The sequence below is a fragment of the Schistocerca gregaria genome, chromosome 3, assembly GCF_023897955.1.
Source record: "Schistocerca gregaria isolate iqSchGreg1 chromosome 3, iqSchGreg1.2, whole genome shotgun sequence".
NCBI lineage: Eukaryota > Metazoa > Arthropoda > Insecta > Orthoptera > Acrididae > Schistocerca > Schistocerca gregaria.
The window spans coordinates 196,752,384-197,021,462 of record NC_064922.1 but is presented as its reverse complement, the minus strand read 5'-3'; the positions used below and the strand labels follow the sequence as shown (position 1 = coordinate 197,021,462).

Here is a 269,079-nt window from a genome sequence, read left to right as displayed (position 1 = left end):
TGCTTTGGGGGAGACACTGTATAAATATTTGAGTGGTTTCAGGTAAATGCTAGATGTTTAATATCAAAGTATCACTTGTAGTTTCACTTGAACCAGTGTTGCATCTTTAATGTATCGAATTTTTAATAGAGTTCAATACAAAGCTCCACAAGTACTGGAAATTTGTTTTTGTCATTCGGAAATCATTTACAAACGAATTTTCATGTAGCCCCCATTTTACTCCAGCACAAAATATGTTTTAGATCAGCACGTGCATTTTCTTTTCTTTGTGTTTAACTCTCGGTTCATTTCTAATGCCACAATAGTGCTACTACAAAATAACAGCCTGAATCACCAGCTTTCACCAATGCTGACACCATACTGGAAAGAGTTCAGCTACATAGAATTTGTTTCGCCCTCTGTGAACTTTAGCTCATAGTGCCACTGCAGAATGCCATGAGCTGTGGCATCATTTCCTGTATGTGAATCCAGCTTTATAGTTGTGTAAAGAAAATATAAATATCGTTTTTTATCATTGTGAAATAGGGGGATATGATAAGTGAGTTGGGAAGGCTACCAATGCAGCGAGGTCTTCTCAAGTAATTTCAGTCAGCAAATTTTTCCTCTGAATGTGAAAATATTTTATTTCCGTCAGTCTACAAAGGGACAAATGATCAACATAAATCAGAGGTCTTATGGAAAGATTTAAATGTTCATTTTTCCAATGTTCTGATAGAGTGGAGTGATAAAGGAATAGTCTGAAGGTAGTTTGACCCTCTAGTAGGCTTTTACGTTGTACACAAACACACATGCACACACACACACACACACACACACACACACACACACACACACACACACACACACACACACACACACACACACACATATATATATATATATATATATATATATATATATATATATATATATATATATATATGCAGGCAGGGTGTCTGTATCTCTTTATTACTTTCATCACTTGTACAATAAATCACAATGATGTACACTCCTGGAAATTGAAATAAGAACACCGTGAATTCATTGTCCCAGGAAGGGGAAACTTTATTGACACATTCCTGGGGTCAGATACATCACATGATCACACTGACAGAACCACAGGCACATAGACACAGGCAACAGAGCATGCACAATGTCGGCAATAGTACAGTGTATATCCACATTTCGCAGCAATGCAGGCTGATATTCTCCCATGGAGACGATCTTAGAGATGCTGGATGTAGTCCTGTGGAACAGCTTGCCATGCCATTTCCACCTGGCGCCTCAGTTGGACCAGCGTTCGTGCTGGACGTGCAGACCGCGTGAGATGACGCTTCATCCACTCCCAAACATGCTCAATGGGGGACAGATCCGGACATCTTGCTGGCCAGGGTAGTTGACTTACACCTTCTAGAACACGTTGGGTGGCACGGGATACATGCGGAGGTGCATTGTCCTGTTGGAACAGCAAGTTCCCTTGCCGGTCTAGGAATGGTAAAACGATGGGTTCGATGACGGTTTGGATGTACCGTGCACTATTCAGTGTCCCCTCGACGATCACCAGAGGTGTACGGCCAGTGTAGGAGATCGCTCCCCACACCATTATGCCAGGTGTTAGCCCTGTGTGCCTCGGTCGTATGCAGTCCTGATTGTGGCGCTCACCTGCACGGCGCCAAACACGCATACGACCATCATTGGCCCCAAGGCAGAAGCGACTCTCATCGCTGAAGACGACACGTCTCCATTCGTCCCTCCATTCACACCTGTCGCGACACCACTGGAGGCGGGCTGCACGATGTTGGGGCGTGAGCGGAAGACGGCCTAACGGTGTGCGGGACCGTAGGCCAGCTTCATGGAGACGGTTGCGAATGGTCCTCGCCGATACCCCAGGAGCAACAGTGTCCCTAATTTGCTGGGAAGTGGCGGTGCGGTCCCCTACAGCACTGTGTAGGATCCTACGGTCTTGGCGTGCATCCGTGCGTCGCTGCGGTCCGGTCCCAGGTCGACGGGCACGTGCACCTTCCGCCGACCACTGGCGACAACATCGATGTACTGTGGAGACCTCACGCCCCACGTGTTGAGCAATTCGGCAGTACGTCCACCCGGCCTCCCGCATGCCCACTATACGCCCTCGCTCAAAGTGCGTCAACTGCACATACGGTTGACGTCCACGCTGTCGCGGCATGCTACCAGTGTTAAAGACTGCGATGGAGCTCTGTATGCCACGGCAAACTGGCTGACACTGACGGCTGCGGTGCGCAATGCTGCGCAGCTAGCGCCATTCGACGGCCAACACCGCGGTTCCTGGTGTGTCCGCTGTGCCGTGCGTGTGATCATTGCTTGTACAGCCCTCTCGCAGTGTCCGGAGCAAGTATGGTGGGTCTGACACACCGGTGTCAATGTGTTCTTTTTTCCATTTCCAGGAGTGTAGAATGAGTGATATAACATTCACCTTGCAAATTAGTTTGAAAATATGATTACATGACGAATATTTGTAAGCTTTTTATTTACTTATTTATCTCTTTTACCACCAATAAATCTGTAAAACTGTTGTGTGTGTCTTTCTGTGCGTCTCCTGGGAACTATAAACCACAATTGAATACCGACATCATAAATATTTCAACTTCATTACTTTAATCAACAGTGTAAATCAAGGAAAAAAATACTCTGGAACGAATACAGAGAGATCTTACAAAAGCAAGGAGAACACCTAAACAAAGCTGCAGTTAACTTGTCCATCACATAGGCACAAAGATAGGCCACAATTTCAACTACTTGTTCAACTGCTTGGCACAAAGATAGGCCACAATTTCAACTACTTGTTCAACTGCTTGCATTGCCACACAGCCCTTCCCCACCCCCAACCCCTCCAGTAGAGCGAAGCTCCTGGAATGAAAGGATACTTGTGCGGAATCATCCTGTCCACTCTCGTGCTAACTAGCGCTGGCATTGGTGAGTACCAGTGCTTGTTGAGTGTAGAAGTGCTTGTCTACATCTGAGCATTTGCAGCAGCTGATTCCACTAACGCTGATGGCAGGGCGACAGTAGAAGCTGGAGTCTGCTTTCGTCGTTCGTCTAAGCCTCGCGCCTCAGTAGTGTGTTTACATTTTGCGGCGTGCACTGCACCTGTAGCGGTTATAAGCTAAGTACTGACAAACTTATTTGTGCTCTGTAATACAGTTATTAAATTTAATAGTTTTCAGCGGTGTTGCGTGCCGTTTGTGACGAAATAACGACTTAATAAACTTTTGTAATCGTTCGCTTGCTGTGTTTTAGAGAATTTTCAGTGTGTTGAAGTTGTTAGTATTTTTCGTGCTTTAGTTTTCAACTGACATTTATTATTCTTTCTAGTGAAATATTTTAGTAAGATTTTCATATAGTGTTTTAACTTCGCTTAATGTTACAGTGGTAGTTTTAATTTTTTGGTTGTAGCTAATAATTTTGTGAAGTTTTGCTGGTAGTGGTATCGGCTGTGTTGTAGTGGTATTAATACAAGCAGCTGCTTTCTTAGTAGGCAGAGAATTTAGAGACCATTATTGTTAGTTCTTAAATAGTTCTACTGGTGTAACTGAACATTGATAAAGTAGACATATAGTTTTTTCCAGTAACTGTAACATTTACCATGAGTGAAAAGTGTGGGCTCTGTCGTAGATTTGTGAGTAGTAGATTACGGTGTGGGATTTGTTCAAAGTATTTTCATTGGGGGGAATTCAGTGGCGAAGCCAGTGCTCATTTTAGGGAGATCCTCTCCTAGGAATGTAGAATCTGTAGTAGAAACAAGTTAATAGAGGAGCAGGAGCGCAAGATCTGTGCCCTTCAGGTGCGGGTTACAATGCGCAAAGGAGGAACAAGATAGGTTGAGGAGGGTGAAGGGTGGTGGGGTATGTGAACTGGCAGTTGGCAAGAAGGTAGCTAGGAAGAGGAGATACTCAGATAGTTTTACTTTGCATACATGCAATAGATACAACCAACTGTCAGAGTTGAGTGGAGAGGAGTCTCGTGTAGCCGTAGATGTAGGTAACTTGCAGCAGTCCTCAGCAATTAGGAGGCCTAAGTTAGTTGCAAAGTCTAGCAGAAAGAAGGTTCTGCTGCTAGGTAGTTCCCACGGTAGAGGTGTGGGCCAGCAGTTGCAGGAAGTGTTGGGGAGTGAGTACCAGGTCACCAGCATTGTGAAGCCTAGTGCAGGGTTGGCTCAGGTGACTGAAAGCATAGGGGAGTTATGTAAGAATTCTACGAAAGAGGATCAGGTAGTGATAGTGGGTGGAGCAGGGAACAGTCTCGATAGGGACGGGGAATATGATGTCAGTGGTGACTTGGTTAAGATAGCTACTCAAACTGATGGTACTAATGTGCATTTAGTGCTACTGTTTCAGCGTCGTGATCGGCCTCACCTTAATGCGGCTGTTAGGCGCGTTAATGTAGGGCTGGGGAGGGCACTGACGGCGGAGGGCATGGATCACATCTCAGTGGTGAAAGTTGGGTCTATCAGTACATGGGGTTTCACTTGGCATGGCCTGCACCTCAATAGGTATGGGAAGGGGAGGCTGGCTAAGCTTATAGGTGACAGTGTAGTGGGTGGTGGTGGTAGTGGTATCACTCATGGAAAAATTCCTATAGTAGTTGGTGTTAGAGCTGCAGCTTTTTTAGATTGAAGTCAGCTGATAGGTATACCTGCTTAAAGGAAGTGCCTCTAACTAAGGGCTCACCTCCAGAGGATGTAATGTTTCCAAGTAGAGAAGGAATTAGCATATTTCATCAAAATATAAGAGGTATTAGAGATAAAGTTAGTGAACTGCTAATAGATGTTAACTCTGAAATTATTGGTATATCAGATCACCACTTAAATAATTTGATAATTCAGAGGCTTCCTTTACCAGGCTACAGATTAGCTGGCTGTTTCTGAAGGAGTTCCCTGTGGGGTGAGGGAGTGGCTCTGTACGTAAAAAAACAGTATTTCATTTGAGTCCATGGACGTATCACGACACTGCACTGAACAGATATTTGAAAGTTGTGTAGCATTAGTTGAATTTAGTGAAACTAAACTTTTAATTGCTGTTGTTTATAGGTCCCATAACTCCGACTTCAGAGCATTTTTTCTTAGGTTAGAGAGGGTTCTTGATTCACTTTGTAGGAAGTACCAGAAAGTAGTTCTATGTGGTGACTTCAATATTAATTTTGTACATGATTGTGCAAGAAAAAGGATGTTGGTAGATCTCCTAAATTCATATGATCTGATGCAAACTGTGTTTTTTCCAACTAGGGTGCAGGGGAACAGTAGCACAGTCATAGACAATATTTTTATTCATTCTTCATTACTAGATGGGCTTTCTGTTAGTAAAAGAGTGAATGGCCTTTCAGACCATGATGCACAAATTTTAACACTAAAAGGTTTTTGTACTCAAACCAATATCATATTTAATTACAAACTACGTAGGAAAGTTAATCCAACAGCAATAGATAGTTTTTCAAAGCTTGTCAAGGAACAAGAGTGGCAAGATGTTTATAGTGCCGATAATATAGATGATAAATACAATGCTTTCCATAAGACATTTCTCATGCTCTTTGAGAGTTGCTTTCCATTAGGACATTCTAAACGGAGTACTAGCAGTAATGGACAGCCCGGTTGGCTGACTAGTGGGATAAGGATATCATGTAGAACAAAGTGGGAATTATATCAAAATGTTAGAAGTAGTCACAATCAAGCAACAGTAAGCCCATTACAAACGGTATTGTAAGGTGCTTAAAAATGTTATTAGCAAGGCAAAATAATGTGGTATGCAAATAGAATAGCTAATTCACAGGATAAAATTAAAGCCATATGGTCAGTTGTGAAGGAAGTGTCTGGTCAGCAGCACAAGGTTGACGATATAAAGTCAGTTTGCAGTAATAATATTTCTGTTACTGATAAACCAGATATATGTACAGTATTTAACAACCATTTTCTGAGCATTGCTGGTGAATTAAATAAAAATTTAGTATCTACAGGAAATTATATAAATTTCTTAGCAAATGCCTTTCCGAGATTGACGTCTGAAATACTCCTCTGTGATACAGACAAGAGGGAGATTGAGACAATAATAAAATCACTGAAGACTAAGGACTCTTATGGTTATGATGGAGTGTCTAGTAGAATATTAAAGTACTGTGCTGCACATGTTAGCCCTGTATTTAGCCATATTTGTAATTTTTCCTTTAGGAATGGTCAGTTTCCTGAGCGATTAAAGTACTCAGTAGTAAAGCCGCTTTATAAAAAGGGATAAAGGGATAATGTAGATAATTTTAGACCTATTTCTATGCCATCAGTGTTTGCAAAAGTTATCGAAAAGGCTGTGAATGTAAGGTTAATTGATCATTTTATATCACAAGATTTGCTATCAAATGTACAGTTCGGCTCATTTCTCTGTGAGGTACTGGATGGGCTAAACAAAAAGCTTCGAACGCTTGGAGTATTTTTTGATTTAAGAAAGGCATTTGACTGTGTTGATCACACAATATTGCTCCAGAAGTTGGACCATTACGGAATAAGGGAGTAGCACACAATTGGTTCACCTCTTACTTCAGCAACAGGCAGCAAAAGGTCATTATTCACAATGTTGATAACGGCTGTGATTGGGATCTGAGTGGGGTACTGTCAAGTGGGGGGGGGTGCCCTAGGGATCAGTGTTGGGGCCGCTCCTGTTCCTTATTTATATAAATGATATGCACTCTAGTATTATGGGTAACTCTAAAATATTTCTGTTTGCTGATGACACTAGCTTGGTAGTAAAGGATGTTGTGTACGACATTGACTCGGTTTCATGTAGAGCAGTGCATGACCTCAGTTCATGGCTTGTAGAAAATAAACTAACGTTAAATCACAGTAAGACTCAGTTTCTACAGGTCCTAACATACAATTCAACAAAACCTGACGTTTTAATCTCATAGAAAGGGCATATGATTAGTGAAACTGAACAGTTCAAATTCCTAGGTGTTCAGGTAGATAGTAAGCTGTCGTGGAAAGCCCACGTTCAGGATCTTGTTCAAAGACTTAAAACTGCCATTTTCACTATTCGAACGGTATCGAAAGTGAGTAATATTTCGACACGTAAATTAGTCTACTTTGCTTATTTTCATTCACTTATGCCGTATGGTGTTATGTTTTGGGGTAGCTCTTCCCATTCTAGAAGGATATTTTCGGCTCAGAAACGGGCGGTTTGGGCAATAAGTGGTGTGAGTTCACGAATCTCTTGTCGACCTATTTTCACGAGTCTGGGTAATTTTGACATTGGCCTCTCAATATGTATATTCCTTAATGTCGTTTCTTGTTACCAACATTAGTTTATTTCCAACAATAAGCAGCTTTCACTCGGTTAATACTCGGCAGAAATCAAACCTCCACTTGGATCGGACTTCCTTAATTCTTGTGCAAAAAGGTGTGCAGTATACTGCTGCATCCATTTTCAATAAGCTGCCACTCGAATTCAAAAATCTTAGCAGTAATCCACGTGCTTTCAAATTGAAACTGAAGAGATTCCTCATGGGTCACTCCTTCTATTCTGTCGAGGAGTTCGTTGAAAAATTAAGATGATTCTCATTTTATTGCTGATAGCGTTTGCTTAAACTTATGGACTGATTTTCTTTCGGGTTCATGAACATTTATTTTTATCTGTTATTACTTTTTATGTTATAAGTTCATGTACTGACACGTTCCATGACCTTGGAGATTTGTTCCTAAATTTGGTCGTACAGAACTTGACATTTAAATAAAATAAATAAGTGAAGCATGGGAGTGTGGTCAATAGAGGAAGGTCTAGGAGCAGTCATTGGCAAATAGAGAGGCTAACAATGTGCAGGATCATCTGTCAGAAGCAGGTATGCTGTTTGGCTTGGTGTTAACTAAGAGTGTCAATCTGTAAGCAACTCCTTCTATAGCTGGAAAGAGGCCAGTGAAAGCAATTGCAAGGGTGGTGAAATTACATCCGTGCAGAGTATGACATGTGTACATTGAGTGAAGTCTTCATGCACAAAAACGAGTGAGTTTGTATGGCGAGACGGCTTTGAATGTCTGAAATTTGCACTGCAGTTCTTGATTTGTAGCACCAATGAGCAAAGATCCATAGGTTGTTTTACTTGTTGCGTAGAAAAAAATCCGTCGAAAGTTTCAGGGTTTCCCTCACACCATTTCTGCTGCTGAAACACTGAGGTATGTTCTGAAAGCAGTCCTCAGCCCGGTTAATAACAGTGGCAATGCTGTCAACCAGGAAGATTTGTGACACATTAATGCTGACTTGAGTGTTCTGTGCCAGCGTTCCACCATGCACGTCGTGCTTTCAGATGGTGGCTGGTGGAACGATGATGAGTGATGTAACATAAAGCAGCTATGTCATTGAACAAAGAAGACTCAAATTGTCGTTTTGATTTGTTGCCATTCCTGTCAGACACCCAAACCTCGAAATCCATGTTGTCAAAAAAGCTTGCGCAACGGGCATAGGCATGGCTTTGACCTAGCGAGCAGACCTATCAATGGCTGTGAGGATATATTTGAGTTCTTTCAGTGGAGGTAGAGGCCCTATGAGGTCTATGTGTACATAAGGAAAACGGTCTGTTAGTTCTCGAAAGAACTGCTTGTTATCATATGAATAGTTGTGTTGGTTCTATAATGTGCCATGTTGTAAATCGCGTCAAAAACCAACATCCTACTATGGAAAGGAACAAAACGACGCAATCAGCTATGCGCAGTGTCAAAGTAGATAAGAAAGGTGTATTCCCATCCTTTGCTTCGAAAGGAACTAATGTAAGTTCTCGTCCGTCTCCTGTGCCGTATGATGATTCTTGCGAAGTCGTCTGCAACTACGTAGTCAACTCCTTGCAGGTGACGGATATCGGAAGTGAATTGTACAGGAATGCTAACTTGCGAAACTGCCAAGGTGAGCAGGAATTGTGAGGGTATTTAAACATCAATGAAACAGGTTTATTGTCTGTGAAGACAGTGAAGTGGAATGCCGCACTTGTGGTCGGAAATGTCAATTGGTTCGTAGATGGTAACAGTCTACAGTCGTAGGCACTCCATGTAGCCTGAGCATCAACTTGAGGGAAAAAATCGATGGGCTACCATTAGCATTTTACCTTCCGTTGTAGCATGACCCTGTAGCCACCTTACTAACGTCTACGGCCACAGCCAGCGGCGCTGAAGGAAGAGGGTGAGCAAGAAGTATTGTGTTTCACAATGACGATTTGCTTTATGAGAAGCAGATAACACTTCAGGTTAGAATTCCTGAAGTGTTGCCAGAAGGTGCTGCTGCGAACGCTGCCGGCACCACCGCTGCTTGTGGTAAGTGGCACCTGTAGAAATCAGTCATGCCTAAGAAATGACGCAATTGCAGATATGTTTTGAGTAGGGGAGCCGATTAAAACAAGTCCACCTTATACTGTAAAGACTTAGTACTGTGGGAGTCACCCAATTTCCAAAAAAGTACACTTCGTGTCTGCAAAGCAAGCACTTGACACTGTTTGTCTATAGTCCATAATCTGAAAACCTCTCAAAGATGTTCCTTAGGTGAATTTCGTGCTGAGCACCTGATACAGAAAAAACTAACACATCTTCGATGTACACAAAGCAGGCTGTGGAGAACCTTGTTGACAAAACGTTGCCATGTTTATGCAGAATTCTTAAGGCTGAATGGGATCCCAACGTATTCAAAGAGCCCAAAAGGCTTGATTGCTGCTGTCTGGTGTCACCGGAATTTGATGATAGGCCTTATGAAAGTTATATCTGCGAGCCTGATAGAGTGGCCATAAAATCATGTAAGTAAGGAATGGTTAGTGATTCGGCATGGTGCGCGCATTCAGGATGTAACAGTCTCCACGCAGACGTCATAAACCGTGTTACTTTCGAACTAGATCTGGGGGAAGCCTCCCAAGAGCTGTTAGAACGTCTGATGACCTCCCCTAGCCAGTAATTCTTCAAACTCAGAAGCGTATTTACCAGGAGCCAACTGATGGGCCTTGTAAGCAGCTAGTGCCTCCTTCATAGTGGGAATATGATGTTTGGTAATATGCTTTACTTAAAATTGTTGCAATGGTTTGTGTTCTGCTGAAAAGCCCGAAGTCCTCTGGTGTGGGATATGGTTGATGGTTGCTGCTGAACTGGAAGTGTTTCATAGTATTATTGTATATCCATGTACAATTTCATTCTTCATGTGAAGTGCAGCCCCCCATATGGAGACAGTGTTATATCATAACAGTAGAGACAGTCCACACTATGTATGGGCTCAGTGAAGTCCTAGATTAGGAAAATCCACTGAAAATTCTGTGAGATTCCTAAATTTACGACTGCACCTCGGTGGCTGAACATAGGAATTCTCGAATTGTTCACTGCCATAAGCCACGATTTGACAGAAGAATTGCTTCTTGATGTTGCAGGGAGCACACTAATGTCTGAATCTGTGTCAGTCAAATAAAAGAGGTTGTTGCACATATACTTGAGGTTCAGCCAATGTGACATTGGAACATTGTGAGGAACAGAGGGCCCATCAGCTGTGTTTGAGACAGGTACATTGCCAACCCAGCCGGAGGGATCACAGGCCAGACGTGATAGACATGGCCCTCATCAAGGGCATAACAACGACACTCAGCGTCGTTGTTGGAAACGATCTGCCCTCAAATCACCAACCTGTTATACTGTATATTGAAGAAACGCTGCAGCACATGGACCAACGTACGATGTTAGACTACAGGCGCGCGAATTGGACATTGTTCAAGGAGATGCTTGACAGTCGAATCCCATCCACCCACGCGATTAACAAGACAGCTCAAATTGATGAGGCTGTCGAAACCTCACTAGAGTCGTCCAAGACGCTATAGCCGACACCATATGAATCCTCACACCATAACAACATAGGCCTACCCTGCCCCAGGAAATCCTGGGCCTTATCTCAATGAGGAGCTTTCTCAGGAAACATTGGCCAGCACTTCAAACAGCACGTGAACAGGCTCCAGGGAATAATCTGGGACAAAATCCAAATATTTAAAACACAACAGTGGAATCAGAAACTCGAAGGGCTGGACACCACGTGACCTGGCGAGAGGCAGTTGGCCCATCACTTCACCAGGGAGAAACTGTACACACCCTCCCTACAAGGGCCCGACGGGCCGACATTTTCTGCAGAAGAAAAAGCGGAACTGATGGCCCTCACACTTGCAGCATCATTCACACCGAACCTGCATCTCCGAGACCCGGCGTTCACATTTGTGACCGACCAGACGGTTACACGCATCTTGCCCAACTATCGCAGAATGATATCCAACAGGCTACACAGCTGAACTCAAATGAGCCATCATGTATATGACAGCTAGGAAGGCTCCAGGTCACGATGGCATTCAAAACCGTGTCCTTTAGTAGTTCATGGATAAAGTAGTAGAATACCTTACACACTTCATGAATGCCATAGTTAAACACCAACACTTCCTCAGCTTTTGGAAGACGACCAAGGTCCTGATGTTCAGGAAGCTGGGGAAAGACCACTCCCTCCCACAAAATTACCGACCCATCAGTCTGCTGAGAGCACTAAGCAAGATCTTTGAGAAGATAATACTTAAACGACTCACTAGGCTCTGTATTACAAATTGAGACCCTGAGGCCGGAGCAATTCGGCTTCAGGAATCACCACTCGACAACACAACAACTCCTCTGTGTCGCTGAATACATAACACATGGATACAACACAAACAAAACAACTGGGGAAGTCTTCCTGTGGCCCAACGGCCTCATACGCAAACTCAGCGATGTAGGGTTCCCCGAAAGGCTTGTACATCTCATACACTCATAATTCACAGACAGGAGTTTCAAAACCGACATGCAAGGCAAACAATCAATACGACATTGTATTCAGGCTGGAGTGCCCCAAGGAAGCATCCTAGGGCCCATACTGTTTAAGCTCTACATTAATGACCATCCAGCTACACGCAACATGATGGTGGCAATCTATGCAGCTGACACTGCCATCCTTGCATAAGATTGGAAACTGTCTAACATTAACTCACGACTACAGACTGCACTCAGAGTGGCAGAGTCTTGTTTGGTGAAATGGCATGTTAGAATAAACGTCGACAAGAGTGAAGCCATTCTGTTCACTAGAAGACCGAAACTACTGGACAAACATCAACACTGCAATCCAATAACACTACATGCACGCCCAATACGTTTCCGTGAGAAGGTCAGATACCTCTATGTCAGGCTGGACTGGAAACTACTCTGGGGGGATGTGATAAACCTTTTGCATTTCCTTTATGTTTTCGTCTTCTTTAAAGAGAGAAGATGAAGCGGTAGCCCATCATAGAACCTATGCCTACCGTCATGTATTTTTTGACTTTCAGTTGTTAAAAAACAGAGGATTTTTTCTGGTACCAAAGGAGGAAGGAAGGATTAGCGCTCAACTAGTGAATAAGTGAGACGTACGACATTTTTAGCGAGTAATTGTAGACCGCCATTTTGGGGTCGCTATGAATAAGTGAGGAGTATGCATTTTATATGTGCGCCGTTTAGAAAAATACAGTATTGTTTTATTAACAGAAAGGTCGTGTGAGTTGTTATTTCAAACAGTACAATAATTAAAAGAACTGAACCCCACCTGTGTACTTTGGAAAATTACGAAGATCCAATAAGCTTAATGGGAACACGGTCAAGACTTTAAAGGTGAACACGGCGACCAAACGTAGCGTTATAAAGCCTGGTAAGCACAAATCTATAGAAGAGAAAGAAACTACTTCGCCCTGAAAAATAATATGAACTAATACGAATTTATTTCCTGGCGTAGCTCAGCTTATTGTGCTTGTCATTCATGCCGATAATTGATCTCATTAATTTTAAAAAGCCACGTATTTCAACATTTTATTATCATCTATTCCATTATTTTATTATATTATAGGGACCACATTCAACACATGACCAACAAACCAAATGCGAAGCTCAAACAACTCTACCATATGCTTAACAGCATACCACACTAAATAGGAGGATGTCCAGGTCCATGTACACCACACTTATTAGACCTCATATGACGTATGCTGCTCCCATCTGGGGATATGCTGCGCCCGCGTATCTTCACTGGGAATATCGCCTAGATACCATCTTGTTAAGGTATTCCAACACAGTGTACAGAAACACGAGACACTCGCATAACTCGTTTATTCTTTCTCTGGGGAACTACGACCACAACTAAAGATGGAAACATAATAGACCAAAGACCCTATTAGCAAAGAACCTATCGTCTACGATCCATAGCACGAGCCCCTGCAACACAGCTACTACTGGCAACAGCAGATGCTCGTCCCGCCGAAAAACAGGCAGCCGCAGGGAAGCCGTACTGTACACAACACGAAAATCAGTCACACACACTCCCTACACTGCGAGCTGATCTACGGCCGATCGCCCACAAATGTAAGACGACCTCGGACTGTTACAAGGATGAAGCCGCTGCAGCAGGCGCAGGAGAATTCACAGGAGCCCAGCTGCAGTGCTCGGACTGACCCATCCACAAGCGCCCACAAGGACAAAGGTAACGATGTACGATAACTCGCACTAACAAAACCTCACCTTTCTTGCACTGTCGCAGCTAGCAAGCCGCTACTGTTCTTAATACCCGTCCTAAACTCGCAGAGGTTTTTTTCCCTTGGCGCTTGCCATGGCACTTTTTTCCCTCTGCCTTTACAAACCGCTACCCTTCTATCGCTTTTGTCTGTATCCTGCTGGACCATGCCAATGAGTAACCCTACCCAGACGTGTGGACAACATCACAGCACACATCCTGTGACTCCTGATTCGAAAACTAACATGTTATACGGAGGTGATGGTAGAACTTTTGGTTTGGTCACCATGTTGGTGTGGGTGTGAAGGGGAACCAGCCTATAAATATGTTGCCAACACAAGGGAGTATGCGTTTTCGTGCAGTGGAGTAATGGCAGCACTCCTTCTTTATTTGGGGGCAGAATTGTTTGCAGCAGTAGGTAGGCACTGTTCAATGTAGCGATCGGTCATGCCTAATTCCAATTGCTCTCCCCATTTGGTTAATTGCACAGATGTATGCTTTTGTGCTCCAACTGTTCAAAGAGTGAATGATACCAACAGGGTTTTGCATTCATAATTTTATACAACATTGTTGGAGAATAGCGATCTTTATTGTCATAAAATTATTTAAAAACAGTCTTGATTGCAACTGATGTTAACTTCTGACTGGCTTTGGCCTTTTAATTATGGGCCATCATCACAGTTTGCACTGTAATAACAATGTAAAAGTACTGTTCACATAGAGAAATCAATGATGTAAAAATATACTCTAAAGCGATGCATCATTACCCACGTAGATTACGGTGATGGCGCAAGACCTGCTATGGAGTTCTCAGAAACTGATGAAGACATCTCCATCAGCCAATGGGGAACGACTTACTTACGTATCGTATAAATACGCCATACATTTGGTTTTATTATGAACACATATAGTAGCTATAGAATTAGCGATCTTATAGTGCTAATTACTTCCTCAGTTAATGAATTCCACTAAATTTTGATGCACTTTATGAGGCTAGACATAGCATAGATCATGCACCAAATATGAATATAAACTCCTTTTTTGATTAGTTAAATTTAAAAGAAAAATATTTAAAAATGAAGACTTAGCTATCAGTATCAGTTACAGTGACTGCGGCCTCCACAGCAGATCAGGCTCCACCGCCGTAATCCAGATGGGTAATGATGCATCGTTTTAGAGTATACTTTTACATCATTGACTTCTCTATATAATACAGCTCTTTTGCATTGTTATTAGGCTACAGTGCAGACTCTGATAATGGCCCGTAATTAAAAGGCCAAAATCGGTCATAAGTTACATCAGCTGTGATCAAGACTTTTTTTAAAGGGTTTTGCACGCTGGATAACGTTACCTCGTCCACTTTTCCAACTGGTAGGTGGAGCGGTGCAAGAAGTGTCGAGAGATCCTCTGAGTTGCTGCTGAAGACCGTAGTGCACTCAGTTGTTCTGTAAGTGAGAGCTCTTGCTACTAAGCAGTGGCGTCCATAGCCATACCCGTTCAATTTGTGGGGGCCCACTTGTCTTCTTGATGATAGAGTATGATAAATTTGATTCGCGATCAGTAATTGAGGATCAAAAGGTGACGAGGTATGGGAAATTGCTGTGCATTTAACTGAAATGGTAACTGACTTGCCCAAATCTCTTTAAAGGTGCCGTCAAAAATCTCAGTTGTGGGAAACAGTGATCGCAGATGATGCCACAAGTAGATGGTGCGTTTCCACAAATAGTTTCATCTTTTAGCACTTGTTGAAAGCGAATGTTTGTCACTTTGCACACTCGGTGAAATACACTTTTTTGATGTGTTTATATTTACGCCCAGGGGACGTGTTGTGTATAACCTCCGACAATAACTATAAATTTTGTAAATTTAATATTCCAACAAATTGTGTGTTGTCGTCTGAAGTGCCATAGCTCTCGAAGGATAGCTCAAGAAGTCGGAACCAATGACCTGGGTGTTGCGGCATGTATAGTGATGTGACGAATTTAGTAGATGGCGCGGAAGGCGCGATGCTGCTTGTTGGCGAAATGTGTGTGAGCTGTATATGAAGTAAAGCGTCTGCCACTACCGGCTGTGGAATAGTCTGAAGGTCTTCTGGAACACACCGCAAGTGTCTTGGAGATGTAGTGTCCACATTGGTAGGCGAAATGATCTTGCTCTTGGTTAACTTATCGTCTTTTATTTCAACATAAACAGATCACACACAAAAAAAAGATATCGTAATTGAAAGTTTTATCCTTACTAACATCATGAATGCGAAAATATGTTACATTTTCCCGACTGACCCACTTAACCGAATTCTACGACATTTAGTATGGATATAGCTTGAACCCTAAGGAATAACATAGCTTTAGAAAGTATGTAGTGCAAGATATTTATTGATGTGAAGAATGTGACATGAATTAGTGAAAAATATTTACTGTTTGAAAAAGCTATTTACACTTTGATTTTCGATCTTTATCACATTTGTGAACATCTGTTTTTTGGTTGGTACGTGCTACATATTACAGTTTAAATTAATTAATACAAATCTTATAAATCTTCATTGTGTTTAATGCATACTCCCACACTACCTGCTGCATAATGTACACATTGTATAATGTATAGCTACTTCAGATGTATAATGAGTAGAGGCACTTTCCTGCCCATGCCCCTCTGTACATAATGCTTGGCAGTGGTGCTGCACACATGCTGGTGCATCATGCATTGGGATAGCTTGGGAGGAGGGGGCGGGGGAGAATGGGGCATACAGCATGAGGTAATACTTACCCGAACAGACACATAAGTAAGGACAGCTGATGTTAGTATACGTACAACAGCTTACTTACTCACTGACATTCACCAAAACTGTGAACAATATATTTCGTGTGAAGCAGCAGCAAAGCACATCGTGAGGAATATAAGAGACCTCTCTGGTGCCATTGTACGCTCTGAGTTTTATGTGTGTAATGTAATGTTGCTTGGTTATTGTGTTTTATGTTTTTTACCTGGAAGTGCAAATATAGTTACTGGCACTAAATGTCTTTTACTCACTATTTTTTATTCAACTGTGTCGACTCTAATAGGTTATGGGCACAGCAGTGCATATGGAATACGTATATATATATGACATAATAGTGAGAAAATATTGGAAAAGTTCCAAGTGGTGCACTTGCTTGAAGTACGAGTTATCCTTACAAGACGAAAGCAACTCTTTCAAGAAAAATATCAAAATTACCATTAAAATGAGCATGTCACAAATTCCACAGATTGAAATTCTTATGGGTCGCTAAAACTATGCGACATGAAAATTTGCAGTAGCAATGTATTTATGTTTGAACGACCTATGGGATGTGGTGGATGGGACAATGAAATCCACAGATCAGAATTATTCAAGTAAGGATAGGAAAGCAAAATCAGTGTTGATATTACTGGTTGGCTCAGTGACTTATGTTCGCATTAAAAACCTGCGACAAATGCAAGAGTGTAGACGAACACGTCAACAAAATAATAGCCATGTCGAACCGATTGAGAAACATTGGGTTTGAGGTCGCTGATGAACGGATCGGACACTACTGTTGGCAGCACTGCCAGAAACGTATGCGCGTATGATTATGGCGCTGGAAAGCTCAGATATACCGGTCACAGGCGACAGTGTTAAAATGAAAATCCTGCAGGATCTAAAGAGTACTTCAAACTGTCATGTGTTGGAGAAGGAAACTGCATCTGTTCTTTATTCAAAAAACAAGAAGAAGAAATCAGTGAGATGCTATAGATTCAAAAGAAAGGGCATATTACATCTCAGTGCAGAGAAAAAGTAAACCGAAGGTCAGACATGCAGCAAAAGAGGTATGTTGCTGATAAACCAGAGAGAGGGGCCAATAATAAATGCAAGGCACTCTCATGTTTCTATTCTTTTGGAGATGTGGGTAATCGTCAACTGGAGTGGATTTTTGACTGAGGTGGATCTGTGCATATTGTTAAAGACAAATCTTTTCTTTATGATGTTAAAGATGAGACTCATATGGCAATATCTACTGCTGATGGCAACAAGCTCCAATGTCACTTGACTGGGAAACTCGACCTACACGTAAGTGTAAATTGTGAATCCGGTATGGTTACAGCACACAATGTTCATTATGTAAAAAACGTTGCGACTGACATACTGTCTATAGGGCAAATTGTCAAGAAGGGAAATTCAGGCATTTTTCACACGCACAGGGCAAGAGTAATCAATGAAAATGGTGAAGTTATAACTACTGCAAGTAACAAAAGGGGTATTTTTAAGTTGGATACCATTGACACTAAACACAGAAATGTTAGTGATTCAGTATACCTAGCAGAAGGTATTTTATGGCACTGCAGTCTTGGACACCTAAATAGGAAGAGCATATCTTTGATAAGGGATATGGGAAAAGGAACACAGAATTATAGTGTATCCAAGGACCCTTGTGAGATATGCATTAAAGAAAGACAAGCGAGGCTACCTTTCAGGATTAGTAAAAGTAAATCTACAGAGGTCTTACAGTTAATCCATACAGATGTATGTGGCCAGATGGAGTGTGAATCCATAGGTGGGAGCTATTATTTTCTTATGTTTATTCAAGATGTACTCATGTTTGTTTTCTTAGTTCCAAAGACCAAGTGCCGGCCCAAGTGGCCGTGCGGTTCTAGGTGCTACAGCCTGGAACTGCGCGATCACTAAGGTCGCAGGTTCGAATCCTGCCTCAGGCATGGATGTGTGTGATATCCTTAGGTTAGTTAGGTTTAAATAGTTCTAAGTTCTACTAAGTTCTAGGAGACTGACGACCTCAGAAGTTAAATCTCATAGTGCTCACAGCCATTTTTTTGAAAGACAAAGTGAGTGACATTTTTGAGGAATATCATAATATGGTCGAAAGGTGAACGGGAAAGAAGATTAAGATCATCAGGTCTAATTATGGGAGAGAATATATTTACCGGAAATTGAAGACATTTCTGACAAAAATGGGAATCAGGCATCAAACTACCAAGAGGTACAGCCCATCTCCAAATAGGGTTGCTGAGAGGGCTAATAGGACCATTGTCAAAAAAGCAAGGAGCATGATAACTGATGCTGGATTATCAAAACATTTTTAGTTAGAGGCGGTGTCAACGACCGTATATTTGAGCAATAGGTCACTTACAAAAGCATTAAGAAATAAAAACTCCTGTGAGATATCGGTAGGAAAGAAATCTGACCTAAGCAATATAAGGGTTTTTGGGTGTGATGCAATGGCGCACATTACAAAGCAGCTAAGAGGAAAATGGGACCCAAAAGCTAAAAAGTACATTTTTGCAGGTTATTATGAGAATTCAAAGGGACACCCATTATTGGATCCATCGAATAAAAGGATAGTTACAAGCAGAGATGCAGTATTCTTTGAAAATAGAAAAGACTCTGAAGAGGGAAAGACTACTAAATTAAGTTAACTGCACATAGTTCTGAGAGTGAAAACTTATATCAAGAAAGAGAAAGTGAAGAACAGGAAGAGCATAATCAATGGCAAATTGAGACTATTTATGATGACAATGAGTCTGAGGATGAACAAAATGAAGAGAACAATGTAAGGCATTCTTCTCACGTAACAAAGCCGAAAGAATATCCTAATTTTGAGATGTATGCAGCCCAATCTTTCAACGATGAGCCAGCAACAGCAGAAGAAGCAATGAGTGGACCAAACTCTCAAGGATTAAAAGAAGCGATGGAGAGGAAACTGGAAAATTTATCTCAGAACGAAACCTTTGAATGGGTAAATATACCCGCAGATAAGAAACCATTACAGGCAAAATGGGTATTCACTTTGAAAAGCCCTGAAAATTCATCACCAATATATAAAGCACGAATTGTAACAAAAGGATATTTGCAAAAACAAGGGGTAGATTACAAAGAAACTTTTTTTACCTGTAGCCAAGTATGCATCATTGAGATATTTTTAGCTTTGGCAGAAAAACTAAATTTAACAATTCATCATATGGCTGTAAAAACAGCATATTTAAATGAGAAATTGGAGAAGGAGATATATGTCATTCCACCAAGAGAAGTCATGAAAATCAGATCTGAAAGGGAAAATATTTGGCGTTTGCGAAACAGTATTTATGGACTTAAACAGAGTGAACATTGCTGGAATCGGTGTCTAAAACATAAAACTCTAATAAATATGAATATGAAGTAGTCTAAGGCAGATTCCAGTATATACTATAAAAGGGGAAGAGACAGGATAATAATAATGGCAATATCGGTGGACGACTTCTTTATCCTGACGCAAAACGAAAAGCAAATGAATCTTTTTAAGAAACAACTGCAAACCAAGTTTAAGGTGCATGATTTGGGAGAAGTTAAACGTTATTTAGGTATGCAGATCACTAAGGATGAAGAGAGACAAGAATTGTGCACTAATCAATCATAATATACAGAAAAAATCTTGAAGAAATTTGGCATGAGTGATTGTAAAACCGTAAATACTTCAATGGAAGTAGGAGTGAAGTTAAATATACATGAGACAGATGTGGAATGTGATAAGAATGTTCCATATTTAGAAGCAGTAGGGAGTCTGTTATATTTCTCTCAAACGACATGACCCAACATTGATAAGAATGTTCCATATTTAGAAGCAGTAGGGAGTCTCTTATATTTCTCTCAAACGACATGATCCAACATTGCATTTGCCACCAATGCAGTGAGCAGATGTTGCAGAGACCCAAAGGAAACGCACTGGCAAGCTCTGAAAAGGATATTCCGATATCTAAGAGTAATATTAACAGAATCTTTCGTCGGTTCTTATAAATGAAAAGCACAAGTTTGCTATTGTTCTACAATATTATTTTTATTGCTAACCGGTTTTCGGCTTACAAGGCCGTCTTCAGACATTTACTGAGTATTATCACCAAAGAAGTTAAATGTTAGCAGACAACATGGAAGTTTCCTATTTGGTGCTAAAGATTTTCCTGTCAACTCCATTGTTTTTATGTACTGTTCAGTTTTTACAATTTCATTGCAAAGTTGTTACTCACTGTATGTTTCTACTTTACCCTAGATGTGTTACTTCTCTTCCAATGTTGTCTGCTAACATTTAACTTCTTTGGTGATAATACTCAGTAAATGACTGAAGATGGCCTTGTAAGCTGAAAACCGGTTAGCAATAAAAATAATATTGTAGAACAAAAGCAAACTGGTGATTTTCATTTATTATCTAAGAGTAACTTCAAACCACAGAGAAGGTAAAGCAAAACTAATAGGCTACAGCGATGCAGACTGGCGAATTGAGTTGGGAGATAGGCACTCCACTATTGGGTCTGCTTTAAATTAATGGAGGGCCTCATTTCATGGTCCTGTGAAAAGCAAAAATCTGTTGCATTGGGTACCATACAGGCCGAGTACATGGAGCTATCTTACACCACACAGGAAGCATTGTCGATAAGGACATTAATATGGGAAATAGAACCCAACTTAATAGTGGAACTTATAACGATCTTCTGTGACAACAAAGGAGCCATTAACGTAGCTAAAATTATGTCACTAGTGCTAGGACAAAACATATTGAACCGTGGACTACCTGCACACAGAGGACATCTTGGCTGACCTTATGACAAAACCCTTGGACAAAGAGAAGTTTGAAAAGATTGTGGGGCTATTTGGTTTACCTTGTGAAGGCAAGCCACAAAATATATGTTCAAAGGGGGCTGTTGGAATTGTGTGAACAATATATTTCGTGTGAGTCGGCGGCAAAGTGCACCGTCTGGAATATAATAGACCTCACTGGTGCTATTCCACACTCTGAGTTTTACGTGTGTATTGTAATGTTGCTTGGTTGTATTTTACCTGGAAGTGCAAACATAGTTACTGGCACTTAATGTCGTTTACTGACTGTTATTTAGTCAACTGTGTCAACTCTAATAAAACAAATCTACTGACATGTGAATGCTGCCCTGGGTAACAGCTATTTTATTAAATGTACAGATGGGAGTTAATAATTCCTGCCCACATCCTTTTACATATTACAGTAATAGAAATTCTTTTCAGGAATAGGAGTTCCCAAGGAGAAACGTTTTTATTTAGTTTTCAAATTCCACTTTGCTGTCTATCAAACATTTCATTTCACTGCCTAAGTTATCAACAACTTAAGTTGCAGCGTTTTGCACTGCTTTTTGTGCTAAAAGCAACCTTAATGTGGAATAATGAACGTCATTTTCCCTTCTAGTATTGTAATCATATGTATCATTATTCGTTTTGAGCTGCAGTGGGTTATTTACAATAAACATTAAGAGGAAATAAAAATACTGTGATGCAGTGGTCAGAATGCCCAACTCCTTACACAGATGTCTACAAGAAGATTGTGAGTAAGCACCACATATTATTCTTACATGGTGCTAAGAGTTGTCAAGCACATTTTCTACAGTGTTTCAGCAAATATTTGTAATTTCGTTTCTGCAGTTGAAGATGGAGTTGGCCCAAATAAATAATAATCAACTAATAACATACAACATCTAGTGTGAACAGAAGTTACTGGTTTGTGTCCCTTTACAAACAAAATGATTTTTAAAGCCAAACTTTAAATGCCCACTCGATAGAGCGGTCTCAGATTAGTCTTGTGCGATATTCGTATCATCTATATGTATTAATAGGGGCAGTAAGAAAGGAAGAGTAACCAGTACTGCAGCAACAACTGAGTAATGCTGCTGCATGATGGTAGCAGACAGCATGAGGCAGTGCAGCACATGAATCACTGCAAGAGCACTGGTTATTCCTCATATTTTACTCTCTGTATTAACAGATATCTATAAAATGAACATCACACTAGACTAATCATGGACAGCATAATAGGATGAGCTCATAAAATTTCGATTTAATATAGTTTTGTTTGTAAAGGGGAATAAACCGACGCTTTCTGTTGACGGTGGGTATCGTATGGATGACACAGCGAGCTGTATTTGTTTGGGTTGACTCCATCCACACACTACAAAAACGAAATGTTGCAAATGTCCGCCAAAACGACAAAGACAGAGTGCCTGACAACTCCAAGGCAGACTCACCCTATATATATACAGCCCAGATATTTTTATGTGTGGTACTTTAATATGTATAGGTATCAGTGTGTTGGTTGTTTTTCTGTGTGTCAAACGGTCTTGCTACAAACATGTCGCATAATTTACTACTTGATGTCCTCTGCCTGGCCTCATCTGCACCACTAAGTGGACTACACCTTTTGATAGAGACCAACCATTTTTCATCCACATTTCATTCTCCAACACTTGACCTCCCGCCCAGAGGAAATTAAACATTAATGGGTTGCTATTGCCACTTGTACTTTGAGACACCAACCACCCTAAAAACATACTACTGTTAACAGCTATGATAATTAGTCTGCAAATGACATAAATGCTAATATAATGTTGTTTATTACACCATCCCCAGTCACCAATAGAAATAATTGTACTTATGTCCATTACGCCCCGTATATACAGTGTGAATTACCTAAACCTTGTACCATAGATAGTGTGGAAATGGAAAGTGCTGTTGATGTGTGGTTTTCACAGAATGGATTGGTAGTCAGGAGCTTGTATTGGTAGCCAATAAACATGTTGTATTGCTTATAAAGTGTATTTTTGTGCAAACATAAACTTTTTTAAATGGGACTATGTCTGCTGCAACAAAATAACTAAAAGTAGGGTTACTTAGAATTTCAGTAGTGTTGATTGCACGATTCTAGTGCGAGTTGTTTACAAGATATCGTATTTTGAAAAGTTCCCACACCAACACTTTCTTTTGCCATTCAACGTGTAGTTGCTAGGTATGATGTTGTTATTTTTGCTTGTGTGTTCCTTGAGTACGTTGTGACTTGCTGCTCAGTTAGTGCGCGACAATTCAAGCAGTAGATCGTGAGTGGATGATGGAATTTATCAATGCAGAAAAAGCCAACATGTTCATGGTGTATGGAGAGTGAGGTAAGCATGCAGTTCATTCTTATACGGTTTCTGTGACAACAGACGTCGACTATCTCGGCATTTATTTATTAACCTCTCTAACCAGTTACAAGACAGTGATAACATGACATGTAGACAGAGTGACTGGAGGAAACAAATGATGACAGGAGATAGGGAAATGAAAGTTCTTGCTGCTGTTGTAGTTGATCAGCACTTTACCTCCTGCAAAAGTGCATGAGGAAGTCGCACGAGCCATGCAGGTGTCCTACACATTCTCCATCGACATAGATTCCATTCTTATTACTTCTCTCTCCATCAACACGGACATGGAAACGATTAGGAGAATCACGTTAACTTCTGTACGCCAGATGCATCATGTATCTTGTTTAGTGATGAAGCCAGATTCCACCGTCGTGAACAGATAAACCTCTGAAACATATACTCTTGGTCTGTTGACAATCTCAATGAAAAGCTTACTAAGACAAATTACATTTCACTGCCAGGCACTATTTAATGAAAATTTGCTGCTCACAGCAATTTTTTAGCAACAATAGGAATAACTATATCTCGGCAAAGAACGAACTGAAACTCATCACACCACCGCTCAACACCACACTCATATCATCTTTCTTTTTCCATTGGCATGGGCAGGTACAGCTATCATTGCATTTGAAAACGAAAATGTATACAGAAAACAGCAGCAACAGGCATTCTTATAAGCTATTATATGCAAGACTTGTCTGCTATCACAAATTAAAAACACGTATTCTATACAGGGCTACAGGTAACCGAGAGTCAGGCGCTGCTTCAATTTACCTTTGCAAGCGGACAACACTTTGATATTCTTTGTATTATGTGGAAGCTTACAGTAAATAATACTTCATAAAACTATTGAGTCTTCGATCGCTAGTAGACATCACTAGCATAAACGGTTGTATCAAAGATATCCGTGTCTTGTGGAATCTTCTACATCTTTGATAGTATTTGCCTCTCTGTGCTACTGTGCGTCATTGTTTTGTTTAGCGCGGGAAATTGATGTGGATTGTGTACTGTACATGATGCGTGATAGGGAAAGAAGCATTTGGGATTCTCACTTTACTAATGGGCATTTTGATATCTGACATTAAAGCAATCCCTTCAAAACTCCTCAGTGCAGTAATTTAATAACGATAAACTAATAGCGACGAAATAATCACTGAAATTTTTATTTGAAGTATGGAAAAACACAAGAAGCGTGTAATAGAAATACGAAGTATATCAGATGACGATGTTGAAACAATTATTAAACCACTGTCTGTAGTCATAGAAGACCCTAAAGGTGATATTAATACGAACGCCATTGAATTTACTGTTGCTGATACTCGTTATCGTGAGACATTGTAGCTTTCGTGACTTTATTTTAGGGGCGAGGATGACACGAAGTAGGAACAACAAGGTAATACCATCACAGATACAGAAAACACCCTCACGGCGACAGTCATCTCGTGTATCAAGAGTCGCACCAATAGTAGAAGAAGATGAAGATGACGAGGAAGATACATTCGTGGATAACGCCACAATTGCTGCTTCTGTCGTCACCGATACGCCGAAGGGAGGTGAATATAACATAGCCAAGTGACTGTTATTGTATTAATCTATCAGCGTTTTGAACATTCCTATTTTTATACACTTCCGACATTGTCAGCGTGGGCGGTCTGTGGTATCGTGAACGCTGAATAATTTATTCGGATAGGTAACCGGTTAGGCAATTCTCTGATGACAGCTTCGGATCTAGATGACAACAGTGAATTGCCGAAACCGGTCATCCATATGAGTAAATGATTTTAGTGATGGTGGTATTTGAAAATTTATTGTGTGTTCACATTCCTATGTTTACATTAGGCCTACTTGTTAAGTTTTCTGACCAACCCCTCTCGTAAATAATACAAAATAATAAGTGGATATTAAAGGAGGTTTCAAAACAACTCATTAGCTCCGAATTAAGTTGCATGCAAGTTCTTCCAATGTGGCTTTTGTTTAGCTTACAACTTCTGTTCTACGACAAAGTGAGTACTGAAATGATTAGTGTATTGCTTTGTTTATATAGTTTCTGTGTGTGTGCTTTGAGAAAAACAACCACTTTGAAAAAAGCCACTGCTTCTCCCATACTACTCAGCTCGATGTTTTCATCTGACATTGGTACTTCCAACAAAGCAGCTGTGTAACTTTATGAAGATCACTATCAGCTGACTATATACTGGCAAAGTAAAGATCCATGTGATTTCGGGATTAAGGGGAATCTGCAGTCTTTAGTCCAAGTAGTCTGATAAATTGCAGCAAGAGTGGCAAGGCAGTTATTCTTTTACTATGTTTTCAAGTATTTGGTGCTCTTCTGTTTCATGCCTGATTGTCACTGGAAACCTTTTCTAGATTTTTGCAGCAAAATATAAAACTCATGTTCTGAACCACAGAGGGAGATTTGCACTATTTTCTTGTTTTGTGCTTCCGTGGAATAAATACTTTTTTCACTTTTGGTACCGTGTCCCAGAAGATTATAGCATAGGAGAGAAGTGAGTGAAAGGATACTAGCAGACCTGTCTGCAGATTGACATGGCAAGAGATATTTGTGAGTGCAAAGTATGCAGAACTGAACTTCCTAACGATGTCTGCATGTTGCTATCAGTTCAGTTTTTCATCCATCTGAATGCCCATTGATCACTGCTGCTGGTACCTGTAAGTTTTTTGTAATCGTATTGACGAACTAGGATCACGTTAACAACTTCAGTTCCTCTTCTTCCTTTGTTGTTATTTCCAAATTCCAAGAAAATTCATTTACGTAGACTTAAACGTAGGAGTCAGGCGTGCAATGACTCTTGTTGTACAACATAGTTATTACCCCAATCTGATCTTGTATCATTTGCTAAAGTGACACACTGTTGTCTATTGTTAAGGTAAGACTCCATCCATGCAAGAGGTCACTTGGTTAAAAGTTTTTTTTAAACCTACAAATGCCTGATTACTGAAAGTTATGATTCCACTCATCTGCTTTGACCAGTGACATTATCAAAATGGCATACACACCTGTTTCAACTGTATACAATATGGCGACTGTAATGCCATGCATACACCTGTAAACAAACGTAACATGTGAAATATTTAATGCCAGCAACAAAATTAAACTAACGGTACAGCTGTGGAAAGTAGGTGGAATTGGGTGGGGTCAAACTAAATATACAACAGTAAGAATAATGATACCATTCCAAACCAAATATTAAGCCAAATATCAAACACAAAAAAAAATTCAACATCCCCCTCAAAAAATGCAAAAACAGAAACCATTAGTATTCTAAATTTTGCTTAATCTGTACAGCTGTTATGGAGCCCTCAGTACCAGGAACCCACACACAAAAACTAGTACCACAAATTTCATTTGGCCTATGTATATCAAACAAAGGTTTTGATATCAGGAACCCACATACAACTAAAAAATCTGGTCTCGCAAATTTCAATTGACATATGTGGCGGCTACAATGAAGCCCACAGTATCAAAAATCAACACACTCAAGTCACAAAAGCCATTATCTAAACTTTCACTTTCCTCATCGATCTAAAATGACATACACAGTACAACAAACCTGCATAACTGCTATCAAAAATGTAACCTAACTATTGATGGTAAACCGATATCCACATCACCACCCAATCGCAATACAAGAAATTTATGAAACACTAACAAGAAAAACCTCAAAATTCATGAAAACCTTGTATCACCACCAATGTCAGTATACACAAACAACTATAAACATAAACAAACATACTATGCGTATTATTCACACAGACTTTGTTGACACTTGGCACGGTAGCTGATGAGAGCATCCGTAAATGGGAAATGCCTTTATGATCACTCCCATCAGCCAGCATGCTGGGTGTCAACTTGATTTGTGCAGGTAATACTACAATAAAAAATAACAAAAATAAAACCAGGTAGAAGTACTTACCAATCAAACCCATTGTCACCTAAATCTAGGCTGGGCAACCCCTTCCTCTCAACATACAGAACCTAAAATACATAACAAAATCATCCTTAATCAGTCAAAATAACTGTAGGAACTTGATCGTACACACCACATATGCCAATTGAGACAAGCAATGGTCTGCTCTTAAATTTCTCTATAATATTATGTACTGACAAATAAAGAAAAATACTATGAAATTGCCAGCCACAAGAAACACACAGAACTAATAATACAAACACAAGCAAGAATCTGTCACCCACAATATGTAAAATCAAAGTAACTCACTGGTGAAACAGTGTAAATTCGTCCAATGACAACCTTACACTCGCAGCTAAAAATGTCAAACAACTCGCTAAGATATCTAACAACAACTTCAATGCATAAACATCCAACACAAGAGAGTTCCACCAAATAGTACAACCTGCCATCTATGATTATGATGTGACTCAAAAACCATTTCGGCTGACATCACACAACACAATTATGTCATGGTGTAACTGCAACTTTTGGTTGATCCAGTGATGCTATAACTGTTCTTCTGTTTATTTTTTTTATGAAGCATTACCTGCCTTCCAAATATTTACTTCAGTTGACTGTTCGTGCTGGTACAGGTTTTCAGTGCACTTGTTAAGACAAGCAGTGTAACCATACTGAGCAGACCTAACTCACCATTCATCAGGTGGTTCGTTTTTCTACATCTGCATAAACACCCTGCAAACTACTATGAAGAACATGGCAGAAGATTCTTACCATAGCACGACATGTTAGTTTCTTCTCATTGCAATCTGTTTTGCAGCATGGAAAGAATGACTGCTTAAATGCCTCTGTGTGCGCTGTAATTAGCCTAATTTTGTCTTCACAGGTACTATGAGAGTGATATATGGCATCTAAAGAATATCTGTAGATTATTCACTTAAAACTGGCACTTGAAATTTTGTAAGTAGGTTTTTACAGAGTAATTTTTCACGAGCTTGCCAATTCAGCGTTTCCAACATTTCTGTGATGCTCTCCCTTGAATTCAACAAACCTTTGAACATTCATGCTGCTCCTCTTCTATGCATTCAATATCGCCCATTAGTTATATTTTCTATAAGTCCCATACTCTTGAGCAGCTTCTAAGATAGGACGCAAAAGTGGTGTAAAAAGTCTCTTTTGTAGACTAACAGCATTTTTTCAGTATCCTGTTAATGAACTCAAGTCTGCCAACTGCCTTACCTATGACTGAGCTTATGTGATCATTTCACGTGTATAAATTCTCACACTCAGATTTTTGTATGAGGCAAGAAATTCTAATTGTGAAGCTTTGATATTGTTGTCATATGGTTCTGTGCTTTTTTATGAAGTGCATAATTTTACATTTCCCTGCATTTATAGTAAGTAGCCAGTATGTGTACCAGTTTGAAATCTTATCAAAATCCGAGTGAGTGTTTCTGCAGTTTTTTTTAAAAGACAGTACTACAGTGTAGATAACTGCATCAGCTGCTAAAAATATTGCCTGCTAGGTCATTAAAATATGACATGGACAGTAATGGTCCCAACAAACACCCTTGAGGTACGCTTGAAGTTTCTTCTGCTTTTGTTGCTGACAATCCACCCATGATAACATGCTACTTCCTGCCTACCAAGAATTTTGTTTTAAAGAGCCAGGGACTGCTGCTGTCTGGTACACACTTGTAGAGCAACAAGTTATGTATTCAGTTGATTCAATGTTTTCTTTGTTGTGTATTTCTTAAATTTCTTGCATGACTTTTTTCTATTTAAAACATGCAATCTCATGGCTTTCTAACTGTAATGTGTTGTCAGACAGTCTGTAGCATAATGTTCATTTCTGCTGAACAGCCAGCATCAAAGCTCATAAGGTGTAGTAATAAGCATTACTGGTGTAGTGAAACAATTGAAAGAGTTAAAAGCAAATAAGTTGCTAGGTCCTGATGTAATCCCAATTCGGTTTTACAAAGAGGACTCTTCAGCATTGGCATCTTACTATGCTTGCGTTTATCACAAATCTCTTGCCCAGTGCAAAGTCCCCAGTGACTGGGAAAAGGTGCAGGTAACTCCTGTATGTAAGAAGGGTAAACGAATAGATTCACGAAGTTACAGACCGATGTCTTTAACATTGATTTGCTGCAAATTCCTTTAACGTACTTCCAGTTTGCATGTAATAAATTTTCTTGAGGTGCAAAAGCTTCTGTTCACACATGAGCACAGTTTGTGAAAGCATTACTCATGTGAAACGCAGCTTGCATTTTTCTCAATGATACCCTGCAGACTGTGGATGAAGAGTAGCAGGCAGAGTCCATATTCCTAGATTTTCATATTCCTAGATTTCCATAATATGTTTGACATGGTACTGCACTGCTGACTGTTAATGAAGACATAAGCATACAGAATAGGTGAGTGGCTTGAAGACTTCTTAAGTAAAAGAACACAGTATGTTGTCCATGATATTTTGAGTGTTCATCAGATAAGGGTATCATCAATAACTTCCCAGGAAGTGTAATAGGACCGTGGCTATTTTGTATATACATAAATGATCTGGTGGACAGGGTAAGCAGCAGTCTGCGGTTGTTTGTCAATGGTGCTGTGGTGTATGGCTAGGTGTAGTCATTGAAGTGACGGTAAGAGGGTACAAAGTGACAGATAAAATTTCTAGTTGTTGTGGTGAATGGAGATAGTTCTAAATGTAGAAAAATGTAAGTTAATGTGGATGAATAGGGGGGGGAAAAGTTAAGTTTGAGTACAGTATTAGCAGTGTGCTGCTTGACACAGTCATGTTGATTGAATACCAAGGCATATCATTGCAAAGCAATATGAAACAGAACATGAATGTGAGCCCCTGTTCAGTAGTGTTTGAGTGTTTGTGATCAGCACCAGGTCGAATTAAGGAAGACATCAAAATGATTAATAGCAAGTCTACTATATTTGTTGCTCGTAGGTTTGAAAAACATGCAAGTATTGCAGAGATGCTTTGGGAACTCGAATGGGAATCTCTGGAGAGAAGGCACATTCTTTCTGAGGAAGATTGTTGAGAAAATTTAAAGAACCGGCATTCGAGGCTGACTGCAGAACGATCCTCCATACATTTCGCGCAAGGAGCTTGAAGATAAGATTAGAGACATTAGGGCTTGTATTGAGGCATATAGATAGTCATATTTCCATTGCTTTGTTTGCCAGTGGAACAGGAAGGGAAATCACTAGTAGCACTACAGCGTGCCCTCTGCCACGCACCATATGGTGGCTTGCAGAGTTTGTATGTAGATGTAGATCCTCTACCAAGCCACAGATTTTGTTTGCTACCCCATGTATTCAAACTTTTGTTAATCAGTGGCAGCAGGAATTGACTCTACCGTGTTTCCTTCTCTTTCAGAGTGACATGTGAAAAGAAGTGGAAGTTGGGTTTTGCATGATGCAAGATGTCTAGGAACTGAAACTGGGGGTAGCAAAGCAAAAGCAGAAATACTGAATTCCATTTTCATATGTTCCTTTACAAAGGAAGATACACAGATGTGCTGCCCCAGTTTACTCTTCACACCACTTAGTCATACAGCTATATTAGTGTCAATGGCTTCGAGAAACAGCAAAATTCACTAAAATTAAACTAGGATTTAAGGCCTGATGGGATTCTTTTCAGATTCCATAGAGAACTTGCAGTTGATTTAGCGTTCATCTTAACCGTAATATACCGTATATTCCTGGGAGGTATATTATGCTTAAGATAGAGGCTACCTCAGCTGCAAGCTCTTGGCAGCACATCTGTGTATCTTCCATTGTAAAGAAACATACAAAAATGGAATTGTGTATTTCTGCTTTAGCTTTGCTATCCCCAGTTTCAGTTCCTGTGACATCGTTGAGTGTATGGACAGTAATTTTGGTCCACTTATAGCTTTTAAATATGACCATAATTGCTCTGGGTTTTATGAGAAATCTTTTGATAAGATTTTCGTGCAGCAGTCGTTAAAGACTACACACATTGGCCTCTTCACAGCCAAACGCTTTTCATTCAGCATCTCTCCTGTGTTTTGTTTCACACCTATTATGCAATAGGCTCTGTTTCCTTAGAAGTTTTTTTCATATTGCCGTATATCATGAAGGGATAATTCTATCATGAACTGTTCTACTAGGTACATATCTGTCAAGTGTATGGTAGCTACTTTTTAAATGGTGGCCACAATATGTCTACGTGTCAGTGCCCAGAGGTAAATGTTTGAGTTCCTCTTTGAAGTTTGGCATGACTGCCTCTATATCTAACTTATTAAATTTCTATAATGTAATTGGATAGATAAAAAAATCTGCTCACCAAGTGGTGGCAGAACATACACGTAAAAGGAGGTTATGATTAGCAAACTTTCAGAGCCAGTGGCTCTTCCATCAGACAGAATGGTTGAAGGGGAAGGGAGAGGGGCAAAGGAAAAGGACTGGAGAAGTCTAGGAAAAGGGGTGGATTTTGGAAAAGTCACCAGAACCACAGATCAGGGGAGACTTACTGGATGGTATGAGAAAGAAAGACTGATTATTGGGGACAACACTGAATAAGATTTGAATTCCTGAGAGCTTGTAAATCTATAAGACAGGGTAATATGCAAGACAGAGATTACTGCTAAAACATCGTGTACAAGTTAATAAGAATGAGAAGCTAAGTGCATTGCACACAGCATAGATGGAAGGGGGACAGCGAAAAATAGATAGGTGAGAAAATGAAAGATGTAGAAAAATCAAGTGGCGTGAAGAAAAAAGTAGTTACTGTGAAGAAATGCTGTGATGGAATAAATTAATGTAAATTAATGCCATATGGGTGGCAAGGACCAAGGACGCGTTGTAGCACTGGTTCCCATCTGTAGAGTTCTGAGAAAATGGTATCTGGAGGAAGAATCCAGATGGCGTTTGTGGTGGAAGAGGCACTGAGATTGCAATAGTCATGTTGTAGAGCATACTCTGCAGCAGGATACTGCGTGTTGCCAGTATATACACTCTGCCTATGCCCATCCGTCCTAACTGGTAATTGGGTGGTAGTCGTGCCAATGTAAAAGGCCAAATAGTGTTAAATAACATCTGGTATATGACATCTGTTGTTCCACAGATGACTCTCCCTTTGATAGTACCCTATGTTTTGCCAGCTACAGGGCAGGTATAGGTGGTGGTAGAAGGATGCCTAGGGCAAATCTTGCAGTGGGGGTGGTCTCAGGAGTAGGAGCCATAGGGTAGGGAGATGGGTGCAGGAGGAGCATAGGGTCTGACAGGAATATTGTGGAGATTGGAAGGGTGATGAAAAACTATTTTAGGTGTGGTGGACAAAATCTCAGACAGAATGGATCTTGTTTCAGGGTACGGTTGTTGGAAGTCATGGCCTTGTCAAAATAATTGATTAATACATTCCAGATCACGATAATACTGAGTGACCAGTGGTGTGCTCCGTAGTTGTTTGTTGGAGGGATCAGCAGTACCACTATTAGATGTGATAGCCCAGGAAATCTGCTTTTGAACTAGCTGATGGGGTAATTATGTCCTGTGAAGGCTGAGATCAGGATCATTGTGTATTGGCGTAAAGAATCTGCATCTAAACAAATACATTTGCCTTGAATGCCAAGGCTGTATGGGAGACAACATTTGACATGAAAAGGATGGCAACTGCCAAATGTAAGTGCTGTTGTTTGTTAGTAGGTTTAATATGGACAGAAGTGTGTAGCTGGCTTTTGATGAGAATGAGATCAACATCAAGGAAAGTGATATAGGATTCGGAATAGGACCATTTGAAATTTAATTCGCAGAAGGTTTTCAGAGATTCCAGGAATTTTAGCAGGTCAGGTTAGTTTAGTTATGTTATGTTCTGTATATCATTTTTACAATTATTTTATCGATATGATGTGGAACAAGGCAGATTACTATATATATATTACTGATACTTTTAGTTCTACACCTGCAACTGCATTTAGAGGTACAAATTTGTTTTTACCAGTTCTGAAACAGAAACTCGCCCATGGAATAGAAGAAATAATTTTAAGCTAGATTTAAAACTTGATCTGCTACTTGCCAGACACTTTATGTTGTGGGCCAAATGATCAAAGGTTTTTGTTGCTGAATAATGTACTCCTTTTTGAGCAACTGACAGCTTCAGTAACGGATAGGAAAGATCATTTTTCCCTCTAGTGTTATACGTATGAACATCATTGTTCTTCGCGAATTGAGATGGATTATTTATAACGAATTTCATTAGCGAATATACCAGGTGTACCAGTATGAAATGAGCGTTTTTTGTGAAAATGAAACACTAATTTTGAATTGAAAAGTAAAAACATTTTATTCAAAGTACTGACCATTGCTTTATATATATTTTGACCATCTTTCTGGCAATTTGAGGACACCACGCCAATAGAAATGTTTGTCTTTGGAAGCAAACCAATCTGACGCCCAATTTTCGACTTCTTCGTAGGAATCAAAGTGTTCCTCAGCCAATGTGTGTCCAATTAATGAAAACAAATGGTAATCAGAAAGGGCCAAGTCTGGTGAATATGGCGGGTGGGGTAGCAGCTCCCAGCCAAGTGTTTTGATTGTATCCTGAACCAGTTTTGCTTTGTGTGCAGGTGCATTGTCATGTAAAACAATTACTTTGCCATGGCTTCTGGCCCATTCTGGTCTTTTTTTGATCAGTGCATAGTTCCAATTAATCATTTGTTGTCTGTAGCGATTAGTATTCACACTTTCATCAGGTTTTGGAAGCTCATGATACACTACACCTTTCTGATCCCACCAAAAACAGAGCATTGTCTTCTTGCTGAATTGATCTGGTTTTGCAGTCGATGTTGATGGTTGTCCCGGATTAACCCATGATTTTTCCAATTTAGGATTCTTAAAATAAATTCATTTTTGACCGCCAGTAAAATTATGCAAAACTGATTTTCTTTCATGTCTTTGAAGCAAAATTTAACAAATGGTTTTTTGGTTTTCCATCTGTCTTTCATTCAATTCATGTGGCACCCATTTTCCACACTTTTGGATCTTTCCCATAGCTTTCAAACGGTCAGAAATTGTTTGTTGTGCAACATTTAGCATTGCTGCCCTTTTCTTCTGACTCAAAGTATCATCTTCATTCAGTATTGCTTTGCAACTCAGTGTCTTCAAACTTTTTTGGTTGTCTTCCACGTTCTTCATGTCTTACATCAAAATCATTATTTCTGAAGCATTGAAACCATCTTTTGCATGTTGCTTCTGATAGAGCATGATCACCATATGCCTCAACAAGCATTCGATGCGACTCTGCAGCACTTTTTTTCAAATGAAAACAAAAAATCAATGCTTTCCACAAATCATCACTTTCTGGTACAAAATTCGACATTGTTAACACGATGAAAACATATGTTGTTGTTTGTTCCATGACTTGATGCATACTAAATATCTTTGACAGATGTCATACCAACCATACAAAAACAAAATTAAGGCTCATTCACAACAAATGTTCCCTATTGACGCATTTGTATCTTAATGCTCATTTCGTACCGGTACACCTGGTATGTACTGTAATGGTGCAGTTATAATACCTAACTCCTTGAATAGGTGCCTACATGATATCCTTGGGTGAACCCCACTGATTATTTTCGCTACTCTCTTTTGTGCAATTAATACTTTATGTTGAAGTGGTGAGTTACTCCATAAAACTATTCCATAAGACATTATTGAGTGGAAATATGCAAAGTACCTTAAGAGGCTGATCTTTTTACTACCAAGAGTAGTGACTATACAAAGAGCGAAAGAAGCTGAACTTAATTGTTCGAGAAACTCAGTAAAATGCTTCTTCTAGTTCAAGTTGTCATCAATGTCAACACCCAAAAATTTGGAGAAGTCTACCCTCTTAGCTGAGCTCTGTTCATGTGCTACTTCAGTTGTCGGTATGACTCTATTTGGTGTACAGAACTGGATATAGTGAGTTTTTTTCATAATTAAGGGATAGTACATTTTCTGAGAACCACTTAATAATTCTTTGAAAGACATCCTTAACAATATCTTCAGATGCTTTTTCTGGAATGGGATTTATTATAATACTTGTGTCATCTGCAAAAAGTGCTAGTTCTGCTTGCTGAACGTTAAGTGAAAGGTCATTCACATGAATAAGGAACAACAGAGGACCCAAAATTGAACCCTGTGGGACCCCCTTTGTGATAACTCCTCATTCACTAGAATTTACCACCCTCCCAACATTATTTGTGTTATTCAACACAACTTTATTCTTTCTGTTGATTCAAACCATCTGTGTGTATAGCCTTCAATTCCATGAAACCTGAGTTTTTCTACGAGTGTTACATGATCCACACAGTCAAATTACTTGGAAAGATCACAAAAAATACCAACTGGTGATAATTTGTTATTTAGGGCTTGTACTATGTGATAGGTAAATGTGTAGATAGCATTATAAGTCGAGTAACCCTTCCGGAATGTGAACTGTGAGATGCTGAGTAAATTAATTTTAACTTAAATGTGAGACTAGTCTTGAATGCATAACTTTTTGAATATTCTAGAAAATGAAATCAGCAATGAGATTGGTCTATAATTAAGTCACTCTTTTCCCCTTTCTTATGAAGAGGTTTGACAACTGCATATGTCAATCAGTCTGGAAAAATTCCCTGTGCCAGTGAAGCATTACATATATCACTAAGGACTCCAGTTATGAAATTAGAACACCACTTCAAAATTCTGTTAGAGACCCCATCAACACCACATGAGCTCTTGTTTTTTGGTATATTTATAATTACCTTAATTTCAGTAGGAGATGTTGGTGCTATTTCTAAAGTCCTGGGAAGTGACATTTTTAACATACTTTTTTTGCTTCTTCAACTGAACCCTTTAACCCTAATTTTGCTGCTCCATTCAGAAAGTTATTGTTAGAAATACTTGCAACTTGTGAATTATTACTCACAACATCATTTAGCTTTATTGCTATGGTATGGGCTGCTCTGTCTCCCATTTGACAATATTCCACATAGTTTTAATCTTATCATCCTCATTATTAATTTCTGTCAGAACACACAAGCTTCTCAACTTCTTAGTGACTTTCCTTAAAATATTACAGTATCTTCCGTAGTAAGCAAGTAATGTTGGATCCTGACTTATTCTGGCCTGTCCATATATTTCCCTCTTCCTCTTACACTATATCTTAATTCCCTTAGTAATCCATGGCTTACTTGACTTTGAAATAGCTTTTTTGGATAATGTTTCAGGAAAGCAGATCTCAAATATTGAGACAAATTTACAATGAAATAAATTGAATTTGGCATCAGCATCATTTTCTGTGTATACTTCATCCCATTCTACCTCTTCTAGGCAGCTGTTAAAAGTCTGTATCCTGTTCGCATCAATAAGCCTCCCTGCCTTGTATGAACCTGCCTGAAGCCTGTAAGGTGCTATATGTGCGATTTTCATTATCTGTGCATCATGATCAGATAGCCCATTAACAACCGTGTACACATTAATTGTTTCTGCCTGAGTACTGTCTATGAAAATGTTATCGATAAGTGACGCACTATCCTGCTGCACACGAGTTCGAAAATTTACAACAGATACCAGATTGAGACAACCAAACAAAGATTCTAGCTCATTTTTCCTATCCATATATTTTAAGAAATCTACATTAAAATCACCACATTGCTTCTTTTGTCTGACAGGTAGCTCAATAATGCCTCTAGATTTTTCATGAATAGCTGAAAGTTACCTTGAGGGGATCTGTAGATTGTTACAATTACTATAGAAGTATATTGCAGTAGCAACTCACAAGAACGTACTTCAAGGATCTGATATATACAAAACCTATTTGTTTCAATATTTTTGACCTTTGGCCAGTTTTTATATAATTAGCAACTCCTTCTTTTTCCATCTTGAGTCTACATGAATAAGATGCGAATCTGTAATCCCTTAAATTTAACTTATCCATCCCTGCGGTTACATTGTGTTCGGAGTGACACAAAACATCTGTACCTTCAGAGTTTACCCCATTTTCTAAGCGTACAAGAAGCTCATCTATCTGTTTCTTCAATCCTCTAATGTTCTGATGAAATACAGAAATTTATTTCTTTGGATACTGCTACAGACATTATGGCACTGTTCTGTTTTAATCTCTTTCAATACTCTCTGTCTGTAACCTGACTCTAATCTAAAAAGTGTGTCCCTCTGTCTCCAGTAATCACAGATATTTTGTCTTGTGTGCATGTGCCCCCCTTCCCCCTTATATTTTCTGCAAGAAGATCAATTAATCTATCCTTCCCCCTCCTTATTCAGGGGCAGGTCATGACTAATGTAACCCCATCTCCCAATTGCATCAACATGCACTGTGCAGATATAAGGTTTAACCTCACCATGTGTCTATATGGCAAAGATGTCATCAATGTATCTAACCAAACAAGGGTCTGAAGACTTATAGATCCCAGTAAAACCCCCTCCAAGTGACCCATGAAAAGATTGGCATAGGAAGGAGCCATCTGGGTTCCCCTGTTCTTATATCTGCCCCTCAAAGGTGAAGTAGTTTATTAAAATGAGTAGGAAGGATCTCATAGGTTTTTAATCAGGTGAGCACTGACTGGGGAAATGTTCAGAAGCAGACAGACCTTGTACGTGGGTGATGCTAGCAAAGAGAGAGGTGGCATCGGTGGTGATAACCAATGTGGATCTAGGAAATGGTTGGTATCGTTGATATAGGAGGGAATTCTTCCTGCTGTGGGTTGCAAGTGCTGATCAACTAAGGCAGATCAACCAGGATGACTGGGTTTGTGAATCTTAGGAAGAAGGTAAAAGGTGGGAGGTGTGTAGTTTGGGTGTAGTGAGAAGGTATATGGATTCAGGTGTTAGTCCTTATGAGGGCTCAGGTTTTTAGGAGAGACTGCAGGTCAGTTTGAATCACAGGGATTAGATCTTGATGGCAGACCCTGCATGTAGAGGTGTCGGACAGCTGGTGTAGACGTTCACTGACAACTCCTTTTGGTCAAGTACCACAATGCTGGATCCTTTTTCTGCTGGGAGGATAATGATGGAGTCATCAACTTTTAGGGAACATAGAGCCTGGATTTCTGCAAAGGATAGTTAGGGTCATGTTGTAGGGGCCTGAGAAAGGATTGTGAAGCAATGCTGGATGTGATTGAAAATTGGGATTGCATTTGAAGCTGTTCAAAGCAGGGTTCAATGTCAGGTTTGCTGTTGGAAATGTTTTGGGATTGGGTTGCAAACTGATATTTACAGTTGATATTATGCATGAAGGAAAGCAGGTCCTTCATCAAAGCAGCATGATAAAATGCATGTTTAGTGCTGAAAGTGAGACCCTCGGATAATACAGATAATTCAGGAGGGGAAAGTGCTTGAGACAAGAGGGTGAGGACACTGTACTGTTGTGACTGGTTCATGTGATTATGGGTTGTTCTTGGTCTTGGAAACAGTGCTGAAGATTGTGGGATGTTAAGGAGGTTGTCTCAGCTTGGTTTGTAGGAGAGAGGTGGTGGTTAGTGGTGTGGCTGTTTAGGGAGCTGCAGAGGGACAGGAAGGGAAATACCACTGTTCGTGTAATTTAGGAGAAGGTGGGATAGTTTTTTGAGGTGAAGTTTGGCATTTTGTTGCAGTTTGAAGCTGGCTTGGTGGATGATACCATCCAAGGAAACATGAGGGGCAGACACCTGCAGGATTTTGTAGGAGAAGAGAAGTCTGGTTGAATGGAGACTGGCTGATGAGGCATATACAGAGGATAGGCAGAATAATGTGAGCAGTGGTAGTAATGGAATGGTTGTTTTTGATCGTCAACAACACATAAGGCAGGTGTCGTGCTGGACTGTGTGTGTTCATTAAGAACTAGACATCAGTTCAGGTTATTTATGAGTAGTGCACACTTCGTATTTGCATTCAGAGGCCAAGGTTGACGTAAAATGAAGACCAGTGTTCCAAAGAGGGCCCGATTAGCTGGAGCAACAGATTAAAAGTTTCAAGAGCAACTGCTTCAGCAGTCATGACAGCCTACACAAAACATGCAAAGACATCATCGTGTAAACGTAATAGTGGACACAAATCAAAACTAAATGAGGGATCATCGTACACTAACACTAATTGTGTCAAAACAACACAAAACTATGGTGGCTAAAGTGACTGCAGAGCTCAGTAGCTATCTTTGAGACCCTGTATCTGTTGACATTGTCTGCCGAGAACTCCACAAAGCGAATATTCATGAAGGAACTGCTATACAGAAACCATCAGTGATGACAACCAATGCAAAGAAGCGTAAAACATGGTGTCAGGAGCATAAATCCTGGATGACTGATGAGTGGAAACACGTCATATGGTCAGACGAGTCAATGTTTCTGTAACTTCCAACATTGACTGGGTTTGCATCTGGAGAACGCCAAAAGAAGCCTACAATCCTAATTGCTTGATTCCACCTGTTAAGTGTGGAGGTGGAAGTGTAATGGTGTGGGCAGCTATATAATGCTATTCTGGTAGTCCCGTCATTACTCTCTAAGTCCGTGTAACAGCCAACAAGTGTGTGAATGTTTCAGGTGATCAAGTGCACCCCATGATTCAAATGTTTTTCCCCAATAATGATGCCATATTTCAGGACAATAATGCACCCATTCACACAGCCAGCACAATACAATCATGGTATGGGGAACATACAGCTGGACTGCGGCATCTTCCCTGGCCAACACAGTCCCCAGACTTTAAACATGATCAAACTCTTGTGGGCAGTATTGGAGCACTGACTCTGGAGCAGATTTCGGCCTCCGTCGCCACTATGATTTTATAAAAAAAACCTCATGTAAATTGGGCCAATACTTCTTGAGGTCATATTGTGGGAACAGAAAGACAAACATTCATTTTATGTATATATGGATGGGATTATTAATGCCAGTATCCACAATCAGGAAAATTTTGCATCAAGATACTTGTGCCCTGAGTTAGCAGCACAGGAGTTAGAAGAGGTTCTGATCGAAGAGTGGCATAAAATTCCTCTGGAGACTATACCATCAGTATTTGCCAATATTTCAAGAAGAATCAGAGCTGTATTATGGGCAAATGGGGGTACAGCCCCTTATTAATACACCATTTCCAAGTAAGTGCAGGTGTCCACACTATTTTGCCTATTCCCCCCCCCCCCCCCCCCCCCCCAGATGAGCTGGGTAAGAGCAAGAAATTGCTGCATTTTAAACTGTAAAATAGCTTTGTGTAGAGTAGGATTACATCCAGAAATAGGGACTTCCAATGTTAAGCCTTTTGGATGAATTCCAAGGGACAAGCAGGTTTCAAGAAACAGAATTTGCAGCCTTAGTTTTGATAGTGCTAAAGCATGTTTTCGAAAAGAATGGGTGTAGTATGTGATGGGATTCATCAACAGAAGTTGAGGACAGTTTGGAGTGTTAGAAATCATGGGAGTCATCAAAAAGATATACAGTGCATGGATAAAAGATTGAAAAATGGAGGAAAAGCAAAGAAAAAATTTAGAAAAAATTGAAAATTTTTTACAAATATTTTGAGATTAGACAGTGGTTAACAATAGGTAATGAGTGGAGAAGAATTTCTCACTAGTAAAGTGTCTATATGATATGAAAAAAAATGATTGAAAAAGAAAATAAAAATCCATTGGGAAAGTCGTAAAAAGAGACAACATTTTGAAAACCGGGTAAAGAGAAAGAGAAATCCGTATGAGAAAATATAAAATAAGTATGTAAACCTTCCTACTATGTTGGCTGCACTTCATACCCCTGTAATCATTGTTGTTACAACTGCCTCATGGTCACTGATACCAGTTTCAATATGAACATCCTCAAAGGGGTAAGAACTACTTGTTCAGCTGGCCGCTGTGGTTGAGCGGTTCTAGGCACTTCAGTCCGGAAGCACGTGGCTGCTCCGGACGCACGTTTGAATCCTGCCTTGGGTGTGGATGTTTGTGATGTCCTTAGGTTAGATAGGTTTAAGTAGTTCTAAGTATAGGGAACTGATGACTTCAGATGTTAAGTCCCATAGTGCTTATAGCCATTTGAACAATTTGATTTTGACTACATATTTGCAATATTTTTTAATATGTTTTTTAGACTAAAAGTAAAACTCAGCTTGCCCTTTTCTGACGTGATATTATGTGAACTGTGGACAAAGGGCAACAGGCAAATTCCATATTCCTAGATTTCTGGGAAGTGTTTAACACAATGCGCTACTGAATAATGTTAATGAAGGGTTTAGGTTCCCAGATCTGTGTGTTGTTCAAAGACTTCCTAAGTAACAGACTTGTTAAGTAATTGTCCTGGACAGCAAGTGTTCATCAGAGGCTGGAGTGTTGTCAGGAGCGCCCCACAGAAGTGTGATGCTCACACAGCAGTGGTATTTTTGATTAAGCTACACACACTCCCAGTTTGTTCTACACTCCTGGAAATTGAAATAAGAACACCGTGAATTCATTGTCCCAGGAAGGGGAAACTTTATTGACACATTCCTGGGGTCAGATACATCACATGATCACACTGACAGAACCACAGGCACATAGACACAGGCAACAGAGCATGCACAATGTCGGCACTAGTACAGTGTATATCCACCTTTTGCAGCAATGCAGGCTGCTATTCTCCCATGGAGACGATCGTAGAGATTCTGGATGTAGTCCTGTGGAACGGCTTGCCATGCCATTTCCACCTGGCGCCTCAGTTGGACCAGCGTTCGTGCTGGACGTGCAGACCGCGTGAGACGACGCTTCATCCAGTCCCAAACATGCTCAATGGGGGACAGATCCGGAGATCTTGCTGGCCAGGGTAGTTGACTTACACCTTCTAGAGCACGTTGGGTGGCACGGGATACATGCGGACGTGCATTGTCCTGTTGGAACAGCAAGTTCCCTTGCCGGTCTAGGAATGGTAGAACGATGGATTCGATGACGGTTTGGATGTACCGTGCACTATTCAGTGTCCCCTCGACGATCACCAGAGGTGTACGGCCAGTGTAGGAGATCGCTCCCCACACCATGATGCCGGGTGTTGGCCCTGTGTGCCTCGGTTGTATGCAGTCCTGATTGTGGCGCTCACCTGCACGGCGCCAAACACGCATACGACCATCATTGGCACCAAGGCAGAAGCGACTCTCATCGCTGAAGACGACACGTCTCCATTCGTCCCTCCATTCACGCCTGTCGCGACACCACTGGAGGCGGACTGCACGATGTTGGGGCGTGAGCGGAAGACGGCCTAACGGTGTGCGGGACCGTAGCCCAGCTTCATGGAGACGGTTGCAAATGGTCCTCGCCGATACCCCAGGAGCAACAGTGTCCCTAATTTGCTGGGAAGTGGCAGTGCGGTCCCCTACGGCTCTGCGTAGGATCCTACGGTCTTGGCGTGCATCCGTGCGTCGCTGCGGTCCGGTCCCTGGTCGACGGGCACGTGCACCTTCCGCCGACCACTGGCGACAAAATCGATGTACTGTGGAGACCTCACGCCCCACGTGTTGAGCAATTCGGCGGTACGTCCACCCGGCCTCCTGCATGCCCACTTTACGCCCTCGCTCAAAGTCCGTCAACTGCACATACGGTTGACGTCCACGCTGTCGTGGCATGCTACCAGTGTTAAAGACTACGATGGAGCTCTGTATGCCACGGCAAACTGGCTGACACTGACGGCGGCGGTGCACAAATGCTGCACAGCTAGCGCCATTCGCTGGCCAACACCGCGATTCCTGGTGTGTCCGCTGTGCCGTGCGTGTGATCATTGCTTGTACAGCCCTCTCGCAGTGTCCGGAGCAAGTATGGTGGGTCTGACACACCGGTGTCAATGTGTTCTTCTTTCCATTTTCAGGAGTGTAAATGGCAAGCACCTCAGGGAGCTCAATATTTGTTTGCTGGATACATGCTTGGTGAACCCCAGTTTCCTGACCCTGCTGCAGTTGAATCACACCAGACTTGTGTAACCGTAAGCCGTGGGTGTGCTTCGGTTATCACATTGCAGTGTTGCTGTGGAACATTGTGTCACAGGGGATGGGGATGTTGATTTAACTGCCCAGATCATGAGGATGGTAAAGTGTGTGTGTGTGTGTGTGTGTGTGTGTGTGTGTGTGTGTGTGTGTGTGTGTGTGTGTGTGTGTTGCGTGCCCATCATGTTGATGGGATGCATGGCTGTTGATGCAGATCAGTCGTTATGTTGATAAAATATTATGTGCTATATTTGTGTCAGTTTGTATGCAGCATTTGGCCTGATCTTGTATCTAGATAACATATGAAAAGAAAATAGTAAAAAAAATAGATTGAAGATTGATAGTGGGCAAACTCCAGGGAACCTGCCACACATCTGTTGTACAAGGGTTATGCAGGCAAGTGGAGCTCTGGGTGGATGCTTACTTCCCTAGCTGCTCGTGGGCTCTCCATGAAGCCTAAATCCCTTTTTTTGTACTCCCAGTGTTCTCTTGGGCAGTATTAACATCCAAACCTCATAGAGACCTCATGTGACTGGTCCACCTTTTTCAGAATTTTTGGTCCCCCTTTGGGGTTTGACATCCCCTTCTAAATTTTCTCTCTGCAGTGTGATCTTTCTATCTTTTCCATCTTTTGCTCAATGCTGCTGTCCTTTAGCACTAAATATCCAATGCGACAGCCAGTCCATTTGGTGGGGTTGTTACCCACCCTTTTTGTTGATCTCCATAATGACACAGGGATCACAATTCTGATACATGAGCTGCTGCCTCCTTGTGTATGCCTAGGAGTGGTTGCTTGTCATTCTGGAGTATTTGAACTCCAGGCAACAGCTACCATGCCAGACGGTCTTTCTTCTGATCCTACAGTCTCCCCTTTATTAACTGCCCACTGGGAGGAGGGCCAGACTTGCTGGAAAATTTTTCCACACTACCTGGGCAGCACCAGCACTGATGAGAGCACTTTCACTGCCACCAAGCTGTTAGTTTTCATGGAAACAATCAAAGACTAGTTTGGCAGCATTAACTCACCGAGTAAGATGCAGTCTGGTTCACCATTGATCAGAACTACTTCTCCCATTCAGTCTGTAACCTTCATGTCTTTGACCATCGTGGTGACATTCCTGTGTCTATTACTCATCAGAGGTCTTTGAATGTGGTTCAGGGAGTAATTTTTCAGAGAGACTTCATCCTCAAAACTGATGAGGAACTCTGGGCCAATCTGCTCCCTCCTGATTTTCATTCACCAGTTCCTCTCCCACTGGATGTGGCAACATTCTCAGCTCTTTTCAGACCCAGGAGAATGGCATTCCACAGGGCTCCGTATTAACTGTCCTTCCTTCTCTTATTGCTATTAATTGACTCATGGTCTCCATCAGACTTGGTTAACCATGCTCTGTATGTGGATGATTTCTGTGTCTGGGCTAGATCCCACTTGATGTTCTCTTTGGGATGACAGCTCCAGGGTGTTATCCAGTGCTCTTCCATGTCAACATACTTGCACAATTTTTAATTTATCCCCCCCCCCCCCCCATGCAGTTCCATTTCTTAGAGCTTTTCGACAACAAGCTTACTTGTTTGTGTTATAACTTCAAGTTGAACAAATATATTTCAAAGAAGACGCAATACCTGAAAGTCACAGATCAAGTAAACAGAGTAAGACGTGTGTACACTTTAACAGTCAAATCATAACTGAGTCTGAGTCTAGCACCCGCTGGCTGGCTGGCTGCTTAGGTGGCGTTGCTGCTGCATGGCTGGCAGACAGCGGCGCATGTAGAGGACACGCGTAACTGTGCGGCGTCACTTTGGAAGATCGACGAGTCATAACAGTTTGCTCTGTATCCACCTTCTGAAGATTGACTGTCTCTGTAAACACAATGTCCTTCACTTCCTTGCCCACAGCTCTTGGGGTGTGGATTGTATGTCTCTTCTCCACTTTTCTCAAGCGTCAATTCTGTCCCATCTGAGCTATAGTTGTCAAGTTTAACACTCAGCTGCCCCTTCGCCACTGCTCCTCTTCTACTTGGACCACCATCCTTGTATCCATTTGGCCACCGGTGCCTTTGCAGTAGCCATGTAGGTAGTGATCTGGTTGGTGTTGGGATTCCTCACCCCCCCCCCCCCTCCCTCCCTCTCCCTTTCAGTTTTGTGGTCCCAGCTCCTGGTTTCTATGCTATCACCACACACTCTTTCCCTTCTTTCCATTCTTGCCCCTCGTATTCTATTCTTTTCATGAGTTTGGGATGTTGCCTGACTGCTGCCTGCTTTTGCGTGTTTTTACCAGTTGGGCACCATCTTCCCACTTTATGCTGTTACCCAAGTACGCTGCTGAACACATCCCCTTGGTTAGTTCCTTGCTTCCAGATTTGGATGGATCTCTTTCGGGGTCCAAAACTCTCCATTGTTCCGATGGTGGTGTGTTGTTTGTTCTGCCCGCTCCTACAGAGGTTTCAGTATGCTATTGTATTTTACACTGACGGTAGTAAATCCACCGATCATGAGGGATATGCCTATCAAGTGTGCGGTGTTTAACGCAGAACTGATTGCCATCTGTGGGGCCCTCTGCTTTATTAAATGGTCCTCTGTCACATGTGTTTTGTTGTGTAAAGACTGTATTGGTGGTCTTCTGGCTGTTGTCCTGTGCTCTTCCTGCCACCCCTTGGTGTCTGCCATTTCACGACCTTCTCACCCATCTTGACCGTGCTGCTTGTTTGGTTGATTTCCTTAGTGTTCCTGACCATGCGGATATCTCAGGTAATGAGCTTGGCTTGCCAACTGTCTGGTTGGATGGGTGGGTGGGGGGTGGATGGGTGTCACGTATCCTCTGCTCTCCTTGGCTCTGCAGGTGGATTTCTGGCTTTATTTCAAATTCCTTTTTGCTCAGTCATGAGCTGACTCTTGGCTAATATACTTCGCATGATCAAAGGGGCTCCAACAACATGGTGTTCTTCCTTCAGCCTCTCTCAGCGAGGATCCGTCATCCTCTGCCGTCTTTGTATTGACCATACCAGGTTGATACAGAGTTTTTTTTACTCCATAATGAACTGCCGATTCCCCCCCCCCCCCCCCTCCCCCCTTTCTCGCACCACTTCCCTTGTAGTTGCGGAACTGCCTCATAGTGATCTATATTTTGCTAGACTGCCTTCACCTTTTATACCTTTGCCAGGTGTTACTGTGAGGTTGGTCCCAGCAGAGGTTCGAGTCGTCCTCCCTCGGGCATGGGTGTGTGTGCTTGTCCTTAGGATAATTTAGGTTTAGTAGTGTGTAAGCTTAGGGACTGATGACTGTAGCAGTTAATCCCATAAGATTTCACTCACATTTTGAACATTTTTGTACCAGGTGTTAGCAGATGATCTTTGCATGATGTCTGTCCTCAGTTTTCTTCAGGAAAATGGATTGTCATCTTGGATTTAAGTGCCTGAATTTCCTTCCAGGCTTGTGAGTCACTCAGTTAGCATGGTGGTTTTTGGAGGCCTTTGGTGTTGCTTCCACAATGGCCAGGTTCCCCCCCCCCCCCCCCCCTCCCCCTGCTTCCCAGCCCCCTCCCCCCAAATTTCTACATTTTTTCAGGTCAATTGTACCAGTTTGTCTCCCCCTTTTCTTGTGTCTTCTTCCCCTGGTGTTGTCACGGTCCTGTTTTTTTTACTCTTCCTGTTGCTCTGACATACTGCTTGCCTCTTTGTTTGCCAGTTTTCCTTTCCCATTGACTGGACTGCTGTTTGTGTTGTTCCTTCCTTAGTTTCTGCCACATTAGATCATGTGACATGATTACCTCATTGTTTTGTCCCTTCTCCCTTCCCCTCCTCTTCACCTCCCCCCCCCCCCCCCCCCAGTCATCCAGCCAACTAATTCCTGCAAAGTCAACCTGGAGCAGCTGCATTTAAACCTACCCATAGCCAGCCAGTGGTGACTGGCCAGCTGAGCAACTTAGCTGCACCCGGTCTTTGTGAGCTTCAGTCTTGGAGTCTGCTTTGTAACTATTTTGCCACTGCCTCTACCACTGCCATGGTTGAGCCACAATCCAAGGACCACTGCCTGACCACCTAGGCCTTGGTGACTAACACACTACCACCACATCTAGAAGGCTGTATCTGCCACTGGAGTTTGCCAGCTGTCTGCTACTGCTCTCCAGTCTTCGGTCCAGAGTTAGACTGGGGGGCAGTGCTACATCCTGATGCATTGGAGAAGACAGCTGCATTACCTCGTATGCGTAGCAGGGCCACATCCTACCATGGCTACCACTGTCAAATCTGCTCTCGATGAAGTGGCTACACCAGTTCAGAGCACCACCGCCGTAGTAGTGTATCTACCCTACACTCTTTGTCTACCGTGTCTGCCACTACTAGTTGGAATATTACAAGCCAGACATGATGGCATACTCAGATGACTATCCAGGTTGAATGAATTAATACAGGACTGTTTATGTTCACTGTTCGTTTCTCTACACCTGCCCACAATGTCACACCCATCTCCCAGGCCATCTACGAACCCATAGTGTCTAGGTGGCAGGGCCATCTTGAGCGCCAGGACAACTGCTGTTCCATCCACTACATTTTGGTGCCCAAAGAGGAACATGTATGCATTTTGCTGCACCGGTAAACATCCATACCACATGATGGTATTTTTTAATTTCTCTAGCGCATAGCACTGACAATGACAAATTACTTCCATAACATAACATAACATCAAGGAGCCCACATTCGTACTTCATAAAGAAACTACAGACAGTGCAGTTAGACTATAGCTCAAATATGTAGTTAGATATGTTCCTTGCTCCAAATTGAAGAGATTCTCAGGTGTGTAGAACATGTCAGAAACTGAAAAAAATAAAAAGTAGATATGTATTTACAAAAAGAGAGGTGTGGACATGCTTATGCTTCTTCTGGAGCTCTTAAGGGAAATGGTCACAGTGGAAGTGGAACAATTAAAAAATATGAAACATTTTTTCATAAAAAATGACAACTGAGAAAAATATAACTGCCTGTTTTCTATGCAGGAATTGGAAAAGACCTTACATGGTTCTAAGGATACATAATGGGACCAGATGATTTATAATTTGTTGTGTCATCCGTGTAAGTGGTTGAAAGAAATGCTCCTTGATTTTTCCAGCTGCATATCATTACTACATCTATAACCAGACTCGTGGAGGAAAACCTCATAAAACCAGAAAATAGTGTATCCACTGGCAGTTACCATAGTGTTGCGCCCAGAAGCTAAGTAGAAAAGGTCCTCGAATTGATTATAAACAACCACCTAATGTTGATGTTGGGAAGAAACTCATTAAATGCTTCCAATGTGGATTCAGAAAATATTGTTCCATTGTAGATAACCTAACTTTGCTGGAGGTAACTTTACAGGAAGCTTTGCTACCAAAGAGCACATTATAGGTATACTAGTGACTAGCTCCAACTTCACCTGGTGGCAGTATGTATCTGTGGCTGGATAACTTGGCTGTTATTGCAGTAATAAATTTTATGCATATGCTTTCCTCATGGATCTCTGTCAGTGAAAACCATATAAAAATTCTGTGACTGATATAAAAAAAGCTTGTGGAGGTACAACATACTCAGCCAGCTTTACAACTGAGGCGCTCTTGGAATTTTTCGTTGCAGAGCAGTCATTTCTGTATTTAAATTAAGAGATGCTCCCAGTCAGTTTTGTGTAAGAAAAGGTGTCTCTCAAAGGAGCAGTTTAAGTTTCACCCTCTATTCCAGCACTGCAAACAGCATAACTGATACAGTGAAGAGTTCAGTGAAGACTTTGTTGTTGTTAATTTACCCACATCCTGTCAACTTTGGTTGTCCCTACAGAGATTGGGGGGCTGGGGGGGGGGGGGGGGGTGGGAGGGACTGGGCACAAAGAACAGGTTTTAAGTTCTAAATTAAAAAAAATTGTGTAAATTGTAATCATATCTGTCAGATTTTTAATGAAACAGAAGTGCATTCTAATGGAAACATTCTCGATTGTAATCGGTCTGTTAGTTTCCTGGGTCTGATGTCTAATCCAAAGCTCATGTGGCTACCACACATGCAGAATGGTAAAGCAAGAACACACATTTGAAAATGTCTCAGTGTTAGGCGTGGGGTGGGGACAGGTCTTGTGTACAATTTCCTAAAGTATTCATCCTTTCCCATAGATCTAATTGTATGCCATTTATAGTTCAACCCCAAATTAAAGTTAAAGATGCTGGTTGCAATATGCCGTGCAGGTATCAGACTGCTGCGAGGCCTTACAAAGTAACATATCTTTAAAGTTAAGTTAATCAGAGAGCCTCCACTGTCAATCATTGTTCACCTCCAGCAGAACAACTATTTCTAAACAACTGCACACAAGCAGTGGTCACTAGGGATTTGGGTAAAACAACTTGTGACAGAGACTGACATAACAGACACAAAGGTTCACTCACAGTGTTGGAGGAAGCATCAGAATTGGGTACAACAATATGAATGAGAAAGAATCTATCAGCTTACATTCCTTGCTATCTTACATGAACATTGTAATCACACCATGGACTATACTGATGGCTCCAAGCAAGAGGAGTTAGTGGCTTTTCCATTGTTTTGTCAGACAACTTCCCAATGGTTTGCCCACCAGGAGGAATTCATTGCGTTTGATGCTGAACTATATGTGATAATGATTGCCCTCAGACAGAAGAAATGTGCTTATACAAAGACATTCCTCATCTGCTGTGCTTACCAGTGTGCCATACAGGCCATCTAGAGAATCTGTTTGGCAGGAAATATTGTCCAGATCATCCAGGGTATCCAGTTTTCTAAGGATACAGACATGTCATTCGGTTGGGCACCAGGGCATATCAGAATTCACTGTAAAAATGTCACAGATGCAGCAGCGAAGCAGGCTTGTGATGAGAATTTAGTAACATCATGCAAGGTTCCGCTGTTTTATGTTACCAAGCAAGGTGGTGCAATGGTTAAGACACTGGACTTGTATTCAGGAAGCTGGTTGTCCAAATACCATTATGGCCATCCAGATTTAGGTTTTCTGTGATTTTTCTGTGGCTGGTTAAGATGAATGCAGTGGAGGTTCCTATGAAATGGGACAATCAATTTCCTTCCCATACTTTCCCAATCCAAGCTTGTACTCATGAAGAGAACAAGGCAAGTACCATCGTCTGATTTCCCAGGAACTTCTTTCTGTGGAAGAGGCATCAAAATAACTGAACATGTAGTGGCTTACCTGTAGATACTCGACCATTTCGGAAAAATTGTCAGTCAAAGTTTTTGAGGTATTTTCGAGATCTTTTATGCATCTTTTAGTGCACAGTATCCTCAGAGGAAGTGGTGGCTCATTGGATAATGCCACATCTTCTTAATTTTATACTCTGTGTGAAACCCGATTACTGTTTTTATTTATTTTTATTTTATTTTTATTGTTTTCATCTATTTACCCATGTCTGTAGAAGATTACTACATGAATGTTTCTTATCAAATTAGGGGACATGAAGGTGTTACATTAATTGCAAAATTGTGGGGCACACGTGTGTGTGTGTGTGTGTGTGTGTGTGTGTGTGTGTGTGTGTGTTACATTGAGGAGCTACAATCTTTTTAAATTCTTATATTCTGATATTTCATTCTTATATTTTATTCATATATTTGTTCTTCGGGAAGATTTGATGCAATCCCATAGATGATGCTAATCATAGAAACATTCGAAACACAGATATTTTAAACGTCTTGAACATCAGATGAAGGCAGCCCACATGAAAGCATCTTTGCCATACTGACATTTCCTTGTATGAATCTCACTTGGGAAAGAAATGCTGTTAATATTGGTGAAGATTTCGCGGGTTGGCAATAGTTTCATAGCAAACTAAGCATAACGGATCACTTTTCTGAAGACTGACTCTTGCAGCTGATTATGAATCAAGAAATACTACAGGAATATCACTGAAAACTATTCCAGATAATTTTCTCATTCTTTTTTTTAAATTCATACATCTGGCATACGATTGGTGGACGAATGACAACCTTACTCAAAATACACAGGAAAACATTCGACTAGCAATCTTGTGCAGCATGGCTATATAAATGAAAAACAAAAATGAAAGTAATAATCGGGTTTCAAACATGGGATGCAAAATTTAGAAACCATGACACAACCACTGTGCCACCGTTTCGTATTAGGATATTGTGTGTTAAAAGACACACAAAGTACTTCAAAAGCTTTTAATGTCGTTATTTTCAGAAACGGTTGAGTGTCTACATATAAGCTGACGTGTATTTGCTTATTTTGACCTCTCTCCCACTGAGCAAAGTTTCTGGGAAATAGGGTTATGTACTTGTAGTGTTCTCTTCATCATCTCTAATGGCTTTGTTGATGGGACACTAAACCCAATCTTCTTACATTCCTGTTTGTTATGTGAATGGCAAGGGCAATCATAAGTATGTACAAAAAGAGAGTGGTTGGAAATTGGTGAAAATAAATTTTTGACACTTAAACCAACCGCTAGACCATGCTGTATTTCCATAAATCCACTCAGACAAGAAGAGTGGGTTTAAAGTGCCATTCAGACCGGCTGACAGTGGTACCAAACAGTACTTCAAATCCCCTAACACTTTGCTGACAGGGCAGTGATAATGATGATCTAATCTCCAATTGCGTCTACTTGATTGACTCCAAATGTTTGATGATTTGATGTGCAAAGCACATTAGTTGAAATATCTTTAGAGTTTTAGTGAATACGAGAAGTTCATCCTTCTTATTTAACTGACTTCGTAAGTTTTTGTTAAGTACTCCAAATGTATTTTAAATTTTACCTTTTGTGCTGTCCAAGCTCTCTTCATTTTCCCACATATGTCTGGTACTTTGTCGATGGTCATTGTGCAGCTTTTCCTTTTCAAAACATTGGTCCTAGGAAAGGTCCAATGAAAATGTTGGAAATCATTGATACTGGACAGACATTGGTCATTTTATATTGAATGCATGTGGAAATTAGTAGTGCAAATAACCCCGTACCAGAAACATTCATATGCATGATTTTAGAGCTTGTCAGAACATAAGTTTTGGTTTCACATTTTGAATAATTCTTAGTATATGTAGTGGTTCAAGCTTTATTTGTACACAGAATTTCTAATTGTTTTTATCTAGGTCTGAGTTTTGCTTACATGCTGCACTAACACACATAAAGAACTGTGCTTACCTATGTATACGTTAGGTGTGAATAGCCGCACTAGTGTCAATTTTCTTGTAATACAAGTGTAGAGTTAACATCTCTGCACTGTGTCTTGGAAAGCTCTTGTGTTATTTTGAATTTCTGTTTGGTGCAACTCATACATAATTTTTTTTTTTTTTTTTGCAAGTTACATGTGATACAGAACTCACGTCTGCAGTGAACTCAACATTATATCGCAATGTTACATTTTTTTTTATTGTGAAATAAAAGTAAAAATTCAAAGAAAATTATTTTAGTTTTACTTATAGAGTTTTTTCTGTACTATGGATATTTTATTTGCCCATGAGTGGAGATTGTGGGAGCTGCCATAGAAAACTAAGTAAGGGGAAGCATTGTGGGAGTTGTAGCAATGGATTCATTGGGAAGGGTGTGGTGGGGAGAATTCTGGATAGATCTTCCCTTGGAATTGAAAAATATGCAACAGGAACAGTTTAATAGAGGAGCAGGAAAGAAAGATCTGTGCTCTTCAGGCACTTTTGAAAGCAGCTATGGGAGAGATAGTAGACGACGAAGGAAGGTAGTGGGAACTAGCAGTTGGTGGGAAGACTAGCAGGAGGAGGATGCCGTCTGACAGTTTTGTTGTATGTACCAATAACAGGTTTCAACTGCCAGAGTTAAGAGGAGAGGAACCTTGAGATGGCATAGGAGTAGGAAATTGGCAGCAGACTCTGCCTGTGAGTAGAAAGGCTAGGAATAACATTAATGTTCTGAAGAAGACAGTAATGCTGCTACATAGCAATCATGGCAGGTGTGTAGGCCCTCAATTTCAGCAAAATTTTTCACAGGACATGGTCACACTTTTTTGGGCTATTTCATGTTGACTCACTACTCCTACCCCCATCTCCCCCCCTCCCCCTCCCCTCCCCCTCTTCCCCTCCCCCTCCCCTCCCTTCCACCCCCCCTCCCCTTACACACACACACACACACACACACACACACACACACACACACACACACACACACACACACGGCCTTGTTTTCTTATCATATGGCAGCCAGAAACTTCAGCATCTTTCCTCAAATGAAGAAACTGTTGCATGGCAGACATTTTCAGAGAGACAAGAAGTTGATTTTTTTACTTAATATGTTTGCTGAACAGCCAAAATGCAGACACCTACAATTGTAGCCCTCACCAAGTCATCCATTTTTGGAAAAAATGTATTACATTAAAAGGTAAATTGTAGAGAAGGACAGACACCAAGTTTCATGGTCACAGCTTGATGTTTTTTGAGGAGATAATTAATACTACGAAGTTGTATAGAGAAATGTTTTGTTTCTGGAGAGATCCTCTGGACAGAAGATTTTCAAAGTTCATGTATGTAGATAAAATGACAGGCTTCTCTTCCACGGCAATGTGAAAGTTGAAGGAAGCTTGTCTCTGAATGCATACTGCTCTTTGATAATGTGAAAGAAGAATCAGTTGTCACATGTTGTCAAGTCTGTGATGTCATCATGCAACAAGGTTGGATAGAGAATGTAGCTCTAACAAAAGCTCCTTAAGTCAAATTTAGGGTACTTTCCATTATAACAGTTATTAGGACTTCTTCCAATTCTATTTGCTTATCAAGTTGGGAAGAATTATTGTAATATGTCTCTGTGTGCACTGTAAGTGGTCTAAACTTGTCTGTGCAATACCTAAAGGAGTAATGTGAATGGAATTGTTGTATATTCCAAGATTCTTCACTTGTAGTTGGTTCTGATTTTGGAATAACCACTAATAAGTGCCATTGCAGTTGTATACTCGAGAGTAAAACTTGCTCTCAGATGTAACTAAAACTGGTTCAGCGAAATTTAGACTTTGAACCTGGTGAAACAAAGCCACTCTGTATAGAAACACTAGAGGTATCTGGAAGTTCTATAGTTTTGGTGGAAAAAATAGTGTAATAAATTGCCTCTAACATGAGATACATAAATAAATTTAACATGTCAACATTTCCAAAAGCATATCATATTCGTTTTGGTTTGTTGTGGCAGCAGTTTTACCAGTCTGACAATTACTTCATTCATTTGGGCATAACTATATTTATTTGTAGTCTATGGTGTATTTGTAGTCTATGGTGGTCCTGTCAGGAGGCCACTTCATATGATTTTACATATTATTTAATGACTGTGGGGCTGTAAACTGCAAAAATGAAAGTCCTCTTCATTGTTGTGCATGCCCAATAACCTCTCTTCTAAATTAATTGTTAGTGGTGATCACAGATTCGGTTTGTTTTGACATGAGAGAGAAAAATCTGGCAGGAGCAGTGCAGAGGTGACGGTAGTAATTAACTACTTCCACATAAGCTGTCTTCAGTTAGAATCATATAGGAGGTGTGTTTAAAAAGTAAGGGGACACTATATTTTTAAGAAAAAATATTTATTTATTCATCAATATTCATGTTGCCCCCTTCAAAGCTATCCCCCTCAGACACAATACACTTGTGCCAACACTTTTTCCAATCCTCGAAGCACTTCTCATAAGCACTTTCGGGTACAGCCTTGAGTACTTCCAGTGATACAGTTTTTATTTTCTCAGTAATTGAAAATCTTCACCCTTTCATAGGTATTTTCAGTTTTGGGAACAGGAAAAAGTCACAGGGGACCAAATCTGGTGAATATGGTTGCTGAGGTAGGATTGTCATGTTGTTTTTGGCAAAAAAATCTCTCACAAACAATGATGAGTGAGCAGGTACGTTGTCATGATGCAGAAGCCATGAATTGTTTTTCCACAATTCCGTACATTTTTTGCGTATACCTTATTGACTGTATGACTTTGAGGCAAAAATTCATGATGCACTGCACCATGGTAATTGCAAAAAACATTAGCAAAACTTTGACATTTGATCGAACTTGGCATACATTTTTCAATATGGGCTCTCCAGGATGCTTCCATTGGGACGATTGAGCTTTGGTTTCATCATAACCATAAACCCATATTTTGTCCCCAGTTATGACCCTTCTGAGCAAATCAGGATCATCATTGATGTCATTCAAGAGCTCCTACATGATGCTCATGTGATGGCTCTTCTGATCAGAATTGAGAAGTTTTGGAACAAACTTTGTTGACACACATCTTATGCCCAAAACATCCGAAAAAATTGCATGACATGAGCCAACTGATACGTCAACACCCTCAGCAACTTTTCATATGGTAATTCGCCGATTTTCCGAAACAATTTTCTTCACAGCTTCAACGTTATCATCTGTTGTTGATATGCTGGAGAATCCAGAGTGAGGTTCATCATTGGCATCTTCTTGGCCATCTTGGAAAAGCTTGTAGCACTTGTAAACTTTTTTTTCACTTAGAGCAGACTCACTGTATGCCACTGTCAAAATTTCAAGCACTTGTTTCTATTTTTCAGACAAATTTTGATGCAAATTCTTAGCTTTATATATATATATATATATATAAAATCGAAATTCACCAAGCACACTAAAACACGTCTAACCTTTCTATTTGTCAAAAACAAATGTAATATGCTGTACAGTTGAAAGTGAAAATATGTGCAGGCCATGTGTACCAACGTAAGGACCAACATAAAGAAAAAAAAGATCGATAATCGAATGTACATTTCCTGTACAATTTGAAAAGTCACCTTACTTTTTGAACAGCCCTCGTATATGTTTCTTATAGGCACAGAATGTATATATGCAAACAGTTCACAGCAGATAAATTCTGTATTCTCATAATGTTATGATAAACTCTTCTTCACAGTCAATCTCCATTTCCGGTAAAAGTAATCATTAGACTTTCTTCTAGTTCAAAGCAGGCAAAAATGAATAAATTCCTCATCGATGATAGCTAACTGTACTGAAATAAGAGCCACTGACTAGCATTTGATGTGAATTCTTATTAAGCTTGATATAAATTCTGAAAATCTCAACAAGCTCATGTCAAACAATATAATGTAAACCTAATTACATTAACATTAATAGAAAATAAAAGATTTTAGCCTTTTACAATTCACAAAATCTACCAGACAATAAGAATGCACTTCTCTGAGGAGCAATGACACAAATCATCTCGTGATCCTTCACTTGTAGGTTGAATGAAAACCTTTAGTTAATGTTATGTATTTGTGGCATAAGAACTGTTTGTCAGTAGATTCTTATAATTGTATTTTATTATCTTATTTATAGCTCTCCTTGGAGATGATAACGTCAAGGGGGAACAAATGTTTGGATTCCAGACACCAAAAAGGAGGAATGCTTTGGCACAGAAAGCTTTGGAATCTGTGCAGACACCAGATCGGGAAGGAATACCTAAGGCACACGGACTCAATGGCCAGTTCCAGACACCAAAAAGAAGAAGTGGTTTGGCATCTGCACAGACACCTGACCAGGAAGGAGTAGCTAAGGCTCGTGGACTCAGTGGCCACGCCACCCCAACTAGTTCTCATACTCGGAGTAAAAACAGAACTCCTCAGCGAAGACTCTCTGTGTGCACGCCACTGAGGAAACTAAGGACACCATCGAGGCAGGTTCAAACTCCTTCAACTCGACTGAGGCAACTTGATGTGGATACAGCAAAGACACCCTATAATTTGCGCAAGAGAATTGGAAAAAGTAAGTGAAATTCTTATTTATACATTATTGCAAAAAATTCTTGATAATCAGTGGTTCATATACACTTCTATTATATCATATTTAGTTGTTAAGTCTATCTAGTATTGCCCCAGTCCAGAAATATCGTAGATCTGGGGCTAATGCACAGAGCAGTGTGAGTTGTAGTGAGGACGTGGGTAGTCCCACGTGACCAATGTTTACATTTAGTGATTTTGCTGTTTCCTCTTCATTTATTGCTCTCACGTCAAATGAAAACAAAGTGGATTTCTGGGAGCTATGAGGTGAATTAAAATACACTGACATAATTTCGAAAGGCTAAAATATATTATTAGGTTCAGATTTTATTTTATTTCCACCTTTCTGACAGTCAAGCATTAATCACCTTGTAGAAAAATGAAGTTATTTTTGTTGGTTTGCTAAAGAAATTTGCCTTTTATTAATCTTTTCCGCTGAGGCAGTCAATTTGTTTAATACAAAGTGTTTAATTCCTTACTGTTGGCTAGTTTCAACTGTTCACTACATTTAAAGTGCACGTTTTCATCTTCTAGCATGTGTGGCATTATGCCGTAATAAAGAACCTAACATGAGATGATATAGTACTGGTAATCCAAGGAAATTTACATCTGAATATGGAGATACGAATGTGCACATCAAACTGAATTATGCATTTTAGTATGGTTCTCAAAATTCTGATGCTATTTAAAAATCAACTCTTTGAGGATGACCATTTAGAAGAATTTTATAATGTTGTTAAAAATTTTACTGGCAAATTTGTGTGATTTATCTTAAAGTGTAACAAGTGCAAAAGAGAAAAAAACATTATATATGAATGCTTAGCTTCTCTTGCAGCTTATTGATCTTGGAGAGCAGTATTATATGTGAAAGCTTTTTTTTATTGTAGCAACACTATGTGTATTAAGTTAAACCATTAACTTTTACTATTTGTGTGTTAATGCTACTTAACAGAGATGTTGCTATTGGCTGACTACATCACATGTCCTATGCTCTGAATATCCACTGTCATCGGCCGGCAAGATAATGTGACATGAGCTATGACTGGCTTACAAAAGCACATCACAGTCTTGATATTCAATGCTTCAGAAAGTAACATGCGGTGTGTGGTGGAATTCGAATTTATACTTTCGTAATACGAAAATATGCTGTGTCCATGTTGGTGCACATCAAATATCTTTCCAAAACATGTTCTCGTTCTCTCTCTCTCTCTCTCTCTCTCTCTCTCTCTCTCTCTCTCTCTTTCTCTTGTTTTGTTTTATAAAGTGCTGGGAAGTTCTACACTGGTGTATAAAGCCATCACCATTCAAAGGATTGATAAGTTTTACAGGTACGAGGAAAAGTATACTGTCACTTAACATGGGAAAGGTGTATTTTCATGTGGGAGTAAGTGTGTTTTTAACTGGGGAAAGATCCAGGAATTTTTTTTCCTTGTCTGCATACACACCTTGAGAAACACTCTCCTAGTGTTCTTCATTGATTTATTAACTTTCATAACCATAGTTGCTATGATATCATGCCGCTGATCCCCATTTCTGTACTGACACTGTCTGTAATGTCTGTCCTGCTCGTAGCTACAAGGTCCAAGGTATTTCCATTGCATGTGGGCTGCTGAACTAGCTGCTCATGTTCAAAAGTACTTCGCAAGTCTGCCTGGCCACCAAACTTCCCAGACATGAATATTAGATTTATGGACAGCCCTGCAGGATTCGTGGTGTCAGTTCCCCTCAGCACTGCTTCAGACATCAGTCAATCCCACGCCACGTCATGTTGCGGCACTTCAGTGTGCTTGCAAGGGGGTTCTACACAATATTAGGCAGGTGTACCAGTTTGTTTGGCTCTTCAGTTTAGTATGCAGGCTGTGTGTACATGATTTGTAAGTGTGTTTGGCTGAAAGTTTGTCGTCTACAGAGCAACAAATAGCACAGTGCCTTAGAATGTGATAAAAGTGAACCATCCACCCTTTTCGTTGGCTGTGTGTTCACTGCCTCTCTTTCATTTTCAGTATAGTCATAAATACGTTTTCCACTCAAGTATTTCCCATGATCCATTACTTGCTGAGCATCCCTAAGGTTTTGAATGATATTCACATTGATAGTCCATGTCTCACTGCATAGTCATAATACATGTCAATACTTGTTGATTGTGAACTTTGTTTCAGACACATCAGACTATTCATTTTGGAAGCAGTATGCTTTACCAAAACAATTATGTGAAACTTTCACTTTTCTGTTTTTTGTTTACTAACCAATGTGTTGTCTCCAATTGGCCTGAATATTGAAACTGGTTCTGTGATTAGTCAGTTTGTACTGTTTTCTTTCTGAGCTTTCATCGTGATCTTTCTCTGGAGTGCACCATGCTGTTGCAGTGCTTTATTGGTAAGTATGCTGTCACCTAGCTGTTTATGTGGCCATTTGCTGCAACTACAACAGCTGTATCTGTAAAGGTCATAGTGGCTTTTTCGGAAGATGAATCAGATAAAGCTGTTTTCAAAAATATGACATTTCCTGTTGCTTATATCTATTACAATGGAAGGAACCATTTGTGTGAACTGAAACCAGATTTAGAGAAACATTTTGACCTGGTTTATTGAATCACTCTCTTTGAAATTCTGAAAGTAGTTAGGATAAAGGCACGGTAAGGTACGTACAACTTCAACAGGAACCATACTGCAGTTGTAGTGGCTGGATGTGAAAGGGAACCAGTAGTGGAGAAGGGTGACAGATAGGGCTGTAGCTTATTCTCAATGCTGTTCAATCAGTACATAGTGCAAGCATTAGAGGAAACCAATGAGAAATTTGGAAAGGAAATCGATGTCCAGGGAGAAGAAATAAAAACATTGAGGTTTGTCAGTGATAACTGTAATTCCAACAGATGGCAATGGATTTAGGAGAGCGGTTAAACAGGATAAAGAGTGTCTCAGAAAGAGGTCATAAGATTTATTTATTTAGTGTATGGCTTCCATCACATGAATTAATTACTTATGAGTAGTCTACAGTACAGATATAAAAAATGCATATAAGACATTTAAGTCATATATAAAGAGAAAAAAAGATATAGACTTACATAAAATATGTACAACCACAAAATACATGAGAACTTAACTACAGCCGAATGTCCATGTCAATGATGTATTCTACCACCTTTTCAGCAGCGTACAATAATTTGGAGTAGTCACCCATGAAGGTTGTCAGTGGGCACTCTTCAACTGTATGTTTTACAGTTTGCCTAGGAGTGCTACAGTCAGTCTAGGGAGAAGCTTTTTTTTTGTCCCATCTGTACAAGGAGTCAGCACATCTGCTACAGTTTGTTCATATTCTATTTAGAGCAGCCCAAATTTTGTGAGACTTGTCAATTATAAGCTGAACTGTAATACAAGTAAAACAAGAGTATTGGAATACAATTGAATTAAAACAGGTGATGCTGAGGGAATTACAAAGGGTGTTCAAAAAGTTTTGCGCAGTTGTCTCTAATTTTTTATTTTTTGCAGCAGGAGAATGATTTTTTTTGAACATACTTGGAACATTTAACTATACATTGAGCCTACTCAACGTAGCCTCCATCAGCTGTGATGCATCTGGCCCAACATTCTTTCCATGATGTAAATGCACTTTGGTAAAATTCTGAGGAATGACTTTTACACCACCGCTTGACACAGGAAATAAGGTCTTTCTCACTATCAAATGTTGTACCATGCAGGTGGACCTTCAGACAACCAAAGAGGTAAAATTTGGACGGAGCCAAGTTGGGACTGTAATTAGGTTCTCCTGTGTCATAAGTGCTGTATGGGGTTTGGCATTGTCATAGTGTAGTCTGATGAGCTGACCCTGAGAAGCTGTGGTGTGTGGGTCTTGATGTCGTGTCGCAGCTTGTCCAATGACAAACAGTAACGCTCCCACTTAATTGTGGGGCCAGATTCCAGAATGTCAATGAAAATGACACCACACTGATCCCAGAAGAAGGAGGCCATCACCTTTTGGCTTGCTGTTCATGAAAGTCTTGGTTTCTTCTTCCGAGGGGAACCCAGATGATGCCACTCCTTGGATTGGATTTTGCTCTGAGGTTCAGACGAAAACAACCATTTTTCATCCTGAGTAATGATGCCGTCAAAATGCTGTTTCCACTCTTCAGTAAAGGTGCCATGAGACCCTCACACGCATTCTTCTTCATCGTTTTCATTTCTCTTGTCAATAATCTAGGCATCCAATGTGCAGATTTTTCTGTACCCTAGTGACTGTATCAGTGATACTTCACTACCCAATGACTAACGAGTCATTTCAGCAAGCTGTTGTGTCGTCATACATCTGTCATTTTGGATGATTTGATCAATGGTTTCCTTATTCACATCACTCACTGCCGTCGATGGTCTACAGCATCGTGTACTGTCCAGTAGAGAGAAATCACCTACTTTAAACCTCTGCAACCACTGCTGGATACTGCTGCGATCCACTGTGTCCTCCCCATGAACAGGGAGCAAATTACTGTGAACCAATGTGGCAGAGTTATCGCCGGTCTTTAAGAGGAACTCCATAACAGACAGTTGTTGCAATCTGACATCTACTTCACGGTCCATTATGGCTCACCTGTAAATAAAAGGAAATACTTTTATATACCAACTTATAGCTAAATGTTCCAAATATGTTCACAAAAAATTTCATTTTCCTCCTGCAAAAAATAATAAAAATTAGAGATGACTGTGCAAAACTTTTTGAATGCCCTTTGTAGATTAGAAAATGAAATAAGAAAGTAACAGATGAATTTTGATATTTGGGCAGCACAATAACTGATGATAGCAGAAGTAGAGAAGGTGTGAAATATAGACTGGCAACAGCAACAATAGCATTTTCGAAAAAGAAATTTTTTTAAATATTTAATTAAAATTTATATGCCAGGAAGACTTTTCTGAGGGTGTTAGTGTGGATTGTAGCATTGTACAGAAGTGAAATGTGGTTGCTGAACATTTCAGACAAGAAGAGAATAGAAGCTTTTGAAACTTGGTGGTGTAAAAGAATACTGTACTGAAGATTTGATGGATACATTGAATAACTAATAAGGAGACAGTAGATTAGATTGGAGGAAAAATAAATTTATGGCACAGCTAGACGGAAAGAAGGGATCGGTTGATAGTACACAACCTGAGGCATCGAGGCATCATCAGTTTGCCACTGGAGGGAAGTTCAGATGGTAAAAACATAGAGACACCAAGGCTTGAATATAGTAAGCAGATTCAAATGGCTGGAAGTAGCAGTAGTTATGTGGATATGAAGAGACTTGCACAGGATGAACTGACATGGAGAGCTGCATCAAACCAGTCTTTGGAATGAAGACTACCATGACAGCAACAACACCATCAACAACAAGAGAAACCAAAGTGTTTGGATGGATGGTGAATGTTGAACACACACAAAAGTAACATCACCTGTATTCCAAGAAAGTTCAACAGAACTGCCAGTATCCTCAGTATAAGTAAGTGATTTATAAGCTAGTTTGAACAGACTTCTAGCTAATGAGTTGTTATCTTCAGGAAATATCATTAATAATTGCAAGGAAATGCATAATGGCTTGAAATGAATTTCCACTTGGTACAATGGAGGGAAGTTTGCTTTAAAAGTAGATAAGTGTAAGATAATGCCTGTAACAGGGAGAGAATCCAGTAATATTTGAGATTAGTGGTAAATTAATGAAGCCCATAACCTATGTTAAATATGTAGGGGAGCTATTGGAAACTAATATGGAATGTGATGAGTGAATCGTATCAACAGTAGTGAAGGTGAATGGGAAACTTAGATTTGTTGGAAAGGTTTTATGAAAGTTCCTTGTATCAGTAAAGGAAGCGGCATACATTATATGCTAATCCAACTAATTCCAGAATACTACTCCAGCATTTGGAAATGTGTGTGAATTTCTAAGGGACGAAACTGCTGAGGTCATCGGTCCCTAAACTTGCACACTGCTTAACCTAACTTAAATTAACTTATGCCTAGGACAACACACACACACACACACACACACACACACACACACACACACACACACACACACAGGATTTAAATGGGATAGCAGCAAACATGAAAGAATACATGGCATAATGTTTACATTCTTCTACCTTTTCTTTTAATTTATTTTCTGGCGCATAGGTTTTGTGCGCCAGTATTTACCTTTGTGCGTGCATAGCATGCCTGTGTAGCGCTACATGTATTGGGCGGCAGTGGCGGTACCTACATTTTTTAGAACTTCCGCTTTCTTTGCACTCGATTCTAAGCCGCAGGCGGTTTTTTGGATTACAAAAACTGGAAAAAAAGTACGGCTTAGATTCAAGTAAATATGGTAATACTGATACAAGGTATCCTCTGTCATAACTGTAAAGTGGCTTATGGAGTATAAACACATATGTTTATTGCAACTGGGTTCACTGCACCACACCATACTGACTGTCCAATTGGTTGATGTCAGCCTACCTGAAACATTTACCTCAGTATTAAAATATATTAATCCATTCTTTGAGCCTCTTGCAAGATTTGTGGGAGATAGATTCTAAGGCTGATAGAGAATGACTAGGTAACACTGTAACTTCAAACTGCTGTTAAGATTAACCTGTGTAAAATAAAAATTCATTTCAGAAGTTCATTAAAATAAAAAAGAAAGAATGAACAGAACTTAATTTGAGAAGATACATTTCTCAGCATTGCTGGTAGAAACGCTAAATATGAACTTTATATAAAGGACAGTACTTATAGCTTTTGGAACACATATATTTCTTTTTGCGGGAGGAGAGAGGTATTATTGTCACTAAGTTAAGGGGTGTTCTGCCTGTTACAGGAACCTCATAACAGATGGGATCCCCCTAACTTCAGGTCTGAGTGACCTGTCACTGCCCCCTCAACCCTCTACGTTCCCTTTCCAAACCCCCTCTCCTTTCCTCCCTTAAGTAAAATCTATTCTGTTTAACTGCACCCATTCACTATCCTTTTTTTGACTTGTGTTACACAGATTAACAGTGGAATGAGGTAAAATGTTCAATCAGTGGCATATTAATATGTGGAACCATATTTGGTCTACATTCTGTGACCATTAGTTGATCTTGATGACTGGTGGAACAACTCCTCTCTCTCCCTCCCTCCCTCCCTCCCTCTCTCTCTCTCTCTCTCTCTCTCTCTCTCTCACTCACTCTCACTCTCTCTCTCACTCTCTCTTTTTCTCTTTCAAAGTCCACTTGAATTTGAACTTCAAGAATTTATATAATTCTCTCATCAGTATAAGGAAAACAACAATAAAGTTTTGACAGTAACATGATCAATAAGCTAGAATTAAAGACATCTGGGTTCTATCTGGGATGTCTTATGACAAGTCATGGCAGTGCGTTTTATAGTTGAAATATAAAAGATTGTTATTCATGCAGTTGCACTATGTCATTTTAAGAACTAGGTAATAATGGTGACTACTAAGATGTCATGTAAATGCAGGTGCTCTGTTTGAGATGCTTAGTCCTGTCACCAACCATGGTATCTGGCAGAGAGGTGGTATTTATTGCATTATAGACAGAATGAGTGAACGGAGCTTTGCCATTATGGGTATACCTTGAGAGAAATCTTTGTCACTGAGAACTATTCGCCAAAACCATGTTGATAAAGTAAACAGAGATGGTGGAATGTCATTAATGAAGATAAGATGATTGGCCTTTTCCCAAGAGAGACAATAGATTTGGAAATAAACAAACTGTTCTGTTGCGATGTACACTACCGTTTGTAAAAAGTGAATCACTCAGGAGCTATGGTCTGGAACGTGCCACGATAAGAGGACATGTGGAACAATAAGTAATTTAAATGGCAAAGTGCATGGAGGCCCAACAGCATCCTCTTTTGTGTGACAGGACATATCAGTGTTACCCAATGCTCAGTCAGCGTGGAGCTGTCGTACAAAGTGGAAACATGTTAACAAGTGCTACTATGCCTAGCCGACATCACGGGGTAGAATATCGACATGTAAGTGTGTTTGAACGGGGCAGAATGATTGGTCTCTGGGAGGTGACTCTTTTGTTTCATGACATTGCAGCTCGTACAAGGCACGATGCTTCAACAATCAGGCATATGTGGAACCAGTGGAGAGGAGAGGAGCTCACACGTTGCTGACAGGATACTGGATAACAAGTGCAACTGTAGCATGAGATGATTGCCACATTATCTGCTTGCTCATGAGAGACGGGACAGCATTGTTCATAGTGTTTGTGCAACGTCTGAGCACTCAGTAGGTGTGGTCATGTCCGCGTTGATAGTTCAGTTTTGTCTTCTGTGGGGTGGACTGGTGGCACGCATGCTATTGCATAGGTTCCCATCGACTATAACCCACCAACGCGGCAAACTGCAATTAGTACATGAATGCCAACACTGACTGCTACTCTGGCATGTTGAGTGGCAAAATATAGTAGCTGTAGCAAGAACAAACATGTTTTAGGAAACACAGTACTTTATAGGAGCTATATGTAAGATACAGGTTATGCATAGCACTGAACACATTGACTGAACAACAGTAATATAGTACAGTACAGAAAAGGCCGAGAACTTGTTTGTGATCGCTTAACTAATACTGTTTCGTTGATGGCTAATAAGAGCGTGCCATGGGGCTGACCAAGGTGATGTCCCATGAGAGGGCTTGGATCAGGATCTGGGACTGTGTTCCATAGCGACATCCCATTGAGGTCAGTGGCTGGTGCCAGAGGACCCAGCCACAGAGGCAGTGGTGGCTGCAGTGTCAGGTGCAGCGAGGGGTGCACTGATGATGGCATTTGAGAAGTGGGGGCGGAGGCAGGAACCCCAGATGGTGATCTTCCAGGCAGTGACCCGCCGCTGCGGTGCGAACTTAACCGTCTGTGACACAGGAGCGGCATTGGTGGTAATGGGGACATGGAAGGCAGTGGTCAAAGTGACTAGATGTTCGCCTGTCTGGAGAGTGGATGATGCATAGGCATTGGCCCCAGTGATGCTCGATGATAGCAGGAACCCAGTTTGGCCGGTGCCAAAACCATGAGCCCAGACATGTGCACCCATCGTGGAGCCGGCAGTGCCAGAGGATGTGGTGTTGGATGCAGCAGGTGAAGCAAGGGCTGTGGTTGGCATCCTTGTAGCAGATCTGCTGAGCTCCTGTTCCACCAGAGTGAAACGGTACAAGTTCAAAAAATGCTCAGAAACAGCTTCACGGGATCTGCCAGATACATACTTCCATATCTGAGTTTTAAATGTCTGAATCATAAAGTCGGTCTCCCTATTAGTTTGAGGGTGAACTGGAGCTGTGAGATGGTAGACATCATTAGCCCAACAAAAAGATGTAAATTTTCAAGAAACAAACAGGGTTTATTTTTGGTAACCACGGTATATGGAAGTTCGTGAATTGAAAAAATCTTAGAAAGGACCAAAATAGTGGCCGATTTGGATGTGGACAGACAATGCGCTTCCCAAGGGAACTTGGAACAGGCATCCACTACAATGAACTAATACTGATTTAAGAAGAGTCCAGCAAAATCAAAGTATAGATACTTCCACAGGTGCTGCGATGTTGGCCAGGGGGAAAAAAGATGCCCGCAGAGCTGCCTGTAGCTGTACATAGTGAGTGCAAGTGGCAAGAAGCCATGTAATGTCGCCATCTATGCCCAGCCAATAGACAAAGCTTTGGTGTGAGAGGTCCCCCAATGGGCGATGCTATTGTGGCACTAGTGGTGGGAAAACCATTGACTGTGTTCTGGTTCTCAGTGTCTGAATAGAAACAAAGCAGCTTGTCTTGATTGAATGCCAAGTCCAGCTTGATTGTAAGGTGAGATAAGGCATTGGTGCTGATGTGTTGCGCCATCAGCCATTAATGGTTCTGATAGTGAAAACAGGAGAGGAAGAGAGCCCTCCACTATAAACAATGTGCTACCTTGTCCGGCATGGAAGCCAAAGGGTTAAAAAGAGCAACCAACAGATTGTGATCCATGATCAAATGGAACTTAAAACCATACAAGAAGTTGTGTAATTTCTTGAGGGCAGTTGCTGGAAGCTTCCTTTTCAATCTGAGAATTCTGTTGCTGAGCAGGAGTTAGAAGCATTAGCAATGAGTTGTTCAGAACAGTCTGCTTATTTGTGCGCCAACATCGCGCCAAGATCATGCTGAGAGGCACCTGTAGCCAGTACAAGATGCTGAAAAGTGGTCAGACCTGCACAGATTGAAGCTTAGACTGAAGCAAAACAAATGCTTGGTCACAAGCTGGGGACAAGAAAAAAGGCACAGCTTTATGCTAAAACGCGTGCAGGGGCTGAGCAACATTGGATGCATCCAGCAAAAACTTATGGTAGTACGCAACTTTACCTAGAAATGCCTGCACTTTCTTAATGGAAGGCAGCCACAGCAAAGGCACAATTATGTCAGGCCTGCAGACTGCAAAACAGGAAACAGCAATCAGAGGTTGCTAAGGTGGTATTCAGTGGAAGAACCCAAAACAATGATATTGCTGACGTAATTGGTGCAGCCATTTTTCTAAAAGATGCTGAAAAATTGTGGGCATACTAGTGATACCAAAAGGCAAGCATTAAGATTGGTATTGGCCGAAAGGTGTATTGACAATGAGAAGGCACCTAGTGATCTCATCCAAGGGGAGCTGGAGATATGCTTCCAACAAATTAATCTTGGAAAAATAGTGGCCACCTGATAATTTTGTGAGGAACTCATCAGAGTGGGAGCAAAGAGCTTGTATCTATTATGGGCTGTGCATTAATCATGACACTGAAGTCGCTGCAGAGGCAAAACTTTCCCATTGGCTTCCAAATGATGATCAGTGGTGTAGCCCATTCACTGGAGGAAATAGGCTGAATGACAGTGAGCGTCATCAAACATTCTAATTCGGCCTTGACAGTGTCGCACAATGCAACAGGCACCTCCTGTGCCCCAAAAGAACAAGGGTTGGCAGGCTTCTTCATGGTAATGTGAACCTGAACACAGGTAGCACAACTGAACCCAGGGGAAAACAGAGAAGAAAACTCAGAGCAGAGGGAAACCCAGTTGTGGGTATGGAACTTGATCTAACACTAACTTTACCTCATTGTCAGTAAAGAGACTGGAACAGTTAAATGCATCTGACCCGAACAAGTCTGCAGAATGGGAATGATCCACAACAAGGAAGGGGAGGAGATAAAAAAAAGATTTGTGAGAGACAGGGGGGAGAACTGAGCTAGGATCGGAATCTGCTGTTAATGGTAGCTAATAAAGTTCTGTGAAATCTGTGTGATGGGAGGAGAGTCCAGGTCCACGTACAGTCATGCATTTACTGAAGTCACTGCAGCTCCTGTGTCCACTTGCATTTTTAGTGGTTTATTGGTTTATTTAACCCACTCAAGCCAATAAACAATTTGTTCAGGGAGACTGCCATTGTAGAGGTGCAGTTTATGTCCATTGGTACTACTGTGTCCGCCACATTTGAAGTGGAGTTACACGCCGATGCAATGTGGCCTTTCTATCAACACTTGTTCCAAACAGCCAAATGCTTAGGGCACGCAGCACGCTCATGTTGGATGAAGCAGTACAGGCAAAACGGAAGGGCGGCATGTGGCTGGTGTTATGATGTGGCCTGTTGCTGGTGTGGCTGTAACTGACGCTGCCTCATGCTATGCTTAGTTGAAGGTTGTACTGCTGCAGTGGCTTTCCCGTCATCCTGAACACTTGTAGCATGCTGAACTGGGGTTGATTGAGTAACTTCAGATACCTCCCCCCACGAAGCAATCTGATCACCTGCAGCCCATGACACTTCAAAGGACTGTGCTATATTCAGCACATCTGTAAGCATCAGATTCTCACATTGAAGTGCTTTTTCGTAGACTTCCCTATCCAGGGTCAGACGAACAATATCACCATGTACCATGTGATCAGCATGGGATTTGTGATAGGTACTAGTGACGAATTTACAGCGATGGCTCAGCCTGCGTAATTCTGCAGCACAGGCTTTGTAGTATTGGTTTGGTAAAATTCTACACCCATTGCAATGACATGCATTCTGTTACAGTAGTAGGTTGGGAGAAGCTTGCACATTTCATCAAATGATAAGCTGGACAGGTCTTGTGAAGGCACAAGTTGCCACAGCAAATGATAAATGTGTGGCGAAGCCAGGAAAGAAAGAAAGTCCTACACAGGTTTGCATCACCCATTTGAAAAACCTGGAAATGTGGCATAACCGTATCTCATAGGAGTCCCAATCTTCAGCCGATTTATTGTATGCAGGAAAGGACAATGGTGGCACAGATGGGAGAGTAACCTGCTGCGAACACACAGAGGCTGCCTGACTGGCAGCAGTGGTGAGAGCCTGCTGTTGTTCCTGCTGGGCTATGATGCACTGGAGTATTTGTTCCATCAAGATGTGTGTCTGGTGACTTAGCACTGACACTAACACACAGAGAAAACAACCCTCACTCGTCGCCAATTTTGCTATAGCAAAACCAAGCACGATTTATTCGACATAGTATGTTATAGGGCAACAAGTAAGATACAGGTTGTGCGTAGCACTGAACAAATTTGCTTGACAACAGTAAAACAGGTTACAGAATTGGCCAGGCACTTATTTGTGATTGCTTAAGTAATACTGTTTCCTTGGCGGCTTACCAGTGTGTGCCAGGGATCCGACTCACCAGGTCGCCACTACAAGTGGGCCTGTGAACTGTACAGACATGCGATCTCTGAGATTGTGCTCTTCATGAGTGAAGGTTTTTAAATGAATCCCACTCAGACTTGTCCTGCAGTGATGGCCACATACACGTCCGATGCCCCTGTGATGAATGCAATTGGACAGACTGTATTGCTGAGTGACATAGCAGACAAATGTCGAGTATGTTGGTTTGGAGCACCATTGCCTTCAATGCGTGATCTTGCCTCCTATGTCTTGAGGACAATCTGAACAGCAGCTGCTACATTAGGGACGTTTTACAGCCGGAGTCACTGCCCCTCCTGCAGGCCATTCCACATGCCAATTTCAGCAGGACAATGCCCGCTCGCATGAGCTGAGGAATGTACAAGCCTTCTTCGAAGAATGACAGGTACCAATGCTTCCCTCGCCTGCCCATTTGCCTGACATGTTGCCCATCGGACATGTCTGGTGTATGGTTGGGCAGCATCTTGTTCGTTCAGGTCCTTCTGCAGCCACATTTGATGCTTTGTGGACATGCCTACATACCGTGTGGCAGAGTTGCCTTTCAGGTGCTCTTTGATTCTATGCCATGTCATCTAGTGGCTCTGATTGCAGGACATTTTGGCACTACTCTGTACTGTATTTCCACAGTCATAGTGCGTGTACAGGTCTGTAATGCTAATAATTGGTATAGCATCCTATCCCTAACTGATGGAGTAAATTTCGTTGTGGTCATGCATCTCAGTCTTGGTGTTTCACTTTTTCCAAATGATAGTTCATAATCTATTGATAGTTTTGTCACCCTGCTGTTTTGTGAGCAAAGAAAAAAAGATCAATACACTTATAAATTATGTAGCATGTAGCAGTGAAATTCTTCTGTTTGTTAATGGTCTTTCACACCATTCTCCCTATTTATGTTGTAGAGATTGTACAAATGACCAAGGATGATGGTAGTGATACTGATATTTCTTCAAGTGAAAGTGAGTACTGCCCCAGTGATGATAATGAAGAAGATATTGCAGAGAATGAGGAAGAAAATAATACATCTGCTGGAGATACTGATTCTGATGATGATCAGAGGTCACATGAGAGTGAACCTGCTAGTCGTAGTGCAGCAAGAAAGGAGAAGAGAATACTGCCACAAAATTCAGGCTTACTGTCAGCTTGTAATGTTAAAGAATCTGATTATGTAAGTATTTATTTGCTACATGAAATTCTCAATCTCTTAAGTGAGCCATGTTAATAAGTGGTTCTTCAAAAATTGCATGCAGGTAAATTTGCCTTTAGAATTTATGGGAACTTTTATGATTATATAAAAAAATTAAATAAAGCCTTTCTAAAAATGTGTTAGTGTAGGCCTTGCATACTGTACTCATAAGAAACAGCTGCTGTCACAATCTGGGCTACTTGTATTGTGCTTTGGAAATTTTCTTCTGAACTGATACATTACTGTGTCTTTAATTTGCTGTCAGCCATGCAGGAATACATATGCCAAAATCTTAACAAAAGGAAGACTTTTTAATTGTATTTTCATCAGTAATAATAGGTGAGAATGTGGCATAGTAATATACACTCCTGGAAATTGAAAAAAGAACACATTGACACCGGTGTGTCAGACCCACCATACTTGCTCCGGACACTGCGAGAGGGCTGTACAAGCAATGATCACACGCACGGCACTGCGGACACACCAGGAACCGCGGTGTTGGCCGTCGAATGGTGCTAGCTGTGCAGCATTTGTGCACCGCCGCCGTCAGTGTCAGCCAGTTTGCCGTGGCATACAGAGCTCCATCGCAGTCTTTAACACTGGTAGCATGCCGCTATAACATTTCAGCTCCTCAACACCAAATTAAAACGTTGCATTAGGAGGTGTCTGCTTCGTGCAAAAGGTCTTGATTTCATATTGACGGCAACAAGTAATTCTTCATTACAGACGTTTATTTACAAACAGAACTGACAGACTTCACAGACTCAACTACTGACTCTCAGAGCTAACCGCACTGCATATCCGAACTGGCAACTGACAACTCCTAGGTGTATTAATATCTTTCCAAATATATATATATATATATATATATATATATATATATATATATATATATATATATAAAACAGAAAGAAACTTCCACATGGGAAAAATATATTAAAAATAAAGATTCCAAGACTTACCAAGCGGGAAAGCGCCGGCAGACAGGCACATGAACAAAACACACAAACACACAAACATTCTGTGTGTGTGTTTGTGTGTTTTGTTCATGTGCCTGTCTGCCGGCGCTTTCCCGCTTGGTAAGTCTTGGAATCTTTATTTTTAATATATATATATATATATATATATATATATATATATATATATATATATATATATATATATATACACACACACCGCCACTTCCCAGCAAATTAGGGACACTGTTGCTCCTGGGGTGGATATACACTGTACTAGTGCCGACATTGTGCATGCTCTGTTGCCTGTGTCTATGTACCTGTGGTTCTGTCAGTGTGATCATGTGATGTATCTGACCCCAGGAATGTGTCAATAAAGTTTCCCTTTCCTGGGACAATGAATTCACGGTGTTCTTATTTCAATTTCCAGGAGTGTATAATGCTTAAAACGAAAAGAAAATTTATTCAAAGTCATTCAAAATTCTAATGTCAAATAATTTATTTGTAACAAATTTTAATCAAACGATATCACCATCAGGTCCAGTATCAACATTTAAGCATTTGTGCATTATAATGAAAACCAGTCTGTGCAGATATTCTTGGTTTGCCAAAAGTAATGTAACGTATGACTGAAACAAATTGCAAATAAAGTATTTGACACATCAGGCTCAGGTTTCATTGTATAAGTGTGTAAAAATAAAATAAATATATAAAGTTATATAAAATAATAATGAGACTATAATTTTAAGCACCTTGTAATGTATTTTCTTCATGGCTTGAAAAGTGTGTATATTTTGGAACACTAGGTTTCTTCTTCAGGAACCATGCATCTTGCCGAGATGGTATGGCTTTCGTGCCTCCACAATACAAATAGTTCCACTAAAGGTGCAATAACAACAGAGGGCTATCTGTAAAGAGGCCAAACTAACCTGTTGTTCCTGAAGAGGGGCAAAGTCTCGTCAGTAGTTGCAGGGAGCAGCACTCTGGGTGCTTGATCTTGCCTTGTAACGTTAGCCAACATAGCCTTGCTATGTAGCTACTGTGAATGGCTGGAAGCAAGGGGAACTTAAAGCTGTTAATTCTCTTTATACGTACGTGGGTGCCAGGTGTATCCAAGTGTAAGATTTGTAATCAGTTAGTATCTCTATTAGTAGGCAAATTGACATAGATGAAAGTGTATTAGGTTTGGGGGGGGGGGGGGGGGTCTTGCCAGACAAGAAGTCACTTGTGAGGAAAAAAGTTATAGAATTGGCCCATCTCCAAGGTAAGATAGTCCCCCATTTGGATCCTCAGGTGGGTACTACTCAGAAGGATGTTGTTATTAGAAAAAACATAACTAGTATCCTATGTGAAAATTAGATCCTTTAATTGTAAATAAAACAGAAAGAAACTTCCACATGGGAAAAATATATTAAAAACAAAGATTCCAAGACTTACCAAGCGGGAAAGCGCCGGCAGACAGGCACATGAACAAAACACACAAACACACACACAGAATTACGAGCTTTCGCAACTGGCAGTTGCTTCGTCAGGAAAGAGGGAAGGAGAGGGAAAAATGAAAGGATGTGGGTTTTAAGGGAGAGGGTAAGGAGTCATTCCAATCCCGGGAGCGGAAAGACTTCCCTTAGGGGAAAAAAAGGACAGGTGTACACTCGCACACACACACACACACACACACATATCCATCCGCACATACACAGACCTGTGTGTATGTGTACACCTGTCCTTTTTTTCCCCTAAGGGAAGTCTTTCCGCTCCCGGGATTGGAATGACTCCTTACCCTCTCCCTTAAAACCCACATCCTTTCATTTTTCCCTCTCCTTCTCTCTTTCCTGACGAAGCAACTGCCAGTTGCGAAAGCTCGTAATTCTGTGTGTGTGTTTGTGTGTTTTGTTCATGTGCCTGTCTGCCGGCGCTTTCCCGCTTGGTAAGTCTTGGAATCTTTGTTTTTAATATATAGATCCCTTAATTGAGTAGACAGACTAGAGATTTTTTTTTTTTTTTGTTAAAGAAAGGGAATGCATAGGTTGAGGTTATAAAATAATGAAAGTCTAATAAATGAATAAGAAACCAGGGATGTGGGTAAGCTATTGTGAACAACATACTGAATCAATTATCATAGTTAAGGTAGATATAAACAAAACACCCACCTCAGTTGTACAAGTTTATGTGCCTAATACCTCTGCAGATGACAGAGAGAGAACAAATATATGATGAGATGAATAGATCTATTCAGATAGTTAAGGAAGATGAAAATTTGATAATGGTAGGAACCATTTGACAGTAGGGAAAGGAAACAAAGAAAAAAAAAAGTTGGAGAGCATGGACTGGGGGAAAGGAATGAAAGTGAAGCTGCCACGTAGAAGAGCACAATTTAAACATTAGTAACGCTAGATTTATTAATCATGAAAGAATATTGTGTACACTGAGACCTAGAGACACAGAAAGGTTTCAAGTAGATTACATAATGGTTGGACAGAGATTTAAAAGCAGATTTCAAACTGCAGAACATTGTTGAGGATTTCAAAGAGAACATTAGACAGTTCAAAGAGAACATTAGACAGTGCTTGACTGAAACTGGAGTAAGGAACACAATAAAAGACAAATGGGTAGCCTTGAGAGATGAAATACTGCAGGCAGCAGAGGATTAAATATACAAAAAGGTAAAGCCATGGGCAGCACATGAGATATTGAATTGGATTTACAAAAGGGGGAAAATATGAAAATGCTGCAAATGAAGTTGGCAAAAGAGAATGCAGAATCTTTTAGTAAGCTGTTCATCCAGCTGAGAGGATTGTCACCTGCAGTTGTAATTGTGACCAGTGATTGTCTTAATTACTTTGTATTATTGAAAGAATATTTAATTCTTGTTTATACTGATATTTCCTCCAAAATTGTGAGATGTTCTTCCTTGTTTCGTGTGTGATATTAGCTCATGGATGTAAATGGTTACTTGGAGGAGTTAATCCTTTATCTGGACTCACTAGAGGAATTCGTGTTAAAGTTTTCCAATTGTTAGTGTCTGTGCTGAGATATCGAGAATCGGAATAGACTTCCCAAGGCTCCTAGCTGCCAGAAAGCTTTCTAAGCTATGGTGGGTTCTCTTTGGAATGGAGAGAATGCACATATTTGCACTCTGTATCCTTTTATCAGGTGTTAACTATGCTGATGTTTCCTTGCTGAATCCACTGTTCTCCTGCTGTGCTGTGCCACACTTATCTTTGGTGACCTCTTAATTTTTTGTTCCAAAACTTTGTACCTCATAATTTCAGTTGATGCATAATGATCAGGAGCTGCCAGTAAGCAGTACCTGCTCTTCCCATCTCTGTTCCGTTGTACTCTACTATTTTTTTCCGTCATAGGTATCTATTTAGTTACTTATCATTCTTCACGTCATCTTTATATCATTACTGAACCTTTTCATGTCACTGTAGTTAGCTTTATAGCATTAGTGAACTTTGGCAGTTGTTTGCTAGAAATTCCCTCAGCCACCCAGTCTTACATACTGCAATTTGCAGTATAATTCCACTTTTACATTGCTGGAATTAATGTTTTCCCATTGTTTGCATTTTTTCATTGCACCTGTCAAATTTCCTATGTTCATAATGTTAATTGGAACCTGTTTTTGGATTAACATAGTCATAATTTTTCCTTCATTTATGCTTAATGAAAGAATGTTAGTGGAGAAAAAAACTGACATAATTGACAGAAAATGTCGCCTTTTAGTAGTGTCTCCAAACAATATATGGTTAACTTTCTTCAACCCGGGCCCCTGTACCCAGTAGATCTGAATTGGTAAAATTCAGAATGGTTTTTGCCACTAGTGTTTTTTCTCCTATTCCCACCAAGTTTTAGTCAGCTTGGGTGGCTGATGGAAGTAACTGTTTTGACAGAAATCAGCAGAAGGCATTCATTTGTTTCTTGCTGTGAACAACTTTAATATTTGATGAAATGTGCTATACAAAAAGTAGTATACTGCCATTATTTTAGCCATATTGGTTCAGTATTAATGCCTCCCTGTGATTATAATAAGCAGAGGACATTCGCTTCCCATTACCTGTAACTAAGAGTTGTTGTTGTTGTTGTTGTTGTGGTCTTCAGTCCTGAGACTCGTTTGATGCAGCTCTCCATGCCATACAGTAAAGCTGCATGCCCTCGGGAAAAATTACGACCGTAGTTTCCCCTTGCTTTCAGCCATTCGCAGTACCAGCACAGCAAGGCCGTTTTGGCTAGTGTTACAAGGCCAGATCAGTCAATCATTCAGACTGTTGCCCCTGCAACTACTGAAAAGGCTCCTGCCCCTCTTCAGGAACCATACGTTTGTCTGGCCTCTCAACAGATACCCCTCCATTGTGGTTGCACCTACGGTACGGTTATCTGTATCGCTGAGGCACGCAAGCCTCCCCACCAATGGCAAAGGTCTGTGGTTCATGGGGGGGAGGGGGGGGGGGAGGTTGTAACTAAGAGTATAGTTTAATTCATGGTTTGTTTATGACTGGCCGAACTGCTGTATGCTAACTAAAGTTGACTACGCTGACTGTACTGACAAACTGTCTTTACAGAAAAAGGCAAGTCAGTTTCAATCAATGTAGCTACTCCAGTCAACCACTGTGGTAAAAGTTGATTGTGTGTACTGTGTAGCATTGTTCGTAGCTTTGTATAGGTGATCAACGTGTTGCATTGCTAGCTGTTTCTTTGAAGTACTTTCTGTCTCAGTTTTAACAAGGTAAATATTATGAAAAGAGATGAGGAAATTCTTTCCATAGAAGTGAAAGTAAAAATTCCCAGAAGAATTGAAGTTCAACACAGAACACATGTTACTTTAACTGAAGGATTTATGGATAGCTCTGTCTGCACTGAACACCATTATAAAAAACAGAGTCTCTGTTTTGGAAAGTGTAAGTAAAAGTGGGCCAAATTGGAAAAAAAAGAAAAAAAAATGCCAGTTACTCTCAATATATGGAGCTAGAATGAATTACGAAAAAATTGGTTTCAGACAGTATGTGCTTCGAATATCCTCACTGACAATGGGATGATGTGCGAAAAGGCATTGAAGGTGGGCAGAATGATGAGAATGGGGGGCTTATCCATATCTAAGTGGTGGATTGGTAGGTTCAAGAGAAGCTGTATAACGTGGTTTGCAAAACTATATGTAGTGAAGGAAACACTGTGAACTGTCTGTGAATGGTAGAGTGTAGATTACAAGAACTTATAAGGCCCTATAAACCAAAGGACATCTTCAGCACAGATGAATGTTGTCTCTCTTTCAACATCATTCCAGACAAAACATTTGTCTTAAAGGTGAAAATTGCCATGGAAAGAAACACGGTAAAGTTTGCCTTACAGTAATGCTAAGCCTGTGTACTTGTAGCTATGAAAAAATTAAAATTTTTGTGACTGGCAAACAAAAAAATACAGGTTGTTTAAAAATGTAACTGCTACAAATAAAGTGTGATTAAAACTGAAACTATGCAAGAAGCAATTGCATAGTATTGATGCAAGAATGGGACCCTATAACAGGAATATTCTCCTGTTTGTAGGCTGTTTTCCTGCACACACAAAATTATGGACTGTGGAGTTAGGCTTCGTGCCACCAAACTGCCAGGCAAATTGCAGCCCTTCAAGGTTATGAATATGCATGCCTTTGAAACATATTACAGAAAAGCCATGGTGCAGTAGGCATTAAATTTTGATCAAAGCTGTAAAAGAGCCATCCTCTTTTAAAGTGTCAATTTTAAATCTTTCCCACTCTATTGTCAAGGCATGACCAGAGGTTAAGGAGTCCATGAACTCCAACTGCTTTTGAAATGTGGGATTCATTCAAACATATGAAGAAAACGAATCGGACATAACAGATGCGAGTGATAATGATTATACTGAAACTTTGCTTACTTTATTGTGGGAAAAGCTGCAGTTTCCAGCATCAAGTGCAAGATTTTGTACTTGGTTAATGACAGTGTTGATACTGTCGAAAATATATCTGTTGAAGATGTGACTGACTTCCAACCACAGGAAGTGATAGTGATAATGATCGTGATCTATTCAGATGTAAATGCAGCAATGAAGATGATAAAAAGTATATTTCTGCTGCAGACACATTCTGCTGTGTTTATGAACCTGAAAGCCATATTGAAAAAAATTCACCAAAATAATTTTAAAACAAACCATAATTTTGGACTTTATTGAACAACAGGAACTACTGTATCTATGTTAAAAATGTCACATTTATGTAAGATATACAAATTAAAAGTAAGTATAGTAAATAAAAGATTTAGTGATGTTTTATAAAATTTGTAGTTAAAATGCTTTAGTGTGGTTGGTAACCCTCCACCACCCCTCCCATAATCTAGGTTATGGTGACACTGATCTGTGGCATAGTCCAAGATCTAGTTAGGTTTGGAAGTGAAAGTTTAGTTGCACCTTGGCAAAACCAATGAATGTGAGTGTGAAATAAAGCTGGAGTGACAGACTGATCTTTAGCACAACTCAATCTCTTTATTCGCACATCATATTTAATGTGCTTTATAATATTTCACACACTTTTTGTGACAAGCTCTTGAATGGTTAGGGTACGATGTTCAGCTGCTGACATGAACTTTCTTAGAATTTTAGCATGACAAATTGCACTAAAAATGACGGTTCATTTAATAAGAAAATTTGCCAAACAGCTGTGCAATCTGAGAAGTTACTTTATTTTATATTCACTGCCATTTGCAGCAATTCAGTATGCCTTCTCTAGGTCCCATATGCATGTCTCAAAGATTATTGATATTGGCATGCTGGTGCCATCTGTTTCTGGATGTTGCAAATTCTTAAATCCTTCCTTCAAAGGAAGGGCCTGAAGATGGCATATTGAATTGCTGAACCTGGTAGTGAAAATAAAATAAAGTAACTTCTCAGATTGCTTGGCTGCTTGGCAGATTTCATTGTTAAATATTTGACCAGCCACAGTCCCATGTCCTCAATTGATCAACAGAGAATAATGATGGTTGTTGTGTAGATCTTTAGTGATTAGTAACACTTAAATGGCATATTTTTGTAGTATGAAAGTATAAATATGAAAATTATTGTGCTGAAGTATCAGGGAACATCACATTGACAGCTAAACAGAGCACCAAAGTCAAAAAACCTTTATTAGATAATAAACTAATCTCTGTCGGTTATTTTGATCCATTTTCTGAAAATATCAGACATAAATTATGAAAATGAAGGAGAGTGGGTTTCTGTACAGAAATTTCACCATTTAAAAAGTAATTTCACATCTTTTACATTTTCCCACATTTTACACCATTTTGAAAGTCCCTTGAAAAGTGTAAAATAGGGTTTCACTGAATTTTGCTGATACTTCTTTGCACCCTCTCAACTGCCGTCAGCAAATAGAGCTTTCTATTCTGACTGTGATGTTATTCATTGTCATCTATACATACTGTGATTTTCATTATATATGTTATTTTGTTGATACTTAGTTTATTTATATTTTTAATATTTTTGGCTTTTTGTCTGCAAATGTTGTAATCAGTATATACTGCAATTTTCAGAAACTTGAGCCAGAGCAATACTTCAGCACTCATTCGAACAAAAAGCACCATACATCAGGCCGGCTTCTCAGTTCTCGACTGAGCCAGGATGTTCTGCAAAAGCTGTTATCTGAAGTGCCTGAGAAACACAGCAAATGTATTGCTAAACTTTGCAAGAATCATCTGAGACTCTTTCCAAATTGGCACTTTGCCCTCAGGTATACCACTGAATGAAATTTCCATACAGCCTGTACTTTATTGCAAAAGACATAATTTGTTCAGCCTGACTGAAAATATTTCATAAGAAGCACATTATTTCCTGTACAGCTTGTTGTATTTTGATATCTTTAGTATTGTACGGTGCCTAAGAAATGAAATAAATCCTTGGTCATTAAAACCGCAACACCATGAACGCGGCTTGCAACAAATGTCAAATTAATAGGTAGTGGTACATGCTGGGTTCTGCAAACGATCAGCATTTCAGTGCAGTCACATAAAATAAGTAGTACCAACTCCAACAAATGCTATTATAAGGAAAGATTATGCTATATGTTTGTAATTCAGAGATCACATTGAAATGTTGATTGTTTGTGAGAAAATCTTGTTGCGCTTGTATTGAAACAGAAATGTCTACTAGCACATGTGTAAATTCAGTAGCAGTGGGGTTGTAATTTACCAAGATGGCAGTTTATGTTTCCATGATAAGGCTGATCATGTTTGTCAGGATTCTGTGACTTGTGCGGATGGAGAATTATAGTGTTACTGAAGGCATACTGAACACCATGCAGCACCTCAGTGAGCTATCAAGACAAGCATCCAGGAGGACAGCCATACTATTCTCTCAGCTGTGCAGGATTGTACTCCAGCGTCATGTACCTTCAGTCATGAAATGGGCTTGATGCAACCGAGACAAGTATCCATCTGGCCAGTGGAAGACACCTAGAGCAACACGAGCTGCCAGCACAGCGACCATTGTTCCAGCTTCCTTTGTCCTGGAAACAGAGATAGGTGCACAGGCAGTATTGTATCCAAGAACATTAGTCATAGGACTGGCAAAACCTCATTCTTTGAGATGAGTCCTGGTTCTATGTACATCGTCATGGTGGACGTATCTATGAGTGAGGACTCTGAGGAGACAGAACTCATCCAAATTGCATTCATAAGCATCATACAAGCCCAGCACTGGTGTTATGAAGTTCCATTGGGTACACAACATGATCACCTCTTGTTCCTGTGGCTAGTAATTTGGACAGCAGCTGTTACATTTCTGATGTGTTAAGGCTGATTTCTGTGCCCTAGCTTTTAGGTTTCCATGACGTTATCCATCAAGAGAGAGTGCAAGATTGCATGTTACCCATTAGGCCTTGCTTTCGTGACATATCTCGGTACAGAGCAGGTTCAACTGTTTCCTGGGCAGCATGTCTCTCATTATTGAAGATATCTTGTCATGGGTTGCTGAGAGACTTGCACTCTGGCATAGAGTTGAAGCATCCAAGCTCAGTTCAACTTTATGCCTATCTGAGCTACAACCATTGTAGCTGCCATAGGGGGCAGCTCTATGTACTTAAGTTTTGCGTCCTTTCTCTCTCAAATTAGCTACAAATGTCATCATTTATTCTTCCAATTGTTCTTTATGTGTAGCATAAAATAAAAAAAGATCATTATTTGCTGTCATTCCTGATAATGTGATTTTAATGACCAACAGTGTACATTATGTTACAAAAATCATCCATTCTTCATTCACTCACACTTCATGTTCCATAAATATCATGTGAAAGAGGTACCTTGGGGGATGGGGAACTAGTCAAATTGTACCATAAGTGGCAGGAGCAGCCATGTTTGTTACGGTTATTCAATAGAGAAAACTGCCAAATTATGAAGAGACAATGACTAGTGAGTATCTTTCTTCGTGAGACAAAATTCCTAGTGTTGCCAATAGAAAGAACTTCACTTAGCTTTCATAACTGTTTTTTTTTTCACATGGAGGGCAGAAGAGTAGGGCAAGAATAATATGAAAAGAGGATTAGGTCACTCAAATCCCATGTTGAATGGGATCCACCACAAGTGTAAGTGACACCCCCTTTCAACCTTCCCCAAAATATCACTTGTTCTTGTGGTAGGTTTACAGCATGTTTCAAGAAACCCAAATGCCTGGCACATCACACAGTGCCTTCAGAAACCCCCACTATCTACTAGTTTCCTGGTACTCTGGAGATGGGAACTAAACCTGCATGTACCCTTGTATCCTGTCACCTAACTATGACTCCCCTTTTCTCTTCACATTGGTAAAATTTTGTCTTCATATATATATATATATATCTCGTTTTTCTGCTCCACTCTTTGTCTTCCAATTTTTCATTGCACTATTCATTCCGTTTCTCATTTCTCTTCCTCTTCATCTGTCATTATTTCTTGCTCTGTATGTCTGTCATCTCTGGACTGAAGTACTTACTGGTACACTATCTGTGACCTTCATCTTTTGGATACCCTCATTCTGGAAAGACGTCAGTTCTTCTCAACTTCAGGTCTGAGTGATATGGCTGGACATATGACAGCACACTGTCTATTCTCATTGTAAATAATCTCCTTTCTTACTATGTAACAATAACCAATATTCTTTCACAGATATCCCTGGATTCTTATGGATGTTATGTGAACAGTTAAATTTTTTTTCTTCAAATTAGGCCTTTTCTACTGACGATATCTTATTATCTTTTACACTTGCAAATAAAGTGCAACGAATTATAATTCATGATAGCTTACTTTGATTAAAATAATTTTGTGATTGATCCTTCAACAAGTTGCACAATAAGCATAGGCTATTATGTGATTGCAGATTTTTTTCAGACTTGCGTACTTGTTCTCAACATAGAGGGAATACAAGAAGGAAGGTTAGACTTTAAAATCCTATCAACAGAGGGAGTACAGGGAACACAGTTGCACTGAATTATATTTACACAGCAGTTCAGTGCAAGAGGTTCGAAGTGAAATAATTCTCTTCAGGAGATGTGTCGTCTATCATGTGACTGTGAACCCTGAAGTTCATATACCGACATAATGTTCTGAGTTGTGTTTTGTGCTTGGTTGCTCTGACTTAGCGGTGCCTCCAGAAAGGAGTAGAGAGGGCCATTTCAGATACCAGATGGAAATATTTATTAGAGGACTATTGCCCTGAATGGGCAGATATTGCAACATGTTTAGAGATCCGTAGAGAGAGAGAGAGAGAGAGAGAAAATAGTGTGCAATCCATACCTCTCAGGACATTTAATAAGAGAGAACCATTTGTATAGTAAAAGTATACAAAAAATCCATTGTAAGAATGAAGAAGGAAAAATAAAACGGCAGATAAAAAATCCAGAACAACTTACCCAAGTACTCGAAGGAGGAGGAAACACATAGAGCAGGACTTCAAAAATTTTTATGCTTCTAAGGGAGATGTGTTCCATGGCCTGCTTCCTTATGTACATTTTGAGAAAGTAGCATCCAGCCACAGTGAAGTAACTGTTTTTGGAAGAAGCTGGCCTTTTGGATGCAGAAAATCATCGCTAGAAATATATAGTTCATGGTTTACTGTTAAAATATAAAAAATTAACAAGTGGAAATTAATGATGGAAAGAGGTGATACTGTAATGATGATTCTGGGTTTTGTAAATACAGCTCTATCAACTTAAAACTTTGTTTTGTTACACAGCATACAGGTACGCTGCGCTGTGATTAAAAAGGACAGAAGAAATGGTAACTGGCATAATTACAGCTCCCATAACAAAACATGCTATACTAATTCTTCTTCATGCATCTCCATTGTTGGGTTTTATAGAAAATTTTATTTGGTCATTGTGAACTGAAGAAAATTGCCAGTTACCGTGAAATCATGGATGGAAACAATTTCGGTAGTCTTAGCAAGCCACTTGCCAACGCAGTTTAACCCTCCTACTCATAAAATAAGCGAGAATAAAGCCATACTTTTCAGTTCAAAAATATGAATTATTTTTGTATCCACTTATTGTGGTTTTTGCAAAATGATAAATTGAGCCTTGGAATAGGAAAACATTATTAAAATACTTTGATACTTATCTAGTTGAGTTGGAGGTGTCAAAGATTGATAGGCATTGCCGCAGAATTCCTGAGGTGAAAATGTTGCAATTTTTCATATTCTTAACTGGCTGTCTTGTTGTGAGGATTGTGTTTCATTAAAAATTCCCAAAATAACTCACTTCTTCATTTATTCACACAAACCAAATAGCACATCTACTGCCTCACACTACTACCAAAGATATTCATGCCACTAATAGTAGTGGTGGTGGTGGTGGTGGTGGTGGTAGTAGTAGTAGTAGTAGTAGTAGTAGTAACAATAATAATAATAATAATAATATAACTTTTTCAAAATTAAACAATCTTATGTATTATTAGAAATGATACGTGATATAGCTCCATAGAGTAATGCAAAACAATCCTCCTGAGTTCAATTAATGATTTAACAATTAAAAATTTTAGGGAAAGCTTGGAACAATTAGACTGGGATGAGGTGTACAAGGAACATGATGCTAATTTAAAATTTAACCTATTTCAAGGTACCTTTGTAAGTATATTTGAGAACAGTTTCCTAAGAAAACAGTGAAATATAATTGTAAGAAACCATGCAAAAAGCCATGGCTCAATAAAGGGATAAAAATATCTTGTAAACAGTAAAGAGAAATGTGTCTTATAGCTAGGAGTCGTAATGATCCCGAAACAGTGAAACGTTATAAAAACTACTGCACTGTATTAAGAAAAGTTATTAAAAAGTCCAGAAGTATGAGATTAGCACATCTGATAATAAAAAGGGAAACAGGGCAACTGAGAGCACAGGAAGACGGTATTTCTATTAAACCCATGAAAAGTTTGTCAAGAAGAAGTCAGAAGCAGAAAACATTTTTAATAATCATTTTTTAAGTGTTGTAGAGTTAATAGGATCCAGCTATTCATTAGAAAATGCAAGACAGTGTGTGGAAGAGGCAGTACCTATTCCATTTGATAAAACTGAAATTCAACCCACATCTCCAACTGAAATTAAAAATTAGGAAAATAATAAATTCACTCAAAAGTGAAAGCTCACATGGAATTGATGGTGTTTCCAACAGAGTACTAAAAACTTGTTCCCAGCAAATAAGTAGGATTCTCAGCCACGAATCTAGTAGCTCACTGAAACAGGGCATTTTTCAAGGTAGACTGAAATACGCTATTGTTAAACCATTGCATAAAAAAGGGGGTAATCTGACGCTAATAACTACCGCCCAAACTCACTTCTGACAGCTTTATCAAAATTCTTGTAAAAATGATGTACTAACAAAATGTCTGTTTGGTTTTCAGAAAGGCTTTTCAACAGAAAATGCTATATATGCATTCACTGATCAAGTATTAAATGCATTTAATAACCAAATGTGAGCCATTGGGATATTTTGTGATCTCTCAAAGGCTTTTGATTGTGTGAATCATGAAATTCTTCTAGACGAGATTAAGTATTGTGGTATTAATGGGACAGTGCACAAATGTGGTATGAATGGGACAGTGCACAAATGTTTAATTGATACTTAACTGAAAAAATGCAGGAGGTTGAAATTAACAGTACAGATAGTCTGCAAAAACCAACAGAGTCCTTTAACTGGAGAGGTATTAAGAACAATGTCCCACAGGGTTCACTCGTGGGTACACAGTTTATACAATTCTGTACAGTAAATGGCATAATACCATTGATAAATATAGACTATAGACAGAAGTCTATTGCTAAGGCAGAATACTCTATTTCTGGGTGTACGCATTGATGAGAAATTGAATTGGAAGAAACATATCGATGCTATGCTGAAATGGTTAGATTCAGCTACTTATGCTGTTAGGGTTATTGCAAATTTTGATGATAATTGTTTCAGTAAATTAGCCTCCTATGTCTATTTTCATTCACTGCTTTCATATGGCATCGTATTTTGCGGCAATTTGTCATTAAGAGAGAAAGTATTCATTGTACAAAAGCGTCTAATCAGAATAAGCCCACCCAAGATCACCTTGCAGATATTTATTTAAGGAATTCAGGATATTCACAGTATCTTCGCAATACATATATTCACTTATGAAATTTGTCATTAATAGCCCACTCCAATTCAAAAATAACAGCAAAGTTCTTAGCTGCAACACTAGAAGAAAGGATGATCTTCACTACTCTGGATTAAATCTCATTTTGGCACAGAAAGGGTTGAATTATGCTGCCACAAAAAGCTTTGGTCATTTGCCAAATAGTATTAAAAGTCTGACAGATGGCCTACCAACATTTAAATGCAAATTAAAAGAATTTCTGAATGACAACTCTTTCTACTCAATAGATGAATTCTTGGATATGAAGTAGTAACAATAACAAAATAAAAAATTAATTATTTTGTGTAAAGAAAACTTATTTTAAAGTGACACATTCCACATGGTTACGAAATGTCATATTCATGATCAATGGAACAAGGATTAATATATGTATGGATACAGTAATCAACTCACTGACCTGCAATTGATGATAATCTGTACAAAGTCATTTAAGCCTGACAGGATGCTAAGCAGAAAATTTATACATGTATTTCATAATTAGTTTTATAAAATATAGTATTTCATAATTAAACATTACATGAGTATTTTCACTGTTAAAATCTTCAAATTTTAATTAGAATTAAATGAATGTTTCATTTGCCAACAGTTGTTTTAATTGTATTTATCCGCACTAATTAATCTATATAAAGTGCACCATCTCATCTTATACTTAAAACTATTAATTAATACATGTTTACTTAATTAACACTAAGACTTGAGCAGATTTCTATTAAAGTATTTTCAAGATAGTCTCAAATGCTATTAAACAATAATTAGTGTAAGTTGAAAATCAAGACATCACTAAAAGTGAACTATATAGTAAAAATTTCCTCATATCTTGTTCTTCACTAGTCAGGACTATCTAATATCACAATAAGTGAATCTCCTTCTAACAGATCACGTCAGGGACAGCTGCGCACTGCTGACACACAGGCAGTCTCACAGCTGCACTGTAGCGTTTGTAATTGCATTCCACTGGCCGAGCACACACAGGCAGAGTTGGCTAAGCAGCTGGTGCATGTGCAGAATGCATGTGATAGTCCCGTCTGGCAGATAGCCTATGCTACTCGCATCTTCCTGTGAACGTAATGAGGGGTGGGCAGGGGGTGATCTTGCCGCATGGGGCAGTGTTGTAACAGCCTGGAATAAGGCTTGTTTCTGTGCCTAACATTTAGTCTCCCAATGCTGGAGATCCTCAGAGGGAACTACCAAATTCTGTTCTTTGAAACTATAATTTTATTAAGGTCCAGTCATTACAATGCTATGATGTACTGAGAGGCAATGAAATTCAACTTTAACAGAAAAGGTTGTGAGTCTTGGTGTTGAATAAAACAAACCACTAACTCTTTTTTTCCTGTACAAGCTCCATAACTTATGTTGGTGTAACTCCGCAATCTTTGGCAGTGGTCAGATTACTTCAAGGCACAGTTATGTATAAATGCTTTTGGCAATGTCTAGTTGCTGAAGTTTGAAAGCTAACTGACAACATGCTTATAACCCCTGAGGATGCTTCTAACATTATGAGACAACATGTTAGTTATAGAAACATACCTTATACTACAGCCTAATGCCTGTAACAGAGAAATTATAGAGATTGTTTTAGGATTTGTAGTGTAGCTGCCTTTATATGCTGTGGCTGAACTGTCTTAGAAATACAGGTATATTGCTGGAGAGTTCCTATGTATCACTGTCATTTTACAAATTATTCACAAATAAGAGCCAATGATGTGAAGAGCAATAAAAAATGCATGCTACTCAGTGTAGAATAATTGATCAGGGATGTTGCAAATTAAGTTGCATAATGTGAATGGAATAATGTGAAGGAATGAATTTATAGTTAAATGTAATATTGTACAGCTTTTTGTTTCATTAATTCTGTCAGCATTTCATGGAATAGATGAACTGTCAATAACACATTTATTTAAATTTAGATGTAATTGTTAATAGAAACTGTAGCTCTAGTTTATGGCAGTTACTTCATGTGTTAATAAATACTTTGATTTCTGTGAGTCCTTAGATATTCTCCTTAATTTACCATTTCTTGCCTCCTTCAAGTAGTCACCTTTGTTATGCTGTAGTTTAAAATTCTATTATTTTGTAATTGTATCTTTCAGGGAAGGCTTCAGTATCCTTCTGTATGGTGTGGGATCCAAAAGGAAGCTCCTGCAGTCTTTTCAGGAAACAGTTATGGATGAGAGTGATGTGCTTGTTGTAAATGGATTTTTCCCAAGTCTTTCAATCAATGAGGTGAGTGTTATCAAATGAAAAGTTAGAAAGTGAATTAAAACTAGAGAATACTGGATCAAAGAAGATGAAATGCCAGATAAAGTGGATCTCGTTGTCATATTTTTCAATTGGAGGGGACAGTTATCTTTTGCGGTTTGTTTTTAGTTGTAACTTTGACGGGCCACTGTTTTCAAAGCAATAGTCTCTTACCAGTCAGATTGGCTTTTTGATGGATTGAAGTGCTTAGTGCACTTGTTTTTTCTTCTTAGTAGGAATATTTTCGGCTATTTTGGATAAAGCCAAATGAAGTTCTTACGACTGTGTCAGTTGTTGTTGTACTTAATGAAAAAGTATTCCATCTCTGTAGATTGAGCCCACTTCATGTATAGGCACAGTGTACCAACAGAAACTGTTGAAAGAGTCTATATTTGTTTTTCACCTTCAGAATACAATACTTGTTCTTTGCTTTGCTTTAAAAGCTGGCCGTTGTTTGCATGAAATACTTCTTGAGCCTAAAACTAAAGTTTGTGAATGTTGTGTTACATTGTTGTCTTTCTTCCTAATCAGAATACTTATATTTATTGGTGGAAAGAAAACAGTTATGCTGTTGAGACAATTGACAAGAAAAATTTATTTTATGAGGCCTTCTTTGAGTTGCTCATCAAATATTAACTTGTGTTTGATTTATACAATGGTCTCACTGAAATTTTTGATATATTGAATCAGAATTCCTACACACACACACACACACACACACACACACACACACACACACACACACACACACAAGCAAAGCAAACCTTATGCACACATTACTGCCAACTCAAGTATCTTGGGCCGGAATGCAGCTAGCAAGTGGGATGCAAACACTAATCTGGAGGTGTGGGGAAGAGGAAGGGCTCATAGTGTACAGGTGAGGAGAGAGAGGAGCGCTGTCTTGTGGAGTGTGGTACTGGACTGCCAACAGGCACAGTGCCAGGAGGTTGTGGCAGGGAGGTGGGGGGAAAAGGAGCAAAGAAGGGAGGAGCAGAGAAAGAAGAGCGAATACACTGACAGAGGGTTGCAAATAGACAGGGTGGGAGATGGGAATGGGAGGAGATGATAGGACAGCACCAATGGAAACTGTTGGTGGATGATGTGTCACCATAGGTTGAGGCCGGGATAAATATGGGAGCGGAGAATGTGCTGTAAGGATAAACTCCCACCTGTGCAGTTCAGAGTAGCTGGTGGTGGAGGGAAGGATCCAGATGGCTCAGGTAGCAAAGCAGCCATTGAAATCAAGTATTTTATGTTAAGCTGCATGTTGTGCCGCAGGTGGTCTACTTTGCTTTTGGCCACTATTTGGCGGTGGGTGAAAGCTTCATGTAAGTGTCTTTTAATTGTGGCTGTCTGCAACTTGACATGTCCTCTTTATGGTAAATAGCAATCTGTCTTTTCCTAAATTGTTGATATTCCTATCTGGAGTTTCCATTGTTTGAAACAGACTTCTGCTTTTTCAGAAATGTATCATTCTAAATCACTTTACTTCAAATTACCAAATGAAGTAGTGTGATTGATAGGACACAGCTAATTTCCTTTCACATATTTATCCTTTCATAGTTTGTTGTAACCTTGTCATCGAAAGGACATTAAAATCTAATAATGCTTGCTTCCACTTAACATGTCAAGCTCTGACGCGTTATTTCAAGCTACTTACTGAGAAAATTGTGATGTGGTTCCTTGCAAACATTATTTAAAAACACTTCTTAAGTAGACACAGCTACTTCTGAACACTCAAAATTATTCTCACGAATACTTTACATTGAGACAGGTTTGAACTGCAGAGTAAATTCCCATATTTATGGGCCCATGAAATCACAAGAAGTGTCAATGTTAGGTGCCATTGCCAGAGTGAAAGAAGCAGGTAGGCATCATTTTCTTACAAGTGGTTGAACAGCTTAGGAAGACTTGCTCCATATTGCAAATTTGTAGTTGTTATCCTACAATGTTGTCACCATTGTCTTCATGGTTGTATTCTTCTTCTGCTGCTGCAGTCCAGAGACTGGCTTGATGAAACCTTCCAGGTTAATGTACACTGAGGTGACAGTCGTGGAATAGTGATATGCTCTTGTACAGATGGTGGTAATATTGTGTACACAAGGTATAAAATGGCAGTGCATTTGTGGAGTTGTTATTTGTACTTGGTGATTCATGCGAAAAGGTTTTTGATGTGATTATGGCTGCACAATGGGAATGACAGACTTTGAACGCAGAATGGGAGTTGGAGCTAGATGCATGGGACATTCTATTTTGGAAATTGTTGGGGTATTCAATATTTCAAGATCCACAGGGTCAAGAGTGTGGCGAGAATACCATATTTCAGGCATTACCTATCATCATGGACAGTGCAGTGATTGATGTCTTTCTCTTAACAACTGTGAGCAGTGGTCCTTGTGTAGAGTTGTCTGCTAACAGGCAAAGAACACTGTGTGAAATACCCACAGAAATCAGTGTGGGACATACGATAAACATATCTGTTAGCACAGTGTGGCAAAATTTGGCATTAATGGGCTTTGATAGTAGATGACTGATGTGAGTGCCTCTGCTAACAGCATGACTTCGGCTGCAGCATCTCTCCAGGGCTCATGACCACATCAGTTGGGGCCCCAGAGGACTGGAAAACCATGGTCCGGTCCGATGGGTCTCGATTTCGATTGTTAATAGCTGATGGTAGGGTTAGAGTGTAGTGCAGACTCCACGAAGCCATGGACCTGGTTTGCCAACAAGGCACTGTGCAAGCTGGCATTGACTTCATAATGGTGTGGGCTGTATTTACATGGAATGGACTGCATTCTCTGGTCCAAATGAAATGATCATTGACTGGAAATGGTTGTGTTCGGCTGCCTGGAGGCAATTTGCAGCCATTCATTGACTTCATGTTGCCAAAAAGTGATGGAATTTTTATAGATGACAATGCACTATGTTACTGGGCCACAATTGTTCATGATTATTTGAAGAATATTCTAGGTGGTTTTAGCAAATGATTTGACCAACCGGATCGCATGACGTAAATCCCAGTGGACATTTACAGGACATAATTGAGAGGTTAGTTTGTGCACAAAATCCTGCACTGGCCACACTTTCGCAGTTATGGATGGCTATAAAGGCTTCATGGCTCAATATCAGTATGGAAAGTCTAGATTGCTATTCGCTTCAAAGGGAAGGTACTGAGTCGCAGGCAGGAACAATGAAAAAGTATGCTAGTCATTGTATTGAGTTCTTCATCATACATGGAAAACTCACAGACATTTACACGAGCAAAAATTTTACGCACACGCGCACGCGCACGCGCACGCGCACGCGCACGCGCACGCGCACACACACGCGCACGCACACACGCGCACACACACACGCGCACACACACACGCGCACACACACACACACACGGGCACTGACATCTCCTGAATTGAGTTGGACATAAGCACCCAGAGAGGACAGTGACCGATAGTGGTATGTTTTTTCTGTGTTTAATGAAGGACTAGCCCAGTAGCTCAATATATCCAATATTCTTTTTCATTGTGCTTGTCCATGACTCAACATCTCTGCTGTGTGGTGAATAATAATCTATCCATTCCATATTATTGCTATTCTATCCAGGATTTTCATTTATTTTTCCATTATTTTCCTTATATAGTTAAGACAGAGACTTAGGAACCAGGTTTTAAATTGTAAGACATTTCCAGGGGCAGATGTGGACTCTGACCACAATCTATTGATTATGAACTGTAGATTACAACTGAAGAAACTGCAAAAAGCTGGGAATTTAAGGAAACGGGACCTGGATAAACTGAAAGAACCAGAGGTTGTACAGAGTTTCAGGGAGAGCATAAGGGAACAGTTGACAGGAATGGGGGAAAGAAATGCAGTAGAAGAAAAATGGGTAGCTTTGAGGAATGAAATAGTGAAGGCAGCAGAGGATCAAGTAGGTAAAAAGACGAGGGCTAGTAGAAAATCATTGGGTAACAGAAGAAATATTGAATTTAATTGATGAAAGGAGAAAATATAAAAATGCAGTAAACGAAACATGCAAAAAGGAATACAAACGTCTCAAAAATGAGATCGATAGGAAGTGCAAAATGGCTAAGCAGAGATGGCTAGAGGACAAATGTAAGGATGTAGAGGCTTATCTCATTAGGGGTAAGATAGATACTGCGTACAGGAAAATTAAAGAGAACTTGGGCGAAAGGAGAACCACTTGCATGAATATCAAGAGCTCAGATGGAAATCCAGTTCTAAGCAAAGAAGGGAAAGCATAAAGGTGGAAAGAGTATATAGAGAGTCGATACAAGGGCAATGTACTTGAGGGCAATATTATGGAAACGGAAGAGGATGTAGATGAAGATAAAATGGGAGATGTGATAGTGTGTGAAGAGTTTGACAGAGCATTGAAAGATTAAGTCGAAACATGGCCCCAGGAGTAGACAACATTCCATTAGAACTACTGACGACCTTGGGAGAGCCAGTCCTGACACAACTCTACCATCTGGTAAGCAAGACATATGAGACAGGCGAAATACCCTCAGACTTCAAGAAGAATATAATAATTCCAATCCCAAAGAAAGTGGGTGTTGACAGATGTGAAAATTATCGAACTATCAGTTTAATAAGTCACAGAAGTAAAATAATAACACGAATTCTTTACAGATGAATGGAAAAACTGGTAGAAGCCGCCCTCGGGGACGATCAGTTTGGATTCCGTAGAAATGTTGGAATACATGAAGCAATACTGACCCTACGGCTTATCTTAGAAGCTAGATTAATAAAAGGCTAACCTACATTTCTAGCATTTGTAGACTTAGAGAAAGCTTTTGACAAAGTTGACTGGAATACTCTCTTTCAAATTCTGATGGTGGCAGGGGTAAAATACAGGGAGTGAAAGGCTATTTACAATTTGTACAGAAATCAGATGGCAGTTAGAAGAGTTGAGGGGCATGAAAGGGAAGCAGTGGTTGGGAAGGGAGTGAGACAGGGGTGTAGCCTTTCCCCAATGTTATTCAATCTGTATATTGAGCAAGCAGTAAAGGAAACAAAAGAAAAAGTTGGAGTAGGTATTAAAATCCATGGAGAAGAAATAAAAACTTTGAGGTTTGGTTCGCCAATGGTATTGTAATTCTGTCAGAGACAGCAAAAGACTTGGAAGAGCAGTTAAACGGAATGGACAGTGTCTTGATAGAAGGATATAAGATGAACATCGGCAAAAGCAAAACGAGGGTAATGGAATGTAGTCGAGGTAACTCGGGTGATGCTGTGGGAATTAGATTAGGAAATGAGACACTTCAAGTAGTAAAGGAGTTTTGCTATTTGGGGAGTAAAATAACTGATGATGGTCAAAGTAGAGAGAATATAATATGTAGACTGGCAATGGCAAGGAAAGCGTTTCTGAAGAAGAAAAAATTGTTAACATTGAGTATTGATTTAAGTTTTCAGGAAGTCGTTTCTGAAAGTACTTGTATGGTGTATAGCCAAGTATGGAAGTGAAACATGGACGATAAATAGTTTGGACAAGAAGAGAATAGAAGCTTTCAGAATGTGGTGCTACAGAAGAATGCTGAAGATTAGATGGGTAAATCACATAACTAATGTTGAGGTATTGAATAGAATTGGGGAGAAGAGGAGTTTGTGGCACAACTTGACTAGAAGAAGGGACCTGTTGATAGGACAAGTTCTGAGGCATCAAGGGATAACCAATTTAGTATTGGAGGGCAGCATGGAGGGTAAAAATCATACAGGGAGACCAAGAGATAAATACACTAAGCAGGTTCAGAAGGATGTAGGCTGCAGTAGGTACTGGGAGATGAAGCAGCTTGCACAGGATAGAGTAGCGTGGAGAGCTGCATCAAATCAGTCTCTGGACTGAAGACCACAATGACAACAACATGGACAAAAACTATCAGTTGTTAGAAATTTTTTATGCAAATCTTCCAGCTAGTAAAGTGATGGACATGTTTTAGCTTGTAATTATCTGGAGCAATTTTAAAAATGAAACTCATTAGATCTTGACATAAATGTTTGGCTTTTTGTGGAGGTAGTAGCTATTGTTATAATTTTGGTCTCTACTGTGGGAAATATGCTCCTGACATTTTTGGCTTACGAAAACTTGAGTTGTGAAATGAATTGTAACGTATATCATTGACACATACAGCCATGTTATATATCTCGATACCATTTTTGGTTCATTTGAACTGTCTGTAGAACTGAAATGATAGGATTCTGCGTGACAGGTACAACAAGACAAGATGACTCTTCATTGCCTTTTGTTTCCGGGTAAAATCTAAAGACATGTCCTATCATCCTGCCAATTCTCCTTGTTAGTATTTTCCACACATCCACCCGATAATTTTGAAACTTTTATTTTTATATTGTTATAAAATAAAATTGAATTCCCACACAGAAACAATAATAAACTCTCCCTAGCTCATTGGCATTCATTTGTCTGTACTGTAGAGCTGCATTATAATATGTACTGGTGTATTGCTGATGTTCTCAGTAATGTTTCCAACCTTACAGCCCTTGGGCATAGGCCTGGTCTGTTTGGAAGCTACACCTCTACCAAGTTGTGAAACGGTGAGTTACAGTGCTGAACTCGAATATGGGGGAATCGGTGTTCAAATAATTGTTCAACCTTACCTAAAGTGTGGAGGCAAATACAGGGATAGTTTCCTAAATCGGCATATGGCTCTTCATTGCTCAGTCCTTTTGCAGCATGTAAACATTCAATTTTTGTTGAGTTGTGCATCATTTGCCTTATTGAGTTCATTCGTTTAATGCATAATAATTTCCCATGCTGCCTTTCCATTTTCTTATGACTTGCTAATGAGTTTTGCTGTATTACTTGGAGTGCATCTTTGAGTCTTGTTTGTAGCTTTTCCCCTGCATTAAAGAAAACTCTTTCGTCTTACCACAGGATGCCATGATTGAAGATGATGGCCACTGTTTCTATCATTTGCACAGTAATAGTTTTTGACCCATTTTAAGTCACAAAGTTGCAGATATCTTATTAAGAAAGAAACCATTCATTCATTCATTCATTCTGTTCCATAGGTCCCAACAAGGAATACTTTCAGTACTTCATCAAAGAAAATATTTTTACATCTATAAATATTGAGTCCTATATATTACTTGTCATACAGTTTTGTAAGAAACACTGCTGCTTGCAGTTTAGCTAATAAAAATTTGCAATTGTTGAATATAGGTAGCCAGATAATTTAGAGAGAGAGAGAGAGAGAGAGAGAGAGAGAGAGAGAGAGAGAGAGAGAGAGAGAGAGAGAAAGGCTAATAAGAATTTTGTTTTGAACTTGTAGGGATTCCAAATTTATTGTTGTGTTAGATGGAAGCTTGTTGAAAATCTTCCCACCAGAGTAAATAATTGCATTCTGATGCCTAGGCAGGGGAGCAAGGTCCACATAAAAATTATTTTTATGTCTTGTATAGTGACTGTTTAAATCACAGTTTAGCTAAACCTGATTTTTATTAACAGCTGCATAAGTGTTATTTTACATTAAATGTGCTGTCCCAGAAGATAAGTCCACAAGACAACAGAGAGTATAAAATATTCAAAATAAGTTACCTCTAATTGCCTTTAAGTCAACACAATAAGAAATTTTTCTAAGTGACTAACACACTGAACTGAGCTTTTGAATTAGGTTATCTATGTGTTAGCTCCATTTTAACTTTTTTCAGCTGAACCCAAGAACTTTAACACAGTGTGTTTCATTTAGTGTATGGCCATCAATGTCTTCTTCTGGTGCGAACACATCGTAAGACTGTAAGATTTCATCTGTACAAGCGGGATGCCATTAATGCCGTAACACGTCAGTTTAAAGGTCAAAAGGTAAACCTCTGTGTCATAGGGGTATGTGGTGAGTGCATCGCTGTTGCAGTCATTGGCAGTTTCCTTTATTGTGGAACTGCTGCTAGTCAGTTGAATAGCTTCTCCGCTAGAGCACTCTGTACCAGTTCTCACACCAAGGAAAAATCCCTAGCAGTACCAGGAATCTAACCTGGGTCCTTCATATGATAGTTAGCCATGCTGACCACTCAATTATGGAGTCAGACAACACTTTAGTTTGCCATCTAGAGAGATTTGTGATCTACGCAATCAAAAACCTTGGCAAGGTCACAGAATATATCTAAAGGATAATTTTTCTTGCTTCGCTCTGCTAGGACTTCATTTGTGAGGTGTTGTTTTTGGTTTCTTTGTGGAGAATCTTTCACGAAAGCCAAACTGCGAATCGGTTAACAAGTACTGCCCACTCAAATCAGTTGACATTCTATCATAAGCCACTTTCTCAAACACTTTTGAAAAGATTCTAATGAGTGATACAGGTCTTGAATTACAGGTGGTTTGCTTATCTTCAGTTTTGTAGTTTCTTCTCTCTGTGTGGATATGTTTAAGAAAGAGCTAAGTTTTCCATTAATACCATCTGCTTTATAAATTTCTCCCCAGCCTTCTTCCAGTAATTTCTATCCAAACACTGTGTTTAAGACACTGTTTATTGTTTTGCAGCACAACTGATAAATATAATTATTGCTAAAATTTGACCATCATGGCCATATAACACACTGAGCATTGGTTTTACAGTTAAATCAGTGCAAGTGGTTGGATGTGGAAACAAGTCATCAGTAGCTGTCGTATTATTTGCTTCAATATTTGCAAGGAATTTTACTGTAGAAAATAATCCAAAGCTGGGCATCAACATGTCTAGGTGGTCTCACTCAGTACTAACTGATACAAAATTGAGTATGAAATCTCCACAGCCTAGTGAGTGCTTCTCCAGTTAAGTCTGCATAACATGCTTAGCACTGTTTCTGTCTGCCAAGAACGAAGTACTTTGATTGAAAAAGTTATAAGATCGGGGTGCAATCTTTCAACCCTATTGTTCCATCTATACATCAAAGAAACAGTGATGGAGAGAAAGGAAGATTCATTGGATTGGAATTAAAACTTCGGATGAAAGGATTTCAGTGATAAGATTCAGTGGTGGTATTGCTATCCTCTGTGAAAGTAAAGAACTACAGGATCTCTTGAATGGAATGAACAGTCTAATGAGTACAGAATGTGTACTGAGAGTGAACCAAAGAGAGACAAAAATATTGAGAAGTAGCAGAAATGATATTAACGACATCAAACTTAACATTGAAATTGGTGACCATGAAGTAGAGAAAGTACAGGAAGTCTTCTACCTTGGAAGCAAAATAGCAAGTGATGGATGATGTAAGGAGGATGTAAAAAAGCAGACCTTTGCAGGCAAAGGGGACACAAAAGAAATATCAAACATGGGCTTTAATTTGAGGATGAAATATCTGAGAATATGCTTGGAGTGCAGCATTGTATGGTTGTCAATTGTGAAATGTGGGAAAAACAAAAAAAGAAGAGAATGGATGTGTTTGAGGTGTGACACTATACAAAGATGCTGAAAACTGCATGGACTGATAAGATAAAGAACAAGAATGTTCTCTGCTGAGTTGACCAAGACTGGAACACATAGAAAACACTAAAAGAAGAAGGGACAGGATGGCAGAACATGTTAAGACATAAGTGAATAATTTCAACAGCACTAGAGAGAGCTGTAAAGGATGAAAACTGTAGGGGCCATCAAAGATTAGAATACAATCAACAAATAATTGAGAACATAGTGTGCTGCTCTGAGATGAAGAGTTTGGCACAAGGGAGGAATTCATGGAGGGCCACATCATATCAGTCAAAAGATTGATTTTTTGGGGGTGGGGGGGTGGAAGCCGATTTACATAGTTTAAGATGTTTTTGCTGCTAAGGATAGCAGTTAATTCTTGGAAAAGATCTAATATATGACTGTGTTGAGTCGCGATGTGTTTGTTACTGTGCTCTTTGCACCATACTACTAAATTTCCAGCAAAAATGGAAAATTTATATACGTAATTTCAATGGGACACCCAGCAAATGAATCTCATCACAATTGAGATTAATTTAATGTGTGTGGCACAGTAAATTAACTGATCTCGCAGCATAGTGCTCAAATGCATCATGCTAATTAAACATTAGTGAAGGTGACTAAAGCAGCAGAAATTATTTCATAAATTTACATTATTGTCATAGAGCTCGAACATTTCCACATAACATGGTTAAATTTGGGCTTAAGATATATCTTGCCAGTGCTCTGTACACTGATGATACTAAAAGGTGGATTAAAGTTATAAAACCTGCAATTTTTTTCCTTGAACGTATCACACAAAAACTGTAAAACTTGTCAGTTCTGGATGTAATCTCCCTGCAGCTGTGCACTTTTTTTCACAATGTTGATGTTATAATTCCGTGGCTGCTGCAAACACTTCTTTAGGAGCCTGATTTGATGACTGAGAAGTTGGTGATGAAATAACGGCACAGCTAGTGAATGTGTGACCATGGAGAGAATCTTTCATTGTTGGAAATAGCCAAGCCAGACCAGATAAGTAGGGAGCATTAGTCACCTCAAAAGTTATTGTCATAAAGAAACTGCAGCGTTGCATTTGCCTGATGCACTGGTGCATTGTCTTGTTGAAAGAGCCTTTTCCAGGTGTTTTTCACACAATGCTGGAAGGAACTTGGTCTTCATTAGATCTTGTAGGATGGGCCTGTGACCATGGTGCCCTGTGGTATGTTATGAGTAAGGATTATGTGATCACTAACCCAGAAGATGGCTGCCATCAGATTTTCAGCAAAGCCACTGACCTGAAATTTTATGGTGACAATGAGTCTGTACTTCCATTGAGATGACAGGCACATTGTTGTATCCATTGTCACAGTCAATGGAAAGGAAGTCTCATTCAACCCATCATCATGTGTCAGCATTGCTCAGCTACATGCTATGTGCACAACCTTCTGGTCCTCTGTCAGCTTCATGCCACCCACCTGGAGGACACTTTTCGCATTTTCAGGCTTTCATGCAGAGCTGTATGCACAGCTCCCATAGAAATATCAACTTGTGCAATGTGTCCTACACTCATTTGGCGATCCTCCAAAACAAGTTTCACCATTTGCCTAGTAATTTTGTGGATATTGTCTTGGGTGGTTGTCATGTGATGTCCTGCCTGTTTTGAACTGTTGCACCCATGAACACACATTAGATACATCCATGACACAATCACCACATGCCGTATTCATATGGTAATGAATTTCTCTCTGTGTCACACTGTGCAAATCGAGGAAACAAATGGTTACATGGTGTTCTTGTAATGAAAAGTTCATCATTCTCACCACCCCGCTAGAGTTGTGTGTGCCGTACAGTGCTGCCATTTCTGTCACACATTCATTATGAGTGTACACAACATGTTTGTATCTGTTTCCAGACCAGAGGGGGGGGGGGGGGGGGGGAGGAGAGCTGAGGTGTTGTAACTTGAATGCACCTCATACAAGCTTGTGTTCCCTCACGTACTATTGTGGTGCACATTCAAAAATCTGTTCATCACAATGTTCATTAACTTACGTACATCTTTTACATAAATAGCCACTCCCATTTCCTTCTTATTAGTTCTACACCAGTGTGCTACTAGCTTGTATCCATCAGGACGAATCTGTTCAGATTGTTGGTATTGATCTCACTGTACTGAGGCAGATTAAAAAACAGTTGTATTGGAGCATATCCAGTTTATGTTGTTAGGATTTGCTGCATATCATGCTCTAGTCAGTGAAAGACTAATATTCTTGTGTCTGATCACTTTGTGAATATAATCACAAAACACTTTTCTGGTGACATGCTAGCCCATTTTTAACGTCTGTTCATCCCTATTTTTAACTGTCTTGGGTAAGATATTAACAGCACATTCAGCTATGGGACCAGATGTGTACAAAATAACATCATCAGTATATTGAAGTGCGGAGCAAATAAATTGAAGGGGATTCATCTAAATCCCACTATGCAATGTATGGAACAGTGAGTTAAAATGCTTCTTGTGGTAGAAATGTAGGTCCAGTTATTTGTTTTTCATTTGTATGTAAACCATTCTCTTTTGTAGATATTTTGAGATTCCAGTAATCTGGTAACCTAATTTGTCCCAATTTTTCACACAGTGTTGGTATTTGAATGTTGCCGTTTGTCGAAAGGATATGGAGAAAAAATACAATCACTTACTTACTTTCTTTGGAGTCAACAAAATATGACAGATAAATTGCATAATGGTCTGTGACACTTGAAAAAGCCAGACTGAGACTTCAATTGCAATTCATTGCATTCCAACCAATATTCCAGACAGTTTTTAATGGATCTTCACGTGTCTTCCATACACATGAAGGCAAGGCACAAAGGCCTATAAGATGCAAAAATTCTAGCATCCTTCTCCGATTTTAATATGGGAATGATCATATGAGTGGTCCATTCCTCCATTAGCTCTTGTTTCATTGAAGATAAATAATGTGTGGCTCAAGGTGAGTTCCTGTGCATTTTATAGTGAATAATGTCAAGCCTAAGTGCAATAACCTGGGAGAGTTTTAAGGCGTTTTCTCATCTGTAACATGTAAATGAATTAGGGAGAGTGTGATTTGCTATGTGCTGCCTGTGGAATTAGGGTTGATAAGAGAGTGTAGCAGAATGTTCCAGCCACAGATGTTTACAATCTGGCAGTATTTCTCTGCAATTTTTTTTGTTGATATTTGCACTTTTTGCCAAGCATCAGTGATGCTAGTATTGTTGTTTGCCGTACTGCAATATTCAAGCTAGGATACTTTCTTGTGATGCTAAAGTACTTCTTTTGATGGCGTTCTCCCTTCTGTTTTCAAGATATTTTAGAAAGTTCTGTTCCTTAGATAATACATTTTGTTGCATCATCATACCAGCAGAAAGGGAATTGTAAAATTATTATCCTATACACACAGAGTGCAGTAATTGTGTATCCATTCTGTGTACTGCATGAGTGAAACGCAGAAGTCACATTAATGCTGAGTATACAGGACAGTCACCGAACAATGGCATTACAAATTAGGCCATAGTTGTAAATGTATTTCACAATATATTGAGAGAAGGATTACTATCCACATGCAAGAGGAATATGCCATGGGTGAGAGAATTATTTCATTCACTGAATACACATTGTGTTCTGGAGATATCAGCGAGGAGGAGAATAATCAGATCTTTGAAATGAAAGGATGTGTTATAAAGAGAACTCTAATAAACTGTTCTGCCTACTATGCTAGCTGCTGATTAATCATGGTTCTGTTTATGTTATAACAACAAGAATTGGAAAATATTTTAAGTTTTTTTTGTCACTTTCTTCTTGGCAGGAAACATACAGTCACACTCTGCTCTCTTCGCTGGAGTTAAGAATTTAAGATTAGAGAAATTTATTTGTGTTATGATTAATTGTTTTTATAACTAGGAAATAAAACTTTTATGTAGTTATACTGGTTGTTTGAAGGACAATAACTAGTTTTACACAATGTTAATGTGTTGCCTATTGCTAGAACACACAGATATGTATATACTGCAACTCCCAGAGTGCCAGAGGGAGAGGGAGAGGGAGTCTATTAGTTTGTAAGCATCTTTGTTTTTTTTTACTGAAACAAGCTAAGTGAGAAATATTTAAGCTTTGTTGCAAAATATTAATATCCCAGCAGAAGGCTGCTTCACCTACACGTTTTTACTTTATTAATTGAAAAAGATTCACCATCTTGAGGACATTCTAGTGTTTGAAACGTTGTACATAAATAAAATTTTTTTGTGTAATGTGCGTATGAGGTTTTCATGACTGGGAACATTATTCATGGCAGTAACAATAATAATTTTCTAGCTTAAGAGTCACTTTATCTGAATAATTTGCAAGAGCAGTTCTTGAGTTCATAAAATGTTGTTTGGATGGAAAGGAAAGATTAGAGTGCCGCATAAGGGGAACATTAATCTTCTGCAATTATGTTCATTCATTCCTTTGTTGTATGCTCTGTCTGCTTGTGTACCCCAGGGCTACTTTAGTGAGTTATTGAAAAACAACTAAGATGTATTACTTCTGTAAATATCTCTCTCTCTCTCTCTCTCTCTCTCTCTCTCTCTCTCTCTCTCTCTCTCCCCCCCTCCTCCCCTCCCCACACACACCCACACCCACACCCTCTCAACTCACGCACTTGCTCTTGCTTTTGTTGTGCACCCATTCTCTGTAATAAATTTAAAAATATGATTAGGCAGATTTGACTGACCTAATTTGAAGCTTTAGCTGATAATCAACATAAATGATCTCTTCAATTTACAGGTTGTCAATATGATAGCTAAAAATATTCTTGAGTTATCAAATGTGCCTGCTGACCTCTATGAATGTTTAGAACTGGTCCAGAGCTGGTACTCTGGCATATACAAGAATTCTTTGTACCTTATTGTGCATAATATTGATGGCGAAATGTTGCGCAATGACAAATGCCAAGATGTTCTGAGTCGTCTAGCTAGCACTCCAAATATATACCTGCTAGCTTCTATAGATCACATAAATGCTCCATTAGGTAAGTTATTTTTTACATCTGATTTGACTGGAAAACATTGTTATAAAGTTTTATATGTGATTGTGGATGCAGCACAATACTGGAAAAAGTTATGATAAATTTGCAGATTTTTGTGGGGGATTAAACATATTATCAAAGAACAGTTATAATAGCATGGCATGGGCAGCATGTAATGATCAAAGGACTGATTGCAGTATCATGATTGCAACAAACACTTATTGCAAGGCAGCTTTCAATTTAATGGTGCTGCTAAGGTGATGTCATACAACTTGTAGATGGTAACTTGTAGCATTATGAGTGGGCATAGGGACAAGAATACATTTTACTTATTAACAATAAAAACTGTGCCATAGTTATTAGCTCCATTTTATTTAATGATGGCTGGATTTCCCTTCCTGTGTCATCCAAAGTGTGTTCATTAAGACCATTTCTGGGCACCTTATTTGTCATTTGATAAGTTAATACATCAAAATAAGTCTGGAGGCATTTTAACTGTATGAAAGTGAGTTATGCTACAGAGAATGATACAATGCTGTGCCACAAACATTATGCGTGTCATAGCTAGAAGAGGATCATTAACTGAATGCAGTGGTGCATGATATTATGATACTACCAATTAAAATATTATGGTGCTCCATCAATAAACCTTAAGTTTCTTTGCTACCCAGGTGGGTCTATGCTAGTTATCAAATGGAAAATTCATTACAAGGGGACAGAATAGCTATCCAGTACTTATCTTTAAGTGGCAAAATTTCAGTAGTACCAATACATGCATTCAAGGTAGGAAGAAAAGTATAGCTATCTTTATAATATTTAGATATTTTTTCTTAGGGATGAAAGAGGACCCATCTGTTGTAAGAACAAAGATCTTCGTCTCCCCCTTGTTGCCACACCAGGTGGGTTTTGTAGGCAGAACTCATCTTCTACTTCCACATAGAAATTTGAATAAATGTGTGAAATAGTGGCATCACAAACTGGAAACAGATAGGTTCTTCACAAGCTAAGGCAGGCAAGTCATGATACGGAAGACTAACACAGTCCAAGTCCGTGCACATGCATGGTGATGACATGTACAAGTATTTCTGAAGAGTAAAACAAACACAGACCTAAGCATCATGCTGCCTGTTGTGGAGGTCACACTGATATCTCTGTAAGACATGGTCATACAGTTGGCTCCAACCATTCTTACATTGGCTGAGGAAGAAGACTTAGATGGTACATGGCTGCAGACTTCATGCCAGGCAGCTTGCAGCATCACTGCCTGACATTGTAGCAATTACACAGATTGATGGTGCAGTTTCCGTACTGATGTACAGTAGGGATACTGAAGTGGGTCCACTGCAACCTGAGGTCTGAGTGATTTTTGTCTCCTCCTTAAACTTTCCCAGTCTATCCCTCTTGCTTCCCTGGGGAGGATGAAACTGGTATGAAAGACAGGTATACTTATTTTCTTCTTTAAATGCATCTATTGTCAGTAATGGAATTTTGCACCCTGAAGGCGAGTACTGACCACCTGTTCTGTCTTACTTTCACTTTTCAGTGGTAGTACTTCATGAGATTCAACAAATGGCCAAGGCAGTTTCTGTAAACTGATTTGAGTTTCTGCTCTGAAAGACACTGTGTTGGTATATTGGCTGGCACAATTCTGCTTAGTGTGATGTCTCTTGTAGTGCGTGGCTTCAGATCACTGTATGTTTTACTCGATGAAATTGTCATTACGTACACTTATTTTTACAGAATCTTGCCGGCATTAGTAAGTTCATGAGGACCAACATCATGCATTATTTCAAACTTTGGTGGTTATTCAAATCATTACTGAGACTGTCATGCTGAGTGTCTAGCAATAAATGACACAATTACCTGTAGCTTTAATCCCATCTATCTTTGCTGTTCTTGCACAGTGACTACCATGTTCTTGATAATAACAGAAAGATTGATCATAACAGAAATACCATAAATACTTTCCTATCCAGTCTTTTTTTTATCATAAGTCATAAATATAAAACATATACCTGACATTTTCTTCATATTTTGTTATAATGCATTATTTTATAGTTTTTTGTTATGACAGAAGCTAGTGTGAGTTGTACTTGAAATTCAGTTTTGGTTTTGCAGTCTGGGATCAAGCAAAGTTGAGCAGCTTTAACTTCACATGGTGGGATGTAACAAATTTCCTTCCATATTTCACGGAAACATCATTTGAATGCTCTGTGATGGTGAAAAATTCTGGGAGCCTGGCATTGTCATCATTAAATAATGTGTTCAAAGCTCTCACAACAAATGCGCGCAGTATCTTCCTGCTCATTGCCCAGCGCCATATCGAAAATAAAGACAACAATAATTTTCGAGGTAAGCCTGAAAACTCAAAACAGTTTGTTAATGTTGTCAAACAGTGGAAAATCCGGGATGGAATACGACAATATGATGAAAAGGAAAGTGGCTACTCAACATATAACAGAGATGTTGAGTCGCAGATAGGCACAATGAAAAGACTGTTACAAATAAGCCTCCGCCAATGAAGCCTTTGTCAAAAATAGACGACACAAGTATGGCTGCAACTGCCAGAGACTGGCTGAAAGCTTATTTACGACAGTCTTTTTCTTGTGCCTATCTACGACTCAGCACTTCTGCTATATGGTGAGTATCAACTTTCCTTTTCATAAGTTTGTTAATGTTGTAATTATTCTGGAACTTATTACTAGAATTTTTGAAAAAGAATGAACACTTCAGTTCTTGACTTGTAAAAACTGAAACTTTATTGATACACCTAACTGTTGTTTCCTCACTTTTCAACTATTGCAACCCTTAGAACATTCTGTTATACTTGAAAAATTTGTAAATTGACCTTCCGAACTGACTATGCGAATGTAGACGAGATGTGGCTCAAATTCAAAGATATAGTAGCAGCAGCAATTGAGAGATTCATACCTCATAAATTGATAAGAGATGGAACGGATCCCCCGTGGTACACAAAAAAGGTCCGAACGCTGTTGCAGAGGCAACGGAAAAAGCATGCGAAGTTCAGAAGAACGCGAAATCCCGAAGATGGGCTAAAATTTACAGACGCGCGAAATTTGGCACGTACTTCGATGCGAGATGCCTTTAATAGGTTCCACAACGAAACATTGTCTCGAAATTTGGTAGAAAATCTGAAGAAATTCTGGTCGTATGTAAAGTACACAAGCGGCAAGACTCAGTCAATACCTTCGCTGCGCAGTGACGATGGTACTGTTATCGACGACTGTGCCGCTAAAGCGGAGTTATTGAACGCAGTTTTCCGAAATTCCTTCACCAGGGATGACGAATGGAATATTCCAGAATTTGAAACACGAACATCTGCTAGCATGAGTTTCTTAGAAGTAGATACCTTAGGGGTTGCGAAGCAACTCAAATCGCTTGATACGGGCAAGTCTTCAGGTCCAGATTGTGTACCGATTAGGTTCCTTTCAGATTACGCTGATACAATAGCTCCCTACTTAGCACTCATATACAACCGCTCGCTCACCGATAGATCTGTACCTACAGATTGGAAAATTGCGCAGGTCGCACCAGTGTTCAAGAAGGGTAGTAGGAGTAATCCATTTAACTACAGACCTATATCATTGACGTCGGTTTGCAGTAGGGTTTTGGAGCATATACTGTATTCAAACATTATGAACCACCTCGAAGGGAACGATCTATTGACACGTAATCAGCATGGCTTCAGAAAACATCGCTCTTGTGCAACGCAGCTAGCTCTTTATTCGCACGAAGTAATGGCCGATATCGACAGGGGATCTCAAGTTGATTCCGTATTTCTAGATTTCCGGAAAGCTTTTGACACCGTTCCTCACAAGCGACTTCTAATCAAGCTGCGGAGCTATGGGGTATCGTCTCAGTTGTGCGACTGGATTCGTGATTTCCTGTCAGGAAGGTCGCAGTTCGTAGTAATAGACGGCAAATCATCGAGTAAAACTGAAGTGATATCAGGTGTTCCCCAGGGAAGCGTCCTGGGACCTCTACTGTTCCTGATGTATATAAATGACCTGGGTGACAATCTGAGCAGTTCTCTTAGACTGTTCGCAGATGATGCTGTAATTTACCGTCTAGTAAGGTCATCCGAAGACCAGTATCAGCTGCAAAGCGATTTAGAAAAGATTGCTGTATGGTGTGTCAGGTGGCAGTTGACGCTAAATAACGAAAAGTGTGAGATGATCCACATGAGTTCCAAAAGAAATCCGTTGGAATTCGATTACTCGATAAATAGTACAATTCTCAAGGCTGTCAATTCAACTAAGTACCTGGGTGTTAAAATTACGAACAACTTCAGTTGGAAGGACCACATAGATAATATTGTCGGGAAGGCGAGCCAAAGGTTGCGTTTCATTGGCAGGACACTTAGCAGATGCAACAAGTCCACTAAAGAGACAGCTTACACTACACTCGTTCGTCCTGTGTTAGAATATTGCTGCGCGGTGTGGGATCCTTACCAGGTGGGATTGACGGAGGACATCGAAAGGGTGCAAAAAAGGGCAGCTCGTTTTGTATTATCGCGTTATAGGGAAGAGAGTGTGGCAGATATGGTAAGCGAGTTGGGATGGAAGTCATTACAGCATAGACGTTTTTCGTCGCGGCGAGACCTTCTTACGAAATTTCAGTCACCAACTTTCTCTTCCGAATGCGAAAATATTTTGTTGAGCCCAACCTACATAGGTAGGAATGATCATCAAAATAAAATAAGAGAAATCAGAGCTCGAACAGAAAGGTTTAGGTGTTCGTTTTTCCCGCTCGCTGTTCGGGAGTGGAATAGTAGAGAGATAGTATGATTGTGGTTCGATGAACCCTCTGCCAAGCACTTAAATGTGAATTGCAGAGTAGTCATATTGATGTAGATGTAGAACTTGTAAAAAATGATCAAGATTTCATACACAGAACTTTGCAGAAACAGAATTTTTAAATAGACAGAATTAGTTAATAATGAAGTAAATAATAACACCAAATAAAAAGTATTTAGATTTACTTTAATAGAATCTTTTTACTCCACTGACAAATATTTCTTTCAAAAATTTAACCCCTAAGGATGTGATAACAAAACTGGCCATTCTTGTGCTTATAGTTGTGTTTTTAGAAAAGTGTTAAAATGTAATGTTGCCATTGTTGAGCACCCTGAAGTTGTCTTGTAATTAGTCAAAAACTCAAGGCATATTTACTGTCAGGCTTACACAACAGTGAAATCCATATACCAAAATAAAAATAGGCCAGTCATGTGTGGTTACTGTCCCATTTCTGAAATTTTAGAGACAGTGGCCTGCAATAGAACAGTGACAGCATAACTTATTAACTGCATCTCAGGTTGCCTTTCATAAAGGGTTCTTTACAGAGTAAACTGCATATGATCTCACATTTGAAGTCGCACGAGAGCCTTAAAAAAATGCTGTCAGGATATTATCCTGTGCTTTGCTAAGGCTATTTATTGTCACGATAATATATTCTATGTGGGAAATTAAAGTGTTTTAGCTTTAATGGTATCCATCTTCTATTGATACAATTTTACTTTTTACTATCAAAGGATAGATGAAAATCTGTAATGTTAGCTGATGAAAAAAGCCTTGTGATCAAGGGTCCAGGCTCATCCCTTAAAGACACAAGCCACACAGCTAAACATTGTCCACAACTGTTTTATAGTAACGAGTTTGTTGTAATCACACAGAAACTTGTATTATGAAATTCCAACTGTCAAAAATTCCCTCTGGCATCGGAACTCAACATTGGTGATCATAGACTAAGTGAAACCCAGTGTAAAATTTGTTGGGGATGCTGTTGGATAACAAATTAAAATGGAGTCAAGTTAACAAATTGAAGTCTAAATCACCATACTTGGTTCTGCATGTTTTGCAATTAAAGTGTCTATGGTCTTGTTGATTTGAACATCATGTTGCTGGCTTATTTTGCATGTTTTCACTTCATGTTGTCTTAGAGAATTATCTTCGGAGCAATGCACCTAGTATAAATAGTCTTTTTTCTTCTTCTTAGGATTCCTTTCTTCCGCAGTCACAGTGATGCAAGTGATATAAATTATATAGCATCTTTTGCAGCTGTAATAAAAGTCTTATTTAGACTATATGTGTTTCTCTTTATTTCAAAGTGTTTTCGGTGGTCACTTTAACAATTTGGATTTTCTTAGAAATCTGTTTGTCTAGATGTTCTCATGCTTTACATTGCTAATATAAGACAATGTTAAATTACAATTACTACTCACAATTTTATGCTTCTTACTTCAGACTTAATGTTATTCCATTTACAGGTGCTCAATTTTTAGAACATTGCAGTTCACTGGCAGTGAATACTGGGTGGTTATAATTAAACTTTCCCTATTTAAAACACAGGAACTAATTACCATACAAGTACCAACCTTGATAGCATTAATGTCAAGGACACGGCAAAAAAAATAATGCAGAATCAATTCAATTAAACACTTTTAATGGTCTGATATAGTACATCATACCATTACGTACTGGTATCATTACTGCTACAAAAAGGGCTCAATATGATGCCTATCAGTGTCCAGAAGAGTCCGAAAGCACAGGATTGCATTCTTCACAGCAGAATAAAGCATGTCCGTAGGATTGCTGGTTATCTCTCTTGATATGCTGCACTTCAGATCAGCGTACATGTCGATGTTTTCCTGGTAAACCCTGTCCTGCAGGTAACCTCACAACCAGAAATGACAGGGAATGAGATCAGGTGACCTCAGTGGCCAATTTGATCATTTCCAAATGTTTTTTGGAGATGCAGGTGAACTATATGAGTGATGTGTGATGGGGCCCCATGTTGCATCAAAACTGTAGAGTTCAGAGCGTCTCTCTTCTGTAGGGTGGGTATGACATGCTATCGAAGAATATTGCGGTAATGCTGGCCAGTCACACTGCACATCTTTGGTCCTCGAGTACCAGCCTGTTAAAAAAAGAATAGGCCAATGATGAACGTAGCTGTGAAGCCACACCATATGGCGACACATTCACTATACAGAGGATTTTCATGACTGGAGATGAAAATCCCCACACTTGACAATTCTGGGTGTTCACCTCACCTGTCAGAGAAAAATGAGCTTCATCTGTCCATAGGATGGTCCAGGGCCAGCCCTCGTCAACTTCAGTCTTTGTGAGAAACTGGAGAGTGAAGTCAACACATTGTTGTGTGTCCTGTGGTGCAGTGCAAGCTGCTGTACAATACAGATCTTGTATGGATACCATCTTCATATAGTTAAGGCTATTCACCATCGTCTTCCGTGTGGATGCACATGTATTGCCCGAACTCTTACGGGACTCGGTAAGATTTTCTGCTGCGAGTAATGAGTGTAATGGGCAGGGGCACTAAGAATGTAGTGTGTGGACGTTAAGTTGGGAATGTCGGTCTCATGGGGAGTGCAAGGGATAAATCCCTGCAGTTGCACTATCCTCTGTGCCCTCGGTGGCGCAGATGGATAGAGCATCTGCCATGTAAGCAGGAGATCCTGGATTCAAATCCCGGTTGGGGCTTACATTTTCAACTGTCCTCGATGATGTATATCAATGTCTGTTGACAGCATAGGGTCTTGATTTAATTATCATTTCATTCTAGAGCGCTGCATTGTCAGCGATGGTATCTTGTTTTTTTGGACATGTCCGAAAGAACAGATACCATCTTCATATCGATTACATACTATCTTCTCCGTGTAACCAAGGAAATGAAATTCTAACAAAATTTTTACCATATTGCTACATTACCAGTTGTACAATCACCAGTTAGCAGCCACTTAATTCTATTCTTGGAATATTGCAGGAAACACCTTGTATGTACAAGTAATAATACTTAACCTGAGAATAAATGCGAGGCATCTAAACCAGTGGTTCTGGCAGGATTAGTGAAGCTAGCTGAAGAATAAGTTTTGGCAATGGTAGGAATAGTTGCACAATTAATTATGACAAGATTCTTAGAACAAGAAGGAGAAGAAACGGGGACATCACACAAATTAAATGGAAGAATATGATGATACCAACTTTATATAAAAATTTCATACTACTCCTTTTTGGTCTCGTATTTGAGAAACTGGAGCATATGAATGAAATGTGAAACTATTTTCTAACCTAAAACTTTTCACTTGTAGTAGGCCTAATAGGCATTTGATGTTGCTATATCGTGAATTATGTTCTGTCGTGTTATTTATGTGAATGAGGTATATAAAAATGAACATTTGTGCCAAAACAATCTCACTTATTTGGCTTGTATTACAGTTGCTGCAATATTAGAAAGGGCTGCATTTTTTTTATCTACCAGACAGTGACAAAATAGACATAACCAAATTGAGAAACCACACCAGTCTTGGGGTACTACTCACATGAACAGCTCGTTCAATATTAGACTACAACATTTTGATTTTTCATGTAGCAAAATGTTCGACGAACTTCGATGAGGTAATATATTATTGCACAGAAGGGCAAGAACGCTGTGTATAGCTGTAGCAAGAGTAGGGAGGGAAAAATGCTGGGACATAAGGAGTGAATAAATCTGTAATGTCTTGCTTGTCTCTCATCTTTACTGCTTTTATGTCTCAATTCAATTTTATGTCACATGAAAGAGGAAATTATTAGCTAAACAGCAATAAAGAATGCAAATTTTCTGAAGCATTCTTATCATCCCGGACACAAATAACCCTACCCAGTATTAATTGTGAGTTTTTTTAAAAGGGGGAGTAGGATGTCAAACTGGCTGACTGGGAGCAGGAGAGGCATAAGAGGACTTTCTAATTTCCACTGTTCTGAATGTAGGTTGGATGGCTTCCATTGCAAAAGATACACTTTTGAATTCCACAATGTGAAATGCAGTCACGTGCAATAGAAGAATGCTGTGTGAAGAGGCATGGTACTGTACTTTGGCGCATTTAGGATTGAATAACATGTCCTGCATTTCCTTGAACATATATGTTTTATAGATATAACTCTTCACAAATACAAAATGAACATATCTATGAAAAATGTATTTATAAAAAATAAAGGTTAAAGGTGGAATAAAGGTTAAAGGTGGTAGTCTGTGTAATATGCAACACAGATATTACTGTTAAAACATGTTCACAAGTTAATAAGGAGCAAAAAGCTAGGTGCATTGTGTGTAACATAGGTGAGAGAGGGATGGCGAAAAATAGACAGGTCAGGAAATGAAAGGTGTATAAAACTAAAATGGAGTGAATAAAGGAGTAGTTACTGTGAAGAATTACCGAGACAGACGAAATTAAAGTAAATTAAGGCCAGGTGGTTGGTGAGAACCAAGGACACTGGCGTTTGGGGAAGAATCCAAATGGTGCATTTGGTGAAACAGATCTGACTTCCAGCCCTAAACCTGCATTTGATCATGCTGCTTTGGTGAAGGACCTCCTTTTCTTCACAGGTAATATCCATTGGAAATATCACTTTGCAACCCAACCCCAAAACCTATCCAACAGCAAACCTGACACTGAATCCTGTCTAGAACAGTTCAGACCACGATCCCAACTTGATCCACTGCCACTACCTCAAGATCACCCCTTCCAAGCTTTCCAAGAATTCCTCACATCCAGCATTGCTTCACAACCCTTCCTCAGTCCCCTAAAACATGACCTTAACCTGCCCTTTGCAGAACTCCAGGACCTACATTCCCTAAAAACTGATGACTCCATCATTACCCTCCCAGCGGACAAAGGATCTACAACTGTTGTATTTGACCAAAAGGAGTACATTAGTGAAGGTCATCCCTGTGATTCAAACTGACCTGCAGTCTCTCCTAAAAACCTCAGCCCTCTCACAAGGACTAACCTCCATCCATAGAACTTCTTGCTCTACCCAAACCACGGACCCACACGTTTTACCTTTCTCCTAGGACTCCTGGCCATCCCAAAGTTGCTAGCTTGAAAGCACCCACCGAATGTATATTTGCCTTCATTGATCAATACCTGCAATGTTTAGTACAAAGACTTCCCTCCTGTATTGGAAACATCAACCATTTCCTAGATCCTCTGAAATCTGTGCCTGTCCCAGTCCCACAAAACACCTTTCTTGTAACCATTGATGCTACCTCCCTCTCTACCAACATCCCCCACGTACATGGTCTGTCTGCTGCTGAAGACCTCCTCAGTAAGTGCCCACCTAATTCCAAACTTATGACGTTCTTCCTGTTCATGTTAATCAACTTTATACTTACCGAAGACGACATCATCTTTGAGGGCAGATGTACAAGCAGATCAGGGGTATGGCCATTGGAACCAGGATGGCTCCTTCCTATGCCAACTCTTTCTCATGTATTGCTTGGAGGGGTTTTTCCTGGGATTCATAAGCCTTCAGCCCATGGTTTATTTTACATGCATTGATGACAACTTTACTATGTGGGCTCATGGTGTGGTTGACCTGTTAAAATTCATGGAATCTCTAAATGCGTTCTCATAATTAAATATCACATGGTCCTATTCTGAATCCACACCACTTTCCGTTATGGTGATCTCATCCGCACTGAAGGCCAGTTACACACTTCTGTCCACATTAAACCTACTAACAAAAAACAGTACTTACATTTTGACAGTTGCCATCCTTTCCACGTCAAACATTCTCTCTCATACAGCCTTGGCATTTGAGGTAAATGTATTTGTTCGGATGCAGACTCTTTCCAGCAGAACACCACCATTCTCATCTCAGCCTTCGATGGACATAATTACCTTACCAGCCTAATTCAAACCCAGATTTCCTGGGCCATCACACCCAATCCTGATACTGCTGCTCCCTCCAAAGAACAACTTTATAGCACACCACTTGTCACTCAGTATTATCTTGGTCTTGATTGCATTAATCAGCTACTTCATCAAGGCCATGACTTCCAAAAATCAAGCCCTGAACAGCAATCCATTCTGCCTGAGATTTTGCCCACCACACCTAGAATAGCTTTTTGTTATGCTCCTAATCTCTGCAATATGCTTGTCAGACCCTATGTTCCTTCTGCACCCATTTCCCTGCACTATGGCTCCCACCCCTATGACAGTCCCCACTGCAAAACTATCCCTTTGCACCTTACTACAACTGCCTATACCTGTCCTGTAACTGGCAAAACATATGCTATCAAAGGGAGAGGCATCTGTGAAATGGCATATGTTGTATACCAGCTGTTGTGTAAACACTGTTCAGCCTTTTACATCGGCGTGACTACCACCAAGTTATCTGTTACGATGATTGGGCATAGGCAGAGCACAATATCCTGTTGCAGAGCAAGCCTTACAACATGACAGTAGTGACCTTGGTGCCAGTTTGGCCATATGCGCCAGCTGAATTTTTCCCCCAGACACCAGTTTCTCAGAACTCTGCAGGTGAGAACTAGCGCTACAATTTGTCTTTGGTTTTCATCACCCATCCAGCCTTAATTTACATTAATTCCTTCTGTCTCAGTTATTCTTTGCAGTAATTACTTCGTTCTTCACTTCATTTTAGTTTTCTACTTCTTTCATTTTCTGATCTATTTTTCTCCAGCCCCCTCCTGCCTCTGGTACATACAATGCTTTTAACTTTTCACTCTTATTAACTTGTGCACTATGTTTTACCAGTAATCTCTGTCTTTCATATTTCCTCATTTTTCCATATTTAAGCTCTCTGCTTTTCAAATCTCATCTGGTGCAGTCCCCAACAATCAGCCTTTCCTTATCATCCTGTCCAGTAAGTCACCCCTAACCTGGGGTTCTGGACAACTTTTTCGAATGGATGCCTTCTCCTAGACCTCTCCAGTCCTTTTTATTCACCCCTCCTCCTTCCCTTTCAATCCTTGTGCCGGAAGGAGCCACTGCCTGTGGAAGGTTGCTTGCATAAAACCTTTTTTGTACATGTATTCTCTTGACACTGCTTGGTGAGTAGATTTTTTTATCTATCCAACTACGTTATATTGTCAAATATTGATTAGTTTCATTGTTATATTATAGTACAAGTAGTTTGTTTTTTCTTGGCACATTGGCATCTACCAGCAGAACAGTGCTGGCACATTGGTAACTACAAGCAGAACAATACAACATCTCCAACAGCTTGTAGTGTATGTGCATTGTTTGAAGAGCACCAGGATTAGTTTACTGTGTGTTCCCCTGGCCACCAACCTCCCCGGATTTATATCCAATTGAGAATCTGTGGACCCACCTTGATCAGGCTGTTTGTGCCGAGGAACCCAGCACAGTTGGTCCAAGCACTGGATTCAGCATGGCTCTACATACGTGTCGGTACCTTCCAGAACCTCAATGGTTATTTTCCTGCATATCTCACACCTGTCCACAATGCAAAAGGTGTTATTCAGGCTTTTGACGGGTGGTCACATAAATGCAACTGGATAAGGTGCACATAGTTGTAACATTTGCAGGTTTATTCCATGTTCATGTGGTTTGTGTGTCAAGTGCTACTTGAAATGTACACACAGTAATTTGTCTTGGGAATGTAATGCACTGATGCACAGATTAAAAAGGAAATTCTTGAATAGTAACATTTTATACTATCTCAATTTTAACCGGCATTTTTCTATGTCCGTGGACATTTGTAACTACGGTCTGGGGCAGGGATATTCTACTAGAAAAGCTGAGGGACGGTGACTGTTATGAGTTGAAATTTTTTTTTTAAATCTTTCATAAGACTTATAGCACTGAAAGCTTTCCCGAGTAAAATTTTATTTAAAATTTGAATGTACACATCTTGGCTTTCAATTACATCCAGTTTGACAGTGGCAGAAGCCATTTAATAACTTCTAATTTATTCATTCGTAGTCTTATTTCCTTGTCACTTATGCTGTCTCCCAGGAAGCTTATTGCCTTCCTCACAAACTCTGATACTCATAGTAAATGTTCATTCCACCAATTTCTAAGTCTATTACTGCTTTGTGCACTAAATTTGTATTTTGTGTTGAGTGATATTAAACCATAGTATTGAGTCATGTAATCTGTGCTTGAGGAAGGTTCCTTTAATGCTGGAAGTTACTTCAGTAAATGGAGAACACAGTTCAAATAGCACAGTAAGCTTATTTCATTAAAATATTAAGGGAATTAAAGTTAAAGCAGATAAATTGCTAATAGGTTTTGACACTGGTATTATTATCTCAGATTTTGTCACACAGGGAAGAAATACTAAGGCTTCCTTTGGTAGGGAACATCTCATTTGATTTCTGTGAAAAAGAGTTTGTTACAAAAGGAAGAAATGGCTATTTATATCAAGTGTAATTTTTTATTTAAAGAAGTTGACATATCAAAATATTGTAAAGACCAAATATTTTAAGATTGTGGAGCAGATTCAGAATTTTCAAAGAAAAAAGAACTTTTCTTCATAATTCAGATACCCCATTTCAGACTACAGGGTTTTCCTCTCCAGATTTGCTCCTGTGCCAAGGTTGATTCTTAAGAAGCACATGAAGTTCATTTTGTTGGGATTTCATTATAAACTGTGTAATTGATTCTCCAGAGAAACAAGGGTTATTGGACTTAATTGAATCATACAGCTCAGTACAGACAGTGAACTTCCCATTCAGAATTCAGGGAAACAGCAGTATGATTGTAGGCATTGCCTGCAATTATTATTGTTCTCTAATAGAAGGGCACAGTGTGAGAAAAGCTAGTAGTGCCATGTCAGATAATGATGCCATGTCAGATAATGATTCACAGGTAATAATACTGAAAAGAATTGAGGCAGAATAGTGAACAAGGGATTTAGAAATGTGAGTTTTCTTGAGATGCAGACACTTAAAGCAACTCTCAAAGGGGAAATTTGTCAAGAGTTCTACAATGCATGCAACTTGAATGATAAGTATAATACATGTCTTCACGTTTGTTACCTTCCTTGGTAGCTCTTCTTCACTGAAAAATTGCAAGCAGACAAATTAGAATGTCATGTAGGAGGAAATGGGTGCTGTGTCGTAATATCATGAACAGTCAGATTAAGGTAACAGGATTTCACTACTGCAGAGTACTGATTAATGCAACCAGACAGGCAAAACAACACATTACACAAAGAGAATAAATAGCTGGTCAGTTGTGAAAGAGGTATCAGGGGTGAATGAGGGTGTTCAACATACTATACGAGACTGGAACTGTTAGTGATTTCCAGAGTAGTACAAAATATTTGATAACCACTTCTTGTCAATACTTGGCAAGTTAAATCAAACTTTTATTGATGCAGGTAAATATACAGAACTCTTAGCAGTTGGTGGTCTGAGAAACTGTGTCACATGCAGTCACAAGATAAAACTGAATTAATTATTAGAAGAGTAAAGACTCCTACTGACCACGAAGAAATTTCAAGTGGAATTCTGAAGATCAGCGCACCACACATTACCTCTGTATTCAGTCATCTGTGAAGTATGTCTTTTAGGTGTGGTCAAAAACTGCGGTCTTTAGTCTAAGAGTGATTTCCAGTGCCTCTGGCAGTGAAACACAAAGGCTTGTTTACTTTCCTTACTTTCACTCTATTATCACATATGGAGCAGTAACTTCATGTAGGCCATTGTTCAGGTGTGTCTACCATCCCTTTACATATATTCGGTGTGTTTACCATCCCTTTACATATATTCCATCATAGGTTTTGTTATCGAGAATATTGACTAATTCAGAAGAAATTGCAATATTTGTTAAGTGAATAATATATAGAAAAAATGCTAACATTTCCTTAAGCACTAAAAATATGGGCACTATCCAGCAGGTTTCATTTTCAGTGGACTTGCAGCAGAACTGAAAAAAATGGTGAGATAAACCCCAAGTTTAATTAAGAAGACACACAATCCATGTTAGGTAACTGTATGACCAGTTAGATTTATAGTGAACATTTAACTGTTTCCTCATATTTTTAATCGGTCTTTTAAACACCACTTGTTGGTAATCCAGCAATGATCATTAATATACTGACAGTAGAATTTAACTTAAAATAAAACACAGGCAATAAATATAGGATGTGTTCAAAAAGAAGCCAGCCAGAGTTTAGAATGTGCAAACTGGTGACAGGTGAGTAATATCATTGTGTTTGTAACGAGGTGTGGTTCTGACCAGAGCATGGAAGTTCACAGCCTGTCGCCACAGGGATGCGTGCACGTCACGTGACTGTACAGAGCTAGCACCAGCATGCCAGCCATATTGCAAACACTGACATGAAGGCGTCAAAAGAAGAGCAAAGAGGTGCAGTTCATTTTCTGACAGCAGAAGGAGTAGGAGGAACGGACATTCATCGACGACTGTCACAATTGTATGGTGAACACTGTATGTCCTTTGCAATGGTCAAGGCATGGCACAAGCGCTTCAGGGCAGGATGGGTGTCGTTAGCCGATGATGCACAGTCTGGAGCACCACACTGCATTACCGATGACATCGTCCAGCTGTGGATGCACTCATTACCCAGGAATGCCAAGTGACTGTGAAAGCCATAGCTACCATGGTTGAATTGAGTGTCTGAAGTGTTCACACCATCATGAAGGAACGAGTGCATATGCACAAAGTGTGTGCCCAATGGGTGTCCCACAGTCTTCAACCACACCAGGAAGCATGTCAAATGGCCCTCTGTCTTGCTCACATGCAGTGCTATGCTCAGGAAGGGAATGTGTTCCTGGCGCGAGTGGTGGCTGGAGATGAATCATGGTGTCATCAGTTTGAACCAGAATCAAAATGACAGAGGCTCTGGTGGAAGCATCCAGGGTCACCACCACCAACGAAAGCCAAGGCCATCCACACAAGTGCAGGAAAGGTTATGCTGATGTTCTTCTTTGACCAAGATGGCCCCCTTCTGTTTCACTTCCTGCAGCATGGGACAACAGTGAATGCCCCCAGCATTCCTCGCAAACCTTGACCACCCTTCACCAAGCGGTCAAATCAAAACAACTAGGCAATCTCATTCGTGGGGTCATTCTGCTCCACGACACTGCAAAGCCTCATATGGCCAACACAATCGCGGCACTTATGCAGAAATTCAAATGGGAGGTTCTCGGCCACCCTCCATACAGTCCAGACCTCTCTCCCTGTGATTATGCCATTTTTGGTCCCCTTAAAATGGCTCTGAGGGGCAACTGATTCACCTCGCACGACGACGTCCAGCTATACGTGTGGAACTGGTTGGCATCGGAGTCCTGGGAATTTTATGAGACAGTCATTCACCGCCTTGTGTCACAGTGGGACAAGTGTCTCAACACCTAGGGTCAATACTTCTAACATAGAGGTACCAGGTTTTGTAATTATGCCTCCAGCTCGTTTCTTTTTGAATGCCTGTTATACATAAAAAATCAAACAGTATGAAAATTATTACTGTGTCAATAGGTAATATTGTGTTCTCTGATAGTTTAGACAGGCACCAGCTCTCTTTCTGTATAGATGGTAACAAACTAAACAAGAAATTGCCATATTTAATAGCCACTTTACATAGCATTTGTGACTGGCATACGTGAGTTAAATTGATGTACTTTTGTATAATAAAACTTTCTGTTATTGGTGAAATATTGTGTGTCTTCCAGAGCCATTGCACAGCATTTTTCCGCCCTTGTTTGATAGTAGAGCCATAGGCATTGCAGGGTAATATTCATTATTTTATTAACTGAAACAAATACTAGAAGTAATGAAAACTGTTTCAGATATTTACCTTGTAAAATCTTTTCAGGTGTTTTGTTCCGAGATCTGTACCAAGCCTGTCGTGATGCTCTTCTTGTAAGCTCAGACCTGGCTCTCCGTTCGCAACTCACTGATTTTTTGGACCATCACATGCTGAGATCACGCCGTGGAGCTGATGGTTCTGAGTACCTGCACATCCCAGTAGAGAGTTCAGTTTTGAATCAGTTTATGGCACAACATAGTTGTGATGATTAATGTCATAAAAATGTCCTGAAGGAGGAGCTATGTGCTAAAAACAGAGCTACAACCCTACAGAGAGTATGTTGTAAAGAGTATGTAAATAGTTTTTATTGGGACTACAGATTTTTAGAATTTTTTGTCATGTCCATCACTGTTATTGACCATGGCCCACACGCATAAACAGCTGTAATAGTCTCACAAAGATTTTTTCTGTGAGGTGTTGGCGATTACTGAAAGACATATATCTTCTTATTTGTTATATATTTTAGTTTGCTGGAATGTGTTTTTACTGTTCTGACACATAATCAGACTGCATGATACTTTGTCAGATGTTTGAGAAGTGAGTGTTTTATATTTAAAAAAAAAAGCAGAATCTTGAAATTAATTTCTTATTTATTATACATCTTAGTTTACTTGGATGTATTTTTATCATTGTGACACACATTTTTTATATTTTTAATCTGACTGTGAATGTGATTATTTTACAATAAAAAACTGAATTATGGATTGTACTTATTTATTCCTATAAATTCGTCATGAAAGAGTTGCTCCCTCTTGTTACCTGCAGTGATACAAACATGTAACTAAACTTCAGATGCATTTAGCATGTTTCTTAACACTAAACTGTGAATCTGCCTTATTCCAGGATTAAATATTTACTTTTTAACACTTGTATTTAGTACTGTTCTGTCATATACAGTGAGCATCATAATTATTAAATGATATACTGTGTACTGCGGAATTGTATGCTACACATTACAGAGACTTTGTTGCGAGAACAATTATTACTTGCAGAATTGGTATGAAAAAAAGTACTTTTTAAAAAGTTAAGTAAGATGAAACATGTTCAGATAAATTTACCTGTTACCTAAAAGGCTTTTTCCTATCAGAATTGATAAAGCATTGATTTTTCTCCCGTTTGGACATCTGTCATGTTTGCAAAGTGTGTACCTTTTGCAATGTGCAGTAGTAGATTATATTTCAGAATCCTGTAAACCTCTTGCTAATCAGACAGAATGCATGGTAACAACCATATCAAAAAGGACTTAAAGAATCCTGTGTTGACAGATCTGAAAAGCAAATTCCTGATTATTGCTGAAAACTGTTGTTGATACTGTTGCCAACAAGAATATATTGTTGACTATTTTAGGGGTTTCAAGAAGTCAGTGAAAACCATTCTATTGATTACCACTTGGGCTCTTGGTTGAACTGATAGCCCATGAAATAACTGGAGAGATACCAAAAATGTTGGGAGTAATTCATATAAAGATTGGTAGCACATAGTTTCAATTGATGAGTGTTGCTCTTAACACTTAAACAGTACCACCTTTGTTTAGCACTGCCATACAACTAGTAATTGTATTGCTGTAAAACCAGATTTTGTGTTGCATTTGTACTGATAATAATGTTTACTTTCAAATGCAGCTAGCTTGAACATTTGCTGAGGGAACACGTTTCGAGCACCTCACAATGTCACAAATTCTGTGCGCTTTACACGGACTGATATGAAGTAACAAATAATCCAAGGCTGTATGTGAGCATGGTGTTTCAAGAACTAAACCACAAGTACAACCAGCAAGAGCATTTACTCTTGCTCAAAAATCCTTCCTACATGCCACATAATAAATCCTGTACAAACTATAGAGTATCTTTGTTTAATTTGTAATGATTTAAGAAACATAAAATTCCATAATCCATTGTTAGAAGCTCACACTTATTAATTGATAAAACAAACCTTCATAGATGTATGTGTATCTGTAGCAGGTAAGATTTTCTTGTTTTACTACTACCATTGATTCACAGTACAGGATTCAAAATTGTGTAAATTAATCTACAGTAATCACTGAGAGAAATGACAAATGGCTGTGGAAATCCTGTTTTCATTCAATCATGGAAGAAATATTTATCTGCAGATAATGAAGAAAAGTGACTTTAAAATTATGTAGACCAACAGTGCAGACACATCTCAGTGGTACTGTCTGAATGTTTTTAATGCCTAAGCAAGAAATTATGACTGTGCTGCATAATGATGATCCTTCATAAATCTTAATACATGAAGATGTAAATAAAATAGAAAGAAACTTCCACATGGGAAAAATATATTAAAAACAAAGATTCCAAGACTTACCAAGCGAGAAAGCGCCGGCAGACAGGCACAATGAACAAAACACACAAACACACACACAGAATTACTAGCTTTCGCAACTGATGGTTGCTTCTTCAGGAAGGAGAGGGAAAGACGAAAGGATGTGGGTTTTAAGGGAGAGGGTAAGGAGTCATTCCAATCCCGGGAGCGGAAAGACTTCCCTTAGGGGGAAAAAAGGACAGGTGTACACTCGCGCGTGCACACACACACACACACACACACACACACACACACACACACACACACATCCATCCGCACATACACAGACACAAGCAGACTGCGTCTGTGTATGAGCGGACGGATATGTGTGTGTGTGTGTGCGCGAGTGTACACCTGTCCTTTTTTTCCCCCTAAGGGAAGTCTTTCCGCTCCCGGGATTGGAATGACTCCTTACCCTCTCCCTTAAAACCCACATCCTTTCGTCTTTCCCTCTCCTTCCTGAAGAAGCAACCATTGGTTGCGAAAGCTAGTAATTCTGTATGTGTGTTTGTGTGTTTTGTTCATTGTGCCTGTCTGCCGGCACTTTCCCGCTTGGTAAGTCTTGGAATCTTTGTTTTTAATATATTAATACATGAAGATATAGACCATTTGAGGCTATAAAAGCTACTTCATTTTATCAAACCTCGTGGTGTTTGTTTTCTATACCTGTAACTTGATTTCTTAATAACAGTTAACATTGATTGATAAATCTGTCAAAACCAGTGGATGGCAGTGAAGTAGTGCCAAAAACAAACATCTTTGTTTCCACACTAGTACCTAACCCACAATTCAGTTATACAGACGTGAAATATGTAAAATGGTTTCATACCCAATAAATGGCCAAGTAACATATTGCTATTCCCTTGCACTCACTGAAGTTGGTTTCTCCGTAAACAAATGATCTGATGGACAGGGTGAGCACCAATCCATGTCTGTGTGCAGGTAACACTATTGTGTATGGAAGATGTCATTGATGAGTGACTGTAGGAGAGTACAAGATGACGTAAACAAAATTTATAGTTGGTATAAAGAATAGAAGTTCGCTCTGAATGTCAAAAAATTTTTGTTATTATAGATGAGTAGGGAAAACAGTCCCCTAATGTTTGAACACCACATTGGTAATGTGTTGCTTGACACAGTTACATTGATTAAATATTTAGGCATAACAATGCAAAGGGATTTGAATAGGAATGAGCAGGTAAGGGTGGTAATAGGGAAGGCAAATTGTTCACTTTGGTTTATTTGGAGTGCTCATCTATACAGGGAACCATGTATAGAACACTAGTGTGACCCATTCATAAGTACTGCACAAGATTTTTGATCACCACCAGGTCAGATTAAAGGAAGTCATCGAAGTAATTCAGAAGCAGGCCGCTAGATGTTTTACCTGTAAGTTCAATTAAACGTGCTAGTATTACTGAGATGTTCCATGAACTCAAATGAGAATCCCTGGAGGCAAGATGATGATCTTTCCAAGCGACAGTATGGAGAAAGTTTAGAGAACCGGTATTTGCAACTGACTGCAGATTGATTCTACAATTGGCAATGCGCATTTCAAGTAAGGACAACATAGATAAGGTCACAAAAATTATGGCTCATACAAAGGCACATAGACAGTCTTTTTTCTTCTTTCTATATGTGAGTTGAGAAACAAAGAAAATGACTAGCAGTAGTACAATGTACCATCTGCCATGCATCTTACAGTAGCTTGTAGAGTGTGCCTGTAGATGTAGATGTAGATGTAAATGCAATCATACTTATTACCCTGAGGTTTAAACATGCATTTCCTTTTTAGCATTCCCCAACATCTCCTCCTCCTCCTCCTCCTCCTCCTCCTCCTCCTCCTCCACAAGAAAGGAAGTGTTAGTTCTGAAGGTAGCTACTGGCACTTTCATTTTTACACTCCTGGAAATTGAAAAAGAACACCGTGAATTCATTGTCCCAGGAAGGGGAAACTATATTGACACATTCCTGGGGTCAGATACATCACATGATCACACTGACAGAACCACAGGCACATAGACACAGGCAACAGAGCATGCACAATGTCGGCACTAGTACAGTGTATATCCACCTTTCGCAGCAATGCAGGCTGCTATTCTCCCATGGAGACGATCGTAGAGGTGCTGGATGAAGTCCTGTGGAACGGCTTGCCATGCCATTTCCACCTGGCGCCTCAGTTGGACCAGCGTTCGTGCTGGACGTGCAGACCGCGTGAGACGACGGTTCATCCAGTCCCAAACATGCTCAATGGGGGACGGATCCGGAGATCTTGCTGGCCAGGGTAGTTGACTTACACCTTCTAGAGCACGTTGGGTGGCACGGGATACATGCGGACGTGCATTGTCCTGTTGGAACAGCAAGTTCCCTTGCCGGTCTAGGAATGGTAGAACGATGGGTTCGATGACGGTTTGGATGTATCGTGCACTATTCAGTGTCCCCTCGACGATCACCAGAGGTGTACGGCCAGTGTAGGAGATCGCTCCCCACACCATGATGCCGGGTGTTGGCCCTGTGTGCCTCGGTCGTATGCAGTCCTGATTGTGGCGCTCACCTGCACGGCGCCAAACACGCATACGACCATCATTGGCACCAAGGCAGAAGCGACTCTCATCGCTGAAGATGACACGTCTCCTTTCATCCCTCCATTCACGCCTGTCGCGACACCACTGGAGGCGGGCTGCACGATGTTGGGGTGTGAGCAGAAGATGGCCTAACGGTGTGCGGGACCGTAGCCCAGCTTCATGGAGACGGTTGCGAATGGTCCTCACCGATACCCCAGGAGCAACAGTGTCCCTAATTTGCTGGGAAGTGGCAGTGCGGTCCCCTACGGCGCTGCGTAGGATCCTACGGTCTTGGCGTGCATCCGTGCGTCGCTGCGGTCCGGTCCCAGGTCGACGGGCACGTGCACCTTCCGCCGACCACTGGCGACAACATCGATGTACTGTGGAGACCTCACGCCCCACGTGTTGAGCAGTTCAGCTGTACGTCCACCCGGCCTCCCGCATGCCCACTACACGCCCTCGCTCAAAGTCCGTCAACTGCACATACGGTTCACGTCCACGCTGTCGCGGCATGCTACCAATGTTAAAGACTGCGATGGAGCTCCGTATGCCACAGCAAACTGGCTGACACTGACGGCGGCGGTGCACAAATGCTGCGCAGCTAGCGCCATTCGACGGCCAACACCGCGGTTCCTGGTGTGTCCGCTGTGCTGTGCGTGTGATCATTGCTTGTACAGCCCTCTCGCAGTGTCCGGAGCAAGTATGGTGGGTCTGACACACCGGTGTCAATGTGTTCTTTTTTCCATTTCCAGGAGTGTATATTTGTCTGTTGGCAGCACCACACATTTTGCATTATAGAGGTGATTGAAGATCAGCAATGCTGTCTCATAATATATTGGTTTTCACAATAGAATTTTCCCTTGATACAATTAACCTGGTACTTGATTGATATTTCTTGACTCTGAATGTTAAACTTTTATTTGTAAGATAATTGTATCAAATCTAATATTTGTTGTTATGCAAACTGACAAAAGTCCCTTTGGCATGATCACCTACATCTGCATTGTGATCAGGGTTAAGTTTCACACAAGTAAGAACAGAATTCAATCAGTAAGTGTTTATAATGGTTGGCTTCACATGATAGAGATGGAAGAACAAGAAAACTGTTTATTGTGATCAGTGTGGAAAATGTGGTTTCTTTATTTCGAGGCTGTTAGATGTGCTGTCACCAGATAAAAAGTGTCAACTTGTCTGAAAGAACAGACCTCTTCAGTGAGGATGCACACGATGCTGAGACTCCGAGCACTGTGTCCAAATGCCTTAGTGGTCAGAGCATCTACTTTGTAAGTAGGAGAGCCTGGTTCGAATTCGAGTCCAGCACAAATTTTCAACTTGTCATTTTCATTTAAATCAATCCCCACTTGCAGCCAATGTCTGTGATTCCTTTGTGTCGTAGCACTCTTGTTTTGCATAGTGGTATTCCAGTTACTATGGGTTATTTTATCAATTGTCATTTTTTATTTGTAGCTAACTGTTACTATTTGAGTTCACGTATTGTTTTTTTGTCATTTGGAGATTGTGAGTAGAGCTGTGGATGTTAGAAAATGGAGTGCCAATTGGAGAAATTGGAACATTTGCAACATATTCTTCTGCTTCAGTTCAACAGAAGGGTGAAAGCAGTGGAGGCAGGCAGAAACACTTACACTGTGTTTGGAGACAATGTTGTTGGGGAGAGGATGGCAAGAAAGAGGGTTTTGTTGTTTTAAGGAGTATGAATTTAACATTAGTGACTCTCAGCATTCAGGAAGACCTTCGGGATTTGAAGAGAATCATTTAAATGCATTAATAGACAATTATCCATGTCAGTGTACTTCAGAACTGGAAATTGTGGTGAACTGTGATCTTTGTACCAACTTGCGACATTTGCATGAAATGGGAAGAGTTCAAAAATCGGGTGTATGGGTACAGCATGTTCTAGGCGAAAATCACAAAAATTGGCAGGTGGCCGTATGTGCATCTCTGTTTTGCTTGACATCAATTGGCTTGTGAATAACAGCAACCATCCCTTTGCTGTATCATTACTGGTGACAAGAAGTGGTGTCTTTATGCTGACTTTAGGTAAGGAATGGATTTGTTGAGCCCATCAAAGCAGCTGCTCCCCATACAAAGATGACACATCCACAGAAGATAATGTCATGTGTTTGGTGGAACGGCAACATTGTGGTGTTGTGCAAATTTTTCCCATAGGTGTAACCACCACTGCTGACATTTATTGTCAACAACTGAGATGCGTTGTAGATGGAATCCAAGAACAATGAACAGGAAGACTGCGTGTAGTAATGCCACTCTACGATAATGCCTGCCCACATTCTGCTAGACTGCCAAAAACTCTATGCAGGAGTTGGGTTGGGAAGTAATTCCACACTTACCTTATTCACCGGATCTTCCGCCCTAGATTTTCACCTTTCCCGCTCCTAGTTGAACAATCTTCAAGAAACTTTATTTCTGGATGAAAATGCACTCCGAACATGGCTTGATGAATTCACCTCAAAACCAACTGATTTCCACAGTCACAGAATCGAAAAGTTACCCCTTTGTTGACAGGCTGTTGTAAATAGTGAATGAGATCATATTATTGGTAGCTAAAGAGTCTGTAATGTATATCTGTTGTGTTTATTAAACCTAAGAAAAAGTGCTACAAACGTATGCAGCAACTGAGTAACATAGATATGTGTCATACTGAAGGACAGTCCTGTTTGTAAGGCATGTGAAGGCATGAAATGAGATGTCTGTTCTTTGGCTGTTGGTGTTCATGCAGTGCATTTGTGTCTGAACGGTCCCATTGTTAATGGGCTACTGATGCCCACATTTCAATCACCGCCGATCTAAGTCACAAAGGATCATTGATTGCCCCGTATGGCTCTGCAGAGTCAACAAGGCATGCATTCTTCAGACACTTGTGAGTATCCTTTGTTCCAGCGTACACGTGAGGAAAATTATTGCTGTGATATTGGAGATCTGTCATAGATTTAGCAGACATCGGGATTCCGAATTTTTGTTTGATATTTGATACAATGTGATCCAAGAGTGTTCCACCAGTTATCATTCCACATTAAGAGTTTTTGACTCCCAACATGCTGCAAAGGCCACTATACACCTGTCTGTAACAGCCTGCTCAGATTTTGTGTCTACACACTGGTTTCACCTGATAACAAAAAAGAGGGAGGGGGGAGAAGTTGAGAGAAACTATAATGTTTTTATCTTTTTTAAGAAATGAGAAAATTGCTGATCTAGCATTCTTCTAAATGTTTATGGTTCGGAAATTGGGCTGAGTGGCAGTGGCAACTGCATGGTTTAAACAAGAAAATCATAACTGAACCAGGCAATATTGATTATTGACACTTCTACTGTAATGGTCTGTTTGTTATTAATTTTGTTACTGGCTTTGCTGATAAAAGGCTTTGAATCATTGTTAGTGAGTACATAAGTTTGGTGATGGTCAACTTTGGTTGTAGTAAATGTAATGCAACAATTAATTTTGCATTACTTCACTAAGTGCATGTAGCAGATTTAGATTGCAAAGGTTTGACCACTGGGGAGTGCCAATGTACACATAATGGCATTTGGTTGGCATGCAAATTGAAATGTCACCAAACTGATCTGCTTCCTGGTCCAGTTGCATGGAAACAGAGAAATGTTTTGTGTCATTGGTCACAAGGTTCAATGACAGCACTCTTTAAATGAAACATGAACAAAAGTATAAGTATAAAGATGCTACATGTTAAGCTGGTGCAAGAGAGAGGGCCAAAAGTGAAGTGACAAAAGATATGTGAAACTTGCTTCTCTTGTTTACAAAAGAAGGTAATTCATGTCAGTGATTGCTGTAGGAATATAGTAGTATCATTTTAGTTTCACTTTGATATTGAAATATTCACTTACAACTCGTGCTTCATCTAGTCACAACATTCGGGCTTCATACACATCGTATTCTATATTCCTAGATTTCTGGACAGCTTTTGACATAATGTGACTCTGCAGACTGTTAACGTAGACCTAGCATCCAGAATAGGTTCACAAATATGTGAGTAGCTTGAAGACTTTGTGAGTAATAGAATGCAATGCATTGTCCTAAATGGTGGATGTTTGTTTGAGACAAAGGCATCATCAGGATTGCCACAGAGAAATGTAATAGGACCACTCTTGTCCTTATACATAAATGATCTGATAGATCTGGTGGGTAGTAATCTGGAGCTGTGTGCTGGTGATCTTATGGTATATGGGAAGGTGTCGTCATTGAGTGGCTGTAGGAGGATGCAATATGTCTTAGATAAAATTTCGAGGTGGAATGACAAAAACAGCTTGCTCTAAATGTTGCAAAATATAAGTTAATGTGGATGAATTGGGTAAACAATCCTATGACATTCGAATACAGCATTAGTAGTTTACTGCTTGACACAGTCACTTTGTTTAAATGTCTATGCATAACACTGCAGAATGATATGAAATGAAATGACCATGTAAGGACAGTAGTAGCTAAGGTGAAAGTTCAACATAGTTTTATTGGGTGAATTTTAGGAAAGTGTTTCACCTTGAAGCTTCTCTGTGTAAGTCACTTCTTTGGCTTTCAGGGTTGAGTCCCATTTTTATGTTACTTAGTATGTATCGGAATTTCAAAGCGAGAGAAAGATGATCAGCTGGGTCCTATATCTGGCAACCTCAGTGATATTTCAACACTGTATTATGACACCTGCATGGTGTTTCACAATTAAAATTGTTTTCCATATTAACTACATAGTTATTAAAGGTTTAACTGATACGGTAAAACAGTCATAGTGTATTTCCGTTGTTGCCCTGAGTTTTCCCACTTACATTCCTCTCGTTGTCTGCTTGGAAATGTGCTTGGTGCCTGATTGAGTATATACATGTGTCATTGGCCTTTGGGTTAGATTCTCTGATAGTAGGGGCAGCTTAGCCAACCTATGTGTAAAACTATGGGGAACTGTTCCAGGTCAGAGAGACAATGGCGAATGGTGGTCCATCATTCTGTTAAAGCTGTCACAGGTAGAATGTGCATATTGTCTGTGCTGGCTTGCAGTCTGCTACAGGACACTAGATAGGGAGTGAGCAGCTTCATTGCCCAGGGAATTCTCAGAGACGTAACACCTAGTTTTAGTTCTCACTATTAGTAATATCGTGAATCTGTAAGTTCAGCTTAAATGAGTCTCTAATTCATCTCTTAGTAGGTTTCAGATATTGTATACTGGGTCAGGATACTATTCATGTGTAGGAAGTGATATTAATTCGCGATATCGGAATTTATTGGAGTGTTCTTTGTGGTCTATAATTTTGTGATAGAGGGGCATGAGGCCATGCGTATTTTTGATTGTGATTATATCTAAAAACAAAGATGTATTAAAAACAAAGATTCCAAGACTTACCAAGCGGGAAAGCGCCGGCAGACAGGCACATGAACAAAACACACAAACACACACACAGAATTACTAGCTTTCGCAACCGATGGTTGCTTCTTCAGGAAGGAGAGGGAAAGACGAAAGGATGTGGGTTTTAAGGGAGAGGGTAAGGAGTCATTCCAATCCCGGGAGCGGAAAGACTTCCCTTAGGGGAAAAAAAGGACAGGTGTACACTCGCACACACACACATATCCATCCCTTAAAACCCACATCCTTTCGTCTTTCCCTCTCCTTCCTGAAGAAGCAACCATCGGTTGCGAAAGCTAGTAATTCTGTGTGTGTGTTTGTGTGTTTTGTTCATGTGCCTGTCTGCTGGCGCTTTTCCGCTTGGTAAGTCTTGGAATCTTTGTTTTTAATATAAGTAAGAATTAAGTTTCACATGACAACTTTCGGTCTGTAAATGAGACCATGTATGGAACTCCAGTGTGACTCATTCGTTGAGCACTGCTTGAGTGTTTAGGATCCCCACCAAGTTGCATTAAAGGTAGACATCGATGCAGTTCAGAGGTGTACTAATCGATTTGTCACTAGTAGGTTTGATCAAAAAGTGAATATTATGTACATGTTTCCTAAACTCATAAAGGAGTCAAGAGGATGTTCTTTTCTCGAAAGAATTGTAATGCCACTAAATTACATCATGCATAAGGACAGCAAAGACAAGAGAGATTGGGGCTTGTGTGGAAGTATATAGACAGTCTCCTTTGGCGAGTGGAACAGGAAAGGGAATGGCTAGCAATAGCAGAAGGCACACTCCACTGTGCATCAATTGGTGGCTTGTGGAGTATGCATGTAGATGTATGTGTAGACATCTTCCAATAGTACAATCCTTTTCATGAATTTTGGCAACTCAATTTATGTGTGACCTCTGTTCATTTCCAATCAATGTAGAGCCTTCTCAAGGGATCTCAACCATGGACTGAACTATTACCAGATGCATCTTTACTGTTGTGGAGTTCCAGTTTTCCAGAAGGGCTATTGTTGTTGTCACTGTGGAATATGTACGACAGAGGGCACTAGTGTACATCACAGTGTCACAACTGTCACTCTCTGAGGAGCTGTCAGCAGGGCTCTGTGGCTTGCCAACCTGACTTGGCAGTCATTTGCTTTCTGTTTGCACGTCTCCTGCAGGCTGCATTTTGTAGCACATCTGGCGTGTGAACTGCAGGCTTGCTGTAGGCTCCTGTCACTTCTCTATTTACCTTTGCCATTTTTTTAGCCATCAGCCTCCTGACTAGTTTGAGATGGTCTGCTACGAATTCCCCTCTTGTGCCAATCTCTTCATCTTTGAACTTTGCTTGCACCCTATGCCCTCAATTATTTGTTGTATGTATTTCAGTCTCTATCTTCCACTGCAGTTTTTACCCTTTAGTACCATAGAGGTTGTTCCATGGTGTCCCTTCTTTTTGTCAGCATTTTCCATATATTCCTTTCTTTGGTGATTCTGCAGAGTGCCTTCTCATTCCATAAATTATTAGTTCATATAAGTTTTCAACAATCTTCTGTGGCACTACATCTCAAATGCTTCAATTCCCTTCTGCTCCAGCTTTCCTTTATGTTCTTGTTTCACTACCATACAATGCTGTGCACCAGATGTACATTTTCAGAAATTTCTTTCTCAAATTAAGGGCCATCTGTAATACTAGCAGACTTCATTTGGCCAGGAATTCTCTTTTTGCCCATGTAAGTCTGCATTTTATGTCTTCTTTGCTTCATCCCATATGGGTTATTTTCCTACCAAGGTAGTAAAATTCCTTAACTTGGTCTACTTCTTGAACACCAATTCTGATGTCAGGTTTCTCACTATTCTCCTATCTGTCACTTCTCATTACTTTAGTCTTCCTCCTGTTTATTCTAAGTCCATATTCTGTACACATTAGATTTTTCATTCCATTCCACACATCCTGTAATTCTTCTTCACCTTACTGAGGACAGCAATGTTGTCGGCGAGTCTTATCATTGATATTCTTTCACCTTGAATTCACCCTTTTTAATCAGATCACAGTCTGTAACATTATGTTACAGAAAATACTATTATATGGTATAAATGGAATAGCATATGAATGGTTTAAGTCATACCTACAGAACAGGAAGCAAAAAGTTTCCTTATATGGGTCAAGTGATTTAAATTAGCTTGCCAGTTCTTCTAAGTGGGGTGAAATTACATTAGGTGTTCCACAGGGTTCAGTCCTGGGTCCTCTTATGTTCTTGATATATATGAACGATCTCCATTCCTATCTGAACAGATCCTTCAATAAATATAACACATCAACAGAAGTCAGTAGACAGGGTAGAGGATACTAAGTTTTTGGGTGTACATATATATGAGAATCTTAATTGGAAAATTCATATTTTGGATCTTCTAAAGCAAAAAGGTTCAGCAACGTTTGCAGTCAGAATAATTGCCAATTTTGAGGATATAGAAATTAGTAAGTTAACATACTTTGCATACTTTCACTCTCTGATATCATATGGAATAATATTTTGGGTTAACTCAACATTTAGACAAGAAGTATTCACTGCTAAATAGAAAGTGGTTAGAATAATGTGTGGGGTTCATAGTCGCATATCTTTTAAAAGATTAGGAATTCTTAAAACAGCCTGGCTGTACATTTACCCACTAATGAAATTTGTTCTCAACAACATGGACCATTTTAAAAACAACAGTGACATTCATGATTATAATACCAGAAAATAGAAAGACTTACACTATCCCTAACTCAACCTATCTTTGGCACAGAAAGGGGTAAAATATGCCGCTATAAAATTTTTCGACAAGTTGCAAGAGGAAATAAAATGTCTGACAGACAGCAGTAATAGCTTCAAAAATAAATTGAAATCATATCTTTAACAATGGAAAATCCAGGATGGAATGTAACAATAGCAGAGAAGGAAAGTTGCTACTCACCATATAGCAGAGATGCTGAGTTGCGATAGGCATGATAAAAAGATTCACACAATTAAAGCTTTCGGCCGTTAAGGCCTTTGTCAGCAGTAGACACACACACACACACACACACACACACACACACACACACACACACACACACACACACACAAATGCAACTTGTACACATGTCTGCAGTCTCAGAGAGCTGAGACCAAACTCATAAAGCGAATCAATATAAAACATATAAATATGAGACAAAACCAAAAACAGATTAAAAACATAAAAATCTAAAACATAAAATATGCAGATATAAAAATAAAAAACAAAAATAAAAAAATATAAAACATAAAAGGTTAAGAAACAAATTATAAATGTTGGCAAAATATAAACCTGAAGTTATTAAAAAGGCTAAACAAAATAGAAAGATAAAGATAGAATTATAGGAAGAATTTAAAAAATGGAGGAAATAACCTAGCACAGAATGCAACAAATGTAAAAGAGATCATCCTGAAATTGATGCAATACAAAAAAATTAAGTGATGGTGTATTTAAATCCATAGAAAAATATAAAGTGACTGAAAAAGAGTTGATTCCTTAATAGGATCATCAATATTTACAAGAATTTGATGATATGCTACCAATTAAACATTAGGATTATTCATTAAGTGAATCAGAAATACAAGATACATTGAATAAATAAGAAGATGAGGGTAAAAATAGAAAAGTGCAAAAGGGTAAAGAAATAAACGTAAGAGATCAATCATAAGGAAGATCAAGATTCTGGATTAAGGTCTGTTGATACATTTAAATTTATTGGTGGATTACCAATAAAATTTGATGGAAATAAATTAACAGGTGGCAAAAGGACATGTGAGAATACAGAGGGTTTAATAAATCTTTCAGCTAAAAAAACAGAATACTATGGATGGTAAGTGTAGAAATAGTACAGTTTTATCAAATTATGCAGAGGTATTAAATTTCATAATTTGATAAAAGAAATTTAGCTAATGCTGGTTCATTAGATGGTGGAGCTGCTGCTGTACCTAATGAAGAAATAAACAAGGAATACACAGATAAAGAATCAGAACAACAAAAAAAGACAATATTAAGCATTTGAGCAGAAGGCACTGGAGGAAAAAAGTTCTAAAAATGATAAAAAATAGAATAAAACTTTATCAAATTTTTATATAGAAAAATCCTGTAAAGGAATCATAAATTAAATATTTCAGAGGTATTTTCATGATTGACAAATTACCTGAATAACTATAAATTTTAAATATGGTGAAGTTAATTCACATACTTCTGATAATGTCGGCACTAACTAGATTTCTTATTACAAATAAAATAACACAAATATGGTTTCTGATTCGTTTGATGCCAATATACCAAAAGAATTGATTAGAGTGGGAAAGAGATTTATAATGTGACGTTGAAAGAATACAAAATGTCGATGAATTTATTTGTGGTCATTTGTGTTTATTGTCAGATAATTATGAACTTAATGATATTTTAAATTTAATAAATGGACTTTCCTGAAATAAAATATGAATATTTAGAAAAATACTGAGAATAACAAAAAACTAAATTTAGGAAAATAGATAAAAATTAATAAACAATTAGAATTAAAATTAATAAACATGAATTTAAATAACATCAAAACATGAATTAAAAATATAATAAAAAATTAATATAGAACTGGAATCAAAAATTAGTAACCATGAGTTGGAATCAAAAATTAATAAAAACCGAAATAAAAAGTTTTAAACATGAATTAAAAAAAACAATTTAGGCCTAACAGAATCGAGAATTAATGGAAAAAATATTAGTTATGAATGAGATAAAAAATAAAAAATATAATTAAACAATTTCATAAAGAATTACTTAGCATTTTCAAATAAACTTAAGGTTATTTTAATAACACAAGATTAGTAGATATTAATGATCCAATCAATATTAATGTGTATTGAAGAAATGTAAAGTATGAAAAGAGTTTAATAATCTTGTTGCCAAAGATGAATAAACAAAAATTTTAACTCTCTATGTTACTAAAAACTTTATACAATAAGATACAAAAAACTATTTTAAAACAGGTATAGAGAAGAATTCTAACACAATTCAATAAAATAAATAATATTTTTAATAGTGCAATGGAAGTTTATAAATCAAGTATAAATAACAGAAGTTCAGCTTTTAGATCAATGAATGGAATAACAATTAAGGTCAGTGATAAACAAATCATAGAATTTTCATCTATAGCTGGAAATCATTCTGTGATATTTATATTTATGAAAGAAATTGTGCTAATAAATCGAATATTCCAAATTATAAGAGAAAATTAAAGTTATTCCAGTAGATGTAAAAATAATTTTATTTGATAAAATTTATTATTATATAAATGGATAATCCCAATCTGTTGTTGAAATTTAAAAAATTTACTTATACACGTCATCCAAATAGAAGTACAACAAGCAATGGAGGACAAAGAATTAAAGATATTTGTACAGTTTGTATAAATAAAAAAAACGTAAATTAGTTGAAAAACGCTATTAGGAGCTGGGTATTATACTAATAATATTCATGAAGAAATAATTAATGAATTATATGAAGAGAAAAAAAAATTTTCAAAGGAAGAATTATTATTTGATTCGATGTAGATGATTTATTGCATGTAGAATTACTACAGATGACTTCTGGGAAGTTGAAAGAGTCTAAAAATAAATAATGTATACATATATTTATTAACTATAACTAATGCTTTCCAAAATTTGCTTGGGTTACCCTAGTCAAACATGAAATGGTAAAATTGTATCAGAAAGTTTTGAGAGAGTTTTAAGGATGACGCACACAACATTTTCAAAAATTATGGTAAGGAATTTTGTAATAATTATTCTCAAAAACGTATTACAAAATTTAAACTTAATTATTATTCATATTTTCCTAATCAAAGTCTTGAGTTGTTTATTGTAACATTAAATAAAAAATATTGAAAAATTTTGATCTTTAAATATAAATGAACTGATTTAATTAAACAACTAGTTGATGAATATAATAATACAAAAGTTCAACAATAAATATAAAGCCAATGGAAGTTAATGATAAATTGAAAAGATGTAACCGTATATTCCAATAATCCAAAATAGAAAATAGGAGACAAAGTTCGAATTACTAAATTAAAAGTAATTTTAAAAAATGCTACAAAGCTAATTGGTTGACACATATTTTTGGAAGTAAAGGCATTATATATAAAGACTCGGTTATATACAAATTAAAAGATGTAATTGAAATTTTTATGACAACTCCAAAAAACCAATTTTCTGATGGTATACTTTGTAGGAAAAGTTATAATATAGAATAAATATTAAAGCTTTTATTAAATGGTTTTTATCATTCGCATAATATTTGGGTGTAAAAGATTATATTATTATATCAAGATACTTAAATTAATTGTGAAAGGGATTATTATTAAAATTAAAAGTGAAAATCATCAAGAATTCGATTTACTGTATTATAAATAAGCTCTTCTGGTCTATCTATTGCAATGATAATCTGTTCTTAAATTTTCCTTAATTCTTAATACAAATTTACTGAATTGGGGTAACAACTAAATCTTGACTTTTTCTCACAATTAGGATGCGTATTTCTATTTTAATTGTTTTTCTGGTCTTTTTCTTTGTCTTCTAATAACATAATAACTGTGTCTAAAATATCAGTGAATAAATTAAAATAACAAATGTTGGCCTTAAATATTTGTTAGTGTTTAAGAAAGCATGTGTGGCAATTTTCTATTTATTTTATCATTTTTGTTTGTTTGTTGACTGTGAAGCAATATTACATGTTTGCATTAAATTTTTTCTTTGTCACTCTCTTCCAATTTCATTATGTCGTAATTATTTTTGTAAATAAGGCGTTTGCGTTTACTGGATGGAAATTGGTATAAAGTCACTCACTGTTGCGTTGCAGTGCTTTATCCAATCTCTGTCCTGATTACCTCATAAATTCTCTCCGGTATTGATTTTGTTAAAGTCATGTCGTATTACAAATGGCTTACAATTGAAATGAGTGGAATAGCCTAGCTGTGCCCTAAGACAAAACTAATTTTATACCTCATACCGGATTTTACGTGCACAAAAATTTTGCATTTGTTTCAGGTACCACATCATGTGGTTCCCAGAACCCTTCTGATGATAAAAGAGGCACTTCACAGCATATTTCTCCGTTACTTTATAAGCCACGTTTTCGCCTCATATCCGATATTACTTACAAATTCTACGTATCTCTCCCTCTCTCTCTCTGTTCTTTTAGTCAGTTCCGACTCTTCGTGACCCATGAATCAAATAACGCCACTTTTTCCTGTCTTGCACTTTCTCCCATAGACACTACAGGTTGGAACACATTGCTTTTCTGATGCCATCGATCCATCTCATTCTCTGGCGTCCTCTTCTTCCCCAGTATTAATGTTTTTTCCAGCGAGGTATGCCTTCGCATTGTGTGTCGAAAGTAGGTCAGCTTTTGTTTTAACATTAGACCTTCCAGGGAGAAATCTGGTTTTATTTGCTCCAATATTGATCTGTTGGTTCTCTTTGCAGTCCATCGAACCCTAAGAAGTTTCCTCCAACACCAAAATTCGAAGGAGTCAATTCTTCGCTGTTCAGCCTTTTTAATGGTCCAGGTCTTACATACAATTTTACGCATACAAGTAGGCTAACTCTGAACCTCTGTGTCACGGAAATCGATAAAGATATCAAGAAAATTTTCAACGTAGTTCGAGATCGGGATCTTACATATATATCGTAAAAATTTCAGTCATCTGCTACGCGTAGCAGTCTTCAAATCCGCCTCTCGGTTTTGCTACCGTACCCAAAAACCATGTTCTTCGGGTTTTCTCAGGAACAGACACCATGAATCCAGCAGGGGTGTCCATAAATCAGTAAGAGTACGAGTAGGTGGGGATCTCTTCTGAACAGCACGTTGCAAGGCATCCCAAATATGCTGAATAACGTTCATGCCTGGGGAGTTTGAAGGGCAGCGGAAGTTTTTAAAATCACGAGGATGTTCCTGGAGACACTCTGTAGCAATTCTGGACGTGTGGGGTGTCGCATTGTCGTGCTAATTCCCCAAGTCAGTCGGAATGCACAATGGACGTGGATGGATGCAGGTGATCAGACAGTATGCTTACGTACGTGTCACCTGTCAGAGTCGATTTAGACGTATCAGGTGTTCCATATCACTCCAAGTGCACACACGCCGCACCCTTACAGACTCTCCACCAGCTTGAAGAGTTCCTTGCTGACATGCAGGATCCATAGGGGGGGGGGGGGGAGGGGGGTTATTTGGGGGAAGAGACCAGACAGCGAGGTCATCAGTCTCATCGGATTAGGGAAGGACAGGGAAGGAAATCGGCCATGCACAGGGTCCATGGATTCATGAGGTTATCTCCATACACGTATATGTGTATTTGCTTGGTACAATTTGAAACGAGACTCGTCCGACCAGGCATCATGTTTCCAGTCATCAACAGTCCAGTGTCGGTGTTGACGGGCCCAGGCGAGGCCTAAAGCAGTCATCAAGGGGACACAAGTGGGTCTTCCTCTCCAAAAGCCCATATCGACGGTGTTTCCTTGAATGGTTCGCACGCAGACACTTGTTGATGGCGCAGCATTGAAATCAGCAAGTTGAAAGATTTTCTTCAGTCGCCCTTGGTCCCGTTCTTGCACGATCTTTTTCCGGCCGCAGCGATGTCGGCGATTTGACATTTTACCGGTTTCCTGATAGTGCGGTACACTCGTGAAATGGTGGTACGGGAAAAACCGTACTTCATCGCTACCTCGGGGATGCTGTGTCCCATCGCTCGAGTGCGGACTATAACACCACGTACAAACGCACTTAAATCTTGATGACCTGCCATTGTTGCAGCAGTAACTGATCTAACAACTACGCCAGACACTTGTTGTCTTATATAGGCATTGCCGACCGCAACGCCGTATTCTGCTATTTATATATCTCTGTATTTGAATACGTACGCCTAAACGTTTCATTGGCGCTTCAGTGTAGACGCATTGAAATAATACGAGAAGCCTAATTGCAGTGTAACTAGCCTAGTGGGAGCGCGTGTGTGTTGACTGGCGACCTCTGGAGACACGGTTGCTGCGGCCTGGCGCGGAGGCAGAGGGGAGAGCAGCGCTTTCGCCGGCAGGTGGCCGGTGCGTGTCGCGGAGCGGAGCGCCTCCAGAAGACCGCCAGGCGCCATGGAGAGCGGCTGCGGCTCTGGATCCGCGCGCCACTACGTCGACCCCTGGGACGTGGCCAGCTACGAGTTCCTGCTGGGCGCGCCCTCCACCGACAGCTCCGACTTCTACTTCGTCTCGCCGCATCAGCACCAACTCTGCAGGTGGGCCGCCGACGGCCGAGCGCTGCTCTTCCGCCTCTTAAAATGGTTCAAATGGGACTTGACATCTGAGGTCATCAGTACCCTATACTTAGAACTACTTAAACCTAACTAACGTAAGGACATCACACACATCCATGCCCGAGCCAGGATTCGAACATGCAACCGTAGCAGCAGCGCGGTTCCGGACTGAAGCGCTCTGCCACAGCGGCCGTCATTCCACCTCTTACCAAAGTGGTATCTGGCGCGCCCCGCGGAAGTGTTATAATGTTCTCCATATGCACGTTAACGGTGTACCACCTATGGCTGGCAGCACGGTCATTGTGTTTGCTGCCGATACTATCGTCTGCAAGAAAGTATCGTTGTTGTACAATCGCAAAGATTTGCAAAAAGACTTGGTGTATTCTGCATCTACATATAGATCTACAGGGTGTTACAAAAAGGTATAGCCAAACTTACAGGAAACATTCCTCACACACAAATGTGAACATGTGTCCTGAAACGCTTACTTTCCACGATAGAGCTCATTTTATTACTTCTCTTCAAATCACGTTAATCATGGCATGTGAACACACAGCAACAGGACGTCCCAGCGTGACTTCAAACATTTTGTTACAGGAAACGTTCAAAATGTCCTCCGCTAGCGAGTATACATACATCCACCCTCCGTCGCATGGAATCCCTGATGCGCTGATGCAGCCCTGCAGAATGGCGTATTGTATCACAGCCGTCCACAATACGAACACGAAGAGTCTCTACATTTTGTACCGTGGTTGCGTAAACAAGAGCTTTCAAATGCCCCCATAAATGAAAATCAAGAGGGTTGAGGTCAGGAGAGCGTGAAGGCCATGGAATTGGTCCACCTCTACCAATCCATCGGTCACCGAATCTGTTGTTGAGAAGCGTACGAACACTTCGACTGAAATGTGCAGTAGCTCCACCGTTCATGAAGCACATGTTGTGTTGTACTTGTAAACGCACATGTTCTAGCAGCACAGGTAGAGTATCCCGTATGAAATCATGATAACGTGCTCCATTGAGAGTAGGTGGAAGAACGTGGGGCCCAATCAAGACATCACCAACAATGCCTGCCCAAACGTTCACAGAAAATCTGTTTTGATGACGTGATTGCACAATTGCGTGCGGATTCGTCAGCCCACACATGTTGATTGTAAAATTTTACAATTTGATCACGTTGGAATGAAGCCTCATCCGTAAAGAGAACATTTGTACTGAAATGAGGATTGACACATTGTTGGATAAACCATTCGCAGAAGTGTACCCGTGGAGGCCAATCAGCTGCTGATAGTGCCTGCACACGCTGTACATGGTACCGAAACAACTGGTTCTCCCGTAGCACTCTCCATACAGTGACATGGTCAACGTTACCTTGTACAGCAGAAACTTATCTGACGCTAACATTAGGGTTATCGGCAACTGCACGAAGAATTGCCTCGTCCATTGCAGGTGTCCTCGTCGTTCTAGGTCTTCCCCAGTCGCGAGTCATAGGCTGGACTGTTCCGTGCTCCCTAAGACGCCGACCAATTGCTTCGAACGTCTTCCTGTCGGGACACCTTCGTTCTGGAAATCTGTCTCGATACAAACGTACCAAGCCACGGCTATTGCCCCGTGCTAATCCGTACATCAAATAGGTATCTGCGAACTCCGCATTTGTAAACATTGCACTGACTGCAAAACCACGTTTGTGATGAACACTAACCTGTTGATGCTACGTACTGATGTTCTTGATGCTAGTACTGTATAGCAATGAGTCGCATGTCAACACCAGCACCGAAGTCAACATTACCTTCCTTCAATTGGGCCAACTGGCGGTGAATCGAGGAAGTACAGTACATACTGACGAAACTAAAATGAGCTCTAACATGGAAATTAAGCGTTTCCGGACACATGTCCATATAACATCTTCTCTTTCTTTCTGTATGAGGAATGTTTCCTGAACGTTTGGCCGTACCTTTTTGTAACTCTCTGTATATCCATTGCTCTCAACCCACCTTACAGCTTGTGGCGGAGGGTAATTTTGGTAAAACTATCCCTTCCCCACCCTCTCCTTCTTCCTTCATCTCTCTGTCCAATTCAGGAATGGCTCGTGGTAAGAACAACCGCCGGTAAAGCTCCTAAGTGGGCTAATTTGATTTCCTCGTTGCGGCCATTTCGCAACACGTGTGTGATAGGAGGTAATATGGTGCCCAATACTTCTTGGAATCTACTATCTCAAAATTCCATCAGTAAAAATATGCGTGCTGCACGTCGCCTCTATTGTAGCGTCTACCATTGGCTCTGTTGAGCACCTCCATAAAGCTGTCGTACCAAGGAAACGATCCCGTGATGAAGCACGCCGGTCTTCCTTGTATCTTCTCCTCTTCTCTGTTAATCCTACTTGATACCTTAGGGGTTGCGAAGCAACTCAAATCGCTTGATACGGGCAAGTCTCCAGGTCCAGACTGTATACCGATTAGGTTCCTTTCAGATTACGCTGATACAATAGCTCCCTACTTAGCAATCATATACAACCGCTCGCTCACTAATAGATCTGTACCTACAGATTGGAAAATTGCACAGGTCGCACCAATGTTTAAGAAGGGTAGTAGGAGTAATCCATCGAGCTACAGACCTATATCATTGACGTCAGTTTGCAGTAGGGTTTTGGAGCATATACTGTATTCAAACATTATGAATCACCTCGAAGAAAACGACCTATTGATACGTAATCAGCATGGTTTCAGAAAACATCGTTCTTGTGCAACGCAGCTAGCTCTTTATTCGCACGATGTAATGACCGCTATCGACAGGGTATCTCAAGTTGATTCCGTATTTCTAGATTTCCGGAAAGCTTTTGACACCGTTCCTCACAAACGACTTCTAATCAAGCTGCGGGCCTATGGGGTATCGTCTCAGTTGTGCGACTGGATTCGTGATTTCCTGTCAGGAAGATCGCAATTCGTAGTAATAGACGGCAAATCATCGAGTAAAACTGAAGTGATATCAGGCGTTCCCCAGGGAAGCGTCCTGGGACCTCTACTGTTCCTGATCTATATAAATGACCTGGGTGACAGTCTGAGCAGTTCTCTTAGGTCGTTCGCAGATGATGCTGTAATTTACCGTCTAGTAAGGTCATCCGAAGACCAGTATCAGTTGCAAAGCGATTTAGAAAAGATTGCTGTATGGTGTGGCAGGTGGCAGTTGACGTTAAATAATGAAAAGTGTGAGGTGATCCACATTTTTTCCAAAAGAAATCCGTTGGAATTCGATTACTCGATAAATAGTACAATCCTCAAGACTGTCAATTCAACTAAGTACCTGGGTGTTAAAATTACGAACAACTTCAGTTGGAAAGACCACATAGAAAATATTGTGGGGAAGGCGAGCCAAAGGTTGCGTTTCATTGGCAGGACACTTAGAAGATGCAACAAGTCCACTAAAGAGACAGCTTACACTACACTTGTTCGTCCTGTTAGAATGTTGCTGCGCGGTGTGGGATCCTTACCAGGTGGGATTGACGGAGAACACCGAAAGGGTGCAAAAAAGGGCAGCTCGTTTTGTATTATCAAGTAATAGGGGAGGGAGTGTGACAGATATGATACACGATTTGGGATGGAAGTCATTAAAGCAAAGACGTTTTTCGTCGCGGCGACATCTATTTACGAAATTTCAGTCACCAACTTTCTCTTCCGAATGCGAAAATATTTTGTTGAGCCCATCCTACATAGGTAGGAATGATCATCAAAATAAAATAAGACAAATCAGAGCTCGAACAGAAAGGTTTAGGTGTTCGTTTTTCCCGCGCACTGTTCTTGGGTGGAATGGTAGAGAGATAGTATGATTGTGGTTCGATGAACCTTAAATGTGAATTGCAGAGTAATCATGTAGATGTAGATGTAGGTAAGGATCCCAGACTGATGAGCAATACCCAAGAATTGGTTTGAATAAGTGGTTTGTAATCCACATCTTTCTTGTACGAATTATGTTTCTTAAGATTTTGCCAATAGAATCTCAAACTGACTGTTTTTTCCTGCTATTTGTTTTATGTGGTCATTCCGCTTTACGTCGCACTAGATGTATTAAGTGACTGTTCTTTTGGTTCTTGATACAATATTCTATACATTATTAGAATACATTACAGAATACTACAGCAGTGTCGTATGCTTTTTCATTCGTACTGTATTTTATGATACGTATTGTTTCAAATCATTTGTCATCAACAAAAAAGCCATCAGTAGAGGATATTTTCGCCTGTTTATGCTCGGATTCAACTGTCAGTCTAGAGATCAATCGGCTATCCTCTGCAAATGTTCCTACATTTCGTTAGTCTTCTGGCTTTGCAACCTTCCTGTAGAAAACAGCGTCCTCCGCGAATAGCTTCACGGATCCTCGAACTTTATCTACTAGATCATTCATATAAATCATAAACAGTAATGGCCCTGTAACACTCCCTTGGGGTACATCCGAAATTACCTTTACATCTATTTTGTCCGAATGAGAAGGGCGTAATCTGTAGCTCGATTAAAAACGATGTATACTATAGCTGCAAGGAACTCATGAATCCAATCACAAACCTGGTCCGCTACTCTCAAGCCCGTATTTTGAATGCTAGCTATCTTTATATAGGGATAAACGGAAGTCATACTATTACAATAGAAGGAACCCGATAGTACCGGATTACAAGATTAGTAGCGAAAATCTGCAACACGCTACATCGTACCAGTGTTTAGAGGATGTACTAAGAATTAATTATGAAATATCCGCCTCGATTACACAAACTACCTGGTGTTTACCTAGGTTTCAGCGTGGGTAACCACGCCTTCAGCTTGCCTAAATAAGCGTAGTCAAAGGCTAAAATGAACACCTAAAGCGGCTTTAACATCTGGCTTTGCCTATTTAGGCAAGCTGTTTTATATCTGTTCTGAAGAAGGCGTGGTCACCCACGCTGAAACCTAGTTAAACACCAGGTAGTTTGTGCAATCGAGGCGGATTTTTCATAATTATTTCGATACTTACGATTGTTGACACGCTGCAATGCTGAAAGTTCTCAGACGTACTAAGAAGCGATTATGAAGTGGGACGATCACGTAAAATGAGGAGCAGGAAAGGCGAATGGAAGACGTAGACTTGTTTGACGAATTCTGGCAAAATGCAGTGCATCTGCAAAATGAAATCGCATAGAAAAGGCTAGTGCGACCAATTGTACGGTAGTGGAACAGCGTATAGAGTCGTTGCCAGGCACACTTAACAAAAGACATCAAATCCAAAGACGTGTTGCCAAGGCCTTGACAGACAGGTGTAGCACCTACGAAAGTCTAACAGAGATGCTTGCGGAACTTGATTGGATATGTTTAGAATCAAGGAACTGGGTCGGCCGTTCTGGAACCACGCGATTTCAACGCTGGCCGTCGTGGGTCCGACCTCCATCGCAGAGCTGTCAGGAGAAGGCGCTAGATGTTAGGAAGGGGAGGGGGAGAGGGGTAACGACGATCCCATAGTGTGACACGTTCATGGCAGCAGTGTTAGACAGAATTGTGGTGAAATTTAGAGTCAACCCACGTTACACCTCGAGTGAACTTGTGAGGTGTGGTTTTTCTTAGCGTATGTCGACAGCTTGCTATCTGTATCGTCGCCGAGTCCACTTTCGCACCACGACAGAGGAACGTTGAAGGCGGCTCTGAGACAAGTTTCGCACTTCGGCGTCGCAATGAGTAAAATGACGGGATCTCCAAAAAGTGACCCTTCAATTCTGTTGAGCAGTGTACATTACTAAACGGTCACCTGTTTAACCAAACCCAGTTGCAAGTTGTTTATTTTACGGCTTCCAGGGAGACTCGCACCGCCGACTAGGCAAGGTTGTAGCGGAGGTGGTTTGCCATTGCCTTTCTCCGACCGTAATGATGATGAAGACAACACAACAACACCCAGTCATCTTGAGGCAGGAAAAAATCCCTAACTCCACCGGGAAGCGATCCCGGGACTCTGTGCGCATGAAGCGAGGACGCTACCGCAAAAGCTGCGGACGTTAATTTTAGTACTTCGTATAGTTTTCGACTGAATTTCAAAATTTTAAATACTGTTATAATGTACCCATTAAGAGGTATAATCATAAGTTAAAGATTTAACCCAGTAAGTCTAATATTAAAGTTAGAAACTGTACGTATGTCTTAGGACAGTGATCTCACGGCGCACAAATTTCCCAGACTATATTCGTCCAGTATTTGAGACAGAGAGCACTTAGTGATTTCTTACAAACTTAAAACATAACTTTAATCCTTTTAGAAAATTTTTCTCCCTGACAAAAAAAAAAAAAAAAAAAAAATGGTTCAAATGGCTCTGAGCACTATGGGACTCAACTGCTGTGGTCATCAGTCCCCTAGAACTTAGAACTACTTAAACCTAACTAACCTAAGGACATCACACACATCCATGCCCGAGGCAGGATTCGAACCTGCGACCGTAGCAGTCTCACGGTTCCGGATTGCGCGCCTAGAACCGCGAGACCACCGCGGCCGGCTCCCTGACAACTCCCACACATTAATGAAAGCAAAAAGTTATCGTTTACTATATTTCTCTTTTCATGCAATAAAATTTTAGCGTCAGGCATGACGCTTCATTTATTACTTCTTTGCTTCTAACTCTATTCGCAACACATTTTTCTGTTATTATCCACATATACTGCTGCAAAATTGCACTGACGGAAAAAAATCGCAACACCAAGAAGCAGTTGTGCAACGTAAACAAAAGTGTTAGGCATGTTTCTATATCTGAAAGATTATATTCAAATTTCGCCGCGCAGGGTAGTCTGAGGCGTCTTGTCACGTTCCGGACGCCTCCCCTCCCCCCCCCCCCACCCCCCACCCCGTCAGAGGTTCGAGTCCTCCCCCGCGCATGAGTGTTTGTGTTGTCCTTAGTGTGAGTTAGTTTAAGTTAGATTAAGTAGCGTCTAAGCTTAGGGACCGATGACCTCAGCCCTTACCAAAAATGTCCAAATTTCTATTCAAATTTCGCTACTCGCACCACTATGACGATACAAATCAGGTTTGCTTTAAATACACGGTGTAACGGTCGTGAGCGTTAGTTTCGTTTGAGATTGGACGTGTTGAGCTGATGTTAGTCAAGAATGCCTTTAGGCTGGAGAAGACGCCATTATCAGCATCTCACTGAGTTTGATCGAGGTCGTGTGATAGAGCTACTAGAAGCTGAGTGTCCGTTCTGCGATATTGCAGAAAGGCTTGTCAGGTATGTAGCCAATGTATATGACTGCTGGCATCGGTGATGGGAAGAATGTGCGGTCGCAAGAACACAGGACTCGTCACGGCCACGTTCGCTAGCAACAGGGAAAGCCATCGTGTTTCGGCGTGTGGCTCTGGCGCGTCGTATTGCATGTGCAGCAGCGGTTTGAGCAACAGTTATCGCCTCAGCGGCACAACGAACTGTTACAGATCGGTTACTTCAAGGATAGCTCCGACCCAGACGCCCTGTAACGCGCAATCCACTGGCACAAATTACCACCATCTCCAACTGCAGTGGTGTCAAGCGAGAGCTCAGAGGTCTGTTGTGTTTTCTGACGAACGCTGGTCCTGTCCCAGTGCCAGTAATGGCCGTGGGTCGGGTAGAAGGAGGCTAGTTCAGGCTGTGCAACCAACCTTCTGCGTGCTACACACACTGGACATACACCTGGAGCTATGGTCTGAGGTGGGATTCCGTAGGAGCACTCTCGTGGTTATCTGACACACCCGGACTGCAAATTTGTACTTCAATCTGGTTATTCTACCTGTTGTACTGCCATTCGCGAATAGCATTCCAGCGGGGGGTTTTACGACAGCATGACGCTCCCCACATTCCGCTGCAGTAACCCAACATGTCCTACATAGTATCGACATGTTGCCTCGCCCTGCTCGATCACCAGATCTTCCTCCAATCGAGCACATGTGGGACATAATTGAACGACAATTCTAGCGTCTCTACAACCAGCGTTAACCGTCCCTGTATTGACCGACCAAATGCAACAGACATGACCTAGATCCCACAAACTGAACAGACATACGGTACATGCACTACACAATGCATGCACGTTTGCAAGTTTTCATTCAAAATTCTGGCGGTTGGTTACACCTGTCATTAATGTACCAGCATTTCACAATTGCAATGACATATTTCGCGCTTAATTAATCTGTGATCTTGCAATATCAACCACTTAAATATCTCAGGTACAGAAATGCAAACCCGAAATTTCGTTAATCTACTTTAATTATATTTTGGCGTTGCAATTTTTTGCCTTCATTGTATGTCATTGTGCAGTAGTTATAAAGTCACAAAAATTGAAAAGCGTGAAAAACTAATTCTTAAGGCCGAGCGGAAAGTACCCAGATTGTATTCGGCCAGTGTTTGACGGCAGCACTTAGCGATTTTCAACAAAGTTGAGGCCTTTTCCTAGTGAAGCTGTCTTGTATGTGGAAATTCGATTCTTTAAGAGTCGGGAGAGGGGTTACTGGTACTCCACTAGTCATGAAAGGGTTGAGGCTTTCAATACCGTTAAACACTGTTGCCTGACGGTCAACTTACAAAAAGATGTATTTCCTACGACAGTGAGTAAATTGTACGATGTCGCCAGAAGCGAAAAGTAACATTCATCGTACCTCAGGGAGATTTGCTCGGTCCATTAGAATCGATTTCGTTTTTTTTTTCATCAGTTTTCTGACAGGTTTGATGCGGCACGCCACGAATTCCTCTCCTGTGCCAACCTCTTCATCTCAGAGTAGCTCTTGCAACCTACGTCCTCAATTATTTGCTGGATGTATTCCAATCTCTCTGTCCCTCTACAGTTTTTGGCCTCTGCAACTCCCTCTAGCTCCATGGAAGTTATTTCCTCATGTCTTCACAGATGCCTTATCATCCAGTCCTTTCCTCTTGTCAGTGTTTTCCACATATTCCTTTCCTGCCCGATTCTGTGCAAAATCTCTTCATTGATTATCTTACCGGTCCACCTAATTTTCAACATTCCTCTGTAGCACCATATCTCAAATGCTTCGAATCTCTTCTGCTCTGGCTTTTCCACAGTTCATGTTTCACTACCAAACAATCCTCAAATTAAGGCCGATATTTGATATTAGTTGACTTCTCGTCGCCAGATATGCCCTTTTTGCCATTGCTAGTCCGCTTTTGATGTCCTCCTTGCTCCCTCCGTCATTGGTTACTTTGCTGCCTAGGTAGCAGAATTGCTTAACTTCATCTACTTCGTGACGATATTAAGTTTTTTTACTGTTCTCATTTCTACTACTTCTCATTACCTTCGTCTTTCTTCGATTTACTCTCAATCCATACTCTGAACTCAGACTGTTCATTCAGTTCAGCAGATCCTGTAATTCTTCTTCACTTTCACTCAAGATAGCAATGTCATGAGCGAATCGTATCATTGATTTCCTTTCACCTCGAATTTTAATTCCAGTCCTGAACCTTTCTCTTATTTCCATAATTGCTTCCTCGATGTACAGATTGAATAGTAGTCGTCCACTCTTATTATTCCCTCTTGGCTGTTGTACATGACCCGTCCCTCCCTATAGCTTACCCCTACTTTCTTCAGAATATCGAGCATCTTGCACCATTTTACATTGTCGAACGCTTTTTCCAGGTCGACAAATCCTATGATCGTGTCTCGATTTTTCTTTAGTCTTGCATCCATTATTAACCACAACGTTAGAATTGCCTCTCCCGTGCCTTTACCTTTCCTAAAGCCAAAGTGATCGTCAGCTAGCGCACCCTCAATTTTCTTTCCATTCTTCAGTATATTATTCTTGTAAGCAAATTGGATGTGTGAGCTGTTAAGCTGACTTTGCGATAATTCTCGCTCGTGTCAGCTCTTGCCGTCTTCGAAATTCTTTGGATAATGCTTTTTCGAAAGTCAGATGGTATCTTGCCAGACTCATACATTCTACTCACCAATGTGAATAGTCGTTTTGTTGCCACTTCCCCCAATGATTTTAGAAATTCTGATGGAATGTTACCTTACCCTTCTGCCTTATTTGATCTTAAGTCCTCCAAAGCTCCTTTAAATTCTGATTCTAATACTGGATCCCCTATCTCTTCTAAATCGACTCCTGTTTCTTCTTCTATAATGTGAGACAAATATTCCCACTCATAGAGGCTTTCAATGTATTCTTTCCACCTATCCGCTCTCTCCTCTGCATTTAACAGCGGAATTTCCGTTGCACTCTTAATGTTATCACCCTTGCTTTTAATGTCACCGAAGGTTGTTTTGACTTTCCTGTGTGCTAAGGCTGTCCTTCCGACAATCATTTCTTTGTCCATGTCTCTACATTTTTTTCTTCAGCCATTTCGTCTTAGCTTCCCTGCACTTCCTATTTATTTCATTCCTCAAGGACTTGTATTTCTGTATTCCTGACTTGCCAAGAATATTTTTGTACTTCCTCCTTTCATCGATCAACTGAAGTATTACTTCTTTTACCCATGGTTTCTTCGCAATTACCTTCTTTGTACCTATGTTTTCCTTCCCAAATTCTGTGATGGCCCTTTTTAGAGAAGTCCATTCCTCTTCAACTGCACTGACTATTGAGTTATTCCTTATTGCTGTATCTATAGCCTTAGAGTCTTCATTAGTTTGTACTTCATTACTTTGTACTTATTTGCGTATTGATTCTTCATGACTAACGTCTTAAACTTCAGCCATCTATTCATGACTACTATATTGTGATCTGAGTCTATATCTACTCCTGGGTACACCTTACAATCCAGTATCTGTTTTCGGAATCTCTGACCATGATGTAATCTAATTGAAATCTTCCCAAGTATACCTCCTCTTGTGATTTGCTATTACTAGCTTAAACTTGTTACAGAACTCAATTAGTCTTTCTCCTCTTTCATTCCTTGTCCCAAGCCCATATTCTCCTGTAACCTTTTCTTCTACTCCTTCCTCTACAACTGCATTCCGGTCTCCCATGACTATTAGATTTTCGTCCCCCTTTACATACTGCATTACCCTTTCAATATCCTCATACACTTTGTCTATCTGTTCATCTTCAGCTTGCGATACCTGACCTATCGTTGTCGGTGTTGGTCTGCTGTCGATTCTGATAAGAAGACCCTTGTCACTGAACTGTTCACAGTAGCACACTCTCTGCCCTACCTTCCTATTCCCAACGAATCCTACTCCCGTTATACCATTTTCTGCTACTGTTGGTATTACTCATGTGACCAGAAATCCTCGTCTTCTTTACACTTCACTTCATTGACCCCTACTATATTAGACTGAGCCTTTGCATTTTTTTTCATATTTTCTAGTTTCTCTACCATGTTGAAGTTTCTGACATTCCACCCTGCGAATCGTCGAACGTTATCCTTTCGTTGATTATTCAATCTTTTTCTCATGGTCACTTCCCCTCTTGGCAGTCCTCTCCCGGAGATCCGAATGGGGGAATATTCCGGAATCTTTTGCCAAAGGAGAGATCATCATGACACTTCTCCAATTACAGGCTACATCCTGTGGATACATTTAAATGTCTTTAATTCAATGGTTTCCATTGCCTTCTGCATCCTCATGCCTTTGATCTTTTTGTTGATTCTTTCACCATGAGGGGCAGTTTCCCACCTCAAGGACAAGAGAGTGCCCTGAACCTCTGTCCGCTCCTCCGCCCTCTTTGACAAGGCCGTTGGCAGAATGAGGCCGACTTCTTATGCCGGAAGTCTTCGGCCGCCAGTGCTAGTAATCAGAATTTGAGCAGCGGCGGGATTAGAAACCCTGGACCACAGACGTTTTTGTTTACCAATCAAAGATGCTACCCTTTTTATTTTATTTTGTTCCATGTTGCTCGTTCCGTTTGGTCTGGGCGGATGTCACATGACATCTATTCAAGTTGATAGTTTTTTTTATTACAGAGGGCCACTGCCTCTCTGACCGAACACGCTGAGCTACCGTGCCGGCACCGCTAGACCACGCGTAGTATCGTTATTTCTGTAAATGATGCGGCTTATAACATTTCGGCTGTTAGTGGATCCAGTAATCGTCTACTGCAAGGTTATCGTTTGAAAAATTATTAGAAAATGCAGGAAACTTGAATGTGATCAGTTCTTGATGCAAAGACTGATATTTTTATTTTATTTATTCTTCACAATTACAGCCACAAATCACATTTTCTTGGAAAGTTGTAAGTTATGTATTCATTATTTATTTCTGATAGTTAATTTTAAAAAAGAGATGAAAGAAGCTACAACTTCTTCTACTACTGTAAAACTATATTAGAACCCTTAAAAAATTACCCAGCTACAAATCTACTACAAACACTACAGAATTTGTTCTCTGTTTGTTCATTTATTTTAGTGCATTTTACTTCTGAATCCGCCATCATACTGCCCCGGTCAACAGCCATAGTCCGCTGGATTCCTTGGGATCGGGCAGCACGTCAACAGCGTCTGCATTATAGCATGCAATTCCACCCATACTGTTACTTCTTAAAGTCCACACTTCCATGATCACTTGCACCAACGCAATGTTGATTCTCGGGACAATATTTCATTCGACAGTCGCTGACCACAGTTCTCTCCATCCGCAGAGTATGTTGTCTACCCTGGATGGCAACATGATGACATACGATTGAAGTCTTCCTTGGCTTTCCTGAATGTTGCGGTTGCAGTATCGTCCAAGATGCGCCAAGTCGACTCGCTTTTTTGTGCTGCTTAGGAATGCAATATCCTTAATACCTGACTTCCATTACCCCCTGAATTTTCATAGAGCCTGCAGCCCCACAATGTGTGTTCTGGTGTGCCCACACTGTCGCAGGCACTGCTATCATTCATCTATCTCCTGATTTTGTGTAGGAACATGGCATTATGGCCGTGGACAGACAGGTAATGTATCGGTCCACACAATGGGTTAAGAAATCTCATTTTTAATCTCTACCTGATGTTAGGGAGAAACCTGTAAGTTCTCCTGCCTATGCCTGAAGTGCACCATTCATTTTTTCACGGTTGTAATACGTGATCTTTTATTTCCTTTTTCGTATTGGCCTCAGTTCCAAGCACCCTTCGTACATCCATTTAATTGCACTTCTTTAATCAGCAAAAGGCTCCGCTTTTCCTAATTTCCAACTCCAGTGGATATATTCTTAGATTCACTAACAAAGCATAATTGGCAGTAGTGCAGAGTGAAATCTTCTCACTAATGAGGCTGGCTTCAAAAGCTGCAGCCTATGAGCCCAAACGCTCGTACCATAATCTACGACTGATGCTAGTATAGATTGGTGGTATGCTATGATTGTTTCCAGGAGAAGCCAAAATTGCCTATTTGCAATGGTTATAATTTTATTCATCGTGTTCGAACCTTTTTTTTGCCTGCTTCCTCTATATGATGTGCAAAGTTACGATGTTCGTCCAGAAATATCCCTAGATAGCGCGTTACTGCGCTTCTCGTAATCGTTAGAACATTTAATTTGTTTTAGTGTCTCGTATTAGGTTCCCTTTCAGTAGGAGATACGTTGTTTGGTTACAGTTTAACACTTTGTCACCATCCCTTAAGTTCGTGGAGGGCCGCATTACATTTGCCTTCCATAGTTCATCTGGAGTCGCCACTTACAACGAAGAGCACGGCATCTGAAAATGCGACCAATCAGCTGATGTTACCGCTGTCAATAACTTTTGTAATATAGGCTCCAGTGCTATTGTCTTCGTTATTTTCTTTCCTGGGAATGTGAAAAGAGCATGTCGGCAGTGTCAATCTCTCTGACAATTATACAGCGCTTCTACACACTCCAAATCCGCAAAGCAAACAAAGAAAGACGGACACCGTAGATCGTAAAAAGCGCCAGGAATATCAACCATCATCGCTAGAGCGTACGTGCACTTAGTACCTGTCGGTGGAGAGGTCGCCTCATTAACTGCGTCTTCTGTTGACTTGCCTCTTCTAAACCAGGCAAAGATTGATGGTTGATTCTCAACATACACTACTGGCCATTCAAATTGCTACAAAACGAAGATGACGTGCTACAGACGCGAAATTTAACCGACAGGAAGAAGATGCTGTGATATGCAAATGATTGGCTTTTCAGAGCATTCACACAAGGTTGGCGCCGGTTGTGACACCTACAACTTGCTGACATGAGGAAAGTTTCCAACCGATGTCTCATACACAAACAGCAGTTGACCGGCGTAGCCTGGTGAAACGTTGTTGTGATGCCTCGCGTAAGGAAGAGATATGCGAACTATCGCGTTTCTGATTTTGCTAAAGGTCGGATTGTAACCTATCGCGATTGCGGTTTATCGTATCACGACATTGCTACTCGTGTTGGTCGACATCCAATGACTGTTAGCAGAATATGGAATCGGTGGGTTCAGGAGGGTAATACGGAACGACGTGTTGGGTCCCAACGACCTCGTATCACTAGCAGTCGAGATGGCAGGCATCTTATCCGCATGGCTGTAACGGGTCATGCAACCACGTCTCGATCCCTGAGTCAACAGATGGGGACGTTTGCAAGACAACAACCATCTGCACGAACAGTTCGACGACGTTTGCAGCAGCATGGACTACCAGCTCGGAGACCATGGTTGCGGTTACCCTTGACGCTGCATCACAGACAGGAGCGCCTGCGATGGTGTACTCAAAGACGAACCTGGGTGCACGAAAGGCAAAACTTCATTTTTTCGGATGAATCCTGGTTCTGTTTATAGCATCATGATGGTCGCACCCGTGTTTGGCGACATCGCGGTGAACGCACATTGGAATCGTGTATTCGTCATCACCATACTGGCGTATCACCCTGCTTGATGGTATGGGGTGCCGTTGGTTACACGTCTCGGCGACCTCTTGTTCGCATTGACGGCACTTTCAACAGTGGACGTTACATTTCAGATGTGTTACGACCCGTGGCTCTACGCTTCATTCGATCCCTACGAAATCCTACATTTCAGCAGGATATCGTACGATTGCATGTTTCAGGTCCTCTACGGGCCTTTCTGGATACAGAAAATGTTCGACTGCTGCCCTGGCCAGCACATTCTCCAGATCTCTCACCAATTGAAAACGTCTGGTCAATGGAGGCCGAGCAACTGGCTCGTCACAATACACCAGTCACTACTCTTGATGAACTGTGGTATCGTGTTGAAGCTGCATGGGCAGCTGTACCTGTACACACCATCCAAGCTCTGTTTGAATCAATGCCCAGGCGTATCAAGGCCGTTATTACGGACAGAGGTGGTTGTTCTGGGTACTGATTTCTCAGGATCTGTGCACCCAAATTGCGTGAAAATGTAATCACATGTCAATTCTAGTATAATATATTTGTCCAATGAATACCCGTTTATCTTCTGCATTTCCCCTTGGAGTAGCAATTTTGATGGCCAGTAGTGTATAACATGACTTGAAAAAGTAACCTACACATTATTATGACAGGACAAGTATTATTGAATACTGCGCTACACTTTAAAGTGACCCAGACACATGACACAGTTTTCACGTAATCATCAAGTCTCTGTAAACAATCGTTCAATTTCTCGCCGGCACAAATCAGCTCCTCGGCCACAGAGCCATTTGAGAATCACTGTGCGACTGTCCTCACCGTTGGAATATCTGATATTGCTACAAATAAATTCCCCAGTAGGCTGGACATTGTTGTATGTGGTCGATGTCGATGGCAGTCCGTTCCAATCGGCATCACCCAAGTCTGTGCCGCCTTGGTCAAATTGTTGCCACCATTTCGCTACGGCTGGAGGTGACATTGCGTCTGGTTCATACACTGCCAGAATTTTTGTCCGCAGCTTGTGGTTTCGCAGTCGCGTTCTCGTTTCCCGGGCACGGGGTCCCGAGTTCGATTCCCAGCGGGGTCAGGGTTTTTCACCTGCCTCGAGATGACTGGGTGTTTGTGTTGTACTCATCAGTTCATCATCATTCCTGAAAGTGGCGACTATGCACTGAGAAAAGGTTGGGAATCTGTAAGGGCGCTGATAACTGCGCAGTTGAGGGCCCCACAAACCAAATATCATCATCACTGCCAGAATTTCAAGGAGAATCTGTGTGCAGTTTGGACGTTTTGTCCACGAGAATCGTACTGTTGTGCGTACGTCGACTTTGGAGTACATCTCCAGTTACCACGCACATTCATTCACACATTGTAGCTCACCTGCTATCCGCACCGCTGCAGAACCGTGTCTGCAGGAAATCTGGTAGACGTGCCCCATTCTGTCAAAGTACCGGCCTTGTTGCGGTATGGTCTTAGCATGGGACGACACGTGTTAGTTACTTTTTGAAGTCCACTGGTAGAAGAAAAGGCCCTGTAACGTTTGACTACTGGATTAGTGGTTAGCCAGCTGTGTAATATCCGAGAGCACCTGAAACCAGTGATTCAATGTGGATCGACCTCATATCTATAGCCGTGAGTAAGAGAGATGCCACACGAACTCCTCGGGAAGTGTAATTCACTCACGATGGAGTTCACTCGTATTAGGAGAGAGTGCTGTGCCTTGGAACACTTCCCAGACTTTCGCCTCTAGTGAGCCCTGTACAGAAGCTCAGTATACCTTCTTCAATTTAGAAATTGTGGGGTCCTGCCCACTCGTGTTTTACGGAGTGCCTAAATGATGCTGCCTTCTCGAATAACTATACAACAATTGAAGCAAATCACTTTAATAGTTTTTATTACAATAAAGAAGATTGACAATACTTAATTTTGGATTTACAACGAGTTGTCGCAAGCGATGGGTGACATGCAGTCAGTGTCCTTTGCTATATACAATGTTCATACGAGTTTGTCACACAGTTTGCGGATGACTAGTAACGGCTATCGTAGTGCTCCCTTCTACGCCATCGTCTCTGCCGATGCTGGCAGGAGCGGCGCTTATATTCTCTTCGGATAGAGGCAGCTCCGCTCGTGGTGCGGTACTTGTCAGCGGGCTAATGGCTGACGATGTCTCACAGCCTTCTCTCCTCTTGCGTTCTTACCATCTTCGTTGCTAGCATTCGTTTTATCTATGTTGCAGTATTTTTCTGAAATTACACTAATAACTCTTGTAAAGTAAGGTTTTTCTAAATGTGAAAAACTGTTCTCAGGTACAACATGGTCATGTACCTAGGAACAAATATTCCATTCAAATTTAAAAGTGTTGCACTCCAGAAGAATCCTGTCAGTACAATATTTAATAGTTTACCTTTTATATTATTATCCTACTGCACATCATTAATCAGTAAGTGAAAACAAATTAAGAAGAAATATTATCAGAAACTATTTGCAAATTATGCATTTATATATTTTGAAAGATAAGCTATTGTCAACCGACCCAAATTTCGTTTTTCAAGACAGGGAAAATATGTAAGACTTTAAAGATACTCAGTTCATTTGAAAATATAACTTTTTCCATGGTACAAGCTCGAGCACCAGCGACGAAGTGCGGCTTCGCTGTCCAACTAGTTTTACTCAACATAAAACTCTGTAACTGAAGAATTAAGAATATGCTCCAAATATATTGAATATATTAAACAGCACATAAATACGTATTAATCGTAGTATTCACAAAGTCTACACAAAACACACCCTTATGTCTCACAACAACAAAAAACAGTATAAAATGCCGGAAATTGTTTATGGTGGTCTAGTGCACATTCCTTAACATAATTCTGAAGTTAGTCACTAGACTTAGGCACCTGCAGGGAAACATCAAGTGTTCCTAGGTATTGTCCTCCAGGTGCAGCAGTATTCGCTACTCTTGTTCGGCCAATTCTTTGCTTGTAAGTCATACGAAATGTTATAACGGAAGCGACAGAGAAGAGTGAAACACGAATTTGGTTCGTGAATCGACATGAGAGAGCCGCTGAAATGCCGAACTGTTAGAAATGCTGCAGGAAAGGAGTATTCTGCTGTGGAGCACTTTACTTTGAAATCTCTGTGAGCTCTATAGGGGGAGGGAGGAGGCTGGGGTAAGAGGCAGCATGTGTCCCCTTCCTGGAATGTACCGAATAGTTCTCATGCATTTCCAGAAATGAAGCTACCCGTCGGATTGAAATTGTACGCCACTTGGGATTCGAATCTGGAACCATGCATTACGCTCTCTTACCAGCTGAGCTATCCAGGCCTTCATTACCATAATCCTGCTGGAAACTCTCTCTTGCTTTCCAAACTGCGCACAAGTTCTCTCTCATAGGTTGCGGGACAAGTAGTCCTGGAAGAACGTAGATTGCGGAGAAGTGGCTCAGCTACAGCCTAAACCCTAAGAATTCATTTCACAATGAATCACTCTGGAGCGGAGCATGAGCCGGGGAACATCCGCTCCACGCCTGTAATATGTTTAACGTGAGACATTTACATACGTCAGCTGTTGTGCAACTATTATAGAATCGTGCTGCAGGTTTCGACCATCTTCTGGCACTTGATCGGTCTCGGATCGTGCTTTATGGCTTATTAAACATAGTTGTCTTCACATTTTCTCAAAAGGGTTGACACCTGTAGTTTTGTTATATGTAGTTAGAACACTTTTAGTGCATCCAGTTATCAAAAGTGCGTTACTGACATATGTACAAATACATTTCCATTTCATTTTCGTTACATTCATAACCGTGTGAAACACAGCTGGCCGTGTTCTTCAACGAATTTCAGAAGGCAGTACTTGGTGTCTAGGCTCACGACGAGTTGCTTGACTTCCAGATCGCGTTCGATACAGTTTCACACAGCCACCCAACAAACAAAATAGGAGCATATGGAATGTCAAATCTACTGTGTGACGAAACGAATTGTAGTAAAACGTTCTTAGCGGAGAAAAATCTTCAGACTTATAATTAACTTCGGCTGTACCCGTGGAAGAGCTAAAAAAATAAAAAAAGGGGTTCAAATGGCTCTAAGCACTATGGGACTTAACATCTGAGGTCATCAGTCCCCTAGACTTAGAACTACTTAAACCTAACTAACCTAAGGACATCACACATATCCATGCTCGTGGCAGGATTCGAACCAGCGACCGTAGCAGCCGCCTGGTTCCGGACTAAAGCGCCTAGAACCGCTCGGCCACAGAAGCAGGCGGAGAGTTACAGGACCAGTACTTTTCGCAATGTACGAAGGCTTGTTGAAGAGTATGCCTCAGAATTTTTATGTGAAAAGTCTCAACATTTTTTAATAAAACAAACTTTATTAACATTCTGCACTCTGATTGTGGCGTGTAACATGGCGGTGTGTAACGTAACTATTGCGGTGCGCCAGAAACATTGTGCTTTAATCGATGAGTTCATTCACACTTGGAGGACCCACTGCTTCAGCATGTCAATGACAGACTACACACGAGCGTTGCGACATCTGCAACTACCCGACGCCTGGGGTTCACTGACGTTGATCATTCTCCAATTGAGTCCCGACGCTCAGCCCCATCTGATTTACACCTCTTTCCAAAACTTAAGAAACACCTTCGAGGACTTTAAATTGATAGTGATGAAGCGGCGCAAGCAGAGGTGTGAACAATGTCAAACATTCTACAATGACAGTATCATCAAACTGGTGACTCGTTGGGAGAAATGTATTCGTAGCCAGTGTGGACTATGTGAAGAAATAAATGAGAAGGCATGTAGAATAAAGATGTAGAACGTTAATAACGTTGTTTTTTTAAAAGTTTTAAGAATGTCCGCATAAAAAATTCGGATCGATTACTTGATATCTAAATAACCTAGTGAATAGCTTCGGAAGATCTATGATGATTTTTGGGATGATTCTATTATATGTAGAGGAGTCGCAACGCTAGAAAATCGAAGCGAAATACAGGTAGACCTGTAGAGGACCGACGCTTGGTGGAGGTTCTAGCAGGTAACACTCAACACAAACGTATCTAATATACTATTTGGGGAGCAAAATAACTGATGATGGTCGAAGTAGAGAAAATATAAAATGTAGACTGGCAATGGCAAGGAAAGCGTTTCTGAAGAAGAGAAATTTGTTAACATCGAGTATAGATTTAAGTGTCAGGAAGTCGTTTCTGAAAGTATTTGTATGGAGTGTAGCCATGTATGTAAGTGAAACATGGACGATAAATAGTTTGGACAAGAAGAGAATAGAAGCTTTCGAAATGTGGTGCTACAGAAGAATGATGAAGATTAGATGGGTAGATCACATAACTAATGATGAAGTATTGAATAGAATTGGGGAGAAGAGGAGTATGTGACACAACTTGACAAAAAGAAGGGACCGGTTAGTAGAACATGTTGGCTCTGAGCACTATGGGACTTAACTTCTAAGGTCATTAGGCCCCTAGAACTTAGAACTACTTGAACCTAACTAACCTAAGGACATCACAAACATCCATGCCCGAGGCAGGATTCGAACCTGCAACCGTAGCGGTCGCGCAGTTCCAGACTGTAGCTCCTATAACCTCACGGCCACCCCGGCCGGCAGTAGGACATGTTCTGAGGCATCAAGGAATCACCAGTTTAGTATCGGAGGGTAAAAATCGTAGAGGGAGACCAAGAGATGAATACACTAAGCAGATTCAGAAGGATGTGGGTTGCAGTAAGTACTGGGAGATGAAGAAGCTTGCACAGGTTAGGGTAGCATGGAGAGCTGCATCAAACCAGTCTCAGGACTGAAGACAACAACAACAATATACTGCACATAGGTAGGCAGAAAGATCCATTATTGTATGAATATAAGAATGCAGAACAACTGCGGGAATAAGTCACGCCCATTAAATATCGGGGAGTATGCAAACAGAACGATTGTTAGTGGAACTACCAAATAAAACTAATCACAAGTAAGGCACATACCAGAAAGAGATTAATAGGAACAGTTCTTTTTGAACCTTGCAAAATTGTCGTCATCCAGTAATTGAATACTGCTATTCAACTTGCGTCCCGTCGCAGATAGGACTGATAGAGAAAATAAGGAAGACCCAAAGAAGAGCAGCGCGTTCGTTACTGGTTCATGTAATAAACGCGAAAGTATTACTTAAATGCTCAGCTAACACCAGTGGCATATTCTACAGAGTGGCTTATTGTCAAAATCCCGACAGCGTACTTTAAGAAGAGTGAATCAATTTACTGGCTGCTCCTGCGCGTATCTCGCGAAAAGTCCATGGCGGTAAATTTAGAGAGATTGAGCATCACTTGGAGGGTTACCAACAGGCTTCTTGCTGACCATTCTCGACTGGAACAGGAAGCTACGGTCGCAGGTTCGAATCCTGCCTTGGGCATGGATGTGTGTGATGTCCTTAGGTTAGTTAGGTTCAAGTACTTCTAAGTTCTAGGGGACTGATGACCTCAGAAGTTAAGTCGCATAGTGCTCAGGGCCGTTTCTTGGAACAGGAAGGGGGTCGAGTGACGGTGGTAAGCAAAGTACCCAGCGCCACACAGCACAGCATAATGTTGTTCGCGGACTATAGAAGCAGACGTAGAATTACGTCTGCTACTGCTGATACATTTCTTTACAAGACAAGATGTTTAAGACGAGGCACAGCTTGACCAAAAGGAGTGATGGATTGACAGGGTAAATCCAGAAGCATGAAGGAATAGTAGAGTTTTTGATGTAGGGAATTGTTGGGGAGGGTAAGGGGGTAAGGGGTATTGCAGAAGAAGACCAGGGCTTCACTAAAGTAAGACGGTTCAAGTGGATGTAGGTATACAGAAATGGAACACTTAACACAAGGGTGTAGAGCGGTCTTCGGTCTCATAACCACAGCAGTAACACCGCTGACACAGATTTCATGCATAGAAGCTTTTGACTGAAGCAATGCAACTTCATTCACAGACGCCTGGCATTATTATTATATTTTTCTGCTTGAAGTACGTTTAACACTTCTTACACCGGGATCTCAGATTTTAGTTATAGTGGGCTCTTCCAGCAAGTGGTAGAGCTTTTATGGCGTAAAACGCTTAGATGCGTTCAGAGCTCGGCCGACGTACTCGTTGTCGCACGCCGGAGCTCTGCCGCCGACAAGCCGTGTGAAAGCTGCTTCTAGAGGAGTGGCCGCTCTCCGTCAGGTGCGGAAAGTCGCAGCTGCCCTGGGAAACGCTCTGAATACTTCTTTCACAGTTACAAGATCCTGTCAGATGACGCTATCTGCTCATATGTGGGGCTCCACTATTGTCTTTGGGACACAATTTTCTGTTGCATGAATTCTTTATAAATGGATGAATAAGCTGGTAGAAGCCCACCTCGGAGAAGATCAGTTTGGATTCCGCAGAAATGATGGAACAGGCGGGGCAATACTGACTCTACGACTTATCTTAGAAGATAAAGAAAGACAAACCTACGCTTCTGGCGTTTGTAGACTTGGAGAAAGCTTTTGACAATGTTGACTGGAATACTCTCTTTAGAATTCTGAAGGTGGCAGGAATCAAATACAGGGAGCGAATGGCTATTTACAATTTGTGCAAAAACCAGATGGCAGTTATAAGAGTCGAGGGGCATGAAAGGGAAGCAGTGGTTGAGAAGGCAGTGAGACAGGACTGTAGCCTATCCCCGATGTTATTCAGTCTGAATATTGAGCAAGCAATAAAGAAACCAAAAGAAAAATTCGGAGTAGGAATTAAAATCCACGGAGGAGAATTTAAAACTCTGAAGTTAGCCGACGACATTGTAATTATGTCAGAGAGAGCAAAGGACCTGGAAGAGCAGCTGAACGGATTGGACAATATCTTGAAAAGGGGATATAAGATGAACATCAACAAATGCAAAAGAGAGTAATGGAATGTAGCTGAATTAAATCAGGTGATGCTGAGGCAACTAGATTAGCAAATGAGACACCTATAGTAGTAAATGAGTTTTGGGGAGCAAAATAGCTGTTGGTAACTGAAGTGGTGAGGATATGAAAAGTAGACTGGCTGTGGAAAGGAAAGCGTTTCTGAAGAAGAGAAATTTGTTAACATCGAGTATATTTTTAAGTGTTAGGAAGTCTTCTCTGAAAGTATTTGTATGGAGGGTAGAGTCACGTATGGAAGTGAAACATGGACGTTAAGGATTGTGGACAAGAAGAGAACAGAAGCTTTATAAATGTGGTTCTACAAAAGAATGCTGAAGATTAGATGGGTAGATCACATAACTAATGAGCAGGTACTGAATAGAATTGGGGAGAAGAGGAATTTGTGGTGCAACTTGACTGGAAGAAGGGATCGGCTCGTTGGACACGTTGTGAGGCATCAAGGGATTAGTGCTGGAGGGAAGAATGGAGGGTAAAAATCGTAGATGGAGACCAAGAGATAAATACACTAAGCAGATTCAGAAGGATGTTGGCTGGAGTAGTTATTCGGAGATGAAGAGGCTAGCACAGAGTAGAGTAGCATGGAGAGCTGCATCCAACCAACCTCTGGACTGAAGACAACAACAACAACAACAACAACAACAACAACAACAAGTTGAGGACAATGAAAACGGCGGAGCCGCGTGTGTTCATAAGCGCCGAAGTGTCAGCGGTGCTGCACAAGTTTAATTGGAGCAACTACGCTATAGAGAATTTCTGCTGGTACGGACAGCGGTTGCTAATGAAATATTCTCAAAGTGAATCGAGAAAGTAATCGCAACCAATGTAGGTGCCCTGTAGTCGTAAGGTAACTGAAGTATCCAGGAACAAAGTCCGTAGAGGAAACGAGGCACAGGTGGGATGAATTTGTACTCTGCAGTGGAGTGTGCCCTGATTTCAAACTCCAGTGTAGATTAAAGCTTTGTATTGGACCGGGACTCGAAACTGTCCGACACATAGTTTTGATCTGCCTGTAAGTTTCAAAGCAAAGCCGGCTCGTAGAAAAGGTACACGAACGTCGCTTACTGGTGTCTCAACAAACAAATACCGCAGTGAGTGTCAGAGATTCGCAAGACCCAATATGCTGTATTTATTTTGCGCACACCACGTGAAAATGTCTACATTTCTTTTCCCCTTAGCCTAACAATATTAACATAGCTTACAGGGTGGATACTAACAAAAACCAGTTTAAACTAAATTCGCTTTCGGATGTTCTGAGATTCATATCGCCGTCTGACCATTCTGATGTAATTTACGTGTTATTTTTGCAATTACTTTCAAGCGAACATCGGGACACTGCTCGGAAAATGTCACAGAGACGTGTCCAACTAAGCTAACGCTCTGACTCGAATTACCTTGACATTGTGAATGTGTGTGTGTGTGTGTGTAATTCTAGAACGTCTGGAGAAATTTCAGTCACACTTCGTGCACACTTAACTTGCTTCCTGGAAAAAAATAGTGTGGGACTTATACGTCGCTATAACTACTAGGGCTGAGGGAAGGGTAATGAAATGTAAGAATAACTTTGAAAAGCCTCCAGGAATTTGAAACAAATATACTATAAATATGGCATAACTTCTACGAATAATACTGTAGGAGGGAGTGGGAGGAAGAGAACGGAAGCACCTGTAGGAATGAGTGTGTGTCAGGGGCTCGTCCCTAAGCACTATGGGACTTAACATCTGAGGTCATCAGTCCCCTAGACTTAGAACTACTTAAACCTAACTAACCTAAGGACATCACACATCCAAGTCCGAGGCAGCATTCGGACCTGTGACCGTAGCAGCAGCGCGGTTCCGGACTGAAGCGCCTAGAACCTCTCGGCCACAGCGGCCGGCTGGAGCGCCCTACAACCCAGACATCATCATCACCATGTAGAGTTAACATACGTGGTTGTCAATGTACACGAATATGTAATAGCTATCCACACACATACATAGAGTTTCGCCAAATTTTGGTACCGAAAGGAGGCACAGATTGAATGAATTTCTCTCTGCATCGGAGTGTGTGTGTGGTTTGTCGATGTCTACATACGCTGACGACTGGTCTATGCGCAACTGTACATGGTGATTTCTGTTTTACACTCTTTACCAGGACTTTTTACCACATCTATTACGCACTTGGAAATACGCAATGATCGAAACCATCTAGTAGTGCTATTTTGAAAGTACTGTTTCAAAATAACAAGCTGGTGGAGTACATGTCGTTGCTTAAATTTATAGAGGCCTTGTTGCCCTCCCGGAACAAATCAGCCGACAGTAGCCTCGAATGCACAGTTTTCGTCGTTGGCACGCTGTTTGGCCAAGTCCCCTGGATGTGTAAGCATGGGGTCTAAATATACTGATGTAAAATGACAAGAAATAACAGAAATTTATGTCAAATCCACAATTTTATGGGTCGATATATTCAGAGGAAAATATTGCATCGATATTTGACAGACCTATGGACTCAGAAATGAGCAACACAGACATTGAAAAGTGGCTCAAATGGCTCTGAGCAGTATGGGACTTTAACATCCAGTCCCCTAGAACTTAGATCTACTTAAACCTAACTAACCTAAGGACAGCACACAACACCCAGTCATCACGAGGCAGAGAAAATCCCTGACCCCGCCGGGGATCGAAGCCGGGAACCCAGGCGCGGGAAGCGAGAACGCTACCGCACGACCACGAGCTGCGGACCATTGAAAAGTTATTAAGACTACTTAAAGCGAGCAAGGCACCAGGCACCAACAGAATTCCAGTTAGATTGTTCACTGAATGCAAAAGGAAATTAACTTTGTTGGTAGCTAATATTTATCGCGAATCGGTCGCGTGGCAAATAATACCCAGTGACTGCAAAAGAGCACAGGTCACTCCTGTTTACAAAAAGGGTAACAGATCGAATACACAGAATTATAGTTCAACTAGCGATCCAGCCAGGCTTTACACGCGTAGTACTAAGTATTTACAGTCATACGATATCTGTTTACAGTTATGACTAAAAGTCAGAGGACAACATCAGCTAAATGAATATGTTCACTTAATATTTACAATTAAACTATTTAAGCAGCAGACGTGAGAAACGTCCTCAGGAGGCAGGAATGTTATCTGCTCCATATTTAATTGGCGTTTTGAGTGCCAAATTGTGGCAGTGGTGGGAGCCGCGAGCAAGCGCAGCATGTGGTCTTCCCGACGCCTATGGACTTCGGCACCAGCTAAGGCCAGTTTCCGGCCGCCCGACTCCGTGGTCAGCCCGGCGCAAGATACATTATTTTTACGAGCTTTTCCCGCATTTCCCGTTACAACTCTTAGACATTAACTCCACACCAGAGAAATCTGTTCCTATCAGATTAACGTATGGTATGTCGTGCATCGTAGGCCGTTTAGAAAGTTAGTGGCAGCTTTCGGTGACCTGCTGTTCGTCGAGTGGCTTTATCTCTATCTCTAGCTTCTGAGCCCACAAACCTTTCTCCTGAATCATCCTCTTAGTGAAAACGGCATCAAAATTGTTGCTTTTAGGAATCCTGTATACTCGGTTCGCTAGAGAAACACACAAACTACTAATATTAATGAGTTTTATTACCAAAGACAATTACAAATAATTAACTTTGATAGCTGTATCGCAAGCAAAGGACAATATGCAAAATAATCAGTCTTCTTCAGAACAGACAAACACAAGCCTGCGCTAAATAGAGACTCCTATCGAAGTGGCTGACGTTGACACTGCTAACGCGGTGGGCTCCCACCAGTCGGGAGTAGTACTTAGGTCGTTTTCACGTAGGGGCCGCTGCTGTTGCGTTGTCGTCCTGGAGGGATGTCAATCAGCGTACTACAGGCTGACATCTTCTCATAGCCTTCTCTTCTTTGTCGTTCCTGACTGACGTGCCGGCGCTGACTTTATGCCGTAACAAAAATCCCTAGACTGTTTCCTGAGAAGCCTACACACTCAGCAAAACAAAGCAACAGGAGACTTTATTATACACAATAATCCAAAAAGAAAAAAAGAAAAAGAAGGATGCACCACGAAGGAATTATCTCAATGGAGCGGAAATTGGTAGATGTACGAGGATTATTCGGAAAGTAAGGAACAATCGGTCGCGAAATGAAAACCACAGTGTAAATCCGATGACGTTTTGCACAGGTGTGTTGGGCAGTGTCTCTAGTATTCTCGTCGATCGCTTTACGTCGTTCTTTTAGGTACTGAGCACACAAGGAGCACATGAAGATACCTAGAACAATAGTGTCTCCTGCCAAGTACGAGGTTCTGGTGAGAAATTTCGCCTGAAGTTATGCAGCCAACATTACATAACTGTCGTGCGTTTTCTTCTGCAAGACAATTCTCAGCCGCATTGTGAATGAAGGTGCTCCTGCATCGTTTTCAATTCGAAGTGCTTGATTACCTACAATACAGCCCGTAATTGTCTCCCTCTGAGTTTCATCTCTGCTCACATGAACCGCTGGCTATAAATACATTTTGGCACGGACAACGAGCTGTAGGCAAGCATAGAGAATTGGCAGAAAGCACTGGCGGCTGCCTTCTATAACCAGAGTATTGGAAAGTTGGCACAACGCTACGACATACGTCTAGTCGGTGACTATGGAGATAAGTAGCTGTAGCTAACTGTTGCAAATAAAACAGTTTTGATTTTCACTGTGGTTTCTTTCTCGCGACCTATCGTTCCTTACCTTCCAAATAGCCCTCGCACAATTTCAGAAAAACTGGATGATTTATTCAAGAGAAAGAGCTTCACAAACTGAGCAAATTACAACGCATTGGTCGATCTTTGAACCTTATGCAAGCAGTTGTCCAGCTTGTCATGGTTTAGTGTAGCTGTTAAATGTCCTCCTGAGGCATATCGTGCCAAATTCTGTCAAATTGGCGCCTTATATCATCAAAATACTGAGCTGGTTGGAGGCTCCTGCCCTTAATGTTCCAAACAGTCTCAACTGGGGAGAGATTCGGTGACCTTGCAGGCCAATGCAGGGCTTGCGATGCGCGAAAACAAGCAGCAGAAACTCACGCTATGTGCGGGCGGGCATTATCTTGCTGAAATGTAAGCCCAGAATGATTTGCCATCAAGAGCATCAAAATTGGGCGTAGAACGTCATCGACATACCACTGCCCTGTAAGGATGCCAGAGATGACAATCAAAGTGATTCAGCAATCAAAAGAAACGGCACCCTAGACCATCAGTCCTGGTTGTCGGGCCGTATGGCAGGCAACAGTCAGGTTGGTTCCCAACCACTGTGCGCTCTTTCGGAAAACTCCTGCACTATTCTGTCATTGCTGCGTGGACGACGTATTATGCCGAGCGAATCGTGTACTACATGGCGCAAAATTTCTGTTGCCAGGAACACGTGGCAACAGCGTAACGGGTAGCGAACTACTTTCCGAGACAGGGAGGTGAGGGAGATCCGGATCTACATCTATATCTACATCCATACTCCGCAAGCCACCTGACGGTGTGTGGCGGTGGGTACCCTGAGTACCTCTATCGGTTCTCCCTTCTATTCCAGTCTCGTATTGTTCGTGGAAAGAAGGATTGTCGGTATGCTTCTGTGTGGGCTCTAATCTATCTGATTTTATCCTCATGGTCTCTTCGCGAGATATAATACGTAGGAGGGAGCAATATACTGCTTGACTCTTCGGTGAAGATGTGTTCTCGAAACTTTAACCAAAGCCCGTACCGAGCAGTCTTCCACTGGAGCTTATCTATCATCTCCGTAACGCTTTCGCGATTACTAAATGATCCTGTAACGAAGCGCGCTGCTCTCAGTTGGATCTTCTCTAACTCTTCTATCAACCATATCTGGTACAGATCCCACACTGCCGAGCAGTATTCAAGCAGTGTGCGAACAAGCGTACTGTAACCTACTTCCTTTGTTTTCGGATTGCATTTCCTTAGGATTCTTCCAATGAATCGCAGTCTGGCATCTGCTTTACCGACGATCAACTTTATATGATCATTCCATTTTAAATCACTATTAATGCGTACTCCCAGATAATTTATGGAATTAACTGCTTCCAGTTGCTGACCTGCTATTTTGTAGCTAAATGATAAGGGATCTATCTTTCTATGTATTCGCAGCACATTACACTTGTCTACATTGAGATTGAATTGCCATTCCCTGCACCATGCGTCAATTCGCTGCAGATCCTACATTTCAGTACAATTTTCTATTGTTACAACCTCTCGATACACCACAGCATCATCCGCAAAAAGCCTCAGTGAACTTCCGTTGTCATCCACCAGGTCATTTATGTATATTGTGAATAGCAACGGTCCTATGGCACTCCCCTGTGACATACCTGAAATCACACTTACTTCGGAAGACTTCTCTCCACTGAGAATGACATGCTGCGTTCTGTTATCTAGGAACTCTTCAATCGAATCACACAATTGGTCTGATAGTTCATATGCTAATTGCAATGACGAGATAACGACAGTTTCTCTTGTACGACAGCGAATATTAGTGTGGTTTTTACGCAGTTCCCCGCACTCGTTTAAGCAAATGCTGGGGTGGTCCTGAAATCCATCTCCCAGTTTCCAAGCAGAGAATAATGATTAATGCACCAATGTTTTCCATCAGGCGTTACAGGCCATCTGATTCTGTACAAGTCTGCTGCGTTGTACGCTGAGTTCTGGTTAATGAGTCCCAAAAACACTGGAAGGGTATCCGTGATCTCGGCAGAAGACAGAGAAAAGACGAAATAGGTATCTCAGACTCCGCTGCAATGTTTTAAAATGTTATACCACACACTGGAAATATGGAAAATTGCTGTGACGTGTCGGTGGAATCCAGTGATGGGTTCTGCAGCAACGCTGACGGTAACCGTCCAGAAAAAACTGAATCTGAATCATTTTAGCCATTACCCAAAAAACGTCCTGTTGTCAAAAAAGAGGAAGGAAAGCGAATCTCTTCTCAAATGTTTAAATGAGAAGAAACAAGATAGACTCCACTTTAAAAACTTCATGAAAGATATCTAGGAACCACTGCCATAACAAGATGAAATAGGTATGTTCTTCAAAAGCATGGTTATGACCATCAATAATTTTGGCCAGATCTCATTACGCAGACCAAGATTGGGGTTTTCCGAATCGTCACAGAGATGGAAATGTGAAACCAAAAGCGTCAGTGCGGTTCTGACTCACAAATTGTGGATTATAATGAAAGCCATTCGTCCTCGCAGCATTCACCAGCGACATACCCCAGGTCTACCACTGACTTACTAACAACACCTCTTAGCGAAGATACTCAGACAAATGATGTTGTCACTCACGCACTGGGTTTTTTACTAAATGGCCTTGCTGATGAGCAGCACTAATACAACAAATAGTAAAGAGCAAGAAAACATTGCCTGTGTTTCCATACCTTGCTTGCTTCATAGACTTATTTCATGTACGAAAATCGTTTTTCGTTGCACGTTACGTTTACTTTTTCGCCAATGACTATAACAAAACTGACTGCACATAAAGTATTTGCCAGACAGCAGGCGTGCAGTGAATAGTTAACGCACTTACAGTTTCATTTCCTGGGGAAACACAAATGCGTAACGTATTTAAGTTTTGCGTCCCTGTCTAAGCAAAACAGCCTGTCCCTTTAGCGCTGCACTAAATTCCTGTCCACTAGGAAAACCTGGTTTAAGGAGGTAGACATCGAATGAAAAATAAGCGATTTTCATGATTCTTTTACAAGAAAAATATAGAGAAATGCTAAATCTGATGACATAGTTTCATTCCTTATACTTCAGTATTTAAGTCAGTTTTGTGTCCACATCGGATGCTCCCTGTAACCGCTGCACCAGGTGGAAGGGCCCCTTCAGTCGGAACACTGGTCATTGGCGGGAATTCCCGAAGCCCTCTTATCGGACTCGTCACAAAATAATTTTGTGTATGTCATTTTCAGTATATTTTCTATCACCATGCAAGGGGTAATTTAAAAATATTAAGCTCTAACAAAATATTGACCCGTTAAAACAAATGTCATTTTCTTTGCCCACAAAATGTAGACAATAGCATCCACCGAAAATAGGCTTTTAAAAATATCATAAAAAGGCTACGCACGATGACGAAGAGTTCAATTTAGAATCCGGCATCAAATTCCGATCAAAATCGTACGTACAGTTCTTAGGTTACCTTTACCACCAATTTGAAAAGCAGTTTAGAGAAAAAACGGCTTTAAAGTTTTGCGTTACATTTTTTGTAGTAAGTTCAACATACATCTCTAGTCATGGATCCCTCGGCTATAGCGCTGTCCTTCCAGAAACAAAAGGATGTCCTCCTCCGTCTTATTCGTGGCCATAGTGTTCCTGCGGGCCTCTTTCGCAACAACTTCTGTCATCTGCTGCCGTACTTGATCGATACGCAAACGTCCGCTTTTGTGCAGAAGCTGTAACAGGCTGGTCTAATCACAAGTTCGATAACGTTCATAATTTCCATGATCCCTATTAGGTCGCCGTTGAAACTGCATATCGACTTGACACTTTTGCATAAATCAGCTTGTAACCCTGTAACGGAGTTTCTGGCGAAGTTGTAATGAACAGTGCAGTAAAGTAGACATTCCAGAGAACATTTTAAGGCAAAGAAAAATTTTCAAACCGAGGAAGACCGGTAGGATGACCGATGGCAGTTTAGATGACCCATCACTCCTATATGTGTAACTTGGCAACTGCGGCTTGTCAGCTGGTTTCCACATACTGCGCGACTATCGAAATCCAGCCTCGCGCTCGCTTTGTTCCACTGTCACAGCAGACACGTGAAACGTAGTGTTGTGACAGGGAGGGCGGTGAGCCGTGGAGGCGGTGGGGAAACTGACCTCGCTGGAGTTGTCTCGGTCGGACACTTGCCACTTCATGTGTGGATGTGGTTCGTGCTTACCGCGGCACTGTCTTGGCCACCATTATCACGGCACGTTACGTTGAAATGCTTCTGCCATACGGAATTTTAGCTGTGATACCTTTTTTAATTCGCACTCACATCTTATGATGGTATATATGTCAACATACGTTTCGTAATATTTTGTAATATTTCGACGACGACGTGTAATTCAGACCTGTCCGATACTCTGACGTTTTTTCATCTTGTACTTGAAAATGGCTCTACAGCCAAAATCGCGACTGTGGAAGAAATCTATATACTCAAAAAATTTAAATATTCAAGTGTACAAAATCATAAGTCCCAAAATGTTTTTCAGTAATTCTTTTGACACAACGTTGCATTCGAATACGCGCGAGTTTTTATACATCTACTGGTGAAGAACTTTTGCAACATGAGATTCTTCTTGTTAACAACGTATCCCCTTCATATACTATAATTATACAGATACTTTTGTATATGCAATATGAAGCTTCAGTACGTATATTTAAAACATGCACCTATTCAAATGCAAAGTTGTGTTAAAATATCAAAGCAATTGGTGAAGAACTTTCGGAGATTTACGATTTTGTTTAAAAGAACATTTACATCTGTTGTTGTTGTTGTGGTCTTCAGTCCAGAGATTGGTTTGATGCAGCTCTCCATGCTACTCCAGTCTGTGTAAGCGTTTTCATCTCTGCTGCAACCATCCTTCTGAATCTGCTTAGCGTATTCATCTGTTGGTCTTCCTCTACGATTTTTACCCTCCACTCTTCCCTCCAATACTAAATTGGCGAGCCCTCGATGCCGTAGAATGTGTCCTATCAACCGATCCCTTCTTCTAGCCACAAATTCCTCTTCTTCCCAATTCTATTCGTCACCTCCTCGTTAGTTACGCGATCAACCCATCTAATCTTCAGCTTTCGTCTATAGCACCACATTTCTAAAGCTTCTATTCTCGTCCTGCCTACACTGTTTATCGTCCATGTTTCACTTCCGTACTTATCTACACTCCATACAAATACTTTCAGAAAAGACCTCCTAACACTTAAATCTATTCTAGATGTTAACAAATTTCTCTTTTCCAGAACCGCTTTCCTTTCCGTAGCCGGTCTACATTTTATATCCTCTCTGTTTCGACCATCATCAGTTTTTTTGCTCCTCATATAGCAAAACTCATTTACTACTTTAGGTGTCTCATTTCCTAATCTAATTCCCTCAGCATCACCCAGCTTAATTCGACTACATTCCATTATTCTCGTTTTGCTTTTGCTGATGTTCATCTTATATCCCCCTTTCAAGACACTGTCCATTCCGTTCAGCTGCTCTTCCGTGTCCTTTGCTGTCTCTGACAGAATTACAATGTCGTCGGCAAACCTCAAGGTTATTATTTCTTCTCCATCGATTTTAACTCCTACTCCGAATTTTTCTTTTGTTTCCTTTACTGTTTGCTCAGTATACAGATTGAATAACATTCGGGACACGCTACAACCCCGTCTCACTCCCTTCTCATCCAGTGCTTCCCTTTCATGCCCTTCAACTCTTACAACTGACATCTGGTCTCTGTACAAATTTTCATTTACATCTATACAAATAAAAATGTAAAACTTCGTGCGTTCAAAATCTTAAATCTCTGAAAGTTCCTCCGAAATTATGACACAATGTCGCATTCGAATACGCGTATATATAAGTAGAAATGTTATTACGAAAAATCTTGAAACGTTCTTGACTGATTTGCATAAAATTTTTGCACAGTTCTCTAATAACCATTCGGGCGACTGCACAATACTCTAATAACCATTCTGACGGACATTTGATTAAAGTTTTTATTGTATGTAGTGAAGCATTGTCAGCAAACGGAAAAGTTGTATTTATAGCTTAACGCCTTATGATTAGAACAGCGCTACAGAATCTGCATATGTAATATAAAAAAGAAACAAGGCTCAAGATCAGAAAGAGGCAGGAGGAGCATATGGAGCTAGGGGTGGCAGGAAATGGAGATAGAAAGTGAAAAGGAGGACACTGACACAGAGAGGGAGGAGGGGAGGACAAGAGGGAGAGAGATGGGGTCGAGAAGACGGACAGGGAAGGTGGAAGGAGATGTTGGACGGAGAGAGGGGGAAGGAAGAACAGATGGACAAATAGAGGGAGGAGATGGACGGAGTGAGGGAGAAGGAGATTAAATCGTAGATCCAATTCCGCTCATGTTAGAAACGTGTACTTTCTGTTTCCTTCTTTTCGACTTAACCTGACTGAGCAACAGCAACGACTGGCCACAACAGCCAGTAAATAAAAAGTTGTAAGTAGGCTGTTTAGGTTTTTTTATTGGTAACGCCAGTAGCGCTCTGTATGAAAATCACTGGCTGTGCTGTGTGCAGTTAGTGGCTGGTTGGCATTGTTGTAATACTCGCCATTGTAGTGTTGGGCGGCTGGATGTTAACAGCGCGTAGCGTTGCGCAGTTGGAGGTGGGCCGCCAGCAGTGGTGGATGTGGGGAGAGAGATGGCGGAGTTTTGTAATTTGTAAGACTGGATGTCATGAACTACCATATATATTATGACTATTAAGGTAAATACATTGTTTGTTCTCTATTAAAATCTTTCATTTGCTAACTATACCTATCAGTAGTTAGTGCCTTCCGTAGTTTGAATCTTTTATTTAGCTGGCAGTAGTGGCGCTCGCTGTATTGCAGTAGTTCGAGTAACCAAGATTTTTGTGAGGTAAGTGATACGTGAAACGTATAGGTTAATGTTAGTCAGGGCCATTCTTTTGTAGGGATTTTTGAAAGTCAGATTGCGTTGCGCTAAAAAATATTGTGTGTCAGTTTAAGCACAGTCATGTACAATTGTTCTAAGGGGACGTTTCAAAGTTACAGTCAAATGAGGGAAATTATTTCATTGAAAACTGCCTTTGCTATGTTTTTACTACGAACAGCTCAAAGCAAGGTGAAACTACCGGTGTCAAATATCTTGAGAACTATAACTAGCGTGGAGAACTGCATCAGACCAGCACAACAGATAATTAAGGACTGGTCAATGTAAGTGGAATTCTGGAATGAAGAAATTTCCATGCCCTCGGGCATGAGTGTATGTGTTATTCTTAGCATAAGTTAGTTTCAGTAGTGTGTAAGTTAGGTACCGATGGCCTAAGCAGTTTGGTCCCTTAGGAATCACACACATTTGAACATTTGCTTATATAATGGTACAATTTAAACAAGCCAGTGTAAAAATGGTCATATTGATTTCTAAGCAGAGCTGAGTATGTCTAGTGGTAATAAGTACTTCGACTCCTAAGGACCCTAGAACACACTTCAGAAACATTCGCATGACTCTTCCAAAATTATGTATTAGATCTACTAACTACAGAGAATATAAACGAAAGAATGGATATCGCAAGAAACCCTAATGCTAAAGGAGAACATGTAGAGAATAAAAATATGTTGTTAGTGGCCTTAGTTTTAGTGCACGAAACGTATTCCACGAAAAGAAGCCTCTGGAATGTAGACAGTATTCAGCGATGCGCATTTTATTAAAGTGCGATACAATGGAAGGGCAATCGAACGGTGTGGCTTAGAGGTCAAGCATGGATTTGTATTTGCGACAGTAGTGGTTCGAATCCCGTCCGACTTTCCTAAATCGTTTAAAGGAAATACCCGGATGCTCCCTTAAAGGGAGATTTCCTTCACTCTGAAGCGAAGCCTTCACCTTATCCGACCTGGTGCTCCGTCCCCAATTATTGTCTCGATGGGACGTTAAGCCAGTCTCCCTTTCTTCCTTTCTGAGAATGCTAACATGGCTCATGACCCCAAAATTAACCTTTCGCTCCGCATCGGCCTGTGCGCTATTTTAAGGCCTGTGTACCTCAGACTGTAGATGATATGATGGATCTCCACTTCTTCCTGTCTAAAGTCGCGATTTCTGCCCTTGTCACCTACAGTTCTTCTTTACTTCCACTCCCCCTTCTTTTTTTGATCATTCTCATAATTAATCTTGCCAGACGATCTTTCAATATTCAGCTGTTGCTGTCAGACATTTTTCTTCACAGGCTTTACATTAAAATTTCTCGCAATAGCTGTTTTTCGGACCGTGTCTCTCTTCCTCTTCCTCTCTATTTCCCGAAGGTATCTCATTTTTGCAGCGTGAGCCTGACTTTTTATTCGCTTTCCGATTCGTTGCAATAAATTAGGGTTGTGTTGCAGGTGGAGCTATAAACAGCCAACTTTGTCTCATTCAATATCTCTCTCTCTCTCTCGTTGAGGAAGTTCCGCCTCCTGGAATGGAACAGATGGCTACATGCCCCGCCTCTCCCTCTGATTTCTTCTTCCATTACCAAAGGTGCACTGACGATAGGCCTCAAGTACTTAATTTTACAGACCTATTATTGTTGTGTACATAGTTCCGCGTAGTCAGCGCGTACACAACTTTCCCACTAGAGCGCGCCCCGCTAAGCACAACAGCGCAGGCGCAGCGCTCGTCCGTCTCCGCACTACGAGATGGCGCTGCCAGAGAGACAGACGAAATTCTGCTTCCGCCGATCCGCGTATTAATATGTAACGCAGCCAATGAGATTGCTGCTAACGTAGAACCTTTTCTCCTTGCGGATCACACTCGCACAGTGATACCTGAATGCGTGAGGTATTATAACGAGTGTACAGACCCCCGATTACTCAGCCTACATTTGTCTGCACCAGTCTATAGTCAAGTTTCAGTCTGCACCTAATAAGATTACCATATTCCTGTACATAGCCATGAAGATAAATGAATAGACACTTTGTCAAGTATCAGGGATATCTGAGAATAAGATTGACGTACCAAGACCAAAGGAACTTCAGATTGTCAATTGTAAACAGCATCCAGAATCAAGTTACGTAATGAATTTGCTTTTTATTATTTTAATAAATGTGTGTGAAAATTAATCAAGTTCTGTTTAAAGTTGGTGACCGTCAATCTGCTACTCTAAGCGTGCAAGTGGCATTTCTGTCGTCTGACCTAACGGCAGAAGATAAACACGCCACGTTACTTCGTTAGAGCGACAAGTCAAATAATCTGATGGTGTGTATATCGAAGGTCTTACAGTACGCACAGCACAATTATACATCTCTATCTTCTAATGAGTTTCTGTCAGCTGTGATGTTATGCCTTTCCTTGTCGATAACGATGCTTTTGGTTTTGCCAACATTAGTATCACTAGAGGCTACTCTTACAAGATCGTCCGCAAAAAGCAAGCTGCTTAAGTGAAACGGTTTCATGTGATAATTTCCGATGGTCAGCTTCTTAACACTGCTGTTACCCTTCTTCATTATCCAGCCCACGTAAGCTACCAAACTAGGAGACCGACGCTACAGCCCCTTCGTATTCTTTGCCGCATAATGAATCCAAGGATTAACAAATTAAAGATTACGAATACCTTCGTTGTAGGAATACAGTAAAATATTTCATTTAGAATGCAAGAGCATAAAGACCCTTGGTTGACTATGCAACCATAAACGCGAGTATCCACCGTGGGCGGTCTCCGGAAAGTGGACCGACGCCAGCAGTTGCGACGGAGGCGCTCGGCGATTGCTCGTGGCTTCACGATTGTTTCCCAACAGCGAGTGCTCCCCTGTGTTTTGGTTGGCGCGCAACAGCAGTGAAACTCTGGTGCGAGAGTGCAAGCAGTCACCCAGGGCGGCCGCCACTGAACCTCGGAACGACACCCGTACCGCAAAGTTCCGCTTTGCCGACCGTAAAGGACATCAAAGCTTACGGAATATTGGACCAGCTTTACTTTGAAGACATTCTAATGCCAGAGTCTCTCCCCTGCAGGTATCATCGGCTGATTCATCTATACCATATACTTTTTGTTAAAATTTGATTTCAGGCAGAACGCATTTCATCAAATATATTTATTTCACATAATGATACGAAAATTACATTGGTCTAACTTCACGACAAAATATGAAACATAAGTGAACGAGATAATCAGTCGACAAAGTACATTAGTTTGACTGAGGCATTACAACAAAAGCCACAATTGCACCATACACTGAAGAGCCAAAGAAACCGGTATACCTGCCTAATATCGTGTGTTGTTGTTGTGGTCTTCAGTCCTGAGACTGATTTGATGCAGCTCTCTATGCTACTCTATCCTGTGCAAGTTCCTTTATCTCCCAGTACTTACTGCAACCTACTTCCTTCTAAATCTGCGTAGCGTATTCATCTCTTGGTCTCCCTCTACGATTTTTACCCTCCACGCTGCCCTCCAATGCTAAATTTGTGATCCCTTGATGCCTCACAACATGTCCTACCAACAGATCCCTTCTTCTAGTCAAGTTGTGCCACAAGCTCCTCTTCTCCACATTTCTATTCTATACATCCTCATTATTTATGAGATCTACCCATCTAATCTGCAGCATTCTTCTGTAGCACCACATTTCGAAAGATTCTATTCTCTTCTTGTCCAAACTATTTATCATCCATGTTTCACTTCCGTACATGGCTACACTCCATACAAATACTTTCAGAAACGACTTCCTGACACTTAAATCTATATTCGATGTTAACAAATTTCTCTTCTTCAGAAACGCTTTCCTTGCCATTGCCAGTCTACATTTTATATCCTCTCCACTTCGACCATCATCAGTTATTTTGCTCCCCAAATAGCAAAACTCCTTTACTACTTTAAGTATCTCATTTCCTAATCTAATTCCCTGAGCATCACCCGACTTAGTTCGACTACATTCCATTATCCTCGTTTTTCTTTTGTTGATGTTCATCTTATATCCTCCTTTCAAGACACTGCTCGTCCAAGTCCTTTGCTGACTCTGACACAATTACAATGTCATCGGCGAATCTTAAAGTTTTTATTTCTTCTCCACGGATTTTAATACCTACTCTAAATTTTTCTTTTGTTTCCTTTACTGCTTGCTCAATATACAGATTGAATAACATCGGGGATAGGCTACAACGCTGTCTCACTCCCTTCCCGACCACTGCTTCCCTTTCATGCCCCTCGACTTGTATAACTGCCATCTGGTTTCTGTACAAATTGTAAATAGCCTTTCGCTCCCTGTATTTTACCTCTGCCACCTTCAAAATCTGAAAGAGAGAATTCCAATCAACATTGCCATAAGCCTTCTCTAAGTCTACAAATGCCAGAAACGTAGGTTTGCCTTTCCTTAATCTTTCTTCTGAGATAAGTCGTAAGGTCAGTATTGCATCACGTGTTCCAACATTTCTACGGAATCCAATCTGATTTTCCCCGAGGTCGGCTTCTACCAGTTTTTCCATTCGTCTGTAAAGAATTCGAGTTAGTTTTTTGCAGCCATGACATATTAAACTGATAGTTCGGTAATTTTCACATCTGTCAACACCTGCTTTCTTTTGGATTGGAATTATTATATTCTTCTTTAAGTCTGAGGGTATTTCGGCTGTCTAATACATCTTGCTCACCAGATGGTAGAGTTTTGTCAGGACTGGCTCTCCCAAGGCTATCAATAGTTCTAATGGAATGTTGTCTACTCCCAGGGCCTTCTTTCGACTCAGGTGTTTCAGTGCTCTGTCAAACTCTTTACGCAGTATCGTATCTCCCATTTCATCTTCATCTACATCCTCTTCCATTTCCATAATACTGCCCTCAAGTACATCGCCCTTGTATAGACCCGCTATATACTCCTTCAACCTTTCTGCTTTCCCTTCTTTACTTAGAACTGGGTTTCCATCTGAGCTCTTGATATTCATACAAGTGGTTCTCTTTTCTCCAAAGGTCTCTTTAATTTTCCTGTAGGCAGTATCTTACCCCTACTGAGATATGCCTCTACATCCTTACTTTTGTCCTCTAGCCATGACTGCTTAGCCATTTTGCACTTCCTGTCGTTTTCATTTTTGAGACGTTTGTATTCCTGTTTGCCTGCTTCATTTACTGCATTTTTATATTTTCTCCTTTCATCAATTAAATTCAATATTTCTTCTGTAGCGCCGCGACACGACTTGGCATGGACTCGACTAATGTCTGAAGTAGCGCTGGAGCAATTGAGATCGTGCAGGACTGTCCATAAATCCTCAAGAGTACGAGCAGGTGGGGACCCCTTCTGAACAGCACGTTGCAGCGCACCCCAGATATGCTCAATAATGTTCATGTCTGCGGAGTTAGGTGGCCATCGGACGTGTGTAAACTCAGGAGAGTATTCCTGGAGCCACTCTGTAGTAATTCTGGATATGTAGGGTGTCGTATTGTCCTGCTGGAATTGCCCAAGTCTGTCGGAATTACGTATGTGTCACTTGTCAGAGTAGTACCTAGACGTATCAGGGTCATATATCACTCCAACTGCACACGCTCCACACCATTACAGAGCCTCCCCCATCTTGAACACCCCCCTGCTAACATGCATTGTCCATGGATTAATGAGATTGTCTCCATACCCGTACACGTCCATACACTCGATACAGTTTGAACCATGTTTCCAACATGTCCAATGTTAGTATTTATGGGCCCAGACGAAACAAAGCTTTGTGACGTGCAGTCATCAAGGGTACACTAGTGGGCCTTCGGCTCCGAAAGCCCATGATGTTTTGTTGAATGGTTCGCACACTAACACATAATGATGGTTCAGCATTGAAATCTGCAGATATTTACGGAAGGGTTGCACTTCTGTCACGTCGAACGATTCTCTTCAGTCGTCGTTGGTCCCGTTCTTGTAGGATCTTTTCCAGTCGTAGCTTGTCGGAGATTTGATGTTTTAGTGGATTCCTGATATTCGCGGTACATTCGTGAAATGGTCGTACGGGAAAATCCCCACTTCATCGCTACCTCAGAGATGCTCTGTCCCATCGCTAGTGTGCCGACTATAACACCTCGTTCAAACTCACTTAAATCTCGATAACCTGCCGTTGTAGCAGCAGCAACGAATCTAACAACTGCGCCAGACACTTGTTGTCTTATATAGGCGTTGCCGATCGCAGCACTGTATTCTGCCTGTTTACATATCTCTGAATTTGAATACGTATGACAATAACTGTTTCTTTGGCGCTTTAGTGTACTAATACAGGCTGTCCAGTGAAAGTGTCCCCGATCTGAAAGTTAAATATCTCGAAAATTAAGATCGTAAGACTGATAGACGAGTGCAACAAATGGCATGTTTATTGTGAAAGCTGGAATAATTTTGTATAGGAATTATACAGAAGTTTTGAAATAGTTCGAAAAGCATCTAGCGGTTGGCGATGTTCGCCGCCCAGCTCGTGTAGTATCGGGGTACATAAGAGAACTCGTCCTCTGCGAACAGTCGTTGCAATCACATCACAATCTTTCCGAAATGTCCACCATTCGCAGTACGTAGGTGGCGCAAGCGATTAATGAAATTTGTCATCACATCTTGAGGTGTCTCATCAGAAATGGATTCAGATGCTACACAGATCATCGATTCAAGCTCGTCCAGCGTGATGGCATAGTTCAGGTAGACATTGTGTTTCAGTGCCGCTCAGGAAGTTGTCGCAAGAACTCATTTCGAGTGAATATGTAGGCCACTCCATCCCTGCGCCATTAAATTTGGAATAGTCTAACGCAATGACTATATTCCCGAAGTATTCATCAATACGCGAAACATCTGTTCATTGCAATGTCTCTTTCCCCATCTTGCATGAACCACGTGGCTATTGGTCGATCCAGTGTGGCGACAAATTCTTCCAAAATTGCAACGTAACCTTCGCTAGTGACCCTTTCTCTCTTGAAAGTAGGGCCAATAATGCCTCTGCTGGATACCACAACCAAACAATAATTTTGGGAAAATTGTATTGGTTTCGCTTCACACAGATGTGATTCTCGGAACCCCAAAATCGCTAGTTCTGCTTATTCACAACTTCACACAGTTCGAGCCAACATCAGATCCTTCATTATCAATCATTGTGAGAATATGGCACGCAGAGTCAGCCCTTTGTCACTCAGTTCGTACAAATGGCTTTGGATTTTGACTGGAAACATATATAGGCTCTATTCTCAGCATTTTCTGATAATAGAATGCTTGAGGCGAGTCTCTGTTGCACTTCTTCGGATGGATTTCCTTGGACTTAACTGAATAATTCCAGAAACCGTGGCGACATTTCCAAGAGGAACTAAAATTTTTCTGGAGCCAACATTCCCAGCTAGACCGTCAGTTACGATGTTTGTCGGTTGGAATTTGGCGAAGAGCTTGCGAATAATATTTGCATCGGGTCCTTTTGGTACATTAAACCGTGTTTGAAAACTGCGCCTTGTTGCCGTAGGACTGTGTTCTAAACTCTGGTATTCCAGTACTAGAAACACACGTTGTTCAATGGAATACTAGATTTCAACCTCTTCCTTCGGTACGTCAACCTCCATTCACATTTCAGCTGTGGAACTGATAGCTATGAGCTGCTGCGCATCATTGTATGCACCACGTATTGCTATTACAGCACTATCTGTTAGCAGCTTTTCGAACTATTTCAACTTATGCATAAAATTCATGCAGCTTTCACAATAAACAAACCGTTTATTGCACTCGTCTATCGCTCTTAATTTTCAAGATATCTAATTTTGAAATCAGAGAGTCCTTCGCTAGACACTCTATGCACAATGTCGTTGTCAGTGAGACAGGAACCACAGCTTGGAGAAGGAATTAATTTTTGCAAACGTCTCACTTTATTAGTATTCATGTGGCCTGCATTTAGTCTGTTAACGTAAACAATTTCTCTTCTAGTGAGCAACGAAATGAGAACCCAAGTATTGCATGGAATCTGCTGGTAAATAGGGTAATACTTTGTGCCTTTGATGTTGCGCTTCATATTCACTAACTTCGTCCATTCCGTTTTTGCTTGGCCCCAGTACGGGAATTACATAACGTGTGTACGAGTACAGGTTGCGAAGCAGGAATGACGACATATTGAAGCTTGGATCTGGCCGTGAGTCATGCATGGTTAGCCAAAGGCGACCTCTCGCAATAAGCGGGAAATCTGAGTTCGACCCTTGGTCTGGCACAAATTTTCATTGTCATTCCATTATACAGCTGATCGTAGTTTGTATTCACAACTGCGAATAAATTTCATGTATTGTGTAACTGCCATGTGATTAGCAATTATCATCTTGAAATTATTGATACACGAGGGTCACTCCAAAAGAAATGCACACTATTTTTTTTAAATCTATCTTTTATTCTAAATGTTTGGAAGTTTTACATGGTGTAGATACAATATTTTCATTTCTCCACATAATTTCCGTTTCTCTCAACTGCCTTACGCCATCTTGAAACCAGCTCCTGTATACCCGCACTGTAAAATTCTCGACCAACCTGTTGGAGCCACTGTTTGGCAAACCTTGTTCCCCGAAGAGAGTCTTTCAGTTTCCCAAAGAGATGATAGTCAGATGGAGCCAGGTCAGGACTGCAAGACGGGTGTTTCAGTGTTGTCCATCCGAATTTTGTGATCACTTCCATGGTTTTTTGACTGACATGTGGCGGTGCAGTGTCGTGCAACAGCAAAACATCCTACTTTTGTCGATGTGGTCGAACACGACTCAATCGAGCTTGAAATTTCTTCAGTGTCGTCACATATGCATCAGAACTTATGGTGGTTCCACTTGGTATGATGTCCACAAGCAAGAGCCCTTCTGAATCGAAACACACCGTAGTGAGTTTTTTTTTCTTGGGTGAATTTGCATGATGCCACTCCACTGATTGCCTCTTCGTCTCTGGTGACAAATGATGGAGCCATGTTTCATCACCTGTCACAATTATTCCAAGAAATTCATCTCCACCATTCTCGTACTGTTCCAAAAGTTCGCTGCATACCGTTTTTCTTGTTTGTTTGTGAGTCACTGTCAACATCCTGGGAACCCCCCTGGTACAAACCTTTTTTTAACGCCAACACTTTCAGTATTCTAAAAACACTTCCTTGCCCTCTCTCAACGTAGCGTGACAATTCGTTTACTGCGATGCGTCTGTCAGCGTTAACTCTCTGCACGTTGTCTGGAGTGTGTGCAGTACGGCCGGCCAGGGTGGCCGAGAGGTTGTAGGTGCTACAGTCTGGAACCGCGCGACCGCTAAGTTCGCAGGTTCGAATCCTGCCTCGGGCATGGATGTGTGTGCTGTCCTTAGGTTAATTAGGTTTAAGTAGTTCTGAGTTCTAGGGGACTGATGACCTCAGAAGTTAAGTCCCATAGTGATCAGAGCCATTTTGTTTTTTGTTTTTTTGTGCAGTATGAGGCCTGCCGCTGCGAGGACGATCCTCAATATTGCCGTGCCCGCTTTCATCACGTAACCTGCTTGCCCACCCACTAACTGTACTGCAATCGACAGCAGCATCTCCATACACTTTTTTCAACCTCTTGTGGATGTTTCCTACTGTCTCGTTTTCACAGCACAGGAATTCTATGACAGCACGTTGCTTCTGACGAACGTCAAGTGTAGCAGCCATCTTGAAGACATGCTGTGACGGCGCCACTCACACGAACAAGTTTAACTACGAAAACAAGCGGGAAGGATGTATCTACACACTGTAAAACTTTGACACATTCAGAATGAGAAGTGTATTTTTACAAAAATAGTGTGCATTTCTTTTGGAGTGATCCTCGTATAAGTGTTTAAGTAACGGACTGCTTGCCATCTTCGCCTCTTCCACCTCACTTACATATACACTGGAAAGAAAAAGGTGTTCATTAATCCAGCACTTGCCCTTGTAGCTGTGATTTCGTCTTAGTGTTAAAATAATACCAAGTACAGTGGCAGCTGTTGCTAGCAAAGCGGGCACGCTGATCATCGCAGTGGCGTGCGCGCTTCCCTCTAGGTGTGAATGGGACCATTCACGATTCTGTTTGAGACAGAGGCACGCAGCTACACGGGTGGCTCTGCTTGCGCTTGGGCCCAGCACCGGTGCACGGCGGCTGTGCGGAAGGCGCGCTGGTGTAGACGCAGCTGACTTCCTCTGGGGCAGGATCCGCTCGGCGGGCTCCGTTTTCCACGCTTTCCCACCACTGCAGGGCGCGGCCGGCGCACATTACCGATTCCAGCCGCAGCTGCTGTGGTGTTTCTCTGTAGCGAATTCCGTCACTTTCTCAACGCTGTGAAAGCTGCGCTATGGAGATGAGCGGGGGACGGAGATCAGCTGCGTAAACGGGGAGATCTTGGACGCGATTCGTACCTACTGTTCAGTAGTCATCCTTTAACGTTACGTTTGTCAGTGACACAGATGTGAGTAGGATAGTATAGCAGAGGCCAAAATACTACAGTTCCTCTGGAGACGCACTTCTAAATGCAGTTTCACTGGAGAGGATGCGGCTCTATGTCTGCGTTCAGAGTCAATAAGTTTCTTTCCCTACAAACTAATTTTTGGATCTTACATAGCATGAACCTCTTTTATTGTACACCTGTACTGTCGTTTTTATCAAAACAACAGTGCAACGTATTTCTTTTCTTTGGATGCACAATACATTTTAATTACCTATTCTGATTTGGGCTCATTCCGGTGTTATGATTGTACTTACGAAAATCCTCATGATAACCTTAATTGTTAAAAGTACCAGTTTATTTCTTGATTCGCGCCTGCAATTTTTTAAGATTGAGTACAATGCTTCACAAGATATTTGGAACGGATTTTATTTTTGGGTTCCACCTGTTAGCTAAATTTGTGAGCACTTCAGGTGCACTATTGGCTCTGTATTCGCCGACCGCTGTGGACGAGCGGTTCTAGGCGCTTTAGTCCCGAACCGCGCTGCTGCTACGGTCACAGGCTCAATTCCTGTCTCGGGGATGGATGTGTATCATATCCTTATGTTAAGTACCGTAGTGCTTAGAGCCATTTTTGAGCTCTGTATTCATTGAACCGCCAAAGAACGTGGTATAGGCATATGTATACAGATACAGTGATATGGAAACAGGTAGAACACGGCGCTGAGGTCAGCAACACCCCTATGATACAAAAACTGTCTGGTGCAGTTGTTAGATCGGTCACTGCTGCTACAACGCCATCGGCGCACTAGCGATGGGACACAGCATCTCTGAGGTAACGATGATGTAGGGGATTTCCAGTACGACCATTTCACGAGTGTACCGTGAATATCGGGAATCCGATAAAACATTAAATATCCGACATCGCTGCGGCCGGAAAAAGATCCTGCAAGAAGAGGACCAACGACGACTGAAGAGAATCGTTCAAGGTGGCAGAAGTACAACCCATCCGCAAATTGCTGCAGATTTCAGTGCTAGGCCATCAAAAAGGGTCAGCGTGCGAACCATTCAATGACTCATCACTGATGTGGGCTTTCGGAATCGAAGGCTCACTCGTGTACCCTCGATGACGGCTCGACACAAAGCTTTACGCGTCGCCTGGGCCCGTCAACACATATTGGACTCTTGGTGACTGGAAACATGTTGTCTAGTTGGACGAGTCTCGTTTCATTGTATCGATCGTATGGAAGTGTACAGGTATGGTGACAACCTCATGAATCCATGGACCTCGCATATCACCAGGAGACTGTTCAACTTGGTGGAGGTTCTGTAGTGGTGTGGGGCGTGTGCTGTGATATGGGACCCCTGATACGTCTAGACACGTTCCTGACAGATGATACGTACGTAAGCATCCTCCCTGATCACCTGCATCCATTCACGTCCGTTGTGCACTCTGACGGACTTGGGCAATTCCAGCACGACAATTCGACCCCCCGCACGGCCAGAGTTGACACAGATGGCTCCAGGAGCACTCTTCTGAGTTTAAACACTTCCACTGGCCGTCAAACTCCGCAGACATGAACATTATTGAGCATATCTGGGATGCCTTGCAACGTGATATTCAGAAGAGATCTCCACCCCCTCGTACTCTTACGGATTTATGGACGGCCCTGCAGGATTCGTGCTGTCAGTTCCATCCAGCACTACTTCAGACATTAGTCGAGTCCATGCCACGTCGTGTTGTGGTATTTCTGCGTGCTGGAGGGGGCCTACGCGATAATATGCAGGTGTACCAGTTTCTTTGGCTCTTCAGAGTAGTTCCCTATCTGGTCGTGGTTCTGCAGAACTTCTGAATGGAATTATATAGCAACAAGTCTCAATCAGTAATGCAGGTGCTCTGACTATTTAACTTTTTATCACGGGTCAATGCTTGCTTATCGTAACAAAGGATTCAACTGGTACTGTGAAATCCCATATGTATGGTACGTTTGTAAAGTAATCAGTATTTATTTAGACTGAAGAAGATTTGTAGAATCATGTTAACGGAAAGGGAGGCAGATATCCACTTTTTAGAAACTAATCCTGACGAAATAATGTGCAATTATGTATGATTGGTAGCGCACAAATTTAAAAATAATAACTTTGGAACCATTTTGAACTTAGGTTCAATATGACCACACACCAGTCGCCTGCGATACAGGCACACTGCGTATGTGGAGCCAATCATCGACTTTGTTCTATATACGTCTAAACAAAGAGATAAAGACTGGACATTCATATTTTTATCCGGGAAATATTGTCAGAGAATTGAATTAAAAAGAGTTCCCACTCCTCCAATATGGCAAATGTATTTAGTTGTAAGAAAAATGTGGAAACTTGAAATTCCTGGACATGCTTCCCAAGTATTCCCAATTGGAATACCCTCTGCGTTGGATCACACCTGGTAGATCATTTATTACATGTACGGAGTAACATGTAGGCTCCTCACATAGGACGGAATACGAAGTTGCAAGATTATTGCCGAATATGACTGAAGAGGCCTTGACTCCACAACAGAGCGGAATTCGAACAGCTCATCTACCTTCAAGGGTAAAGAAAGAGAAGCGTAATTTGTCAGGGACCCTGCTAGTTCGATGTCACTGTTGGGGAACATTAAGATAACGGTCTCAGCTCACTCCTGTTTAATATCATTTTGAATAGGAATATTTCGTATGCTGATGACATGTGTTGATATCAGAAGACGAACGACAAATTCGAGAGGTTTCGGAACTGAGTTAAGAGGTATCATTGCTGTAGAGTCTGCCCCGATAGCTGAGTGGTCAGCGAGACAGATTGCCGTCCTACGGGCCCGGGTTCGATTTCCGACTGGGTCGGGGTTTTATCGGCTCAGGGACTGGCTGTTGTGCTGTCTTTATCATCATTTCATCCCCATACGGCCCGCAGGTCGCTCAGTGTGGCGTCGAATGTAATAAGACCTGCACCAAGGCAGCCGGACCTGCTCCGTAAGGGGCCTCCCGACCAACTGGCCAATGACGCCAAGCGCTCGTTTCCATTTCCTTTGCTGCAGACACGCGAAACGCGACAGAGACCAAATTAACACTAATTTTTTGTGTGTGTCATCAGTCTTCTGACTGGTTTGATGTGGCTCACCACGAATTTTTCTCCTGTGTCAACCGTTTTATCTCAGAATAGCAGTTGCAACCAAGGTCCTCCCGTTATTTCCTGGATGCATTCCAATCTCTGGCTTCTTCCACAGTTTTTTTCTCTCCACAGCTTGTACCAGTACCTTGAAAGTTATTCCCTGTTGCCTTTACAGTTGGCGTATCATCCCGTCCTTTCTTCTTCTCAGTTCCTTTACTGGCCGATCCTGAGTAGAACCTCCTCATTCCTTACCTTACCAGTCCACCCAATTTTCATCATTGTTCTGTGACATCACATCTCAGATGCTTCGATTGTATTCTTTTCCGCTTTACCCACAGTCCATGTTTCACTACCATACAACGCTGCGCTCAAAACGTTCATTTTCAGACATTTCTTCCTCACTTTCTGGTATATGTTTTGATACTAGTTGATTTCTCTTGTGCAGGAATGCCCTTTTTGCCAGAGCTAGTTTGTTTCTTCTGTCCTCTTTGCTCCTTCCATAATCGGTTATTTTGTTTCTAGGGTAGCAGAATTCCTTCGTCTACTTCGTGATCCCCAATTCTGATATTAAGCTTGTCGATGTTCTCATTTCTGATACTTCCTCTTTCTTCTATTTACTCCCATACCATATTCTGTACTCACTATACAGTTCATTCCATTCTATAGATCCCGTAATACTTCTTCACTTTCACGTAGGATAGCAATGGCATCAGCGAATCTTACCATTGACATCCTTTTACCTTGAATTTTAATCCCAGTCGTGAACCTTTATTTCCATTATAGCTTCTTCGGAAGAGAAAGACCACACCCCCTTCTTACATCCTTTTTAATCTAAGCACTTCGTTCTTGGTCTTGCCCATCTTTTCTCTTGTAGAGCATACCTTTATTTTTCTCAGAGCTTCGAACATCTTACACAATTTTAAATCGTCGAACGCTTTCTCCAGGTCTTGTGTCTTGATTTTCCTTCAGGATTTCTTCCATCACCAAGCACATCGCCAGAATTGTCTCTCCAGTGCCTTTACCTTCCCGGAAGTCAAACTGATCGTCATCTAACAGATCTTCAGTTTTCATTTCCATTCTTATGTATATTATCGTTGTCAGCAACTTGGATGCATAAGGTGACTGTGCGATAATTCTTGCATTTGTCGACTCCTACTCTTTTCGGAATTATGTGGATGTTTTTTTCTCCTAAATTTGGATGGTATATCGCCAGTCTAACTACGTTCTACGCCCTAACGTGAATAGTTGTTTTGTTGCCACTTCCACCAACGATTCTGGCAAATTTGATCTTAGGTCGTCCAAAGGTCTTAAATTCTGATTCTAATACTGGATCCCCTATCTCTTCCCTGCCGACCACTGCTTCTTCTTCTGTAAAACGCCATCAGACAAGTTATTCTCCTTCTAGAGGCCTTAAGTGTACTCTGTCCATCTATCCGCACTCTCCTCTGAATTTAACAGTCGGATTGCCAGTGCACTCTTAATGTTACTGCCCTTGCTTTTAATGTCACAGAAGGTGAGTCAGTCCTTCCGACAGTCATTTCTTTTACGATTTCCTCACACTTTACGTGCAGCAATTTCCCCTTAGGTTCCCTGCACTTCCCATTTATTTCGGTCATAATTGACTTGTATTTTCTGTATTCCTGAATTTCTCTGAACATTTTTGTATTGCCTTCTTTCACCGATCAGTTAAAGTATTTCTTCTATTACGAAGGGTTTCTTCGAAGCTACGTACCTTGTACGCATGTTCTTATTTCCAACTCCTGTGATTGCCCTTTTTAGATATGTCCATTTCTCTTCAGTTGAACTGCCTTCTAAGCTATTCATTATGGCAGTATCTATAGCCTCAGAGAGCTTCAGTCGTATTTCTTCCTTCCTTAGTACTTCCTTATTCTTCTTGACTTGTCTCTTAAACTTCAGCCTACTCTTGAACATACTAAAATGTGTTCTGAGTCTATATCTGCTCCTAGGTACGCCTTACCAATCAATATCTGATTTCAATATCTCTGACCGACAATGATGTAATCTAATTGGAGTATTCCCGTATCCCCTGGCCTTTTCCAAGTACACCTCCTCCTCTTCTGATTCTTGAACGGATTATTCACTAATACTATTTACTGCGGAACTCAATTACTATTCCTCCTTTCTCATTCCTACTACAAAGCCCATATTGTCCCGTAAGCCTGTCATCTACTACCTCCCCCCTATAACCGCATTCCCGTCCGGCATGACTACTAGAATTTCATCTCCCTATATGTACCGAATTACCAGTTCAATATTCTCACATACTTCCTCTATCACTTTATCTGCGGCTTGAGACGTCGGCATGTATACATGTACAGTCGTTGTCGGTGCTGGTTTGTGTCGATTCTGATGAGAACAACCCTGTCACTGAACTGTTCTCAGTAACACACTATCTGCCCTACCTCCCTATTCATATGAATCCTACTCCAGTTATATCGTTTCCTGCTGCTGTTTTTGTTACGCTACACTCATCTGACCAGAAATCCTCGTCTTCTTTCCATTTCACTTCACAGATCTCCTTCCCCCTCCCCACCGCCCCCCTCTCCCCCATATCTAGACTCAGCCTTGCATTTCTCCTTTCAGATTTTCTAGCTTCCCTACCACGTGCGAACTTCTTACATTCCACGTCCAGACTCGAAGAACGTTATCCTCTCGTCGGTCATTAAACTATTTTCTGATGGTCACCTTCCACTTGTACGCCCCCGGTAGCTGAGTGGTCAGCAAGACAGAATGTCAATCCTAAGGGCCCGGGTTCGATTCCCGGCTGGGTCGGAGATTTTCTCCGTTCAGGGACTGGGCGTTGTGCTGTCCTAATCATCATCATTTCATCCCCATCGACGTGCAAGTCGCCGAAGTGGCGTCAAATCGAAAGACTTGCACCCGGCGAACGGTTGCCCGACGGGAGGCACTAATTATACAACATTTTACCTTATCCTTGGCAGCGCTTCCTGCAGATCCGAATGGGGGATTAGTCGGCAATCTTTTGTCAATGGAGAGATTATTGTGATACTTTTTCAATTACAGGTCACATGTCCTGTGGATACACATTATATTTCTTTAATACATTTCATATCAGTGACAGCCACTGTATCTAGATTGAGCCATTGCATTCTCCTTTTCAGATTTTTCAAGCTTCCCTACCAAGTATGAACTTCTGACATTCTACATCCCGACTCGTAGAGCGTTTTCCTTTCCCTGATTATTCAGCCTTTATCTCATGGTTACCTCCCACTTGGCAGCCCCCTCCCGGAGATCCTAATGGGGGACTAGTCCGGAATCTTTTGCCGATGGAGATATCATGACACTTTATCAGTTACAGGCCGCATGTCCTGCGGACAGGCATAATGCGTCTTTAATGCAGTGGTTTCCATTGCCTTCTTCATCCTCACGCCGATAATCTTCGCTGTTTCTTCCGCCATTTAGGGGCAGTTTCCAACCTCCGCCCTCTTTGACAAGGCAGATGGTAGAACCTACGTGACTTCCTGCGCCGGAAAGTTCTCAGTCGCCATTGCTGATGATTTTTATTCAAAATTTAGGAAGTGGCGAGGTTAGAAACCGAGACCCAGGCGTTTTTATTACTAGCCAAAGACGCTGTCCTTATGCCGTCAACAATGAATTAGTGGACCGAGACGTTAACGGTTCAAATGGTTCAAATGGCTCTGAGCACTATGGGACTTAACTGCTGAGGTCATCAGTCCCCTAGAACTTAGAATTAGTTAAACCTAACTAACCTAAGGACAACATACACATCCATGCCCGAGGCAAGATTCGAACCTGTCACCGTAGCGGTCGCGCGTTTCCAGGCTGTAGCACCTAGAACCGCTCGGCCACACCGGCCGGCGAGACGTTAACTATCGGGAATATTAGATAATGGGGTTTTTGCAACCGAGAATTATTCCACTTCCCCGTCAAGCTGGTCTGGGCTGGTTGGACTCATTGTTGTAATATTCGCTGTGTAGTGTTGGGCAGTTGGATGTGAACAGCGCGTAGCGTTGGGAAGTTGGAGGTGAGCCGCCAGCAGTGGTGGATGTGGAGAGAGAGATTCCAGAATTTTGAGAAGTTACTATAAGCGGACATCTGGACGAGTATCCACCAGAAAAAGGAAATTTATAAAGATGGAGTCATGAATATATATATATATATATATATATATATATATATATATATATATATATATATATATATTTTTGATGACTTTTGAACACTATTAAGGTAAATACATTGTTTGTTCTCTATCAAAACCTTTATTTGCTAACTATCCCTATCAGTAGTTAGTGCCTTCAGTAGTTAGAATCTTTTATTTAGCTGGCAGTATTGGCGCTCGCTGTATTGCAGTAGTTCGAGTAACGAAGATTTTTGTGAGGTAAGTGATTCATGTAAGGTATAGGTTATTGTTAGTCAGGGCCATTCTTTTTGAGGAATTATTGAAAGTCAGATTGCGTTGCGCTAAAAAATATTTCATGTCCGTTTAGTGATGGTCAAAATAAGTAAAGAGAGAACTGTCTGAGTACGTTCAGTTTTACTCAGGTATTTGAAAATCAAATAATGTAAGAGTTATCCAGCACTGTCATTCATATTTTTCAAAGGGGACGTTTCATAACCTTCCCATCACCTTACGAAAATGACAAAATGGTCTTTGCTTTTTTAACTGCAATTTCACCAGCTTTTGTCCGTTATTTTGGCTCCCCTTTTGACTTTGGAGCGTAATGAGAGGTCCAGGTTTCATTAAAAGTTACAAATCGGGACAAAAAGTCTTGAGGATTGTGATTAAACATCGCCAGACATTGTGCTAAAATGTACAGGATGCACTTTTGGTCGCCTGTGAGCAATCGCGGCATCAAACGCGCAAACAGCTTCTTCATAGCCAATTCTCCATGAACGCACTCATACAATTAAGATTCCTACAACTCAGCAATGTCACGAATTTTTATTCTGCCGTTTTGCATTACCATACCATGGTTTTGTCCTTTTTGCGACCTCAGTTGGACGGCTGGAGCACGCTTCTTCGGTGCTTGTCCGACCACACTTAAATTCATTAATTCAAAACCAAATGGTGTTCAGTGATGGTGCAGAGTACGTATGAATTTCATTAAGTTCTGTTTTGGTTTGTGCGGCAGTCTAACACTTCAAACGAAAATGTTTAATAACGGCACGGAACTCTGTTTTTCCATTTTCACTTGCAGTCGACACAGTAACAAATTCAGACGGCTGTCAACGTTGTACTTATGGTGTACATTGTCGAAATTTTTTAAGATCGTTGGAATAATCAATCTTACCAAACATGAAGACGTAGCAAAAATGTTCCATTCCTTCGTGGGAATTTACTAGACTTGTAGGCTCGTGTATTGCCTTCAAACCGTCACGAAGCCATTTCCTGAACTGTAGTCCGTATTGGACAGTAAAATTTTCCTGTTACGAAGTCCGTAAACACAGCCTCAGAGGCTGTGTGTTGTTAATAGGCCGTGCTGTAGAGAGTACGTGAGCGAGACGTGGGATACGCTGAGTGTACACACCCTGGGGTTGCTGGAAGGCGCCTGTCGCAGACGTCCAACCCTGGCGCTGAGCACGCTGTCGCTTCGGCGAGCCGCGCTCTGCCGCGAGCTGCTCGCACAGAATGGAGTCATTAACCGCGGAGCGGGGGCGGGATGTGGTTTGCGCTCTGCGTTTCGACAAAAATGCGCTGCTCGCTTCACTTTCCGCCGGGCCGGCTTACACAATCAGGTCTGGCGCAAGGTGAGCGCGCAAAGAAACGCAGCGCAACGCAGCACAGCTCGGAACGGGTTAAAGCTGAGCGGACCTCTCCCTGTCGCCTGTGTCCCAAGGAACCCGACTGTCAGCACTCTTTGGCTCCTATAGAACGGCGACGGTCCTAAACTATTTAAAACTTTGCCGGCATATTGATTGTTCCACGAAAATTTGGGCGAACTGCGGGTTAGCAGTAACTTGATGGCACAATAGCGCGTGCCATGAAGTTATTGAAAACCGGCAGTTATTCCAAACTTTTATGTACTGTTTGCGTGCTTCATCATGCTGACGACACTGCTTTCCTTGCTGTACAAATCACCCTCCATTTGTCCCACCATACCATCAACACCATCCCCAATAATATCACCTCTCGACGCAAACATTTGTTCCTCTCCAATAATCCCACAAACGTTTAGGCAGTAATTAGAGTGTAAACCAACTAAACTGTCTGTTCTGGACCTCCACAACTGTCCACTAAACTCTAGAATGGACTAATACTCGTTTCTCTTGGAACCGCCAACTGTTAAATATCCAAAAGAAATTCCACTATAGACTATAAATACTAAATGGCTCAACATACAGACTAAATTTCACGATCATCACACGTACCTTCAAGACCCTCATCCGTCCTGCCACGCCCCCCCTCCCCCCCCCCACCCCCTCAGCTGATAAAAATTCTCACGTCTCCACATGGAACACCTCCGGCAAGGCTGTGTCTCCAGCAGAACTGAATCCCAACAGCCCAATGTTGCGCAGATCCTTGAGACGTCTAGTCTCTATGATCATTCCTTCCATCTACACAAACTCTATCTCCTTCCTCGGTTTAATTTCAACTTCCTTCAACTCCATAACAGTGAAATCATTCCTATAACCCCACTCTACTTCTTGCACTTCAAATGAAAAATCCACCCTTCCTGTCCCAACATACACAACAACGCACCACCTACAATATGCGATCAAAAGTGACCGGACACCCCCAAAAAATACGTTTTTCGTATTAGATGCATTGTGCTGCTACCTACTGCCACGTAACCCATATCAGCGACCTCAGTAGTCGTAAGAGAGAGCAGAATGGGGCACTCTGCGGAACTCACGGACTTCGAACGTGGTTAGGTGATCGGGTGTCACTTGTGTCATACATTTGTACGCGAGATTTCCACACTCCTAAACATCGCTAGGTCCAACGTTTTCGATGTGATAGTGAAGTAGAAACATGTAAGGACACGTACACCACAAAAGCGTACAGAGCGACCTCGTCTGTTGACTGACAGAGACCGCCGACAGTTGAAGAGCGTCGTAATGTGTAACAGGCAGACATCTATCCAGACCATCACACAGGAATTCCAAACTGCATCAGGGTCCATTGTAAGTACTATGACAGTTAGGCGGGAGGTGAGAAAACTTGGATTTCATGGTCGAGCGGCTGCTCATAAGCCACACATCACACCGGTAAATTCCAAACGACGCCTCGCTCGGTATAAAGAGCGTAAACATTGAACGATTGAATAGCGGAAAAACGTTGAGTGGAGTGACGAATCACGGTACACAATGTGGCGTTCCGATGGCATGGTGTGGGTACGGCGAATGCCCGGTGAATGTCATCTACCAGCTAACAGTAATATTCGGAGGCGGTGGTGTTACGGTGTGGTCGTGTTTTTCATGGAGGGGGCTTGCACCCCTTGTTGTTTTGCGTGGCACTGTTGGAGAACAGGCCTACACTGATGTATTAAGCACCTTCTTGCTTCTTACTGCTGAAGAGCAATTCGGGGATGGCCATTGCGCCTTTCATTACTATCGAGCACTTGCTCATAATGCACGGGCCTGTGGCGGAGTGGTTACACGACAGTAACATCCTTTGGGATGTTTTGGAACGCCGACTTCGTGCCGGGCCTCACCGACCGACATCGATACCTCACCTCAGTGCAGCACTCCCTGAAGAATGAGCTGCCATTCTCCGAGAAACCTTCCAGCACCTGACTGCACGCATTACTGCGAGAGTGGAAGTTGTCATCAAGTTGGAGCAACACCTTATTGAATTCCAGCATTAGCGATGTAGGGTGAACTTGTAAGTCATTTTCAGTCAGGTGTCCGGACACTTTTGATCACATAGTGTATATCCCGTCTCTTGTCCTTACTCAGTACATCATGTATTCGGCAAATACAATTGGCATCAAAAATAAATGTGGCAGGAGGACAACCGCATATCACCAAAAGTAGTTCCTGTTACAATGCAGATTGCTCGCACGCAGCACTTAGACAGTTTTGTGACAGGGGTATATAGGGTTAGGCGGCGTCTATGGAATAAATGAATGGAAACACATATTCACACCAATTTGCAATGATTTATTGATACAAGTTCTACGATGCCTAACTGGAGTATGAAGATTATTCATGACAATATAGATGAATGCTCTCTTGCACTAATCTCACTGTAAATATTGGTCTACTTATTTTTATTTATTTATCTGATTAAGGCCCTCTCTTATGTCGGTCCAGGATTTCACTCGTACAGTACCTTTTTTACACTGTTTCTATCTATGAAATAACCATTTTAATATCACAAATAGTATTAATATGATTTGAGTGTCAATAGAGAGAATATGAGTAAATAATACTGACTATGAAGTAATAAAATTAATATTGGCAGTACTTGTACTACAGCAGCTGCTGTCACTAATAGTGACAATAATAACAACGATAATAATAATTATTATAGTGTCAATAAAAACAATATGATAGTGGCAGATACAAAAAGAATTTATATATGTGCAAAATAAACGTTTTCTGATACAGCGAATTCCGGGGAAAGGAAGTTTAAGAGACTGCACGAGCTAAAAGTACTTGGCAATGAGGAAGATATGGTTGCAAAGGAAGCTGTACAAGGATAACGAGTGCATACAGAGACAATGGTAGTCATTATAGTTGCCTTATTAGATGCGTCATTAACTGACTTCTGAAACTGGAGATCTTCTCTAATATAAAGAGGGAGGTTATTCCATAGCTGAATTCCTGCTGCTGAGAAGAACTTTGAGAAAGTGGCTGTACGATGGTGTGAGATAGAAAGGATTTTTCTCTGATGGGAACATAGGTTTCTGTCATGTTGTTTAGGCAAAAGCGTTTTCTAGTATAAGGCGGGACGGTATTCCGGAGTCAGGTTCCTGCTACTGAGAAGGACTTCGAGAAAGTGGCTCAGCGTTGGAGTGGGATTGTGTGGTCATTGTGAATTGACCTGGGGACCCAGAAACGACTTAGAAGCTTCGTCCCGCCGTAGCCCCAGCGGTCCACAACCCTGCAACAGGCCACAGCAGGTCACCCATCTTACCGCCGCCCCACACCGAACCCAGGGTTATGGTGCGGTTCGGCCCCCAGTGGACCCCCCCCCCCCCCCCTCTCCGGGAACGTCTCACACCAGACAAGTGTAACACCAAATGTTTGCATGGTAGGGTAATGATGGTGTACTCGTACGTGGAGACAGTGTTTGCGCAGCAATCGCCGACATAGTGTAACTGAGGCGGAACAAGGGGAACCAGCGCGCGTCCGCCAAGGCAGATGGAAAAACGTCTAAAAACCATCCATAGGCTGGCCGGCACACCGGATCTCGACACAAATCCGCCATGCGGATTCGTGCCGGGTACCGGCGCGCCTTCCCGCTCGGGGAGCAGTGCGTGAGACAGCGCAGCTAGCCGTGCGGGCTTGGAATGGGATAGTACGGTTTTGCTCTGGTGGGATCGGGTGTTTGTGTCGTGTTTTTCGGATAAGAACGTTAAGGTCGAGATAGATATACGGGACTCTGAGACTGTCTGCATGCAGCCAGGATAGCTGTGCGTATGCTGGTGAAATACCATTAAAGAGTCAGACATCACAGACATGAAGAATACATTCATAATCAGTTGCAGGAGCCGTGTGCTTTTCTGAGAAAGACCTTTCACGATAACATCGCTATAACCAATAACTGGGGTATTATTGTTTGTACAAGTTTCTTTTGCAGGTCAAGAGGGAAGAGCAAATTATAATTTTTGTACGGCATGAAGAGATGCTTTCTTGCACGTTGTAGTTACGTGTTCAGGCTGATTAAGAATATATTCTGTTATTACTCCTAGACACTTTGCTCAAGGGGAAAAGTTGGTATTTGGCCATTTAGGTTTAAAGATGGTAAGGATTTCCGATACTTCGCGCCAATTTGGGTAAATTGACCAACCAGAACTGCATGGCTTTTGGATAGGTTGTGCTTTAGTCTTTTATCCTAAGCTCTCTGACTTCAGATTTATTGGTTTTGCACTTAGATACAAGTGGAGGTCGTAAGCGTACGTGTGGTATTTGTAGTAGGATAAGACTGGTGACGCATCATTGACACACAAAGAAAACAATACACGACCTAACACCGAACCATGGAGGACACATGATACTGCCTGCCTCCATTGTGACTTATGGTTCCGGACGTGACGCATTGTTGTGTCGTCAGGTATGAGCGAAACCATTGTACTGTATTTCGAGAAATTTAGTCTGCTATGTTTGCCAAGTAAAATGTCTAAGCAACACATGAGAGTCGCTTCTTGTGAATGCATGGCAAGCTTCAGATCATCTGTTACCTTTATTAAGGTAGATATTGTGTTGAGGTGTTTATGGGTACCTGATTGGTGATTGTCTAGTAGGATGTTCGTGGTTATTAGTTTGTTAGCTGGTCGTGGGGTATGTGTTCAAGGCCTTAGACAGTAGAGGAAGAATGAAAATACGTCGCTAGTTAGAGGGTGCAATGGCAACGTCCTTTTTTGGTAGTGGCTTCACTGGTCCCAAGTCCTCAGGGAAAATATTTGTGGTTAAGGAGTGGTTGAAGGTATAGTGGGCAGTAGCGCGTCAATAATAAGTTTAATCATTTGGACTGTGATGCCATCGTGTCGAGTCGATGCTGATCTGATACACATGATGGTTTTTTTATGGTACTGCAAATAACATGCATAATATAGAAATTTTCGTGGCTGCAGTCGTTTACTCCCATGACTGATCAGTGAATCTCTATGTCGTTTTTGGTTCGATTGTGGTTGTAGGGAATGTGAACTACCGGTTCAGTTCTTCTGCTGGGCCTATGGGATCAGCTGCAGCTTTTACTTTGTCTGTATCAAGACCACGCAGGTTTCCCGTAGTACAACTGATCTATTTCTATTGTTGGTTGGTGTATGGGTATGCCTGAGTTTTATATTACTCACAGCTTGACTTACTGTGTTCTGCTTCGTGCTTGTAAGCAATATGATTTTCAGGCGTGGGCGCAGTTCGTACGTCCCTGCGCAGCGTCTCTGAGATTCATAAACTGTTATAGCTCTTCAATTAACCAAAGTGTAGATTTCCATCTTAGTCTTCTGGTCTTTACGGCAGCATATTTGTCGTGTAGTTGAGCAAGTTTCTTAGTAAATCCATGAAGTTTTTCGTTCGTGTCCCAGAAGGGAATAGAAGATGTCCCCCAAATTATTTATAGTCCTAGATCCAGTAAAGGATGACTAAAATCGCTTCTCTAATGTCCAGTTCGGCTTCTTATTGGCAGCGGCTGTAGGTGAGTTTATAAGTACAATTCTTGAACACTGTCCTGTGTTGAGGTACTGATTAATTAACTGTTGAATGGAGTCATGTGTCTGCATATATCCGCATTTGGCAGATGGATGTCGACTTGGAACTGTTTATGTTATATGAGGCGGAAGCTTAACATAGTTCATGTCGATTGAGTCCTGTTTGGAGCTCAACCAAATTAACGCCGGAGTCATAAGCAGCTCCGACGTCTTCTGTGTACGCTGTGTCCCATAGCTAGTGGAGGGCGCAGCGCATAATTATCACAGCGTTCAAGACTACACAAGTCACTAGACACTCATCAAGATTCGGATCACAGGTTTAACCATGAATTTTATGTAATTTTCTTGCTTAGTGACTGAAGAGCTGCACATAGCAGCTATCAGGCTATTTTTGTAATGTTGCCATAGACGCACTGGCGGTGAGTGCTCTTGCATTCTCCTACATGAAACGGCAGTGTGTCTTTTCGTCAGTTATTTTAAAGGAGATTGTAGTAAATTGTTCACATACTTAAGAGATGTTATAACTTGGCAGAAAACGATCAGTTTAATAACCTGTTGCGCTAACTACACACCGCGCTCCTTCTTTCACATAGTGCAAAGACCCTTGACGTAACTGATGAAGACTTTCGGAATTCCAAAATCTGTTGATCTGGGGATTCATGATGTCATGTACCCTGGTGAGTGCAGCCATACGTCTTAAAAAAAGGGTTTTCCAAGAATCAAACTCTTCATCACGCATTGCAGCCTCTTGCTATACTGACGTCACGTAACAGCGCGTATACTGGTGCTGGTTTCAGCCTGAGTTTGTTTTGTGCTCAGCTCTGTGAGCAGATGCTCCTCACACTACAGTTGAAATTATGGCTGGAACAACGGTGCTCTCGGACTTTTCTCCAAGACCACTCCAACTCGTCTGTTTCGGCCAGAATTGACACTCCAGTGGCCAAGTCCGAGGAACGTGTCAAAGCATGTGCAGCACCTCGCTATTGGTTCTCGCATAATGCATGATTAAGAGCTAGTTTCTCACCTGAAACGCCACCTATTTGGATCTTAAGATGTTCAGTCTTCCTAAATCGACTTTTTTTAAAAATTTTATAGCCATGACTACTTTGAAGCGGCCCGCCACGAATTCCTCTCCTGTGCCAACCTCTTCATCTCGAGTAGTACTTAAACCTGCTTCCTCCATTATTTGTTGGGTGTATTCTAATCTCTCTATTCCTCTACAGTTTTTGCCCTCTATACATCCCTCTAGTAACATGGAAGTCATTCCCTGATGTCTTAACAGGTCCTATCACCCTGTCCCTTATCTTTGTCAGTGTTTTCCACATATTTCTTTCTCTCCGATTCTGTGCAGAACGTCCTCATGCCTTACCTTACCAGTTCACCTAATTTTAAACAGTCGTGTGTAGCACCACATCTCAAATCTTTCGATTCCCTTCCGTTCCGGTTTTCGCACAGTCCATGTTTCACTACCATACAATACTGAACTCCAAATGTACATTCTCTGAAATTTCTTCCTCAAATTAAGGCCTATGTTTGATACTAGTAGCTTTCTCTTGGCCAGGAATTTCCTTTTTGCAGGTACTAGTCTGCTTTTCATGTCCTTCTTGCTCCGTCCGTCACTGGTTATTTTGCTGCCTAGGTAGTAGAATTGCTTATCTTTATCTACTTCGTGACCATCAATCCTGATGCTAAGATTGTGCTACTTCTTTTTACTTTCGTATTTCTTCGACTTACTCTCAGTCCATTCTGTACTCATTAGATCGTTCATTCCATTCAGCAGATCAGGATAGCAATATCATCAGCGAATTGATCTGATATCCTTTCACCTTGATTTTTAATTCCACTCCTGAACCTTTCTTTTATTTCCATCATTGCTTCTTCGATGTACAGATTGAACTGTAGGAGGGAAAGACTACGTCCCTGTCTTACACCTTTTTCAATCCGAGCACTTCGTTGTTGATCGTCCACTCTTCTTATTTCTTCTTGGCTCTTGTATATTACCCGTCTCCCCCTATACCTTATCCCAATTTTACTCAGAATTTCGAACATTTTGCACCATTTTACATTGTCGAACACTTTTTTCAGGTCGACATATACTATGAACGTCTGTTGATTTTTCTTGAGTCACCAGACACATAAACATGAAGAGCCATTTTTTGCCATTTACCCCATAAATTTAAGAAATTCTGGCGGAATGTTATCGATCCCTTCTGCATTATTTCATCTTAAGTCCTCCAAAGCTCTCTCAAATTCTGATTCTAATACTGGATCGGCTATCTCTTCTAAATCGACTCCTGTTCCTTCAATGTACTGTTTCCCCCTATCTACTCTCTTCTCTGCATTTAACAGTGGAATTCCCATTGCACCACCCTTACTGTTAATTTCACCGAAGGTTATTTTGACTTTCCTTCTGGCCATCATTTCCTTTCGATTTCTTAGCATTTTTCATGTTCTTAGCTTCTCTGCACTTCTATTTATTTCATTCCTCAGCGGCTTGTATTTCTATATTCCTGAATTTCCCTGAACATTTTTGTACTTCCTTATTTCACCTGTCAACAGAAGTATTTCTTCTGTTACCCATCGTTTCTTCTAAGTTACCTTCTTTGTACTTATGTTAATCTTTCCAACTTCTGTGATTGCCATTTTTAGAGATGCCCATTCCTCTTCAATTGTATTGCCTACTGAGCTACTCCTTAATGATTATCTACAGCCTTAGAGAACCTCAAGCATACCTCGTCATTCCTGAGTACTTCCATTTCCCACTACCTTGCTTATTGATTCGTCGCGACTAATCTATTAAAATTCAGCCTACTCTTCATCATTGCTTCATTGTAATGTGCGTCTATATCTGCCCCAATCCAGTATCTGATTTCGGAATTTACATCTCACCATGATGTAATCTAACTGATATCTTTCTGTATCATCCGGCCTCTTCCAAGTATATATCCTCCTCTTATTGTCTGTTCTACGAGATTATGGAATAGGAGGCAAACTTTTGCAAGCAATTAAAGGCCTTTACATAGATAGTCAGGCAGCAGTTAGAGTTGACGGTAAATTGAGTTCGTGGTTCAGAGTAGTTTCGGGGGTAAGACAAGGCTGCAACCTGTCTCCACCGTTGTTCATATTATTTATGGATCATATGTTGAAAACAATAGACTGGCTGGGTGAGATTAAGATATGTGAACACAAAATAAACAGTCTCGCATATGTGGATGACTTAGTTGTGATGGCAAATTCGATTGAAAGTTTGCAAAGTAATATTTCAGAGCTAGATCAGAAATTTAGGGACTATGGTATGAAGATTAGCATCTCCAAAACGAAAGTAATGTCAGAGGGAAAGAGATATAAACGGATTGAGTGCCAAATAGGTGGAACAAAGTTAGAACAGGTTGACGGTTTCAAGTACTTAGGATGCATATTCTCACAGGATGGCAACATAGTGAAAGAACTGGAAGCGACATGTAGCAAAGCTAATGCAGTGAGCTCTCAGCTACGATCTAGTCTCTTCTGCAAGAAGGAAGTCAGTACCAAGACTAAGTTATCTGTGCACCATTCAATCTTTCGACCAACTTTGTTGTATGGGAGCGAAAGCTGGGTGGATTCAGGTTACCTTATTAATAAGGTTGAGGTTACGGATATGAAAGTAGCTAGGATGATTGCAGGTACTAGTAGATGGCAACAATGGCAGGAGGGTGTCCACAATGAGGAAATCAAAGAAAAACTGGGAATGAACTCTATAGATGTAGCAGCCAGGGCAAACAGGCTTAGACGGTGGGCTCATGTTACACGCATGGGAGAAGCAAGGTTAGCCAGGAGACTCATGGGTTTAGCAGTAGAGGGTAGGAGGAGTCGGGGCAGACCAAGGAGAAGGTACCTGGATTCGGTTAAGAATGATTTTGAAGTAATAGGCTTAACATCAGAAAAGGCACCAATGTTAGCACTGAATAGGGGATCATGGAGGATTTTTTTTTATAAGGGGGTATTTGCTCCAGACTGAACGCTGAAAGGCATAATCAGTCTTAAATGATGATGATGATGATCTCTTCCTCTTGTGCTCCTAGAGTAGAGTATTCGTTATTACTAGCTGAAGTTTATTACTGAACGCAATTAGTCTTTCTCCTCTCTCATTCCACGTCCCAAGCCCATATTCTACTCCTTCCCCTAAACTTAATTGCAGTCCTCCATGAGTATTAGATTTTCATCTCTCTTTACATACTGTACTGCTCTTTTAATGTCCTCGTATACTTCCTCTATCTCTTCATCTTCAGCTTGCGACGTCGGTATGTATACCTGAACTATAGTTGTCGGTGTTGGTTTACTGTCGATTCCGATAAGAGCAATCCTGACACTTAACTGTTCACAATAACACTCTCTCTGCCCTACCTTCCTATCCATAATGAATTCTACCTTCGTTATACCATTTTCTGCTGCTGTATTACCCTATACTCAGCTGTCCTGAAATTCTTGTCTTTTTTACACTTCACTTCACTGACCCCTACTACATCTAGATCAAGCCTTTGCATTTCCCTATACAGATTTTCTAGCTTCCCTACCACATTCAAACTTCTGACATTCAACGCCCAGACTGGTAGAACGTTATGTTTTTGTTGGTTATTCAATGTTTTTCTCATGGTCACTTCCCCTCTTGGCAGTCCCCTCCGGGGGATCTGAATGGTGGGCTATTCCGGAATATTTTTCCATTGGAGAGATCATCATGACACTTTATCAATTACAGGCCACATGTCCTGTGGACAGACATAATGCGTCTTTAATGCAGTGGTTTCCATTGCCTTGTGCATCCTCATGTCGTTGATCATTGCTGATTATTCCGCCTTTAGGGGAAGCTTCCCACCCCTAGGACAGGAGAGTGCCCTGAACCTCTATCCGCTCCTCCGCCCTCTTTGACAAGGCCGTAGATATAACATGGCTGACTTCTTACTCCGTAAGTCTTAGACCGCGTGGCGCGTTTTGAAGCCGGGACTGGTAATGTTTGGATTATTCGTCACAGACGCTACCCCTAGACCACGCATGCATTACGTCGACTTTGTAGTTTATATTTCCTGTATTCATTACGGCGCTCTGTGTTTCTTTCGAACTGTTTCCCGGTAGATGCCTAGTATGTTGTCGTAATTGTTGTATACTGTTAGGATTAAAATTCTTAACACCGTCGATGCGACAGGTAGCAAACGTCAAATTAGTATGAAGTTAATTACATTGTTAAATATGCAAATAATTAGCCTGTCAGCGCACTCGTGCATAGTAAGTTTTAATAGCATCACTTACATTCTATGTACTCGGTGTTCCGAAATTATTCGTTCAGTTAATACAGGAGGTAGAGAACATAAAAAAAATATGGATCGATGAGGAATATATGGTGTCTGAGGTCAAATTGCAATGTCAGGGAATGTGGTGCCGACGTAAGCTGTTATGTTGGTGCCGCTGATTGGGGTCAAGTACTACCGTTCAAAGCAGCTGTGTACTGATGGTTAGCTCTGAGCTCTAGACATCACCACCTTGTACCACAAAGCCACAATGATTGCGGTTGACAACGGAACCATAATTGCACGCAGGAGTGCACCTCTTAGTCCGAAGCAAATCGACGGTCATAGCTGACGATACGACCGTCATTAAGCGTACACAGAGTAGTTTTGAATGTCAGTACACATTCTCGCCGACACACCGGCTTACCTAAGCACCACTAACAAAACTTTCCTTAAGAATATATGCTGACTTTAGAGACCATACTCCTATGTTTCTTATCGACATATATTTGTTTTGATGTTCTCTACCTCCTGAATTAATTTGAACGAATACTTCAGAAACATCCTGTACAAGGAAACATTAAGAAAAGAATACACAATGGGTTTTTCGTTCAGAAATCGCATTTGAATGATTTTTGTTTGTGAGAGTATAGTGTTATGCTTTCTTCAAGAACGAGAAAAGTCTATCAGCGCGTGTCGGAATCCGATGCCAGATTGTGCCCGAAAACCTCTGGTTCGAGTAGCTAGTAATTCTTACAATAGCCGTTACATACTGTCGTGTTAAGGCGGGTGGTTGTACCTAATCTTTGATGTCTCTGTGCCGTTATCTTTCTACAAGATAACGCAAGACCATACGTTGTATGTGCTGTCCTGATCAACGTCGACTCAGAGGACGTTCCACTGTTGCCGTGGACCGCACGTTTTGCAGATGTTTTACCCACTGAAAACAAGTGACGACGCGTTGCCGAGAAACTGAATCAGCACAGAATGACGTATTAGCATCTGTCATACGAGCTCCTTTCGACTCGATGCCCTGCCGCGTTACAACTGTTGTTGCTGCCAGAGTTGACAGATCTGTGTACCAAATTCCGTACCTTAACCATCTACAAGTTTCATCATGTATTGTCCCTAGGGCTATACTGCATGCTAATAATAATTAAAATTTCGTTTATAGGGTTCTGTGCCCCAATCGGTAAGAACGAAACCAGTACAGGATCAAATGAAACTATGTGGTTCCAGAGACCTTTCAAGACTCCAACATCTTTGATGTATATATATGCAGACTGAAGCACAAATGAAAATTTGTCCCAAGGTCGGGATTCGAAACTGGGTCGCCTGCTTACTACGCAAATGCTGTTATCACTACTCCATCCTGGCATAGTGATTGTAGAATCACGTTGTTGTCCATCTGTCTGTCTGTTCGTCTGTCCGGCTGTTCAGAATCCCTTTTCTCAGGAATGTGTAGACGTATGAAGTTGAAATTTATATCACGTATTGAGGTCCTTATTCACGTGGTGGAGTAAAAATGTAAGCTTCTAAGTCAACTGCTGGTCGGAGTGGCCGAGCGGTTCTAGGCGCTACAGTCTGAAACCGCGCGACCGCTACGGTCGCAGGTTCAAATCTTGCCTCGGGCATGGATATGTGTGATGTCCTTAGGTTAGTTAGGTTTAAGGACTTCTAAGTTCTAGGGGACTGATGACCTCAGATGTTAAGTCTCATAGTGCTCAGAGCCATTTGAACCATTTCTAAATCAATTGAGTCAAAAGATACGGCTATTTATGTCACATATTTTGATACCTGCAAACTCACCCATGAAAACATGTAGGATAGTTCTCTCTGGTCTAAAATCATGAAATTTGCCAAGGAACACTGTTTTACAGTGCAAGCAAAGGGAAAAATCCGAGATTATTAAAATGTAATTATATCACACGAAAAAAATGCTGTTTGTCCCTTTGCCAGTTAAGACCTCTTTTAGTCAGGAACCGGTCGACATTTCAAGAAAAAATTATGTCACATTCTGAGGTCTGTAGTCATTTTGTGATGTAAAAATGTTAAGCTTCTAAGTCAATGCAATCAAAACATAAGACCATTAATATCACATATTTTGATACTCGCAAACTCACTCTTTGAAACGTAGAGGGCACTGCACCCCATAACGTAGAAACATCAAATTTCACTAGAAGAAAAGTTCCACAATGTAAGTAAAGACAAAAATCAGAAATTGTTAATCTGTAATTATATCACGAGGAAAAATAATTCTTTTGTCATTTGTTGTCCGACTTCACACTCGAAATTGAGACGGTCTTGAAAGTATTGGAATCCCTCTGACCGATATCTTGCGAGTATCAACGTCGATGACAGGAAAAAATCATCAAACCCTCGATTCCTGGAGTGGATGCCCTGTCTACATTCATAATTAAATTTGTCCAGAACACTCCTTCTTGGGGTTGGAATGTTAATGGCCATCAAGGTACTTTGTGTGTCCTCCAGAACTACATTGATGGAAAAAAATCGCAACATCAAGAAGGAGTTGTGCTACGTAAACAAAAGTCGGTAGTCGTGTTTGTACACCTGAAAAGTGATGTCTATACAGATGTAGCGCCAATGGCATATGAGTGGCGCTAACGGTGCCACTATGACTATACAACTCAAGGTTGGATTAAATACGTGCTGTAACGCTTGTGACGGATAGTTACCTATGAGATTGTACTTGAGAGCTGGTGTGCGTTAATAATGCATTTAAGGCGTCAAAGACGTCATTATCAACACCTCACTGAGTTTGAACGCCGTCGTGTTATGGGACTAAAGGAGCTGCGTGTTCCTTCTGCAATACTGCATAAAGCCATCAGACGAACGTAGCGACTGTGATTGCTGACAGCAGTGGCCAGAAGAATGTACGGTCGCAAGAAGACGGGTCTTCGAACAGACGCATTCGAGAGGGAAGACCATCGTGTTCGTTGTATAGCTCTGGTGCATCGTACTGCACCACCAGCAGCAATTTGAGCAGCAGTTGGCACAACGAACTGTTACAAATAGCTTACTTCAAGAACAGCTTCGAGCCAGACGCCTTGTAGCGTGCATTACACCAATTAGAAAACGACCGCCATTTGTGTCTTCAGAGAGCTCAAAAATGTTCAAATGTGTGTGAAATCTTATGGGACTTAACTGCTAAGGTCATCAGTCCCTAAGCTTACACACTACTTAACCTAAATTGTCCTAAGGACAAACACACACACCCATGCACGAGGGAGGACTCGAACCTCCGCCGGGACCAGCCGCACAGTCCATGACTGCAGCGCCCCAGACCGCTCGGCTAATCCGGCGCGGCTCAGAGAGCTCATTGGCGGGCAGGGTGGAGGTCTGCTGTGTTTGCTGATGAAAGCTGGTTCTGCCTCGGCGCCAGCGATGGCCGTGTGCTGGTAGAAGCCGACGGCGTGCAGTCAACGTGTCCGTGTGCTAGACACACTGGCCTACACCTGGAGTTATGGTCTGGGGAACGATTTCATGCGACTGCAGAAACGCTTTCGTAGCTATCCCACGCACTCTGACTGCAAATTTGTACAACAATCTGGTGATTCATGAACAGCATTCCATGGGGTGTATTTCAATAGGATAAAGCTCGCCCGCTTACAGCTGTTGTAATCCAACATGCTCTACAAAGTGTCAACATGTTGCGTTGGCATGCTCGATCATCAGACCTGTCTCCAATCGAGCACGTATGGAACATAATCGAACGATAATTCTAGCGTCACTCACAACCAGCAATAACCGTCCCTGTATTGACCAAGTGCAACAGGCATGGAACTCCATCACACAAACCGACATACGACAGATGCACAACACAATTCATGACCGAACGAGGTGGCGCAGTGTTAGCACACTCGATTAGGGAGGACGACGGTTCAAACCCGTGTCCGGTACGGCAAGAAAAAGGAATAAAAGCGAGATAGTGTTAATACTTTCGTCCTTCTTTACCTCCTCTGCGTTACAGCAGATGACGTGTCACTGAGCACATTTGTGCTGTGCATGCAGTACACGTGAGGTGGCTAGTTGTTTCCACTGCCCTGTGTGGAATACATAAGTTCTTGTACACTTCACTAACCTGCTGTCTTCATGATGATGATGTCCCCAGCGCAGAAAACAGCACGCAGGACGTGGATTCTTTTTCTTGAGGCTGAAATTAACTTCGCAAGCAACTGCTGCTACGAATGAACTATAACTCATCTGGGATGCCACTCGCGTTTTTATTGATATAGACACGAGAAACTATTCTTGGTCACAACGTATTGAACATATCTTTCCACAGTCATGATATCTGGCTAAAATAACGTGAAATACATCCTGCCACAGACAACATGTCTGTCTACTGGAACCGTCAGAACTGGAGAATAAAATTACATGATTCAAATACTACTATTACAGACAACATGTCTAACTAGCGACGATCGGAACTGTAGTAAATAAAATTGCATGAAACAAATACTGCTATAACAGACAACATGTCTGTCTACTGGAACGGTCAGAAATAGAGAGCCGGACTGCCAGAGACACTTCGCGTGCCAAGCCAGCAGGCGTGACCCGAGCGCCACCGAAGTGCATCGGCAGTAATATCGTCAGTCTTTTGTTTTAGTAATACTTTTGAAATGAATGATTGATAGCTGGCTGTTGAGAGATGTTTACTTAAAAAATGAAGTAATTTGGATGACAGGTTTAATTAGTAATAGCAACTAAAGTTTAACGTTTTGGCGCCCTACCGCCGAACACAGCAGCCAATCACAGAGCAGCAGCATCATACAGGAGGTCTTTCTCACCGGAATGGTACCGAATCTAACATCTGTCACCAGTACCTCATCCCACACTGCGTCACCTCTATGATTCTTGCATCTCCACTGCCCTGGGAATAGACGTTTTCAATTGGTGAGAGATCTGGAGAATGTGCTGGCCAGGGCAGCAGTCGAACATTTTCTGTATCCAGAAGACCCGCGCAGGACCTGCAACATGCGGTCGTGCATTATCCTGCTGATATGTAGAGTTTCACAGGGATCGAATGAAGGGTAGAGCCACGGGTCGTAACACATCTAAAATGTAACGTCCACTGTTCAAAGTGCCTTCAATGCGAACAAGAGGTGACCGAGACGTGTAACAAATGGCACCCCATACCACCACGCCGGGTGATACGCCAGTATGGCGACGACGAATACACACTTCGAATGTACGTTCAGCGCGATTTCGCCAAACACGGATGAGACCATCATGATGCTGTAAACAGAACCTGGATTCATCCGAATAAATGACGTTTTGTTATTGGAGCACGCAGGATCGTCGTGGAGTACACCATCCCAGGCGCTCCTGTGTGTGATGCAGCGTCAAGGGTAACCACAGCCACGGTCTCCGGGCTGATAGTCCATGCTGCTGCAAACGTCGTCGTACTGTTCGTACAGATGGTTGTTGTCTTGCAAACGTCCCCATCTGTTGACTCAGGGATCGAGACGTGGCTGCACGATCCGTTACAGCAGTGCGGATAAGATGCCTGTCATCTCAACTGCTAGTGATACGAGGCCGTTGGGATCCAGCACGGCGTTCCGTATTACCCTCCTGAACCCACCGATTCCATATTCTGCTAACAGTCATTGGATCTCGACCAACGCAAGCAACAATGTCGCGATACGATAAACCGCAATCGCGATACGCTACAATCCGACCTTTACCAAAGTCGGAAACGTGATGGTACACATTTCTCCTCCTTACACGAGACATCACAACAACGTTTCACTGGCAACGCCGGTGAGCTGATGTTTGTGTATGCGAAATCGGTTGGAATCTTTCCTCATGTCAGCACGTTATAGGTGTCGCCACCGGCGCCAACCTTATGTGAATGCTCTGAAGAGCTAATCGTTTGCATATCACAGCATCTTCTTCCTGTCGGTTAAATTTCGCGTTTGTAGCACGTCATCTTCATGGTGTAGCAATTTTAATGGCGAGTAGTGTATTTGGTACAGTTTCAGAGGATGCCTTACGCCCACCACGCTGTAACCGGAGTGGCAAGAAGCGGGCTGGCGCCGCACCGCGGAAGAGCCTGGGATCCCCTCCCTGTGAGCCCGCTGGCGCGGAGCCGGCGCTGCGGCTTTCTCCCCGGCCAGCCCTGGCTGGCACCGCCACGCCGCGGTAGGGTCTTCTTTACGCGAGCAGCGGCCCCTGTTGGGCAAGTCGTTGGCCGGTAATCAAGTCTGCAAAACGATTCTCCGCCCAGACAACTTTCCCTGACAGCTTTCATTCTCTTTCCCGCGCTGCGACTAACACCGTAAACCAGAGGAAATGAGGAAGACCATTAACGCCGTAACTACTTTTGACACAGGGCGTAGCAGCTCAACTTTTTAAAACCAGGGAGACTGTTGCGTTTTCTGGCAGCCGTTCTCTCTCGCATTTTAAGGAAACGGGAGTTCGCTTACCACCAATTTGCCGCACTTACATCTGACCTGTCTCACTTTTTTGCTTTTGTGTACTGGCCGAGTAGCGTGGATGTAATGCGGCTTTTTAATTCGTGATAAATTCGATATATCGAAATGAGGTTTCCGGTAAGTGATAGTACGCAGAGGCCATGTAACCCTGAGACGGGTTAATAGTCATTTTATGACCCAAGATATTGTAGCAAGTATTTTTCTAAACGGAACAATAAACTTCTGAAATTCGAAGGGTCTTGAAAAGACAAATACAGTAATATAAACAGACCGGTCTTTCCCTTTGCAGCGGCCATCCTGCCAGATTAAAACTGTGAGCCAGACCAGAGTTTGGAACATGGTACCTTTTGCGTGAGGCGGGCAAGTGCCCTTCCGACTCAGCTATCCAAGCACAAAAGAGGAATGTCCCAGTTTATAGTCCCAGACTGGCATATAGTTTTAATGCACTACGAAGTTTCAAATCAGCAAACACTCGGTGACACAGTGATAATTCATTCTGAAAATGACTGCATAGGATCTGTCTAGGACATATCTTCGCTGTACCGTGTCTTTCAGGAGTGCTAGTTATTTTTCGACATAGTCTCCATACCAGCTTAGGTACTTGTCGCTTCATGGAATGTGTCTGAGTATACCCTCTTCCTAAGAACTCTTTCTTTGAGTGTTTGGCCAAACTGTCGCGAAATGTTTCACTTCCTCTCAATTGTATTGTCATATGCCGTAATGTGATCCTTCTGTTGTCCTGAATTAGCTGCCCCATACGTGATGTATTCAAATCTGTCAATGGTGGCCATATTGATCCTCGTCGGTGACGTTTCCTCGTCCGGCCACAAACTTTCGACACCATTCTGACAAGCTGACGAGACATTACAATTTTCCCGTAAACCTCTACAAGGTGTCGGTTAATTTACACGGTTCGCCGAGAGAAGTCGCATAACTGAGCACGGTTCTTCACGAGACCAGTTTCCCAAACAAGTCGCCGTCTGTGTTTACCTACAACTAGCGCTATAGTTGCTACGTGGCTGAAACTCTGCACAGTAGCCATCCACATGTATCGGAATTACCGCAAACTACTACTTTCACTATAACAGATAAGACTTAATTTCTGACCACCCCTTATATTTAAATTTGCCCTCAACTCACTGATCAAATTTTTCTTAACTACCTAATTTAGTTTCAAGCAATTAAATATACTTTTGTTGCAAAAATGGACCTCCTGCTGGTTACTTTGATACCTAATCTGTACATTTGTCACTCTTCGTCTGGCTGTGAAAATTCGGACAAAAATCAATGTTGTGATTTATAGAGTCTTGTTTCCGCTCCTTGACCAAAAAAATAGGACTAATAACTGCAATATTAAAACTTAGGTCTTAAAGCAAAATGTAAAGAAGTATCTTTGATGTCAAACGAGAGTTCCAGTTTGATGTCGGCGACATACTCGTTACGCTAGGTTCACTACTACTCTACGGCTCAACACGACGTGACAGAGTGGCTCTTCCACACGTTGAGTGACTCACTTGTTCCGTTGCGTGTCAGGCTAAAACACGGGAAAAAGTGGGTCCGCAGCGTAGACAAGTAGTGCGTGGCGAGCAGTAGCGAACCGCCCCTACTAACCTGCTGCATATACTCTGTTTATCCTAATATTAGCGCGGTAGTCAACAATGCGCTACGTGTGTGCCGATTTAGGACTATTTCTAAAGAGAATATGACTTTACCCTTAACCCGAAACATCTCTTAAATATGTGTAACTAGAAAAATTCGGTCTCGTAGACTCTCAATATTTTTTATCGCATAACTCCACATTAGCTGACAAAAGTTAAGTGGATAGTCAACTATTTCATATTATAAGCAGACGTAATACTATTCAGCGCTTCTACAGGCTTCATTAATTACGTTATTTAACATGAACACAAAACATGGTATGTGTAGCCATGTAGTATGTGTCTTGAAATTACGGTTACTATTGTTACACCAGTCACGATGTTTGCCAAAGGCCTTGTCGCAGCCGCATCCAGTGACGCCTGTGGGCTGAGGATGACACGGCGGCCGGTCGGCACCGTTAGGCCTGCATGGCCTGTTCAGGAGGAGTTTAGATGTTTATGAATATAAATTAAAAAGATTACAGAAAATTTAAAAGGAGGTAATAATCAAATGAACTAAAAACATTAATTCGCAGAATTTTTGAGCACTCGACGCACATCTTCATATCACATTTCAGGCAAATTGGCTGACCACATTTGGTGCACTTATACGCTATCTTCCTTTTCTTTGATGTAGGACTGTTCAAACACTTCTTCCTCTTTTCCATTCTATCAGTTGCTATACCTCAAACATGTCCTCATAAATTAATTCTGCTATATTCGAGATTTGGTAGGAGTTTGCGCCAGAATTCTATCTTTGCTATTATTTCAAGCATTCCTCTTCTCAAAATGTTGTGTTGGGGTGTTTTTCTAGCTCCAATAGAATATGAATCTACCCACCTGAGGTTATCTTTGCCTTAGAAGACTGTGTTTGTTGTGAATAATTATCTGTGATACAGGTCGCAACTTGCTCTTCTTCCAAAGAAGCAATTGCTTCACTGTTTTATTGTGACCATCAGCTACCACAAAATGAGAATGAGCATCGGAATCATCAAAAAAATGTCGTCGTTCCCAGTTTTCTCTTCACCTATTTAATGCAATTGCTATTGCACCCAAACTTCAACATTTGGATCAACTGCAGACGTCTAATTCCTCTCAGAGGATCATTCCATGCAATAGCTGAAAACTAACGAATTCATGCGTATAATAAGACGCTAAAAAATTTTAAAAATCCGAAAAGTCAATTGAAAGGAAGATACATAATAATTAAAAACATGTGGCCTATTCGACTTACCTAATTATTGCACGTAACGCGAAACATGCGGTCAGACACACAACCAGTTTTGCGCTTAGTTCTAATAAATATACTTTATCGTAGGCTGACAAACTCAAGCTGATTGTTGAATGTGGCTTTATATACAGGACAAGCCTTAAAATGAGATACTGAAAAAGAGAGAGGATTTTTTTTGCAGTTATAACAAACTCAATGTATATAATCAATTATGGGTCTGAGAGACCGATGTTTGGGGTTGAGAGTTAAAATACAAATAAACTCCAGTAACGCACTGGACAAGAGATCGGGCTGAAAACGGGCAACAGTAGAACCTGCAACAAACGTAGGGTATTTTATCAGGTTGAGGTGCGTGTGATACAGGGTGTTCCACTTATCTGATGACCACACGTATGGCGCAGTAGATGGTGGGCAGAGAGCGCTCCGTTGCGAATCAGATGACGTGTCGCCCGCTTGCTACGGCACTGGTAAATTTAAAATGTATGCAAGTAAAATTTGTAGTACCCATGTCACGCAAGGAGAAGCTGGAACAGCCTGCCATTGTTGTCCCCGCATTTCTGACATCTATTCAAGAAATTATTCATCACAGGTTATAATTCTCTCTGGAAAATTGAATTAATTGACTCACAGATATTATCCTTGTACACCTGTAACGTGCTCGGATTTGTTGTGTGCTCTTTATCCTTTAGTGCTTCACCCAAACAGAAATCGTAAGAGGTTAGATCGGTATTTCGAGCAGGTCAGATATTTTTGGTAATAATTCTGTCATGGAACACATTGTGGTGGTGGTAAGTTCCTATGGGACCAAACTGCTGAGGTCATCGGTCCCTAGGATCACGCACTTCTTAAACTAACTGAAACTAATATTCTCTATGGACAACACACACACCGATGCCCAAGGGGGGACTCGAACCACCGACGGGGCGAGCCGCGCGAACTGTGCAAGGCGCCCAAGACCGCGCGGCTACCCCGCCCGGCGAACACATTGTGAATTACGTGTAAGGGAACATTGGCCGTATAAACCCTTGCCTAAGCCTGCTGAAGAAACGGGAAGCTTCGTCCTCTTTCACTCAGTTAACTAAAAACTGTCGCAAAATGTTTTTTACCTATCTTTCACATTTAAAAAAAATTAAGCTTATTATTCTGTCACGACTAACTACGGACCACATTCCAATTTTTGATCCTGGAGGGGTACTTCATGAAGCAGAACTAGTCTATTGGCGTTCCACTGTCGACAGTTTTTGGAATTAATATACCGTTATAAATGGAACCAAGTCTCGTCTGAAAAGAGAATGCGGTAAGTACCCATTTTACCGTCATGCACTTGTTCCAAAACCCATTCGCAAAACCAAACCATGTGCACGGCATCATCAGATTTAAGTTCATTTGCTACTGTTACTTCATAGGCCTTAGCCCAAGTAACTCAGCAGCTCTGTGGACAGCGGTACATGAAATTTGCGTTTTCCTTGAGAGACGTCTAAGGGACTTTTGAGGGGAATTTTGCAGGCGGTAAGCGGTGTCATCGACATGAGCTTCTGTGAGCATTTTATGTCGTCGTTTACACTTCTTGTCATGAACACTACCCGTTTCACGAAATTTATTCACTAATTTGTGAATTGCATCACAACATGGAATTCGGACACCTGGAAACCTCTGTTCAAACGATCACCGGACAATAGGAATCGTAAATAAATGATTCGGTCTTGCCAATGTTTCGTTCGCAGACTTCAGTACTACACTCGTGATGTTTGTTTCACTGTTCGAATGACAGCGGCCGCAAAGAAATGTAGCGCAGCTGTAACATGGTGACACGCGATCCATTCGAAAGGCCTACGCGGTTCCGGTGCCCGGCAAACACAAGCGTGTGCGGACATCCGATAAATAAACACCCTATATAAGAGCCTATTGCAGGAACTTCACCACATATTCAAATTCTGAAACGACTGAAGATAATACGTAGTGTGGCGGAGCAACATGGATGCCACCATCATGCACTAAACATCGCCTCCGACAAGAGTCCGCTATAGCAAAGATGCGCGGCCCGAACACAATGCACTTTATAAGAGGCACGAGACGATGGGACCTTTCCCTTGTTTTCTTACGATAGCGAGTGATTGTATACGGGAACTTTATGGCTGCTTATTTCTTACACTTGAACTTGCACACTTATTCAGGTTATCTGCGTTTAGACTGCCCTTGTGTTTCCATCTTCGTAAGATACTATCCCAATAAAAGATTGGATTCTACACTTAGTCCGCAACTCGTGGTCGTGCGGTAGCGTTCTCGCTTCCCTCATCCGGGTTCGATTCCCGGCGGGGTCAGTGATTTTCTCTGCCTCGTGATGACTGGGTGTTGTGTGCTGTCCTTAGGTTAGTTAGGTTTAAGTAGTTCTAAGTTCTAGGGGACTGATGACCATAGATGTTAAGTCCAACAGTGTTCAGAGCCATTTGAACCATTTTCTGCACTCAACCAGTCTTATGGTATTCTGTCATCCCACATCAGATTTCGGGGAATTCAGCTCACAATGGGATTTACCCTATGAAACAAAAAATGCTGAACGTTTCTTTTTTGGTATACTAGGTTTGAATTTGACGCTGGATAATAGTATATCTCCCGCCACAGCCGCACTTTCGCAAAATTACTCTCGTGTTGTGTTGAGTTATGTGGCACATTTTATGTTCGTGTAGGAACTTACTCGAAAGTGAAAATTTGCTATGAGTAAACATGCGCAGACTCCCCATGAGCTGAAGTCTGTGCCTACCCTTTTTCTTGGTTGTTGGAAGCTATTCGCTGTCGTTCCGCACTGTCGCCTAGAGACGAAACTGCATGCGTACAAGACATCGCACCTGCTTGGCCTAGTTTGAGAAAAATCCTGCTAAAGGAAACTCAATACATCATTTTCGGAGGCTGCAAATTGTCAGTTGCGAAAGTAGCTGCTGGCGTACCGTAGGCAAGATCTACGTAGGCAAGGAAACTAAATGACTGCAGGAAGATCTGCAGGGAATCCGAATGTTATTTCTGCCGCAAAGAAATCATTTTCAAAACCCTACCGGTCGTTGTGACCGAGCGGCTCTAGGCGCTATAGTCTGGAACCGCGCGACCGCTGCGGTCGCAGGTTCGAGTCCTGCCTCGGGCATGGAAGTGTGTGATATCTCAGGTTAGTAAGGTTTAGGTAGTTCTAAGTTCTAGGGGACTGATGACCTTAGAAGTTAAGTCCCATAGTGCTCAAAGCCATCTGAACCATTTTACAAAACTCTTGTTCGACAGTTTGTTGTGTGTTAGTAGTCATTGTGGGTCCCTATCAGGTAAGGCTATCTGAGCAGTTAGAAAATATGCGAAGAAAAACTGCATTTCGTCGCCGGTTTGCTTAGTAAACTTGGCACTGAAACAGCTCCAGTAACGAATGCTGCGAGATGTGTGCATCACGAAGTGATTTACTGTCAAAATTCTGAAAGCACGCGTGAAGTAACGGTAAAAATTAATTAATTAACTTACTCTCACGAATATTCTGGGGAATAGACTGTAGACATTTCCGCACGTCTCTATAGCCGTCCATAACTGCGGAAGTAATGCCTGTGCAGCATTTTGTGCACGAACTTCCTTCAAGATTATGTCCCATGAATGTTCGATGGGATTCATGTCGGACGATCTGGGTGGCCAAATCATTTGGTCGAGTTGCCCACATCATTATGGAGCCACTAACAGCTTGCACAGTGCCTTGGCGACAACTTAGGTCTATGGCTTCGTGGGGTCTGCTTCACACTCGATCCCTACCATCAGCTCTTACCAACTGAAATCGGGACTCGTATGGCCATGTCACGGGTTATGTTTACGAGCCCAGGAGAGGCGCTGCAGGCGATGTCGCGCTGTTAGCAAAGTTACTAGCGTCGGTCGTCCGTTGCCGTATCTCATTAACTCCACATTTCGCCGCATTGCAGTCCCACATTGATTTCTGCCGCTTGTCTGTTAGACTGACAACTCTAAGTACACGCCGTTGCTCTCGGCCCTTAAATAAAGGGTGAGAGGTATTGTCTGAAATTTGGTATTCTCGGCACGCTCTTGACACTGTGACTCGGAATATCGAATTCCCTAATGATGTTCTAGCTCCAGTTACCATATCCAATTCAGAATCTGTTCATTCCCGTCGTGCTCCCACAATCACGTCGGAAACCTTTTCACATGAATTCTCTGAGTACAGATGACAGTTTCACCAATGCACAGACCTTTTGTATCTTGTGTAGGGATACTACCGCCTTCGTATATGTGCATAAAGCTATTCCATGACTTCTTCACCTCAGCGTACACGACGACTGTGTACCAGCCGAACCACATTTACTCCAACCCTTCTTTTTTCCGTATCAGTCACCGTTCCTACAAACTATATTAATCCCTCTGTTATCTATGCAAGACTAGACAAGACTGGTTAACAACTCAGCGAGCGTGGTGGCACAGCGGTGAGACACTGGACTTATAGAATGAGACTTTCACTCTGCAGCGGAGTGTGCGCCGATATGAAACTTTCGCGGGCAAGTGCTCTACCAACTGAGCTACCCAAGCACGAGTCACGCCCCGTCCTCACAGTTTTACTTCTGCCAGTACCTCACCTCCTACCTTCCAAACTTTACAGAAGCTCTCCTGCGAACCTTGCAGTTGGTAGAGCACTTGTCCGCGAAAGGCAAAGGTCCCGAGTTCGAGTCTCGGTCCGACAAAGAATATTAATCTGCCAGGAAGTTTCATATCAGTGCACACTCCGCTGCAGGGTGAAAATCTCATTCTGGAAACATCCCCCAGGCTGTGGCTAAGCCATGTCTCTGCAATATCCTTTTTTTCAGGAGTGCCAGTTCTGCAAGGTTCGCAGGAGATCTTCTGTAAAGTTTGGAAGGTAGGAGGCGAGGTACTGGCAGAAGTAAAGCTGTGAGGACGGGGCGTGAGTCGTGCTTGGGTAGCTCAGTTGGTAGAGCACTTGCCCGCGAAAGGCAAAGGTCCCGAGTTCGAGTCTTGGTCGGGCACACAGTTTTAATCTGCCAGGAAGTTTCACTGGACTTATAGTCTGGAGAACGTCGGTTCAAATCTCAGTGTAGCATCCATATCAGGTTTTCAGTAGTTTTCCTAAATCGCTTTAAGCAAGTACTTGAATTACTCCTTTGAAAAACAAAAGCCCAATATCCTACCTCATCCACCTTCAACACGAGTTTGTAATCCGTCACAAATAAACTTGTCTCGATGGGATGTTAAAACTTAATCTTCCTTATTAAATCAAATGACGCTTATTTCGACATAAAATTGAGCATATGGCTAAACAAGACACTGGAATCTTGATTTGTGTTCGTAAAGTCATACCCAATTTCCCTAAATCGGTTTTATGAATGTATGTGAGAAGTATATTTCCTGGCTCCAGAATAACAACTTCCATACTTCAGCATTCAAAACACTGATTATGAATGTGTTTGAAATAGATGTCAGTTGCATTTTAAGAAACTGAAGCTAGATTTCATGTATCTTGTATATTAAATACCTGAAAACATATTCATATAATGGCGTCTGTGATTTGGAATATTCATCAGATAAAACTAGCTTATCGAAGTTCTCCCCTGTAAACGTTATCATCATATTGCATTCTATGACTCCTTTATACACTCATTATAGTTTAGTAATGTTGGGAAATCAGGCGCTGAAAATTCTGATGCAGGTCTACAACTAAAATTGTAAATATACTTGGAGTGACAGGTACCATAAGGCTAGTGAAGCAAAGCTGATGTGTTATCCTGCAAACATTTATTAATATTTAGCCCTCAAATTTTATGCTCACAGAACTCTAAAGTTGCGGATGTTCCTGTAGGTCATTAGGGAGATGCAAATAAATTTCTTGGAGCTAAGCTGACATAAATCGGTGCATATATAACTTTTTATTTAGTTCGAAGAGCAGGCAATTTTAATGAGATGGTTCACAGTCAAAAATTCTATTATAATACAAGCGGCGGCGACCATGGAATTCGTTATACTTTAGACGGACTGTGCATCGCGTCTTTATATCGAAAACAACGTCACTATCAGCTGAGTAGATTCAGTTCCTTTTTCACGCGACTTCTATAATACTGTCTAATCTTATGTTAGTTGTAGTCTTTTCAATAAACGTTTCCGTATTACAATCGTGAAATCTTATGCAGCGTTTGTTGTACTTGAAGATATATGAACGGAAGTAGTATTTCGTTCAACAAATAAAGTTGTTTTAAAAACACAAAAGAAGAGCGAGAATGCATTTTCCCCGATGAAGTCAGTGAATTTATAGGTTGAAGGTAAGGAGTAGGATATCTTCACCAAGCGCATCTGAATGATCTTCCGTCGACTATTTACTTGCGTGTAAATAACACAAACTGAATCAAGAAGGGTCATCACGTATCTACTTCGTAAAAATACTTAAAACTCTGTAACTCGATGAATGACGAAGGATGTGAGACGACAGAATGTCACTATAAAAGTTTTCTGTATAACAAATGTTTTCCAATGTACTGTATTATGCTTCTTATCCTGATATTGTTTCAGTGTCTTTACTGGATTAAGCAGAAGTCATAAAACGTAAACAGTCATTATATGTAAAAACCAGAAGTTATGGACAGAAACAGAAATCATTTGTTATAAAAGCTTCATAAAACGTTTCACACGTGTTATTGAGGAATACAAAATGAAATTACTTCCTGCAAAACCGATATCTTGTCTCCTACTCTTGTGGAAGCGCTGAACTAAATCTTTTGCAGTGCGAGAAATACAGGAATCCGCTGATGAATTGTATTTCTGTCGCTCGTAAAAAATAAGAAACTGTTAATACAAGATGACTGGAATTTCTCGTGTTGAGAAATTGCAAGGGACGATTTGTTTTACTCGGTAAAAGACTTTCTATAGCCAAACCCGCATAAATTCTTCTTTATTTTTCACAGATATAATAGACGTTCATCCACCATTATGACAACATGGAATGAGGTTCTGACTCAAAATGAACAAATTTTGCAACAAAAGTTTTGAAGACCAAAAACTACAGATATATCTGTCGCAAGCGATTACCAAAAACAAAGATTAATTTATGCGAACTTTGCAATAGAAAGGTTTTTACCTTGTCAATACAGGGTTTCGAACTGTTTGTTACACTTCCACCTGGTCAGATGTAAAAGCCATCGCAATACTCGGGATTTTGGGGAAATTGCGTTAACTGTACTACTGAGTGCGCGATACTAAAACGACAAGTAGTTCAGTGGTTAAAACTAATGCTTGATTTCGGCTATAAGTGAGTACAACTGTAAATGCCGACTCAACTTCGCATAGTTCGTATTGACAGACACGCATCTTGCCATCTGTCACGTGACTTAAATGTTGGTTTCAGTCCTTAACAGGGCAGAGATGGCGAATACGCTGTCAGAGGAGTGCAGTCAGCTGTCTACTGTGATGAGTCTGGGTTATGCAAGGCATGCTGGGAGCGCGCTGCAGCTGAACTTGACCCTCGCAAGAGCTAGCTGTGGCGTGACGTGCGGTCTTTCGTACGGAGCGTCCATTGTGCAAGTGCCACATGCGTAAGCGACGACGTACCGAAACTTGCCCCTGAAGCCACACCGAGCGCATACGCCCGCTTGAAAACCAACACCACCTGTGTCGGCCGGTGGGTGTCTTATTTTTTCAACTTAGACAGGTGTCAGCTGGGTACTCTTCCTTTCTGTCTTGTATCTACTCTTTCCTTTCGCTTCCTTCCCGCAATCTCTCTTTCGATTTCATTGCCTGCAGTATCTTCACAACATATACTGACGGAATGAATCGTAACACCAAGAAGGAGTTCAAAAATGGCTCTAAACACTATGGGACTTAACATCTGAGGGCATCAGTCCCCTAGACTTAGAACTACATAAACCTAACTAACCTAAGGACATCACACACATCCATGCCCGAGGCAGGATTCGAACATGCGACTGTAGCAGCAGCGCGGTTCCGGACTGAAGCGGCTAGAACCAAGAAGGATTTGTGGGACATAAACAAAAGTTGGTGGGTGCGTTTCTACATCTGAAAGATGACGTCTATTCATATTTCGCGCCATTTGCGTAACGGTAGTTCCGCCACTATGAGAATGAACGTCAGGTTTCCTTTAAACACGCGCTGTAACTCCTTTGAGCATTAGTTGCGTTTGGGATTGGACGTGGTCAGTTGATGTTAGACAAGAATCCCTTTAAGGTGACAAAAAGTCATTATCAACACCTCACTGAGTTTGAACACTGTCTTGTAGTAGTACGACGAGCAACGGGACGTTTCTTCTGCGGTACTGCAGAAAGACTGGGCAGGAAATGTAGCCTCTGTACGCGATTGCTGGAGGTGGTGCCCACGATAATGTACGGTCGGAAGAAGACCGGACTCCGGATGGCCGCATGACACCACCGTGTTCGCTGGATGGCTCTGGCGCATCGTACTGCATCTGGAACAGCAATTTGAGCAGCAATTGGCATTACGGTGACACAACGAATTGTTGCAAATCGGCTACTTCAAGGAAAGATCCAAGTCAAACGCCCTGTAACGTGAATTCCACTAGCGACTTATGTGGTGTCAGGCAAGACCTCGTTGGAGGGCCGATGGAGGTATGTTATGTATTCCGATGAAAACTGGCTCTGCCTCCGTGCCGGTGATGGCCGTGTGTTGGTTAGAAGGAGGCCAGGTGAATGCCTGCAACCAGACTGTCTGTGTGCTAGACACACTGCCTATACACCTGTAGTTATGGTCTGGTGTGCGGCTTGTAATCCTACTTACGCTGATTGCAAATTTATTCAGAGGTCTGGTGATTCGACCGGTTGTGCTGCCATTGATGAATAGCATTCCAGGAGGTGTTTTCCAACAGGATAAAGCTCTCCCACATACCACTGTTGTGACCGAACATGCTCTACAGAGTGTCGACATGTTGCCCTAGCCTGCTCGATCACTAGATCTGTCTCCAATCGAGAACACATGGGATATAATCGGATAACAGCTCTAGCGTCATCCATAACCATCATTAACTATCCCTAAATTGACTGACCAAGTGCAACAGGCATGGAACTCCATTCCACAAACTTACATCTAGAACATGTTCAACACTAAACATGTACGGTTGCATGGTTGCATTCAACGTTCTGTCAGTTACACCGATTTTAACATACCAGCGTCAGGCAATGGCAGTGGCTAATCTCGCGCTTACATTAACCTGAGATCTTGCAATGCTAATCACTTAAATATGTTACCTCGTTAAATGCATTCCCGAAATTTCATTACTCTACGTTAACTGCTTTTTAGTGTTGCATTTTTTCCCGTCAGATAATAAACATGTAAAGAGGCCGTACGATCCAATCTTCAAAAATTTTTGTGAACTGATGGAAAGGATTTTCGTCCAAGATATGATATTTGACAGTGGCAGCACAATTCGTGGAGGGAGAAAAGGATTTTCTTTTCGATGTAAGGCTACTGCAGTCTAGCCAGTGATATTGACGGTACTGAGGAAGAACACACGAGGTCGTTAGCAGAAGCGCAAAAAACAACGGAGTCGTTTATCTGTGCTACAGTGGCGTATCAGCGTATTTGGTAAAGTTCCACGCCGAGCGTCTGTGGACCTTGAAGGTAACATGGATTTCTTAGCTCGTGTTTATCATAGATCTCTCGCAGTGTGAACAGAGCGAAAGGAGGCTACTCGCACATTCAAGACGGTCAAAAGACCTGCCGCCCAAAACGGTAGACCAAAAGCGCTGCAGACGATCTATTGCATGTTTCTTTAGCACATTCTAGAGAACGAAAAGCTTCCACGCATACATCGACATGGATGTAATTTCTAGTACGAAACCTCTGCTGTCCCGTTTCACGCACGATATGCTGAGCCATGGATGTAGGCTTACAGGCAGCTTCTGTAGTCCTAGATTTACGGGAAGCGTTTGGCGCTGTACTACATTTTAGACTGTTAACACAGGTCACAGCACACGAAACAGGCTCCACATGTGTGACTTAGAGAGAGGGACAGAATTCTGAGACAGTTTACTGATGACGCTATTGTGTACAGGGAAGTGTTGTCATCCATTGATCGAATGGGGGCTCTGTATGACTTGAACGGATTTTTTATTTGGTGCTATTAGCGATCGTGACGGACAATAATATTGACTAGTGATAATGATCGCATACTCTTACAAGAATTTTATATCATTTATAGGCAGAACGGTAACTTGTTTAGATGTAGTGGTGTGCTGCTTGCCATACATATTGCCGTATTTGATTCATGGGCACAAGGCCGTGGTCCAAGGCTTAATTCTATTCCTAATGTTTCATCGTCCGCTGCTGGAGACATCGTCAGAGGCATTAATGACTCTGAAAGCTGTTACACACATAGAAAAGCTCAGCATGCTGAACTGTTCAGGCTATATGTGTCCACGCAGTGGTCGGTTCGTGACTTCATCAGACCGTTGCCTAAGATCGCGGATTTGAGCCAGCGTATGTTATGGAGCTTGTGTAATATCAATCCTTCTTCTTTTCGGCTGAAATTGTTTTTGTACTTCTGTATTTCTGTGCCCTCTGCGTACATTCTAACGTCGTAATTATTAGATTGTGCTAAAACCACAGTGTCAGAGAAACGAATTTGGCGGTTTCCCTGTCCTACAGCATGACACTGCAGATTTGTGCGTCTTGCCCAGGCAAAAAATGCCTTTGTGTTCTTTAAAGAGGGTGTTAATGTTTCTTTTTGTAGGTCCTGTGTACACTTGGCTGCAAGTGCAAGGCATTTCATATACGGTATCTCTCTTAAGAGTCCTCCGGTGCATTTTCTCTAGTGTCTCAACAGATATTTGCAATGTCGGTTTTGCACTGTGTAGCTGGAGTCATCCCAAAAAAGTAGCGCTCATCACATCTTTCGTGTGACGCCCAGAGTCGACAGAAAGTGCCGGTTTGTTTCCCGTTAAAAAAAAAAATTAAATAAACAACCACGGAATTTTATGTGTCCATTCGATAGAGCAGTCCCAGATTAGTCTAGCACTACATTTGTTTTATCGAAATGTATTAACAATGATAGTAAAACTCGAACAATAACCAGTGTCCTAGCAGCGACATCACCGCCTTGGCCTGTGCTGACTGTTACGCCAAGCACGCAATGCTATTGAGTCGTTGCTGGACTGATGTTTATTCTTCATGTTTTGCTGCCATTGTTAATACATGTCGGTGAAACGAATGCCGCGTTATACTAATCTGGAACCGCTCTATCGAATGGGCACGTAAAATAGCTATTTAGAATCCGTTTTCATTGTAACAGAGAAACAAACTAACGCTTTCTGTCGACACTTGGCTTCGCAAGAAAGTTGTGATGAGCACTATTTGGGCTGACTCCGGCAACTCAATGTAAAAACGAAATTTCAAATACCTGCTGCAACACCAGAGAAAATGCGCCTGATGACTCTTAGGAGAGAGACTCCGCATACTCATGCTGTGGAAGGCGGTGGGTCTAGACGCTTTGCAGTGCTCAAATATACGCGCATCTTCCTTGTTAGTTTCAGCACTGTATCAATTCTGTGTCTGCTGAGGTTTGAAGATACGATCTGTGAGAGATTTTTCGAATGGAAGGAAAACGTTCCCTTTAGTTGCTTCGTTTTCACTAGAAATTCTAGACCAGAGGTAGTCAGCTTGGCCCGTAACTCTTACTAGCGGGCACTCCAACGTTCATGGTAGGTAGTGGGCAGTAGGGGTCTTAAAATCATTTTCAAGAGGTTTTCGTAAAATTTTAACATATACTAATTGGTATTTAAATTTTATAAAGTTACTTACCTTCTTTGTAAATCACCATTATCGTCTGGCGGTTACAAAATTTCTACTAACAGTGATACAAAAGTGGGGCGGATGTAGGACGGGGGGGGGGGGGGGGGGGGGGGCGGGGGGGGGAGGGGGGCGTGTTGGTAAAAAAATTTCAGGGTGAAGTGGCATATTTTTCTCTTTTAGGGAATTCAGTACAGGGTGTCCGAAAAGTCTTTCCCTGATTACATAAATTGATAACTCAGGCTAGAAGTAAGATACAAATATGAAACTTGTTTGTTTACAAACTATCAAAGTATTTCATACATCGGTAAACTTCCACATGAGCACCCTTGGTAGCACGTAGCACATCTAGGCGATATTCAATTTCGGTCCACACATTAGCCAACATCACTGTGGAGGGATTCTACGACTATGGTTATCCGTTGCCGCAGGGTTTCAACTTCTGGCAGACGTGTTCGGTAGACCTCGTTCTTGACATAACCCCATAAAAAGAAGTCTAACTGGGTTATGTGAGGACAGCGTGGAGGCCAAACAGTTGGCCCATCATGTTGGCAAATGTGTGGACGGAAACTTAATAACGCCTAGATGTGCTACGTGCTACCAAGGGTGCTCATGTGGAAGTTTACTGATGTGTGAAAAAAACTTTGATAGTTTGAAAACAATTAGACTCCAGTTCCACATTTTTATCTTACTTCTGGCCTGAGTTATCAATTTATGTAATCAGGGAAAGACTTTTCGGACACCCTGTATTCTGAGATCCACAGTGCCAAGAGTGTGCCGAGAATACCAAATTTCAGGCATTACCTCTCGCCATGGACGTTGTAGTTAACGAGCGGCGTTGTTTGCTTAGACTTGTCAGTGCTAACAAACAAGCAACACTGCCTGAAATAACCGCAGAAAATGTGGGACGTCGAAGAAAGTATCCGGTAGGACAGTGTGGCGAAATTTGGCATTAATAGACAGTGGTAGCAGATGATCAAGGCCAGTGCCTTTGCTAACAGCACAACATCGCCTGTGGCTCGAGACCATATCGGTTGGACGCTATCCGAATGGGAAAATATGGCCTGGTCAGACGAGCCTCGATTTCAGATAGTAACAGCTGATGGCAGGGTTCGAATGTGCCGCACACCGCACGAAGCTATAGACCCAGGTGGCCAACATGGTACTCTGCACGCTGATGGTGGTGTGGGCTTTGTTTACAACAAATGGACTGGTCCTCTGGCCCAACTGAACCGAACACTGAGTGGAAATAGTTTTGTTTGGCTACTTGGAGACCATTTGCAGCCATTTGTGGACTTAATGTTCCAAACAACGATGGAATTTTTATGGATGACAATGCGCCATTTCATTGGGCCACCATTCTTTGTGATTGGTTTGAAGAACATTCTGGACAGTTCGAGTGAATGATTTGGCTACACATATTGCCCGACATAAACATTTATAGGACGTAATCGAGAGGTCAGTTGGTGCATAATTCCTGCACCGGCAACACTTTCGCAAATACCGCTATAGACAGTACGGCTAAAAATTTCTACAGGTGTCTTTCAACGACTGGTTTAGACCATGCCATCTCGAGGTACTGCACTACACAGGGCAAAAGAAGGTCCGACACGATATTAGGAGGTATCCCATGACTTTTGTCACCTCGGTGTAGAGTACACTACGGAAGAAGAGAAAGACGGTCAAATAGTCAATAAAATTCTTCTGCAGTTAGCAGTATACCCTGAGGAAGGAGTCTTGCATTAGTTGCCGAAACATCGGAATTTTATAGTTGACAATGCGGCCTCAAACTCTGAAGAATTTTTTTGACTGTGACAACGGCCGCAGAAGGCTACGTTTACACGGTCAAATAGTATTTTTGAATTTACAGGTACTTAGAAAACCTGACGGAACTTGAAGCTATAAAGTCTGTAGAAAGGCCACTCACAAGGATAGATACCTTCGCAAAAAAGTCAATCACTGTCGCAGGAAGACTAGAGGAGTGGTCAAAACAACCACTGGACTGGGCTGAAAGAATGTGTGAACTACAGCACTTGGTTGACGAGCTCGGCCAAGAAACGGCTACTGTGCCAAAGAGATAAATAGGGCACCGTATCCTAAAAGATCTAGAACCTCTAATGAAAAAGACCCAACTAAAGGGAAATTTTAACTTCCATTCTTAAAAACTATCACAGATCGCATCAGCAAAGTTCTCAGCAAAAATGGAACTGATACAATGTTTAAACTAACAAGAAAGGTTCGTGAATATTTGAATATTGCAAGGGACCTAGGGACGCTGCTTGCCTCAGCAGGAGTAGATAAAATCCCTTGCACTTGCGGACAGTTGCACACAGGAACTGCAAACAAAGAGGCATTAGCACTTATCTTAAAGAATCGAAAAGCAATTGTCCCCTGGGCAATACGGATAAATCGGTAACAGCAGATTGCTCACTAGGGCCGGGATACCACCAAGTTCTATGATTGCGGCTTTAACAAGATCTAACAGTCACTACGTTAGGACGTACAGAGGGAAAAAGAAATTCAAAAGCACAAAAAAAAATTCAACAGAAAAGAAGAAGGATTGAAGCGAGACAAGTTGCGGGTCCCAGCGGCAACTCCTCCCCACTAGTAGCTCCATCCATATGGCGGCGGGGCTCCGCGATCTTAGGCAGGGGTCTGATGACGTCACGAACATAGAAATAGTTCAGATTGCTGAGCTCGTTTTCGAGTTGTAACTGCTTTCTGACGTTCAATCGCCTGACGACGTCTGCAACATTGGAAAAAGGAAACGTTAGGCAGAGAATTGATTTCGACCAAGGCCTTAACACCATGAATCAAATATCAGCTATAACGCAAATACTAGGCGTAAAAGCCTGCAGTCTAGATGTAAAGTTGCGAAACGACATGAAATGGAGCGAACACATGAGGTCAGTCGTAGAAAAGGCGAATAGTCGATCACGCTTTATTTGGAGAGCTCTGAGAACGTGTAACGCATTTATAAAGGAGACTGCGTTCAGGAGCCTTGTGTGTTCAGTTTAGAGCAGGCGTGTCCGACCTTCTAGGTTACCTGGCCCACACTGGAAGAAGCCGAGTATTTTTGGGAAACAAATAATATACTTAAAACCAACAAATAACAACTCAAGAAAAGGAAAAGTGGAGGAAGGGGAGATAATTTAAGTTTATTAATTTGTTATTCTTTACTCTAAAAAAGCGAGGTGGAATTAATTTTACATTGCATATACGAGATTTCATCAATAATTTTCTTTATAAGTAATTAAAAACCATAGAGTTAATGTGATATTTGAATTTGAATTTGGGGACACTAGCGTATCACTATGAGGTTCGATCGAAGTGGTTGCAATTCTGCGAGTGCTCTCAAGGTGTACATCTGAGATTTTCGTTCTATCTTTACCTTTTTGTGCTTCACTCTTGAAAATAACTGTTCACAGACAAACGTGAATCCAATCAAAGATGACATGTATAACGTATTACTGTGCAACAAGGGATAGTCGTCTCTGGGCAGGTATAGTTTGTAAAGGTTCAACAAAATGTTTTTTGGTTGGATATCGAACTGCAACTCTGTGCATACCATGTGAAAATCTTCTGCCGCCGTGTCTATACTCTTTGTAAAAGATGTCGCACAAATACAAAAACCCGGCCGGTGTGGGCGAGCGGTTCTAGGCGCTTCAGTCTGGAACCGCGCGACCGCCACGGTCGCAGGTTCGAATCCTTCCTCGGGCATGGATGTGTGTGATGTCCTTAGGTTAGTTAGGTTTAAGTAGTTCTAACTTCTAGGGAACTGATGACCTCAGCTGTTGCCCCATAGCGCTCAGAGACATTTGAACCAAATACAAAAATTGTGATTATTTTTTTGTAAATCTTGAAATCGACTTTCAAAAATCTTGCATCAAATCGAAAATTACGGCTGCATACTTTACCCAGTCTTTAGGGTTATTACGGCCAAACTACCGCTTACTTTTTATCATACTGCTGCTACGTTCAGTGTAAGCTGCCGTACGCTATACCGACAAGAGCAATACTCTGCTTAATTTCTCTTCTTCATAGCAGTAGTTGGTCACATTCTGTATTGCTTTATGGGCCATACCGTTAACAGTAGGCGTATGAGACGTCATTGAAATTTTTTTGTGGGCTGCTGTGGGAGTCAGCACGGACACAAACAAGGGAGGAGAGAAGTTGCGATGGCCAGTGGCAGGTATCCAGAATGGTCTGTGCATAACAGTTGCAGATTAATGGAACACTTTATTTCTAAACGGGAAAGCAACATAACTTGCTGTCTTGTTGTGAAGTGGCTTCCAGTGCTTCCTATGACTCCTAATGCAAATACTTTAAGTACTATTACTATTCGCAGAACGCAGGCTAAGTGTCATCTTGATATTAGTACTGATGCTCTCGGAGTCTGCGACCGGAATGGACCCGACAAGCGCGCGCGGAGTGACCGCGCGGTTAGAGGCGCCATGCACTAATCGTGCGGCCCTTCCCACCGGAGATTCGAGTCTTCCCTCGGGCATGGGTATGAGTGTTGTCCTTAGCGTTACGTTAGTTTAAGTTGTGTAAGTCTAGGGACTGATGACCTCAGCAGTTTGGTCCCTTAGAAATTCGCACACATTTTAACCCGACCAGCAAGGGGCGGCTGGTTAAATCAGCGTTGACAGGGGGCGCTGAACTGTGTTTTCCTGGAGGTTCATTGGCGTGCGGGTCAGCGCCTTCTAGACGCCGTTTCGCGACGCTGCGCTGGTTGGTGTGCAGTCGTTGCGTTAGACCTTCACAGAAATTATAGGTAGCGACTGACCTCCACTTGTGACCCGTCACACTATCAAACACGCTGCGCTACCTACAGTTCGTAGTTGGCAGTAGTGAGTTTTGATTTTTACCGAGAAGTGCAGACCAGATACAGGGGCCAAGTTGTTGCGACCAGGCAGTACAGCAGAGCTACGTTATAAGGAACGTTCACTACTGTGGGTGGGCTGTGAGGGGAATGAACAAGATGACCGCTGTGGGGCGACGAAGAGAGAGAGAGAGAGAGAGAGAGAGAGAGAAGCAGCTTCTGCGATCATGTGCAGTGCTAACACATTTTGATTTGTACTGATCATCTGCTATTGTAGAAACTGCATACGAAAGTTGAAAAGATTTAGTGAAAGCCCATTACAGAGACGTTCATATACAAATGCGGTTCTTTTTTGTAACAATGGAAATAATATATACTGGCCATTAAAATTGCTACACCAAGATGCAGATGATAAACGGGTATTCATTGGACAAATATATTATACTAGAACTGACATGTGATTACATTTTCACGCAATTTGGGTGCATAGATCCTGAGAAATCAGTACCCACCAAAACAACCTCCGACCGTAATAACGGCCTTGATAAGCCTGGGCATTGATTCAAACAGAGCTTGGATGGCGTGTACAGGTACAGCTGCCCATGTAGCTTCAACACGATACCACTGTTTATCAAGAGCAGTGACTGGCGTATTGTGACGAGCCAGCTGCTCGGCCACCATTGACCAGACGTTTTCAATTGGTGAGAGATCTGGAGAATGTGCTGGTCAGGGTAGCAGTCGAACATTTTCTGTATCCAGGACCTGCAACATGCGGTCGTGCATTGTCCTGCTGAAATGTAGGGTTTCGTAGGGATCGAATGAAGGGGAGAGCCACGGGTCCTAACACATCTGAAATGTAACGTACACTGTTCAAAGTGCCGTAAAATGCGAACAAGACGCGACCGAGACGTGTAACCAATGGCACCCCATACCATCACGCCGGGTGATACGCCAGTATGGTTATGGCGAAAACACGCTTCCAATGTGCGTTCACGGCGATGTCGCCAAACACGGATGCGACCATCTTGATGCTTTAAATGACGTTTTGCGATTCGTGCACCCAGGTTCGTCGTTGAGTACTCCATCGCATGGTGCACGGAATGGCAATTGAATCTCAATGTAGACAAGTGTAATGTGATGCGAATACATAGAAAGATAGGTCCCTTATCATGTAGCTACAAAATAGCAGGTCAGCAACTGGAAGCAGTTAATTCCATAAATTATCTGGGAGTACTCATTAGGAGTGATTTAAAATGGAATGATCTTATAAAGTTGATCGTCGGTAAAGCAGATGCCAGACTGAGATTCATTGGAAGAATCCTAAGGAAATGCAATTCGACAACAAAGGAAGTAGGTTACAGTACGCTTGTTCGCCCAATGCTTGAATACTGCTCAGCAGTGTGGGATCCGCACCAGGTAGGGTTGATAGAAGAGATAGAGAAGATCCAACGGAGAGCAGCGCGCTTCGTTACAGGATCATTTAGTAATTGCGAAAGCGTTACGGAGATGATAGATAAACTCCAGTGGAAGACTCTGCAGGAGAGACGGTCAGTAGCTCGGTACGGGCTTTTGTTAAAGTTTCGAGAACATACCTTTACCGAAGATTCAAGCAGTATATTGCTCCCTCCTACGTATATCTCGCGAAGAGACCATGAGGATAAAATCAGAGAGATTAGAGCCCACACAGAAGCATACCGACAATCCTTCCTTTCACGTACAATACGAGACTGGAATAGAAGGGAGAACCGATAGAGGTACTGAGGGTACCCTCCGCCACACACTGTCAGGAGGCTTGCGGAGTATGGATGTAGATGTAGATGTAGATCGCAGGCGCTCCTGTCTGTGATAATGCGTCAAGGGTAACCGCAACCATGGTCTCCGAGCTGATAGTCCATGCTGCTGCATACATCGTCGAACTGTTCGTGCAGATCGTTGTTGTCTTGCAAACGTCCCCATCTGTTGACTCAGGGATCGAGACGTAGCTGCACGATCCGTTACAGCCGTGCGGAAAAGATGGCTGTCATCTCGACTGATAGTGATACGGGGCCGTTGGGATCCAGCACGGCGTTCAGCACATAGCTCGTTTGCGGTTGAAGCGGTGTTGAATAGCATATTTCATGACAGGTGGATTGGCCGTCGAAGCACCATACCATGGCCCGCACGTTCACCGAATCTGTGTCCCCGGATTTCTTTCTGTGGGGAAAGTTGAATGATATTTGCTATCGTGATCCACCGATAACGACTGACAACATGCGTCAACGTGTAGTCAATGCATGTTCGAACATTGCGGAAGGCGAACTACTCGCTGGTGAGAGGAATGTCGTTACACGTATTGCCAAATGCATTGAGGTTGACGGGCATCGTTTTGAGCATTTATTGCATTAATGTGGTATTTACAGGTAATCACGCTGTAACAGCATGCGCAATCAGAAATGATAAGTTCACAAAGGTACATGTATTACATTAGCACAACCGAAATAAAATGTTCAAACGTACCTACGTTCTGTATTTTAATTTAAAAAAAACCTACCTGTTACCAACTGGTCGTCTAAAACTGTGAGCCATATGTTTGTGACTATTACAGCGCCACCTACCACAAAGCGAAAAAAGTGGTGCAACTAAAACATTCATATTTCTTTACGTACTACACGAATATGTAATAAAAATGGGTGTTCCTATCTAAAAAAAAGCAGTTGATATCCGTTTGACCTATGTCAGGTTCTTTGTAGTTTTTTTCGTTTGACGCTTATTTTGTGAGATATTTGGCCGGATCACGATCAATGGACCAGCCTCTATTGTGAATTTAGTAAGCGTACAGTACTACTTCATTTGTGAATGTAATACAGTCGCTGACGCCAACAGTGCTTAGTAGAAGACTCGGATAACAAAGAGTAGTCACGTTTAGTTGCGGTGGGCCACGGGTGGTCTCGAAACAAAACGGCTTTCACTTTTGATTTAGTGGCACACAGTATTAGCAACGAATGTGTATTTTGAAATGTTTATACGAAGGAGACTTCGTTAATATTGATAAGCAGTGTTCAAATTGTAGTGCAGGACGGAAAAACACTTGAAATGTTCGCTACAGCGTTGTAGTGGGTTCTAGCAAGCCTAGATTTACTTATGGAAAAGCTCACTGAATACTTCAACACACAAAAAATTAGATCACTTTATTATAACTTTAACAAGACAGCATACTTAACACGGAAGTCAACGTAATTTACCAAACACAAGAAGAGTGTCATCACTGTAAACATCAGGAAGAAAACGTTACAATTTGTTTTCCTTCTCAGTATTGCGCCAGTAAAACACCATATTTTCTTCGCCTTGGCTACGTACAGAATTTTCTGTGTAATAGTTGTATTAATAATCTCTTATTTTGTGTCATTTATCGTATAACAGTAATTCAGCGGTATGCCTAGAGCGCTCATGAAGGACGTCACAATATTGTGGTCAGAAGCAATAGCGCTTTTTACACCTTTCAGACATCTAAATAATTTTAATTCGTTTTGATCTCTGTTAACATCAGTAGATGGTGATCGATGACATCATCTGCTAACAGTCTGAAGCGTATTTGTAAATCTAGAAAAATAGATAATTTACATATTTCCCTGGGAAACTCCAAATCCTCATCAGTATTTATGTATCTGACAGGAAATTACTAATCTAGTTGCACAACTGATACGCTGTGCCACAGCACGCAATCTGATCAGAAGGCACTTTTGAGGAATGGTATCAGAGGCCTTCTGCAACTCTAGATATATTAAATCAACTTGAGATCTCTGTCGATAACGCTCGTTACATCGTTCAACCGAACAACAAGAACGGTATTTCTGAATTCGTGGTATCTCGTAATCTTTGAGCGCCATATATATATCGCAAAATCCTACTACACAAGTCTGTGTTAATTAGGTGAAGATATAATTCTGCAGAGTGCTTCTACTTTCTTTACTATATATAGATGTGACCTGTTGAAATTTCCAGTCCTGTGGCACTCATCTTCATCGAGTGATACAAATGTGATTGCTAAAAATGGAGCTCAGCACGTTCTGAAACCAATCTAAACGGTATACAGTTTGGACCAAAAGAGTCGCCTTGATGAAGTGACTTAAGTTGCATGCATTGGCAAGCATTCTGAAGATGTATATAACAGCAAGACCACAGTGTTTGGAATGGTCTGGGGAAGGCCTTTATGGAGCAGTGTATGTTAGACCTTTTCTAAATCTACATCTGTACTCCGCAAGCCACTTCCGCAAGCCACTTTACTGAACGTGGCGGAAGGTGCTTCATCTAGCAGTGTCACTTCCATCATATCCTGTTACTGTCGCGAATGGTGTGCGGAAATAACACCTCTTGGGAAGCCTCCATATGGGTTTGAATCTCCCTGGTTATGGCTTCACACGTAAGAGGTAGCAAAATATTGATTGTCTTTTCTAGGAACGTAAGGTGTCTGAATTCGAACACTAAACCAATTCATTACGCAGAACACCTCTCTTGTAGCATCTGCCATTGGAGCTGAATGAGCATCTCTTATGTACCTGCTCTTACTAAACGAACACGTGACGAAACGCACTGCTCTCCTATGGATCTTCCCTGTTTCGTCCCTCGGTCTCACCTGGTTAGAGCTCCAATGTGAGGAGCAATAATGATGTTGAAGTCGTACGCGGGCTTTGTTACTTCCCTCGTGGGTAGTATACACTCCATGAGGATTCTCCTAACGATTTTGTTTAGCATGTGCCTATCCTACTATTAGTTACGTGAGATGATTCCGTTTTAAATAGCTCTGTACGCATACTCTCAGTTACGTCATGGATGTAACTGGTTCAGTGATTTCTCTGCAATTGGGGACGCCTTGGACAAGCCTGATGTTACCTTTGCGTCTGAAGACTTCTCTTCGTTGAGAATGACATACTGTGTCATATTTACTAGAAATTCTTCAGTCCAATCGCACAGGTGGTGGTATTCCCTACGCTCTTATTTGATTCACTAGGCGGCATTGTGGAACTGTATAGAACGCCTCTCGGAAGTCAAGGAACACCTATTATAGGTGAAAAAAGCGAGCTGGGAATCACATGATCTTTGTTTTTGGAACACGTACTGATTCCTACAGAGATTTTAGGCCTGCAGTAACGTCTTAATATGAGAGCATAAAATGCGCCAAAAAATTCTACGCCTGACCGACGTCAGAGATATAGGCCTATAGTTTTGTGTGCCTGTTCGACGACACATTTTGAAAACGTGAATGACCTGTGATTTTTTCCCAATCATCAGGAATACTTCGCTCCGCCAAAGACCGACGATATACTGCTATTAGAAGAGGCGCAAATTCTTTAGAATACTGTATGTAGAATCGTACAAGTACCACGTAAGGGCCAGTAGCGTTTCCTCTATTGCGCGATTTCAGTTACTTTTCTATCCCATGGTCACTTACTTCGATATCAGCCATTTTGTCGTTCCTGTGACGATTCAGAGAATGCACTACAGTGCGATCTTTCTCTGTGAAACAGTTTTGGAAAAGGCCTTTCATCTGTCGTCCTTCGTATTAACGCTGTTTTGATCAAGAGAGATGGCTTCGATTTGTTTGTTTAGTTGTTTAAATTTGCGACGAATCTCTCTTTGCTTTCGTAGGAGTTTTGTAACACGGCTGCCCAACCATGGCGAGTCTTTTCTGTCCCTCACAACTTTGCACGGCATGTAGTTCCACTTGTTTAAAGCGTATTGTGCAATGCACTGGAACTCTGTCCAGCGTCACTCAACGTTGTTAGTGCTGGAGACGAAATTTTCGTGCTGGCCACCCAGGTAATCTCAAATCTGTTTGTTGCAGATTAAATAAGCAGATAGATCTCCCTGCCCTACTCTGTACTCCTGTTTATAGCCGTATTCGAGATGCTGTAACGGCCTTATGGTCACTGATTCCCCGTCCTAGGCTGAGTCGAAAAGTTCGGATCTAGAATGAGATTTCACTCTGCAGCGGAGTGTGCGCTGATATGAAACTTCCTGGCAGATTAAAACTGTGTGCCCGACCAAGACTCGAACTCGGGACCTTTGCCTTTCGCGGGCAAGTGCTCTACCAACTGAGCTACCGAAGCACGACTCACAGCCGGTACTCACAGCTTTACTTCTGCCAGTACCTCGTCTCCTACCTTCCAATCTTCACAGAAGCTCTCCTGCTAACCTTGCAGAACTAGCACTCCTCTGTGAAGTTTGGAAGGTAGGAGACGAGGTACTGGCAGAAGTAAAGCTGTAATTTACATCTGTACAATGGTCTTCGATTCGAACTCAGTGAAGTAAAACTCCTGGCTTATGCAGATGATATAGCGTTGTTGAGTGAAACTGAAGAAGAACTGAAGGACATGTACACATTCAGGAACAGTGCAAGCAAAATCGGGCTTTTGATTAACCAAGAGAAAACCGATTATATGGAAATAGGTCGAGTCATAAACCCAAATCCTTACTTTGAAATTGACCAGCATTCTAAATTCAGAAAAGTTCTCCAATTTAAATACCTTGGATCACGTTTCAACATTAAAAATATCATAACAATGGATATAAATGAAAGAATAGCCTCAGGGTCAAGATGTCTGTACTCACTAAGCAATCCACTAAAAAGTAAAGCTTTGTCAATCACCACAAAGATGAAGGTATACTACACTATCATCTGCTCCGTAGTACTGTACGGTTCAGAAAGCTGGACACTTACAAAGAATGAAAGAGAAAAACTGAGTGTTTTCGAAAGAAAAGTAATAGAAAAACCTGGGGACCTGTGTTGGAGAATGGTGTATGGAGAATTCCAAAGAACAATGAAATTTATCAGTTAATGAAGCAACCCTCTATCATCCAGAAATTAAAAAGTAGGAGGCTGCAATGGGCTGGACATGTGGGTAGAATGGAAAACAACAGAATCACCAAGAAAGCTTTGAAGGAACTCTCCAGGCAACAAAACCATTGGGCCAACCCCGCACAAGGTGGAAAGATGACATAGAGAAGGACATGGGAGCATTAGGAAATAGCACAGGTTGGAGAAAGGCTGCGAGAGATAGAAGGCGGTGGAAGCACATCGTTGATGCAGCGCTGAGAAGACAAAGAGAGAGAGAGAGAGAGAGAGAGAGAGAGAGAGAGAGAGAGAATCCATGGTAGCAATGAATACACATGGTACATGTCTTAATGCGCTGAGAATTGGATGTCATCATTCAGTTCGCATGGGGGCTTGAAGACAGCATGAACGTAGTGTCGAAGCTGGTCGCGTAATTAATATATTTTATAAAAAGTGCAGCTGTTATTTCTACAGGTTTATGACCAGACGCAGTCCCATGTCCACTTCAGTGATGGATCGTCTAAAGTATGGAACTTGCCGCACCATTCGACATGCGTGCTGCCCTACACACGTTCTTCTTTCTCCTGAAACGTCCCTCTATAAAAATTATACATGTTTGTGCTTAAACACAATATTTTTAGCTTAACGCAATCTGACTTTCAAAAGTTCCTACAAAAGAATGGCCCTGACTAACAATAACCTATACCTTTCATCAATCACTTACCTCACAAAAATCTTCGTTACTCGAACTACTGTAATACAGCGAGCGCCAATACTGCCAGCTAAATAAAAGATTCTAACTACTGAAGGAATAGTTAGCAAATGAAAGATTTTAATAGAGATCAAACAATGTATTTACCTTAGTAGTGTTCAAAAGTCATAAAATATATATCAGTTCATGACATACAGTCTTACAAATTTACTCTCTCTGCTGGAAACACGTCCAGATCATCCGCTCTCAAAACTCCGCCATCTCACTCCCCACATCCACACTGCTGGCGGCTCACCTCCAACTACACAACGCTACGCGCTGTTAACAACCAATTTCCCACTACAGTAGAGAATTTTTCAACAATACCAGCCAGCCACAGACTGCACACAGCACAGTCAGTGATTTTCATACAGAGCGCTACGTAGCTTTACCAATATAAAAACCTAAACAGCCTAATTACACTCCGATGGATGAATACTAGTGTATGTACTTTGGTAGCCAAGATAAGAATAGCAGCATGTTGGTCCTATTCGGGCGCATTTGTTGATAATGACGCCATATCTTACTTTTCCGCGTGTATCGCACGCATGGCGAAAAGACACGAATGCTGCTCTTATTTCTTGCCTACATGTCGGTGCTTACATACCCGCTACTTTGTATATCCCCTGCAGCAACGCTCTCAAATGGATACTTCTTGATTGGTCCTTATACATTCAAAGAGCAGTATAGAGTTTTATTGCTGCTGTCATCTGTTTCAGCCAGCTTTTTGTCCGTAGTACTATGAGCGTCTATAAGTTAGTTTAGTTCCGGGACCTCCCACTGACGTTTCTGAGGTTATCTAATACTACATTAATATTTTCTTTCTCCGATCTGCTATAAAGAAAACTGTGCTGTTTGGACTCAGAAGAAATCTTATTGAACCTGTGAAGATTTCTCCGTCCTCAAAAAACCGACACGTATGTCCACACGTATTCTGCTACCCTAGTAGCTGCTTCCTGCATGTCGTACACGCCTGAACGTAAAACCGATTGCTGTCATATGTGGAAGTTCGTAGTTTCATTCCCAAAGAACAAAATACATCACATTCGATAAGGAGGAAACATAGTGCTGCACCACCACGATGCCTGTGTAAAAGAGGTACCGAGGAAAAGCAGCTTTCATTCTGTCTGTGTCGTTCACGTGTGTGGAGAGCAAGTTGATTTGAAAACACAAATGTCTTTCACAAACCAAGGGATACTAAATACCCCATTTTTTCCGGAGACTACAGAAAGAACGCGAACAGCTGAGTTGTACGCAGAAAGTTATTCCAACAGATGGTGCCCATCAAGAACAGAAATTCAGTGTAAACGCAGAATTGATGTGGGAACGGCAGTGGAGCACTACGTGGAGGGTAGATGGCAAGTCAGCAACGAGCGGATCTGACAGCGGTTCATCGTAATCTACATGTTGTCTCCAGAGAAACTTGCGACTATTTCTGGAATAGGTCAAACCAGCGTTGTTCGCCTTTTGCGCACGCATCCTTATTATGTATCACGTTACCAGCAAGTCACCCATTATAACTGCAGAAGGGGCACGGATTTCTGTCGTTTGATTCTGATGATTCTTCAAAGAATTCTGTTGACCCATGAAGCACCCTTGACAAATCATACCACCGCGCGGGGTTGCCGCGCGGTCTCGGCGCCTTGCCAGGGATCACGCGGCTCCCCACGTAGAAGATTCGAGTCCTCCATCGGGCATGGGTGTGTGTGTTGTCCTTAGCGTAAGTTAGTTTAAGTTAGATTAAGCCTGGGGACCTATGACGTCAGCATAGACCACAAATAATACCCATACAAAGCTGAATGTAAGAAATATGGATTACTGGGCGGCTGAGAAACAGCACTGGTTGCGGCAGGAGATTGTGTGACTGGTCCTTACTTCATTGGTGAAACATCAATGGCTTAAACAAAATTTCTTACCGAAGTGTTACTGCTCTCCTATAGGAAGTAGCACATGAAATACATAGATGTATGAGGCAGGTTAAATACCTCAGACTTCAATAAGAAAGTAATGATACCAATTTCAAAGAAAGCAGGTGTTGACAGTTGTCAATATTACCGGACTATCAATTTCGTAAGTCATGGATACAAAATACTGATACGAATTCTCTACAAAAGAATGAAAAAGCTAGCAGAAACCAATCTTGGGGAAGATCAGTTTGGATTTGGGAGGAATGTAGGAACACGTGAGGCAATACTGACCCTACGCCGTATCTTGGAAGATAGGTTAAGGAAAGGAAACCTACTTTATAGCATTTGTAGACTTGGAGAAGCCTTTTGACAATGTTAACTGTAGTACAATATGTAAATTTATGAAGGTAGTAATGGTAAAATGCCAACAGCCTTGCCGTAGTGGTAACACTGGTTCCCGTCAGATCACCGAAGTTAGTGCTGTCGGGCTTGGCTAGAACTTGGGTGGGTGACAGTCCAGATCTGCCGAACGCTGTTAGCAAGTGGACTGCACTCAGCCCTTGTGAGGCCAACTGAGGAGCTACTTGACTGAGAAGTAGCGGCTCCGGTCACGAAAATTGAGAACGGCCGGGACAGCAATGTGCCGATCACAAGCACCTCCATATCTGTGTCCAGTGATGCCTATCAGCCGGAGATGACACAGGGCTCATCAGTACCAAGTTGTCTTCCGAGGCCTGTTCGGAAGGAGTAGGGAGAATAGTGATAAAATACAGGGTGCGAAAGGCTATTTACAGCTTGTACAGAAACGAGGCGGTAGTTATAAGACTCGAGGTCATAAAAGGAAAGCAGCGGCTGAGAAGGGAGTGAGACAGGGTTGTAGCCTATTCTTGGTGTTATTCAGTCGGTACGTTCAGAAAGCAGTGAAGAAAATCAAAGAATGCGAATTTGAGTTCAGGGAGAAAAAAATATAAACTCTGAGGTTTGCCGATGACATTGAAATTCTGTCAAAGATAAGAAAGGACTCGGAAGAGCAGTTGAACGGAATAGACAGTGTCTCGAAAGGAATATATACGGTGAATATCAACAAAAGCAAACAAGGATGATGGAATGTAGTAGAATTCGATCAGATGATACAAAGGAAATTGGATTAAGAAGCGACATGCTTAAAGGTGTAGATGAGTTTTTCTACATGAGCAGAAAAATAACTGTGATGACCGAAGTAGAGAGGATATAAATGTCAAGGACAATGGCAAGAAACGGGTTCTGAAGAAGATAAATTTGTTTACATCGAATGTGGATTTAAGTGTTACTAAGTCTTTTCTGAAGGTATTTGTCTGGAGTATAGCCATGTATGGAAGCGAAGTATGGACGGTAAGTGGTGTAAACAATAAGAGAATAATGTTTTTTAAATGTGGTTTTACAGAGGAATGCTGAAGGTTAGACGGGTACATGGCTTAACTAATGAGGAAATACTAAACAGAATTGAGAGAAAAGAGTGGCACAACTTGCGTAAAAGAAGGGATCAGTTGATGGGACACATTGTGAGACACCAAAGGGCCACGTATTTGGAGGAACGCTGGGGGACCTGGGGATGAATATCGTAAGAAGATACACAAATGTGGTTATTCGGAGATTATGAAGAGATGTGCACAGGATAGAGTACGATGGAGAGGTGCATCAAACCAGTATTTTGACTGAAGACCACAACAGCACAACATATGGTGCCGGCATGAAAGCTTTCCACTGAATTGTGTTAGCAAAATATTCATCTCTTTTCTTACCGCTGAACAGGACGTGAAGGCGTTATCAGTCGGCCTGCACGTTCACCTGGTTTGACGCCACTGGACTTCTTTTCTTTGCGGTAAACCTGGAGAGCAAACCTTAAACAAATACCGGCGACCAGAGAGGATTTAAAACATCGTTCTCGTTGCAGTATGTACAATGATGAAGGAATGTCTTCAGTCTTCCGGAAGTTCTTATTTCAGCGACTGAAAACGTCTCTTGCAGTAGAGGTTGAACGTTTCGAACACTTGAAGACATAAATGGAATGTTAAGACTTTGATAGAAAAAGGAACAGTACTGTTACTGTAGCTTACAGGTGAATTATCCTTAGATGTCATGTTCTTTGCCTTCCAGTTGTTGCGCAAGTCCAACCCCAAGTAGCCAAGTTTGATTAGCGTCGGGTTTAAATTAAACATTTCGTTTCTATTCCGCGTTTGTAAGTAGACATTCTTAGCTACATCGTGCTGGAGCTCCGCTCGCCCCCACCCCTTCCAGTTACTTAAAGCAACACGAACATGCACCTAAGACAGTAATCAGTTTCATGTCCAAAACAGATTAACCCTAAGTTCTAAATATTGCAATTTCTTCGAAACTACTAAACGAATTTTGAACATTGAAACACCGTTAAAATAGTCTCTCTTAGATCTACAATGGGAAAAAAGTGGTATAGCTCCATTTGAGGAGGAGGAGGTGGAGGAGGAGATGAACATCCCGTCGACAACGAGGTCGTTAGAGACGATGCACAAGCTCGGATTAGGGAAGGACGGAGAAGGAAATCGGCCGTGTCCTTTAAAGGGGACCATCCGGCATTTGCCTGAAGCGATTTAGGGAAAACACGAAACACCTAAATCAGAATGACAGGACGCGGGCTTGAACGGTATTTCCTCCGAATGCGAGTCCAGTATATCAGTATATTAAACAACTGCACAACCTCACTCGATGGTCCACTTGAAAAAGCGACGTTAATACCGGTATCTCTATAATTAACCATACATATTCTAAAATGTATGTATCTAAATTTGTATGTTCCATATCTCCTCCTAAATCAATGGACCAATTTCGACCAAATGTTGCACACTTATCGCTTACTGTCAGGCAATAATCTCTGTGAGGTAAGAACCACCTACCTATCATAGTTCAGCAGATATGGCATTAGAAACCATGAGTTGCGTGAAAAACTGCCCCTTTGCTACTATATTTGCATAATATTTCGCAGACACTATCCACATATGCCAACGTGCTACAGACGCGAACTTTAACCGACAGGAAGAAGATGCTGTGATATGCAAATGATTAGCTTTTCAGAGCATTCACACAAGGTTGGCGACACCTACAACGTGCTGATAACAGGAAAGTTTCCAACCCATTTATCATACACAAACAGTAGTTGACCGGGCTCGCCTGGCGAAACGTTGTTGGAAGAGAAATGGGTACCATCACGTTTCCGACTTTGATAAAGGTCGGATTGTAGCCTATCGCCATTGCGGTTTATCGTATCGCGACATTGCTGCTCGCGTTGGTCGAAATCCAATGACTGTTAGCAGAATATGGGATCGGTGGGTTCAGGATGGTAATACGGAACGCCGTGCTGGATCCCAACGGCCTCATATCACTAGCAGTCGAGATGACAGACATCTTATCCGCATGGCTGTAACGGATCGTACAGCCACGTCTCGATACCTGAGTCAACAGATGGAGACGTTTGCAAGACAACAACTATCTGCACGAACAGTTCGACGACGTTTGCAGCAGCATGGACTGTAAGTTCGGAGACCATGGCTGCGGCTACCCTTGACGTTGCATCACAGACAGGATCGCTTGCGATGGTATACTTAACGACGAACCTGGGTGCACGAATGGCAAAACGTAATTTTTTCGGATGAATCCAGGTTCTGTTTACAGCATCATGATGGTCGAATCTGTATTTGGCGACATCGCGGTGAACGCACATTGGATGAGTATATTCATCATCGCGATACTGGCGTATCACGCGGCGTGATGGTATAGGGTGCCATTAGTTACACGTCTCGGTCACCTCTTTTTCGCATTGACGGCACTTTGAACAGTGGACGTTACATTTCAGATGTGCTACGACCCGTGGCTCTACCCTTCATTCGATCCCTGGGAAATGCTAAATTTCAGCAGAATAATGCACGACCGCAGGTTGCAGGTCTTGTACAGGCCTTTCTGGATACAGGTTAATGTTCGACTGCTCCTCTGGCCAGCACATTCTCCAGATATCTCACCAATTGAAAGTGTCTGGTCAATGATGGCCGATCAACTGGCTCTTCACAACACGCCAGTCACTACCCTTGATGAACTGTGGTATCGTGTTGAAGCTGCATGCGCTGCTGTAACTGTACACGCCATCCAAGCTCTGTTTGACCACATCATGCATGAAGTTTTAATGCACTATTTTTCTTACGACTGAGACACTCCTACAGTCGACTCAACTTAAGGAAACAACCTGACAGCTCGCTTGACAGCTTTCAACTGCGAAGCGCCAACAGCCTTTAGGCGAAAGCGATAGCCGTCTATAGAAATATGAAGAGGCGTGCTATACAGAGGTTTACAAAATCGCGTTGTAGACACGCGAAGCAGATGCACTCAGCTGACAGGAACAGGTTTGGGATACTGTACCTATCCTCCCTATATTACGAGTATTTCTGTGTACAACTGTTTCATAATATCAAAGGCATTTTCACGAACACATAGAAATGAAATACCTTCGGTATCACACTGGGAACACATTTGATTTTTTGTTCTCACAGAAAATTGGCTAAATGAATACCCGGGCCCGATTCTGAGTTTTCTAGCTAGTACAGCTATATAAAGGGACTATACATGGTTTGATGAGGACTTTTTGTTAATTTATTTGGGTGAAAACAGAATTACGATGCATGGAACAGTTCTGGAAATATTTGACGTCTACAGCTAAGCTGCATCACAGTGTTTACGGCCGTTGATGTTAGTGGTAGGAATATAGCGGCATCTGGAGCTGGCAGAGTGTCCCGGCGACGCTTTCGCCCGCGCAGAACAGGAGCAGGTGGGGCCTCTAATGAGAGACAGAGAGAGAGGAGAGCGAGAGGGAAGCGGAGCTTCCAGTCAGCGGGTGCCCGCTTTCCGCCGCTGCTCGCTGCTCCGGAGAAAGTCGCCGCAGAGCGTGAAGCGGCGCACACCGGCCTGCCGCTCGTTCCACCGCAAACACAAACACTGCCAGGCCGGCGTCCGGGCGAGTGGAAAATCCGTGCACCCAAACTGACGGTAAAACATGTTTACCCTGCAAGAGGTTGTCTAATTTACTTAAGAGTAACTGTTCTCAGTGTCGTCGTTGAGTGACTGTACGAGGATACAAGATGACTTGGGCAGGATTTGCGATTGGTGTAAAGAATGGCAGCTAACCCTAAATATAGGTAAATGTAAATTAATGCAGATTAATAGGAAAAAGAATCCCCTAATGTTTGAATACTCCATTAGTAGTGTAGCACTTGACACAGTCACGTCGATTACATATTTGGGCGTAACATTGCAGAGCGATATGATGTGGGACAAGCATGTAATGGCAGTTGTGGGGGAAGGCGGATAGTCGTCTTCGCTTCATTGGTAGAATTTTGGAAAGATGTGGTTCATCTGTAAAGGAGAACGCTAAAGGAGAACACTAATACGACCTATTCTTGAGTACTGCTCTCGCGTTTGGGATCCCTACCAGGTCGGAATGAGGGAGGACATAGAAGCAATTCAGAGGCGGGCTGCTAGATTTGTTACTGGTAGGTTTGATCATTATGCGAGTGTTACGGAAATGCTTCAGGAACTCGGGTGGGAGTCTCTGGAGGAAAGGAGGCGTTCTTTTCGTGAATCGCTATTGAGGAAATTTAGAGAACCAGCATTTGAGGCTAATTGCAGTACAATTTTACTGCCGCCAACTTATATTTCGTGGAAAGACCACAAAGATAAGATAAGAGAGATTAGGGCTCGTACAGAGGCATATAGGCAGTCATTTTTCCCTCGTTCTGTTTGGGAGTGGAGCAGGGAGATAAGATGCTAGTTGTGGTACGAGGTACCCTCCGCACGCACCTTATGGTGGAGTGCGAAGTATGTATGTGAATGTAGATGTAGACAAGGTGAGCACATAGATACTGGAACATGTATACGGTTCAATGAAGCTTTCATAGCGAACAGAACTCTTATTATTAAAACAGTTGATCTTCCGACACAAAAACAGTTTCAGTTAAATAAATTGTCTATTTCGGCCGTCACTGGCCATCTTCATATCAAAAGACGAATGCAGTACTTGAGAAAACGACGTTGGCAGTGTGGTTTTCTCTATGGTTTTCAGTGAACGATTGGTCTTAGAGCGAATTTTTATTTTAACCAGTAGATCAGAAACGGTCAACTAAACTTGAAATTGGAGACAGAACTTCAGCTTTTTGTCGGATCCCATTTTTTTTACAGAAAATGCTCAAATTTTCTGCTACCAGCATCGGTATAGGGCTAACATCGTCGAAGAGATGATTGGCGCACACAGAAGCAGCTCCGTCGGACGAAACTGCGCTGCTGGAGGGACCCACATACGTTCGCTTACCAGACAAACTTCCACACGCTCGTCGCTGATTGGCTGCTGTTTTATGGTCGTAAATCCACGGCGATGCAGTTGCGGTTTATGATTAATTCGAAAGTTTGCTCTGTTCCACGTTTACTAGCCTGCTCTGACCTTATTATCAGGTTCTTTTTCTCCACTGTATATAAGAGCCCCCTTAGGCAAGCTCTGTATATCTGTGAGTCTGTTCATAGGCAGTCGACTACATTCAATGCAACAGAACAACAGTCGGTCCGAGGGGGTTACGTACTGGACATTATTATTGCAAGTGTTGGACAGAATTATGGAAACACCGCGAGAAACGCGTCCTTGAACATTAATGCAGATGCTAGGCAAGTCTTCATGTTTTTCTGTTGTATTTCACCAAGAACGCCAGTTGTGCAATGTCTTCAGTACGTTGGAAGTGTCAGTCACGGTAAGACAGTGTTCTGTGTAGTTCCGAGTGCATTCTGTTGGAAGTAAGTGAATTTGAACGTGAGCAAATTGTTCACTCTCGTATGGTGGATGGTTCCGTGATCAAGTTAGCCGCGGCGTTTGGTGTTTCAGCACTTACCATGTCGAGGGTTAATACTGCATTCAGGGAAAGCGCAAAAATGGCATCCGCTAAATCATAACCCGGACCAAAGTGAGTTGGATCAAATGGCTCTGAGCACTATGGAACTTAACATCTGAGGTCATCAGTCCCCTAGAACTACTTAAAGCTAACTAACCTAAGGACATCACACACATCCATGCCTCAGACAGGATTCGAACCTGCGACCGTAGCGGTCGCACGGTACCAGATTGAAGCGCCTACAACCGCTCGGCCACTCCGGCCGACGCTCACAGCGGCACATAAGAGTTCCATGTCTTCATTGGGCCAAACAACACAGAAGCCGTACAGTGCCTGACTTGCGGTGTGCAGTGTGGTCTGACGATTCGCGAGTTTTTCTCCTTTGAAACAATGCAAGGGGTGGAGTGCAATGGGACGTTTCACCCACGCCTGTGAAGGAACTACTTCACGCAGGAGGTGGTTGTGTGCTGTGTTGGGGTGTTTTCCCTACCATGACCCGTACCCACTCATTAAGGTCATCGTGTAGATCAACCAGCATTTTTAGTTGAGCATCCGTGGTGTGTAGTTGTTGTCATTTATTCTACATCTTCACGATGAGTGTGGTGCGTAAAATTCCGTTTGCCAAGTTAATAACACACTTGCTCATGGGGCTGCATTCATAAGTTGATGGTTTGACGAAAACTCAGGCAACCTATCGCACCTGAATTGGGGCGCTAAGTGATGAGGCCATTATCAAGTCTGGAGGCGATATTACAATTTGCTTAATGTTTGCTACAGATTACAACAATACCTCCACTAACAGTTAATTAGTTGAAAATTTATCACGTCGCGCACTCAAAGTATGATCTTTTTATTGCGCAACTGTAAGGTCTTTAATGTGGCAGTTTTTGCTACATCAGTTGATTACAGTAACTGAAGAAAATTAACAATAATATCACTTATCTTGTATTTGCAGTCAAACGACGATCTCGTTCTGGCTTTGGCTCGTAAATAAAATTGATGTCTAGGTAGCATGACTATCGCTGTTGGTGCGAAAGGCACTCGGATGTTAATTACGCCGACTTGAAGAAATTACGAAGACAATTTTTCACAGAAATTCACATTTATTAAAGTTCTTATACTTTCGCATGTTCAACATATTACTTCATCATACAATTTCGCAGCCGTTACTGCACTTAATCAAACTCAGAACATTTTCATTGTCCACAACTCAGACTTATCTTTTCATTTCCTACTTAAAGTCAAGACCGTTCATATTCAACACAAAAACTTGACTACTATGTACGCTTTCGCGCCAAAAAGACAAAAAATGGCTCTGAGCACTATGGGACTCAACATCTATGGTCATCAGTCCCCTAGAACTTAGAACTACTTAAACCTAACTAACCTAAGGACATCACACAACACCTAGCCATCACGAGGCAGGGAAAATCCCTGACTCCGCCGGGAATCGAGCCCGAGAACCCGGGCGGGGGAAGCGAGAACGCTACCTCACCACCACGAGATGCGGGCAACAAAAAGACACTAGCCAGCATCAAAGATAACAATAAGTACATAGATATTCACACTAGATATTAAATCGATTTCAACATCTCAAAATATCGACGTACATACATATAAAAATGAAACCAAATTTGAATAGAGTGAAAAATATGAGACATACGTAGAAAAATATTCATTAATCCACGGTATCGAAAAATCGGGTTGGCGGGTGGTCATGGTTTCGCAAATAAAGAACCATTACAAGGTATATTTATCACATGGAATACATTTTCATAAATAATTATTCGAAAATAAGGACCACACGCCTTGCTCATTATAGTAGCCTGAATCATCTTACATTTCCCAAAAATATGCAGATTTCTGTGTGGCGGTGTGTCTTTTCTTTTCTAATTATTTCCCCTGAATGCTTATCTTTCCATGCTACGTGAGATAAAAAAAGTTATTCTAATACAACCGCTCTATTAATGTTTTTTCTCTGTAGAACGTCAGTTTTAAGTTTTATTTGCGCGACGGTTGTGCCTCTATACAGAGTGTCACAAAAAGGTACGGCCGAACGTTCAGGAAACATTCCTCACACACAAATAAAGAAAAGATGTTATGTGGACATGTGTCCGGAAACGCTTAAATTCCATGTTAAAGCTCATTTTAGTTTAGTCCACCTACGCTCAATGGAGCACGTTATCATGATTTCATACGAGATACTCGACCTGTGCTGCTAGAACATGTGCCTTTACAAGTACGACACAACATGTGGTTCATGTATGATGGAGCAACTGCACATTTCCATCGACGTGTTCGTACGCTTCTCAACAACAGATTCGGTGACCGATGGATTGGTCGAGGCGGACCAATTCCATGGCCTCCACGCTCTCCTGACCTCAACCCTCTTGACTTTCTTTTATGGGGGCATTTGAAAGCTCTTGTCTACTCATCCCCGGTACGGAATGTAGAGACTCTTCGTGCTCGTATTGTGGACGACTGTGATACAATACGCCATTCTCCAGGGCTGCATCAGCGCATCAGGGATTCCATGCGACGGAGGGTGGATGCATGTATCCTCGCTAACGGAGGACATTTTGAAAATTTCCTGTAACAAAGCGTTTGACGTCACGCTCGTACGTTATGTTGCTGTGTGTTTCCACTCCACGAGTAATGTGATTTGAAGGAAGTAATAAAATGAGCTCTAACATGGAAAGTAAGCGTTTCCGGACACAAGTCCACATAACATATTTTCTTTCTTTGCGTGTGAGGAATGTTTCCTGAACGTGTGACTGAACACGACGTTAAGGCTCATGGCCCCTCCCCGGAATTTGGGGGCATTGAGTGAAATGTGTATGAAGATGTCGTGCCAGTTCCCTCCAGGCAGCTGCTAAGGCCTAGTTGCTTCCATATCACGACATGTCGCCGCTCTTTCCGTTGCCAGAGTTGGATACATCGGCTATTAGGGAGGTGGTCATAGCGTTCTGAGTGATCAGCGTATTTTGTACGTAAGTTACACGGGCAGTTTACACTGTAACAGACTTGCATTTCCTTTGGTCATATCTTGAAAATTTTACGCACGTGTACAAAGAAAATTATAAAGATTTTTATTTGCTGGTTTTACGATAGCGTGTTACTTCAATTTTATCAGGAAGTTAGGACTTTTAGCTCATATCTGGGCAAGATACTATTAAATATTTTATGTATTGATACGCACTTTCTGCCACTGTCTCTTAAGAATTAGAGTATTGTACTTATATTGGGATGCGCGGGATTAGCCGAGCGGTCTAGGGCGCTGCTGTCATGGACTGTATAGCTGGTCCCGGCTGAGTTTCGAGTCCTCCCTCGGGCATGGGTGTGTGTGTTTGTCCTCAGGATAATTTAGGTTAAGTAATGTGTAAGCTTAGGGACTGATGACCTTAGCAGTTAAGCCCCATAAGATTTCACACACATTTGAACATTTTTTTTTTGAACTTATATTGGTCACGAATTTGTGTTACGCTCTTTAAACGAGCATGGACACAGCTGCGCCACCTAGGTTGACCCAACCTTCCCCCCAGAATAGACTGGTTGCGCTGGTGATTGCTAAATGGTTCAAATGGCTCTGAGCACTATGGGACTTAACTACTTTGGTCGTCAGTCCCCTAGAACTTAGAACTACTTAAACCTAACTAACCTAACGACATCACATACATCCATGCCCGAGGCAGGATTCGAACGTGCGACCGTAGCGGTCGTGCAGCTCCACGCTGTAGCGCCTAGAACCGCTCGGCCACACCGACGGCGGTGATTGCTGGTATGGAACTTGAGCAGTTAGGATCAAAATGTACAATTAATGATGCCACCTCTTTTCTTTTACATACTCGTAGTGACAGTCTTTGACGTTTACATCGAAGACTCATATATTTGTATATAAAATGATATGTATTCCATTATGAAACAGTATCTTGTTCATAATTATTGTTCGTTTGGAACTGATTTTCATAAGAGATTTGCATTTCTGTAAAAATACGTAACCTAACTTCTCTTACTTTGTCTGTTTATACGAGGGTTGGAACTTTAGTAGTGCAATCTGTTTATTTACAGCTCGTACAAAATAGACACATGTTTCAAAGTTTTACTGACCTTCAAAGTACTCACCAGCATTGTGTATAACCCGTTGCCAGCGATTTGGAAGTCGTAGGATACTCTTAGCAGCGCCAGTTGTGTTGACAGTTCAAGCGTCGCGGTTTATCACTCGACGAGTTTGCAGCAGTTCTGAAGCGAATGTCGTGAAGTGTTTCCTTCAGTCAAACAAATCAGTAACAGACTGCACTGTACGTGCTTGAGCATTGTCCTGCAAAATTATGATCAGGTCCTGCAGAAAGTACCATGACTTCTGTCTCTATGCTGTTCATTTTTGGAACACAACCTACGTTCAGCTTAGACTGATGGGGCTGCTAAGTGCTATACCACCTACTGCACTCCCCTGACTTAAGCCCTCGTAAGTTCAACTCGATTTATAAACTGAAGGAAACACTTCACGGCATTCGCTTCAGAACTGCTACAAATTCGTCCGGCAACAGACCGCGCCGTTCGAACTGTGAACACAACTGGCACTGCTAAGAGTATACTACGACTTCCACATCGCTGGCAACGGGTTTTATACACAATGCTGGTGACTACTTTGAAGATCAGTCAAACTTTGAAACACATCTCTGTTTTATACGAGCTGTAAATAAATAGTTGCCACTATTAAAGTTGGAACCCTTGTAATAGGTCATCAGGTGATGGGTTACCCTCGAAGCGAGTCATGACAATTAATGAACAAATTCAGAGAAAACCAGCGACTGTTTTCAAGCAACCAAACATCTTTTTTATATTTCTTCCAATACTTCTATTCATAATAGTTGCTTGCCTCTACAAGGACTTTTAGATTTATAACGGCTTAGATTGTATTTTTGATAGTACATGTGGCTCCGCAATATTCCCCCTTCTCAGCGTCTCTGTATCTGTGATGCAATCTGCGTCAAGCGATAGTAGAAACAGAGTCGCGAAATGCCACCTCCGCTGTGTGCGTGCGTAGCTAGGCCTCATTCCGTGGCGTCAGTGCAGGGCAGTCCCAGACCGCCTTTCACGCGGGCTCCCGCTTGCTCGCAGTCGGAGTGGCGGCCTTCTCCCGTCTCTGCTACTGCCTAGATACTGCTCTCCTGTCTGTGGCTAGACCCGCCTGCCTCGTTTGTCCAGTATCGCTTACCACCCTGTGGTTCCCCACCCGAGCTATCCGTTCGTACCGCAGGCGCTGTCTGCAACGGCGAACAGGTTCCTTGCAGTCTAAATCGACAGATGTAAAGGTAATATCCGGAGTACTACAGGGAAGTGAGATAGGACCGATACTGTTTACAATATATATAAATGATCTAGCAGAGAGCGTCGGATGCTCTTTAAGGCTATTCGCAGATGATGCAGTTGCCTATACCACAATCGAAACGCTAGAAGATAGTAAGAATTTGCAAAACGACGTGTAGAGAGTTGATGGTTGGTGCAGGCTCTGGCAGTTGATCCTGAACTTAAATAAATGTAACATATTGCGCATGCATAGGAAAAGAAATCCACTACTGTACAGCTACACCAATATTCAAGAAAGGTAGTAGGAGTAATCCACTAAATTACAGGCCCATATCGTGAACATCGATATGCAGCAGGATTTTAGGACATATATTGTGTTCGAACATTATGAATTACCTCGAAGGAAACGATCTATTGACACACAGCCAACATGGGTTAAGAAACATCGTTCCTGTGAAACACAACTAGCTCTTTATTCACATGAACTGCTGAGTGCTATTGACAAGGGATTTCAGATCGATTCCGTATTTCTGGATTTCCAGAAGGCTTTTGACACTGTACCACACAAGCGGCTAGTGGTGAAATTGCGTGCTTATGGAATATCGCCTCAGTTATGTGACTGGATCTGTGATTTCCTGTCAGAGAGGTCACAGTTCGTTGTAAATTACGGAAAGTCATCCAGTAAAACAGAAATGATTTTTGGCGTTCCCCAAGGTAGTGTTATAGGCCCTTTGCTGTTCTTTATCTATATAAACGATTTGGGAGACAATCTGAGCAGCCGTCTTCGGTTGTCTGCAGATGACGCTATCGTTTATCGACTAATAAAGTCATCAGTAGATGAAAACAAACTGCAAAACGATTTAGAAGAAATATCGGAATGGTGCGTAAAGTGGCAGTTGACCTTAAATAACGAAAAGTGTAAGGTCATCCACATGAGTGCTAAAAGGAACTCGTTAAACTTTGGCTACACGATAAATTAGTCTAATCTAAAAGCCGCGAATTCAACTAAATACCTATGTATTACAATTACGAACAACTTAAATTTGAACTCTGTGGGGAAAGCTAACCAAAGACTGCGTTTTAGTGGCAGTACACTAATAAAATGTAAAAGACCTACTAAGGAGACTGCCTAACTACTCTTGTCCATCCTCTTTTAGAATACTGCTGCGCGGTGTGGGATCCTTACCAGGAAGGACTAACGGAGTACATCGAAAAAGTACAAAGAAGGTCAGCACATTTTGTATTGTCGCGAAATATGGGAGAGAGTGTCGCAGAAGTGATACAGGATTTGGGATGGACATCATTAAAAGAAAGGCGTTTTTCGCTGCGACGGAATCTTCTCACGAAATTCCAATCGCCAACTTTCTCCTCCGAATGCGAAAATATTTTGTTGACCCCGACTTACATAGAGAGGAACTATCACCAAGATAAAATAAGGGAAATCAGAGCTCCTACGGAAAGATATAGGTATTCATTCTCACCGCGTGCTATACGAGATTGGAATATAGAGAACTGTCAAGGTGGATCGATGAACCCTCTGCCAGGCACTTAAATATGATTTGCAGATTGTCCTTGTAGATGTAGATGTACACGATTGGTGATAAACAGCTGGAGACAGCGTCTGCCGTGAAATATTCAGGCGTAATTATCCAGAGCGACCTGATGTGGAATCACCACACAAAAGCAGACGCCAGACACCGGACTCAGATTCATCGGAAGAATCGGTAGGAAATGTAACTCATCCACGAGAGAAGTGGCTTATAAGGCGCTTGTTTTCCTGATTCTTGGGTGCTGTTCATCTGTCTGGGATCCTTAATAGGTAGGACTGATATAGGAGGTAGAGAAGATCCAACAAAGAGCGGTGCGTTTCGTCACGGGATCGTTTAGCTGGCGAGAGAGCGTTACGGAGATGCTGAACAAACACCCCTGGCAGACGTTACAAGTGAGGCGTTGTACATCATGCAGAGATTTACTATTGAAATTTCGGGAGAGCACTTTCCCGGAGGAGTCGGACGACATATTACTTCCACCCACATACATCTCGCGTACTGATCACGAGGAGAAAATTCGAGAAACTAGAGCCAATACAGAGACTTACTGACAATCATTCTTGCCACGCACTGTTCGTGATTGGAACATGGTTGGAGGGATCAGATAGTGGTACCAAAAGTACCCTCCACCACACACCTTTAGATGGCTTGCGGAGTATGATGTAGGTGTAGAGATGCACCATATCAGCACAAAAGAGGACCCAAGCTTCCCGCGAATAGTTTTTCCAGCAACGTAACATCATTAAATCGATCAACAAACCATCTGTTTCCTCCGGAGCTTAGTAAGTAGAGCTTTTCATCGTTTGCTTGGGCATCCCAGTTCATTGTATCAGTGAGCTAGATGGCCACAAGTATGAAACATGACACCCACGAGTTACTGCAACAATGATCCTCTGCTGCACCGATCCATACAATGCAAGAAGAAAAACGCTCCCCGCGTAGGTTTACTCTGCTGCAGAACCCCATGTTCAGCAATGTAGCTGAACGTGTTCTCCAGGTACCTTTTCCTTGCACCAGCCTTATATTCTATCTAAAGATCTGTCAGAGATCGCGGCGCATCTTGCTTTACGAAATGGATAAGCTTCCAATCTCTGCGTTGTGCCATGAGGCGTGGATGTCCAGCACCTTGTCGGCTAATCGCTGTTTGACCAACCTGCAGTCACTTTGCATAGACTTTTCAAAGTCAATAAACTTTACCAATAGCCGTACACTTTAAGATATTTTATTTTATTCTGAAAGCAAGCAATTCCGGTAATTCATTTTGCACGGATGTTGACGACAGTAGCACCCGAGCAACCGACCAGCGCGGCTGATTCCAGGGAGAGGCCATATCAATCTTCCCGTTGTCAAAGTCGTCCACGTGAGTGGATTTTCCCATTTACGGCCCGTATCATCATTAGGATGATCCCTCATTCATCTCTGCTCCTCTTATATAACTTTCTTACCGTGGCACGTGACTGCAGCGTCATCAGGCGGAATTCAGTCTCACAGTGGGCGGGGCTCATTGTGACGATAAAATCTGTCAGGTTGAAATGGTAATTAAATCAAGACCCTAAGCTCTCGACAGGCATTGATATACCTACATCAACGGGGACAATTGCAAATGTGTGCCCCAACCGGGACTCGAACCCGGGATCTCCTGCTTACATGGCAGACGCTCTATCCATCTGAGCCACCGAGGGCACAGAGGAACTGCGACTGCAGGGATTTATCCCTTGCACGCTCCCCGTGAGACCCACATTCCCAACTTAATGTCCACACACTACATTCGTAGTGCCCCTGCCCATTACACTCATTACTCGCGGCAGACAATCTTACCGAGTCCCGTAAGAGTTCGGGTAATGCGTGTGTATCCAGCACAGAAGAAGAATTTAAATGGCCGGTTAGCCTTAACTATATATGAAGATGGTATCTGTTCTTTTGGACATGTCCGAAAGAACAGATGCAATCTTCATATATCCGTCAGGTTGTTAGGCCCCGTTATGTGCCTCTTCTTACACGATCGCGGTTTCGACCCCTCTGTCGGAATCTTCCTCAGAATTTTCAAGGGTAGCTGAACATTGTGAGAGATGAGGTCGCGTTCCCTTATAAAATAGGGTTTTCCCTAGCTTATTCTAAACAAGTTACTGGGTAAAATTCTTCCTATTACTGTTCATGGGTCATCATCATTGGAATGAAAGAAACAGGCAGAGCAAGAGATGGGGAGTGTTCATCAAAATGTCACTGTTATGTCGCAGAAATGACTTCGTGGTCATTGTTAATATTCCCCAAACAACTTGACAGCGAATTTACTCCCTTGATGACGGGAAGACTATAGCCGTCTTCTCTGTTGATGCTGCATTTGTTCCTCGAAATATCAAGGACTACTCGGACTTCCCTTCTACAGATATTGGTTTCCCTGGCTAGCACGCAGACGTTGTTGACATCAATGTCTTGACCACAGATTTCACGTTTTAACCGCGTGAGCCGTCCGGGCTCTTTAATACATTCTTTTACAGTCCTTCCCGTGTCAACTACAGAGGGTGTCCCAAGAGGAATGGTCAGTATTCAGGGATAACACAGGAATGATCACTAGAAGCAAAAAATTGTAGTAAACATGGGATTTAAACTATGTACCTTACGAGCTAAGAGCACTATTTTATCTTCGATATTGTGAAACGAATCTCTTCTACTATAAGCTCTTTGCTTTCCATATCTTGCGGGAAGGTAGTATGGACGAAAACAAGAAAAATGGTGTGTAAACATGGGCTACAAATTGTGCACTTTAAGAGCTACTAGCACTTGTTCGGTAAAAGAGATGTGTTTTGCAGTAGCGAAGATGAACAAGTGGTCATAACTCTTAAGGTATGTATTGTAGAGGCTATATTTACTAGACGTTTCTGTTTCTAATGATCATTCCCGTCATGCTGACCATTGTTCCTGGCCCACCTATAATACACTTTGACAGAACCACACTTCACTTCTTAGACTCCTGCTGTGGGGAAATAATCACGTGCGTCTGAGATCATGTTGTTGTGACTCATTATCGCATGGAAGTCCATCAACCTAGCGTGCAGTGTGCTGGCAGCAGACAGTCACGTGGTGTGGCGCGGTGTCGTGTGCAGGAGCGACGGCGAGGACGGGCAGAGGGCGTGGTCGCCGAGCAGCCGCACCCCCGAGCTGGCGGCCAGCCTGGAGGAGGCGCACTTCTGCAACGGCCGCCTCTCGTGGCGCCGCGTGCGCTCCACGCCCCCGCTCTCGCAGCCGCACGCGCTGCCCCTGTCGCTGACGCAGCCACCCTCCGCCTCCGGCTCAGACTCTGGATCTCCGCTCACAGGTGACGAACCGTCCATATCACTTACACCATTACCTTCTGTCGAGAACATGGCACCCACTCTGAGATATGGACACTTCGACACACACAGTAAACCAGTTCTTCCCAACCTTGATGTTCCACCTCGCTAGTGGGGTTGAGAAGGACAAAATGAAACTTTTTTGAGCCGGTAAAAATCGAAAGATAATCTTTTGCTTCCTTACGGTCGAGATTCGACCAGTTGTAGTTACAACACAACAAAATTCAAATTTTTAAAATATCAATAACTACAAGTTATTCATTTGCAATTTCGTAGTTCTCACCTGAGCAGTATGTATATTTCTTTAGGTCTTACCTGAATGCTATGAGGAAAGGACTAAGAAAGGGTGAAGAGGAAGCCTTAGAGAATGAAAGACAAAAATGAGGGAAATAATTGCTTAATTCTACAATTTAATGATAAAAAACCTCAGTATAAGCAGTATATTTAGTAAATACACTACTGGCCATTAAAATTGCTACACCACGAAGATGACGTGCTACAGACGCGAAATTTAACCGACAGGAAGAAGATGCTGTGATATGCAAATGATTAGCTATTAAGAGCATTCACTCAAGGTTGGCGCCGGTGGCGACACCTACGTTCTGACATGTGGAAAGTTTCCAACCGATTTCTCATACACAAACAGCAGTTGACAGGCGTTGCCTGCTGAAACGTTGTGATGCCTCGTGCCTCGTGTAAGGAGGAGAAATGCCTACCATTACGTTACCGACTTTGGTAAAGGTCGGATTATAGCCTATCGCGATTACGGTTTATCATATCGCGACATTGCTGCTCGCGTTCGTTGGTCGAGATCCAATGATTGTTAACAGAATATGGAATCGGTGGATTCGGGAGGGTAATACGGAACGCCGTGCTAGATCCCAACGGCCTCCTATCACTAGCAATCGAGATGACAGGCATCTTATCCGCATGGCTGTAACGTATCGTGCAGCCACGTCTCGATCCCCGAGTCAACATATGGGGACGTTTTCAAGACAACAACCATTTGCAGGAACAGTTCGACGAGGTTTGCAGTAGCATGGACTATCAGCAGCGGTTACCCTTGACGCTGCATCACAGACAGGAGCGCCTGAGATGATGTACTCAACGACGAACCTGGGTGGACGAATGGTAAAACGTCATTTTTTCGGATGAATCCAGGTTCTGCTTACAGCATCATGATGGTCGCATCCGTGTTTGGTGACATCGCGGTGAACGCACATTGGAAACGTGTAATCGTCATCGCCATACTGGCGTATCGCCCGGCGTTATGGTATGGGTGCCATTGGTTACAGGTCTCGGTCACCTCTGGTTCGCACTGACGGCACTTTGAACAGTGTACGTTCCATTTCAGATATGTTAGGACCCGTGGCTCTACCCTTCATTCGATTCTTGCGAATCTCTATATTTCAGCAGGATAATGCACGACCGAACGTTGCAGCTCCTGTACGGACCTTTCTGGATACAGAAAATATTCGACGGCTTCCCTGGCCATCACATTCCCCAGATCTCTCACCGACTGAAAGCATCTGGTCAATAGTGGCCGAGCAACTGGCTCGTCATAATACGTCTGTCACTACTCTTGATGAACTGTGGTATCGTGTTGAAGCTGCATGGGCAGCTGTACGTGTACGCGCCATCCAAGATCTGTTTGACTCAATGCCCAGGCGTATCAAGGCCAGAAGTGGTTGTTGTGGGTACTGATTTCTTAGGATCTATGCAGCCAAATTGCGTGAAAATGTAATCACATGTCAGTTCTAGTGTAATATATTTGTCCAATGAATACCCGTTTATCATCTGCATGTCTTCTTGGTGTAGCAATTTTAATGGCCAGTAGTGTATTCTTTCATCATTCCTTGCTCGCTATGTTTATAGATATAAAATTCCAAATCATCAAAACATCAAACCCTACTTGTTACTACAAATAACTGACCATGGGCATGACCTGGTTGTCTTAATAGAACTCAATCTTTTCCAAATGTTCGTCCCTATGACTTATTAACGGCAGCTGCAAATGCAGGAATAATTGGGAGTTACGTTATTTGAAACTAAAAGGTAAAATAGTACCCAAATAAGTCATATGTACACGTGGAATCACAATTCGCTTATTTTTTGTGATTTTAGTTAAAACTTTGCAAACTAAAGCGTTATTATATAAACATTTGACACACATTTTAGTGCCATTAACTAATCCTTCTTTTGTATTTATATTTCTAATAAGAAGAACAATGCAGTTAATTTTTTAATTGTAATTTGTGCGGTGGTAAACCACTTCAGACAGAGAATTTAAAAACCCCACTGGTTAGTATTTATTAATTTTGTAATCACTATCATAAATTATTTTATCATAGTTCTGATAAATTTTTACTTCACATTGTACAGCATTGAATATAGCGTTGTTTCTTATCACACAGTCTTCATTTTTAGGTCCTAGAGTAGCTGAATTTAATGTGGATTGAGATAAAATGATTTCTGTAATACTGACATAAATTTCATTAATGATATTCTGTTGGTCACCAAACAATGCTTGTGGTATTTGAGTACTATTGTCACAAAAGTGTGGAAACTTCCTTGTTTGGTCATTATCAGTGTGTTAAAAAAATCCACAAACTCTACTTCATATGACAAAGCCCACGTATTTTGAGTTAAAGCTACACGATGATATTTACGGAACTCATTCCAATTTGTAATGCAATCCTCAAGTAAAGTTGCGAGTGATCCATGTTAAACAACTGGTAAAGTTTGTTGAAAATCACAGCACAAAACAATAGTTTTATCTCCAGTAGTTTTATGTTTATTACATTTATTTGTACACAAACCTTTAAATATTCGATCTATAAGTTTCATTATTTGAAATGGACACATGGTAACTTCATTAATAAGAATCAATGAACATTTACAAATGTTTCTGTTTGCTGTTATAATGGGCAATGAATTATTTAAAACTGAAGTGGGCACTGTACAAGGTTCTATCTCCGATTAGAAGAGTTGAAGCTCTGCCATGAAAGGCTGTTGCAATGCAATGAAGATTCAGCGAATTTATACCACAACCTGCATGGGCAGTGAAGCAAAACACATTTGAGCCAATGTTATGGTACTGAACTTCACGATTAACATGGTCAGTTGTAGTATGCTGTTCACAGTTAGGTTTTTCGTGAAGTACATTACATTGTAACTCTTCATGGACTAGATTTAACACACCTACTTCGGGAAATTCTTACATTAATGTAGGAATAGGTGATCCAGGTCATCGGCATGTCAAATTATGACCATTCACGAAATAGTGCTCTGTTGCAAGAAATTTCTTCATTGTATTCCATTAACATATCTTCACAAATAAATACTTCACATTCAAGCCACAATGTTAACGCATCTGCTGGTACTTTCAGTCCACAACTTACATCAAATAAATGGTGCATTTGCTTTGGCGATTTCAATTCCTTTGACTCATTTAAACATTCATGCCATTCATTGTTATTTGAAGTAATACCGTCAGTGTGACATGAGTCAGTAAATAAACTGTAAACAATTCCATTATAAGTTCTAGAATCTTCGACTACATTAGGACCACAAACATGGAATAACAGCAAAAGAAAATGAAAGATTTCTGCATTTCTGGGAGACACTACATTCATGCAGGTAATAATATTATCTATGACTTGTACCCTCTTCTTCCATTTCATTTCAGTATGCCCCCAAATATAGTATTTGAAAGCTATTCGATCTTCAACTCAGTCCAAATAGTAGATATCTGGATATGCGTTCCTTAACAAAACATAATATATTAAGTTTTATTTATAAACCCTGGAAGCCTGTAATTGGAATTGTGTAACACCCTATATGCCTTTTAAGATCATTCCCATTCGCTACTGATTACTTGTGGGCATAATGATAGTTTTTCCGCTCTAGATATCACGATGATAGGTACGCGATCAGCATACTTTGTATCTCACAATATTTTCATGAGTAATCCTTGTGTTACAGTTCGCAGTTCGATGCGCATGGTATGGTCAAAACGCCACCACAGGTACTGAAGACGTATACGTGAATTACTTCCTGTTTCGCTTCATGACAGCCTCGTAGATGCAACAACAGTTAACAACTTACTACACCCATAATCAAACTTTTATCACCATAGCCTGCTAATAGTGGAAAAGAGAGTTCTGGCACAATTTTCATATCAAATTGATACCAAAGTAATTGACTAATTAATTAAATTGCTCAATTACTCCATTCCTTCCCCACCCCTTGAGAAATCTTCCCTCTTCGAATATCCCCAGCCCTTCCCCTCCCCACCAATTCCCCCTCCCCAATCCTCCCAACTCTTACTGGAAATTGGCGAGAAACGCTCAATGTGTGCTGAGCTGTTTGTATTACAGCACGTTGGATACTCTCTTTATTTCATCCTTTTTCAGATGTGCGGGTGTTATCCTGTAGGGAGAATTTTTATGAGTTCACAGTACCGCTCGCAATTGGCGGGAAAAGCTCAGGAACGTGTAAGTATTATCTTGTTGGGTCCAACAACAACTGCATACCCTAATTACATTACTAGAGATCATTAGGCTACATCAGTTGAAAAAAAAAAACTTCTGCACAGATACAGAGATCCAATACACATTGTAACAGTACAACAGTTCAGCTAAAAACCTTACCTACAATTGACATAAAGATCCTAAACACAACCCAAAAACTTGAAAAACAGTATCCCAACATGGCTAAAAACCTCACCTACGCACCACCTATAGACGGTAAAAAAACAAAAACATCTATATGCACAGCTGCATATCCGAACATATTGCAATTATTGTTAAATACAGAACACCAAAATTTCTAAACTTCACTGACAGATCATAAACATGCACCATATGCACTGCCTATTGAATATGTATATCGCAAAAAGACGTCCACCTGCATCTTCGGAGAGATGGGCCTTAAATGTATTCATAAGCATGCGAGTGTTGAATGTGCATGAGAGCACATACGGTCGGTAGCTGGTGTGCTGCCAGCGCTCAGATACGGCATGCCCATTCAGCGCAGTATCTGGAAGCATGGTGTCATGTGTCGAAGCCAACAGTCACCAAGCCCTGGAACGCAGCACGTCAAGCATCCGAAACTCGAATTACCACTGTGGCTGGTGCTCAAACTGCAAGTCCTCACCACTCAGCTGCAGCCTCGGTAACTGTTGTGGTCGACGCTGTACGCTTACATCATCCTGTGGCCTCATATAGTCAAAAGGCTGTCTTAGTACCCGCAGGCCGCACTGAGTATCCGCCGCTCCAGGCGGCGCTTTTGATCTCAGCTCCTGGTGCGTCATTATACCTCAGGGGACTTGAGCTAGCGCCGGCCTGCTTTATTGCTGACTTTCTCCTCCTGGACATTCGTGGAACACCTGCGCACTGACTGCCTGAACTAAGGGAAAACAATACAATGCACCTAAAACATTACAAGTGAAGTGCTTCCTGCCTTCTCGCAAACGCCACCAAGCATGTTTCCAAGAGCGTCTTTCTTGGAACACCTGGACTCTTAAATGTAATTGGGGGGGGGGGGGATGCATACCAGGATGTTGCAAAATATGCTTCCTGTCTTCCCACCTGCAAACCAAAACGTTCTGAGATGTATTTTCGAAGCATGCTGGAAAGGCCGACACTGTGAATAATAGCAAAATACCTATCTGCAGACCACCCCATCCTAAGCGTCTCTGAGCCTGAAGACCAGGGTTTGCTTCTGAATACCCTCCTGTAGAATGAGCCTGGTTCAAAGACATTCCTCAGATTGTCCAGAATCCTATTCTTCTCAGAGTACCTGGGCGCTTATATGTCACAGGCCTCTAGAATTGGCGAAATACCAGAATGTTTCACCAACGCGACCCCCACCTGGAAAATTGCTGGAAAAGCTCTGTGTTGAGCTGTTGGTGTGGAAGGAGTTGTGTGTGCAATGGGTTCAATAGATGGGATGTTGGTATCAGGCAGAGAGGACTTTAATAACTGTGTTACCTGTAAGCTCGCACCTGAGTAACTGTGTAAGGTCGCACCTGAGGACTGCATCCATATCTTCCTACATGAAGATTGGAAAGAAAGCTATCTCTACGTATCACCATTATTTGCCAAGCAGTATACTTGTTTCACATGCCTCCATTATCATTTCTTTCCAGTGCTTAAGCTATGGATGTAGTCCTTTGGTGCATGCTTGCAGGTAACACAGTTATTTAAGTCCTGTCTGTCTGACACCATCTCATCTATTGAACACATTGCACACACAACTGCTTCCACACCAATAGATCAACACAGACTGAGCTTTTCCCACCAATTTGCAGGTGGGGGTGGTGCCAGTGAAACGTCTCAGTATTTCCCCAGTTCTGGAGGTCAGTGACATTGAAGCAGCCAGGTGTTCCAAGAAGAATAGGATGATCGACAAGCTGAGGAATTAGCTTTATTCTACAGCAGGGTATCTGAGGGAAACCCAGGTGTGCAAGCTCAAAGACATTTGGGATGAGGTTGTCGGCAGACAGTTATTTTGCTATTGTTCACAGCGGAAGCCTTTCTGGCATGTCTCGAAAACATATCTCAGAGAACTTTGGTTTGCAGGTGGGAAGACAGGAAGCATATTGTTCAATGTCTGGATATCCTTCAGTGTCATTTAAGAATGTAGGTGGTCTGAGAAGGATTGGAAAACATTGGACAAGCGATGTCGCAAAGTATCAGCTACAGGTTTTTACAGGCTGGAGGATTGCCCAGGACGACCTCCCACGAGTTGAGGAAGGGGGGAATTACACTACTGGCCATTAAAATTGTTACACCAAGAAGAAATGCAGATGATAAACGGGTATCCATTGGACAAATATATTATACTAGAACTGACGTGAGATTACATTTTCATGCAATTTGGGTGCATAGATCCTGAGAAACCAGTAATCAGAACAACCATCTCTGGGCCGGCCGCGGTAGCTGATCGGATCTAGGCACTTCAGTCCGGAACCGCGCGACTACTACGGTTTCAGGTTCGAATCCTGCCTCGGGCATGGATGTGTGTGATGTCCTTAGGTTAGTTACGTTTAAGTAGTTCTAAGTTGTAGAGGACTGATGACCTCAGATGTTAAGTCCCATAGTGCTCAGAGCCATTTGAGCCAACTACCTCTGGCCATTATAACGGCCTTGATACGACTGGGCACTGAGTCAAACAGAGCTTGGATGGCGTGTACAGGTACAGCTGCCCATGCAGCTTCAACACGATGCCACAGTTCACCAAAAGTAGTGACTGGCGTATTGTGACGAGCCAGTTACTCGGCCACCATTGACCAGACGTTTTCAGTTGGTGAGAGGTCTGGAGAATGTGCTGGCCAGGGCAACAGTCGAACATTTTCTGTATCCAGAAAGTCCCGTACAGGACCTGCAACATTCGGTAGTGCATTATCCAGCTGAAATGTAGGGTTTCGCAGGGATCGAATGAAGGGTAGAGCCACGGGTCGTAACACATCTGAAATATAACGTCCACTGTTCAAAGTTCCGTCAATGTGAACAAGAGGTGACCGAGACGTGTAATCAATGGCACCCCATACCTTCACGCCGGGTGATATGCCAGTATGGCGATGACGAATAGACACTTCCAATGTGCTTACACTGCTATGTCGCCAAACACGGATGCGACCATCATGATGCTGTAAACAGGACTTGGATTCATCCGAAAAAATGACGTTTTGCCATTTGTGTACCCAGGTTCGTCGATGAGGACACCATCAGAGGCGCCCCTGTCTATGATGCAGCATCAAGGGTAACCGCAGCCATGGTCTCCAAGCTGATAGTCCATGCTGCTGCAAACGTCGTCGAACTGTTCGTGCAGATGGTTTTTGTCTTGCAAATGTTCCCATCTGTTGGCTTAGGGATCGAAACGTGGCTGCACGATCCGTGACAGCCATGTGAATAAGATGCCTGTCATCTCGACTGCTAGTGATACGAGGTCGTTGGGATCAAGCACAGCGTTCCGTATTACGCTCCTGAACTCACCTATTCCATATTCTGCTAACAGTCATTGGATCTCGACTAACGCGGGCAGCAATGTCGCGATACGATTAACCGCAATCGCGATGGGCTTCAGTTCGACCTTTATCAACGTTGGAAACGTGATGGTACACATTTCTCCTTCTTACACGAGGCATCAGAACAACGTTTTACCAGGCAACGCCGGTCAACTGCTGTTTGTGTATGAGAAATCGGTTGGAAACTTTCCTCATGTTAGCATGTTGTAGATGTCTCCACCGGCGCCAACGTTGTGTGATTGCTCTGAAAAGCTAATCATTTGCATATCACAGCATCTTCTTCCTGGCGGTTAAATTTCGCGTCTGTAGTACGTCATCTTCGTGGTGTAGCAATTTTAATGGCCAGTAGTGTTATTTATCAGTTTCATTGATTATCAAGCAATGTGACAAAATTTTGCCAGAAGTGGCTGTGCTCCAGTACTCTGCTCCGTATTGGTATGGATAAGTCGTTCGTTCTGGGAGTCCTGAAGTGCTTATGGGTGGCAACGTACTCTAAGCATTCGTAAATGGACAAAAGCCGCGCCGTAGGACTGCACGCAGCTCACCCCCTGCGCACCTCGTGTTGCAGATGGCGAGTGTGACGACTGCTGCAGCAGCGCGAGCGCGTGCAGCGTGTGCGGCGCCGGCCCGCCCCCACCCCCGCCCCCGCTGTCGCCGCCCCCGCTGTCGCCGCCGCCGTCGCCGGACTGCGTGCTGGCGTCGCGCTGCCTGGGCGTGCCGCTACCCTCGCGGCCCTACGGCGGCACCAAGATGGCCCTGCCCAAGCCCTGCTGCCACAGGGGGTTGGCCTACCGCCTGCGCGTCGGCGACCAGTCAGTATAGCTCAGCTGGCGCTTCTCTGCTACCTTCCTGCAGGCCGATTCACACACGAATATCTGAGTAGCGACGAACCGCAGAAAGCTGCGGCAGGTCGTCACTCTATTCTCGACGCCGTAATAATCTGGCACCAAAGTTCCGCTACTAAAAAGTTGTGTGAGTAAGAAGGCGGATGCGTGATGGGTTCTTCGCAGGGCCAGAGAATGCAGCGTAGCCAGTGTGCTCTCTTGCTCTGTCCCACGCCACACCCTTCATTTCCACTCTCTCTCCTTTCACCTGCCAGTAGTGCAGTGTACGTCGAGTAGGAACTCTGGTCTCTGGTATCTGTTTCTAACTCTCTTTCAGAAGAATTATGTCTTCCGAAAACTGAGACTGTCACTTAAGATCGGGAATTTTTCTGACATATATGTAATTTAAAATCTTCTTGGGTTTGCAATTGGTTATAATCGTTGAAACTGCACGAATTTTCAGCAATGAGATTTGATGCCTTCTGAAGATAATTGCTGATTATTACTTTTTTCTTTAAGTGTAGTCTTTTCATTCGTTTCGCTGAGTTGGAGAGGGTCTACATCTATATCTACATTTATACTCAACAAGCTAGCCAACGGTGTGTGGCGGAGGGCACTTTACGTGCAACTATCATTACCTCCCTTTTCTGTTCCAGTCGCGTATGGTTCGCGGGAAGAACGACTGTCTGAAAGACTCCATGCGCGCTCGAATCTCTCTAATTTTACGTTCGTGATCTCCTCGGGAGGTATAAGTAGCGGGAAGCAATATATTCGATACCTCATCCAGAAACGCACCCTCTCGAAACCTGGACAGCAAGCTACACCGCGATGCAGAATGCCTCTCTTGCAGAGTTTGCCATCTGAGTTTGCTAAACATCTCCGTAACGCTATCGCGTTTACCAAATAACCCTGTGACGAAATGCGCCGGTCTTCTTTGCATCTTTTCTATCTCCTCTGTCAACCCGACCTGGTACGGATCCCACACTGATGAGCAATACTCAAGTATAGGTCGAACGAGTGTTTTGTAAGCCATCTCCTTTGTTGATGGACTACATTTTCTAAAGACTCTCCCAATGAATCTCAACCTAGCACCCGCCTTACCAACAATTAATTTGATATGACCATTCCACTTCAAATCATTCCGTATACAAGCTCCCAAATTTTTACAGAAGTAACAGTTGCCAGTGTTTGTTCCGCTATCATATAATTATACAATAAAGGACCCTTCTTTCTATGTATTCGCAATACATTACATTTGTCTATGTTAAGGATCAGTTGCCACTCCCTGAACCAAGTGCCTATCCGCTGCAGATCTTCCTGCATTTCGCTGAAGTTTTATAATGCTGCAACTTCTCTGCACACTACAGCATCGTCCGCGAAAAACCGCATGGAACTTCCGACACTATCTACTAGCTTGAGAACATTTTGTGGCTCTAATCATCTATTTGACCTTTAATTTTTACTTTATTTTTTTATTTTTCAGAGTGCCACTTTCACAAATAATTTCTATTTTACTATTTTTCCATACATCCGCTTTCTTATAAATTAAAAGTGTGTTACTGATTGCCGCAGCTATCTTACATTAAATTTTCTTACAGTTTTCTGTGCACCATGCGATGTTCCTTACTGCAACTTGTGTGCATATTTCTATCTCAATCTTTGTTCTATGTTTTGTTATGTTCATGTCTGCTGTCTTAATTGTGGCTTTGGGTGGTCGTATACTCTCTCTGTTTACAGTTCCGTCTGATTTATGGAGAGGATGATTACTACAATTTGTTTATCTATGTTGATCTTATCCTACTGTTCATACTATGTGTTAAGAATTTGCATTTATATGTTGATTACTATCTAATGTTTTGCGTCAAGGTGTTGCGGCGCTTCTATATTCTCAGTAAGTGATTGATTAGGACGAGGTCTGGGAATAATCCGGTTGCGGTTTGAACGCTGGTTTTGTTGGGACACATTTACTTCAGTTTAGTGTTTCTTCTGATAAGTGGCTTAATAGTTATTCAGTCATCCGTGGTATATTTTGGAGAATATGTCACTTATACCTGGCTCTTAATTTTACAAGTAGAGTATTTAAGGGTGTGATGTTTTTGGTCTTGTAAACTTCATCATTTTGGGACATGTTCTGACGTTTCATGAAGCTGCGAAGTAGTCACCTCTTTGTCAGTGGAATATAGTTTATCTGCAATTTGTTTGTTATCCTTCTCAGCGCTGGGGCCCTTATTAGATGATTGTCCTGAGATACTCTTGGAAACAACGTGGATATAGGTAATGGAAAGTGTAAGTATCTGGAAGAGGAGACTAGAATGCATTTGAAGGCTACAGGCTGAGGGTAGTGCACAGAAAAACGACGCATTTTTTTAAAAGATGACATCGTTCCACCAAGCATTTATTTTAAAATAGTACTTTATTAAACTGTACCGCTGTACAGGTAGAATCGTGATAAAGTGCTGTTGTAAAATAACTGTCTGGGGAACGATGTCATTCTTCAAATTTATGGGTGATGTGGCGCCAGCCCATACGAAATGACGCGGATTCTCTGTAAACAGATTTTTTAAAATTTATTTATCCGTTGCTTACATTCCTCTAGTAGGGACGGGACTGGCAATGCCCATGGAATCACTCTTTTACCTTTGATTAAAATAGCCAGCCACTGTGGCCGAGTGGTTCTATGCGCTTCAGTCTGGAACCGCGCGACCGCTACGGTCGCAGCTTCGAATCCTGCCTCGGGCATGGATGTGTGTGATGTCCTTAGGTTAGTTAGGTTTGAGTAGTTCTATGTTCTAGGGGACTGATGACCTCAGATGTTAATTCCCATTGTGCTCAGAGCCATTTGAACCATTATTTTGATTAAAATACTAAAAAAAAAACATTGGTATGGATAAAAGCATTGAGTTTAAACTTGCTGAGGCGATGAGTGTGTTCTTCAATCTGTAAAGCTGTTGGGACTGGTAGCCCTGGCAAAATTTTCTAGGGGAGAGATTTTTATGTAGGAACTAAAAAAGAACCAACATGGGTTGAGCATTGGGAAAGGTTAAGAGACCTAATGAAGATGGTAGTAGTCGTGTGGGATTGTAAGATGCAGGGAAACGGTGGATTAGAGCACGTTGTAGTGAAAACAATGAGTAGATCTCAGAATGCATGGTGTGGAAGGAGAGGGCATTCGGCATTCTCCTAAGAAAGGACGTGCACTGTGTAGAGACGTAAAGGAGGTGGGATTTGATGACAGGCAGTGCAGTACATAGGGTTACTCAAGGACAGGGGTACAGAGGAGCGTTGGGAGATGTGGGACTGGCGAACGTATTCCTGGCATTTTGAATGTGCGAATTCCATCAGGTGACACATAAATCACCACCGAAGACGATGCTGAGTGCATAACTTACAGTGACTTGGAGGGAGCGGTAAATCATTCTGCAGTTTTACTCACAGCAGGTGCAGTGGTGTACATGTCATTTATTCAGGGTTTCCTGCTTGGATGACAAATTTTCAGAGCCGTTGTTGTAGATGTAGCGTGCAGTGGAGAGTGGCTGACTCCAGTGGCTGTTGGTTGCAGGTGGACCCTCCGCGGGCAGTTCAGCGTGAGCGGGCAGGGCGTGCTGCGCGTCGACTACAGCCACAACTGGAGCCTGCTGGGCCGCTACATGGCCGAGTGAGAGCAGGAGGAAGACAGAGGGCGAGGGCCCCGCTACCCGCTGCTCGCTGCGCCCCGTCAGCACGGCTGACGGACGCTGCAGCCGCCGCTGGCAGAGGACAGAGGACAGTCACCACCTCAAGCGAGTGACAACCCTGTGTCTCAGACTGGAAACTGCACCCAGCGTGTCTCACTGTGTCATTACATGCAACCAGTAGAGAACTGTACAAGTCTGTTGTTGTTTAGTGAAAGATGAATTTATGAGTTTGAGTGTAGAATAAATGTACTAGTTTACATAAAGTTCTATGTTTTTGGCAAGGATGATTTACATCCGTACTCTGCGAATCTCTGGAGCTTTCAATTGGTCTGTGTGGTGTTCCTAGTATCTAAGGTAACCAATTTTTCTCAGGCCATTGCCTTTGAAGAAGAACGGATATCAGCCAATGTCTCTAATGAAGATCAGTAGCTAATACGTATTTAAAAAATAAGAACTTCCATTTTTAAAAATGACGCAAGATAAATAATACAATATTTAACATGGTTAACAGCAACAACTTTAATTAACTTTAAATAGATGATGTATATATTCAATCAGTTGCATAAAGTTTTGTCTTGATCAGGTTTCGCTATCACTAGGGGTATCTTTTTCATAAAGAATAAAGTCACATAACCTACATAACGTGAAAATTAAAGCACACATTCAGCTGAAACGCTCAAGTCTGCTATTTGACATGAGCTTATAATTTTAACGTAAAGTAAGTTGTATGCCTTTATTCCTTACGAAGAAGATACTCTTAGTGGTATTGAAGCCTGGTTAAGGCTTACTACAATAAATTGTATGCAACGCATTGGCTATATACATCATGTACTGAAAGATATGTGATACTTCGTTAACATTCGATCACATAACACTCGTATTTTTTGCATGTCTATTATTAAGGCAACAAATAATGAGTCAATTCTAGCAATCTTTTTTTTATAATTGGTTTGGGGTCGGTGAACAGTCACGTTTAGTCAATTACTCATTTTTGTTGTAATTGCTTCAACAGTCAATGGTCCACTTCCACATCTGTAAGCTGTAGAGAATTCAAGCAATATTATTCACGCTTTTTCCAACAATAGTGGCTACTCACTACTGACTTTTGCCAAAACTTTGCCTTTTTTGTGTTATTAAAACGTATTTTCAGTGTGTCGTCTTCAAGGAAGCAAAGAAATTGTGCGGTA

At 41.5% G+C, this 269,079-nt stretch overlaps 2 protein-coding genes and 1 non-coding gene across 3 annotated transcripts; 2 read left to right on the top strand and 1 right to left on the bottom strand.

Annotated features, from left to right (window-relative positions):
- The first annotated feature begins 24,386 nt into the window (after positions 1-24,386).
- LOC126355755 (origin recognition complex subunit 2) lies at positions 24,387-119,546 on the top strand. Its single transcript, XM_050006147.1, has 9 exons — positions 24,387-24,780; positions 24,866-25,057; positions 56,667-57,092; positions 70,668-70,933; positions 79,446-79,642; positions 87,644-87,776; positions 101,985-102,228; positions 104,344-104,577; positions 118,851-119,546. The coding sequence occupies exons 1-9, from the start codon at positions 24,678-24,680 to the stop codon at positions 119,054-119,056; spliced, it is 2,001 nt and encodes a 666-aa protein (XP_049862104.1). The 5' UTR covers positions 24,387-24,677; the 3' UTR covers positions 119,057-119,546.
- Positions 119,547-138,240: 18,694 nt separating this feature from the next.
- On the top strand, positions 138,241-268,200 carry LOC126355754 (formin-G-like). The gene is made up of 4 exons (XM_050006146.1): positions 138,241-138,416; positions 255,135-255,346; positions 263,963-264,206; positions 267,778-268,200. The coding sequence occupies exons 1-4, from the start codon at positions 138,274-138,276 to the stop codon at positions 267,875-267,877; spliced, it is 699 nt and encodes a 232-aa protein (XP_049862103.1). The 5' UTR covers positions 138,241-138,273; the 3' UTR covers positions 267,878-268,200.
- Positions 253,639-253,713, bottom strand: Trnat-ugu (transfer RNA threonine (anticodon UGU)). Its single transcript has one exon. It is a non-coding gene; the product is annotated as a tRNA-Thr (tRNA).
- Positions 268,201-269,079: the final 879 nt, after the last annotated feature.

What these genes read in the sequence shown, in the direction of transcription:
- LOC126355755 (XM_050006147.1), top strand. Translation starts at nt 24,678, where the DNA reads ATGGAAAAACACAAGAAGCGTGTAATAGAAATACGAAGTATATCAGAT. An exon ending in GCGCAAGAGAATTGGAAAAA is followed by an intron (nt 57,093 to 70,667) that starts GTAAGTGAAATT and finishes TTTATGTTGTAG; the next exon opens with AGATTGTACAAATGACCAAG. An exon ending in TCACATAAATGCTCCATTAG is followed by an intron (nt 102,229 to 104,343) that starts GTAAGTTATTTT and finishes TTGGTTTTGCAG; the next exon opens with TCTGGGATCAAGCAAAGTTG.
- LOC126355754 (XM_050006146.1), top strand. Translation starts at nt 138,274, where the DNA reads ATGGAGAGCGGCTGCGGCTCTGGATCCGCGCGCCACTACGTCGACCCC. An exon ending in CATCAGCACCAACTCTGCAG is followed by an intron (nt 138,417 to 255,134) that starts GTGGGCCGCCGA and finishes TGTCGTGTGCAG; the next exon opens with GAGCGACGGCGAGGACGGGC. An exon ending in CTCTGGATCTCCGCTCACAG is followed by an intron (nt 255,347 to 263,962) that starts GTGACGAACCGT and finishes CTCGTGTTGCAG; the next exon opens with ATGGCGAGTGTGACGACTGC.